The following is a 288,358-nucleotide window of genomic DNA, read 5'->3' as shown; positions in this document are numbered from 1 at the left end:
AGAGCAGCAGAGCAGTGGTACAGCCAGGGGTGCGCTGCCTGCAGACCTCAGCAAAGCAGCCTCTTGACAGGGTGAAGGCTGTGGGTGAGCTATTGCTGAGGGCAGTGCATGCTGGGTCTCTGTGCTATGCCTATCTGATCTGCAGCAGTTCCCTTTAGCGCTCCAGGAGCGGCAAAAGGCTGGGTGTGGAATCAGCTGTCATCCAACCCCAGTATGCCATCAGCAAACGTGGAAGCAGGATGGAGCTGGCAGTCGTGCTAGTGATTCACAGTGTAGAAATCCAGCTCACCCACTCTAGGTACCCTACAGGGGCTCTGAAGTGAGCAGAGCTGCTGTCAGTCAGTAGCTGTAGTGCGAAAGCAGTTAGCTGCACAGCCCCCATTTTTGCGTTTCTCAGTATATTATTAATTTGTATTACAGTAGCTTCTAATGGCCCCAAATGAGATCAAGGCAGCACTGGCTGGAGGCTGTGCATATAGTGTAAGACAGCTCCTGAATCCAGGAGCATCTAATCTAATCAGCTAGTGAGCGCCTATATGATAGAGAGTATAGTTTATGCCTTGTTCTCCCATGGTTACATGTGCCGTGGTCCCTGGCCAGTGTGCTGCTCAACGCAGATTCCCCCTAAGTGGGAAACAACAGCCAAGTGCTGAAGCAATGTAATGGTCATTTGAGATGGAGGTTAGTTTGTTATACGCACAGCACGGGGAATATGCTCTGTTGGGCTGTACTAGAAAGGCAAATAGTTTCTGATTGCCTGAGTCTTAGAACTGTACAGCTTTTCCTGTGGAGATTTGACCATTCGGGGCGGATTCCCCTTCCAGAATGGAAGTTCAGAAAAACACCCTATTTGGGGCTGAGATAGGAGAGCAGAGTGTGGCCCTGGCTTCAGATACGGAAAAAGTTCACAGGGGATGAGCTTTCGAACAAGGCTCTGAAACCATGATTATGCTAATCCAATAACCTAAGGGCTGTGGATGAAATTCTGAATTCATTAAAGTTAGTGACAAAATATCCGCCCCTAGGGACTGGGAGAATGAAGCAACTGGCAATCCATTATTTCAAACTACAAACTGATTAATGGGGTAATTTTTATACAGATTGAGGTATGTTTTCTGTCCCTTTCTCCCAGACCCAGAAATCTATCCTGACTTGAAGCTTCATTCAGACTTCATACAAGAGATGACAGAATCCTGTTTATCAATGTCTTTATTTTTAAGAAAGAAGCATTGCAGATACAGATTTTAATGGTGTCTAGACTTGCAAGGTCTATGGCTTCAGATGGGTAAAGGGTTTATTCTGGAAAGAATTTACTTCTGCAAACCCAGTGTGATTTTTCAGAACCCTTCAAAACTTTCTTCAAAATGCTCATTAAAATATATATTTCTGTACTAAATCTTGCTATTGTATCAAAAGGTTTGAAACACGTGGAAATTTTTTATATAGACTGTTTCTGGACTCATGGTAAATCTCAGCTGTCAGAAAACGTAAAGCTCTGGAGAAAGAAAAAAACCTAAAATATATGTTCCTTAAACGCTCATAAAAAGCTGGAAGGTAATTAGAAATAACTTACTGAAACGTATTACTTTTATTGTCTTGTGAAGTCAATCTCATGATGTCAGGGTCCTGACATTTGCGCATGCTCCAGGATGCGAGTTTTGGGGTAACTGTAATTTTCATTGAATATTCTAATAGGGAAGGGAAGGACATTGGTAGAAGAAAACTATTCATTCTGGGGAGTAGTGGGAAAAATCCTGGTTTATATTCTTTCCCAGCTGAAAGCAGATGATGTCTAATCCTAAGGTTAAAGCTCAGCTGTCCTGATCCAGTCATGGTAGCAGACATCCCACAAGCTGTTGTTTAATTTGTCTTTGTTTTCTCTCTCTCTCTCCCTCGCTCCCTCTCCAGTGTGATAATGACAGGTGCATATAACAACTTTTTCCGAATGTTTGACCGAAATACCAAGCGGGATGTTACCTTGGAGGCATCCCGAGAAAGCAGTAAACCACGAGCTATTCTTAAGCCCCGGAGAGTCTGCGTCGGAGGCAAACGGAGGAAAGATGACATCAGTGTTGACAGTTTGGACTTTACTAAGAAGATCTTGCACACAGCGTGGCACCCAACTGAGAACATCATTGCTATAGCAGCGACAAACAATCTGTACATATTTCAGGATAAAGTGAACTCAGAAATGCACTAGATTTATTAATATCCCTCTATATTTACAAACCAGCCTCTTGAGAATTGTAGAAGGATGTGATCTTCACAAAAATTGTGGCTTCTGTGGTGGGATTTGTAGGTTGCATCCTTTCATCCCTCAGCCTGTATCATTATTGGTGACAAGCCAACTATTTTCCATCATTGCAACTGTATGAGTAAAAGGCACGACTGCAAAGCCAGTACTGTGGTCTGTATCGGTTCCTTTAAACAGACAGGGGTATTTATTCACATTGGGGGCGTTCCTGAGGAGGGCTGAGACTCCTCAACTCCCGTCAGTCCTTTCGAGGGTCTCAGAGGTTCACAGGACCATGCTGTTCTGGTGCACTGCCTGCTTTTGCAGTCCACAGCATTTACCACATTGTTAGAGCTTTTTGCCTCAATCTCTTGATTATTTTTTTTCAGTAACATTTTCCCGTCTTTCAACTAAAAAGCCAGTTTGAGTGAATGAATAGCCACATCCCTTTAGACTACGTGGCACATTGGAGGGGCCTCACGACAATTATAACTGGGAGCAGAAGTTGGTGAAAAGCTGCCCTGTCTCACCCATCCCATTCCCTTCTTTACAACATCTCCTTATTTATTTATTTATTCACATTACTTTGTGCTTCAACTTCCCTAGTGAATAAGTGACTGACTGGTATAGTTACTCAGCCAGCTTATTTTAAGCAGCTCATTCTCCGTAGGTCTCTTTGCTCTGTTTAAAACAATAACTAGTATTTTCATCATGTGGAGGACTATGAAAAAACTCGGTGTTGCCACTCCAGAGGGACTGGCTGGTCAGACACAGCCTGGCAGTTAACACACAAACCTGTCCTGCTGTTTGGGGGTTGGAGTTCTGGAAACCTTGGCTAGAAGTGCTGTCCTTGAAGGCAATGATCGACTTCAGTGGGGACAAAGTTACATCACTGCTAGACACTTAAGAAAGTCCCTCGTTCGTGTGCTGCAGCATGGTTAATTTAATCCTGGCCTTTGGGGAGTACAGGCAATGCCATCGGATCTGTAACTGGAAAAGGAACGGTGCTGCGAGATGCAGCACTGCTCGGTGAATTTTAACGCTTTTAAACATGTCCACTGCAGGGCGACACAATTACTCCTGGAGAAATAGGAAAAAATCAAAAAACGCCAGACGAACAAAACCTTCTTCCACATAAATACTGGTAGATCTGTCCTTGGTTTAGAAGGAATAGTGGTGTAAATGGAAAAGGAAAGTCCAGGCGCTTGGTGTAGTGCATGCAGGAATTATACGGGAACGGTGCAGTTGGCAGGGAGTCCTCTTAATCCAGGAAAATAAAGTTCTGCTGCATCCCTAATAGCGCTGGCAGGAAAATTAATATCCTAAAGGATTTCTCCTCAAACCATGAATAAAAGAGCACAACTCAGATGACCTGTTAATCTGCCCATATTAAAACTCCTCAGAAAAAAAAAAAAAGCCTGTAAGCCATTATGCACCGATTGCTTGGTAAATGGAGGATGTGCGGATGAAGGGACCTGCATGCTTTTGTATTTTGGCTTGGGGGAAAGAGTGGGTGAAAATCTGCTTACAAAAACTGAAAAAAACAAAGCCTACAGCTTTTCTATGGCGTCTTAACACAACACATGAAATCTCTATGTTTGAAGTTTTCTAGCTCAACGCTGTATATTTTGTGTGTAGAAGCACAAACGCATGTGCGTAAGTTTCCAGCCACACTAAACACATATGGTATGAAATGTGTAGGTTAATTTTAAAGGGAATGAGGAATGTTTGTTTATAAAGTACTGTATGCTGTAACAGGCATGGACAGTATATGTACATATTTATTCTGATGAAATTTAACAAAATTGCTTTTCTTTTTTTTCTCCTTGTAAAAAGGTTTAAGAATGTGGTAAATTGTATAGAAAACTTGTTAATGCCAAACTACTGCTTCAAGGGTGTCATACAATTTCTTTGACGTTTGGCCTCCTCCATTAACCTTTGCAGCTCAAAAAAAAAATTGCTATCAGCTCATATTGGCATTTACAGCTAGAAGTACTGTAAAACATATATTTAGCTTTTAACATTCTCAAGTAAGATTCTATAGATATCTTATTATAAAGCAGATCTTAATACAACAACTTTTTGTTTTTAATTTGAAGTACCTTACTCTGTTACAGCTTTGGGTACCAAAAAGAACATGTTAAAATTAAATAAAGAAATATATCTTTGGAGCTTTATAAAACTAACGAAACACCCAACCAAAATACCACGAAGTGATTATAAAGGAAATAAACAGAAACCTTTCAAAGACCAGAATTCCATTCCTGTCTTTGACATCACTACTACAGATCGGTTTCCTGGTTTCTTGAATGTATGGAAAGTTAACATCGTCATTGTGAACGTTTCCAACTTTCTTTCTCTTTTTAGTTTGAGCTTTCAGTGGTGTAGAGTAAGTGATGGTAAAGTTGGTAAACCTGATTGTTTTGAAAGCTGTTGTTCATGGCTGCATTCTTTGTGTTGCACAAATTAGCTAACTGTTGTTGAATAAAAATATAAATATGTTAATACCAGCTTTTTCAATAAAACTACAACCAAAAAGGCATAAATAGATGACTTCCAGGCACAGCTTATTTTTAAGCTAGACATGAAAGTGTTGTTTAGCTGCTTTTACAAAGGAGGAAGAGTCACAGGGATCGGACTTGCAGGGCAAGCTACTGTGTGACCCTAAAGTGTTGTGGCAGGTAGAAAATAAAACGCAGTGCTGTGAGTGGGCCCGGCTTGGGGTTTAGGGTGGTGACACGTGAGCGCAGGCCGTTGCAGCAGGGCTGCAGGTACACTTTTGGTTCACAACTTAGACCAGCTTTTTCCTCTGCTCATACCTAAGAGAGATTTTAGGAGATTTGAGTCTCAGTCTCCTACAGATGGAATACGAGGCATGCACAATGTGAAGGGACACACACAATCATGGGGTAAAAAATGGCATTAGTGTCATTGCTGGCCAGGCTGGAGGCCTTCCAGCGCAGCAGACCGTAAGGGTACGTCTGGGATGTGTCCAGGCTTGGCCTCCCAGATGAGACAGACATTGGCCCAGGTGACAAACCAGAGGGCTACTAGCAGAGCCGCGTCCCTCTTTGCCCCCATCGCTCTCGTTCTACCTCTACCACAGGGGAAAACTAAAAATAAAAAGAAAAAAGAAAAAAAAAAACAAGCTGGCTTGGCATACACGCTTGAAGCGAGGAAAGTCCACATGATGCCTGACCCTCCCCAGTCATCGTGATGCTTGCCTCAGACCTTGGGGTCTTCTTCAGACTCTCAGTCTGAGGCAGCTAACCCTGCCTGTTTGTTCTACACAGAGCCCCAGGGTGCGAGGAACCGCCTGGGCAGCAGCACGCACGAGTTAGCCACTGAAAGGCTAAGGCCTTTTTCTGGATGCAGACCAGAATAAATTTGCCTCAGCTGTTAGATTAGGACGTGTGTTGCTTTGCACAGCTCTCCCAGAGCTTACGTGCTAATTTACGCCCCCTTCCCCTTTTTGGGAAGACACAGTCAATCCCACTCATTTAGATGGACAAATATGACTAGGCACAGAAGAGAGAAAGCTCGGCTGAAAATCAACACATCAAGCAATACACTATTTACTTTTCCAGTTTCCCCTTTCATCCTGAAATACCCAGTAGGAGCAGGAGCCAGATGGCTAACTCTCATGCTTTTGAAATTTTCACACGCATACTTAGTAGCCACATATGGCAATTTAACCCCTTATGGTTTGGGGGGGGTGTGTGTGGATATTGGCATGAGCCACCTGCTTCTGTTTGCAGCCAGCAAGTTGTCTTGCTGTCACGCAGAGGTAAGTCCTTTGGAGCCTTCCAAGGTTGTGGTTACTAATCCCTGCTGAGAGGGCAAGTATAAGGATTGTTTGCCTTCTATGTCCAATTGTCAATAACATTATTATCATCAGTTTGCTCCCACTCCCAACAGTCAGCCTTGTCCATTTGCAGTCTCCTCAGCAAATTGCGTTGTCTAAAATTAGAGCATGAATTCACTTGCTCATGTGGTAGAACCTCAGAAGGCAACAGGATTACTGGAGTGGGTGAGATTCAAAAACTTGGGCCTAATTTTATAAGATGCTTGGGACAGGGTATGTTTCTTTGGTTTTGTGAAGCCATGAAAGGGTCTGGATATTCTGTACAGGACAGTTTGCCATGCGTGCTGGAAAGGTTTGCTTTCAGGGTGCACTGTGAGACAGCTTTTCTTAGAAGTGACTTTTTTTTCTTTCCCCTTCTCTCTGAAGTTGGACGAGGATCAACCTTCTATTCACGTGAAAGTGAGCACAACTCTTGAGGCACTTCGAGAGCCCAAATCTGGCCTGTGATGCAAAGCATTTCATGTGATGCACCCAACTGAGCAAACCCCTCAGTTCCCTCAGCTATAAAAGCTCCCATGAATACAGATCAGGCAGGCAGGGTACGGGTAATTACTTGTCTTGCCATTTGCCAAGACAAGACAGTCAATGAGTAGGACAAGAGCCTTAAACCAACAATTCCATCAAACAATTATTTTAATTATCATGGTGGCGCTATATATTATTTTTATGACATGGCTGCTAAAAAGAATAAAACCTACAATAGTGATGCTACTGAAGGATGCAGGGTGGTCTTCTGGACAGCCGCTGGTTTTAAGACTAGCACTAGTCATACTAGTGGCATGTGCATGTCTCATGCAGCACCCTGATCCACGATATCACAACAGATTCCCAAGCAGATTAACTTTAAATACAGGCCCAAATGCTTCAACTGGTAATAAACTGTCAGTGCTCCAGCAAGAGGAGTACTTAGCTCAGAGAACACCAGAAACCCCATCACCACCTTCTCTGGCTTCATTATCATTTCTCCAATAGAAGGAACAACCCTGGGGAAAAATTCACTGTAAATGATAAATAATAAGTACTTGAAACTGGAATTAGGGTGTCAGACTTGGGTGCAAAGAGGCTGGTATCCTTCCATAAAATTCCTATAAAATAACTGCTGCCCAAGTAGGGCACCAGAGCGAGAGCCCACTGTCCATAACTGGTGCCAATGTTCCAGCCCCGGCAGGCTCTTGCTTTCATTTGTTCCTTGGCAAGGCTTGAACACCGCCAGCAGCTCTGCTAGGTGCCCTGGGCCAGGCTCCTTCTCACTTTGGTGGGAAGCTGCAGAAGGAAGCAGAGGTTTGCCTCAGATAGGAGAGCTATTGGCATTGCAATCTGTTTGCCATACAGGAGACGATGCTCACAGTAAATGTATGCACATTTCAGATTGTCTGGTGGAAGAGGTGGGGAGGAGAAAGTTGCCAATTCAATTATCATCCTCTGACATCTCTAACACCTCTCCGAGATGAACAGTGGCACTCTCCGTTTCTCACAGCTATTGATCGGCAAACCCAGATAGATGTTGCGGCATCAATTGCACTCTGTCAGCATGTTAAAAAATAGTCTCTGCAACCTTAGCAGCTAAAGACTTACTTTAGTATGAAATAAGAGATAAGCTGCACTATTTTATACTACCCTCCTCCACATATTTGGTGAACAAGTAGGACTCAGTTAGGCTTCTTTTTAAAAAGTTTGGCTATTTTGAGCTGCTATTGTAATGGTGCTAATGAACAACCAGGAATCCAGTGCTATTTTAAAATCTGATATCTCCTAATCCCTTCGTGGAGCTGCCAGAAATCTCTCCTTGCACAGCTTATCCCTGAGGAAAGTCTGTCCTGTCAAACCAGCCCCAAACCCAGACTCTCCTGTGATCCACCCTTCATTATGAAAGAGCAGAGGAGGCAGTTCTTGCTTGCGAAGGACAACCGCAGCCTGAAGCTATCTAAAGTGGGGGCAGAAAGATTTCCCTTGGTCCCTCTGCATGGTCCATCCTCAGCCTCATCCCCGTGCTCTGTCCCCATGCTGCCTGCCTGTTCTCCCTGCATTGCCTTTCTTTCCACCGCATCCTGTGACTCCCCACGTTCTCCCTTTAGCCTCCTCCTTGGGCCACATCCAGTGGCCAGAAACCACTAAAATCCCACTGACTCCCTCCACCGGACCAACCACAGCAACCTCTGCAGGCTGCAGAAGCAGTTTTACATTGGCATAATGGCAAGTGCCCTGTAATCTTCCTGTCTCCCGAGCTGTCAGAGAGGAAAGCCCCATTTGCCAATATACTATATTTCAAGTGGGAGATTTACAGAATCGGAGAGATTGTAGCTTAGCAACGACCAATGCATTAAGAAAGCAGTTTAACCGTTTAAACCTTCAATTAAAAAATCCACCACAAAGAGGCAACTGTCATGTACAAGACACAAAGCCCTTCCAGCGATTCACGCCTGCCTTATGCACATCCACCTGCCGAAGTGACCCCATGTGAATCTTTTCCCTTCCCAACGTACACAAGCTGGGTGCTGTTATGGCCCATACCTACATTGTTTGCTCTCTTGCAGGAAGTGAAGTGGAGAAAAGGCATCTTTTTGCAGAGAAACCCTGAGGTTTTGTATATTGGTCTCATCCCCATAGGAGTCAAAGCAAGATCTTCAAGAGTTCCAAGGGGAAATGAAAAAGTCCCACAGTGAAAACTTGGAGTGAAGTAGGCACAGGGCTGTGATTGCCCTACATGAGATGCTGTGATGCAGCATCTAATCCCTGACTTGTACAACTTAGACATGCAATCTTTCACCTTCCAGGCTAATACCTTAATTATCAGCCTTCAGATACACCTTCCCCTCAGTTCTCCTCTTCCACAGATTTGGGCCAGATGACAGGCCTCTCTGCATTACGTGACCATCCCAAACAACAGCCCTTGTGAGAGTTTCTTCTTACCATGCCTGGAGCAAACCTGAATTTCACGCTTGACCTGACAAAGTTATAACAAAAACAACCGGGCTTCTGCAAAACTTATTTCAGATAAATCACCATTTTCTGCCTCAGAAACTTTCTGTAAAAGAAGCCTCACCAGCATCTAGTGCACGCTATATTGTACTTTACATTATTCTCAACTACTTCATCCATGTCGTGTGGTGATGCACTGCAACAGCGGGATGAACCCCAGCGTACTGCAAAGGGGCAGCTAGTTTTTGAAAAGGAAGGCCACAATCCCCCAGAAGGGAGCTGCTTGAGAAAGCCCCTCAGTAGGAGCGGTGCAGAGCCCCTCACCCACGGACTGAAAATTTTTTGCACAGAAAGACAGGTCTTAACCCACAACCATAATCAACCTCTGGAGCGAGTAGGAGCACGTCTGGCATTGCAAAGGTGGGTGTTTGTGTAACCCAGCGACTTAACGGGGTGGAGAAAGGTAGCAGCCGTTGCCGTTTTCCCTCTTGCCTCATAGATGCACTATTTTGGAGAAACTTAATATAATAATTAAAGCAAAATTAAAGATTTCTGCCAGGACACCTACTGGTCCCAAATAGCACTCGTGCTATATGAGACCTGTGGTGTAAAGCACGCTCAGTGTATCCATCTGTGCTTCAAGCTTACGTCACCTCTAAGCTGCAAGACAGCAGAGCTGCCCTGGGCTAGAGAACGTTCAGGATACGGGACTGAAACACTCCCATGGAGATTCACTTTTTAAACAACATTTAAAGATCAATTGAACTGTTACTAGGAGCAGCATTAGGAGAGATTTATGAATCACCCATCTATAACACTGGGAAAACATCTTCTGTAAAGAGAAGACTGAAAAATCCATTTATTGCAAAACCATTTGCTGGGCTCATCATCTGTCTCCCACGCTGGTGCAGGGGCGCGCTGCACCAACAGCGCGCTAGCCATGGGCCGTGCTCGGTGATCAAGTTGGTAAGATCCCTGAACGCATTTCCTGCCAGTATGTGCTTTGAACAAAAATTAGCACCAAAAGAAAATAAACTTGCTTTGCATCATATCCTTTTGACTGAATATGTTTTGAACTTGAAATTTTTTTTTTAAATAGGGGGGTCTTAGAGTATTAGACAGTGGTATCCATCCTGACCTTCAGATGGTAGCTTCAGCTTTGATTCTTGATGAGAATTTGCTCTGTAGACTACTTCCAAAGCATCTAAGCCCTACTAAAATAACATTTCCATTACCTAATTAATTGTTTGAAGCTATTTTCAGTGATTATTTATTGAAGTTATAGTTTGTCACCTGAGGCAACAGCATGGCTTGTTGTCGTGGAAACATCTCTGCTGTCACCAGCGCTGAATAGGGAGGGAGGAACAGGAGAAGGAACGACAGAAGAGATGCTTTGTTGAAATGCCTCACTCTTTCAAGTGAAGAAATTATTTCAGCTAAAGACAGACCACACTGAGATCAACACACACTGATCTCTGAGATATTAGGGGGCCTGTGGGCTTGGTTCAAGTCCTTTCTAATTTAGCGTGACACAGCTCCTGCTGTGAAGCACTGCCATGTTCCATGGTTAACAGCAACATTTGCAAGGCCCTTTCTGGTGCCAGACATCCTATTATTACAGAAAAATCTTGCCATCCTCAAAAATAGAACAAAAACTCTCTAACAACCTGCTGTCATCTCTCTATTTGATTTGTAAAGGATGAAATTCAGTCTTTCATGGTTTCTGCGATCGGCCTTTACCTGGTGCATGACCTTGAGGCAGCCTTTCTGCTTTCTCCAAACCTATGCGTTAAATTATAGTGCATGGAGATGTCCAGCAAGAGTTGCAGTTGGAATTTCCCTTAAAGCAGCATGTCTTCTCCCTAAGTTTTAATTAAACTTTGCCACAGATTTTTCTCGCTTTCTTACTGTTCAGGTAACAGACAGTTCATAGACAGGTTTAAGCTATGACAAGCCCTGATATTTTTTTTTTTTTCATCTAACACATGAAGAGACAGAAGAAAGGCGTTTCCACCAGAAGGGACATCAGGACTGCACGTTGTCGCCACTCACAAGGGAAGCGACGAGTGCAGACCAACGCCGGCTGCTTTACGCTGAAAGAGGCGGGAACCTTCTCAGAAAGATGCTAAACTGCACGGCAGCCAGCCTGCGCATTTCACAACTTTGTCATGCACCGCTTCATATACCGCTGGCTTGGTGTTACACGGTATTTTATTACAAGGAAAAAGACATTTCATTTTCCATTTTCAGGCTCTTGGACTGCAGATACTCTGCACCGGTGGCTTTGCTAGTCATTTTTGTAACCTTGTTTGTAACTGGGGGAGGGAATTGGGTCTACAAACGGTTATCTGTTCTTCATAAAAGATTTCTCCTAACGGCGTTTCCTCTCCGAAGCGGAGTGAAGCCGCGAGCGGAGCCCTTTGTTCCCCGGCGGCGGCGGCGGCGGCGGCGGCGGCGGCGGGGGCGGGGGCGGGCGGGCACCGCCGCGTGAGCCTGCAGCGCCGCCCGGTGGCGCCCGGGGGCACCTCGCGGGGCGGCCGCGCGCGCCCGCGCGCCGAGGCTCCCGCTGCAAGCGTGCTCCCTCTCTGGCGCTTAATCCACCACCTCTAATTGCTAGGCAGTACCCCTAAACGAGCCCAACATCAGCCAGACCCCCCCCCCCCAGGACTGTATCTTCCGACTTTTTAAAGAACGTATGTTGACGCAGTACAGCCCAGCAACAGCTGGGTGATGACTCGTACCGCGGTGCTTTTGGCCTCCTACATCAAACTGCAGATGTCTGCCGATAATCAAGACCGGAAACGTGAACTGTTACTTACCTTTGTACATCCTTCACCGACGTCGCCACAAAGCCAATGCAGATGTCCCTGACACTGATTAATCCACCCTCATAGCTAATGAAATGCCAGCAAAAATGAAGCTACAAACTTGGTTATAAAATGAAGAGATTTTAACTCAAGCTTAGGTTTTTAGCCCATAAAGTGCACTTCCTCTTAGAACCGATTTGTTCTCCTAAAATGTACACTACTGTGTAATTATAAGGTTCGGGACAAGGGTTAAGAGAAATATCACCAGTCATAAGGGTGGGAATAAAATCCGATGCATTGGCAACACCACAGGCACGCACCTGGAAATGCAGCAGCTGTGCGAGAGCTGCAGAGCGGCTGCCCTGAGCCTCGGCCAGCGCTATGGAGGATGGAGGGGAAGTGGTTTGTGGTAGAAAAGAGGGTGCATTCCCAGGCCTCCATATGCTGCACAGCAAAAGCTCACAGCGTGATCCAAGTCCTCACACGGGGCACAGTGCCTGTCCTTATACAACAGCTTTTCTCCCTGTCTTGGGTGCTGAGGCCCCCACGCTGTCTGAGATGGCACCAGTCTAGCGGTAGAGGCTGCTTTATATTTATCCATGGAACAGCAACAGATGTGCAGTCTAGTGCTGAACCATAACTTCTAGAAATAAGTGAATTCTATCATCACGAAGGTTAAAAAAACTCCACTTCCCGCTTACATTAAGGCACAGGACACTAGATTTTAAGACGATGGCATTCTGACCATGTGCAAGTCTACTTCACATTACTCTTGCAGAGTGTAACAATTTAGATTTCCTTCCTGATCAAGTCAAGCGCACTTTGCAGTCTGACCTCATGAGCACAGGATGCAACGAAAAGCTGGCAATAAAACATTACATGACATTAGTGTCACATGTCACCATGTCAGATAGGAGCTTCCAGAGCAACCCACCCCACCATTCTCTCTGCTTTTATATTATATTTTTCCTCTTGCCAAATGTTCATTTATTTATTTGTTTTTCATCCACACTCCTTCTAGCTCCCAAATTTGTGTTGTGCATGGACTAAAATGGCTTTGGAGGTGTGATGCTTCTGTTTCACAAATCCACATCATTCATATCGCTCAAGGAATAAAGGCAAGTACCAAGAGGAGTAATCTCACTGACTAATTTCAGGCACTGCAGAACACCCTAAATTAAGACTCTGTCTATACAGTCAGTGGAGGACAGGCTGTGCTGGGGAAAGTCAAGCCATCTGAGAGTTTCCTCTCCAAGTGGCCCCTGAAAAAAACCCTGATGCACATTATCTAGAGACAAACAGGAAGGTACTGGCACCTTAATAAAGATGGTGTGATGAGAACAAAAGTTGCAACAGAAAAACTTTGCCAGGAGCAAGACCCCTGCACCACCTGGGAGCAGGAATGGCCCGTGCTGACACCCTTCTCCTGGACACAGGAGCAACAGGGCTCCTGGCCAGGATCAAATCCTCCAGGTGGTGCAATACAGCCCGGCACCTTTTCTGGGAGTCAGGGATCCCCCTGAACTACCCTGTACCATTAAAGTGTTTTGCTGTCCTGGCCAGAAGCTGCTGTCACCTCACCGTGGCTCTACATGGTGCGGTTTCATTGCTGAGGCTCGACCTTCCCAGCAGCCATCCCACCCACACAGGGCCATCAATAAAAAATGTACCGTCTCCCAGCAGAGAGCTCCTACCAGGGCTGGACCAAGGATAAGAGACATCAGCACCACATGGCACTGGACTAGGCATTTCTCCATGTGACCTGGCCCAATTTTTATTACTGGTGGCAAGCGGAACAGCTCAGAACTAATTGAACGCAGCCTCCCTTGGTAAATCCATCCCCCCTCACACTGGAGCGTCACAAACCTTCGGGTAAAGCCCTCTCCTTTCTCTTAGTAATGGGGAGCTGCAGACGGGAGGAGGATGCAGCAGCCTGTGAATGTGTCGGGGCAGATGATCCAGCTGGATCCGCCACGAGGGCATTGTTTCTGCTGTGACTGACGTGAAGTCAAGCGAGCCACCTTCAAGCAGGCAGTGCCGCCAGCCTCCAGGACTGCGCCCCTGACACTAGGTCAGGCTGTGAATGCCTGGGCTGCCAAGTCACACTTGAATCACCAGTATTCTCACGGCCCTGGGAGCATACCTGAACCCTTTTGTGTGTTTAAAGATAGGGGCCTACTGTCTGGAGGCAACTGTGGGAAAACCCACTTGGTTCTTCAGGAGGAGCAGTGTGAAGGCACTGGAAGACCCTAGAATTTCACTGCTTTATTCTTGTTGCAAAGTGAGACAGTTAAAGAGGAATTCCCATCCCGAGACACAGGTCAGCTGGGAAACAGGGAGAGGGGAGTTAGGGCTGGAAGCATCTACCAGCTGGCAGAGGTTGGGACAGCTAATGTCTGGTCCCCGGGGTATGTTGCTTTGTACAGGGAAGCTCGAGGGCACACTTACATGGGTGTGGGCAAACTGAAGTGTCAGGTGGCTCTGGTGCAAAAACAACGTATGCCCTCACTGTATATACCATACACAGATACTGCCCTCCTTACTTGCCGGGCATGCAACCACTTCTTGGCTAAAAACCCGATTATCAATAACCTCCTGCTCTTTTGTTTCTGTCATATTTTGGGAAGTGTGATTACACACACACAGACTTTTTCAGTAGGATTGCAAAGATCCTCGGCTTCATCACCACCAGTGACAGTCCCTCTGAGGGAACACCCCAAGTAACTCAATATTCAAATCAGATTGTGCAGTAAGATACCCCTTATTGCACAAACTTAAATGATTTTTTTTGTCAGATGAAAATGCTGAAATGAGTATTGTGAAGCTGCAGCCTTATAGAAGCTTCTTCCTGTAGCAGTCGGTAGGAAAATATCTATCCTTATATTTCCTCTACGCTCATGTAAAGTATTTAGCAAAGGAAGGTTGCAAGCAGTGTTTCCATGTTCCTGTTCTGCTTCAAAACCTGAAGTTTAAGTTTATTAGAGGTGATGAAAACACAAGTTTTCTCAGTGCTGAACATCCTTCCTTAACAGGAAAGTAATCTCATCTTTTCCAAATCAGGCTATAATTTATAAAAGGATGTTGCAGGATGTGAATGTTTTGGTTTTGTTTTGTTGGTTTGGTTTTTTCCCCAGAATAAAAGCTAATTAAATCTTTTAAGTAATAATATGAAAACAAATGAACCATCTTAATTAATGCATACAAACAGTAATGTGATTTCGTTGTTTGGTTTCTGGACATCCTATTTGCATTTAAGTAACATTTGTGTCCATGTAGGAAGTTGTTAAAGCAGATATCTCTCTTAATAAGCTGGTGAGTTCCACCTAATTTTTGCTGCACAGATTAATATTCTCCTAACTTAACGATTAGGCAGCTGGTTTTCCTTTGTAACTATCTGCTGTTCAAACAATTGCAACCATGAAGCTGAGGTCAGAGCACAGCCTCTTTTAACCTCCTCCATTTCTTACTGAACACGACCCTTACCCTGACAGGCTGCAATGACTCTCAGAAGTATTAAGCAAGGATTCACAATCTTGAAACTTATTTTGCCCTTTTCAGTGGAAACAGAGAAGGCAAAAGGCAGACAGATATGGGTGTGCTCTGGCTATTGTTTTTCTACATAGTGCTTTATGTCAAAGACTCAAGTTATGAACAGCTGTGTAGGGACACAAGAAAGCACCACCCTACCCCAGCAGTAATGTTCTAATTACCCTGCATTACAAAAAAAACGCAAGCAAATTTACGATTAATAACAGGTATGTTATGGCACTTAAGAGAAGACCAGCTAGTTCTAGGAACTAAACCCACATGTTCTTTCTAGAGATCTGATTTCCTTCTCTGGAAAAACTGGGCAAAATGCGAAGTATAAACTCCTTGCATTCTTGCCTACAGCAAGAACCTGTTAGTCATTACCGAGTGGGCACTTAAATTACTCAGAATTTCTATGTGTTTTGTTGTTTTTCTGTGCTTATAGGAGAATGTACACGTTTGGAGAACAAACAGTACTTTTTCATGTTACTTTGAGGATGAAATTCAAATAATGAATATTTACTCTAAGTTCTCTATACTCTAAATGCTAAAGCTGAGTTTACAGAACAGCTGAACCTAATTTAGATATGTCAATAGCCATGTAATATCCTCCTCCTCCTCTTCAGTTAATTAATACTAATTCAAAAGATTGAATTATCAGCCCAGAGAAAGGGTACCTATCTTTGGAACTGTTTATAATTCATCCTGTCTTCAAAACTGCGTAAGAAAATAATAAATGTAGGATTAATGGAATAATTAGCAGCAGCTGCCACATTCCGTCTCTCTCCTTTCCGATCTAGAAGATGGACTGGTTTGGAATGTAGAGCTGTAGCGCACGAGTGGAACAAAGTTGTTATGTTTGCCTGCAAGATGTGAAGTAGATAGAAACACCCATTGCAAAAACACTGTGCCTGGAATTGCAATTGCTTATTAAGTATTAGCGATCTTGTGCTTGTCAGCTAAGATAAGATTTGGAAAGAAAAGATTTACTTGCTAAAGGTTTCAGAACACTGAACACTAGACTGAAATGAAAATGGAGCAACTACCCATCATGTTACTGTACCCTCTTTTTCCATAAAAATCTAAAAGCATCAAGGAGGAACGCTTGAGAACTGGACATTAAAGGATAGTATTTAAAGCTCTTGAATTCAAATTTACCTCCTCTTTCCTCTTCGGATGACCTCCCATGTGCTAGTGTTCAAAACCTTCCATCTCTGTTGGAAAGAATCATCTGACACATTCAGCTGTTCCCAACAACCTGTCACTACGGAGCACGTGCATTATTTTTCCCAGCATCTAGCTAAGTCAGGGGTTGTTTTTCACGTGAGCACATAAACAGGAATTGTCCAACTTGGAATCTGACAAATATTGGTATCAATATCCTTGAAGGAGCTCACCCTCTTCGAGGAACTAGAGTTTTAACTAATAATTCTAAGTTTGCAAATGTAATAACCATGTTACATGTCAATAACCCCTAATAATTTCCTCAGAAAAGGCTGAACCAGAAGCCTCAAGAGTTGTTGGAGTTAAGCCTCATACCAACGCTAAGTTACAGATGGGAACTGAGGTACCTGGATTAACCCTTTTGTCTCATCTTACAAAGCAACTCTTTCCAAAGAACTCAATAAAATACTCTCCCTCTTCTTGTAACACTTCTCACATCTGACTTCAGCCAATTTTTACTTTTCAGGATATGTAATAACTTCTTCAAAATGCACCACAGCAAGTCAGTAAATTGACATCCTTTCAAAGCTAAAAACAGAGGATTTTTTTAACATTAGTTCTGAATACCAAGACTGTTGCCTTTTTTCTCCTGACAAACATATGAATAGAAGTTTCCCAATTATGTGTGTATAAGGAAAAACAAAAGTAAAAAAACCCTGCATCTTTTGTGCTTAAACTTCAGAGCCAGTTAGAATGTTTAGATATTTCAAAAGAGCCTACGGATGTTCTAGCAAAAAGAGGAGAAAGGGCTAAGTTTGGTTTATTTCCAGTCAAAATGGGACCAGGTAAGTAAAACTATGTCAAAGTTTGCATTTACCTGCCACCTTACATAATTTCTTTTCCCCAGGTAGAATCATAGAATCATTAAGGTTGGAAAAGACCTCTAAGATCATCAAGTCCAACTGTCAGCCCAACACCCCCAGGCCTCCTAAACCATGCCCTGAAGTGCCACATCTACACATTTTTTTTGAACACCCCCAGGGGTGGTGACTCCACCACCTCTGGGCAGCCTGTTCCAGTGCCTGACCACTCTTTTCAGTGAAGAAACAGAGATGGTTGAGTTTTCAAAACTAGAAGCACCCAGAACTCATGATTCTACTTCACAGATTTGCTGGCGGGCTCAAACCTGACTACATGGCTTGGGATGATGGAGGCTTCTGCTCTGCAACGTCAGGCTTGGCTCACTGCCTGGGAACCGGGCAGCACACCTGTAGGTGCCTTGGCTTCTTCGCAACTGCAGTCCGGGTAACGTTCAAGAGGGTGTTCATAGTTGGAGTGCAGCCAAATGCCTCATTCTCCCCAGTTTCCCCTTCTCTGAAGGGGTTTCACTGATAACAACCCTCCCTGCCCCAATGCCCCAGGGATGACTGATACGCAAAGGCAAATAGGACCTACTGCACCATCAGTGTAAGAGTAGTCAGGGAAATAGCGTGATGTTTCTGTGAAATACAGTCACCCAGTGGTTTAAAAAAGGTAGTAAGTCACAAGGAAAGTAGGGGCAAGGAGCATGTCTAGGTTTCACAGATACAAAGACTTCACCTGGCATACTCCAACTCTACTGCTAGCTTGAAATAACATGAAGTACAACTGCAAGTATCTCACACCAGAACATTTAAAATGTTCTAAATGTAATTTGCAGTGAACTCTGTATCAACACAACATAAACAGCTGCTCAAAATGTCAAGGCATAATGAACAAATGTTGTACACATTTAATTCAAGTTTGTATTTTAGGTTTATTTGCACAATACAAATCATTAAATAAACATACTGTTTCAGTTTCCACTGTAGGCCTTTATGTACTATTCAGTTGCTTTGGCTTGTCCGTTACTGGTACCATCTCAACACCAGCCTTACCCTCTGGTGTGTGCCCTTCACACGCCAGCATGGATTACACCTTAGTGTCATATGTGAAGCTATTGTAACCAAGTCAGAACAAATAGCATATCTTGTACGGAATATTTACTGCAGAAATGGAAGCTTGACTTTTTACAACACTGCTGGGGTGTGAAATGGTGTGCCCCTTCAAAAAACATTAAAGTCACTGTATTCTGGACAAATAGTGAAACAATGAGTTCTTTACGCAGATATCACCACCAGGTACTGACTATAAGATCACTTTTTTCTAGAAAACACTAAATGCATACAAGCAATATATGCAACATAAGCTGTTGTCAGCTACCTATTCTAAAGCATACCTGTGAAAATAAAAGTGGGCACGTCGTGAATATTTAAAAAAAGAGTAAAGTGCTTTTAACATCGAGCAAGTGAACACATCTAGTGTCGTGCCACAGGCAAATATATACCCATTTTGGACAAAATAATCTCCATGCAATTAGTCAGCAGCAATCCTCTGCATTCATTTATAATATTCAACTAGTATATATTACTTCAGTCACACGGGGTTTAAAGTCAGGATACAGTGTGTACACTTACAAAACTCAACCAATGCTCTGCATTAGCATACATTTTGAGCATTGATACAGCAACGTTTGGGTTTTGGTTGGGTTTTTTTTTTTTTTTTAATACCTTTTAAGAAGCCAAACCTTTGGTAGTGTAAATGCAGCGTACACTGAAGAAACCACTCAACCAATATGAGAGCTCATTATGCGGCTGACAGGAATGGGAAGAAGAAAAAATCAAAAGCAAATTTAATGGCTTTATGCACTGTGCTCCTCCAGTCATGCTCTATTTTCACATGCCTCCCTGCAGGTAAGAGTTTAGACATGCAATTCAAGCAAGTGATTGCTTTCAGTTCAAAGACAGGCCATTTACTGCCAAGACGACCCTCCAGAATTGTGCTGAATTCAATTATACTTCCTTGCCTCAGGTTCAACAACACTTTTTTAAACTCATTGCTTGCCTTCAGCACAATATCTTTGGTTATATCATCTTCCTCTATAGACTTGGTTCCATTTTTGCTACTGAAAGGCATGCCCACGGTTATTTCAAACTTGTACCGATCAAACATTTTCATGTGGCAGTTATGCTTTGTCAAATACTTGAGACGACACAATTCTTCCTCCTCCAGTGTAACATTTTTGGGGTCGCAAAGAGGGTAGGCTTCACCATACAAGCATCTCATCCAGTCGCCAATAAAAAGCGGAAGCATATTTATTGCAGATTCTGCACTATTGTCGATTTCTGTCACGCGCACATATTTGAACCGCCCAGTCCACGTCACTCTGTGTCCTTCCAGGTGACTACATAAAATCTGAGTACGTGCCATGTTAGTCTCCTTCCACGACCGGGGTCCGCAGAGAAAAGCATACTGATTCCAGGTCAAGGTAGAGTTGTAAACTTTCATTCCCTCTGACCGATACACATAGAACCAACAGAACAACACTACAGCTGTAATCCACACCAGAATGAGTTTCACAATCGAGCTTCGAGTGAGGGATTTAACCATTTCAACTACAGAGAAGTTAACTTTTGTCCACCATCGGAAGAGCAAAGGGACAGTACACAAAACCAGCGTGACTACAATTTTCATGAGCTCCAGGGACACAAACCACTTAATGAAATGGATAAGACACATCAGTGCAATGCCTACACCTAGCACTGGGAGCGCAAAGAGAAACAGAAAATAACCAATTGATGCACGAACGAGCCCAATGCCAGAGGACTCCCGCAAAATGACCACAGAGAGTTCGCACCACATAAAGCAGACCAGATACGGGACCAGGTAGCAGTAGGTGCCTTTAAAATTCCGTAGTTGTGCCATTCTAAAGAAAAGATAGAACAAGTACAAAAACAGAAGGCATGGGATGCTTACATTTATCACAAAGAAATGGCCTACAGGAACAATAAAGAAGGTTTTACCTAAGATTTTCAAGTAGCCAAAATTCCCAGGTAATACCTGCAATAGGGATAAGCAACCTGCTGCTATCTCAGTCATTAATGCTCTTCGTGTGTAAGGTTCTGCACACGTGCTTAAACTCATATAACTTGTCACTGTGAAGAAAACTGAGACAGTAGCTAACTCTGAGCATGGTATACAGTCTTTGCTTGCTATAGGGAAGGAAAAAATGACAAAGAATACCGAGAGTAAAAAATAAATGTATGGCTCTAAGTGATTCCATCCGAAGTTCACCTCAGCTTGCTCAACATCTAGGTTTGGTTCAAAACGAAGCAGCAAATCGGTCAAAGCGCGGAAGTTTTCCCAAGCCTTACTGTCCTGAAAAACTTTCAGTGTGCAAATCACCATAGAAATGAAGGACAAATAGAATATGATTAATGGAATAATGAAAGCAAAAAAATCAATTGTCAGGTTACTGATGATGAAGAAAAAGATGAGAGCATTGATATGGTGTGTTGGAACAATGGTAGACAGCCAATGCATTCCTGCCTTCGATGCAATATCTATAAGGTATTCTTTAATTTCCATAATGGCATGAAGCGGATATTTTACAACCTGGAAAGAGAGAAAGAAGCATTTTTATTTATGAGCAGATTTGTATCTTTACATCACAGATATTCTTAGCTGAAGCAGTAGCAGTCATTTGACTAGCCTCAGCTGACATGAGAAGATTTATATTTCAGACGAATGTTGCCAATAAAATGAGATTACTTTGAGATTATTAGCTCTATTTTGATTAATTCAGTCAGATGAAGCTCAGAGGCGATTTTGATTTCAGGGAAGATGTATTTTATTACCTTTGACACATATAATTAAATGGCTTCCTAGTCAAATATTCTGCTCTGCTAACTTCATACCGAAGATGAACTACATGGCTGCAGTCTTGTAGTACCGTAAGTCCTTACTTGAGCCGTGAGTACTGTAGCTTTAAAGTTAAGAAGACTTAACTGCCTCTGTTCTGCAAGGATTATGCTATACATTCTCATAGGTGTAGGGGAATAGACAGGGATCGGCGACCGGAAGATCACGGGATGTGACGGAAAGATAGACTCCTCCCCATAGGAGTGGCAGGAACAGGAAGCGCAAGAGCTATATAAGTGTGTGACGCAGCTAAATAAACGGACATTTTGTATCCATCATATTGATGTCTGTGCATCACTGTCCCCAGGGTGGGTAGAGCCCTGTGTCCCGGAGATATGCGGCCCAAGATAAGTTCTCCCGTAGAAGCGTACAGCTACACATAGGCATATACGCTACCAGAAGTAGTGCATATGATTCATATGCACTTACAGGAAGTCTTTACAGCTGTAGTTTATCTTTAAAACAACTCTTCCCAAACATCTAGGGATGCAGCTGTCAAAATCTGGTTCGTAAGCAGCAGAAATATCTTTAGCTATAATTACTACATGTTTAGGTATTCTTTTAACTCCACAACAGTAACTGTACAGGATCTTAAAATTCTACCTGTCTTATATGGCATTTTCCAAGACAGTCACCAGACAACAGAGCAACTGCTGGATCGAATCCTCTCCCTATGACCAACCACTCACTTCACATAGGATCAATAAAAAGGTACAGGATTTTTCAAACACAATCAAATATTGCATCTGCACGTTAGATGCTGTAAATAATCTTCCTTCTCCCATAAAAAGGTACTTTTAATGCTTTCCCAGAACTTATGCTTTTATATTAATTAGTTCAAGGGAAAGGCCAAGAATGCTTCAGCAAAGATCTATGCATTGTGATGAAATGGTGCAACACACACAATGATTTGGGGATAAGCTTCTTTATTAGTGAAGGTATCCCTGTTCTTCTCTGTAAATGCATCTCTTCCAGAATATCTGTTACTCAAAAGATTGGAAGGAGATCTGCATCCCCTGCCACCTTTTCTTTTTCACCCCTACCATATGAAAATGGACAACAAAATGACAATCACAACAAAAGCTCTCATGTCAGCAGCTACAAACCCCCTACCTTGCTTGAAATTTATACCAGTATTGAATGCATACACTTTAAATCAGTATAGAAAACCACTAACAGCGAGTTCCACTATTCTTGAATTCTTTCATAATGGAACCTTTTCACAGCTCAAGGCTATGGATAATTTTTCCTACCTGCTTGCTCCTGTTTAAATAAGAAAGATATGAAGCATATAACATCTGCAATAAAAATATGGCAGTTGTGATAGGGATGTTTAAATCCTCACTGAGATGTAATGAAGGTAAGTAGCCCTCCTCCAGGGGAAACCATTATCCCTTTCTCTTAAACACATAACACATATATGAAACTCTAAACATATATATGAAGTCAAATCCAAAAAGAAATTATAGCAACAATTCTTGTACTGACCTACATAAACTAAACATCAGCTTCGAGAGTAAAGTGCAAGCCACCTCTGCCTTGTCTGAAACATGTACGTTAAGAGCCCTTCAACATAACCTGTTCAGTTTTGCCTTTTTACCTTCAGTCGCAGGGGTAACTCTTCAGGAGTCTTCCCTGCCAATTCATCGTCTTCCTCTTCCTGCATAATCAGGTTAGATGGGATGATTCCCTTTGCGTACTTCTTGGTAATTTCAACAAAGTCATCCAAAGCAATGAATTTTTTAGCTAAAAGATAAGATTAAGACTTTGAGTAAATATAATCAGTACAGTGTTGTAGTGATACTAAGTTGGAATATTAATCTTCTCTCCTGGTATTAAAGAAGATCTATGCTGGTCTTCAAAAACTGAACTACCGAGAACACAGGCTTACCTTGCAACTTGTTCCAAGATCTGTGCTGAAAACAATAAGCTGCTTGTGCCAGCAATGCATGACTACTCTAGATCTTGTCAGAGCAGCAGGTAAATTTATTACACTGGTAAGCAGGAGAACAGAATGAGTGAATGTAGTTTATCTCCATGTATTCCAGGGAAAAAAAGACTACTGGATTAGGTCACACAGTTTGAAATCATAAGTTGTTATATCTTTGGTAACTTCTTGAGAGAAATCTTTAACTAGCAGCCACACTGAAAAGGAAGAATTGTATAGGAACTAATGAATTACCTGTATGTTATTAACTGAAAACCTGACTTCTGATTTGGCATTTAACCATCATTTCCCTGAGTTCAGAAGTTACAGATGTAATTATGGGAAGTGCCCAATTATTAATATCTACAAGACTAAATATAGGTTACTTACAGTGGATTAATTAGTATGCTACATGGCTATACAAAGGGCCTCCCCCGAACTATATCAACTGTGGTCTAAAAGCCAGCCAGCAACAAAATAACACTATGTTCAGATGCGCACAGAGAAAATTTCTCTCTCTGCCCTGGAAGATCCTTATCCACTGCTGTGAGTAGAAGGGAGGCAAGAGGTTACTTCTGAAAACTCTGGGGATGCTGCAAGACAGCAGATGATTTATACGCTGCTTCAAACTTTTCCCAGCCAGCTCCTTACATTAGCATGGATTAGCTAGTTTCTATGGTAGACAAGCTTGATGTCATTTGTAAAGGAGGATAATTAACAGCAGCTTTTTTCCATACACTAAAGCAAATGACATTGCTGTAGATATGAAAGACTTTTGAATGACAAAAATCTCTAACACACCTCCTACACAGTAAGTTTAGCTAGTCAGCTGAATCAAAGATACGAAAGCTGGCCTGCTTAATACTAGTTTAAGATTTTAAAGAGACAGAAAAGCAAACTGCTTCACCAAGTTTGAAATCAGAGGATTAGTGCGTTTGATCCTATTAATTTTTTAATTTTTTAAAAATGCTACATTTATAGAAGTTATATTTGAATATATCAGAATTTAATATTGAAAACACTGTAGATACGGAACAAATATTTCTGTCAAGATACCTGCTACAGGAATTGGGGCATTAAAAGAGCTCAACAGAAAAACAGCAGCTTACCATCTATCTTTTGCTTTAATCTCACAACACTGATGTTGGCTTTTTGCTTACACTTACTTCTAAATTTTTTTTTCTTCACTGCATAAACCTGTATGTCCCACAAAATACCATCTGGCATGCCTCCCAAGAAACAAGGAAGGATTTATTTTTGCTAACTATTCTTACCATTCACAGGCTGTAAGGCGACATCACTTGCACAAAGAAATCAGTGAGACTCCTTAGCTGTCTTTGGTGACATTCAGATCAAGCCTAATATCAAATGTGTCATCTAAATGTATTGTCCTATTGGGACAAAACATACAGTGGTAAGATAGTCTTTTTGGTGTGGAATCAGCAAGCAAACATGGTTAGAACCTCACAAAAATTCCATAATGGCAATTTTACAGGTCCATGGGACATCCTGAGAGGGAAGGAGTTATTAACTTATTATGTATGGATGACCTGTCAAATGTAATGACGCGTATACTCTCAGGCATGCAACAACTGTCCATTGACAATGTCAGCTCTAATCTTCTGTTAATGCTTCCATTAAGGAGACCCCAGATCACATATCTGGCTTTAAAATTATCTTCCAAGTATTGTCAGTGTATTAAAACTGAAGGAAGAATCTCCTGTTGGCCAGATAAATGGAGAAACTCAGTGGATCAGAGAAGTAAATGCTGGAGAGTAACAGCTATCTTGTTAAAAGATAAAAGCTCTCTAGAGAAGAGGTAACAGCTTAACTCCTACTTTAAGTGTTTGATGAAAACTTTTCGTTTTTAAATGTTATTAGTATTTTGTCACCTAAGTGTCTCTTAAATTGATATAAAAAGCATATGTTGTAGATTCTACTTTATTATTCATAGATTTTTTTCTTCAATTTGGTTATGACAAATTCCCCTGCCTCCCCCATCCGCCGTAGAAGAAAAATATGCACATCAATTTCTGCCTACGCTTACATGTAGGTTCATTTACTCTCCTGTTATTTTATCTGCCATTTAAGCCTTCAGAAAAAAGTTGCCAGTTCCTTTTCTGACACTCTTTGAATTACTGAAGAGTCCAGAACAAAATGACTGGCTTTACACACACGCTCTATCAGCACATGCCACTTCAGCTAAGGGGTGGAAAGAACACTACTGCGATCCGTGAAGCACCAATGCAACATAGCTCCAATGAACCCAGATACACCTGCATTACAATATGATGACTGGACCATCCTTGAAGGACTATTTCTGGCCTTCCAGAAGTGGCAAACAAGTCACAAGAACAGCTGATCTACTCCCATGGAAGCTTTGATAGGACCACCAGCTTGTCTCCAAGACAGTATTTCTCCCTGTCACCTGCTCCTTCACTTGTATACACAGGGACATGTCCCCCCTTCTCTTTTACTTCTGTGAAAGTTAACATAAAACTGAAATACTTCTTCTTAGGAACGTTATTTTTGGAAGTCACTTGTGTAATGAATACAACCCCTGAAGGTAAAGGCCAAACTGACCTAATGAAATGTAAATCTAATCTTAGAGGGAGTTTAAACCTGCAAACCACCAGATTTATCTCACTAATCCCCACATGATGCTTTTGTTACACATATTGTCAACTACAGATGTATTAATAAGTAATATACTTCGTGACATTTAAAAGCGCTCTTCAATAACAGATCTAGATTGCACATGAACTATTTCATATGACCTACTGCATTTCAAAAAAATGAGATTTTCCCAACAATGATTAAATCAACCCTTATGTTAGATGATGTTCTTGAAAAACTACACATGCTGCATTGTTTATAATGCATTTTCTTAATGTAACAATTTGACTTTCCTGCAGCACAGCAGCATTTCTCAGGTATGCAGGTCTAAGGGAAACTATTTCCAGTCCAACCCCCCACCCCCACCATACCTTACAAAAGTCACAAAACTCACAGTTTTGGGTCTACAAGTCTGACCCTGTCTATGTTGAGTGGTTTAATTCTCCCCACTATATGAACTAAACTGCCTCTAAGTTACGAAAGGAGTATCTTTGTGCATCTTTTCTATATCAGTCTTGAACAAATATGAAAAGACAAACAATTATACGGGAATGGTAAACATGCAAAGCAAATAGAATGAGGGATCTGTCAGCATGAAATGGTTGTATAATTAATTCCCTTATTGGAATCAAAAAGCTTACTACAGTTTAGAACTAAAAAAAAATTATTGGAAGTGCAAAAATTTTTTTGCTGAAAGATGTTGGTTTAAGTATCTGTAAGTGCTGAAAGGGCAAGAATATAACAAATGACATGCAAACCCCTCTTAATATGCTAATCACTGACAAGTTAACCGTAATGGTGAGGTCTTCTGTCAGTTCACATGCAGATCGGTTATTTACCTTGCACATTTAATAAATTGACATTATCAGTTTATAGCAATGCAAACTGCTATAGATTCTTACTCTGGCAACACAAAATTGCTTAGCAAAACCAAATAGAAACCAAAACCACAGGCAAAGATTGAAAACAGTAGCATGCACTCACATTCGCTGCTCACTAATCGCTCCAGCATTCTCCTCTGCTTCTGTACCGTCTTTGGGACCGGGCCAGGTTGCTTCTCACCATCTGGTTCAATAACAGAAGTGTATGGGAAGTCAAAGCAGTCAATTAAAGCAATCAAACAATAACTGGAATGTTCCTTAAGCTGCAATATCTGGAGAATGGTATTTCTTCAAAGTCAGGAAAAGACAAATATACAAATCAACAGCTAAGAAATGGCTAAATAGCTTTCTATATTCCTATTACTATATTAGAAAAGGGAACAGCAGTGACATAGCTAACACATACTGCTGTAATGGTTGAGTGAGCCACGCATCTTGAAGACGAGGCTTGTAAGTTGAAATATCTAGTAAGATACATCCTCAGGATGACTCTTAAAAAGTCAAACACAGTAAACCCATGAAAGATTTCTTTTCTAAGGACAGAAAGTGTCAAATGAAGATATTTTTAATATTTGGTCGCTTGTATGAGTGCTTATCTGAATCTCAACCTACAGTAAGAGTTGGCAGGCCTTTATGAACTAACTTCATTGGTCCAGAGAACATAGTTATTAAGACAGAGTTAGAGTTGTTAACACTGTTACTTTTTCTTAAGTAGATGACACATTTACTTTTATCTCATGCCTGATTGTTTACAAGGCCCTTTAAGTTTCTAGCTGTATCCTGCCTGTAAGTATATATTTTATCAATACCGTACATCAGTTCATAAACAAACCTTCATTGTCAACTTGCCCAACATTTTCCAGTAGTTCAGAAACTGCTAACTGCTTCTTCTTTTTGGGGTTTAATTTCCAATACATGACTAAGGCAGCTTTCCTCACAGCTCTCTCCAAATCAGTCTCAGATGATAATTTTTTCACTTCTTGCTCATTCTCAGAAGTGATGCCTCAAGAAAATAAAAATACATTGGATACTATTATTCCACACCCATGCAGAAATGACATTTGCCTAAAATATACTTTTCTCAGGTTAGTCTGAAAATTCTCAAGTTTCATTCACACCTTGACCACCTAAGTAAATTACTCAACTCCCTCCTGTGCCCATTGCTTATCAAAATCTAACCACATTGCTTAAGTGTAAACTGTACTTCAAAGACTGTACAAGACAAACATTATCCTATGTCTTGCTTCAACTTTTGAAGTACAGCAGTTTAGACAAAAGGTGGTGCAGATATGCATGTGATGTAGAAAGGCAGCAAGAATTTAATGAAAGATTTTTTTTCCTCCTTTAAATAAGAGTTCAGATAGTTGGCGGATGAGAGGAGACCATTCCAAGCGTGGGAAGTAGTATGATGGAAGATGTGAATCTTGAAGTGGGAGAAGACAGCAAAAAAGACTATTTAGGAAAGAAGTTGAAGGACAAAAGAATGAAACAATGGCAGATATGTAGGTCATGGTTATACATGACCTTCACGGTCAAAGAAAAGAAGCTTCAATGAAAAGTGGGGAGGAGAACAACTAGCATGAATTCCATGAAGGAATTCAAGCAAATAATTAATATAAATGCTTTTATGAGAGTGTCAGTACTTAATGGTTTTTAAATTACTAATTTGTACATGTTGTCAGCAACAACTCACATAATTTTGCCATGAACGTTCCTATTGTATTTTAACCCATCTTTTCAGTGTTACAATGGATATAGTATTATTTCAGATAAAGTAGGAAGCACAAGCAAAAAGTCTGAGAACACATACCTCTTCTGTCTGCCAGGCACCTACGCAACAGTTTGACAGCTTCTCTTCGGCCTTGCTTAGCAGCAAGGATGAACCAGTCAACGGCACTACAATTGTTAAGTTCTTCATCCTCTTCTTCTGCTAATCTTAAGAAGTGTTTCCCCACCTAAAATAAGTGGGGAACAGAATTCCTTCAGTTACTGAAATATACTCTACTCTCTCCCTCTCTCCCCGTCTTTCCTCCCACCCCCTGAAACTCAGGATAAATTCTCTCTCAACAAAAGGTCAAAACATTTGCTCCTAGCACTAAGGAACATAGCTGTAAGTCAATCTTCTGCAGAGAAAGATCGGTTTCCAGAACTGGAAGCAAGAAGGAATTGCTACATTTGGCCAGGTCAATGAATTCATTACCATTGGCTTTTAAGCATCTGGCAGTATCAGGCAAAGCACCTGATGTTAAAAGTTTTCTTGAATTCTTTTCCTCCTATAACAATGGCTGGACAACACTGCTAGCCTCATTTTAGAAACACAAAAATTAAGTGTAATAACCTCGTGCCCCGTGACATTCAGAAATTCACATGAAGTTAAGTTATTGACAAAGGGCCTTGACATGGAAGGCAGTGAAACCCCCAACTCATAGCAGTTTAGCCACTAAAGGTCAAAGCAACCTCATGATTAATTAGTGAATGGAAGAAAACTAATACTGCTTAGGCATCAAGCAATTTCAGTGATATAGCCTGTAAAAATCCTGCTATATGGAGCCGTTGCCTGTATTATTGTTTTATAGATAAGAAAAAAAACCCCTTTTTTTCTTCCTTCTAAAAAATTGACATATAAGGTAATATACTACTAAATATATTTATGCAATACTATGAAACACTTCTGCTTATCATACCACAAGGCAACAAAATGTTAAATGGCAGAAAGTAGCCAAAACTACCGGACATATTATCTGCGTGCCTGGAGAAACTGGGGAATGCTTTTGTTTTGTTCACTGCGCTCCCTCTCTCCCCACTGTTATTTCAGTTATGTTCTAGGGTAATTAATGCAATACCATAAGAGTATAGCTCTGTAAGTCATCAGTATTATCTGCTAAAAAAAACCTGTTTTCCAGTTTCTCTGGAAGTTTGCTTTCGGTATTACCACTAAAGGTGACTAAAGAAACACCTTTGAAAGACACATTATTCCCATGTAGATTAAACACACTGATATGATCAAAAAGATCTTTTCCTCCCAGTAAAGGTTAGGTCTCTAGTCTTGCAACTGGTTTCATATACCTAAGTGGGTGCTCCAACAACTTCTACATAGACAATTACTGGGTAGACATCATAGTGATTAAACCCATAGTACCTAGGCCGTGAAGCTATCCAAAACCATACAGAAACAAGAAAAAAAAAATGGATTTAGTAAAGTCAGAACTAAACAATAATTATAATCTCATGCTGGAGTTCAACAATCAGTGCACAGATACAGTGGCAGACCAAGAAAAGAGACAGAAAAAAAAAGTTTCAGCAATTACCTGGTAATTTATCACCCAACTGCAGATGTACCTTCAGCTATTTATTTCAGAAAGGAATTGCTTGAACAAGTTCCATGTTAAATAACATCCTCTGACAAGAACAGCTGTTTCCTGAGCATGTTTGTGTTTATAGCCATTGAGATTTTGAGCAAAGCTTCAAGAGTAGTAGATGCAGCTCTTAAGTTTATAAGGATCTTTTGGACATTGAAATTTATACTGGAACATAAACCAGTGGATTGTGGAATTGGTCATCCTGTACAAGGCTACTGCACAAGCAAAACAGCAGCATAGCACCTGTTTTCTGGCTTGTCTATGGGTTTTTGTTTTGTATTGTTTGTGGTTGGTTTGTTTTGTTGTTTGGGTGTGGTGTGGTTTTTTTTTTTTGGGGGGGGGGGGTGTTTTAGGGAGGGGTTAGTGGTATTTTGGGGGGGGATTTTTTTTTATGTTCAGCATGAAGATTTAATTATCTACCCCCTCCAAAAAAATTCACAGAACCCACCCCCAAAATCTGAGCAATGAGAAAATATTTTCCCTTTATTTTGACTATAAAATTACAAACTTTTTTGTGTATGTTGAAAGTGTTGGTAGCAAAAAAAACCAAAAGCCACATCCAAGGTCAATAACAAACATCAAGGCTTTCCATGAAATACTACTGGAAGGTCTACCAGCTCCCTCCAAACAAGCCTAGTGCAATAACCACCTTTCACTGTCAGATCAAAGCTCCTGCATGGAACCACCTGAAGATGGCTGCAAAGCTCTGGCCCGCAGCAGTCAAAGGAGGAAGAACTGATGGGAAAAGGTGTTAACCTCATATTTGTCATTTAAACAGTCAGGGATTCTCTCTTTCCCATGCTTTCCTTTCACATTCTTTCTTTCCCATTCTCTTTCACACCTAAAACTGTGAAATGAAGTCACAGTTGGTAATTGCTTAACACAGATGTTCATCCTGTACTTCTCCAGAGCTTGTTTTCACCTGTGAGCTTTGCTAACCAAAGTGGTTATCTCAAGCAGTCCCCTTGCAGAGAGCCTCCTGTTAAAGACACAGATCTGCCTTTTCTCCATTACCAAATTCCAGCTGTGGGTGTCTCATTTACATAATTGTTGTACAGTTATTTCTCAATAAAGAGACTACATAAAGCTACAGTAACACAGGCTGACAGCCACTCAGAGTGCATTTATTTCCATAGTCATTGCAGGATTATTTTTGAATAAACTCGTAGTAATAACTACAAGCCAGTGAACTGAGTGATTTCTTGTGTTTGATTTTGTAATTATTAGCACACAGCACAACTGTGCAATTTCAGCTTCTCACTGGTACTCCTACAAAGGTAGGAAATAAAAATAGATTTTTCTAACTGATTCTAAAGGGACATACTCAACAATAGAGAAGAAATATACTTTTTTTTTAGTGTTTTAAAAACTAAAAGTTAATTTCATCTCCAAAAGTCACAAGAAATTTGATTGCATAAAAAAGAAATTACTGCTGTATTTGAGGATCCTTTTCAGGCAGTCAATTCATCCTGAGTGCATACTGAAGCAAAATTGTATGCTGGATTCCTTTATGACAAGAATCCTCTTATCATGTGGGAATATAAAGTGTACACAGTTAAAGACTGAATGAAGGGAGTAAGAGCAAAATGAATTGAGAGGGATAAAAAAAAATTACTTATATACATACATATGCACACATCATAGGCTTAGATTACATAAGGTATTTCTTACTCAACCGGAAGGTATATCCAGAAAGAATGTTTGAGGTTTGCTTTCTTTTTTCTGTGGAGGAATAGAGCCAAAAGGTGGATGTTGCAGCAGCAATTCCTCAAGGCTAAAGCTTCATCCTCCACAAAGCCACCGGCTGTTTCGAAGGTGAGGAATTAGTTACTGTCTCAGGTTACAACTCCAAGGACAGCCTGCCCCTCAAACAAGCTGGAATGGAGTGGGGAGTGCGACTGGCGAAAGCAGTTCTGTACCTTCTCCGTGCTCTCAGCCTATCCTCCCCATTTTCATATGCATCCTAAAGGCTTACTCAAGAGTTGGACCTGGGGCCAGTAACACTCCAAAGTAAGCAGCATTTCTCAAGGTGGAGAAACCATCTGGCATCACCTTTCTTTGAACAGTTTAAGATCAAACAGATACAGTTCAACTAAAGAAGAGATAATATTTCTACAGCAGGCAGTGCTATTTTTGGAATTAAGAGCAAAGATGACCGGACAAAGGGCACATAAAATTACCTCTGTTTGTGCTTTTGGTTCTCCAGATTTGGCCCTCTCAAGCAGTTCCTCAAATAGCACTTCAGGTTCTTCCTTCACACCCTCTATAAAACAATTTGATAAAGAAAATTGTTTAAAGCAGTATTTTATAAATCATTGCTATATGCAGTTAAAGAATTAAAGGATTACATCTAAACAATCCAACACGAGTGCTTTGCAAGAACAGAAGTTAACTCATTTCAGTATTTACACCCCATCTCAGTGTTGTAGGGTTGTACTTCAGCATATTTACCATAACTTCTTATTTGGTACCTGCCACAGGATTACACATAGAGTTTACAGTTTCTCTTTTACTTCTAAATTATTAATTTCTCAGTAGAAGAATATTCATTACAATAAATATGAGTACATGTGGAATATGCGGTATGGATCAGCTTTTGTACTATTACTATTCTTATTCTTGATAGCACTTCAGTCTTTCACCTGGCAGCCTCTTTATTCAATCGCGAAGCCTTTTCAAGAGTTTTGAAAAATGAACCAGCCTTTAAAACATGTCCAATATATTTGAAAGCTCAGCTCCTCAGTCTCTGGAGCACACAGAAACTAACAATGATTGCACCTTATAAACTTCATTATCTTGCATCCAGCTCCATGCTGGCACCTATTTTTTTCTCCTTTCCTATCTACTGTACACATACAGACTTAAAACAGTTTTTTTCCTCTAAAGCATCATATTGCTCCAGCAGTGAGTCAAAGAAAAAACCCGCAGAGTTTTATCTGACATCCAATGTTTGTCAATAACATCATGCTGCGTGCCACTTGATGAATGAAGAATAAGTTTAATGGAAAAGTTGACAAAGGCCAGAAGTGCTACCAATATCCTTAAGAAAATGGAATTTTTTGAACTGTCCGCTAAAGACATAACAGCGAACTCTGTGAGCCTGGCAAAAGAGAATTTGAGGGCCAGAGACTGAAACTGAGATATAGAGACGCACTTTTTTAATGACTATATCCTTGAGGACACTGATCAAAGCAAACATCCCGTCTTAGAAGCCGATGAGAACAGGGTGATAAAGTATATAGTTGTTCTTCTTGACTATTTGGGATGTAGATAAGAACTAAAACAAAGTGCCCAGTAGGGGAAATACCCTCATTATAATAGCAAAAATCAGGCCCATAGGCCAGGAACCACCCGCCCTCTAGTGAGTCCCTTAATCTATGAGCATGTGTGGTAAATTAAAAGTGAGCTGTACTGTTACATCCAAGCAAGAAAGAAATTAACCAATTAGCTGAGGCATGTGAATATTAGTTGATTGACATATTTAACTGTATAAATGCCTTTATAGTTTCTTGGTGGGGGGTGCTAGCTTTGTGGGTTATCACCCAGCACTAATCCCTGCACAAAAATTAATTGAATAATACACCTTCGCTCTGTGTGTAGTTTGGCATTTTGCACACCAGGCAAGCAAACACACTATTCAGGAAAACACTACCATTTATGAGAATATTTCTCATAAATTAGTTTGGAAGACTTTTAAAGAGAAAAAACAATATTACTTGTATGCTTTAAGTTGGGTAAGTGTAAGAAAGGACAACAGATCCACTGATTCAGAATAACAGTTTTATCAGCTCACCAAAGCTTGACCCATATGTACCACATTGCCCTGCAAGGTCACTGAACACACTGTAGCTACATACTGAGGGCACAGACAGCATGAGAAAGTACAGTTAGGAAGCACAGTTTCCAAAGCGTAGAAAACTGACTGAGAGAAGCTTTCTGGCACCTGCTCAAAGTTACAGATTTCAGCCTCTACCTAATTTGGGCAGCAATAATGCGAGGGAAGCTGGTAAGCAGCCCTGCTAGCTGAGATGCCATTTAGTATCAGTTCTTTTTCAAAAGGTGGGAGGGAGGAAGGAAGAAATAAACCCAATTCCAAACAATCTCCCAAAGAACACAGCTACTTACATTCTTTAAGATCCCTGGTACTGGGACTATTTCCAAACAAGAACAGGCCACAAGCCAGTGCTTTCATTAAAATGGATGTATTTTAACAAGAGCAAACCATGAAGTAAGTTTTCTCCTTCACCACGCCACAGTTTTGTCTGCCAAGCTCCACTTGGAAAAATACTAATGCCAGATTATAACATGTTGTCTGGCTAAACAAGGCACATAATGAAAAATAATTTTCATTTGGTACTTGGTCTTTTCAGAAAGCTGTAAAAATATTATTGTAAAATAGGCAAACACCATCCCAGCAAAATTAACCACTTAATCTCCTTGTTCTGCTATATAGCCAACAGGATTGAAATTTAAACAAGTCAGAAGCCTTGTTTAAAAGCCATCGGTTTTCCAAATGGCACCACTCACACCAGCAGACATCCCTCAGGGGCTTTCTGCTTACAGTAAACATGAAGTTGAAGGAAAGAGCATATTGTTTGAAAGAAATGTAATATTCATCCATCTACCCCACCCAAATGAACAACATCAAGCAAGGCAGTACTTTTCTGTTTCTTCCTGTGCTTACACATTCATTAACTACTTTTCCATCAAAATTTCAGCAGCAGTAGTCTTGGCTATGTGTTGAAATGTTTGTTCTAACAGAGCTGAATGCCAGGGGAAAGAAACACTTTCTGCTGTTATTTTCAACCTACTGCCCAATCCCTCCCACCCAGTTATCACTTCTATGTATTCTATGGGTTAGTTCTGTAGATGTAGGGCAAGGGTGGAACAGCAGGTTGTGGAGTGTTTTGGAGATGAAATTTAGAATAGCTTAGTACCACAGTGTTCTCATAACTAGAAATATTTTTCCTTTGCTAAAAGGGTAAGCAAGAGGATAAGTAAAAAGATAAAGCATGAACAACTCAAGTTTCATGGCTGCAATATCAATTTACTTTCTCATAAAGTAATTAAGTCAGTCTCTGAAGGTAAAAGGTCCAAAACACAGTCCAACACATGCTTGCAATTCAGCTCAACACCAGAACAAATACTATACAAGAATAAATGTACCCACCATGAAAATACCATAAAAAGTGGTGATCTGTAACTTATCACCTTTGTTCTTATGCATGTTTTTAGTCAAAAAATGTCTTAATGTGTATTCCTCCCACATAAGAGTACTGCAGTGGAAATGCTGTCAGTAGGAGCTTTTATTTTCCAGCTTTGCTAAAAACTCATGTCTTTTTGATGTCAAATTTTACTCTGTCTTGAATACAAAAATTTCCAGAAGAGAGGAACATTCATCTTACAAGATTTCATGTATCTTTTATGACAATTAAAATAGACTTCACTAGCTGTTGTGTGTCAGGTGCATTTATAAGCACCAATAAAGTCTATCAGTTATTCAAGGTTCACAAGCACTGCAGTCATTCAAATGAAAGCAGGCAAGTGAAAGCACACAAGTTTTAGGTAGCATGTGGCATTCATATAAGAAATAAATTAAGACAGGACAAGGACATGAAAGCATTGTTAGTATTTAATATTTAGCTGTAGCTCCTACTTGCCACCAAGACCCTGTGTAAACCTTAGTTCGTGACCAGGCTGTGGTTCAGTTCCCAATTTATTTAATCCTACCTTCACAGAGACAGGTCACTCAACACAAATTATTCGGTGGATGTTGAAACAATGACATTATTAATAAAATTCTAATGTTTTATTTTTGTTATTCTGTGTGATTAAGTCTTAAGCTTAAGATATGAAATGATACGGTATCCTTTAATTTTCTCAGTTCCACTCAAAAAAAGCGGGAAAAAAAAAATCTGTGATCTGCAAAGGATGAAGCAGATGTAGTTCTGGGTCTGCTGTGTCTATTTCCTCATACTACAGAAAGCATTTAAACCTCTGAAGGGCTACAGAAATACCCACTTTTGAAATTCAGGCTTTTCATTTAACAGGTTAAAGCTGTCACTTAAAACCTATTTTAAAGCACTTATTAAAAAAGACTCAGTACTGATAAAGACCTGTATGTGTTTCACAGTCATATACAGCATTTAGAAGAGTAAGCTAAAATGTATTATTAGCTGATAGACTTCGAAAGGTGCTATCAAAACAGTATTAGAGTAATTTCTGTTTACTAGTAAAAAGTATGGTTTACAACTCCAAAAGAAATACTCAGAATATAGAAGTCTAAACACAGCTGTTGATATAGGTAGGTTGTAAACAGGCTGATGAAAACTGAAGGCTACTATTTACTTTCTGAAACTTACATGTTACTTGGTATATTGACTACATAAATAAGATTCCAGCTTTGCTGCTATGTGCTTAAATGGAAATATAGCGCTCATTTCAGCACAGGCAGGCATTTTTACTGTTTCTGGGAGGTTCTGACCAGAAATAGGAAATGTTGCAAAGGCAAACTTTTCAGTTTTTTTAAATACTATGGAATATTATATTAGGATGCAATTATTGTCCCTAACCTCTGCAATTCAGCAATTAAATTGACAAAAAGGCAGTTAATCCAAAGCAGGGGATTAGTCCAAGTGGGACTGCAAAATATCAGTGCTTAAAATTTTTAAGTCACAAATGGAAGATGGCATCATTGACTAAATAACATGTATAAGCCTCACCTTTGGACTACGTCAAGGATTAAATCCCAAACTCTTCAACATTCATACAAGGTTTTGAGTAATGGACTTACATGATTTAGATAAGAAATATTTTCAATGCAAAAGATTTTATCGACAAACAGAGTATGCTGTGATTGTCATAAGATCTCCTTCCCAGTGTTCTAGCACATATCAATGATGGATGCAAGAGATTCCCAACCTTTCTAATACTCTTAACATATATAACTGAATCACAGTTAGGCTGATTTGTTGTGAAGTGCCCGAGGACATATTTTGCAAAATGTTTTATGCACACTTTAGACAAACATTGTTTAAAAAAACCAAAAGGGGGGGCATTTTAAATTACACTGTGTATGACACTTCCATTCATGAATTCTAAAATATTTGAAGGCACATAAATAATAATCTTTTCACATAAGGGAAGATTTTTAGTTGGATGCACACACACAGAGTGGATCATACACACACCCCCATCACATCAAACAACCTCCATCTTCTAAGTGCTCTTCTAACTGCTAGGAATCACGGCCTTCCTTAAAAAGAAAAAAATCTATTAAAGTTAATTCATGCAGAAAGAATCAATAGCGTGCATGTTGAACAATAAAAGTGTTTGTTGATTTGCTTTCCTACCAACACAAACACGTTAAAGCTCTCAGCAGAGTGGATTTACCCAAAATGAGAGAGTTTTAGCACCCTGCCACCTATTATGACCCCTTGGCCAGGTGCACACAACTCTCTCTTCTTAGGTCATAGCTACAGCACCTGAATTCCAGGTAAAACAAGAGGAGAAAGACCATGAACAAGGATACCAAAACAAAACAAAAAAGGTATTTTAAAGGATCACAATCTCTTATGCCTTTTGATCTTGAGATCTTATTTGTTCACACAGTTACTGGGGCCCAGCCCTAAGACAGTTATGTTATCATGCACGATAAATCACTGTTTACGCAAACAAAAGCCAGGCACTTATAAGTGCTTTGAACAGCGGAAACCTAATGAGAACAGGATAAAATGAAAACTGAAAGCAGTGTCTCAGGCAGGAAGCAATAATGAAGACAAAAGTACTCATTTAAAATATATAAGTTTGAGAGAAATTACAGGTTTTACAAGTGAATATTAAAGCTACATAGAAACTCTACCAAACAAAAGATTAATGCATTAAGCAACACCCACACTAAGTGTACGAAGGAAACCTGTATGGCATACACACTTTGTATGATCACAACTACAAGCATTCATTTGGGCTCAGTAAAGGAAGTGACAGGGATGTGCAGGAAGAGGAGGAAAAACCCCATGTGTTGGAGAATAAAGGATCTGAGCTAACAAGATACGAAATAAGATTTCTGGACTGGCCTTCCCACTTTATTTGTAGAGCAAGTGTTCCTGAAGTGACTCAAAACAGTCAGGAAGAGTTCAGTGTACGCACAATACATCTGGTATGTCCAGTCCTAGCCAGTGGGAACATTTCCGAGCTCACCTAATACACACCTAGAAAAGTCCATAAACATTTTTACCATTTCATGAGAAGATCTGACAGTTGCCACAGATAAAAATTGTATCAAGGTGACCCTGCAAAGTGGGCCAAGCAACGATAAGCAATCTCAAAAATGATCTTGCAAATTTTAGCGTTTTTTTTTAAGTACAGAATTTTAAATGCAGTCTCCCTGATCTTTTGTTTGAATATACACAACTAAGACACACTGAGAAAAATAAGACCAGCAACAAGGTTGGAAAACAGCAAGAATGACCTCAGCAACCTCCCAGAAAGTATCTCATTCAAGTATGATATCAAAATAAGGTTTTTAATACATCTAATAAATAACTTCATGAGGTAACTAATCAGCAAAACCAAAAGACAATACAATTTTTACTTCTAATTGAGCAGTGCACAGAACCTAGTTTAAGAGGTTAGTGAGCCACTCTGTAACAGTACGTTAGATTTAGTACCCAGATAGGAGTATCGGAAGCAGAAAAACTTGCTAGAGTCGTATTTAAAAGCAAAGCCAGATTTGAAAAAAGAAAATGAGAAAGAAAGTTCTTAAAAATATGAATGCATCCTTATAAAGCCAAGGTCATGCCAAACCAGAGAAAAATAGAAAACCCAAAGATTTTAAAACATACCATGACAGATCAAGAGAAAATATCTGCAGAACAACTCAGTGCAAAATCTGTTATTACATTTTATCCCGTTTTCAAGCACACAAGGAGCAGCAAGTTTAGCAGATTATAGGGCCTACAAACAGTTCAAGGGCAACAAAGTATCTGAAAAACAGAAGGCTGCAATAAAATAGCTCTACTAAAACATGGGGTTTATCCCCCACCTGGGAATAGCATTGAGAAGCTCCCATGCAGCAGTCTCAAAGCTCTTCTTTTAATACAAAGGTATGGTTTTAACTGTGTTTAAAACTGTAATATCTCTTAGTAGTTTATCCAAGTGTTCTATTGAACTATATACTGCAGCATGTGGCCTCTCACTCAGAACTCAGGAATGGAAGTCTCCTCGTACAATAGCTGAGAGATCCAAGATAACAGACCATTAAATCTGATATCCACAGAAGCCAAACACATAGAAGAAAAAAAAAAAAGTCTATGGAGGGGGCAAAAAAAGATATACTAGGTAAAAATCAGCAGATCTTGCGTAAAAAGCCTTTACGTAAGACGTCCCTGAAGGAATCAAAGGGATGGAGGACAGGCAGATCTAGCGCGTATTTCTGTCTCCAAAGGCCCTACTCAAGGCTTCCCACAGAGGTCCTCTAAACAAGTTAGAACGTAAGCTGTTAAACGGGCAAGAGATTATGAAATAAAAACAAAATAATAGAAAAACACAGCTCACTTCCTTCCAGGGGAAAGATTATCAGTTTAGACATGCAGGGATATACAATAAGGCCTATATTATTCAATGCGTTTATGTGTGAATAAAAAAAAAGAGGGGGAGGGCTAACATGAAGGTGACAGAGCCTATTGATGATTCTGTGTTATTTATGCCAAAACAAACCTCAGAAGCGATTACTGGGGAAAAAAAACCACCCAAACCAAAAAAAAAAATCAATCTACCCAAACAAAACGTGCAGGATTTTGTGACTAAGTGGTAAAAGGCCAGATGAAATGCAGTAAATGCAAATCAAGAGGACACCTTATCATTGCACACACAGTGATAAGCTCTGAAGCATTACCGCTCATAATATAACCTTGGAGCTGTAACACACTGTTTTATGGAAAAAACAACTCAGTGCTAGTAAAACAGTATTATCAGAGTTTTTTAACCTGGGGAGGAAACTGAGGAGAATGATGATAGGCATATGAAGAATTTGCAAAATGGAGAAGGTAAACAGAGAGACTATTTGTTATCTTACCAAATCCAAAAACTGAAGGGCATCAACAGGTTAAAGGTATTTGGCCAATGCCAAATATGAGCTTAAAAAGCAACTGGACAAACCAAGGTTAGAAGGAAAAAACCCAGAAACCACTACCAAATACAAAGATCTCACCACTGAGCGAGGAAGTCTCTAGGCTGCAAGGTCCTAAAGAACATTATGAGAAAGAAACAACTGCCATTGAACACCTTGAACATCTCAGTAAAACATGAATAAAATCAAATAAGGACAGCACTAACATTACATTTAGAAAAAGCTCCCTGATTCTAACTGGCATGCTGTAAATAGCAGCATAAAGGAATTTCATGAAAAAGATTACAAGAGTCTTGAACCTGAAAAAGTCTGTCAGCATTCAGGTTCTCCAATATTAATACTGAGCATTGATAGCAACTTCTGTGATCCTTCACTCAGAGTTCACAAACTGTAACACTCCAGCATTAGTTCAGGTAGGCGAGGAGAAAAAGCTGGATGGCATCCAGAGGAAGAAAAACTGCACTTCATGTTTTCATTAGCTTTATCCAGTAAGCTCTCTACTTAATATAAGTGGCTTTTGGACTTACAAGAAGTCATGGGATGTCAAGCATTTCCCTCAGCTCCATGTTATTAACTGACAAGAGTAATTTACATGTTTGATGAAGAGTAGCACAGAACAAGCTTTCATCCACAAGTCCTTCCATCAACTAAATCACTGGGGTGGCAGCAGGGAGGGAAGAATGTCGTCTTTTGACATTAGATCTTCTCCCACACGTGAACACGTTCTCCATATACCATGAAGTGTACTGATATCTGAACCGATCTTTGTCACATTGCATGGCACCTGAAGCTTCAGGCATACATCACTTCACTGCTTTAGCAAGAAGGCCTTACTGTAACTGAATTTGAAAGGAAGTAGCATCTGAATTACAAAGTAAGTTACTTGTTTTTACTTTGAGGGGATACTAGTATGAATAACCTGTGTTCACTGATCAACTCCACCCTTCCATTGTGCCCCACACAAGGTGTGTAGGTGGAGACAGACATGACACAGAAGAGACAGATATAGGATTAGTTACTGTATTTGAAAAAGCCTCTTCCATTACGTTCATTATGATGAACTTGAAGCTTGATTTTATCTTTTATTTCTAGGGATTTCCACAAAAACATGCCTCTGAAGCGCAACATGTAAAGCTTTTCCCATACTTAATATTAAGATAATAAAAGTGCCTAAGTAGTACTTGGAGATAGAGTGAAACTGTTCTAACATTATTAAGTTCAGAGTTATAACTGCACTCTGTGCCACAAGTTTCATCAAGGAAACAAGAGTTTAATATAAACTGTAGCTATCTGACCCAGCACTGGATTAGCTTGAAAAAGAGCAGCTAGTGACAGCTGAAAAACATGCTATAAATTCTGACCCAAAGGAAATTAGGGTGGTACACAGAAAGGATGTGGATCACCTTAATTACCACCATAAACATACACAAAGAAAGTCAGCTTGGTGGAAGCCAGTCATTAACATTCATTTTTCATCCTCAGTTTGCATTTCAGGGCCCCAAAATGTATTCTCTGTCCCCTGGATTTCAATGCCTTCTGCAGAAAAAAGCTAAAATTAACTAAAAGAGAAAAAGCATAATTTGTCTTCTTAAAAAACAACCATACAGCAACTGCTAAAGACAACCCACCTACAAAAACTGTGTATTTGCAGACTGAAGCATTGTCATCTTTTGGCTCTGGCCAACTCAGTGGGGTTTCAAACCACTATTTTAAGGGAATTGTCTCCTACTCCTCAGCTTTCATCAGTCTTGTTCTCTCTTCCTCCAATATTTACCTTTGCTAGGGTTACAGTCAGAAAGAGAAGCTGTTACAGCTTATGAAGTCAATAGAGGTCTTGCTACAAAGAGTTCAAAACTATGATAGGACTGTATGGTCATCACCTGGTCTTTTGGGGCTACTAAAAAAAAAAAGAAACAAAGCATGAGTGAAGCATCAGAAATAGCCTGTCACCAAAGTGAAGCAGATCATTTATATTAGAAGACAGAATCAATTTGCTCTAAGAAGTTCACGAATTAAATTGTATTCTATAGCTAGTGTATTTTCTTGCAGATTCTCTGCAATAGCTCATTTGCTAATATAAAGAAAATTTTACAATGTTGAAATATGAAGGTTCTATAACATTAGGTAGGAAGCAAGCAATGAATACATATGAAAGAATGCATACACTTACAAAGTAAATAATGCAGGCCTATTTGTTCAAGCAATATGTAGTCAAAGAAAAAAGTAAGAAAAAGAAAGCTTAAGGGCATGCCTGCTCAGGGATATCACCAAAACAGATGTAGCAGAACATATTTTGTGCATAATCTCCCTAGAAGGTATTTCATTTGGAGTCATATACTACACAACACCTCTGGTCCCTTTTGGAAGTGTATGGTGGTACTTCTGATAGAGGATTTTTTTCAGAAATTCCTTCCATAAGCACAAATCTGGCAAGTTTTTTTAATTTGTTGGGTTTTGATATTTTCAGGGAACAGTGCACAGCTTTTCATTACAGATTTTGTTGTCACTATGAAACAAGCTTTCTAGAATCTCAGACACACTTAGAAGCAAAGGCATACACATATTAATGACAAAATTAAAAAATACTTTCATTTGCTAGAAGATGCTATGTAAGCATATCTCCGAAGTGAAAGGTGTCTGATTTCTTTCTTTCAGGAAAAAGTAATTTAAACTGTTCATCCACAGGTAGATTGTCTATTATCAATATGCTTTTACAAAAAGTTGATCTGTACATTTCGTAACAAATATTAAGCTTCTAATAGCTTTTGTGTGTCACTGGATTGTACTGTTGAGCTTTCAGTATTCAGTGGAGACAGCTGAGTCTCTAGAGAGATCCTCCTACTCACTTTCCCCAAGCTCCAAAAGTTCAGTGGTATTGTGCGCAGTACCTATGTAGGAGTAAAGTTTCTGGGAAGACTGACATTCCACCTAAAAGCAGGCATTAAGCATCACATCGTAAACATGATTTGTACATATAGAATATGATGATGACACAAACGGAGGAACTGACTAGAGAGGGAGAAATATTTTGTACAAACGTAATTGTTTTGATAAATGCTTCTACTAACTTTAGACACTTATGTGCTCATCCATGAGTGTTGAATCCTTTCATCCATTCAGAAGCCTCCCGGATTCTTATCTTAACTGCAAAGTAAGGGCTTGGTACAAGATTACATTGCATGTTTTTCTTCTATGCACTTCAACTTCCATGGTGAGATCTTAAGATGGTCCTATTTATCCCAAGAACAATTAAAAATATTTATACTAGCATATGTTGCCAGGCATTTGGTTTTTAAAGGTGATAACAGGGATGGGAGATAGTGGAATAACGTATGTTTACAGAGGTGTTGAAGTCTAGGACTCAACTCTGCTTTCTCTGGGAGCAGCAATGCACTTGTAGATACGATAATACTCTTAGTCACACCACAATTGCAAGTCATCAAATAGCATTAAATTGGAATGGGAACAACTTCTGCAGCCCCACAAAATGAAGGCAAATTGTCAGGAAAGCAATAAAAAAAAAGCATGTAGGTGGAAGACTAAGAGTGATGATATTATAGAGACAATAAATTTTAAAAGTTGAAGGAAAACTATTCTTAAAAGGTATTTCTTCCTAGCATATCTAATATTTTACAATGATCATTTAAAGTCATTACAATATTTTTACACACAGCTAATGAGACAGCCTTGCTGCCTTTTCTGTGCAGGCACCTCTGATTAAGTCCTTTTTGGATGAGCTGAGATAAATCTAACATGTTCCAAAACTGAAGAGTTTAAATAAGCTTCATGTAATTTCTCAGTTGATAATCATCATCATTAACCCTCCCTACCAAAGGAAAAAAAAAAAGAAAAAAAGAAAAATGCAACCTTTAGGTAAGCAATGCGAAAAGGAGTCGAGGTCATAAACCTCACCAAGCCCACATATTTTCGTAAGTGAAGACCTAAAGTTATCATAACAACCTGCACAATGCTCAATGGAATTTCAGCAATCCTGCAGCAGAGGCTCTTCTACATGCAGACACTCTAGCAGTTCATTAGCTTACTGTCAAAATAGAGTGGCCCTTTACAGAAACCCACCCCAATTGTTTTGCAAGACCATAGTGCCACATTATCTCACTTAGTAAGCAATTTGATAATTAGCTGACTTTGCAAAGGATTGTTTTTTTGTCCCAGTTTACTGTTTCCGGTCTCACCTTCTAACTTCTGCAATGAAGCAGGCCTGCTGCTGCTGCAAAGGGCTCGCTAACAGCACGACAGCTTCAAGTCTCTCCTTGATTACTGTAGTGTCACAGGGGTTTGGCGCAGCTTTATTTGGAGATGAATGCACAGATATTAGGTACTTCCAAATATTTACCTCCCAAGCCACTGTAAAATATCTACAGAAATTAGCAGTTCTTGCTGCTGATGAATGCAGATGCATTATATTAGAGTTGGTTCAGATGAGGAATGTTCTTTTAACTTTCCAACTGTTCCAATTTAATGCATTTTATGTGCACACTGGAACGCGCATATTGGATTCCTTTTGGAAGAAATGAAATTGAAAGATAGCATTGCAAATGTTATATGAAATTTTTAAATGTGTACAATAGGAACGATTTACAGAGCTACTCGTATTTCATTACATGATTTTACTAATATGAATATAGCTCTTCCCCTTGTATTCTTCAGCTGCTCATTTCTATACCTCTAACACCCTAGGACTATGCTAGAACAAACATTTTGTTATCATAAATGAACACAGATTAGGAAATTGATCCACCTGAAAAATAATGGAGGAAGATTGAGCTAGCTCACTTCCTCTAACAATTTTTGCCTCTGCACAATGAACCAGGTTATCAGTAACAGTATCTTTGTTACCAGCCAAAGAAACCATTTATGTATTTCAAATGGTGGAAGAGGCAAAAATGGAGAATAAATGGGTTTCCAATCCTACTCCCACATACAGTAAAAACACCAGCATGTTGTTGACAACAATAGCAGCGACCTGAAAAAAGCCAGTTCCCATTGTTCTGTACTGAGTATGACTACATCCCAAAATTTTATCTGAAAATAGAGTCATTAACTTCTGTTTGGATAGAATCCTTTCTCCCCCACAGCAATGCTGGCAAATGAGCTTTCCAGAAGCATGAGTAATTACACATAAAGTTTGAAGGGGCATTAATAAACTGACAGAAAAATTGTTAAGTAATTAATACTTCAAGGCATAATCCTCCCCTTCTAACAATCAGGGATTCTTCCGAGATTTCTTCAGGCTTTGCACAAACATTTCACGTTGCTTCAAGAGTTAGTCTGTGCAAGCAAACTGCCAGAAAACAAAGACTAAAGTGCTAAAACAGAGCTTTGAAACAAAAGTTCTTTGTAACCTTAAGTGGAAGGGGCTAACACTCAGAAAATATTTGTAAATTAGAGATGTTCCCTATTCTTTAGCTACCATTTAGCAATGGATTGGAGACGCAGTTGCATATTGTTACAATGCGTTGTAAACTGTTTAGAAGAATTTTTTTCATACTATTTATAAATTTTAAGTCACACAATTTATAAAATAATTCTCTTCCAAGAGGTACAAAACAACCCTCGTAACCTTCCTAAGTACAAGCAGAACTGTGCACATCTACACACACAGCATAAGAAATTTATTTCTGTCTGCAAAGCTCTCAGTACGAATACCTTCTCCATGTGTTCTCAATTCTAAAGCCAAAGATTTGTGTGTATTTCCTTAATAGCAAAAACATGGACAAAAGAAAAATTACTTCCTTAACCAAAGAGATGTTTCTTCAAGCTCTGCAACTTAGCTTTGCAACACGCTCAAAACTTCCCAAACTCTCACCTTTGAATTCCTACCCAACTCCTCCTCTCCAAACTTACTGGCTAGCAAATGTACATGAATGATGCGAAACACAAATGAAACCTGTTTCATCCATATATAAAAAAGTACCACCTTCACACTGCCTCCCAGGTTTCTGTGTTATCCTAGGATGTCCTTTTACCTGCTGACTGGCAGACAGTTAATTTTTAAGAAAGACACTTTATATGCTTGAAAGTACTTAAGCGTTACAAGAAATGGTAACACCTCCAGATACATTGCAGCACAATAAATATTCACATGGGGCGAGAGTCCGTCCGGTTCAAGTTACCATTATAGCTGACTTGAAGCAGTTACTTGAATCCAGAGAACCCAGGCAAAGATCCAATCACTATTCTATTGTGAGAAGTTTTTCTCAAATCTGCTTACTTTTCATCCAAATCAAAAGTCAAATCAAAAGAAACATCCACCGGGGACACCAAAAGCTACTTTCTAGCTCAGTGATACAGACCGCTTCCCTGGAGTGTGGATTCATGTCTCTTCCAAAAACATGACATTAATAGCAGCAGTACTCAGATACTTACATGCTAACTAAGCTAACGCGTTGAAAGTGCTTTTTCCCTAGCTCTGCTCTGGATACACATACAGGAAATGGTTCCACTAGCAAGAATGGTGTTTTTACGCCTCTTTGGAGGACCTGGTGATGGGACCTCCATAGCTCTCACCTGAACTATTTCTTTTTGCATTGTTTTAGGGCTTCCTTTAGGAAGAAGGATGCATAGAGTAGATTAAATACAGCTGCCAAAAAGGGGTATGTAGCAGCTGGACAGCACCTGGGAGGCATGAAAGTGTCTTAGGAGATTTGAATCTTAGTCTGTTTCAAGGAACTTGACCAGACTTCATTAGTAAGCAGCCACTGGTCTTCCTTGCTACACACCATGTTCCACTTGGCACAGGCTACTAACATAATGGCAGAACATTCTTCTTTAAGCAACTGGCAACTCTCCTGTAATTTGCTTACATGAATACTGGATGACTCAATGGCTTTAAAATTTCAGAAGTCCTAATTAGTAGTGTATATGCTTTACTCGCTAATAAACTTCCTGTCTGGGAACATTCATGAGAGAGTAACAATTTTTATAGTTTTAAAATTTATCAACATGAGAGTTGACATATTGATATTCATTCCATTCCTATCACATACACGAAAACTTATAACTTATATAAGTGAAGTTTTCTAGAGAATGCAACAGCTTGGGATAGAAATAGGATTACCCTCCTTTTCATTTTTGAAAGCAACAAAAACAGTATCTACAAATCACTTCAAACTCAACAACTGAATACTGTTTTTTCATTAAATTCAGATTTGATTTGCACAATAAATTCTCAAAGCACTGTGAACTGTCACTATCATTGTGAAATGAATTATACAAGGAATAACAAAAGCACTACCTAATGATACTTCAGCAGAAAATAGATTGAAAAATTGCTAAGAAAAAAACCTACAGTATAGGACTTCAATCCAAATGAGGTACCTGTGCACTGAGGATCCGTGTGCTTAAGTGCTTTACTGAGTCAGAGCCAGGGCATTCATTAATTTGATGGATTATGATATGGATAATGCTGCAGGAGTAGGAGATGGGTGTTTCCAGGAAATAAATTACTTAATGCTCACGTTGATGCTGTAGCCTTAAACACAGCGTATATAAGTAAAGAGTGGAAGAAAAAGCACAGATCAGAAATACACGTATATTTGCAAGAATATTTCAAGAATCACTGAGTGGTTGAGGTTGGAAGGGACCTCTGGAGGTCATCTGCTCCAACCCCCTGCTCATGCAGGGCCACCTACAGCTGGTTGCCCAGGACCGTGCCCAGATGGCTTTTGAGTATCTCCGAGGATGGAGACTCCACGACCTCTCTGGGCAACCTGTGCCCGTGCTCAGTCACCCTCACAGTAAAACAACTTTCCGTGATGTTCAGACGGACCCTCCTGTATCTCAGCTTGTGCCTGTTGCCTCTGGTGCTGTCACTGGGCAGCAGTGGAAAGAGCCTGGCTCCATCCTCTTTGCACCCTCCCCTCAGGGTACCTTCATAAGATCCCCCTGAGACGTCTCTTCTCCTGGCTGAACAGCCCCAGCTCTCTCAGCCTTCCCTCCTAGGGAGAGATGTTTCAGCCCCTTCATCATCTTTGTGGCCCTTTGTCGGACTCTCTCCAGTCTGCCCATGTCTCCCTCGTGCTGGGGAGCGCGGAACTGGACACAGCACTCCAGGCGTGGCCTCACCAGTGCTGGGTAGAGGGGAAGGATCACCTCCCTCCCTCCACCTGCTGGCCACACTCCTATTGCAGCCCAGGATACCAGTAACCTCCTTTGCAGGAAGGGCACGTGGGCATGTGGTGAAAGGCAGTTTTACGTCAAGCCTAAGATAATATTTGAGATGGATGTTGTATATCTCCCCTTCTCCAACAGAAATCATAGCTGATTTATTAAAAATTAAATTACTTCTACAAATTCAAGTTTGTAGAATTTTGTGCAAGATATTTAAGTTACCACTAAAGAGGTGTGTTCTACATATTTGATAATATTTAGTGAGATAGCTTTCTGTACAGCAATGTGCTGGTCTTTTCTGTCATCTTTTACATCATTCAGAGTTACAGTCATCATCATAGTGGCACATAGTGAATATTCAAAGTAACCAATGACTTCATCTTCCGAGAAAGAGGTCTGAACAGCCCTTCCCAGAACACCTGTTCTAATGTATATGTCCTTTCACACAACCAGACCACAACACGCCGTGGCTAAGAGACCTGATCCTTCACTCTTCCTGCATCTATCAGCAATTTGAATGTTATTTATTGGTGAAAGCTCTAGTGATTCCAATGAGTACCTTCTCTGTCAGTTCAAGTATTTTGAAAATTGCTGAAGTCCCAATTTTCTGTTTGGGATATCACTTTTTTCACATTTGTTTCCACGTGCACATGACTCTGCATTTGTACTTCTCTCTATTTGTACTTCTTTCTGAAGTCTTACTAAAATCCCTGTTTTTAAATTCTGGTGACCAATGCTTGTGGGTGGAAGAAAAATTATCTGCTTCTCTTTTTTCAAATAAGTTTTAAGTGTTAGAAACTGCTAGTATTATGACAAATGACATAAATCTAAAATAACCATAGAAGAAAATACTGGATGAAGAAACATGATCTTATTGAACACATTTGCTATCTAAATCCACTAAAATCTTGACTGTTAGAGACTCCAGCATAACACAATGGCAACAGTAGCTCGTTCTGCAGCATTAAATACTTGCTTATATTAAGATGAGGTTGGAAAGGGCAATGACAGTGGCACCAGGCACTGAGTAAATAACTTCCCATTAAAATTTTAAGTAATCAGGAATGAGTCACAACTGAAATGAAGAAATATATCGCTGCTCAAAAGTCCTCTTTTACAGGGGCACAAACAAAAGCGTCTATAATACAAAATTGTAAAGGGATAATTAGCAAATATACAGGCCTGTAAAGAGAATTAAGACAAAACTCAATATGATTTAAAAAGCCCAATATTTATATGGAATTAGAAAATCTCCAAATTAGATAGAGAAACATACCTGACAGAATCTGTGTAAGACACCAGTAGATTGATAGCTTGTATTAATTTTCAGAATTTTGCATGAATATGGGCACCAACAACAGAAACCTATGTTTTCCTCTTTCAAAACATGTTATCACAAAGCCCGAGATAACTCCATACAATATTCCTAATATTGTTGCTATTCTTGCCCTGCTGAAGCATACTAAGAAACAGGAGAATAAAGAAAGGAAGAAAACATACCTGTTAACGCTGATCTTAAAATAATAATCATGTAATCAATGTTGGAAGTGTCAATTCTCCATCATCTCTGAATTCTTTTACAGGTGGGCGAGATGACAAAGTTGGTAATGATACACTGAGGCATGTTAGAAATTCAGGTATCCAAAAAAACTCTCCTCCATCTGGAACGTGCCTCTTAGTAACAAAGAGCCCAGAAGGTTCCAACAGTCAATTTTGAATTAGATGCAAACAGTAGATGTGCTAACACAGCCATAATATTGGTTGGAACTATGTGCAGAGCTCAGCTGCATCCGATACGTGCCATGTAGAAGTTCACACGTTTAATAATTTTAAACTCTTGGACAGCCTTATTTCCTTCAGTAGAGAGACTTATATTTATGAATGTAAGGGCATGCACGTAAGCAGTTTTGCAATCAAAAGTCCAGTTTTAAAGAAAGTTAAAGAGCAGTAATTTTGCTAGACCTCGAACACAAGACTTTTTTGCAGAAGTGTTAGTTTACAACCTGAATTTAAAACTGGAACTCAGCAGGTGAATACAGGAGCCAGATTTTCTTCTTTCTACCTTTTGCACAGGATGTTTCTCTCATCCCATCAGTTTTCATAATCTTTGAAACTCAGTGGGTTCATACTGAGAGGAAAACAAAAGCATCACTCTGCCTTTCAAAGTGTATCGTGATTCTTAGTACAACTTCTTATCTGCCTGCTAATCTTAACTTTATTTCTTCTGCGCTGGTTTCATATTTCAGCTTATTATTCCCTCAGTCTATGTTACAGTGGTATGTATTCATCCACATTAGAATTCATATTAAAGCCGTAGTTAGCATGCGATCTAGCCAATTAAAGAAATTAAATCAAAACCTTAATATTCTGCTAAATTACATTTAATTCTTCCTGCCAATTTTTCAGACAAAGTTCTTTCCTGTTGCTCTGTACACAGAAGAAAAATCGGATGGGAAAACTCAAAAATGTGCTCAAAATAAGCTGCAGAAGAAAAGTCTCTTCCACAACAACAGGTTAAAAGAAATTGGAGAATTTTATTTTGCTACTTTACAGTGTCTCTTTAAACAGAGTTCAGAAAACATATATACACAATAATCTCCCAATGTTTAAGATAAGCCAATTTTGCATAAAAATTGTTTTCCTACTTACCTTTTTTTTCAGCTTTCTCCCTGCTATGGGAGTATCCAGGAACTGAAGAAGAAAAAGTTGCAGTTTCTCCTGAAGATGGTCCAGATCTCTGATCGTTCTCACTATGGTCCATAGCAGCAGCAGCATTTAGCTGGGACCTTCCAGGATGCAGCTGGGGGTGAGAGGGACTTGAGGGGGGATCAGGGTCTGAATTCATTTTAGCTGCAGAAGAAGAAAATAATAATTATCAGACAGTACATTTACAACGTAAAGCCAGAGTAAAAATTTAAAATCTGAATATATATATTTAATTAGTTGAACAAAAAGCCTAGAAAAGGGCAAGATGACTGATAGCAACTTCAAGTCATATTTACACATTATTCAATAATTCCAAGCATGAGCAGCTATAGTTGAGTAAGACTGACCATATATAGCATTGTGCCAGATCAGCAACTAAATAAGAACTGATTTTCAATTGTAAATGCTAAAATTAATGAATCAATCCTGTAAACACTGCATATAAATAAATTATTTGAATCTAATGTTCTACTTACACGTAGAGACTAGCCCCTGACTTTTCACCAAACAGTATTAACATGTCTATAATGATAGAAAAATTCACTTTGTATCAAGCGCCTCATTCATGGCCACCACCTAATCAGGCGACAGAGAAAGACAAGACAGAAAAGAAGGCAAACAAGGAGAAGGTGTAGAACTCTGCCGCTGGAAACGAGGAGAGGAACACCAACAGAAATGCTCTTCATAAACATTTCCAACGGAAATACACACGATCCAAATTAAGCTGACTCTATTTACTCCTAAACTACTATCCGATTTTATCCGAAATAGTATTTATAAAAAAAAAAAAACACTAAGGCAGGGAGGGAAAGGCCTTACAATTCCTTACCAGAGAAGACATTTTAATTTCCACTATAAGCCCTCTTCTATAGGACGAGGGGATCTCTGCCCTATAGTAACAACTTTGTTAAATCAGTAAGCTTCTACAGAAGTGTTTACTGAAAGCTTAGCTTTTACAAGACACGAAGTAGCGAGGTCCACATATATCACCCCAGCATAACACATAGTAACTCTTGCTGCTGAAGAGCAGCTTCGCTGAAGTTAAGCAACTCCCCAGGAACATTGCAGAAGTGTCTGGCTACAAATCCTATTTTTTAATGCTGTATGGTCAGTATACTGACCTAAAGATGCCCTTATAAAGATGAAAGTAGCATAGCCAAAATCAAAGACACAATACCTAAACTCTGCCAACAACTACTTCTACTGAGAACACTAAAATCACAACAGGATGCAAAAAGTACCAGCAATATTACCATCATTAGATGTACTCTTTGCAATTTAGACAACTTGCTTGCCAAAATTAAGCTTCCCCAAAACAGAAAATATTTTACTAATATAAGTAAATGCATTTCTACGTTGTGTTTCTGTATCAGGTTATAAATAAACCAACGCAGTTCAGTTCAACCTTCAAACAGTCCTAGGAAAACACAGAGATTAAAATACTTTCCCAGTAAACCACCAGGAGTATTTTTAACCACTACACAATCACAAAAGTTACTTTGCATCTAGTTTTAAACTTGACCTTAACGCTTTGAAAGAGAGACGAGTGAGCTTCAGACGTGCCGAGGCTCCAGCCCCGCCGGCAGCGCCAGAGGATGCCTCGCACTGGGAGATCGCGGCCTCCTGGGGTGGCCCCTTCCCGGGAGGGCAGCGGGCAACAAAGGCCTCTCCGACAGGCGAGCGATGAACGCGAAAACATTTGCTTACCTGGGCGCCAGTCAGCTAGCAAAAACCACTGCCGTCCCAAAAGCCGCTCTGCACTTGTCCTACAAGGGACGCCGCCAAGCCTCCCCACTGCTGGCTTAGACGTGAGCGGGAGCTAGCCCTTAGATTTGATTTTAGGATTTTTTTCTGGAAGCCTGGGAACGGGAGGCAGGGTGAGGCCGCCGGGGAGCCGGGGCTTGTGTGGAAGCCAGGCGGCGCTGCGGGAGGGGCCGAGACGGCCCGCGGGCCCGCACCGCCCCGGGATGCCCGCCCGGCCGAGCCCCGCCGCCGGTGGGGGTGACTCTGCAACCACCGCTCCCCGCGGGCGGGACGGGGCGGTGCGGGAGCCGGAGTCTGCTCGGCCTCGTTCCCCGCGGAGGGTGCCCGGGCGGCAGCTGCCACCCCGGAAGGCCGCCGTGCCCCGCGCGCCGCCGGAGCAGGGCGGGAGGAGGCCAGCAGCTCGGGCCGTCCTGCCCGGGGTCCCCACCCCACACACTCACCGAGCCCGGCCGGGCGAAGACACCAGCTCGGACTCCCGGCGACAAGTTTCTTCGCGGCTCCCGAGGCGGCTGGGCGCCAAGTGGGGCCCGGCTGCAGCCCGCAGCCCTCAGGGCCACCCTGGCCCGCCCGCCCACCGGCCGCGGCCCCCTCCCCTTCCCTCCCCTCCCCGCCGCGCCGCGCCGTGCTGAGGGGGCACCGCCGCTGCCACTCACCGCCCGCCGCTGGCCGGGCAGGCTTCCGCCGCTGCCGGGCGGGGCCGGCGGGAGGAGGAGGAGACAGAGGCGGGCCGGGCGGGTGGCGGGTAGTGGTGGGGGCGGGTGGACGCTGCCGGGGCTGCGGAGCCGGCGCCTCGGACTCAGCCTCCTCCCGGGCAGCGGACTGCTGCTCGCCGGTGGGGGACGACGGCGGGTGTCTTGACGGAGGCGGCTGGGGCAGGCTTGGGCAGCTCTAAAACAGCGGCGCGGGGTGCGGGGAGGGCGGTGCCCGCCCGCGGGAGAGGGTCCGTGGGGCGGCCGCTGTGGGGCGGCTCTGGCGGGCCGTGGCGGGGGAGGCGCCGGGCGGCCGCCCCAGCATCGGCCCCGAGCTGCCCGAGGTGCGGATAAAGCCCTTCTCCTCAGGTCGGGCCCTGGCTTGTCTTCTGCGGAGCAGGAGGAAGGGCTTGGGCCAGTGTTAGCGATCGGGGGCGCCGGCAGGGCTTGGTGCCCTGTCAGCCGGGGTGGGCTAAACCGGCGCCCCCGAGCCCGGGAGCGGCGCCTTCCCCCCGCGGCAGCGTGCCTCCGAAGAGCGCAGCAGGAGCGAAGAGAAGGGAAACAAGGCGCTGACCGAGTGACTGCTCATTCCTAAATGTCCTCTAAGTTAGGGCTCGTACGCCTGTGCTTCTGCCGCGGAAATGGAAAGCTCCTCGGCCGGTTGTGAGCTGTGAACTCAACTGCAAGTGTTGAATTGGTAGTAAACATAATTCTTTTTAGAAATAATACATGACTTTTTTTGAGCTACTTTAAAATAATAAATCAAGGTCCCTGCACAGTACTTCATGTGAGTAATTTAGTAGTTTAGATTGATCTTCACAAGCTCCAAGTTTGCAGCAGATCATGGGGAGCTACAATATGTTTCATTTTTAAAACGTCAGTTAGATCCCAATTGTTGATGTCACTGCATCTTGTTTTTTTTAATCCCCAAACAAAAATGTGGTCCCAGCATCCTTACTATTTCCTTGCCTTAGAAATCATAACAAAATTCTTCCTTGTACCTAAAATAAGTTTCAACAAATGTGAAGTTAAGCTTCTCTTTACTTCAAATTAAAATAAAATTTAAAACAAATCCAGTTATTTTTAAGAAGATCATTTGCAGTCTGAGTTTAATATGCTATTTTATCAGGAACATACAATGCCTGCGTTGTGTTATCTGGTTGTTTCATTAGACTGACAGTATGACTTAACTTGGGTATGACAGGCTTCTGCTGCAATCTGCTCCCCCTGCTATTCACATTTGCTTCAAGATCTTATTCTATACAATTGAGTTGATATTCAGTGGGTGTGCTTAACGGATGTAACTTGCTCTGGGAACAGGTGGAAATGAGGGTGGTAGCTGGAAAAGTAACTAAAAAGGAAGTGGAAACTGAAGCCTCCCCTGCTGCTTGTGCCCGCTCCTTTCCAACACAAGGCACAGTCACACGGCATCAGCCATTCCAGAGGAGCTCAGTTCAAGGTTAAAACTGCCGCACTGGCTGCTAACCTGCTTAACAGTGAGACTCGATGTAAAACATATTTTGTGGTTCCTTATGGCTGAGCTTACATGAAGAGGCGCGTTACTGCCATTGCTGAACTTGATCAGGTCCTTACTTAAGAAAAGGCCAGCTAAAACTTTGCAGTAAATGAATTGTCACACACACCTTCTATACTCACATACACTTTATATAAATACATATAACATTACTGAGAGTAAGCCAAGCTCAACTGTGATGGCAGCTTCCATTGTCAACTCTGGTAACTTCACTTTGGCTTACGCTTTATTGCAAATGATTAGTACCCATTTGGCATCATCACAGTTGCCTATTGTTACAGCTACAGAGAAGAAACATGAAGGGCAGTAATAATTCATCACAACATGCTTTTTAATTTCAGTTATGTACTATGACTCATAGCATCAATAGAATGGGTGAGGTTGGAAGGGACTTCTGGAGGTCATCTGCTCCAACCCCCTGCTCATGCAGGGCCACCTACAGCTGGTTGCCCAGGACCGTGCCCAGATGGCTTTTGAGTATCTCCGAGGATGGAGACTCCACGACCTCTCTGGGCAACCTGTGCCCGTGCTCAGTCACCCTCACAGTAAAACAACTTTCCGTGATGTTCAGACGGACCCTCCTGTATCTCAGCTTGTGCCTGTTGCCTCTGGTGCTGTCACTGGGCAGCAGTGGAAAGAGCCTGGCTCCATCCTCTTTGCACCCTCCCCTCAGGGTACCTTCATAAGATCCCCCTGAGACGTCTCTTCTCCTGGCTGAACAGCCCCAGCTCTCTCAGCCTTCCCTCCTAGGGAGAGATGTTTCAGCCCCTTCATCATCTTTGTGGCCCTTTGTCGGACTCTCTCCAGTCTGCCCATGTCTCCCTCGTGCTGGGGAGCGTGGAACTGGACACAGCACTCCAGGCGTGGCCTCACCAGTGCTGGGTAGAGGGGAAGGATCACCTCCCTCCCTCCACCTGCTGGCCACACTCCTATTGCAGCCCAGGATACCAGTAACCTCCTTTGCAGGAAGGGCATGTTGCTGCCTCCTGTTCAGCTTGGTGTTCACCAGGGCCCCCAGGCCCTTTTCTGCCAAGCTGCTTTCCAGCGGGGTGGCCCCCAGCACTTATTGGTGCCTGGGGTTGTTCCTCCCCAGGTGCAGAACTTTGCACTTCCCCTTGCTGAGCTGCATGTGGTTCCTGTCAGCCCAGATTAAAAAAAAATCCTATTGCAGCAAGGACAAAATAAAAAAGGTTGCAGTTCAGCCAGTTTCTTTTTGTATTAGAGAATCAATAATCCTTTTACAAATATTTTGTAAGTTTACAGAATGATGTTTGTTGACTTTAGCAGGTTTCTGTAAACATTGTTTATTCAAGATAGGATGAAAGGTAGTAGGAATGATTGCCTGATCATCTTAGGTGCAGTACTGAGATATAGGCTGAAATTAACTGCTTTTCCATATAGATCAATGAGTTCTAGGAATATACTTGCACAGGGGCATCTAAGCAACTCATATGTCACCTCTGTTAAACTGCATGTGATAAAACCTGACATTTTCACATTATGTTGTGAAATTTGTATTTCAGTACCTAGGCATGCGTGAGGTATTGAAATGTTTATGAAAAGTCTGTCTCTTAGAAAATTTAATTTGTAACAGCAAAAGACAAGATCATGCTAAGCAACATTTAAATACAACATTTTGTTATTAAATCAATCAATGCAAACTGGTTTTTCTATTAATTAATTTATGTAATATTCATTACAGAAATGAAATCACATTTATAGCATTGCTGGCATACAAGTAGTTTCTCAGTAGTCCAGAGAAAAAACTATTTAATCAAACCAAAACAAAGAGATAAAACAGTGATCATCCAAGAAAAGAGACCTGCATGAAGTATGAATCATTCTGATGAACAGCCTCCAACTCTGTATGTTTGCCACAACACCTCTGAATAAGACTCCGTTTCTTTAGTCCGTGGTACAATCAGAAACAGATGTGATATAAGCAGTCTGGATGTTTCTGGAATATATTAATCCTAGCAAAAATATTGTCAGCAGTGCTGTTGTAAGAGTAAGAAGAGCTGAAAAATTCAGAGAAATGCCATGTGCGTTTTCAGTAGTTATATATTACGAAAGGAAGTACATTATGAAAATTAAAATATCTGTGTGATGCTAAATGCACTGTATTAAAAGCCATCTCAAAAGTCATCTCTTTTTTTTGCCCCACCTCACCAATTAGGGAACAGCTGTTATTTCAAAATAATAGGTTTTGTTGTTTACTCTGTTACACCCATTTTAACAGCGTAATTTAATTGATGGAAGTATTACTTCAGCATAAAATTTGTGCAATAAAAGCTCCAGCATACCTCATGAGCAGCTGGGCACTGTTGTTTCATTAGGCTAAGGACCAACCTGAAGATGGATCTTTTTTGGTTTTAATTTTTTTTTTAAGGCAGCGTGAAAAAAGCAGCAGGTATTTTCTGTCAGAGAGACCTTAATACATTAGGCATACTGAGATGATAGATGTAGAATCTGGAGAATGAACAATGTGATGCCAGCAGCTGTTAGTGCCATTTGGGATGGATATATGGGAGGAAGAGTTAATAGAGGGCAAGGGTGGGAGCAAATTGAAAGAAAAACACAAGAAAGTGGGCACTAAAAGTAGGTAAAAATAGGAACTGAGTTCTGTAAAGATTGGCGATGAAGACTTCTTCCCAGATCTGCATATTAAGTATGCCTTTGTCACCTCAGGGTTGAAGTAGCTTTTGAATAAGTACCTGTTTTCTTGCTCCTAGGTATGTAGGGTGAATGTGAGCATCTTTCCCTGTCCACTGCTCTTTTAACCCCTCTTTATTCCACTGTCCTTATGCCAGATACTTGTTGGATGTCAGCATGCAAATAGTATTCATCATCATTGCTTTATAGAAAAAAACAACACTGTTATTCTCCCATTAGCTCTCTCAGCTGTGAGGAAAGGGTCCACACTGATGAAAGGACAGAGTGTACCCTCAGCAAGTTCACTGTTCGCTGATGGTACCAAGCTGGGAGGAGTGGCTGGTACACCAGAAGGCTGTGCTGCCATTCAGCGAGACCTGGACAGGCTGGAGAGCTGGGCCCAGGGGAACCTCATGAAATTCAACAAGAGCCAGTGTAGGGTCCTGCACCTGGGGAGGAACAACCCCAGGCACCAGTACAGGCTGGGGGCTGAACTACTGGAAAGGGGCTCTGCTGAGAAGGCCCTGGCAGTGCTGGTGGGCAGCAAGCTGACCCTGAGCCAGCACTGTGCCCTTGTGGCCAAGAAGGCCAACGGTATCCTGGGGTGCATTAAAAGGAGCGTGGCCAGCAGGTCGAGAGAGGTTATCCTCCCCTTCTACTCTGACCTAGTGAGACCACATTTGGAGTGTTGTGTCCAGTTTTGGGCTCCCCAGTTTAAGAAAGACAGGGAACCATTGGAGACAGTCCAGCGGAGAGCTACCAAGATGATCAGGGGAGTGGAGCTTCTTCCATATGAGGAAAGGCTGAGAGACTTGGGCTTGTTCAGCCTGGACAAGAGAAGACTGAGAGGGAATCTTGTCAATGCTTATAAATATCTAAAGGGTGGGTGTCAAGAGGATGGGGCCAGACTCTTTCAGTGGTGCCCAACAACAGGCCAAGGGGCAATGGGCACAAACTGGAGCACAGGAAGTTCCACCTGACTATGAGGAAAAAACTTCTTTCCTTTGAGGGTGACAGAGCAGTGGAACAGAGAAACTGTGGCATCTCCTTGTCTGGAAATATTCAAAACCCATCTGTACGTGGTCCTGTGCCTGCTGCCCTGGGTATACCTGCTCAAGCAGAGGGGTTGAATGAGATGATCTCCAGAGGTCCCTTCTAACCCCCACCATTTGGTGATTCTGTGATTTTTCTTTTCATGAATACCTACAGTATAGGTGACCTACGTGGCACCAGATGTTCAATTTTGCACTTATTTCTCAGCTATCTTTTCCGATCACGGACATACACTGTGAAAAAGGAAAAGGTTTTAAAAATGGGCACAGATACAACCAGTAGCCACACAAGATGTAGTTAAATAAGGCTGTGAAGGTCTGACACAGCAGCTATTGGGAGGTAAGTCCTGGGTTGGCTGCATTACCTGGAGCAGGTAAAGGGGAGCGTACTCCTCTTTTACTTCCTTGAATATTCTCGATTTGTTCTTTGCACAACTTCACTCTGAGACAGCTACTGATTTAATTGGTAATCCACAATCTAAATGGGACTTGGCTGTCTAACACCTGCACCTGCAGCTGAACCAAAGTTGTACTTGCTCTATTCTGCTACAGACTAGAGGAAACAGGGTACTTTTCCTAGAGGGAAGGAATATTAGCTCAAATCTTTAAACACACACAAAAAAGCAACAAGTATCAATAAAGTTTGGAACTCTATCTTGAATCAGTTTGATGTTACCAGAGATGGAATTTGGTCTAAAATTAAATTTGACATATTTAAGCACTGAGAATTTCTTGATTTAATTTAAGCATTGAGAATTTCTCTCCCTACAGTTCGTAAATAGTTTGTAAGTAAATGAGGTTGCACTGAGGAGCACCATGCCTCCCCCCAACCAACATATTTAACCCAGGTGAGTTTGCATCAACCTTTCAAATTGCCAAGTATGCCACAAATTTTGTCCTGTGAATCGATCCATTAGTGTTCTTTCATTTGCAAGTCAAGCATAAACTTTTGTTCACAGTGACCTCTAGCGTGAATGAATGAAACAATTTAGTGCAATCCAAGGTAGTGCATGTAGAACATTGGATGTGTTGATACTGTTACCTGTTTAAGGGGACACGTATGTGTACCATCTGTTTGACTACATAACAGACTGCTTTATGGATTAAACAAGAAATGAAAACATGAACAGGAAACTGGAAAACCAAAAACATTCCCTCAGCCACACTAAATAATTTAAAGATCTTTCATGATTTCTGTGTAATTTTGTATAGATTTTTTTTAATCAAAAACCCCATGCATGGTTAGGTAATTTCCAGTGTTCCCAAGTGCCAGAAGTTGCTTTTACTTTCTGAAGTTCCCATTTAGCTCTAGAATTAGCTAATTCAGTCCATGACTATTATGAATTAAAGCTATAAGCATCTTCCCACATTTCAGGAGGAAATAATTCTTGGCACACCTTGGCACTATTTGGACAAATAGAAATGACCATTTCTTTGTCAGACAAGTTCACATGGCTTGATATACAAAGCGTTAATAATTTGCAAAGGATACTACAAAAAATCTTCTACAAACTACTTTCAGTCCTTTCCAGGGTTCCATCTGCTATACAGCAGCAAACATAGACCTGTTGTTCCCCATCCACCAAACATAACATATAAATTGCTCTCTGAAAAACTGAGTTGCTGTATATCAGTTTCAGGCACATTTAATGTAAAAGATTCCGTATTAGGGATTCTGCAGAATTTAATTAAGGTTTTAAAAATGTGTAAAACTGTCACATTGACAATTAAATTTCTGACAGGAAATATATGCTATTAGTCCTATGCATGTCAGATCAAATTCTGTCATATTGCGGCTTTCAGTGTTTTAGTCAGGAAGCTTTTGTAGAGTCGTATTAGTCATTTAAGTTTGAAATCATATTTATGTCAATATTGCTATCTCCAAATCTCACTGCTTCCTGCCTAAAAAACTGGCCACTTATTTCAAAGCTTTGAATACAGCACATTGACAGAAATGTTAAAAGAGAGTGAAGTGTTAAGTAATTATTAAATAGAGAATTTCAGAATTATTACCTGCAGAGTTTCCATTATTCATTGTCAGTTACATAAAATAATCAAGAGAAAGGGTTCAGTCAGTTTGAAATGCAGATTCAAACCTCTGTTTTTTGTCCACTAGGCTCTTATCTTCCCCAAACCTTTTACATACAATTTTTCTACTACACATTTCACTATGCTTATTCAGATTTTATTTATATATGCCAGTACTCCAATCCTGTTGATTAACCTCAAAGGCAGTGGAATTTACTGACTTTATCAATGACTTTACCTGACATTAAAAGAAGTGCAGGGGCAGGTTGCAGCTCTTTAATAATGCTGTTTTGTCATAGCAAATGCAGTCATCTAATTATTCTCTCGGTGACAAATGTAGCTAGTCTGTATTCTCCAGGATGGCCTTGGTCAGCTTGAGCCGTTTCAACACCTCCACAATCCTGTCTCTAATTACGAAGTTACGCTCACAAGGCTCCCACCAGGTGGCAATAACACTCTTCATTCTTTAAAGCACTTGCTATATTTTAGGTGGTAGAAATGTTATGTACTAACTAGAAGGAAAAAATCGTGAATTATAATAATGTGAAGGTGACAGAAAATTATTTTCCTGAACTCACAAGGTACAAGCACTTACAAAAAGTGATTTGTAAGTGGGAACAGACTGCAGTGTGCTGGGCAATATCCATTGTTAGGTTCTTAACATCTATTTCAATATAAACACAAGTAATATACTTGGTTCCTGAGAAACTGAAATTGTTTAAATTTGCCTTTTGATGAAACTGCAGAGAGCAGACAGTATGAAATACTAATTTACCAGTGGGAGCTTTAACCTCAGACGTCTCACAATCTTAGCTCAAATTTAGACTGAACAAATTAACACCTTCAGCTACAAATTAAATGCTCTTTTTAATGTAGATATATTTCTGTAAGTGTTGTACAACTGCTATATTCCTATCCTGTATTTCTGGAGGAGATAATATTTACACACGTGCACTGTAAGAGTCCCATTTGCCAGAAGTGGTGGACTTGCTGTGCAGTCACTTTTCAGATGCTCTGCACATGGTCAGCCATCTTTGTACAACATGTTACAAACTCCACCTGCAGAGCTGTGCATCTGCTTAGACCAGGAGTACGAGTTCCACATACTCAGGGTTTCCAGATTTATTGCAGCCCAGTTAGAGTTACTGGTCTGATAGCACACAAAAAGTCCTCGACCAGTGAGAAAAATCCTCAAATTTCTCCAAGAAAAGTTTCCAGGAAGAAGAATAGGGCATGTCTGAGGAACTCAAAAGAGAGATCCATTGTGGTATCTCAAAACTGGCCACACAATAGTTACCCGACTCTTCAGTGTCTGGTCATGCACAGGCATGCAGTGTGCTCAATTATCTTCTTGAGTTCCCTAAGATAATACACGACAAGACTTAAGTGCCCGAAATGGTCTTCACAAGGGATGAAGAGGACAGCATCTAATCAGTCAAGTAGAAAGTTCTAAGTAAGGTGATGGAGACAAACACTACAAACTTTCTCACACAGAGGAAACAGTTTAGAACAAACACCTGTTTCTGCTCAAACAATACAACCTATGGTAGTTTTTAAGAACTGAGGTCATCTTGTGTACTTTACATGCAGTTCTTTTGTACATTTTCATCAGCAGAACTCTATGTTCTGGCAATACCCATAATTTCATAATTTCCACAAATCATATGCAAGTACAATAATTTTTCCTGCTACCTCATGTAGAGGTGTACATACACAAAGTTTCACAAGTATTTCCAAACCATTTCACTGTAACCTCAGAAACCAGAACTGGTCAGAACCCTTTCTTACACATTCTGAATTTTTAACCTATTGCCACTTGCGTGATCACATAAACCACCCATTTTCATTTTTTTCCCAAAATGCTTGCAGTTGACATAATGAAAAAGCTGCTGTAGGAAAAGTTGTTATCAACATAGGCATTATTTTTTTCTACTGTGATTATATAGAAGTTGAAATTGCAGAGAAAAGTAATTTATAACATTGGTTGAAATAGAACAATGCCTTTGGTTCAGGAAAATGTTAAGTGATTTCAAGTTACTGCCTTTGATGTAACAGCTTATGAAACATAACTGCTAGTATTATCTGAGTATATCATGAAACATCCATAAACCTAAAAAATTATATTTAATATGCAATTTAATACCAGTTTTAGTTTTAATGTGTTTCTAATAGGTTATTGGAAGAAAAGCCTTTGAAAACAAATAGCTAAGACAAAAAAGCTGCAAAAATTATTCTTGAAAAAGAATGTGAGTTACGTTTTCCTTTCTTTTTGAGTTCACTGTAAAAAAAAACAAGTCTAAACCATGATTTGAATAGGCAATGTTGTGTGCAGAAGTAAAAACTTTACTGCCTTCTATATTCTTGAAATGTCCAGTAATATTAAGTCACATTCTGTTTCAATGGGTGGAATCATTCAAGTATAGGAAAATTCCAGCTGCAGAAGTTCACTACAACTTCAAACCATCATATACAACAACACTTTAAATATCTAAGGGACATTCTCAACTAAATAGGCATAAATAGGCTTCACTAGGAATGCCTAATAATCACTGAAATAAGGCTTATAGTGATAATAAATAAATAGATAGATGGATAGATAGATCAACAGATAGATAAATAATAGTGCTTATAGTGATAATAAATATCCCCAAATCGCTGAAGTCAGGTATATATTATCATAGACCTAATATTGTCCAATCTGGGGTGCTGCATTAATGCTCTTATTTTGCTTACTCACAGAACACTCTTTCTTTTTTCCCCCCTTTTTTTAGGAATACCATTTACAATGCAAAACAATTAAGAATAAGAGTAGAAAAAACACCTTCAGCCAGATTTTGAATCAGGGACAATTTAACCCTCAGGATGCCAGAGCAGAATACAGGTCACAAATAGCAGCTGCAGGTCCCTTTTGACGATACAATTGTTCTATGTGACAAAATAAGGTCTGTGCAACTGCACTCTCAAGACCATGCTATTCTGCACTCTTACATATGTCCGTATCTAGATATATAAATACTTTGCATATACAGGACATAGAGGACATAGTAAAATACTACATACATACCTGAATTTTATCCTTCTTTCACACTATTCAGCCACCAATTCTAATGCAAATGAAATAGTTTTCCTACCACTGTCCTGCCTCAGGAATGGTGCCCAAAAAGCAGGAGGCAGCCTTCATTGAGTGTCACTGGTGGTGGAATGTTGGTAGCAAAAACTACATGGAGAAGGAATGATGTTCCTCATACTTTTCTTCAGTAATTTCTGGCATGTATTTCTTGCCCCATTCATCCTAATTCCCTGCAAAAATCTCTTGTCCACTTATTTCCTAATGATATTTTCTACTTTATGTATACCATCTCCCCTCACTTTACCTGCCCCACTTCCAACACACTCATGCATGTAGAAATATGTCACTGTCTACACCATTTCTGGATCCAAGCAGACACTAGTATCACTAGTAGCACACTGATGCAATTTGTGCCTGAATTTTACACACTTTCTGACGCAAATTTCCTTTGTATATTTGGCATAGTTGATCTACGAAGCAGATTAACAGCCCCTGGATAAAAGACAGTTGATTTACCACATACATTGTTTATAAAGTCATGATATTCCAATTTAATTATATTTTTTTCTTCTTCTTTGTACTCAGTTTCTCATTAATCATCTGGTTTACCAGAATTTTGGGCTGCCCAATATGCAGTAAACACTCTCACGATTAGTGCTGAATCAGTCAGACACTAGCAAATTCTTTTGTTTGGCACACTGTACACAAAAAATACGTTTTTTTTCCTCACTGAATTGTAAGGCCATATTTGTTCTGCTGCATGCTTTAGGTCTTTCTAGCATTAATGTTTGCCCAGATTCTCATTACAGATGTATGACTCAGACTGCTTTTTCCCCAGATATACTGGTGTTTCAAAGATGAGTCTTTTGTCATACCTTTTTGTCCATGCAGTTATTCTCTTTGAGTTTCATGTACTTCTTTCCTCTTGATGTTCCTGAATTACTGCATTCCTGAATTATTCCTAAAATTAGGATGAATGTCTCTATTAAATAAAGCTTATTAAAGCTTAGATGAGACTAAGAAAGCCATCGACACTTAAAATATCTCCCCACCAAATGTTAGTTTTCTATGTGTTTTGATTAGAAATGAACAACAAAACGTCGTACCACAAAGCCTTGGAAGATGGAAAATACTGCAAGACTTTGGGAAAGAGATAAATACTGTCATACATCTCCAAAATGTTCTGGAACCTGAGAGATGGCATATTCAGGATGGCAGTGCACCCCTGCTGTGTTCACTGTGCATATAAGCTGTCAGTGTGACATATGGCTGTGAATCCTGCTCTATATGAACGCTATATGTCCTGGCCTTGTCAAGGTGTAGAATTTTTCCAGTATCAGTGTGTTGAGCTGGCTTAAGATAGGGCTGTGTAAAGAAAACAAGGATTCAGCAATAGTTTCAGACCAAGCAAACATCATGAACAAATGAAGGACAGGCAGATTTCAGCCTCCAGGCTCAAATAACAACTGTTTTAACAGTTGGGAGCTGGAAAGAACTGAGTAAGTTTAGAAACAGTCAAAGCCATTTTTAGCTGGTTAAAAGGCAGCACGCATAGAAAAGAGCTAGGAATATTTTTTAAATTACGTGATTTCTTCAGAAACTGTACTTCTTGATCAAAACAAGTTGCTATGGATCGAGCAATATTTGGTAGGATGAGAAATTCAGAGAGAGAAGTCTGCAGGAAGAATTGGCAGGGAGCTAGGTAGACTCTCCTAAAATGGAAGAGGGTGGAAAAAAGTGGTAAGAAACATGTCTGTGTTTTACTGTTTCAGAACACAGATTCTTGCAATTTTTTAGTTAACAATGATCTATTATTAGGAGAATATTTGATAACTGTTTGCCAATTTAATTGCCCCAGAAGAAAGAAACCTGTAGATTAGGTGAGGTAAGTCATAGCCGATTCAGTATAGATTGCATTGTGCATCCACTTATGAACACAGGAAAAAGAAATCATCTTGACAGACATATACTATTTGAGATCACAGTCCTGAACAACTGGACTTTGAAAAACCAATCAGCTTGAGAGAAGATTTCTGATACTTCAAACAGACATAAGCTTTTGTTAGTTATGTGACGTCTTTTAAATGACCTCAAGTTTCTTTTCTTGTTGTTCTGAACAGCCTGGCATTAATGCACTGGAAGGCTCTCAGAAGTCTTAACAGGTTTTAGAAGCTTTTGTAATCTTAAATATGATTTGTAGTTGTAACTTTAGTAATAATAAAAGAGAAGATTTATCACAGAAAAATGGCTTATTATCATTCAGTATTTGCAGATGAAACTGAAACAACCCAAGAAATGTGTCTGAAATTTCACTCCTTAAAAAGAATTTCTAAGTAACTTGAGCCACAAAATCTGTTTTCACCTCAAAATGTTGATTTCTAAAACTGAATAAAAGCTGCTTAGCTTGAAGAGATAGATGACGGTTCAAGAAAATTAATAATACTTTAATTGTTGGCTCCTAATCTGATTCTTTCATGGTAGTTCAAACTTCCAATCAATGCAAAAAACCCCATTATTAGTTCTTTGTTTCTATTAAAAGAATTAGGTTGGTAACTTGATAATTGCTTCAGAGAAACAGTGAATTCTGGATAATGTTAGCAGAAGTTAGAGGAAAAGGGACTTCAATTTTTCATTCGTTAATGGCAAATGTATAAACACAGATTCATCAAGATCAACATGGAAACAGCAGTAAGACTAGCAATAGCAAAATGTGAGGTTTGGAAAAGCAGAGACTGATCTGTGAGTTAAATAAATCATTATAGTCTTACTTTTGCCATTAAATTTAGCTATGCCTGTGCTGAGGTTGGCATAACTGGAGGATGTTCTACAACATGGAATGAAAAGGGTACCACACAATCATGGTAGACGAGGTAGCTATCACTAAAACAGACATCCGTACAGTCTAATTTTGTGTAGCAGACTTCTATGAGGACTGAGGAAGAAATATTTCCTGCATTTTAGTGTGCAGCACAGCATCAGCAGAATAATTCTGCAGCCACAGGTTATTCTTTAGATCTGCTGCTGTGGGACAGAGGGAGTACTTAATTCCTAACATATTAATATATTTAGTTGCTCTTGAAAAATGTGGTGCTCTTGAAAAATGTGGGGCTGTGGTGCAGAACAAGACCATGAGCTAGCAATGTACTGCTGTGGCAAAGGTTAGTGGTATGTTGGGCTGCATTAGAAGAAGCTTTGCCAGCAGGTGGAAGGAGGTGATCCTGCTCAGCACTGGTGAGGTGTGAGGCCACACCTGGAGTGCTGTGTCCCACTCTGGGCTCTCCAGTGAATGGCAACAAAGATGGAATGAGAACATCTCTCATATGAGGGGAGGCTGAAAAGGCTGGAGCTGTTTAGTCTAGAGAAAAGAAGGTTCAGGGTCATCTTATCAACATTTAGAAATATCTGATGGAAGGATATAAAGAAGGCAGACCCTTCTCAGTGGTGCCCAAGAGGCAATGAGCACAAACTGAAACATATGAGGTTCCCTTTGGAAGTTTCTCAACTCTTCTGTTTTCAGTTCCTGAATTTATCTGGTTAATATTCTTTGAATCTACTGAAAGCAATGGGGTCTAAGTGCCAGCTACTTGATGCACATGATAGATCGTAGAATAGAATCATAGAATCATTAAGGTTGGAAAAGAGCTCTAGGGTCATCAAGTCCAACCGTCAACCCAATACGACCATGTCTTCTAAACCATGCTCTGAAGTGCCATGTCTACACGTCTTTTGAATACCTCCAGGGATGGTGACTCCACCACCTCTCTGGGCAGCCTGTTCCAATGCCTGACCACTCTTTCAGTAAAGAAATTCTTCCTAATGTCCAATCTAAACCTCCCCTGACACAGCTTGAAGCTGTTTCCTCTCATTCTATCACTAGTACCTTGGGAGAAGAGACCAACACCCACCTCACTACAACCTCCTTTCAGGTAGTCTTAGAGAGTGATAAAGTCTCCCCTCAGCCTCCTCTTCTCCAGACTGAACAGTCCCAGTTCCCTCAGCCACTTTTCATCAGACCTGCTCTCCAGACCCTTCACCAGCTTCGTTGCCCTTCTCTGGACAAGCTCCAGCACCTCAATGTCCTTGTGCTGAGGGGGCCAAAACTGCACATAATATTCAAGGTGCGGCCTCACCAGTGCCGAGTACAGGGGCATGATCACTTCCCTACTCCTGCTGGCCATGCTATTCCTGATACAAAATGTGATCTACAATAAAGATATAATGCATGTGATTGCACAAAATGCACTGTCAAGTTAGGTATCTTAGCCTGCATAAGGGAAAAAAATCACTTAAATATTATAAAAGCAGTTCTGTAAAGTACTGCTTTCCTGTAAGGTGCTCTTTTGCTATGAGGAGACCTGAAAAAACCCCCACAAACCCCAAAACAAAAAACCCCACCACCATTTATATGTCCAACAAAATAGGTCATTGTTTCATTCCCCTGTTTAGATTAAAAAAAGAGCAGAATGGTGAAGACCAAAGGTATTTAGTAAAGCTGGAAGCTAGTATCCAGTAAATAACACATAATTCAGACCCATTAGTTGCTGATAAGGGAAAATTGCCACCAAGGGTTGCAGAGACACTACACTGAACAGAAACAAGTACACAGCTAATGCTTTTGAGACCTTTGAGAAATCCTGATTCCCCAGATGAGAAGGAACTTTTTATGTGATGGGACTTTGCAAACATATTTAATACAGGTGCATATGCTCAATAACTCACGTTGCTATTGCCCATCCATTTCATAGACGTGCATACACAGAACCCCTTTGTCCTCTTACTCTCCTGCTTCAAACACTCTCAGAGGATGAAAGAAGACAAGCTATGTTTAACTTCTACCCCCATTGCTCTGTTATAAGGGAATATTTTTCCTAGAGATACACCATTCATCCCTTCTTTTCTCTTTGGAGTTCCCTTCGTCAATATTTAAGGGAGTTTCTTGAGAATTTCAGTCTGAGCAGCTTTGTTCTGCAGTAATGTTTCTTCCTTCATAATGAGAGGACCAGGACTGTCTCCTTATCTGCCAAGAGTCGCATATAACATCTCTATAATGAGTGCAAGCATACCCTAACTAGGGTTGGAATCAGCTGAGAACACAAGGTGGGTTATCAGCAGACATACAGATCTGAAGTTGAATGTTTCCTCAGCGATGAAGGAAACCTTGACAGTTACCTGAATGTATGGTGAAGATTTATAGCTGAGACAAATAAACTGAGAACAATGCAAGTGAAAAATGAATCTATCACAATAAAGAAGCGCAGCCAGGAAATCCATATTCCCCTTAAGCAGGCCAGAGCAATGAGCTCAGTAAGCCACATTAACTGCATCTCATACATGGAAAGGCACCAAGTTTCTTGGGAGAAACTGCCATCAGGACTGAAGTGCTGCCTTGCCTCAGGCCTCACATTTGCCATCTTCTATAGCTGTTTCTCTGTCTGCAAAAGCTACGTAACTGCCTGTCTGAAGGACCTTATGAATTGTTAAATAAGGCAAAGATTTAGAGAAAGTTACTATTGTTTATTAGGCAAAGTGATACACCTGGAGAAAATGCCATCTAAGGTTGTAGACACACAAACTGTCCAGGTATTACAAAACATTTCAAAATTTGTAAGATATTAAACACTAACAAAAACCTATCTAAAAACTAACCTAATGTTTTTAGTTAAGCACTTACTTGTACTTACATCTGTCCCCATTTAAATTGTTCATACTAGGAATACATAATTTAACATCAAAGATTAGAGACTAGATTTTTTTGTACCTCCCTCCCCTGCAAAAAAACCCCAAAGACAAACAGCTATACAGAACAGTGCTCCCTTCACAAAGAGTTTAATAAGATGAAAGCTCCAATGACAAAGAAATTAGGATGAAAATAAAGGCAAAAAACCACAGCATATATACCTAAAAGGACAGGAGTATGTGGCAAAGGCAAGTATAATTGTGGTCTCTTCTAATATTGGACCTTTTACCTTTGTATTACTAATATCCTTTATCTTAGGTCCATCTATATTTAAGCAAATGCTTACAAAAACTCGTCAAGGTTAACATCAGCTATCTGGCTTTTAACATGTGCCATCTATTCCTCTCCACTGCTGTGAAATGCAGTTTTAATGCACTTGCATCAGTCACAGGTATAGCAAGAGATACTCTTCTGAGATGCACTTCCAAGAAATACTGCTCCTGGTGACCAAAGAAACCATGCAGTTCTGACTTTAATGAAAAGGAATGTGAGCACATTTTCAACATACAACATATTCTGCAGTTCCTTGTTTTCATTTCCCTGGTTTTCCTCAATATATTAATCAGAAGATACCATTATATTCTGTACTGAATGCAGAATTCAGATGTGCTTTTCACTGAAGGAGATTACATAGCTTCCTCAATGGAATTAGAATTTATCAATATAGCTTAAAACAATCAAAATACAACATTTTGCACAGCTTGCTACTGAGGACAGCCTTCAGTCAGTCGCCTGCTGACCTTGTTAACTGCAAAGGGAACTACTGAAAAAGATCATTGTGTGATTACAGAAACACAGGACTGGAAGAGATTCAAAACCAATCCTCGACTACTTCTCCCCGTCTTAATGCAGGATCCACTTCTCTGCTGGAATTCATCCAGGAAAGTTTAAACAAAATGACTCTTCATTTTCAAAGACAATCTGCTACAGTTCTTCGCTTATTTTACCATTACAATGATTCCAATAGATTGCAAAAAAATACAAGATGGAATTTAATAGGAACACATATAGGATGTTACATTTTATACAGCTAACCTATGATCTAGGATAGGTCAGTAACGGGATGGATCAAGAAGGCAACTCAGGATGAATATCTGGCTAGGTAGCAGTACATTGGGGATTACATTAGATTAAAAAAAAGATAAATCAAGAATGTCATTCTGTTTCAGATAAAGGCAAGTGCCATCGTGTCATGTAAGGCATACAGGAGGTAATCCTTTCTCTACTGAGGATTGTAAGGCCACACTTCAAAACCCAGGTCATCCTTTGGAAAGGGGTGAATCATGTACAGAAAGCCTAGAGGAGAGCGGTGAGTCATCAAAAACCTAGAAGATATTTAGGAAAAAAGGTGGAAAAATCAGTCTTTCAGCCTTAGCAAAGAAGATACTTCAAAATACGCAAAATCTTCTGCAAAGAGAATGCTTTTAGTGCTCAAGGGGGATAGAACAGGTAGTAATAACTTGCAGCAATGGAGATTTAGATTAGACATTAAAACTTTACAATAACACTGAAGTAGACCATCTGTACAACCATCATCGGAAGGTTTTTTTTAGAGGAGGTGATATAAACTTCTGTAAGGAATATCCAGGTATTAGGAATAATGCCTTGGATAACAAGATAGTTCAGATAATTTATCAAAATTTCATCCAGCTCTGACATTTTTGTCAACATTCCTTTATTCTTCAAGTGTAAATAGTTTCTCAGCTTACCACAAAGGGTATTCACTTTGTGAACTGCTCTTCTTTTAAAGAAGGTTTGAGAAGCTTCAGAATGTTGACGTGTTCAACTCCATTTGAATTTTGCAATATATCATTTTTAAACGGTATGATATTTAGAATATTCCCTTATTATTTGCTATTTGAGTTAATCTCACTAAGTTAACCTAAAAAAGGTTTTCTTCTGGACACGGCTGAGACCACTGATCACCCAGAGTCTTGTTCATTTTAGTAAGAGCCAAATTTGGATATCTGATCAGCATGATGCTCTGCTTGCTCGAAACATTGCTTAGCTATCACAGTGGTTGACAATATTCACAGTTACCAATTTAGAAGCCAGCAATACATTTCTCTTTTAATTTTTATACTTTCATTGACATACATATGTGAATTATTGCATTAATTAATCTTCATACAGTAAGAGATCAGCTGTTTACACATGTTCTGTGACATGTGGTTTTAAGATATAACTTCCAATACCAGAGTGGGGAGAAGAGACAAATCTTCAAGAAACTCTTGGGACACTGGATTAAAAAAGAAATGGACCGATTTAATTCTTAATTTAGCTTTCCTTTACTTACCTTAATCTCAACCTGAACTTCTTTGGTTGACTAAGAGGGAGCTGGGAAGATGTAGCAATTCTTAAATTTTTAAAAAAGATATATATCAAAACTAAAAGATTATTTCATTAAAATACAATCTGAGATTAATAGAATTTTCTAGGCTACAGATTTTTAACTCACCTAATCTTTCCTCTGGGCCATTTTCAAAGTCTTTAGAATATGCAAAGATTTTTATGGTTAGGGCCCAAGCCACTTGAAACGATTATATATGAATACACTCTAATAGGGCAAGTTACCTAAATAATTCTATACTGCCAAACCCTTTGATAGGTACACAAAGAACCGAAAATTCCTTTGGAGGTTTCATTTCATTTTCGCTTTAGGCCAGAGACCACTTCTTTTCTGAAGCAGAGACATACTTTGCTATTACCAATTTTATTTATTACTAATAATTTGCTAATACACTCCCTCACAACCAGCACTGCATAGCTTTTTATATACACTGTGTCCAACTCACTCCATTTGAGCAAGAGTGGCGTCTCTAGGGGATAGGCAGGCTAAGTTCCAAACGCAGTTGCACAAACAACTTAAATAAAAAAAATATAAGCTAGGGAAATTATGCAGAAATTCTGAGCACTTTCTGGGTGTTTTGCCAGATTTACCTGGCTTTACCAGATTAGACCAATTTTGTACACTGAACTCTGGGGTATTGACAAACAGTATTCTGTTTGCTTGTTTTTTTTCTGCAATCCCCTTAGATGGGCTTTGGGAAATTGGAAAGACTGTAAAGAAGGTGAATCAATTTGCATACAATACCTGCAGCATAAATTTGTCATCTCAGCAGCCCTCTCCTTTTGAAGCAAATCATGAAACATAACCAAAGGAAGAGCCACAGACAGAAATCCCCATGTTACGAAGTACTGTGGCTAGAGCCAGCCTCGGGTGCCCGCATGGAGGCTAACCAAGCTGCTTTCAGAAGCAGCATAGCCATTAGCCCAACCAGCTGTGACCTAACCAGCTCACAAACAGTACTAAGTTAGGGATCTCATCCGTTCAGTCAGCCTTGATCACTGACTTTGCTCAGTTATATATTCTTTGTACCTTCTCATAGCCTAGCTTACATATACTTTCTACTATCATGTTCCTGCTTGATCTGTTTGACCCCACTACTACATTACCATGGCTAGACAGCTGTTGACTGGACCTTTTTCAAACTGTTATATGTAAAATATCATCTTGTGGGAGTGGGAGTTAAAGAGTATTGCTCTTTAACTTGGCCTGCAATTACACAGCTTGCTTAAATGTTGTTTGACATGCATCTATGTTGTTTCTCATTCTTTATTTGCAGTGTGATTCCCCCCTCCACTATAAAATGACAGTGGCAATCTATGTCAGCATATATTGCCGTTGGACTAGATGATGCCTGTAGGTCCTTTCCAATGGAACGATACTATTCTATTCTATTCTATTCTATTCTATTCTATTCTATTCTATTCTATTCTATTCTGTTCTGTTCTGTTCTGTTCTGTTCTGTTCTAATTATTCAGTGGCATACACTATATCCATCCTTTTTTGTTATATCAAATACATACCTTTTGATCAGTCTTAATTTTTCTCAATTCCAGCTGCTAATACAATATCTTGAAGTGCCCAGGACAGAAAACTACTGGGATAGCTGCCAAATTTTCAAGTTCTGGGAAGCATTTTTCTGAAGCCATCTCAAGAAAAGAGGGATAAAAAGACTGTTATGGTGCTAAAAGTTCACCAAAACTTGTTTCTGGCCATATGAAAATACAGAAACACCCTGTGTTTTTTTGGATAGAAGTCTGTGTTGACACAATCTTAATTACTTGAGTTGTTACTGAACTCTGGGCAGTGTACTTTAAGACATTAATTGATTTTGCACCTTTTCCTAAGGACAAACATTGAAAAGACAGAGCTAATATCATTAACCCTGTCTAAACGTTCTGCTTCTTGCAGCCTCTTTTATTGAACATAGGTCAAATTGTCTTTAAAGTGGTTTCAGGAGATCAGAACTTTATGGGCAATTAATAAACTTTTTTTTTTGCTATTACTGTAAGATTAGTTATATCATATACAATTAATTCTTAACTTGAAGAAATATTTTTATTTTCCTCTGTTGCAAATTAACCTGTCACTTAACAGACATTAAATATGCTTTTATTAAGTACAAAAGCATCCAAGTTCTGCACCACCAAGTAATCTACAGACAGCTAGGAAAATCTTCTGTTATTTTGCCTTTAAGCATTTAAAAGAATATGATTAATATAGGTGTAATTTCAGTATCTTCACTGATAAATTTAATGCTAGTGCACCCCAAGGATGAGTAATGAAGTGCCAATTTAATCTTCCACAGGGTATAACTCACTGATTCCAGTATCTTCTCCTTTGGATAGCAGCTGGTTCTATCCAATTTCTACCTCTAAAGAAAAAACCACACTCAAGATTCAGTGTCCTACACTGTCTTTAAAGAGAGCTGCTTTCTGGTGAGAAACAGCAGACCCTGCAGATCTCCTATGCTCAATTACACCCTAGTTTCCAAAGACGTACAAATACTTGGATCCTCTCCTCTTTTAATAGGAAAAAGGGAAGGAATTTATCAGGCTGTCTATTAATTTCCCTATCACCCTTTCTTTCTTCACAAAGAGTAACTTTATGACAGCAACCTCTTTTCATTCTATAAGAAAGGTACATCTAAGGGAATCCCTCAATATGCCCCAAAACAAAGACCTTGCTGTTTTCTGCACAGCAGAAGTAAAATATTTCTCAATGTTGTATACTGATTGAAGATTTATATCAGTGTGCATAACAGAAGCCGTGATATTTCTTAATGAACACTTCCAACTAGCTGCTGTCCTCTGAAATGTTGCATAACTTTGTATTACGTCCTGACTGCCTGCAGCTTTGAATACACAGATACAGAAAAACACATCTACTTTGTAATCACATAAACTGCTGTGGAAGTACTAAAATCTTCAATATGATTAAATTCTGGTATTAATTGAATGATTAATAAAGCATCTTTTCTTTTCATTCTTCCATTGCACTTGAAGTTTCTATTACAGATATGCTACAACTCAGAGTTGCCAAATATATATAATATTATCAATATATATAATCTAAAATATTACAATAGGATCTTGTGTTTAGAAAGTTGAGGTGGCCATTAAACAACTCAACCTTAAAAAGAAAGAATAAGAATCATGAAAAGAAAAACAGGTGCACCGAATTTTCATGTTTTTAACAGCCATGTTTAGCAGCTCTTTTCCCAACACAGCTCTGAATAGCTCAGTGCATTATGTACTAAAGCAAGCGTGAGTGAACCACAGGCACACATCCTCAGAGAATTCCTTTTAAGAAGTATAATGGCTGTTATTTTTACCCTTTTAATCCCTAGCCACTCCTTATTACAGCTAATCATCTCAACATATGCATTAAAGACAGCTATACAGGTAGCACTGGAAATCAATTGCCATCCAAAGCCCTAGTGCTTACTTCTGTATCAGCATCTTTGACCAAACGTGGGTTAATATATTGTAAATCTTCATTTTCCCCCTTTGTTTTAACAAGTCAAATGCTTTATTCCCATATTCCACAGCATAGTCATTAACTTAATCTATTTATATTGTAATTTTTAATTTGATATGTGACTACACAGCAAGGTAGCTTTTAACCAAGTCAGCTGCACATAAAGCCTATAATAAATCCTAATTTTAGGGTGTATATTCCCAGAAGACTCTTCCCCTTCTATTAAGGAAAAAGTGACTTCTCAAAAACAGGTGCAAGAAAAAATTAAAAGTGCATACATATCCATGCAGCCAGATGCCCACACACAAAAGGAATATTGTACAACCTACTCTGTGCAATACAGAAATGTAACTTATGATTGTTAAAACTACATTTGGAAGAGAACATATTTCAACCCTTAATTGCAGTCTGATTCCTTTGGCTGCTATTGATAACCATGCACAGTAAGTATTCCCTATTAAAAGCACATGCTTGTAACACATGCTATTTCTGAATATTCTGCCAACACCCACCTATGGCGAACACTTCAGTAGGGTGAGAGAGGGGGAAGAACATCTCCAAGAAGATATACCGCAACTTGTCATATCAACGTTTCTACCATTTGTAAAAAGATTTGATTCTGACAAAATGTGTGTTATAGAAAGAATTTGTTCAATGCGCAGGAGGCTGTAGGCAGTTTCTGCCCTTGGCCCAAGTGAACGGTGCCCCCCACCAGTTACAGTACCGCCCTATGAGCTGTGGACACCAGCACCAGTTGCCCTTTTGGTTCAGCAGATAGATACAAATTCTGGTTTGAAATTCAAGAGGATGGTAGGCGATGGGGGTTTTGTGTGTGTTAATGCCGCTATCAATTTTATACAGGACTGCACAGCAAGACAGGCTCTCCAGGGGTATGTAAGTAGTGCCCCTGCTCTGGGGCCAAGGTAGCCTTGACAGAGATTCACCTGCGGTGCCGAGAGGGAGCCCAGGCATCCCATACACAGACACTTAGCAGGCCAGCTCTCTGATCAAAACACATCTCAACTACTACGGAAAATCAGGTCAGCTCTTCCTAGCAATCTTGAATCTGAATAAACAGTATTTTAAAAAAATTTAAATGAATATAAAAACATCACTGTTTTAAATGAAAATCCATGGCAAGTTTCACCATGCTGCAATAATTTAGAAGAATAAACCTCATTCTGTTTCAATGACTCTGAATCTCCCAGGCTTTCTGAAATGGATCTCTTGAGTCCAACTTTTTTAGAAAAATCATTCCCATAAAAGATCACACCCAAATCCTTTAAAGTAGATAATTAGAGTCTACTTGAAGTTCCCCCTAAGAGTAGTTAAATTTTCCTTTCCTGTCCTGAGCAGTATTAACATGAATAATAATTAGTCCCGAGCAGTGAGAAGTTTTAAATATGGCCAAATATTGTACATAATGGCTGTAGTGTTGCTATGCGCTATTATATAGTTGCCTGCAGATGGCTGCATTTCAATGGGAAAAAAATACTGTGTAAAAAAAAATCTGTCCTTAGACATGTATTTCTGATTTCTAAATAATAATATTGATAATATTAACGATAATAACAATAATAACAACAATAGTAATAACAACAAAAATAATAAAAAATAATCAATGCAATACTTTTACATTTGCAGCAGCAGATAATCTGGTTCCCTATGTGTAAAACAGTTTCAAAAGTGCTCTGGGATTTTTTTTAATAAAAGTATGTAAGAGCTCAAAGCAATACAGTTATTCAGAGCTGAAGTTTTAAAAACTTCTCACACTTTGAGTTTTAACTCAGCAGGAGGACCACCACTGTTTACAAGGCATTTTTATTATACTTAGAAAGTTAGGGCAAGATTAGAGCAAGGATTCTCATACCCTTCTGCTAGTCTGCAGGCTTAAAGCTCTTTACGATGAGTATATCAATATTAAAAATGGATTAACTTTTCAATTATAGCCCGCCCTTGAAATTTTATTTTGCTTTCTACTTAATATAGCTACTTCAGCAAGAGTACAATATAGTCAAAGTGCTTCTAATTCTAAACTGCATAGCTGTAAAGTTACTGAAAGGTTTTTTATGCGTTTTCAGTGTTACTTCTAAATCTCGGTTCTATTCCTCCTGAACTAAATGAAGAGTTTGCATTGATTTTGAGGGATTCAGAACACAGCCTAATATTTTCTTGCCAATGTCTCACAAAGCACTTTTCAGATTCAATATCTCAGTGTGCTTTACTAATCACTAAAAGCAGCGTTAGAGAGCTGGTAACGCAATAGCTAAACAAACGGGAATAATATATCAGCCACTGGCTGGGCAAAACGTTTCTTTTCCTTTGCAGATGCCCCCTGTCTTTCACAACTGCATGCTCTGTGCGTGTTTTTCAGAAGCCTCCCACGTTATCAGGGCCACTACTGATATATCAGGGTAATTCAGATGTACCAGGATATATAAGGATTAATTTCTGGGTGACCCACAGAATTCCTGTGTGAACTGGGGCAAGTCTTGCAGGACCCACTTGGTTTTTTTCCAGTAAGATACAACACTGATGTAAATGAACAAACAAGCAAACACACAGGTCAGATTTTAAATCTTTACTGTCACTCAATATTCCGGTCTCTTGGATATTCCATGCCCACTGATAGCGGTAGTTCTTTGAGGATGGGGACATCTTTACAGTACACTGGTGCAGTGCAGACGGTGCAATGGGTCCCTCAGCTGCTAGACATTAGTGGATATCAAACCACACGCTCTCAAAAGGATGCTCTAGGGTTCATGAAGTGGAGGGTGCTCTCCAGGAAAGGGAGAGCAGGTTACAGAGCCGTGTCTGACAGGAAGCTGATCTTTTGGACTTTGCGCAGACAGGATGATCATCACCTAACTTTACTTTTAAAGGAAGCCCAACTAATGTAAATTTTAAAAACCTCAACCACTTTTATTAATGAAAAATACTGAGAAACAAAGTGCTAGCTAAGATATAAATTTCACCTTATTTATTTTTCAGTACTTTCATGCAAAAATTATTTAATATGGTAAGAAAATAACTCACATGTAACAACCCTATGCACCAGCCCATTATAAGCAAATCCTATACAGACATCCTGCCTTTCTCAGAACACAACACTGCATCCTTGCACAAGGCACAACACTAATATAAAGCCATGCATACATTATTTAAGAGCTCCAGTTTCCTCTCTCCTTGACCAGGGCCAGAACCAAGGCCCAAAATTCCTATTCCTATAAACAACAGTTAGAGAGCAGCTAAAGCATAACAAGCTGCTTATTATGGTTTGCTTAAGCCAGACTTGGAACATAGCCACAAATAAACATGTTGATATTTTTAAGAGCATATATGTCAAACATTTATACCTGAAGTTGTCTTGGAAAATGGAACAAATAAACTACACAAAGTAATTAATCCCAGCTGGGACATTCGATTCTTACCGACTTTAAAATCAAAAACAGCATTTTCCTATAGAGAAGGAACTTTCAGGGTTATTCTGGCTACAAGAATTCCTTTAGCTCCTGTTTGAAATGCTTCCCTTTGGAAAGAGATTTGTTTAAATGTTGCTTCACACTGCAATGTGTGTTCCCTTCTGGTCGCAAAAGACGGTTCTGACTGTTTAATTGCCTTTACTGTTAAACTCTGTGTTCCACTTCAGATTTGGATTTGAAGCATTCAGTTTGGCCATCGAGAGTGTTATGGTTTTATTCACTAGACTGAAGTGCCCTCTTACCAGATTTCTGTTGCTGTGGTGCAGCCCAGAGCTGTCTTGCTGACAAACCCCATCAACCTACTTCGAGCATGTTCCAAGACTGATGCACGTTTCTTGTATTTGCAGTTCTTCCTTCAAATCTATCTAGCTATTCTCCCATATCCATCTTGTCTTATTAAACTAAGTATAGACCTAGCACCCCGGCAGCAACAACGCAAAAACCCCAATGGGAATGGTAAAACTCCTTATCTTCTCCTTGATACGGGCCTGTTTACACAAATATCGCATTAGCCATCAATGTAACATTGAGCTGATTATTGTGACCGTTCCCAGTCCCTGAGGTCCTACTACTTGGCTAACCAAAATATATTTCTGCTGCATTCACTGGGTCAATCAGGGAATCTGGATCAACAGAAATATACCCGCAAACCGCGTTTCAGAAAAGGTGCGTTCAAAGCCACGGTACGGCAGTGCAGACGAGGCAGTCTGGTTTGAAACAAACCCTCAAGCAGAGCCTGGGCCCAGGAGCCTCAGGCAGCTGTTCTGTTCCATTCTAATAAAATAATGAGGTTTTAAATGGCGTTAGGGTTTACAGCCGTCTGGCACGGATAGCGAGTGCTAGCAGTTCAGTTAATCTGACAACTCCGTGCCTCATTCTTCAGTGCTACGGTAGGGTGTAACGTGAAAAATGAAATCGGTAAATCCTTGCCAGCACTCTCCCCTTGAAGCCCACGGGCCCGCATCCACTGAGGCGGCGCGGGGAGCCGGGGCACGCCGCGCACGTCCCACTGAGCCGGAGCGGCTCCCGCGCACGCCGCCTCACTCGGGGCGGGGGGACGCTTCCCGCAGCGGGAGCGGGGTCCCGGGGAAACCCCCGGGGGCTGAGAGCGACGCGACCCACGGAGGGCACGTCCCGCCGCGGCGGCCGGGCCCCCGCCCGCTCGGGGCGGGGCTGCGGGGAGCGGCCGGGCCGGGGCCGCCGCCTCCCGGGGGCGGGCCGCCGGTGACAGCCGGGGAGGGAGCCCGGCGCCGGCAGCGAGGTGCGGCTGCCGGGCGGTGCGGTGCGTCGCGTCGTATCGTATCGTGTCGTGTCGTGTCGTGTCGTATCATATCGTGTCGTGTCGTATCATATCGTGTCGTCGCCTGCTCCGCCCGCATCGCGCCAGCGGGTGCCTCCGGGGAGGGAGCGGGGCGAGAGCTTGGTGGGGCCCTGCCGCCGTTGCCGGCCGCGGCGTGGGTGAGTAGCGGCGGCGGCGAGAGGCACGAGTGGGTGATGCCCGGGCGGCGCAGAGGACTGGGTGGGGGAGGGAGGACGGACGGACGGACGGACGGACGGACGGATCGATGGGTGGGTGGGTGGATGGAGGATGCTGCCGCGCTCGGAGACTTTGATGGTGCGAGGGTGCCTGAGGGCAAAAAGTGCAGCCGGGGTGGGGCGAGGCCGTGCCCGCCCCCGTCGCCCCGCCGTGCCGGTGACCCGACGGGCGAGGGAGCCCCGGGAAGGGCGGCCGGTCCTTGGCGGGGCTGGGCGCTGCCTGACCCCGGTCGGGGTCTCCTGCCCGCCGAGGGAACCAGCGCCTCCAGGGGTTCCCGCCTGCCCTGGCTCTCCCGCGGCTCCCCCGCAGCTCCCAGCGAGCCGGGCCGCGCCCGCCGTGGGGAGGGAGAGCCCCGGGCCCGCGGCTGCGGCGGGTGGGAACCCCCGACCCCCGCCCGCCCATCCCCGCCGACCCTGCAGCCGCCGGTGCCTGCGGGAGGGTGGGATGCGGGCGGGATAACGGTGCGGCCCCCGGCGGGGCGCCGCCGCCCTCCCGGGCTTCACCTGGGGCTTCGCCTGGGGCTCCGGCGGGGCCCCGGGCCTCGGCGGGGCAGGCTGCGGGGTCAGACCCGCTCCTGCAAGGCGAGCCCTGCTGCCACGGGTTTTCTGAGAGCAAATCTGAGGCCTGCCCTTGGAGGGCGTGCAGGATGAGGCCTTTAGGGTTTTTTTTTTTTTTTTTTTTTTTTCCTGCAGGGTGCTGGCTGGCTGATATTTGCATAATGTCTCTGCTTAAGAGTGACCTCTTCCCTAATTGGAGGCTTCCTTTCCATTTTCTATGGCAACACCACAGAACAGATCACTCCGGGGGGTTGGGTGAGAGGAGTGTCCGAACACAGTGTAATTTTTGTTTATTGGTTGCCCGTTAAGACCGGTTTGTCCTAGTGAATAGGTGAGATTTTGAGAGAAGTTCTTTACCTCAGCCCTTAAAGCAGCCGTTAGGCCTGTGAGTCACCGCAGATTCGCGGGATCCCTATTTGGAGAGAACGTAGTGGATACAGGTTCAACAAACAAGCAGGATTTGGTTTTGCTAGGTATTTACAGATTATCAGTTGTATATTACTAGCTTGACTGATGACTTCCATATATGACACTGTCCAATCAAACAATCCTAAGAAATGATGTTAACTTAAACAGATGGTATTTATTTTTTGTTATTTATTTTAAAAATTCATAGGATTATTAAAAGGAAATCCTAAAAAATTTTGTAAGGGGGAAAAAATGAGTCCTACTTCATTTCAAGATGCCTTTTGCTCCCAGAGATCCCTGCCCCGTGCTTAGGACCCATCATGCATACACCGTAATGTCTTTTCTTACATGATTGGTCTCACTGACAGTAAGCATGATGTGCGTATGCATTTATGCAGGAATGGGATTCTGTAATGCTTATTAGGGTCTGCTGTATTTCATCTCCATGAGATGCCAGTTTCTCTCTCAGGTTTTATATGGCTAGGGGTGAATACGCTTTGTGTTGGTTTTCCAAAGCCTGCTGAAAATAAATGTTTTCTGATTGTGAAACACTAATTCATGGTGCATTTACGCTGGAAGGTTTTTATGAAGACTTTAAAAATCTGCTTTAAAAAGCTGAATATTTTGAGATGCTGCTTTTGTTCTGCATTGAAAATGTGCATGCCTTACTGTTAATAATGTTAAAAGTAGTTCTTGTTATACAGGAGCTGAGATATTCTGTAGGGCTTAGAACATTTGTTTTCAACCTCTGCTCTGTTTATATTTGTCAGTCCAAAGGAATGACTTCGTTTCTTGCACCTGAGGTAGTGTGGGGTCTTTTTGGGTTTGGAGTTTTTTGTTTTTTGTCTTTGGATGGGTGCAGGTAATGAGGATGTTAATATGAAGTGAATAGATAGGTTGGAGTTTTAAACAGAAGGGTCAAGAATCTTGGATCTTCTAGACGAGGTGGTTCTCTTCATGGGTGGAGAGTCCACTGTTGGGAGACGTGCTCTACAAATTTAAGGGCCCCTTCACTGGGGCACTGGGGCTTAAGTCTGCTACGGGCTGAGCTACTAGTACTGTAAGAGGCCATTGGTATAGAGATTTGCCCAACACGTTTAAGTTCTCTGTGTCCAGATAAAGCCTTTTTTTTCTTTTTCTTCTTCTTTTTGCAAACGCTCTGAGCAATGCACACTCTCCACTTAAATGTATGCTCCTTTAGTGTCTTAGATTGTTGTTATGGGAACGCAGAAGTTAGAAATATCCTCAAAAGAGGCCGTAGGTTGAACTTGAGGTAAAAATAAGGCTTGAATTGGAAGAGATGTGCTCTGTTAAAATGTTAATCTCAGTACACAGGAATAGAATAGTGGCTCCTTGCCATGATTTCTCTCTTAGAGGTCCATCTCATTCAAGCCCTCTTTTTGTTTTCCATAGTTAGTATATTTGTGTCCCCAGCACCATCTATGTTACAGTTTATCCCAGCTCTGCTGTCAGTTTCTTCTTTTAAATATTATTTGTCAGCATTTAAATGTTTATAGTTATTTTTATGTATAGATTTTTTTTTTTCTGTTGAACATTTGATTAGATTATAATAGAAAATAGGAGTAGCAAGTATACTGAGGAAATAAGTGGGCCTGGGCCACATTTCTGAACAGCGTAAGACCAGCTGGAGCTGGCATAAACACATGTCAGGGAACAGAAAAGAATGGAAGAATGAGAGGTTGGATTGCCTCATTGCATAGAAGCAAGGCTGGTTGCATGCTGCCTCCCTCTGAGAGGATATATGGACATGTACCACTGATTACTGCATGTCAGTTTATCTATTCATGTATTAATTTTGAACTAAGGTTGCTTTGCCATCAAGGAAACAAACCATTAAAACCTTTCTTATGTTCTCATCTGTAATCCTGACTTTTTTTTTCTCTCAACTTTCATTAACTCTACTCTGCTTCATTTTGAAGGGACAATATGCAGCCTTAATTGCAGCTTTGTGTACTGATATGCACAAACACATTCTGTTTCTTTTGTTTTTCGTTAAAAAAAGTTCCATATTTAGAGCAGTTGCTGATTTTGGTACTTATTGCCATGTTACTCTGCCTTATGCAGGAAAATCAGTTTCATAGTAATTGTTTCATAGTTTATACATGTGTTACAGTCAAAAATCATGAGTTCACGATGTAAAAAAGTGCTTTTTTCCATCTTGGGAAGGCTTCCCCCTGTATGCAAATTTTGTAGCTTACTTCTGTTTAACTTTTGCTAAGATTTTTTAAAATATAAAATTTTGTCAGCCCTAACTTCAGTAATAGGGTAAATATCTATAGTAGTTTAATAAAAATGGTATAGTTTCATTCTCAGTGGGGCAAAATGGAACCATAGTAATAGTTTAAACTCATTTTTAACTCATTCTTTTTCAGTGATACTTCCATCATTTGCACATTATTAAAAATCATAAAACTTTTTTTTTTACCATGTGGATCACTAAAACTTTAAGTCCATTACTTCCTTACTTGCAATATTCCATTCTTTGTTTGAGTAAGTCTAACAAGATTGGCAGCTTAAGAGAAATTTCTTATATGTGCTGAGATAGGTGACGTCTTCCCCTTTTCCTCTCAACACAACGCCAGTCTCGTAGATCTCATATTTCATTCCACAGCTACCTTTGAATTTGACACATTCTTTCTTTACTGTATAGGTTCTCAGACACATGCATAAATGCAAATGAAGAGCCAGATGTATTTGGGAGGCTCCCACCTGCATCTGTTAGCTTAAGTTAGACAGGAGTGGATAAGGTGCTTGATGTAATGAGGAATACAGTGTGAAATGTTGCTTTTCCTGTTATTTTGATTTTGTTGGTTTTTTAGGCACAAAACCTTGTAGTGATTATGTATCTTGTTAACAGTTCACAATGGGAAATTATTTGTCGGTAAAGATATAGAATGGCAATTTCTAATTTATCTTTCTATCCTCTGGTTTTAAGAGAGGTATGCCTAATATGCATTATATAGAAACATATAAGCATGAACACACTTGTAGTTGTTTTAGTGCTGTCCTGGTAATATGGTGAATAACCTGATTAACTAAAACCTGTTTCTGGAAGTGAAAGTCTGAAAGTTAAGCAAAAATCACTTAAATGGTGAGATATTTAGGAATAGTGAATAGACTTTTTTGTATTGCTTATGTCCTCCTCAAAAAGCACAGTCCACATTGGTTTGTTTTGCTTTGGTTTTAGTGGAAGATGGTTGAAGAGCATCCTTTTGTTTTGATGATAAAAGAACTTTGATGTAAATATGACTTTGTTTCTTGCAGGTGTTTTTTAAAAACTGTATATTTAGTCTGTGAGCTGGCATTCTGTAATCAGTGTTAAATTAAGAGGGGAGCTATTTATATTATCGCCTCAATGTGTATTTGTTCATGTGTTGCTTACTTGTTCCCTACTAAATTCTGGAGGTTGGCACAACTGTAGGAGGATCAAGATGTCTCTCATAACTCTTTGAGGTTTTCTGCTCTGTTTTCTTCTTGTTTTCAGTCCATCTTCACAGTATTTTGCCTGTTCTTTAGCACCCTACCGTGAAAGTAAGGAAAATGGGAGCTGTTTCAGAAAGTGTATTTTTCATATTTCTCAGTGCCATTTTGACATAACTTTCATCCTTTTGGATAACTGACAGTTGTCCTCCATTTCAGTTGTCTTTGACAAGATGTTAGTATTGAACATTTTTAGTTGCTGTTATGATAGCTGTTACCTTTCCATCCAGTACGGAAGTGTTAGTGTCACCCGGCTGTAGTTTGCAGTTTCACTTTTGATTTAGCAGTGATGTTAAGCATGTGCTGCAGATAAAATGCATGGCTTCCTGGGTGTATCCTCAGTAAATGGTGTCCCTTTAGCTAAGGTAAACATAGTTGTCAGGGTTTGTTATGGGCACTGTCCACATATCTGCTTACTTTGACTTCACAATGCAGGTGAGGAGGTGATTTTTTTTTTTTCCCTGTGAGTATAGTGCACTCAAGTTTAATCCTAACATTATCTATTTATTTTAAGATGAAGTGAGCCAAATGGCATGTTGGTGTAGTTGAAACTGAAGTTTATGATTGTTATTATTATTATTATTATTTGTATGTTGAGGTAAAAGTGAGTCACTGCAGAGTGATCTTCCTTGGGTTCTTCCAAAATTACTTTATTTCTCTTCTTTAATGATCAGGATGAGGAACATCTTATCTATTTAAAGTAGACCTATTTTAATAAGGTTTTCTAAAGTGTCAGTGATTATGAGACTGAGATTTCATCCTCTTTTTCTGTTTTCTGTCTAGAGCAGTATCCAGCATCTGGTAGCTGTTTATTTACTGCACCACCATGCTCCTATTTATGCTAAGAAAGTGTCAAGTGTTTTGCATTTCTTCTCAAAGCTTGCATTTGAATTTCCATCCAAAGCTATAAGCCTGGTCTTCTTGTGAAATACTAATTCTCTGAACAAGCTTGTTCTCCTCATTTATACTTGTGGCAATGTGATGCACTCGTATCCCGAGTGCAATCAGGACATGTTTCTGGGGTGGAGGTTTTACTTTGTGAGACACTGATTCCTGTACTGTTTGAGTCTCTAAGCTGCAAGTAGTTCTATGATTTTGGAGTAACTCCTTCATGTAGTCCTTCCTGCACTATCTGGATGTAAACACGGTGTGGTCCTTCCCAGGATGGAAAGAGTGTGTTGTGATCTTGCTTCTCTAAATTGCCCAGAAATGAGAGGTGAATCCCCAAGAGCACCGCTTTCACACCTAGCAAGATAGAACACCTATCGAGGTGTTCAGCACCACTTTCCCAATGCTTTTACCTTATGTTGATCTGCTTTGAGTCACACCTTGGCATTTCCCATAAAACAGATCTTGTCGTAGTCATTCATTGCTAAAAATGTTAGGTATCGACTGTATTATAATTATACTGTTCCTAATTTAGTGTAGCAGACCTTTATTTCTTAAAGAAGAATTCAGTCATTTTTCCTTTCATAACCTTTCCTGGGCTCCCTATTTCTTAAACCAAAAAGAATGATCTGCAAGTGCATTTTATCCCAGCTTCTTATATCGGTGTTCTTTGAGATTCACTCATTTTAAGAAAGATCAGAATGAAAACCTATCTGCACTAGGGCAAAAGAAAATAATTCAGCTGACCAATAAGCATGATGGACTTAATTCTCACAAAGGCAGACTTCAGCTTCCCGGTGCAGCATAATCCTTCTAGAAGATAATCATCCTATTAGCTTTCATATGAGGCTTTGGCCATAGCCGTGTAGGATGGGGAGGGAGGATGGGATGCTGTGCCCCAACACGTAGCATCTCTTCTGGTAATTCCAAGTCTTTTAGGAAAATGGCAAACTCTTACTAAAAACTTTAATTACATTTGCTATAGCCTTGCTTCCTACGGAAATGAGGCTTAAATGCTTCTGCAGTCTCTTAGTCCCCTATGACTAATTTTTGCATTTGATGCCATATTTCAAACTGCATTTGTATGAAGGGTTGAAGTCTCAAAGATAAATCTCCTGCTCCAAAACTCAAGTTGTATATACTTGACTGGGAAGGTTAGATCGGCCTTTTTGTATTTTTAAACTGGTTTCACTGCTGAATTGCAATTAAGTTGTATTCTCTGCAATGAGTTACCTTGAAAAGTGAATATGTTTTAGCTGTTTCTTTTATTCCTGTGTCCTGGTTTTGGCTGGGGCAGAGTTGACTTTCTTCATAGAAGCTAGTTCGAGGCTATGTTTTGGATTTGTGTGAAAAACAGTGTGATAATGTGGAGATGCTTTAGTTGTTGTAAGTAGCGCTTACACTAGTCAAGGACTTTTTTGGCTCCCTGTGCTCTGCCGGGTGCACAAGGAGCTGGGAGGGGGCACAGCTGGGACAGTGACCCCAACTGACCAATGGGATATTACATACCATATGACGTCATGCTCAGCATATAAAGCTGGGGGAAGAAGAAAGAAGGGGGGATGTTTGGAGTGATGGCGTTTGTCTTCCCAGGTAACTGTTACACGTGATGGAGCCTTGCTTTCCTGGAGATGGCTGAACACCTGCCTGCCCGTGGGAAACATTGAATGGATTCCTTGTCTTGCTTTGCTGTGGGTAATAAATACTATGCATTTCTTATAGGTTTAGATCTGTAAATCTAAAATCCTGTCAGATGTTGGTAACGCAGACCCTTAAATGTTATTATTGTCAAGAACAATAATTCTTATTTGCAGAAAAGGTAAAATGAACTGCAGGTTTCCCCTGTCATACCTAGTACATCTAGCTCTTGTGCATCTGATGCAAAAATGCATAACTGGTTCAGCTGCCACAGTCAGCTGTAACTGGCATGTGGAGTAAGAGAGCTGGAAAAAATCCTTGGTCCTGCACTGGAATGCAGTAATTGCCAGCTCCTTTCTGGGAGGTGGGACCAAATGCATGGATCTATCACAGCGTGAAGCTGAGATATGCGGAATAGCTATGCTGCTCTAGTTATTTCAGATTTCAGATACCTTAGAATAACCTCTCTGTTTCTCAAGGAGATTTTTATTGGTATATAAATATATTGAGAGAGGGCAAAATTAAAATGGATGATGTATTCTGAACTGACTGGAGGAGAGCAACTATTTCCATGGTCAGTTTTCTTGTGAAAACAAGTCTGAAGAAACTGTATGGAAAGTAGGTAAGTCAATGATTGTCAGAAAGATGCAGAAGGAGATGAGTGAGTTAAAAGAAAACACTACAGAGGAAAAAAAAGAAAGAGTGGGCGACTATGTAGGCAGCTTTGTTGATGGCAAAATGCTACATGTTCTTATTTTGCTGTGTGCTTTTTCCTGATGGAGGAATGGATGTTCTGCACAGTTTAAGCCATGTCATTCTGTTTTCTGCTAAAACATTTTTTTTTAATATATGGAAGGAATCATTAAGGCTTATTCTTTAGTAATGAAACTGTACAACAGAAAACTTTTATTTTTGAGAGTTTTTGAATTGCACAAACCATTTTTCTTTTTCCTGTTTTATATTGCCTGAGATACACACTCACCCCATAGGTGAGATAAATGTTGTAATGGGTTCTCTCTTACAAGGGTTGTAGTTTTTTTAATAGAAAAATAAGAACCCTCTTGGTACAGACTGGTTTGATTCTGATCTTAACTACAGTCCGTCTAACATGAATCCATCATCCATACATCCATCAACTTTATTGCATGTGTTCTAGATTTACACTGGATGTAAATAGCCACTAGTCTAGGCACAGAGGTTGACAGTAGCGGATGCACTCCTTGTGACTGACCAACAGCCTTACCTCTCTGCATGGGAAGAGCTGCTACAGTTTGGGGGGTTTGAATACATATATATTGTTCTTTAATATCTAGTGAAGTCTGAAAATAAGACTTTTTTCCCCAGCTTTTAGCATGGCCCATGCCACAAGTATTTCTGACTGATGAAACAGTGGGACTGTAAGTGGGTGCTTGTATGTGTTCTTAAGATTTTAGTGGACGAATGTGACTTTGGGGCCACAGTCCAAAAGTTTAGTGATTGAAGAGGCGCACAGACCATCCTTTTGGTGTAAAGCTAACCCAGTACAGTGCAGATTAGAACATGAAAAAATTCCATCAAGTTGTATTGTAGTTCTGAGGCTCATTAAACCTGCCTGTGAACATCCATGTCACAAAGCTTCATATGATCCATGCCTACGCCACTAGGACTTTGCTGGTTGTGCTTAGTTTTGTTGTCAGTTCAAGGTGAGTTCAAGAGCTGAGCCCTTCTCATTTGAACTGCCCTAGAATTTATTTCTTAGCATTTTTCAGTAAGCTTTAGTTTTTCTGGGGAGCAGTATTCTTAATCCACCAATGGGTTTGAGTTCCAACTGCATGTGCTCTCTGTTTGAGTCTGTTCTATTTGGTGGCAGACCTTGGTCCTGGATGAAGGTTTCCAGAAGGGGGACTGTATGTGTAGAAGGCTCTGGAGATGCACAAGCAATTCTGAGTTTGTTTCTGAACCTCAGAGGTGTTAACAGGTCATGGCGGAGAGCTTCTGCGTGCTAACCTGGCACAATACAGTTACTAGCTACGTGATTTTGCCAGTATTGATAATTGCTGTAGATTCTTGATAGACTGACACTTTGGGTATGGGACAGGTGGTATATACTCACTGCATCACAGTACCTACTAGATTTTGGATGCCAAGAAATGGCAGGGGAATTCTTACAGCATATACGTGCAGTGTTTTCCCCATTCTTGCTAGTGAGATGGCTAAGGCACTAAAGAAAGCGGTTACTATTGCCCTGTGGGTGCTGGTTTATCAGTTGACTACAGGTACGTGAGCCTCCAGTTCAGTATGGGAAAGCCAATGTTTGGTGCAAGGCTGCGGTCAGTTGCATGGTGGTGCTCCTGGCTACTGCATCAATGAAGAAAGTAGGTTTTGAGACTGGTCTTTCTGAATGACTCAGTAACACACACATTGCATGGAACACATAGACAGAAAAGAATAATGCTGATATTTTTATAGATCTCAGCTGACCACAGAGTGTTCTTCACGAATATCAGTGTGGAAATCCCCAGATGTTGTGTGTTGGATGCTGAGGTCTTTCTTATCTGTTTTTGACAACTAGGATTTAACTTTCTCCAGATAACATGTCAGATTGTCCTTCTTCTTGTTTTGAGAACTTTCTTGTTAATTTTTGCTGTGGCTTGTGAAACTCTGCTTGGTTTCAAGGTGTTGGGTGGAAACACTGCATTCCGCGTACACTTAGCTGCCTGAAGGTGCTGCATACAGACACCATTGGTGGTCATGACCGCTGCTGTCCTCATTGTAACTTGCTATGCAAATAGCACATATGCCACACCGAGGGAAAGGGAAAAAATCTCACTTTTCCTTTGTGCAACTCACTGTTGCAGAGATGATTAACATTTAAATTAACATTTAATCTTAAAATAAAATTTGGGGAGGTGGGAGTCTACCTGATTTTGTTCTGAATCTGTTGAAGCAAACTGCAGCCACCTTCACCATATGGGCTTTAACCAGATATCAACTTAGAGACCTGTAACACCCTGGAGTTTGCTGTCTTGTGACTTTTCTGGGTAGCACATAAAATTGTATTACCAGCTAGTTAAACAAAATGTCAAGAGCAGAGGGATGACTTGTTACCCATGTGTTGAAATTCCTGGACAAGCCTTCAGTGACTATTAGTAACTTCTTCTCTATGGAAAACTGTCAAGTAGTTCCTGATTTTTTTCCTCTTTTTTTTTTCAGGTGACTATTTTCAGTATGCTCAGCTGAGATGTTTTGGCTCATTGACAGCAAAACTGGTTCCCTTTGGAATATGGCCCTGCACACCCACTCACACTTCTCTGACTGCAGATCCCTTGGTTTGTTCCTGCTTTTCTTCTCTCCTTGCCAGCAAGGTCTCTTCTAGTACCACTTCTGTGCCCTTTGAATTAGAACCAATTGTACAAAACCAAATGCTCTCTAGTTTGACATCCCTTTCAGAGACTTCATCCCATCCATTATGGAGTTTTTGTCTCTTCAGATATTCCAGCATAATAATCTGTGCTGTATCAAGGCTTATAGATCACACTGGAGCAATATATACTGTGATTCTCTGGTTTGCTAATATCATTCTGCATTGCAGTATCTAGGGCTGTTTGACTTAGATGAGCAGGATGTTGGTGAAATGGTGCCAACCATTTTAAAACTGAAGCCTTAAAAGATGTTTAAATCCACATAAACTAATAAATAGCTGAGACCAAGAGGAACGTGGGAAATGAGTTGCAGGAAATACCGGCTTATAGAGCTGTAGAGTGACACTGAAGACTGTCAGCCCTTGGTTCTGTTGTCTGGGCCTCAAACTGGATTGGGTAGTACCTGTGCAGATGTGAAAATGAAGCTTTAACCTATAACCATGGCAAGCTGAGTTTCAAAGCCAGCTCTAGAACTGAGCTTTCTTTTCTGCATGCTGTTAGTAGTATTTGTGCTAATCAACGTCTTAGAATAAGCTCGCAGTGTAGTGAGAAATATTGGTCTCAGTGGGACTGTCAGGTTAAAATAATGTGGTGTTTTTTAGCAATTTACGTTTTCAAGCAAATCAATTAAATATCAAAGCTTCATTACTTAAGCAGTTCGGTTAAATTTTGCACTTCTTACTCTGGTTTTGTAATGTTGGAGTAGATGGGCAAATTCTGTGATGTTTGTGTTCAAAAACATGTAAACAATTTTTTATTGCAAGAAAAAAATAAGATAGCGTTTCTAAATATATTGGGTTGCACGGGGGCCTCAACGTGCAAGATGTGGCCAGACTCGTACATTTGCATGCTTTTGCCTGTTGTGGAGTGCGACACATTTCAGAATTGATGCCTACGTCACCGCAACTAACAAAGAAACAATCTGCAAGTTGGATCAGAGTTTGACTCTGCTTCTATTCCTGAGTATATGTGTGGGGAGTAATAGCCTCTGTACAGAGATTTATTTCATCTTTTAATGTCAGGGGAGTTTGATCTGCTGCTTCTGTGTTTGGAATGCTTGCTGTGGAAGTATGTCAAGGAGACAAAACTATCATCCTGTTCCTGATAATGCAGAAAGTAGAGTTCTCAAAACTGGTTGTTGTTTAGTTATCCTCCTGCCTATCCACATGGCAGGAAAGGAATGAATTCTTTTGTCATCCTTCAACATGAGAAACTGAGCCAGCAGGAAAATGCCATGTTCATGGTGTTGATGTAAGTTGGAGCTCAGCTTTGCATTTTCTAACATGGCTAAAACTCATTCTGGTTTTGATAAGTAGAATTTATATTCAGATGTTTCATGTCTCCATAGAATAATCTGCGTATTATTTTATACTTAGTCGATACTTCTCCTCTTCCACAGCATGATTTCTCAGTTATTGAAGTTTTCCTCCCTCTTTATTCATGAAGCACCTAAGCATTCTGTGTAACTTGAATTTCAGCTTTTCCTGATATCTGTTTCATCTACATTTCCTTTTTACATAAGTGCTTCTCTTCTTCCATTGGGATTATCTGTCTCTATAGGATGGAATATACATTTCAGTCTGGACAGATCATATGTATGTGCATTTGTGTAATACACTTTTATTAATATTCATAACATGTCTACATAGTACTCAATTTTAATCATTAATGTTAATATCAGCTTCAAATCTACCCGTATAATGCCAAAGAAACACATTTTATAATAAATTTTACTGATGCTAAACATGGAATTTATCTTTCTGATTTCAACATCAGCTTTCTCCTTGAAGGTCATGTCGTGTTGAATGACTTCAAATTTACAGAAAATTTACAGTGATTTTGTTTAATGATTTTTTTTCTGAGTTGCCCTTACACTAAGAGAAGTGACCATTTTTCCTTTCTTGTTAATAGCAAGCTACTTATTTTTTAATTTCTGATTTTGCTTTTAGTTAGCTTACTACTAGCTTACTGCTTTTTTTTCTTTTTCTCTCTGAGTGAATGTAAGCAGCCTTCTAAATTTTAAATATGTTATAAATTTTTTATTGAGAGTTTGAGGCTCAGTCCATGTGCTGAGTCATTGTTTAATGCCAGGTTTTCCACTGATTGTATTGTTTGCTTCTTGGACATATAGATTAGCTTTCTTGAGCTTGGGAAGAATGCTAAAATCAGTCTTTGAGTTTATCAAAGCAACAGTTATAAAAAAAATTATATTTAGTCTTCCCTTCTCAATCTCTCACCTCATCGTGCAATATATGATATATATAAAGCCCTAGGTGAATGGTGCTTGTGAGATGGTTCAGCATCTGGCCTTCGTTGTGCAATTCATCCCAATGACCGGTTACGGAAGAGGATTTATGTCTCCCTCTCTCTGAGACTGAGCTGCATTAGAATTAATGTGTTTCTTGTGAACAGCCAAGCCAACACCAAAATTACTGATAGATTGGAGACAATGTACAATATTGCAACTTTTGAGATATGTTCAAAGGCTGTCATATTTAACTATTTCTCTGTTTTAAATCTGAAGGCTTGAAAGTAACAGGTTAATTGCTGAATACGGAGAGAAACAGGAAAGAACTGTCTTCTGCTTCCTTTTTATGGTACTTTTCCACTTTCACAAGGGGCAGCCTTCCGTGTTTGAAACGGTAGCTTAGGCAAGAAAATCTTGGCAACAAAAGTCTTACAGAAAGCTTGGATATGAGGCAGGTTGCATTACATGAAGTGTTTACATTGCATTCTCATGGTGCAGAAACAGTGCCTTAATTGATAGGCACACCACATGGTGGAAGAGATATTGTGATTCACTTTCTGTCTCGTTCCCATCACAGACTAAAATCTCTGATCTAGTTCTATGTATAGTTAAACAAGCTAAGGGCTTAGATTGCCAGTCATCAAATCTGCTGTTTTCTTTCCTTCTTCCTATAAGCTTTGTATTCTTCTCTTCTCTTGCTAAAAAGAAGCCATTATTTGATTTTCCTGTCATCATATTTTTTTGATAAAATACTTAAGTAAAATAAATTTAAGTGCTTTTTCTTTGAGGCATCTTATTGTTTCCTTTGTGAAGAGCTAAATTAGTGGAAGAACTTCCTGTTGAACAGTGGTAAACCGGCTGTAGCTTTGCAGGGAAATAATTAGCACCTGAAGCCAAGATACTATGTTTATGGTATACTGGCCTTGTTTGACTTTGGGAATGCCGTGTTTCCATTCCTGGTATAGTTGCTGTTCTCTAAATCTTGAGATCTGTGGACCTGAGATAGCAACAGAGAAGGGCATCCTGTGCCCCAGAGGAAGTGTGGTGATCTGAAACTACATCTCTCTGATGTGCATTTTTAGTGTTTTTCCTGTATATACAGTATCAGTAGACCCAGTGTAAAGAAGGCAACTAGTCACACTGACATTCAAACTATTTTTATACATGTATCATTTTTGCTTTATGATCATTTATTGAGATGATCTTAAAGCTAACAACCCTTTAAATATAGCCCAATCTAGAAACAACAGGTACTGAAGTGTGTGATCCAATGGCAAATCATGATGAATTCTTTTTTTTCTTCTGTTTGTAGTTGGGCCTTTTTTTATTTTATTATTCCTGTCCTTGTTTATTGCATCTCTGTTTTACATTTCATGCTGTGCTTGATTTCAAACAATATTAGGATTGTAACTGGCAAGGTGTTTGCAGTAGGTGACTTGGGTCAAAAAGCCTGTTCTGAAAAGCTTCATCCTCTTCCCTGCTCCATTTTACCGCGTATAATCTAATGTGCTGCTTTTTACGTACACCTTTTGTCACTACAGCTGTCTTTCAGCATGAAGGAGTGAACTAAACTCCTTTCAGGATTTCATTAATGCCACTTTTGATCAGTTGGCAGATGTTACCAAGTGACCGATCCTCACCCTGGCCCCCGCTGATCCCCAAGTGCCATATGTGTCTGCGAGGCAGGTGGCTGCTTGCAGGACTCTCTGGTGGGGAAGCTTGACTCTCAGTGGATGCTCTGTGAAAGATGAAGACATTTCTACGGTGGATGAGCATTCTTGTCAGTAGATTTTTTAAAGCAAAAAGAGGCCACGGTGATAATAACTCAACTTATAAAGCATCTTTCAGTAATTTCTGCGTGTGTTCATTAACTTGTAAATGTAGGGATCTGCTCTCTCTGTGAATGCTCTAGTGTCAAAGCACTTATCAATGTCTTTACTTAGTTAATTCCAGTGACTACTTATGCCCCTGCCACAGGAACGTCTTCTTGGTAACACTGTGACTATGGTTATATAGGAAATATAATTTAAATAAATATAAATCTTCCGTGTTATGAGTTAAATTAGGCAGAAGGTTAGTTTTAGGCTACTGATTGTATTGACGATCAGCCTGTTTAATGAGAGTGTTCTTTGTGCAGTGCAGCAATTTTTACAATTAAATTGTACTCTCATTATTGTGTTGACATGAAGGAGCAGGGGACTTGCTGGCAGACATATCTGGGTTAGGCTGCAGTAACTCATTAGAAGCTCCTAAAGCAGGATTACATAAATGGGACCCTATCTTCTCAGGTTAAATATAGTTCTGTAGTTTAATCTAATACGTGCCTACCATAAAGTCACCCTGTATTCACTGACAGTAGGAGCCTGAATTGTTCACCTTTTCAGTCCTATGCTTAAAAACAAAACAACGATGAAAACATAAATAAAATTCACATGTGAATCTTTCATGGAATTCACTGTGAGTTTATGGTTGGATTTTTTTTTTTGAATGAAAATATTAATTAACTAGTCAGATTGGAATAAACTTGAAATGTATACAGCATATCTTCTATTAATCTATTTTTCCTTTAATCAAGTTATGAAAAGAATTTCTTTTTCTATTTTAGGCTATTATCTTGAAGGGTCCTTCAGCAAAAGTACGGATAATACTAGCTCTAAAAACGTACAAATTAAAATACATAATTTTGCAATATATCACAATCACAGAGAGAGCAAAGGAAACGTATTCGAGATAAAGGAATTTATAGATTCCCTTGGCCTCTTTCTGAAAACTGCTAACTGTCCATTAAAATTATGAACTGAGTCATTGACTTCTAGGAGCAGTGTTTCTTAGTAAGATGTTGAATATTATTTTGTTTTATATTACTACTATATAAATACTTAACTACTTGTATCGTTATTTATAAGCACCATTTCTAGGGATGTAATTAATCACCTTCTGGTTTCCGTTCAAAACATTGAACACCACCCTACCCCCCCATCAAAACAAAAACCACAAATGCCCTTTTCTTACCATGAGAGTTCAGGTAAGTTTTAAAGAGCTTTATTTATCAGATTCTCTGTAGAGTCTTACCTTTACCTGCAGTAAAAAATTACATAATTTTTCATACAGTTGGCAGGATGCTTAGTTTTGTGTGTGTTTATATGAACCTGTATATGTTACTGGTTATACACAGCATTCAGATAAATTGAAAAGATTCTTGCCAGTGCTTTGATTACTCTTTCTGGTGTTAAAAAGCCTGGTGTTGGCACTGTGAGGTTCATTTTGATGGCGTTAGTATTGACTAGCTGTTGGGTAAACAGCACCCTTTTTGACAGTGCTGAAGTCTTCAACTTCTGTCTGTTATACCATGAGTTGCATTGCTTATTGTAGCATTGCTTTTTATTTGTAAACATGTGGGGACACACCAGAGGTAGAGTTATGTTAAGCTTCAAATATTGTCAGTGCCATGTCTGCTAGAGATGCATGAGCATTTCTGGAAGAGCATGGTTTGGCCTTAGCTGAAGATATGAAGACTGTAATTCATATTCATAACTCCTGTTAATATTTTTTTCTCAGATAAGCTTGTACAAGCCTGAAAAGGTTATGCCATGGCCACTAAATGCAGTCCAGTTTTAAGTTCAAGTTTATTAGTAAACTTGTTATTTAAAAGAAAAAACAGACCCTGTGAGTAGCTGGGGATCTCAGTTATAGAATCATAGAATTGCTTAGATTGGAGAAGAACATTAAGATCATCAAATCCAACCGTTAACCCAACACTGCCAAGTCCCACCACTAAACCATGTCCCAAAGTGCCACATCTACACATCTTTTAAATACCTCCAGGGATGGTCACTCAAGCACTTCCATGGGCAGCCTGTTCCAGTGCTTGACAACCTTTTTGATGAAGAAATTTTCCTTAATATCCACTCTAAACATCCCCTGGGTCAACTTGAGGCCGTTTCCTCTTGTCCTATCACATCTTATTGGGAGAAGAGACGGACCCCGCCCCTCTACAACCTCCTTTCAGGTAGCTGTAGAGAGCGATAAGGTCTCCCCTCAGGCTCCTCTTCTCCAGACTAAACAACTCCAGCTCCCTCAGCCGCTCCTCATAAGACTTGTTCTCCAGACCCTTCACCAGCTTCATTGCTCTTCTTTGGATGTTCTCCAGCAGTCTATTAATTCACTGCGTGCAGTAAATTTGCTGGTTTTTCTATGTTCTTGCATTCTAAACAGAGGGTTTACACTAGCAAGTTAGTGAGGACATAAAAATAATTAATTTCACACTCTTCACTTTACTTAATGAAAAGCAAACCATTTATTGTCCCTAAGTCGTAATTTTAAAGACTAAGAGCTGTGGAAGTCATATTTGGTATATGTAGTACAAACCCAGCTCTCGCTGCTGAATAATGATAAGGTGCACTTGGTCTCAAGTACTAAACTGATATGTTATTTTCAGTACAGCTTTCCTAAATATAGTATCCAAGATCAGAACTGGAGAAAATGTTTCTTTTAAAACTTGTAGGGGACAAATAGACTTGGTTGTAGCAACACGTTCTACTTCCGTTGACTTCAAACTTTTTGTTTTTTTAAACCTCAGCTGTAAGGCAAACATCAAAAGAAACCTGAAAAAAATTGGAAGGTTTTATTTTTGAAATCTTCTGCAAACACTTTTTATTTAAAATAGATTTCCTTAATTTTCCTTTTTTTTTTTTTTTTTTTTTTTTTGCCAGGCACAGAGCAGCTGGTTTGGGAAGAACTTGTGAAAAATCACATATTCCCCTAGTTAACTAGAAAATAAAAAAAAAGATCATGGCTTTTTGTTTGCTTCTCAGAAAAACATCTTCTCAGCTAGTATCTGAAAATTCAGCTAATACTTCCTTTACTTCCTCTTGAATTTTAGTTTTTTGGAACAAGGACTACACTGTACTATTAATTCTAGCTTTGTTGTCAAGGCAATAAATGTGATAAAGCATCCAGTATGTTCTAGCATGTGTTAGAGGTATTGTAGACAGGCGACATATGCTTTAACAAGATGTGGCTTTGCTAGTTTGAGTCTGTCTATCCCTGAGCTTTTTATCTGTACCAGCTTAGGTGACGTTATAGATGATTTCTTTTTTTTAACCTGGATGAGACTCTTAAAATATTCTAACAGCTTTGTTTTTTATCCCTAGATAAAGACAGCATGTTTATGTGATGAGCAGTCCAATTTTCAGCTTGTTTTCTAAGCATTTTTGATATTCTCAGTCATAATAATCATTATTGCTATTAATAAACTACTTTATCCAGATTAACTCTGAAATTGATTGCTTTTCAACCCATACGGGAACTGATGCTCTTCTTAGTGTATTTGAGTATATGTTCAATACCTTGATAGATGTTCTAGGAATAAGTACTGTAATAAGAAAATTATTTTCACACCAATTTTTACCTTAGGAGTATGTGAATGAACTCAGATTGCCTTCTATAGTCTGTAAGGAATTCAGCTTCTCTCTTGCTAACAAGGTATTCTGCAGGTGATACTATAAAAATAACTTATGTCAGAAGTCACTTTATCTAATTTATGTTTTAAATCATTTACAGTACAAGATCTGCCAGAAATGTGATGCATGGCTTAGTAATAAGAATGCAAATTCAGAAACTTCGTAGTTTGAAGTTAGAAAATGCAGAGAGGAGCTGTAAGAGAGTAGTTCGTAAGGTCAGCAGCAACAGGGCAGCTGTATTTCCATCTGGATTTTCCCAGGCAGAAGAATGTGCAGATGTACTGCATTGAATTGCTGTTGCACTCCCTGGGTGTAAATGCATCAGATTTACTGTTCACGGGCAGTAACTTTTGTCTTCTTAGAAGTCTTGGCTTGCTCACTGTGCATTACATATGTATAGTGAATGAGTCCAGATTTTTTTTTTTTTTTTGTATCCTGGCCAAGTATACAAATTCTTTTGAGGCAAGAAAAGTGAAAATGTTCAGGAAAAATCCAGGTCATTGGTGCCTTGTGTCATGTTTTATATCTCTAGTTCGGAATACTCCTGACTGTGGGACAGCCCTTCTTTAATGCTTTGTGCAGGCTCTTCCTATAGGTGTCTTGCTCTTGGTGGTAACTCCACAATTAGAATTCCAGTGTATTGGAGGAAGCACATGTTGGCAGCATTTTATTAGTGTGAAATGAATTCTGTTTATCTATTTCCTTATTTATCCCTCTTTCAAGACCAGCTGATTTTAAATAGCACTGGTATACATCTGTTTATCTTAAGTTTTTGCTAAGGTGGCAGCTCACAAGATCTCAAGGTGTTGTTCCATTTTATTTTCTGAAGTTGGTTTACGTCATGTTTGTAAATATACTGGGTCAGTGGGCATGATGGCATCACAACCTGAATATCAATTTGTTTTCCCCTCATCTGAAATGAAGCAGGATACTCTTTCTGTGAAGATTCCCAGATCACGGTGACTGTATCAGGCCAGAGGGCAAGAAAAGAACAGCAGTGTTATATGTATAGAGAGATATCTCAAAGTATGGATGACAAAAAGAGCAGCAACCAAAATGTGTATGGGCTTAACATTTGTAGCATACTGACACTGTTACGTAACTTCTGAACTACTGAATAATAGTTTTGCACCAGTGTAGTGTGTTTCTCCATCATCATTCTGAATTATTTCTTCTCTGTGCTACTGTTCCTTTTTAATGATACTTTGAAAAAAACATTACAACATACTTTTCTGTATTTCTCTACTTTTTGAATTACCATCTAGGCTCCTGAAGTCCTCTGAGCCAGAAGTTAGGAGAAACGCTACTATATATGCATGCTCTGTTCTTAACTGTCTCTGAGTTGGCACCTATGGCCACTGCTGGAGGCAGGACACAGTGCTAGATGGGGCTGAACCTGTCTGAACTGGTACGGTGGCTCTTAGCAGCACAAGATTCTTTGTTCATAGTGAAGTGCTTAGGAGAGGGCATCTAGAGATCTTGGGAATAGTTGTTACCCATAGTGATAGGCTGTGCTATAATAATAATAACAATAATAATAACAAACTAAAAAAAATGAGAGGGGGAGACCTACAGGTGGGAAGAGGACAAAGGAAAAACTGGTTTTTATCTTTTTCATAAGGAAGTAGTCATATTCAATAAGATGAAAGAGTTTTTGTTCTATACCCATAAGGATGACAGTGAATTAGATCCGCTTTAATGAGCATGGCAATATAGTGTCTCTGTATGACAGTCACTTGGCAATACTAATCTGATCTGGGCTGGCCTAAGCAGATGATTGCATTACTCTTGAATTAACCAGAACAGATGATAGGAATGACGGCATAGTACTGTAACTTCCAAACAGCTGAACTTGAAGGTTTACATGTTGGGATTTTATAATTTTCACTTTATAGTTTTGTCTTCTGACATAGCAGACAGCCCCACGTTAATATCTGGAGCCCAGATACTGTCTATAGTTTGGTTTTGCTTTTTGTTTACTAAGCTACCCTTTTACTGTGAAATATTAGCTTATTTGTGAAGACTGAGGTGTTTTTTCTACATGGTGAAGTTTGCATCTGACATCTAGCACTCTCAGCTTTCTCACTATGAATGCTGCTTGCTTAATTTTGGAAATTGCTTAAGGTTGAGTAACTGAAAGTGGAGAGACATCTGTAATAGTCCTTTGCCTTTGAATAGTTCTACATTCAGGAGATAAATAAAATTATTGTCTAGACGCCATATTACTTTGATTGAAAATATATTAAAATTTCCATTAAGAATGCCATTATAAATATTCACTTTTTAGGAATAAACACTGCCTCACAAAGTTTTTTCCTGATAGCTCCCAGCAAGAGCGAGGTCTACAAAAAACCCGATTCACAAGAAATTTTACTTACTATCTGAACCTATGCGCACTATTACAAGGCAGTTTTTTACTCTTTGTAACTAAAACAGTTTCTTCTTCCTATGGAGTACTAAAATTTTGCTCATAAACTACGGTCAGTTTCGCATAGCTTCAACTGCTGGCTTTTGTTCCCTCCCCCTACTCTGAAGTGACACCTTCCCATTTGCTTGCCATTCCCAGAGAAGGAAGCCATCTGATAGTAATGTTCTGATTAGGATGTCTTTTGGTTTATCTTTTCAGAAGATATGAAACCAACCGAGTTCAATTTTTTGAAAGTCTATTTCTGAGACACGGCTTGTCCCTGGCCTATCTTACTTAGCCCTAGCATGTGCCCATTTCTGTCTTTATTGTATCATACTGAGTCATATTATAGCTTTTGCAAATAGCCCTTTAGAATAATAGAATACCCTGAGCGGGAAGGGACCCACAAGGATAATCAAGTCCAACTCCTGTCCCTGCACAGGACAACCCCAAATTCACACCATGTCTCTGAGGGTGTTGTCCAAGTGCTTCTTGAATATCATCAGGCTTGACGCTGTGACTGCCTCCCTGGGGAGCCTGTTCCAGGGCTCCACCACCCTCTGGGGAAGAAACCTTTTCCTAATATCCAGCCTAACCCTCCCCTGGCACATCTTCCTGCCATTCCCTCGGGTCCTATCTTTGGTGACCAGAGAGCAGAGATCAGCGCCTGCCCCTCCTCCCCCCCTTGTGAGGAAGCTGCAGACCGTGATGAGGTCTGCCCTCAGCCTCCTCTGCTCCAGGCTGAACAAACCAAGTGACTTTAGCTGCTCCTCATATAGTTACCCCTCCAAACTCTTCACCAACCTTGTGGCCCTCCTGCGGACACTCTCTATAGCTTTATATCCTTACTGTCCTGTGGCGCCCAGAACTGCCCCCAGCACTCGAGGTGAGGCCGCACCAGGGCAGGGCAGAGCGGGACAATCCCCTCCCTCGGCCGGCTGCAATGCAGGGCTTGATGCAGGCCAGGACTCGGTTGGCCCTCTTGGCTGCCAGGGCACACTGTTGGCTCATGTTCAGCTTGCCATCGACCAGAACCCCCAGGTCCCTCTCTGCAGGGCTGCTCTCCAGCCCCTCGTTCCTCAGGCTGTCTGTACATCCAGGGTTGCCGTGCCCCAGGTGTATAATCCCGTACTTGCCCTTGTTAAACTTCATACAGTTGGTGATTGCCCAGCTCTCCAGCCTGTCCAGATCCCTCTGCAGGACCTCTCTGCCTTCGGGAGTGTCATCAGCTCCTCCCAATTTTGAGTCGTCAACAAACTTAATTAGTATTCCTTCAAGTCCTACATCCAAATCATTTATGAAAACATTAAAGAGTACCGGCCCCAAGATGGATCCCTGCAGAACCCTGCTAGCGACTGGCTGCCAGCCGATGTAACCCCATTTACTATGATCCTTTGAGCCTGACCCATCAGGCAGTTGCTCACCCCCTGCATTACATGTTTATCCAGCTGTATGCTGGGCATTTTGTCGAGGAGGATACTGTGAGAGACAGTATTGAAAGCTTTACTGAAATTCAAAAAGATTACATTAACTGGCTTCCCATGGTCAACTAGGTGGGTAACCTTGTCAAAGAAGGAAATCAATTAGTTTTCCATGATTCTATAAAGGTCTCACAAGTATTGGAAAGTCCAACACTATGTGCAGAATACTGTCCAGTGCCCAAACAAATTAGATTGTTCCTTTTCCTTTAATCTCTCCTCTTTGTAGAAATCTCTGCAGCATTTCTAACAAAGGGCTCAAAGTCCGATAACAGTGGGAATTCCTGGAAATGTCTGCACCACTTTAGATGATTTAAAAATCAATTATTTGCCAAATGCACCCATTTAGTGCAAATATAAGGGGAGGAGCATGCAGATGTTAGCAGTGTTTTGGAACAGGTTAAATGGTCTTAATTTCTTCCTTCAAACAAAAAGGATGAATAGAAAATGCCACTACATTTTAGGCAAGAACGCTTTTTAAAAGCAAATGTCATTATCAGTCCTTGGGTCTGCTTTCAACCAGTTGTAAAGTACAATTTTTTTGATTTCTCTTCATTTTTTACAGCTATGTCTAATTTCATATTGTCAGCTAGATCAGTATGGATATTTAATGTGTAAATAGCTGTAAAAAAGGATCACATCTACTTGACCATGTGTTTTAAATCTTAAAAAAAAATCAGGTGGGCTGTAGGACATTAAAATTTCATTAGATGTTTCATAGGCAGGAGTGTATGAAAAAGCTGGAAGTGGGCTTGCAATACAGTTTAGACCATCATTTCATAAGTGCTTTAGAGGCTAGCAATGTGACTGAAAAAGGTTTTCCAGTTCTCCCACCATGCTCAGCTGCTTTTTCCTCTGCCAAGCTCTCCTTTGTGCTGGCTGCAGCATTTTTCAGATTATGAGATGAATTGGCTCAAAGAGAGTGATAGAGGTTAAAGTTATCGAGAAAGGAAAATGGCTCATTTTTGACTTGGATTGGTTCTCTCTTTTGGCTCACCACAGCTGTGCTGGCTCAAGGTAGTGACAGAATTATTTCTTTTTAAGGTTTATATCAGTGTAAAGTGTTCATGAAACTATGGTCTTAACTGCAGCATGATGCAGGGAGGGAATGAGCAGACTCATGCCCTTCTAGAGATTCCTCTGATACCACTGACTAGAAACTTCTCTCAGGATTTTGCTTCAGGTACATGCCTCAGCACTCATCTTTTGCGTCCTATTCCTCTGCTCATTTCTGGTGTTCTTCATTACCATTTTGCCCCAGAGTAAAAGGTTGATAACTGACTTAATCACTGTTGCTCCACAGCAGCCTTTGCCAAAGTTTCGTAATCTTCACTCCTTCTGTGCTGAATTCTGCACGGCTCAGGCATTGTGTGCTTCTGCAAAGCTGTGATCAGTGGTAGGGTGTTGGAGCGACAGAGGTCTGCAGCCTGCGTCAACAGCATCAAGTTATATGACCATCAGTAGGTGCTAGTCTGGTGAGGCTATAGGGAAAGGCTGCATTCACAAAGACATCGAACTGCCCAAATCTAAAGGTGCAGTTCTCAAAATGTCTGCATAGCAACTTGCACTCTTTAAGTGTCTGAGTTTCTAAAAGCGAACTTCATGTGTGTCCGTAGCTCAGCTTTTGTATTTTTCGAAGTTAATGCAGATTTTTCATTGCTAAATCAGTCGCTGTTCACAAGTGTTTAACGCAATGTGTGTCCCCAAAAGGGACCAAGTCAGTAGATGCATCATGCTAACATACACTGGTAAGTTGTGTGTGCTTTAAAAAATTTAATTATTGGAATTTTTGCTCAGAAATACAGTTAGAGGGAGAGTTAAGGTCCATTTCTGTGGATCTAGAAGTCTTTTGTTCAAATATAGAAGCAATCCTAATACAAAATATTGTAGGATGCTAGTTCCCTATTGAAACTAGGTCACTTTGTATAAAATAATTAAAGATTTATTGGCCCTTAGGGAAGGACCTAGCTCTCTAGGCTAATGTTTGGGGCACTCAGTGGAGAACAATGAATCACTCGTTTACTGGGCAAGTATTGTCATCGTCATAATTGTGTGAAGGGCTGTTACAACACACTTTTCCAATTGTATCGTAGAGATAAAATTGACACCTGCTTCTTTTTTGAAGAAAAGGGCATGGGGAACTGAACTATAAAAGAGCTATATTAAGTGGAGATACCCATCTTAGGAAATCTTCGTGCCAGAAATACAGCTTATTGCCTGTTTTCTGCTGAGGATTGTATAGAGAAAAAAAAAGTGAAATTTCCCATTTATGGTAGAGGCAGGGGAAGGGCTGAAGGCTGGATATTCCCCTTCCCTTCAGTGATTGGCATCTGAACTGTGCATTTTGTGGTGCTGCAATTGCCAAACCCCTCTGCGGTTCTACCCCAAAATCATTAACTAAAAGTGATGCAACACAATCACCACTGGCACATGGTGCAGCTCCCAGGAGTTCAGTGTGCTGCCATCTCAAATATTCAGAATAACCTTGAAACTTAGAAACCGTGTCTGTTTTTCTTCTTCTCAGTAGCAGCTTCTGGACAGAGTTGGAAACACTATTTATCTCTGAAAGCAGCTTAAAAGACAGTAACTTGAATGCTGGGAATATTGATGACCTAAGATGTTTGTTCACTTTTGGCTGATCTTAATGCACTGGGCAACTGGAATAGCAGAGCCACAATTATAAGAAAACATCATGAGTAATATCAAAGAACATTAAAAGTAAATGTAAATGAATGAACAAATCTTCACCAGTCAATAGCTCTTCCAAGCTGAAGTGTGTTGGATGCCAGCTGAAATGGGGAAGAAATTGTAAATGAGGAATCTAATCTCAGTGATCTGTAAAGCAGAATTGCTGATGATAGTATAACAATTACAAATAAAAACATTTTTTATCAGTGTCCTTTTGAGGATTCATACTTATTGTAAGGTAGCATAAAAATGGTCTATATGAAACCTTGTATTTTTGGATGAAAGGTGATGTGATTGGCGGCAATTTTGCTGATTCTAATTATTGAGGTTTGTGAATTGGTACTCACCTAACTGTTTTCATCGTTTTCCCCATCAGCTCTGGCAATGTGAGTTTTAAACCTCTAGGGATTTTCAGAAGGTTGAACAGCCATGATAAACGTCGTGGAGGGAGAAAAAATTGTGCCATGCCTTAGTTACAAATTTCCTAAGCCTTTGTTAAGAAGTAGTTCCAGCGATGTTGAGGGAAATCCCTCAAGGTATGAGTGAAAAAAGAAGAGGTATATCAAACAGGACTTGTTTTTCCTATAGCTTCAGGAAATCTGCTGTATAAATTTCTGTCACACTGCCTTTTCTTTTATCTTTTGTAGTTTCTTCTATGCACTTCAACATGACAACTTGACATGATAATATAGGGTGATGATTGTAACCAGTGTTTAGGTAGTTATTTCATCGCTCTTCTTCTGAAACTGTGGTTTAATGTCCATTATTAATTTTTGAAACTAGAAATAGGCTTGTTCTATATTCTTATCCAATCAAAAACCTGTGTAAAGACTTTGCTTGGAAATAGAAAGAAAATAATGGCATCGTCTTTTTCAAGTGGTACTCACTTTTAAGAGGAAATAATTAACTCAGTAACAATCAATATTTGTAAGAGATGTTCTAAAAGAAAAGTCATAATGTGGTCTTCTGCTAATCTCTCTGTCATTCAATAACTTCTATCTAATTAAAATAATCAGATTTATGGTAAACAAGACATAAGGTGGGTTTTTTTAATGTATTTCTTTTTATTTATTTTATCATCCCCCCCCCCCCCCCCCCGCCCTGGTAAAACACTGAATGTTATCAGCTAAACCACTGGAAGCCTACTCTTCTAGTACTGGCTCTAATGCATGGTTCCTTACTCTAATACTTGACATCAGATAATGAGCAGTACCATAACCTTTCAGAGAAAGGGTCAAGAAACCTTAATTACAGGTCTCATAATCTTGAGCTGTCTCATTTTCATAATATTTAAGGAGAAGTTCTACTCTGTCATACTGCATTTTATCTAACACAGCATCTACTGTCCTAAGCATCAGTAAGTTGACTAGGAGTAATCCAGGGTAAGAGTAAAAGCAGGGCAAGAACATGAGACACTTCCCACTTACTCTTCCATTCTCCAACTGTAGTTCAGTGGTTTTCTGTGCTGAATGTGGTCTCGTTGTACTTAGCAAACATCACTGGATTATTTGTCTCCAGAAATTTGTCCATTCTCCCCCTCAACCCACATAAATTTCTAGAGCAACAGGTCCTTTCAACTATTTTCATTACTTTTCTGCCTGTTCCTTGAAAAGCCACCATCTTCTGGTTTTTTTCCTAAATCTGCATCCTACCGTATTTTTGTTCTAGAAGAGAGTGACCATCCTAACCGTCTTCTTCATTATATGAATATCCTCCTCCAAACTGCCTCTCTTCTAAGCTGAAGAGCTTTACACTCAATTTTCCTTGCACAGGACCTCTTTCATACTTTCTGTCTATCTTTCCCTTATTTGCTTTGTTCTTATGTTTATCCCAAGACATCTGCTGTTGGATTACTACCCAGTTAGTGTCAGAGACAGTATGCTAGACTAGATGATCTTGGTCTGAGCCAGTATGGTTATGCTTAAGTTCTTCAACAGCCTGTGCTGTTGTCTAGTATTGCATAGTGTATAAACAATACAGATGGTGAATCTGTGAGGAATTTAGAAAAATAAATGCAGAAGGAAGAAGTCTGGTTCTCCCACCTATAGTGAAGTTTACCAAGGTTTATATTTAACAAGAATTCTTCATGTGTTCATTAAATGCTCATGTTTGGGCCAACAGTTTGATTGACCGGACTGCTACTCAGATATTATACAGATTTTGCTAGATTTTTTTCTGGTGTCCTCACTTGAATTCATCTGACTCATCTGTTCTGACAGAGAAATTCTAGGGGGTCTTACTTGTGTGATGACTTTCAGTGAATGTTGGTCATTTCTTTCTATCCTTTCTGTTTACAAGTAAATTAAAGTAATGCAATAAGCCTTCTGGCAGGTTGTATACAGGCAGAAAAGACTTACAAGCTGTTCATATCTGAAAAAATATTTAAGATTACCTTTGTATTCGTTTTCTTCAATTCCTGTTATGTATCTTTTTAGCTTTTGTCTTTGTAGTGAAGATGTTAATGTTTTGTTTGGCCAAGGCTAGTGGAAGGAATGGAATCCCTTAGACTCTATGTACTTTGCTTTCTGAAGCACTTTGAAACCTTTTTTTGTTGTTGTTTGGTTTGGTGTTTTTTTTAACAGGCGTTGCAGATACTATAGTGTCACTTCTTTCCATTTACTGTGGAAGCTGATGTGAGATAATTTCCTTAAGTTCTCAGCCCTTAGGCTTTCATGTGTGACCCTTGATTTTTAAGATGTCTTAATGAACATTTCACTGTTTAAATTAATTTCTATATTATAATTTGAAAACTGTAATTTAACTTACAGCTTCAGGTCTGAAAGCTTCCTTAAGTGACATTTTAGTTATGAAAAACAATGCTGTGCACCATTTTTTAAAATCCAATGCATATATTTTAAAAAATCATTACTATATAATGTAAATATTTAGTTGAAAATCCAGCTGTGCCATTTGACTGTCATACTTGCTGTTTTGACAGCACCATTCTTTATATGCCCAAGATTTGTTTGCAACTGAATATCAGGAGGCATATGATAGATCTTACTCCTTTGAGGCATTTCTAGCCATGCCCTAATGTTTCAAGTGGTATGGCTGGAATTTCATTCAATATTCCAGACGATTTAGGAGTCTGATTTTGAATTTCTTGAGATCAATAGTTTAAAAGGCTATTCTTTCTTGTGTTAGAAATACAGTGGCAATACAGAGAAAATAAAGGAATTGGTGAGTTGTTGGGTGCCTGTACCACAGTTGTTACCAATGTGTGACTGTCTTGCAGATTCAGGAATATTTTGCAGATGCCTGATTGTGGGAATTTTATTTTTTTCTGTATCTATTCTGCTAACCTTTTCTGTTAGTGCAAAATGGTTTTGATTGCTGCAGGCTCTGTAGGGGTGATACAGGTTTCTACCATTCTCTCCACATAAGAAAGAAGCAGAGCTTTCTTGCTTATTTATATATTTTTTGTCTCGCAGTTTAGAGACTCTAATGAAGACTCCAGTGGCAGACTATGTGCTGCCAACATAGTGTTTGGCTGACTACTCCATATCTAAGTTATTTTAATATCCAAATGCAGACACTTTATTGACCAAAACCTTAGCTCTGAGCTGTGAAGAAGCATTAATGTCAGTAGTAAGTACTCAAATTGTTTTTTTGCATGTGATAGACTCTTGTTGCACACAAGATCAGGAGCTTAACTTGTGTAATGTTTCTTGTAAATGGGGAGATAGCTTTAAAGACTGAATTAATTACCTGGTTCTTTTCAGTTGGGTGTCTGATTCCCAAGAGTGTCTCAATCTCCCTCTCTCCCTTGTGCATATTAACAGAGAGAGAAACATGCTCTTTGATTAACATTTTACAATATGGGCTTCCTTAATAAAGCTCAATTTAATCACACTGAAGTGGAGTGTGGTCATAACATATTCTTGTAAAACAGAGCAATATATAATAAAAGATTATAAAGAAATCCATGCGGTGACCTGACTGATATGTCGTAGTCAAGCTGTGTTGTTAAAATGTGAAAACAACTGTTTGGAATTCAATATTGTCTTCTAATATCAGTAAATGATACTCATGTACAGGAAGCAGAGAAAGTGCTGAGCTGATGTTAATCTTCTGTCAGTCTATCACATACAAAGCAGGTAAGGTACAAAAACAGATCTTAAAATGGCATCTTTATATTGTTTGCATTTTTTTATCATGATAAAATGTATGACATGAAAGTACCAACAATTTTCAAGTCCTTAATCCACTTTTAAAATGCATTTTATATAGGCAGATCTGTCAAACAAACGTGCTGTATGTCAACATGTCAAGTCAGTTGTGGGCAGGATTTGGTTTTAGGAAGTCTTTAGTCTTCTCAACTTTTTTGTAGTGAACAGGAGTTTGTGTTCTGTGTTTTGCTGTATCAAAGCTGCTGTAATAGGACTGTATAAGTTTGCAGTTAGTTGAGTAAATGCAGCATTTATATTTCATGTTCAACCAATGTATATTTCCCATTTTCAGAGCAATGCCAGTTAAATTAAGACACATTGTGTGTGTTTGTCGTGTTTTTGTTTTTTCTTCTCAGAAGTTATGCTGCTGACAAGCTTGAATAATTGCAGAGGAGTCAGTAGAATACTGATCAATTATATACTGTGTAATGAAGTGATGCTTAAAAAGAAGGTTGTCCATATTGTCCATGAGGACATAGAGATATGTCACTGCTCGTACTTGTGCAAATAGGTCCGCCATTGTTTAGGATTTGAGGTGATAAGGTGGATGCTTTTTGTGTTGAACAGCATATTGAGATGGAATAAATTTGTAGCAGTCATTTCAGTTGGGTGTTTATCTCCTCTCCATTGCACCGTGTTGATGTGTTGGTGTGCCCAAATATTAAATGTTCATGAGCTGTACTGTATGCACTAATCTATAGGTGTTTAGAATACCTCGCAAATGCTACACTGGAGCAGGGAGCAAGTTTTTCTTTTCCTGCTTCATTTGTATTTGATTATTCCTGCTCAGATGGAGAATGGGGCAACTCTTTCTGCCCCATCTGGCCAAAGACCTGTGACAGAGTGGGTTCTTTTTCAGCAATAAAGCTGTAGAAAAATTTGTAACATTTGGTTTTGTTAAAATGTTTACGGTGTATTTCAGAAGTGTGTGAAAACACTTGTAGTTGTTCAGCCTTGTTTTTATACAAATGGAATTATTTGTTTTCTCACCTACCCTATCCTTCTGCAACTAAATCAGTGACTTAAAATGGAAGGAGAATGCGATTAAGTAGAATGATGAAAAAACAATCAGTGAAACAAAGTGATCTTTTTTTGGTCTGTGGATGTTACTTTGGGCTAAGTTGTAGTAACTGCAGGTTCCAGTGTCTAGTAGATTAATAAGGAATACACAAAAAGAAAATACAGTCCGTGTTAATTGTCTTGAGGGATATGTCATAGAAGGTCGGGGATAACAGATCCCTGTACTTTATTCTTAAAGGAAAGAGTGAGTTCTGCAAGTTTCAAGAAAAACCTGTAATGCTTAGTGGAAGAAGCTCTTCTCAGAACAGCCTCATGTGTTGAACATGGGTGGATTTTCAGTGCACCATGAGCAGCCTAGAATATGCTGTGCAGAGCGGTCCTATACTAGAGAGAAATTATTTGGAACGGGCTGCTGGGAGGGATTTGCAGGCTGCATCCTTGGATGTTTTCAACACAGGCTGAATAAAGCCCTGAGCAATCTGGTGAGACCTCAGAGCTGCCCCCCTGAGTAGGTGGTTGAACTAGAGGCCTCCTGAGGTCCTTGCCAAGCCATGCTATCCTGCTATCCTATTGCTTGCATAACCAGGAATTCTCTCCAACAATGCTGCCAATCTCCAAGAATGCTGTCACTGCTGTTCAAGCATGGGAACACTGGTAATACTCAAAAAATAAAAATAAAACCCATCTTTTCATTTTTAATCATTAAGCTGGACCTGTAAGAGCAAACTTGAGACCCCTTCTTCTTCCTTCCTACTCAGACCCTCACACTGAAATACTCAGTTGACTAAGACTTGGTTCATTCAGATGGAGACCATAAGGGCATATCAGAACCTAGCATTTACCCCAGGAGTGTTCTTGATCTGCCCACTGGAGCTGTCTTGGCGTGACAGGGCTAGTGGATCCAAACAAAAAATACTAAAAAGAGGCTAACAACGTTGACATAATGTTCACTGCATTGTTAAATTCAGTGGAATAACTGTATTTTTTTAAATGCACATTCCTGTAAGGAGCAATGGCATAAGAAGAAAAAGTGCATTTGTTACAGAGTCCATGTTGCCAATACGTTGTACCATTGTACCTTCCCACTACAGATATTCAACACCAACCTGCTTGATACCAGCGATGAACTTTGAGTTGATCACCTGTCACATTAGGAAGGCTCAGTCTTGCCAGAGTCATCCTGGGAAAGAAAAATGCATGCAATAGTCCTTGTACCTGTTGGTGTCTTGTATCAAAGGTGAGCAAGGTGAACTGCCAGAAAAACTAGAATTAAAAAATGTGAAAGGACAAAAAAAGCAACCCCCCACCGCCACCCCAACTGGTTACTCTTAATCAGTGGTTCCTTAAAAATGTGCCAGGATCTGTGAGCACATCTATTTGCATGTGTTTTGTGTTTTTTATGTCATGTACAGCTGTATTCAGAATGTATTAACAAATCCTTGGTGCTGTTGCTCTTTGCTCTGCCCATGCTGTTTGCATCTTGATTTGCAGCTCATCAAACTATAAATACGTAGTTCTTGATTGTTCTGGAGTTCTGTCATTTATATGTTAATAAATTTTTTTTCAAAAGCATATGCAAGGATAGGAAATCATAGTGGATTTTCCTCCTAATTTGATCATCACTTCAGGGGGTACATTTAAATTCTGACTTAAAATTTAGTTCTGTAGGTGTGAGATACATAATAACTTTAATTTTCTTTGTAATTCTTGATGAGTGTGAGGTTTTAATCAGAAATTATGAAAAACAGCCCATAAAAAAAAAAGGATTTTTTGTTGGTTGGGTGTTTTGTTTTTGAGAGATTCTTAACACTGAATTTTATGGGTTGCTTGTTTTATAGAACTGAGATTTTATTTCTTGTGTAGATGTGTGAGCTTAAGTGATGTTTTGCTTTTATGAAAACAGGTGATTAAAGCCATTCAGTTATGACCTTGGCTGGGTGCCAGGTACCACCAAGCCACTCTGTCACTCCCCTCCTCAGCAGGACAGGGATGGGAGAAAATTAGGTGGACAAAATCCCCTCATGGATCAAGATAAAGGCAGTTTAATGAAAGCAAACTAAAGGCCATGTGTGGAAGCAAAAGGAAAACAAAAGATTTATTCTCCACTTCCCATCAGCAGGCAACGTCCGGATACCCAGCCACATCCCAGGAAATGGGGCTAGCAGTTGCCCCAGAAGACAAACTTTGTACATGATGAATGCCCCTGCTTCCTCCTCGTTCCCCGTAGCTTTTATTGCTGCGTGGACGTCATATGGTATGGAATATCCCTTTGGTCAGTTTGGGTCAGCTGTCCTGCCTGTGCCTCTCCCAAGATCTTGCCCGCCCCCAGCCTGCCGGTGAGGGGGGAACGTTGGAGAGCCAGCCCTGATGCTGCGCCAGCACCGCTCAGCAGTAGCCAAAACACTGGTGTGTTATCAGTACCTTCCTACCTACCAGTACAAAGCACAGCACTGTGAGGGCTGCTGTGGGGCAAATTAACTCCCTCTCAGCCAGACCCAGTACAGCTGTTAAAACCTCTGAGGAGACAATGTGTGCTTTAGGTTGCAGTTTGATACCCTGGCTGATTTCTGTCCTTAAAAAGAGAGAAGCCCTTCTGTGCAGTGCTGTGTTTAAAGCATGAACAAAAAATACTGCAAGTATGGTGATTGATAAGGCAAGTGCAGTGACCATTAGATCATTGCCCTTTCAAAATGCCTTGAGACTCCTCTAAACAATCAAAATATCTTAGTCTGGCATTTAAGTGACACTTAAATTAGTGAAGAGGCGTTTGATAAATACTCTTACAGAACTGACATGAAATGCAGAAATAAATTTATCTATCCATAGTCTGTAAAGGAATAAAAAAATGTATTTGGACATCACTTGGTCCATTGTCCTTCTTGAGAGTAGGGTAAAACACTACTGACATATATTTGTTCAACCTGTTCTTAATTGCGTGCCTGATGGAGGTGATTTCTCAGAAAGATTTGATAGGTCTTTCTGGTTTCTTCTTTCGAGGATATCTATCTCTCTGGTTAGCCAGCCTTAAAGGAACTCCCCCTCTTATTCACTGTATCTATCCCAAGTCTTACTCCTCTGTCATCTGCTTCCCAGCTAACCCAGTGAGGAGTTTATTCCTCTTTCTCTTGGCAACAAACTTTCACATATATGAAGACTCTCACCACTTCTCTATCTTCTTTTATTCAAGGTTAACAATCTCAATACTTTTCAGCCATGCCTTTTAGCCTGTTTCTTGCAGCTTCCATCTAGACTCCTTAAATGGCTTATTTCTGTACAAAATTGGATGCAGTACTCTAGACTGAAGGTAATGAAGGGAATCGCCTCACATGTGCAGCATATTCTTGAAGATACCAGCTGTATTTTGCCTGCTTGCAGATGTGGTATTCTTCAGGCACTAGCTTGCCTGCTTTTTGAGACAGATGCACAATATGTTGTAATGTTCCTAAAGGCATTTCTGTTTATGTGCTACTTGGTACCTTCTAGATGGTCTAGTTAAGATGTTGCAAGTGATAATTTACCTGCTTTATTTATGCTTTTACTTGTCCATATTAAATTTTCTTCATAATTATGTATGTCTTTTTGTTAATTGTGACATAAGAATCCCTTCTTGAAGCTCATGTGGTAAACTTTTCTAGACATAAGTCTAGGCTTTGGCATTTCAGGGTGATCCTTTTTTAATATTGAAAGAGTTTTGCAGATAAAGTGCTTTATACATATAATACACCATGTTCTGGAATGAAATAGATTATTATATATAGATGCAAAGTTTTATTTCAACTTTCTTCAAAGGGAATTTGATTCACATGTCTTCTGTTCTACTGGCAATCAGCTAAGATGTGTGAAAGCTGGTGTAACAACTAATGAAAAACATGTTTACTAAGTGCTTTTGTTGGTTTATAGCTATCTGAATCCACTAAGAAATTATACTAATCTCTGTGATGCTCTGAGTAGTGGGTTGTGATTTCTGGGTTAGGCGGAGGGCACTAAGGGGTGCTCTCTTAGCTGGATGGCTCCCTTAGCTGCACAGCTGAGGCTCAGAAGCACGTGTTTGCCCAAGAGAGTGGTGTCCTGGCGTTGACGCTCACTGAGAGGCGCTAATGATCCAACAAAGCCAGCAAGCTGCTGTGTGTAATACAGTTATCATTTGTAGTGTAGATTGGGCTTTAATTAAATTTCTTAATTAGGCTAAAATCCAATAAAATGAGAAATGGTAATTAGCAGGAGCCAGGTCAGGTGACAACTGTTTTTTAACTTGTTACCTGCCTTTGTAGATTAGGCAAGATCTGAGTTAAACAAAAGTTCTTGTATCTGCTCATGCTTTCTGTCAAAACTAAATGATTTGTTCATGTTGTTTTAATACTGACCTAATTTTGGAGACCCTCAGTTATTTTTTAGAAAAACACTATAAATAGAGTAAGTTACATAATTATATTTTTAGTGCTATATAAGAATAGGATGTTATGTATCAGCTCTTTACCTGGATTTCTATTAATCAACACATTCATATTATTGATTCATTAAAGGCCTATTTCTATCTTAGAAACTAGTCGTTCATTCACCAATTTTCTCAATTTCAACAATTTCTTACTGGAATGATGTAATACTACTTACAAATTTTTTAATAACTCTACTCCATAACAAGAATGATTGGAGTTATTCCTCAGGTTACCACACATTTTTGAATAGTGGTTTAGGGGTGCTTTTATTCCATGCCTCCAACCTTTGGAATTAGAGCAGATTGCACTAAAATTTCCAAACACAATTACCAAGTTTCATGGAGCTTAGAGCAGACAGGTGGTGTATGCATAGGAGAATCTAGTTTTGTGTGCGTAAATCATGTTCTCCTCCCTCTGCAAACATTCTGTAGCTTGCTTGTAGCAGTGCTAAGTCATATTTTATAAACATGAAAACCAAAAGGGAAGTGATAATTTATCCTATTGCAGTACAGCAGCTAGAGGATCTCGTGGGATAAAGTGCTGAGTTTCTTTCTGTTACCTTCTGGGTGAAACAGTACCAATAAATATCAGTTATCTTAGAGGTAGATTTTACTTTCTCCCAAATGTTACTGCTTGGCTTGGTATTTAAAAATTGATGATAATTACGTGGCTAAGTCACAGATATTGTATCCAGTAAACCTTAATAAGTTATTTTTTAAAGTTTTAAAACCAATTTGTCCTTTCTGTGCTAAATGTTCCGTGGTCTGAAATTAATTAGCTTTGAACCATCAAATTTGAAATACAGTAACATTTCATACTGAACAATGTTCCAGTAAAATGTTTAATTGAATTTTGTCTGTTTTACAACAGCTGTTATGGTTTCAGCAAATAAATTGCCATAGTTAAAGATATCGTGAAGAATCCCACAAGGATTTTTCTAAAGCTTCTAAGTCAAAGTTGGCTGATGATGACAGAAGAAATTTAGTGCACATTTGCCCAAGGAAACATGTGGAAATGAAGAATTGTAATGTCTGCTACATTTTAAATTTTAATAGGCGCATAAAACCTAGTGAACAGCTTGCTTAAAAGCCTTTGGGCCACGCTGAACCAAAAGGAACAAAGCCAGCACCCTGACTAGGTGATCGGCACAGAGGGTCGTCATTAGCACCGTACTGCCCTCCTGGCCCCATAAATGGCAATGTCCACAGCATTAGTCTTCTGTAGGCTTACCTTTTAACAAAGGAAATCTGTGCCAGAAATATAAGTTCAAAGTATGCACCTACCCATTTTAGTCCCTTTAAGGACTTCTAAATGACACAATATTAAAAATGTTATATTTTCCTGGTTTAGAGAGAAGATGCATAAAAACTGCCATGTTGGTAAAAAAAATTTTTATCTTGAATGTGTGTATGTGTGATGTATATATATTTATATATGTGTTTATATATAAACTATTGCTGTGTAGAAAAGGGCTAAGTATAAGCCAGCTGAATTGTATCTAAGGACTGCATCCCTTTTACATGGCTTCTTCAGTATATTTTATCAGCAACATATGCACTTCTGCTGATGGTTGCACTTTTCTTTACTTTATTGTTCCATTGTGCCTAATAAATATGGATACTTTGATGCAGTAGCATGCATATGTTAGTTCTCTTTTTCTAGGATATGTTTGCTGACTGAAGCAGCAGTCTATTTTGTCTGAAACATTATCTACTGGGAGGTGTTTATATAAATGTGCAGTAAAAAAGGGTGGTATAAAGCCAAGTGATTTACCGAATGTAGGAAAACCAAAGGAAAAAAAAAAACAAACAACAAACCTGAAACCAGCAAAGACTTTCTCAGAATGTTTCTGTTCAGCATTTAAGTTGTAGATAGTAATGCAGCGCATGTGTTTTTAAAAGGTCATTATTTTATGTTTTGTATTAAAGGTAGTGTTATAGTGAAAGTGAAAAATAAATTAATACTTTTAATTCTGTCAGGAAAACAGATCAGGCCATAGTATTGCAGATAATTTTGAGATATATCATCTTAAATGAATTGTGAATAAAAAATATTTGGCACAATATATTTGGTATTGCAAAGAATTTGACTTGATCTTTCCTGACATCATGTTAGAAAAATATTAATTTCAAAATTAACTTGTTATAGAACAAACAAATTTAAAGCACGTTTACACGTCTCGTGGAACTACTGGGTTTACTTTTTTTTCCCCTCCAACTTTAGTAGGGCAGCAGGACATTTTAAAAAAATAAAAAGAGAAAAGAAAAAGAAAAGGGAGAGAGTGGCATGTGAACATCACTGAGCTGCAGTTAGAGATGCTGAGCTTGATCTTTATGAGCTGGCAAAGTAAAATAAGCTGAGCTATATTACTGCTGACAGGCCAGCAAGAATTTTAAGCTCAGCGTATGTCATGATATTGAGAGCTGTGAGGAACTACTGCTTTGTGGAAATGCAAGAAGCAGGTTTGTGTCTGTGCCGGGTCCCCATACTCATGTTCCTGAAAAGCACATATTTTACACATTTGCATGAACAGATCTTTGAAATGCCAAAGGGAGTGTAACAAATGCAGGAAACCCCACCCTTCCCAGGGTACGTCCCCTACGCACTGTCCCCTCAGGCTGGCTCCTTCCCGTGTCACTGCTATGGAGTGTGGCTGGTTTACCGGGGTATTGCACATTCCAGCTAAAGTTCCTCCTGACCTGTGTGAACACCAACATAATACCTTGGTGGGGTCACTGTGCCAGGGGCTGAGGGACCAGGGCGTTAGGCGTCCTGGGAATGGACTTTTTTGCCAAATCTGTAGCCGTTTCTGAACAGTGTTTAATGACAGTGTCCTGCTTTGGTCTATAGCATATGTGTTACTGTGTGGGTACGTAAATTTTTATACATAAAGAGTATAAAAATGTGTGAGGAGAGGAAGGAAAAAGTCTTTCAGACAACATGCTTTGGGAGGTGTGTTTCTACTTTATTTACTTAGTGGAAAAAGATTAGTTTCTATAATGTATCTTGAGAAGGCCATGACAGCCATAATATTAGGACACTCAGATTTTCACAGCTAGTAATTCCAGCTCCTGCTAGGGAGGCTAGAAGCTGTACTTCATGATATAAAAGTGAAAGCAAAGCACTGTTAAAATATAACTCGCTGGATTCCCATCTTTCTGTTTCTTAATGACAAAATAGCTCCAACTTTTTTTCCTCAATCCTGTTTGTAGGTTTTTAGTCCTTATGAAAGGACAGTGGCTCTTTAAACTGGCAAGGCAATGTTTTCAGGCAGGGGCACCCCCCTAGCTTTTGTTAAATCCAGCTGATGTAGGTGGAAGAGTTAGACAAAGTCTTGGGCATGCAGTCTTTAATCAGGTCTGAAACACAAGAAGCAATCTTCAAGGGCCAGCTTATGCTGAGTGAAGAATACTTGTGACTTTAATTAGATATATATCTGCCAGAACACGTCTAGAAGAAAAGGTATTTAGTACTTACAGCATGCAAAGGATATTGATGTGATGAGGAGGATGGAAAGAAGTGATATGATATTTGTCTCTAATGGGAAAGAGAGAGAGTTCATTCTCTATAGAACAGAAGATGGGAGAGGAGGTGGGGCAGAGGGAGAATATAATCCAGTATATAAAAAAAAACAACCCTGTTTTGATTTTGTAGTGTTGGTATCCAGTAATCTTAGACTTTCTTTTATATGTGTGAAGTGTGGCTTTGGTGCTGTTACTGAATTAAAGAACAAAGAATGTCAAAGCCTTTGCTTTTTCTGTGCATAGCAATAGCTGAAACAGGGCTTGTAGTGTTCAGTCTTAGGGACTGAAAAATCTATGGTAGGTAAGTTGCACTTACCAACATAGACTGATTGCCTATTTTAAGAAATATCACTAGCTCTTTGTATCTCTGGATACTTGAATACTTTTTGACTGGTAGATGCATTTTCAGTAATAATTGTAAAATTTTATAAAATGCTGTCGCGTGTGCCACTGTCAGACATGAAATCCTCATGGTAGAGACATCCGAAGAATTCAATTTGGTAGTTAACTGGACTGGAATTAACAGAGGACTTGAATTTAACAGCCAGCATGCTTACATGTTACTGTATCTCTACAGCACTCCCTTACAGTCCTCTTGGCAAAATGGCTGGAGAGGGATGTCACTCCATCGCTGGGTAATCGTTCCATAAAGAAAAGTACCTGAAGAGCATTTGGATGGATTCCCCCCACCCCCCCCAATCGCCCATTGCTATGATTTTAATTGGAAGGAGCTCTTTGTTCATGTAAAACTAGTGTGAAGTCTTTTACCGAAAGATAGTGATGTCTTTGTATCAAACAGTGCCTGTTTCCAGCTGTTACGCTTGTCTTTGTTTAATTGGACTTGCCAAGGTTTCTGGGAGAATGAAACTTCTATCGTCTCCTGCAAAACACACTAACATGCTGTCTGTGAGTACAAAAATCTGCCTCCTATGAGTAGGTGGAATAATATGCTAGCTGGATTCTGATATTTATTAAATTTAAGTCTTTGTTGAAACCTGGAAGAGAGCACTGAGAAGTGCAGAATTGGCAGATGTACATATATGCATCATTTTTGTGATCATTATGAAGTCTTTACTGAGCATGCAGGGTCTGTGTGCTTCATAGGTGCTATGTAACTCTGAGAAGTGTAGATACTTGTAACTTTGCTGTTAGAATAGAAACATTTAATAATAATATACTACAAACTGAACGTCAAAACGGTTGCTCCATTTGTGTCCTAACAGAGCTAATTGATGCCATTATCTATACAAAGCGCACGTTTTCTTCCGAGGCAGGGTTAACTGCTGAGCTGCAGTCCAAGCATATATGACTCAGCTGCCCCGAGTCCTCTTCGCAGTTTGTTGCTGAGTCACTGGGTGACCTTGAGTAAACCTCTTCCCTTGGCATATGCCGCCTGCGAAGGAGGAGTACTAGCAATGGCCTCGGTAGTTATTTTGGGGTGACAAGTTCTGTGAAGCTGCAGATTTGATGTAAATTATTTGTTTTGTTTCATGTTTATCAGCCTTACAATAGGCACTGTATGTCGGTAATAAAAAGGAAGATAGGGGTATATATGTTGAGGGAGAGCAAGGAGGAAACTGGGGTGGAGGGTTGATAACTCGATTATAGGTGGAGTGTTGAACGACTTTTGTCTTTGGCTTCCTTGATTTTAGAGTATATGCTAGTTGATCCTGCAACACTGATTCAAAGTTATTAACAGAGCTGTATTTTAAAAAACAAAAATAAGAAAAGCTAGTGCTGAAATTTAAAAATCAAATTTATACTAAATGTTACTTCTAATTTGACTATGTATGGCTTTTTGTATGCATAGGTGTCTGTGCTTAGGAATATACTTCTCACAGAATTAGAACGAGAGAGTAGCATTATGGTCGACTGGTTCTGTAATGGGTCTTTGACATCTTATCTACTCCCTCTTGACAGATAATTTTATCCTGTTCAGACAAAATATATTACAGCTTTCCAAATCTTTGACCTGTTTCAAATAGCTACTGTTCTTACATTTTTTTTAACTAACTGTCCAAAAATTTACTGAGTTACAAGGGTTTGTAAAAAGAGTAGCCCCTAAAGCCAGGAATTTTGTCTCAAATTAGTGGAAAAATTGTAGGATCACATAGTATTTCCCTTCAAGATCTTTGTAACATGATAAAGCAGAATCTTACACTTTTCCAGTTGTTCACACAATACAAGCTTCCAGCTGGCAAAGATCCTCAGCAAAGCACTTGGCTCTCATTTTGGTTGGAAGTTTAAATGCACTAATTTCCAATTTTCTCTTATTGAACAACATATTTTGAGACTACTAGTACCTGTAAGGATCTGACTTTTAAAGGGAAGGACTGCCACAGAGCGGCAAGAAAAGTTTTTTTGAATAGTTTGTCAAAACCTCTGAAAAATAATATGCGTACCATGAAGTATTACTGCTGTGACACAGCGCAGATTTCTTATGAGTATGCAAGACAATTTAAAGTGAACGCTATTATTTATAGCAATAGTCACATGTGGCTGTTTCCAAACTTATGCTAAATGTTGATGTGAAAATTTCTTACTTTTTAATTAATCATATCATATCAAAGTCAGTTAAGCTAAATGAGTAAATTCTAGCCTTTGCATAAGGGGGTTTTGGGGTTAAGATATAAGAAACAGACTTCAGATTGTTCAGGCTTAGGAATCCAGTTGTTTCTTTACAGGGCTACCTGTATGTATTTGCTCATACATAAGCATATGGGCATATTTGCCCATAGAAATGCTGAATTAATATCATAAATGTTCATATACTGCATGAACTGCTGAGGCAAGATAGCAAATAAACAAGCCATATGTAAGAGAAGCTAAAAGGCTAATAAATAGAGAATAGCCTAATAAATCTTGCATTAGGCTTAAGTTTAATAAATCCTAGGCCCCAAGGAGCACTAGTGGAAAAATAGTTCTTTTTGGAAGCTTTTTTTTTCCCTTTGGTTTTCCATCATGTAAAGGACTTTGGACGGACAAATATGTGTAATTGCTTTATCAATGACAGATGTATGAGGAATCCTTGTTCAGGCTTTAAAACTGCAAACTCTCTAATGTCTGAAATAATGAGGAAGAGAGTTAGTCCGTGACTAAGCTTATATTCCATTTCAGGGCAAGTCTAATTGGCAATCTTATATCAGCAGTCTCGGTCACTTTCATAATGCTGTACTGAACGCTGTGTGTAGGAGTAGGGAGGAAAAATAGGCTTGCAAACCTTCATTGCTCCAGACTATGTCTTTGAGTAAGCTGTAGAAGAGGAAGACAAGATTGCTTCAATTCCTGGGTCAGCCCAGGGCACAAAAAATGGTATTCAGCAGCTTGAAACTGATCTGGAAGCAAAATACTGCCGACAGAGAGCAATGGCACAACATCTTCCGTCATTCTTACCCCATTCAACGGGTGAGCCCACAGGGTCTGGGCTGGCTGAACTCCCTACTGGTACAGCACCAGGCAGACAGAGCAAGAGTCATTAAACCAAGGAATGAGAGGTGCACAAAACTCTTTTGAAACCTATGCATGGCTGGAAATTCCCCCTGTATCTGTCTATCAGGCAGAAAAGACTGTATAGCAAGTGTGTCAAAATTTATTATTTTGTTCTTAAAAGTTCTTCAGTAAACTCACTGGTATTTAAGATGGTATAAAGAACAGAATATTCTAGCGAGTTTCTTAATGCACTCCACAGCACTGAAGTGCTAACCCCGCACTTTTATCCTTTACTGTAGATAAAGTAGTATGGATGGCTGTATAATACTTTGACATTCCTGTCTCTCTTGCATTTATATAAATCCTATGGTAACATAAACATTAATGTTATACACGTAAAAGAACAGTCTATTTTTGTAAGGTGTGAGGAGCCTAAGACCTGTTAGCAGTATGGCACCTATCTAGAAGCTAATTGGGTGTGAGAGAAGGGGTCTCGAAGGGGAGAGCCTCCAGGAAGTAGGTGGGCTCCTTTGGCAGAGTTGGGCACAGAAAGAGCCCGCAGACTTGTGCAGGCAGGCTGAGAGGTGTCACTGCTCTCAGCCTCCAGCAAGGAAAGCTGAGTTGGGGAAAACATTTTGAGTGTTTTATTATTTACTTATTTATTTATACGTATAAAAAGACTGGTTCTTAGTGTGAATGAGGCTGTGTAGTCTCTGGTCATACTCACTGAAAGCTCATTGAATTTCCTTTAAAAAAGGTATGTGGGACATTAATATGCTTGGTTTTTAATGAATACAGAATGTCATTTGTAACTTGGATTATTAGTTAATTACTGTTAGTCTATAAGGAGATAATTTCACATGGATACCTCTCCCCCACCCAATTAGTACTTCATTCCAGTCATCTTAATTACCAAGAAAGTTTTTGTACATCTTGATTACACGTAAGCAGGACATAACATAGAGAATATAGATTTGCCTACTTTTGCACAAAAAGCAAATGTGTCCTGCAGTTTGCACACCATATGTGTCACATAGAATCTAGTAAATACTGTAATTATTTTCTAAGCGTGTTTTATGTTGTTAAAATGACTGTACAAGCAAGTCACACTCAGGTTCTTCTGAAACACCTGCTCAAGAATTCATATTGGTTCCTACTTCAGAAAAAAGAGAAAGAATAGGAAGATTTTTCTTTGCATTGACAATCCAATTAAAACAACAAGGGGGCAGGAATGATACCAATTCCTATGAAAGCACTGTGGTGTGATGCACTGCCTACCAGCCGTTTGTAGACCCTCCATCTGGGACTTGTGGCGTAGTAATCTGCCGTGGGGCAATATAGAACAACACAGAAACAAACTTCAGTTGTTGACCTATTTTTGGTAGTCCACCATTGCTGGCAGAAGTTTAAATTAATCCTGAAGAGTGACTTGTAAACGCGGATGCAAAACCAGAAAGCTATCATACAGAAGAGGCAGAAAAGTGAGTGACTACTTTTATGTGTGTCATTTCTAGTACCCAAATAAAAATTCTGTGCTTTATTTTGCAATAAAAACAACAGATTAAAACAGATCAGGGAGGTTTCCATCAGTGTTTCTTGTAGTCATCAAAGAAGTATTTGTAGGCAAGAACTTGCTGCTTATCATGTATTTGATTTCAGCTATATCAACTTCAAAATTGATATTAAAAATACAAGTAGGAAAAAGTTCCTGAAGTCGCTCTGTCCTCTTAACTTTGTTTACTCTATAAAGGATGGAGATGGTGGTTGCACATTTTGGTGAGTGTATGTTGCTGAGGATATGTGGAATGGCCTATAAATGGCACATCACAGTATTTTCTTGCTGATAAGTCTTGGTGTTGAAAGGGGTTGCCTTTGTGGCATGATTTGTGCTTTTTCTACCTTGGGCCGTGATGCATTCACAATGTTTTACATTGAAGTTTCCACTTGGATTGTCTTTGCTGTCTGGTGATTCTTTCAAATACCTTTTTTTTTTTTTTTTAATACCTGTTTTTGGTGCAGCCACAGGAGAAGGCATCACATTTTCTGGCTGTAATATGGTATATTATGTAGAGACTGAATGGGTAAAGGAGAAAGCAAGTGATGTACATGGGATAGAAGTGTTTGTTGCTGACATGTTCGGGCTGTCAGCATGTCAAGTCCCATTCATGAAGGACGGCATCTGCGCCACTTTTATTTATGCATAAATAAATTCTTTGCTCTGCTGGAAATCCCAGGGAATCTGGTATCAAAGCAAACATCACATTCTTAGAAATCAAAGACTGCAGGCAAGAATGGGAAAATGCAATCTTCTTGCATGTAATTTGTATGTCTGAGAAATAGATGTCTTACTGACAAATTATAAGTCAAATGAATATTATGGATATAAAGCTTTAGACTGGAAAACAAGGTACTGTAGTAAAATGTCATGGGTTTTTGGAAAGAAGTATGCTTTTTCAATACTTGAACATTTGGTGATAAAAAGGAACCCCCTTCCCTCCCTTCTCTGATTAGAATAACGTCTGACAAAAAGCCAATGGTAACGTACATTCTGGTTACAAAGCATTTGTTGAACAAAATTTCTAGCAACTGCTACAGAGGACTTACAGATGAGCTCAGCACTGTATTCCCAAAGGAACTGCCTTTTATTTGGGTCATTCTTGCCACTGTCTGTCATGCTTTATGCTTAGTCGAATATTTTAAAACCAAAAAGCCTTGTTTCCAAAAAGTCTTCAAAATGTGGATCAGCTGTACAAGTGTGTGGGGAGGGCTTCCGAAATATTCGGGGAAACCACTTTGCTGTTACCACATGTTGTGATCATTGTTTATCTCATTTTCTGCTCTGAATGTTAGAATTGGACCCTGCCTGTTGCGGTTTGAGGTGTGGAGGACAGGAAGGAGGGTTATCACTTCTCTTGTACTGAAAAAGGAGCTGAGATTATTTCTCTGCCCCGCCCCCCTGCTCTTGTAGTCCACAGACCCTGCATGTATAGACTGTATTCGACATCACCCCAGTTGCCAGAGGAAGTGTTTCTAAAATAGCTAAAATCTTTAAAATAGCTGTCCATCTTAGTAGTGGGGTTTTTTTTCCCCTTTTCTTTTTTTAACCTTCTGCAAATAGTGCTGAAGTCTGTTTCAAAGAGTTAAAATGGACTAAGATGTCCCATATGAACAGATCTGGCTAAAATCTCTGAGAATCTGAGTGCTTTGCCTATTCTGGGAATCTAAAGCAAAGGGTGGAGATTGGCATCAGTGTTTACTCTCTTACCTTGATATTTATGTCTCTCTCAAGATATGGTGCTACCTGACATGATGGTATAATGTGTGAGAAACAGAATTTTCACCACAGATTCTATGTATTTCAGTTTGTAATTAAAAAACCCAACCAACCAAACTTGGATACTTTCTGGTTTTTCCTAACTATTTAGGAAGTGTTGACAGATTTGCAAGTCATTGCCATGTAAACAGAAACAAAACCTTCATTTTTATAGCACTGAAATTTTGTCTAGAGAGCCATTATATAATAAAACACATAACTGAATCAACTTTCTTTATTTAGCGTGTACTTTCATAACTACTTTTTGTTTCCAAATTTGCTAGAGAATTTAGATACAACTGTTAGTGGCAAGTTTTCTAGAATGCAAGAACTTCTCTTTTAAATGAGTTGGCATTGTGGAATGAATAGATCTGCTAAAACTTAAATAAACTTTTAAATGTAGAAAACTTACCTGGATAACTTTTGAATTTGAAGTGTGTGTTTGGTTTGTTTTTTGTCCCCCCACCTTGAGACTTGAGATTTTTACTGTGGGTGTTTAGCAAGAACTTTGCTCTAACTCTGTTGTGTTATCTTCTTGCTTCCCTGATTGCTGTCTTTACTTGTCTTTGACAAGTAAATTCTTGCTTTCTCTTAGATGTTTCTGCATTTACATGTTAACATGGCAAAACCTTATCTTTCCCTTTTATTCAAATGTATTCATGAACAGGGCAACTCAGAAAGGATGATGAAGACAGGGTGAAGCCAGACGTATCTGACGTCATAAAAAATAGAGGCTCTTGGCCTCCCTGTCCCCCTGAGGAGGCTCATTACTATATAAGCAAATTGAATTTCTCTTTTCCAACCTTCTGTGCTACTTAAAGTTGCTGACTAAGCTGTTTCAGCACTTTGATCTCCTGCCATTATGTGGCCATAGCTGTACTTTCATCCCCTTCAAAAGTATTATCTCACAGCAGAGAATCTGGCCCTAAGGAAAAGAGTATGGAGATTTTTTTTTTCCATTAAATACTGCCTAGATGGCTGCCTTTACTGAATGAAGGAGCTCGTAAATTATTCCCTGAGGATTTAGTTTGTAAGCCACTAACAGCAGAATCGACTCTGTAACCTTTATCAAACCACTAGGAATGAGTGAAATATTCCCCAGCAAAGGAAATAACTTAATAATTTACGAGTTACGTTTTTGGGAATGGTACGCTTGGATGCAAACCTGACATATCCCATGTGAAGTACAGCTCTTTGTGAAGACTTGAACCATGAACGTGGTAATAGATATATCCGTCATGTTCAGATGTTGTATCTTGCCTGGCTTCTGGCTCTCTTGCCCAAAAGGCCAGGGACTTTGATCAGTTCTGTGTCATGTCTGCCAGCCCTCTGCTTTGGAGACCCTGGTACGGCCATGTCTGCCCTAGATATTGGAATTCATTTGCCTTGTCTGAATCACTTTTACTCAGTTGCTGACTTATGCTTTAACACAAAGGGCATACCATGAGAAGATTTATTATTTAGGAGCCTTTACTCTGTTTTCCGTGCTCCACAATGTAAATAAAGGTGCTGTCATAGGTGTTCAGAGACTATAGGAAAACTGGGGTAGATTATACTTGTTAAGGAACTTGACTTTCTTTTAGTCATTAAGCTTTCAGAGTGCTATTTCCATAAAGATATCGCCATAAAAATAATTTTATTTCTATAAATAGATTTTTTTGTGCATGGCAAATATCAATCCAAACATATAGTACATATCATCATAAATTTGAATGCTTCTGTTGTTTCCCCTTGTGATCAAAATATGTTGAAATATTATCAAGAAATACGAAGTGAAACAATATAAAAGCTTTATGCATCTCTTTTGATTTTTTTTTTCAGAGAGGAAATTGTTATCATACCTTCACTGTACAGGAGATTTAGACACAGACAGAAGAATAGCATTCAGGTTTTCTGAAATTCAGTCTTGTCCTCTTTTCAACAGGACACATGATAACTCACTTATGTTGGTATATTTTTGGTATTTATAAAGATTCACGGCAATGGCCATTCTGTATGTGACAATTTATAGATGGCCACTATGACAATTTAGGCCTGTAGCCCACAAACAACTAACTGGCATTGAAATGGATTACAAATTTAGTGTTAGCTATGCTGAGTTAACAGTCTGGATTGACCTGGTCTAATTGTCAAATAGCTTAGTAGCATTCATCCTGTTTTCATTGAGGATCATCTAGCAAAGACCAACCTGAATTAGACTCTGCCTATGTATTCTTAATAGGAAGAAGATGCCACACTTGTAATTATGCATATCTTATTCTGTTGCATTTTGTTACCCTGTGGAAATAATTTTGTGTTGTATTACTACCATCAAAGCTCTCTGATATGGATTAAATCTCTTTTCTTTTGTTTAACAGATGATGTCACTAATATTGCTCAGAAATCCCTCCCTGCTGATGAAAAAGGGAATGTGCCAATAGGAGTAAGGGTTGTGGTGTGGAAAGTCCCGGTGCAAACATACCCTAGGGACTTAGCTACTGGTGCTGCTCAGTCTTCACCTCTTCAAGGTAAAATTGAACACAATTGCCTCAGAAACCTGTGGACAAGAGAAAGGTACTGTGCATTGCCAAGCATGTTAGTTGAGTAGGAAGAGAATAAATCTACAATACATATATAAAGTTATCATTTATTGGAGACAATATGATTTGACGCTTCAATCTAAAACTATTTTTGTACTGAGATAGACTTTAAACCCAACCAGATTTTGCAGGCAGTAAAATAAACCAAATCTGTACTAAGATTTTGTCTTTTCTTCAATAGGGTTCTCTTTACATAGAGACTTCCTGTGTTCAGTGAATAAATTTCTTGATGATATTTTCTTACTCATTATTTTTCCTTAATAATTTTGTAAGGCATTTCACCCCCTGCCCATGGCATCTAAAATGTGTAGTACAGAATCACAGGACGGTAGGGGGTTGGAAGGGACCTCTGGAGATCATCTCATCCAACCCCCCTGCTTGAGCAGACACACCCAGAGCAGGGGGCACAGGAACGCATCCATGTGGGTTTTGAATGTCTCCAGGGAAGGGACTCCACAGCCTCCCTGGGCAGCCTGTGCCACTGCTCTGGCACCCGCACAGGAAAGTTTTTGCTCATATTGAGGTGGAACTTCCTGTGTTCCAACTTGTGCCCATTGCCCCTTGGCCTGTCATTGGGCACCACTTAAGAGTCCGGTCCCATTGCCTTCACACCCACCCTTCAGATATTTATAGGTATTGATGAGATCCCTCCTCAGTCTTCTCTTCTCCAGGCTGGACAAATCCAAGTCTCTCAGACTTTCCTCATATGGAAGAAGCTCCACTCCCCTGATCATCTTCATAGTTCTCTGCTGGGCTTGCTTGAGCAGTTCCCTGTCCTCCTTAAACTGGGGAGGCCAAAACTGGACACAGCACTCCAGATGTGGTCTCACTAGGGCAGAGTAGAGGGGGAGGATAACCTCTCTTGACCTGCTGGCCACGCTCCTTTTAATGCACCCCAGGATACCGTTGGCCTTCTTGGCCACAAGGGCACAGTGCTGGCTCAGGGTCAGCTTGCTGCCCACCAGCACTCCCAGGTCCTTCTCAGCAGAACCACTTTCCAGTAGTTCAGCCCCCAGCCTGTACTGGTGCAGGGGGTTGTTCCTCCCCAGGTGCAGGACCCTACACTTGCTCTTGTTCAATTTCATGAGGTTCCCCTGGGCCCAGCTCTCCAGCCTGTCCAGGTCTCGCTGGATGGCAGCACAGCCTTCTGGTGTATCAGCCACTCCTCCCAGCTTGGTGTCATCAGCGAACTTGCTGAGGGTACACTCTGTCCCTTTGTCCAGGTCACTGATGAATATGTTGAACAGGGCTGGACCCAGCACAGACCCCTGGGGAACACCACTAGTGGCAGTCCTCCAACCACACTCTGCCCCATTGATCACAACCCTGTGAGTTCTGTTGTTGAGCCAGTTCTCAATCCACCTCACTGTCCTCTCATCTAACCCACACTTCCTTAGCACATCTATGAGGATGTTATTGGAGACAGTGTCAAATGGCTTGCTGAAGTCAAGATAAACAACATCCAATGCTCTCCCTGTTGCTCAGTGTCTTATGTTGGTCATATGCTTGCTAACTTGACCACTGTCTTACTTCAGCTGTACGTGTCACCATTAATAAAGAAGAAAGGCTTTAATGGCTTTGGCGCAGTTGGATGCTAAGCTTCTTTGAGACACTTTCCCAACCTTCTGTTGACTTTTATGTGCATATAGTGTGCACAAGTCTGGGTATTCAGAAGGCAGCTATGTGCAAAAAACCCACCCCCCCAATACTTTGGTTGCTTCAAGGGACCATCTACTATATGGGGAAAAGTAGCAGCTTCCTCCCGTTGGATAAGTATGGTAAGGATGACAGTTTAACACAATGCCTAATTCCTGGGTTTTTCATCTTGTAGGCGTCCTGCAGTGGAACTGCAGTGATGATGCAGTTACTAAGATTAAAAATATTAGGAGAACGGGGCAACCCCCACTGTGTGTAACTGTCCTTACTGCAGCAAAATGCCATTGGCCCCTAGAAATATTTTTACCTAGAAAGGTTTTGTGAATATAATGAGGTTTGTCAGAAAATTGTAATGCAGAAAGACAAGGAAAGCAGCAGTAATCTAGGAAATATCCTTTCCCAGTAGATATTTTGCAGTTCACATATAGAAATTGTTGTGTCTTTGCTGCTCCCGAACCTTGCTATTATATTGGGTATAGTGCATAGTGAACACTTACTTTTCATTTCTGAGTGGAAGGGTAAAGTATGACTCTAAGTAAGGCAAGTGATACAGGAAATGACAGCTGCAGAGTGCATGATCATTACTGAAAAAATCACAAAGGAAAGAGTAAAGTAAAAAATGTAGGCTACAGAACATGCCTTAGGGCCCCTCTGGGTAGTATTTGCTTGTCTTCTATGACACTCAAGTACAGCTAATAGTTCATTAGTTGCTTTGATTTTAATGCTTCAGAGAATATGATTGTAGTGTAGTAATTATAAAGCAACATATAAAGAGTGAAAAACTATGTCTAAAATAATTTGGTGTTCATTAATATAATCAACATTTAGTATAGAGGATAGTTATGGTAACTATATTTGTTTTGGGGGCAACAAATAAACTAATGTCACCCTAAATGCTCTCTTCTGTAATTGGGACAGCGGTTCAACATTTACTTCTGACTGGGTTTAACTCTTTATGGTAAATACATGAGGGGCTTCAGTCATAGGTGTATCTAAAAAAAACCCACTTCATATCTACTTAATAATAACGGTAAGTAGATGATGCTGAATTTGAAGAGAATTAAAATGCTGAATTCTAAAACCAGCTGCTGAATACTATAACTCGGCTTTCTGCTAAGGTGAATGTGGTCTTGATTTTTAAGTCGCAAAGGAATGCTATTTAAAGATATGTTTTCCCTGTTGTCTGTCCTGTTCCTGTACGTCCAAACCGTTGAACATAGATTAACAAATTAATTTACACTTAATATTTTATTTAGCTGACTGAAATAAATTTCATTATTAGCATAATGAAAATGAAATGCTCAAAACATGACAGAGTGTTCAAAAAGTAATGTATTTTGGAAAGTGATTTTGTCATGTGCAAATTATCTATAAGGAGACTTCCTATTACTTGGAACTAGTTTATGAAAATCTGAGCAGAGGGATTTAATCCTCTGGACTGCTTATGCACATTTGCCCAATGCTACAGGAAAAAAACTCCCTATCTGGTCCCTATTTGCCTGATTTGATTAGTTGTATTCCTTGCATATCAATGTCTTATTTATTTGGTTAGACTGCTTCTGATATCTCCAAGCTAGCTCCTCAGAATGGCAGTGTAAACGCAAAGAGTCATGCAGGAATGGTGCTGTTACATCGTGCAGCTATGTGTGGGCACTTTGCTGTAGCGAAAGACTGTCTGCTTCCATGAACAGTTAGGATTGTTGCAATGTGTTGGGTATAGGGACAGGCATATTTTTAAAAATTGGCTTTTTCTTTGTTTTGATGACTGATCATGAAATCTGCCAAAATTGATGTTTCCCCCCTCTCTTTAAATTGTTGGAAATTGTATTTAGATAAACTTTGGTATTACTCTCATATTTCCATTTTTTTTTCTTAACATCCTTTGAAAAATCCATCTGTGCTGACTAATCTTCTTTACAAATATTACTTATGTTTTCTGCCATGTGATTACAGATCCATTACTCTTCAAACACAGAAAAGAAGCACTACAACGTGCTCATGTCTGAATAGTTTCTCTTACTTGCAACTATAACAAGGTAGTATATTTGGGTAGCTGATAGCTGTACAGCTGCTGGCAGAATTCCCACACGCGTTTTACCATTAGATAAGTCTGTGGCTGGTAGTGGTTGCGTTGAGATAAGATAGGTAATGTTGCACTTAGTCATCTAAGAGTACTTGTCTGTGTGTTGAATGTTTGCAAGAGGTGTTAAAAAGAAAACTAAACAAACTTTTCCGACACCTTGGAAAGGTCTTCCATTTATTAAGCTGTCTGATATTAAGCATAACAGATCTTCAGACTATTGTGAAGCTCCTTGTCTATTCATAAATGAGTATGAACGGAAAAAGAAGGTATGAACTATGAGAAACCTGCAGCCTACATGGTATGCGTTCAGTAAATAGTAGTGAAAGATCATGAAGTTGGCACTTTTAACAATTCTTCAGGATTTACTATCCTTGTAATACCTGGTGCTTTTTCTTGGCAAATAGGTTCTCTCCTGGTTACACTTGTCTTTCTAGCTTTGTGTTTGTTTTTCTCAGCTCTTCCAATCAATTCATTTGTAACTTCAATAGCTCTGAATGATGTGTTATGAATATTAAATAGCTTTGATAATATCATTTGATTATGGCAATATATGGGGGGCGGGGGGAAAGGCATGTTTTATGCATAGCATTGTATAAGTGTTGGTTTCCAGGAGAATAGTTTTGAAGGACGCTAATTATCTCACCACCTGAAACATCCTTTCTGAAGGAAACCCATCCTGTGCACATACACACATACTATATTTATGCATATTTATGTTAAGGATATTATGACAATCATGGTATTGCAAGTAGTCTTAAGCAAAAACATATTTTAAAATGTACCTTTATGTATTTCTGTATTATAATCAGCATGGACAATGACAATCCATTTCAGGTTGTTACTCAGTAGTTCAATGCTGCAGTTCTGCAGTCAAATACTGTAGAGTGGCATAATGTATTATTTTGAGGAAACTGCTTTCTGTCAGACTTTCATTTAATTCCTGGAGACCTTTCTGCACCTTTTCTGCCTTGTGTGATCTTTTTGCACATCCTATATTTTACACAAAATTAGGAGTCAGTGTGCCTGAAAAATGTTACATACCGAAAGACTCCCATCTCTCAGAGGAGTTCACTTTTTATTTAGTGTGGACTGTGTTCTGTGTTTGTGTCAAAAACTGAACTTTAACACAAACTAGAAAGTCTATCTCAAGTTTGAAAAGTTACTTCAGATGTGAACATATTTGGTAGAATCACATTTATTAACTTTTCCAATTCAAAAATGTATTAGTAGCTCTTGTGTGTGTTGGTTATAGCAGGAAACAGAGAAGAGGAAAGCAAAATATGGGGAAGAATTAGTGTCTCACAGGACCATACATGTGAGTATAGAAACTGAATTGAATAAAACAGAGCATCATCCCAGCAATGCTAGTTAGCAAATACAACCCACCACAATGGAGAAGAAACCCCTTTCCAGTGAAAACACTCTTTTGTGTTTGAATGGAGCTAAGTAGCATAAATGCAGAATTCACCAACAGAGTTCTGATTTCTGTTGAAAAATTGCTTGCTTATCAAAGATGTTAATCTGAAGATATATTATTAGCATAGGGTACTAGGTGGTGTCATTTTCAGGTATTCTTCTAACTTCTGTTTTATTCACTTTCTGTATTTTGATCTTGAAGACATATATTTTGTCAGCTATGTAGTCTGAAACTTATTTCAGTGATTGAATCTCTGTGATTCTCTTTACCTGAATTATTTTTAGATGTTGAGTCACTTTTAAGAGATTGTATCCAAACTAACAAACAGATGTATTAAGCATTTATTGTCTGGAAAAGACACCGTATTATCAAAACCAGAAGTTTCAAGGTCTACTGAAAATGTATCACATGTTTATCATTACAGTGCCCTGCCCTGGGGACAGTACTGGTTCATGATCCAGGAAGAATTCTATTTACACTTTAGAGAAGGGGGATAAGGGAAGCTGACAACTCAAGCTCGCTAAAAAGCGTGACAGACTAGTATGTCTGAGAGGGATGCCGCTGTAGACAGAATGATGGGTTTTATAAGTGTGCTCAAGTCAGGGCCATCAGGGATGCAAATCTGTATTTAGTCCTGAAGATGACCAAGATGGAAAATGTTGAGGGGCGGAGGGAACCATAATTAATTAAATCATTTGAATAGGAGAAAAGTTTAAATTTGATTAGTGGGCAACCCCTGAACACAGTGCTGCGCAGGCCTGATAAGCGTCTTTGCTACAACCCTGCTAGCCTGTGCCCTACTTCTTGCTATTGAAACTAAAGTAAAAGTTTTGGAGAGGGAAATAAGTTCTGGTTGACTTAAGTGAAATCTGTCTTAAAGTTAAGAAATGCAAAGGGGAACCAGGTGAGGGAATATACTGACATGTAAATGATGAGTGCCCAACCTGTAGCAGAGGTGTTTCTATTGCTTCATTGAGAAGCTTGCATTTCTTTACTGAGGAAATACTTTATTGCCTTCTGGTTATTTCAGATGAGGTAGAAAGGGATGCAAAAGAATTACAGTGTTTTACTGTTCTTCCGAGTCTTGCTCTGGTATTGTTTTTCCTTTGGGATCAGTTGCACTTTACTCCACCTGTTCAAAAGTGGCAATTTAGTATTTCCGTGCTTTTCAGGAAACTGTGGAAAACTGACTTCCCATCTTTCTCAAGTAAAAGAACTTGTGTTAAACAGCTTGCAAGAGTGCAGTTTAGTAATTTCCTGCACAAGCATAATTTTATTTTCTCCTGCCTTACAGTTAGTGACCTATATATGAATGAATTTTTGAAGTTACTAAAAGTCAATGGAAGAGGGGGAGCCGGGAAAGGGGTTATATTGCTGATGGAGAGCAGTTTTCAGGTGTGCTGGATGTTATTACAATCCAAGAAAAAAAAAAGAGAAATTTGGTAGCATAAGGGATGTGTAGAATATTTGGGTGTTTCAGTTAACTTCCAACAATCAAAGATTTAGAAATGGATCCTCTAGTCAGGATGAGGAAGGAAACCCATTACCTAGCTATTTACCAGTGAAGACCTGCATATCTCAAAGATTACATCTAGTAATTTCCTATCTTTAATCCCTTACAACTTTTGGGAAGTATTAGTGAAGATCTTGATGTTTCCAGATTTTTACTGCTAAAAATCAACAGTATATGGTTGTAGCATAGCCATTTGAATTTATATTCCCTGGGGGTGGGGGGGTGTGCGTGTGGGAAGAACACGGTGACACTGAAAAGCTCCTGGTTTTCACATTATTCACTGAAGCAGGCAGCATTTCAGCATTTTCCTGTTCCTGTACAAGTGCAGTGTATGCAGGTAACAACTAAGTCTTGATCTGTGTGTAACTTTCAGCTGTCATCTCATCCTTATTTTTCTTCTTCCTCTTATAGGGATTTTCCTTTCCCATTTCCTTTTTCCTTTCCCCTCCTCTCTCCTCCCCTCTCCTCCCCTCTCCTCCCCTCCCCTCTCCTCCCCTCTCCTCCCCTCTCCTCCCCTTTTTCCTTTTCCTTTCTTCTGTCTGTGAGAACTGGTGGTTGTGAGGAGTGAGCTTGCACTGTCTCCTCAGGGTTCTGGGGAGTAACGAACAAACAGCAGATACGACTCTTATTTAGGCTGGTGGTTAGAAGTGGGCTACATCATTGGAGAAGGTTAGCTCTCTTCCTTTATTAGAGCCTTCTTAAGCAGGTTCCATTCTGGTAGTCCATTCCCCAGCATATATTTCACTCCCTTTCCCACTTGTCTTCACCCCTCCGCTTGGGACACAGCTAGTTAAAGGTTTGCTAATATAGCTTTCCTGTTTAAGAGGTGAAAAATTGCAGTGTAACTGCCACAGCTGTGCTAACTTTAACCTTAAAGCAAAATCTTATTCAGAGTTTCACCTGAAGGTTATGGAGATGATGTGCGATGTGGAAAGAATAGCTCTTTTGACATCATGTCTTTCCATATTTTTCCACTAAGTCTTTATTAAGACTGTGCCTGTAAAGTCCTTGCCAACACCCTAACTTTTGAGGCTTCTCTCTGCCACCTCTTTTAGGGGATGGGGTGGGGAGATGGACTAAACTGAGTACTAAGATCAATTAATAGCAGAAATTATATGAATATGAATATATTTTTACACAGCTGGATGCAATTAGGATTGCTACTGCATTTTATTTACATGATAATGCAACTTGAATAAAGATTCTGTCCATAGGCATAGATGATTTACAGAACCATTTAGCCCTTGGAGAGAACAGCCTTCTTTGCAGGCACCATGGGAAGAAGGAGGTTGTGTTCATAAGGAATGAAGCATAAACATTTTTCATTCAACCACAGGGGCTCCTGTAATCTTTAGGTGACACGTCTTGGCCTCAACTTTACATAATAAACACTGTACCATCTTCATGGTCTGCTCTCTGAAAGAGCATATTGAAGTGAAAACTTAATTTCACAATGAAGGAAAAATGTTGTATATGTAAAAGGCATAAGGATGTTTTCCTCAGAGTGAACAAGAAATCACTTTTGAATTCCCCTAAATGACCAAAACAGCCTTACTATGAGTGTTCAGCAGTTTGAGATACACTGCTAGCAGTGCCCCTCATAAGTTGGATATCCCTATAAGTTGGATGCACAACTTGCTTACTAGAAAGCTCAACATTGCATGTACAAGTAATCTCTGTTCTGCATCTAACCATTCTTTCAAATGTAGGAAGTTTTATTTCCATATATATGTATTTGTGTGTGTTGATTAATTTCTGAGCTTCAAATTACTTTGAGACTGTCTAATCTGGGCAACAATCAGTCTCATAGTCTATAGTGGCTTGTCACAGAGTAATTTTGGAGTTTTGTATTTATATCTCATTGCATGTTTCTGTCTTTTTAAGCTGAATTATAACTGAATTTGTCTTCGTTTGTTTTTAACATTCTGAGTATGCTATCCTTAAAATTATTATTTTGATACATGTATCTGGATAAAAGTATTTTCTGCAAGTCTTCAAGGCCCCCACATTCAACTCTAAGCATCTTCAGAAAGCACACTTGTACTTCTGGTAGCCGACTTGCCAACAGCCTTTCCAACAAGCCTGGCATGGTTTGAATCAAATTTGCTGGCAGTTACCAGAAGGGTGTTTTATTGGTAGTCCTGTCATGGTGGTAAAGCGTTTTCAGTTTGTGGAAATTGGAGGATGGTTACACAAAAAAAAGGCATTAGTTCACAAAGTTTCTCCTCTGTGCATTTCTTGTGCTTTGTCATCCTTGTCTCTGTACTATTTAAGCCAAGTAAGAAATGAAAGTTTGCCTCCAGGCTCTTGCTGTGTTGGTATCTAGCTGTGCATTTTACTGGCTGTGGTTTTAAGCTGCTGCACAGCTCCCTTACAGAATTGAGAGAATTGAGAGAGGTAAGAAGCTATCATCTGGCTGAAATATCCAGTTTAGATATTTTATTCTATGTGATGCAGTTCCATCAGCCTGTACTGCAGAACCAGATGGACTTAAACTCTGTTCACTCCAATGCACATTCACTCAAATCTCAATACTTGAAATGCCAGCATTAGCTGGCTGATTATCAGAGCACTTTTATGAGAAAGTTAACAGATCTTGTGAGGGAATTGCAGTTTTCTAGGATGCTAAATTTGATGGTTCCTGCCAACTAACAATTGTCAACTCTTGCTGGGTTCTCATAAGCCCTGTTTCTCATCATCCCTACTGACTATCTCATATTTAATATGGCAAGTGTAATACCTATTTTACTGAGAGATTAAATGATTTGTTCAAGGTCATACAAGGAATCTTGTGACAGAACCATAAATGGAACCAAGATCCATCAAGCCTTAGCCCAATGTCTTGCTCTAATGATCATCATCATCATCAGTCATCATCATCATCCAGTTAGATTTGAAGTTAGGTTTGAATGTGGAGTGTCTTGCTTACAGAACACTGAAGTTGAGCAGGGGTCTTTGATAATAGTAGTCAAATGTAAATCTGAGGTCCTAAATTCCTGAGGGTGGGTAGATACTTTTTGAGGATTCAGTGACTCTTCAAAATTTATGCAACACTGCCAGGTCCATACTGTACATATTTATTTTGATCTCAGGAACCAAGGAAGTTGGCTTTAAAAGTGGAGCATGATGGTATCTTTGGAAAAAATAAAGCATGTTCTTTTATCAGTCTTCTGTATTACTGGAATAGGCCAACATCTTCATTTTGGCTAAGAATCCTGATTTTATTGAGAAGATTTGTCGAAGTTGAGCTGACCCTTTGTAGGTGAAGAAGTTTTGTCATTAACCTGCTCGGAGTTATAACTTTATCATGCTGGCTGATATGCTCATGCTGCTCTGCACATAGCTGTGTAATTCTCCTGTGATGGAGCAGTAAGGTGGGAATGTGGTCTGGCTGGCACGATACAAGGTAGCTTGCAGGTTTGGTAAAGGTGATTAATTGCACACAATAAATCTTGAAATCAGAGACAGTGAAATCAAATCATGCCACCTCTGTTTGCTTAATTGATAGGCTCTTAACTAGATCATATCCAGATATGCCTTTTCTCCTCGTTACGCTTGACATCTCAAGTCTATTCAACTGATTTGCAAAATAATAAAGTAAATATTCAACATTTGGTAAAGTGTTAGACTGCCCCAGCTTTTCTCCCACTGAGGTTCCACCTCTCTCTTGAGTCATTGAATTGGGAATCTGAACCGCTCTCCCCAAGCCTGTCAGTTGTTTTGCACATTTCCTACACAGCTGTTATCCCTGAATTTTTAATTTTTCCAGTTTCAGGTTTTAACTATTCTAACCCCTTACAATAAAAGTAATGGTTTAGAAAAAATCCAAAGGAACCTTCCTGCAAAAATCAGATAAATAGCTAAATAAAATCATTCTACTATAACACAAAAGCCCAAATATGTGGCAGTGAATAAAGATACTAGAATCTCTCTGTATTTGCCATTTCTTTAGCCCTAATTGGGAAATGCTACAACTTGCCCTTTCTTCTTTGTCCTGTTTTTGCTTTTAAATACTATGCTTTAAAGGGAGTGCTGTTCCTCAGTGAAAGTCCGGGAATCCCCCTGCATTACGCCCAGGGTACAGTCAGTAGGGTAGGAGGCTGGAGGTATGTTGCATGAGACAGCAGGCGTCTGTCAGATCTGCTGTGTGTGCTCGAAAGGAAGGAATTGGCACAGAGATCAGAGGAACAGCTCTGCCTAGAGCTGCCTCTCTGGGGTTGCGATTAAGCCAGCACCCTAAAAGCCTCTGACTGTAACAGAGCTGAGTTTGGGATGTTGTGGAGGGAGGGTTTTGTTTTATTATTTTTAGTTGCATTTGAACTTCACCTTTTTGTGCTTCTGCCTTTTTGATTTTGTATGTGTCACAGGACTGCTGTTTGTAGCAGTTTGTCTTTTAATATGGTCAGTAGGGTGATTTTAATGATTAATCCACAAAACAGTGCTACAAGTGAAATTGGGCAGGTTGGATGGGGCTTTGAGCAACCTGGTATAGTGGAAGGTGTCCCTGCCCATGGGAGGGGGTTTGGAGCTAGATGATCTTCAAGGTCCCTTCCAGCCCATGCCTGTATGTTAAATCCTTCTCCATCATGCAACTATTCAGTGGTTCCTGTTCTAAATGGCTTGCAAGGATTACTGAAGATAGTCTCCCTTCTGTAAATAGCTTTAGCACAGTTGGTTTGGTTTTTTTAAATTGGGTACATAAGTTCAAATGAATCGTGGTGACTAAATGCATACATGATTCCTTCCTTTCCCCCCGCTTTGTCCTCTTCAGCTCAAACATTCCCTTTTACTTGTCATAATTTCGTCTCAGTTAAGAGCTAGCTTTTTTTTTTTAGGATGGGCTGCTTATGTCCTTCAACTAGAATGATGCCACTAATGTACTGGATGCTATCCAGTGGCCTGCAGTAGCACTAATAAAGAATAATTCTTCAGTGATATATGCTTGTCAGTAGTAGGTACACATATGTTGGAGTGTGTGCATAGGGTTTAACTAAGTTTGCTATTCTTACTTTTTTTTTTTTTGGTGGTATGCAGTGGCTTGGAAACATATTTCAGTTGCATATTTCAGTGTTTTAACAGATGCATACCTGACACAAGTGAAATTCATTCTGAAACTTGCCAAACCCTAGTTCTGTTAATTGCACTGTAGGGACCTGGAAGGCAGTGATTTGTGAAGGGATGTTAAAACATGGATACTGATTCCTGGGGGCAATGGTAACTTTCTGAAAGACTATGGAGATACAGAATCTCAGCAGATCACCTTTTCTGAGGTACCATTGAAAAAAATAATGGAAACAATTACTATACTTGACAGAATTGCTAACTGACTTACAAGCACTGTGCTCATCTGCAGGGCATCACCTCTTATGGAACCTTATGAGTGAGGTGTCATAAAAGCCTAACTCATGCTACACTGGAATCTCTACCAAGCACAGAAGCTACCGCTGTTCAACTTAGCTCAACAGGATTACATTACTATGAGCTCTTTCAGCAAAACAACAATGCAAAATGCATAGGGGTTCTTGGTGATTGCTTTCCATATAGTTTGGACTTATAAGTATATTGTTATTAAAGCAAGAATGGCTCAGGACTGTAGGCTGAGGCACTGTCCAAGTGCTTCTTGAATATCATCAGGCTTGGTGCTGTGACTGCCTCCCTGGGGAGCCTGTTCCAGGGCTCCACCACCCTCTGGGGGAAAAACCTTTTCTTAATATCCCACCTAACCCTCCCCTGGCACATCTTCCTGCCCTTCCCTCGGGTCCTGTTGTTGTATGCCAGAGAGAAGAGATATAGTTGGTCTTTTTTCAATTGTTTTTTATAAATGAAAGAACTCCATGGGTATATTTTCAAAGAGAGACAGTGAGTTCTGTTCACTTTTAATCTGATTTGAATTGTCATTTTGAGCAAGATATTTAACTCCTTGTTTTTTGTGTACCAGTCCTTAAAAAGAATAAAACATATTTATTTAGTTGAGATCACCAAATGTGATTTTTATTATAGTACAATTTCTAAAATAGCTTCCAGGTAGAAGTAGATTGGAAAGAGCAACTTACCACTTGAAGGCAGTTTGGGAGCAATGTCCTTGGAAGTAAAATACTCCAGGAATGTAGCTCAGTATTAAAGAAGGAACTTCTCTGCTTTGTCAGCAGTTTAATGATGAAAATTATGTAGATATTTAAAATGAGCATTTGGAAACTAATTCAGCATTGACAGCACTCATTGCTCAGTTTGTTCTTGTGGAGCACCAGGTTATTCTTAGAGGAGAGCAGAGAGGAAAAACAGCCACAGGTGAAGCTTCTATAACTACTCATGAAGCAAACTAATTGTGGGATTTCCTAATTATTGGAATTAGGCTTCATTGTCTGCTATTGGTATTCTCCTTGAATATTACATAAAGCTGATTTAAGTAATTGAATATTTTTTAAGCTTAGAGGCATGATGGGGAATGACAATGAAGTTAAATACCATCATGTTTTGATTAGGGCATTTCAAAGAGTGTCAGACTTGAACATAAGCAGTTTATAGATATCTGATATTTTTAAGAAGTAATTTTAAAATGTTTTTCCAGTTTTGTGATACCTTTTCCATATATTCCTATATATCCTGATGTTGTGAGACTTGATGATAATTATGGATAATGCATTATAACTGTTACATTAGGGTGAGAAGTGCTTTCTTCTTACTGCAGGAAATAAACTATTCCCACTGCAACACCACCTGCCTTGGTTAATTTATGGTTGTCCCTGTGCCTCTTGGAAACCCTGAGCAGAGACCAAGTCAGGTCTTGAATAAGATATGATTTATGTTTACATGTTATATTCATCATAATTGTAAAGAGGTTTTATTTTTTTTTCTGTCAGATTACAGTGTATAGGGTTTGGATAAGATGATGAAATATTATGTAACTACTTCTTTCCTCATGTATTTCTTTCAAAGCCTAGTATACTATGCAATATAGTAGCTACTACAAGGAAGTTCGGTGTATTTTGAAACTGGGTGTTAAGTCTGATGTTGGATGCTGCTCAATGCTGTAGCCTAATTCTGTTCCCACTACTTTGTTTCTTCCAGGACATGAGAGATTGCTCCCAGGATGGCAGAGATTTGTGTGAAAGATTTTGTTGAATGCTACATGACTCTTAAATGCTAAAAGCAGAAAGCACTAGCTGGTAGCTCAGTGTGGAGCAAAAATTTTATTTTAAACTTCAAAAATAATTATGTCAAAGAAAAGTCGTGCCAAGGGAGAGAAGTCCGACATGGAGATTGAAGCCCTGCAAGCTGCTAATGAGGAGCTACGAACTAAACTAACCAACATCCAGATAGAATTTCAGCAAGAGAAAAGCAAGGTATTTGTCTGTCTATATTTTGTGATCATTCTTCTTAACAGTAGCACTGTTAGAAACCAGCAGAGCTTGAATCTCAAACTAATTCACTACTAGAATGCATTAGCCTTAAAAGAAAAATATGTGACACAGAAGCGAAATCAGAAGAACCACTGATGAATGAAATTGGTGCCAACTATTTTAAATAATGTGCAAAAGGAAGTAAATACCCCCAAACATCCAGTCACTGAAATTTGCAGTCACAGCAATAGAAATGGCACTAGCTTAGTGTGACTTAAAAGCATCAAGGGAGTTTTGTATTTGATCTTAGCACCATAACTGTATGTTGTAAAAGAAGTCAAACATCAGCACCATATTCAAAGCATGTCACCTGAAATGCCTATAGAGAATGTAAATTAACTGGAAATCGTCTGTGGAGGAGTCCCGATTTGATTTGCTGAGGTTATGTGTGCCACTGCCCTGAGCAATTCAATGATGCATCCAATTGCTAATGAAACAGATCCACCAGTATTTGTCTGTCTAGCACATGCTCATCAAGTATTTGAGTAATCAGGAGAACACATATATATTTAGAAAGATTAGCATTTACTTTTGTATATCTCTGTAGCAGTTTAAAATCTGGACAAGCCAATAAGGTTATTTCTATTCTATTACTTTATTAATCTCAGTTAGTGCATTGGACTTTACACTAGACAGTCCTGGAAGTGAATCTGCGTGGAGATGGATTTATCTGTGTTTGTTTGGTGGTACAGTAGTTGCAAGATTCTCAAGGACTTACCAGTGGAACAAGTATGCACTGAAAACGTGTTCACTTTACATAACATAGCTTTGTTCTAGACTAATTGCTTTATAGCCATGTAAAGTTTGGAACATCTGAATGATAATATTCCTGTATGTTCTAGTTTATTTAACAGCCTTGTGTGGTACTCAGCTTTGAATGGTCTTATTTTTCTTATTTTAATTAAAAAAGCAAACAAAAAACCCTCTACAAATATAATCTTCAGAATTTATTTCTTACAGAGGAGAAAGAAACAGAAAGCCTTAATTAGCGTTGGACTGATACAATAGGTTCAGTATATATCAGCCTATTAAATTTGCGTTGCCTTGGAAATTTTTCTTCTTCACAGACTGAAGCAAAACATCATATCTTTTATGGGTCAGCAGTATTGATGAGTGAACAGAAGAGTCAGGGGTTTTTTGCTGTTAACTTCCTCATCCAACTTCTCCTACTCTTGTTTGATAGAATGAGAATAAATTATAAAATGAAAATGGCACAAACTACTTGTGCTTCTTAAAACCACACACCATGAAATTTACTAGTGGCTGATACCCTTTAAAATTGAATTTAGCAACTGATAAATTGTATTATTTCCATGTCACTTATAGCGTCTCAGTGCTTCTGTGTGCAAAGAGACTTGTGAGCTGATGATACATTAAATTTACATTAGCAAATTTTTCTTTTTATTTTGTGTTATTTCCTGTTTTGTTCTGTATCACTTTTTACATAGAAATACAGATGTGAAATTTATTATAATCTTTTAATTGCATTAAAAAGCTCACAAAATTACAAAGTTATCTTATACCTTGGACAGAAGAATGGCTTAATTTTGGGTGTTTAAATTACTCAGATTCTTAAAAAAAAAATTCTACAAAATTTTACATGAATCCTAAGAAGAGTCTACTCCTGATATGCTTCCAAGTTTGATGCTTTACCGGTAATAGTGTCAAGTTTATCTCTGATTCAACTAAGAATAAAGTGTAGCTGCACAACCATGACAGCTGTAGGAACATTTTCTATAATGAGTCTGCTATATCCAGACCTATATCCAGTCTTGTAAGAGTTGCTTCAGTTTGGTTACCTGTTCATCTTTCTACAGTTTGAGAATTTAATATTTTCTGGAGTATTGAGGTGGTTATAGGTGACATATCTGTGTATTGTGCGCCTGTGTATGCAGAGAAATGAGTAGGCTCACATATATAATGTGTAGGTGAATATGAAAGAGGAAATTACAGCCAGAGTGCTCTAAAATCCTACTAAATATACAGTGCCGTCTGTAGTAAATTCTGCAGCATGTTGGAATGCCTTTCTGGGAGGATGGGGTGGGGGGAACCCTGAAACCTTTTTCCCACATTTTTGCTGTGGTGTTTGCTCTAAATCATTTAACTAGAATTGAACTGTGTAGTTTATTTCCCACCATCAGGGCAACAGCCTGTTCTGTCTGTGCAGCAGTTATACAGGATGCCTTGACTGACAAGATGAGTAAATTAAAGCTGTAGAGATTTTTCCTCTTTAGACTGTAGCTTAAAAATGAGTAACAAAACCAACAGAAATTATGGCTTGGTATCAGAAAAGTAAAAAAACTGTGCCTAGAGAATTCTAAATAAATTAGAAGGCTTTATTGGCACAGAAGGAATTTATTTTTATTTTTATTGGTATTTTATTTTATTGGTAAGAGGGAATGTATTGAATCTACTAGAGAGAGAACTCTGTGGCCCATGGGATATAAACTGTATTAGGAAAGGTAACAAACTCTTGTGGGGCCAATTCACTTAATTTAATTCTCCTAAACTATTTTGTCCCTCACGTATATGCCTATATTAATGATTTATCTGAGGCAGAACCTTCTAATTGATGAGAGACATCAAAGATGGAAATTAGTGTTAACATACTTCTGCCTGCAAAATACTGGTTTCTTTCAGATAAAATTATACCCAAGAGACATCCAAAACTTTATGCATATTTTCACAGTTCATTTTGTTTCATTTGTTGTTTAGCCATTTAAAGAAGTTTCTCCTGTTAAAATATTTCCCTCTATGCTTATTAGATACCTGATCTAAAATTGATACATTTGCACTTTGAATATAGAAATATAGAATCATTAAGGTTGGAAAAGACCTCTAGGGTCATCAAGTCCAACCATCAACCCAACACCACCATGCCTCCTAAACCATGCCCTGAAATGCCACGTCTACATGTTTTTTGAACACCCCCAGGGATGGTGACTCCACCACCTCTCTGGGCAGCCTGTTCCAATGCCTGACCACTCTTTCAGTGAAGAAATTTTTCCTAATATCCAATCTAAACCTTCCCTGATGCAGCTTGAGGCAATTTCCTCTCATTCTATCACTAGTAACTTGGGAAAGAGACCAACACCCACCTCACTACAGCCTCATTTCAGGTGGTTGCAGAGAGCAATAAGGTCTCCCCTCAGACAAACAATCCAAGTTGCATCAGCTGCTCCTCATCAGACCTGCTCTCCAGACCCTTCACCAGCTTTGTTGCCCTTCTCTGGACACGCTCCAGCACCTCAATGTCCTTCTTGTGCTGAGGGGCCCAAAACTGCACACAGTATTCGAGGTGTGGCCTCACCAGTGCTGAGTACACCACTGTGCCGAATATTCATCATTGTGGATCTTGCTGGTGGTGTTTTGGGCTGCTGGTGTATGAGCAGCTGGATTCATTTACATTGCCAAGGGGGTGAAGCAATAGTTGTGGCCCTGCCTTAGTTTCCTTTTACTGCGTTTTGTTTTGGGAACACTTGTTTGATGTGTTTGGGCAGCCTATTGATATGTAGCATGTCCTCCTGGGATCGTAGGCTTGCTACCATCTGTACAGAGCCTGGAGAAGGAAACGCATGAACTGAACATGGACTCAAATACTGCCCTCTGCTAGTGGAAATGTTGGAAGACATCAAAAATTTGGTATCAAGTAACAAAGAGAGTTGACCAAAGCACAAAAATTATACTTATTTTAACACGAATGGAAGCAGAACTGGCTCTTTCTGAACCTTAAAGTCTGGTGAAGTAAACACAAGGAGCTGCAGTGAATGAGCATGGTCTTGGCAGGGTCAAGAAAATGTGAATCAGTTCAGTGATTTTATAAATGTTTATGCTGAGATCCATGATTATTTAGTAACCAATATTACAAAGTACCTATTGCTACTGAGATGGTTAACAAACATTAGAAGGTAGTCTTCCAATACTTTGGGTAATATTTTGTTCCTGATAGCAAGGTGTTTAGTGTTTTCTGTCACTATTGCTCCATCACTGAGTTCTGCTATCACTTTTAAATATCCATATTCTGCTTGTGACTCTACATTTATAGAGGTGAGATTACAACACATACAGGAGTTAAAACAAATGACATGTTTCAACTCAGTTGCTACTGTATCACCTCACAATGTTATAGATTGTAAGCACTCATGTGTTTCCCAGTTTTTGTGGGGTTTTTTTGAGCTTTGATGTCAGATGTTGAATCCGTGTGTAACAGTGATTCCTTGTAAGTTGGAAAAAAATCTATTTTCAATATGTGAAATTAAAAAAAAAAGATAGCATGTCATACAGTCAAAAAAAACTTTATTTACTGGGGATTTAAAAAATTGTATTGAAAAGATTAATGGCCAGTATGTATGGAAGAACTCTAAATACAGCTGTTGATTTAGGAATCCAGACATACTGAAAAAATATATATGTATGTATATGTATAAAAAAAATTAATGTTACTCCCATCTGGGATGTATGGAATAAGAAAGGAGCCGGTTAACTTACTGACTATAAGGAGTGTATTGAATAGCAAGGAGGCACTAGGGTATTGTATCTGGGAATGAAATATGGCAACCCTCCTGGAGCAGGGAAATGGGTGAATTATTGGTAAAACCATGTATAGTTACTCCTGCCACTGACTGGGCTTAAAAGGAAGCACATCCCTTTGGGTAGGTCGTTTCCTGACAGCAGTTGAAGAGCATTTGAATTCAGCTGTTCTCTACTTTTGATATATAAATCAAATTTTCAATAGTTAACAAAATTACTAAAATGAGAAAATTTGGGGCATCTGTCAAATGTTGGACAGTAAGTAATGAAGTTATTAAGAATAAATGTGGCAGTGTAACTTCAATCAGAATTCAAAATTGTTAAAGGAGTGAATATGCTAGACATGATAATGCGATTTCTAACTCAGGTAAAACAGGTATTGGAGAGGAGTGAGACATCAATAGACAGTTTAAGCAATGATTATCCTTAGTTTGGAATAATCAACAAGAAAGTATGATAATTAAAACTTTTAGATGGTACCATGTTGGAAGAGGTTGACAGAAAACACAATGCAAGAGATCCAAAGAAGTCTGATGTCACAATGTGATCTGCAGGGAAATTCTACTCAGAACTGTAGTAGGGCCTTTAAAATTGATGTGTCATATCAAAACATATATCTAAACTATTTAAAACTGGAATAAAAGGGCAATCACTGGAGTCTTCAGAAGTTTCTAGGGGATCCAAATATAGCACAGGGAAAAGAAATGTTTCATATATTCAGATATGAGCAGAAACACATTTTCTGTGATCCTTTAATATTGTTACACATGCTTGAGAGTTTATGTTATAAGAAGTAGAAATGCCTGAGGCAAGAAAGATTACAGTAGATATGGTGCCTAGAATTCTTTTATTTATTATTTTTAAAGAGTTTTTTATTTATTTGTTTCTGGAAATGGGCATGCAAGAAGAGGATATTTATGAAAGTAGACAGAAAAAAGAGTGAACACAGGAGGCTTTTTGCTATGGAGAAGTAACAGTGAATAAGATCATAGATAACCAAAGCAAGCTATAGAGGCAGATGGACTGGAAAAATGCTGACTGAGTGTACTGCTTTTGGCTGGGATAAAAAATTTCTTCATAGAAGCTTGTATGAGGCTATACTTTGGATGTGTGGTGAAATAGTGTCCATAACACACTGAGCAGGTCTTACCCAGAGCCCAGGCCTTTCCTGCTTCTCACCCCACCCACCAGCGAGTGGGCTGGGGGTGCACAAGGAGCTGGGAGGGGACGCAGCCGGGACAGCTGACCCCAACTGACCCAAGGGATATTCCATATCATATGATGTCATGGTCAGCAATAAAACTGGGCGGGAGGTTGGTGGGGGGGCCAATGCTGAGGGGCAGAGGTCTAGCAATCCAGTTGATGGAGAATTTGTCCTTGAGACACAGAATCATTGCAAATGATTATCAACCTTTCAAGTTGAGCACCTTCATCTTTTTGTTCTGACACCAGCCTGTTGCACAGTACTTTTCTCTTGCTTCTCCTGAAGATATATCACTATACCATGTCCCTCTGAAGTAGGAGCTTCAGGTGTCCAGCAGTTATAAGTCACCCAGTGCCCTAAGACTGACAGTAGTCTCTGGTGTGGAGACCAAAGTGTAAGTTTGTGTTTGGGGGACAGTGATTACTGCTGCTGTTTCTACTCAGTTCCCTGCTGTAGCATCGTGTGGAGTGCCTTTCAGAGACTGAGCTTTCGGGGTTGCGTGGCACTTCTCCTCCTTATCCTTGGCCATACCAGTGAAGAAAGATGATCCAAGTAGATCTGTGGATCTCCTGGATGAATCTTTTAGACCCGTCCCACCACCAAGTGGATTTCTGATATAAATGGAGACTCCAAAGCTGATCCCTTTCAAATTTCAGTATGAGCCCTTCTTAGCTTACAACCAGGAAAAGATCAGAAAAACAAAGCTGCTTCACTAGAGGTGACACGTAGGGTTTCAATGTGTTTGATGTGGATGCAAAATACTTTTTCATGAAGGGCTTTCCCAGTGGTCTAGCAACAGCTCATTAGTCTTCAGATGCTCAGTTAAACACTTTGACCCTGGTGCCAGTGAAGGAAGATTGCTAGGAAGGCAGCAATGCTTTCCTTTTCTAGCCAGCTGCAAGGTGGAAGCTGTGTATGCAAAAGAAGTATTTCTTTACTGACTGGAAACACACAAGAGAAAGAGAAAAGGAAGAATTGTGCAGGATTTATCTGTCAAACTGGAATTTCAGAAGCATATGGCAAGTTGACTTGGTACGTCTGTTTACAACCTGGTAATACCAGTGTTTCCCTGTCTAATTTAAAGTAAAATGAGTTGGCTCTGACTATGGAGCAATGAAACCTTGTATTATTCTGGAGAAGTGATGTTTCAGAGCACTTTGCTCAGGAATATTCAACATCAGGCCCAGAAAAATATATTTCTATTAAATTTTCTTGAAAATCTTCAAATTATCATGGTTGCAGCAGACTTAAGCTGCATTGGTTACCCTTGGATTTATGTGTACAGGGACATACCAAAAAGAGAAAGAAAGAGAGAATTTATTACTTTTACTGGTTTTATTGTTTTGTCCCTTTTCATGTCACTGGAAATGAGATCTGTATTTTTAAAAAGTGTTTTTTCTACATATTTTCCAAAATGAGGTGTTCAGATCGCTCTACTCTGTTGCAGGGAAGAAATTTTTCAAGATACTGCTGTAGATGTTGCTGCAATTCAGTGAGCCATATTTAGTCACAGAGTGTGACAGATAATTTGCCATTTTCTTGTATTTTGTCTCCTTTTATTTGTTCTCCTTTTACTTAGATGATCTATTTAATTTAAAAAAGCAAGGCAAATTAAGATTTTTAAGAGAAACATTAAATACGCTGCGGAATATGTTCTTTCTCTTTCAAATATCAGTTTGTGTTGGACTATGTGACCCTGCTTTTGAATGTAAAAAGGTATTTGGGAATCTTTCTGGTGATGGTAGAATCCCAGTGGGGTGTACAAATCTGTGTAGAGTGTACAAATCTGCTCAGTGTGTGTTTGCAGTGATGAAAAAATGTATTTGAACGATGTGCTCTTGTGGCAAAGAAGGCTGCATTAGGAGGAGTGTTGCCAGCAGGTTGAGGGAGGTGATCCCTCCCCTCTGCTGGGGAACATGTAACACATTGCTCAGGCAGATTGTGAATTCTTTGAGCAGGGCTGGACTAGATGACCTCTGAAGATTCTTTCCAGCCTCAGCTATCCTATGACGCTGTATTCCCTAACTCCAAGCACAAGTTATCTAAGTATGGTTCAATTAAGTTTTGAAAAGTTAGTGTAGATGCAGTAATATTTTTAAATGGAGGGCTAGTGAACATGTATGTTTTTTTCATCTTTCCTTGAAGCTTGTAAGTATTTAAAAGGTAAATTTCTTCAGTGTATTTTAAATAGAGATTCCAAAGTCATTATGGAAAGATGTAAGATTTTCTTCACAGCATGTCATTTTCATTGTGCTGTATAACCTTCACTGTAACTGAGCTTTCAAATTTGGAATTGCATTGCATGGAGCATTGTGGAAGTATTAAATGTTGTCCAGTTAATTCCTTCTTGGAATCCATGAAGAACAGGCCAGGGGGATTGAAGAGAGGTAGGCAAATAGGGAAATTTGTCAGGAAAGGAAACTTGTACTTAAACAAACAAACAAACAAACCCAAAAGCAGCCAAACAATAATCTTCAGATGGTTGTTCCTAGTTGTTGGAGAAGCTAAAATCTAAGCGGAACTCTGCAAATAATGACAACTGCCTTCTGTCTTGAGTTGCTATTACAAGTGTGTTGGTTGAGGAGAAGCTCCAAATGACTGGCAATGTGTGCTGCAGCCCAGAAGGCCAACCGCATCCTGGCCTGCATCCAAAGCAGCATGGCCAGCAGGTCAAGGGAGGTGATTCTCCTGCTCTACTCTGTGCTGGTGAGAACCCACCTGGAGCACTGCATCCAGCTCTGGGGCCCCCAATGTAAAAAGGACACAGACCTGTTGGAGCAAGTCCAGAGGAGGGCCATGGAGATGAACCAAGGGCTGGAGCACCTCTCGTACGAAGACAGGCTGAGAGAGTTGGGATTGTTCAGCCTGGAGAAGAGAAGGCTCTGGAGAGACCTTATAGCAGCCTTACGGTACCTGAAGGGGGCCTACACAAAAGCTGGAGAGGGACTTTTTACAAGGGCATGTAGTGACAGGACAAGGGGTAATGGCTTTAAATTGAAAGAGGGTAGATTTAGATTAGATATAAGGAAGAAATTCTTCACTCTGGGGGTGGTGACACACTGGAACAGGTTGCCCAGAGAAGTTGTGGATGCCCCATCCCTGAAATTGTTGAAGGGCAGGTTGGATGGGGCTTTGAGCAACCTGGTCTAGTGGAAGGTGTCCCTGCCTGTGGGAGGGGGTTTGGAGCTAGATGACCTTTACAGGTCCCTTCCAACCCAAACCATTCTATGAATCTATGATCTTTGGTTGCCTGTGTCCATAGCAGTCTTGCCTGAGTGAATAATTTTTAATGGCATGATCAAATGCGTGCTGAAATTTTAATAGAAAGGATGCTGTAGGCTGGACACTAGATTACACTATAAGTGTGCTCAAATAGGAGTAGAGTTTACCTATTCTTTTAGAAAAAGCAAAGCATATAGACTTTTGTTCTTGTTGAATGGAAGGTTCTATTGCATTTGATTAAAAAAAACCCAAACAGTAGCATCTTTGCTTGTTGGCCTCACCCCTATTAACTTGCCTTTTTCACAGTTGGCAATGAGTTGGCAATGAGCCAACAGTGTGCCTTTGTGGCCAAGACGGCCAACGGTATCCTGGGATGCATCAAAACGATTGTGGTCAGCAGGTCAAGAGAGGTTATCCTCCCCCTCTACTCTGCCCTAATGAGACCACATCTGGAGCACTGTGTCCAGTTCTGGGCCCCCCAGTTTAGGAAGGACAGGGAACTGCTCAAGCAAGCCCAGCAGAGAACTATGAAGATGATCAGGGGAGTGGAGCTTCTTCCATATGAGGAAAGGCTGAGAGACTTGGGTTTGTTCAGCCTGGAGAAGAGAAGACTGAGGAGGGATTTAATCAATACCTAAAAATATCTAAAGGGTGGCTGTCAGGACGATGGGACTAGGCTCTTTTCATTAGTGCCCAATGACAGGCCAAGGGGCAACGGGCACAAGTTGGAACACAGGAAGTTCCACCTGACTATGAGGAAAAAACTCCTTTCCTGTGAGGGTGCCAGAGCAGTGGCACAGGCTGCCCGGGGAGGCTGTGGAGTCCCTTCCCTGGAGACATTCAAACCCCGCCTGGACGCGTTCCTGTGCCCCCTGCTCTGGGTGTCCCTGCTTAAGCAGGGGGGTTGGACAAGATGATCTCCAGAGGTCCCTTCCAACCCCTCCCATTCTGTGATTCTGTGATTCTGTGAATTGCCTACCATAACCTGAGTTCCTGGCAAAAAGCTGCGTGGAGAGTATCCCTCCTGCCTGCCAAGTGATTGGCTATTGTGCCACAAATAAAAATATCTGCATTTAAATCCAAGAGAAAAAGAATGAGGTAGTCCTTCGTAAGTTCTTATCATAACGTTTTTATTGGGGCAGTGGTTCAGTAACACTCGGAAACATATATGGGTTAATGGGTTAATGGGTTATTGCCTTTTAGGAAATGTATGATATTAAAATTATATCATTTACTCCAGTTCATAAAACTGAACTATTATATTTCTGTCTCAGTGAGCAAAGTACCTTGTCAAAGAAAACAACACCAGATTCAAATATTCTGTGATAATAAAGTCATATTGTTATAAAGAAAATCCTTCCTTCAGGCACTGTTCAGACATAAGAAAGGGAAGAGGCAAAGATGTTTGGCATTATTTTTCCAGGAAACTAGCTTCTGCTTTGGCCGCAGTGTTGTGTCAATGTGTACCAATTATTAAACATTTAATTTAGAAATGCAGAAAATACCTGCGTTATTGGTGCCCTGATATCCTGCCTGACTTTTTTTCCCTATCGGCTTCATTTCTTGGTTATGCTTCATGTTCTGCCTATGAAATAAAAGCTTTCTTCATGAAAAGAGAAGAAAAAGAAAAAAAAAAAAAAAAAAAGACTTCCAGAAATTTAAAAGAGACAAATTGCTTTAAAGATTAAGTTCATTTTGAAACTGAGACTTAGGCATAAGGGAAGATGCGAGACTACTATTTTCATTCAGCCAGTTGCTCTGGAAGCCAAATGTGTACAGATGTGCATAGTGTGCAGGCTAGAGGGATGGTGGGAGTGTGGGAAGGACATCTTAGGGCTTTCAGGGAAGTCCTAAGAGACAGATCTAAGTTTCCATCTTGTCTGACAAGAAGCAATAACAAAAAAAGACTTTTTAAAGACCTTGAGAATTAGGATGCATGAATTTTACTCAGTCATGAGGAGCGATAGGCACTTAAGATGCAGTGTAAAAATCCAGGGGTTTTCGAAGGATTCTTATTCCTCTTGTTTAGATTGCTTTTGATGGAATTCTGTAGCTAAAATGACTAGATAATATATGATAATATTCAGGTTCTCTGAGTGGTTTAGTATGTGTTGTCACAGACAGCAGCAATGTATGTAGATGTTGCCTTCCCTTAATTCAGTGAAAGACAAAAAAAATTGAGCAAGTATGCCATTTTGTGTAACTTAGTATTCCTCCAAAATTTCAGAATCCATTTCTCGTATATTAAAAATGCTTTTAGGAAGTCACATTCATTAATGTGTTGTATTGAAAACTGCCTTTCAGTTGCGTTCTTTATGTACAACATGACTAATTTTAAATTACTGTAGTTCTGGAGCTATATTAACCTTGCCTATATATGCCCTTATACAGTTGTTTTCCTGTGTTGTCGTTACTGGGTTTCATGTCTCAGTTTCAATTCGATTTTCTTTGCTCACCAGTAAGGAAATAACTGATAGATTTAAGTGAATAACAAGTGTTGGTTCATTTGCAAATTCATCTATAAACTCATCCACTTGTAACAGTACATAGGTGAATAAGTGCTTTAGCTTTGTCATAGCATCATAGAATGGGTTGGAAGGGACCTTTAAAGATCGTCTAGTCCAAACCCCATGCTATGGGGAGGGATTAAAAAGTCTTAGACTCTCCTCTGGAATTGGATACCCTAATCTAAACATTGAAAATCAGTGCTATCCACTACAGGCTTGGAACTAAATGTCATCCCACCGGAAGAAATAACACATGGGTATCTCCTGTGGATAATTTCCAATAGCTAGACTTACTGGTTTGGGAGGAAAAAAATATAAAAACCCTCCTCTTCTTAAAGTTACATTATCTGAATCATCCTGGAGTAGAGTAATGGTATCTGTGCAATAAGATCTGCTTCTGATGGTGTCTGATTCAGAGCTGTTACCTTTTCCACGGCTCTAATTATAGCACTGTCTCAGCTGGTGTTTGGTCCACAGTGTATCTAGATTACTTTCACAAAAATGTAGATGCCTTCCCTCCCTCTCCTGCTTCATTTTTATTTATTTTTTTGCTTTACTTTATTTAGTTTTGTTTTGTTTAAATCTAGGGTAAGTTTGAGTTGGTTAAGCAGGATCATAACATCTTCTGCACAGGGAAACTCTGCTGCCCCTGCTGTCTGAAGACTTCAGGTGAAGTTCAGAGTCTGGAAATCCTACTGTCAGTGCTGTGGGTTTGATGAGTAACATGTCAGTCTCATTTTATGGTCACTCTTAAAATAAGTAGTAATCTTGGCTACATTGGATGAGTTATATCTGAGGCTTTTGAGTTAAGATGGCCCGATTTTCCTAAAGCAAACACGCAAAAGTGCATGTTTGGATCCAACCTGCTTCCAATAAACAAAATAATGACAGTTTCTGGGCCCTTCCTGAACTAGTATTATTGCTTTTAATTAACCTTTTTTTTGACCATAGAATCCAGAACCATGCAAAAATTAATTTGTTTTAATTATGCCTTCATAGTAAATCATAGTCTGAATATTAATAGAGATCTCCCATCCTTTCTGCACTAATGTGGGGCAAGTTGCAATTCTCTCTGAGTTTAGAGTAAATTAAATGCATTCTATGACTACAGATCCCATCTTTGCGTAGCATAGATGCAAGCAGTCTAGGAGTATTGTGACAGTGACTAACAGCCTGCTGCTCGGTAGCCTCCTTTTGCCACGGAGCACTGTTTGGTATATATGATTGTATTGCCACTCAAGGTTAGAACCCAAGTCTTTGAAATCTCTTCCTCTGACTTTGCTTTAGATGAGAAGTACATGTATAGAGCCCATATTTTGGCAGTCACTGTGATACTGATGTTACTGAAACTACACATGATGAAATACATTGTAGCCTTTCTGGTATACTATAATAGAGAAGCAAGGCTTTCTCCTTTTTTTTTTTTTTTTTCTTTTGTTTCTTTCTTCTAAATTAATATCTAATCCCACTTGGAAAAAAGCATTGCTTTCCATGCAGCCTGCTGAGCATTATTTTATAATGAGGTTTCATCACAGCGGGTATTACTATAATAGGCTATAAGGCCTTTCCCCTACTGCCCCCACAACCCTTAGAGTCACTCGCCTATATTTTCTGAAGTGTCTGGGGACTGTGAATAGCCTCAGTTTTAGGCTGCTTGAGTAGAGGTGGTTTTTCAGAAGGCCGAGTCTTTTGGCTAGTCTATTAAGGACTTCCCATTAAAGTCGCTAAGAAATTAAGAAATCAAACATCAGTGTATTTTCTCTCTCCCCTGCCCTTTTAATTTAGCTTTTATTCCCCATGTTGCTATTGATAAGAACGCCTCTTTGTTGATAGGATCTCTTCTTTCTGTTTCTTCAAGGCAAGATCCGTTCTCATCTGATCAGCAGGAAGTATCTTAGGTCAGGTAGTGGGTTTGGGTTTAAGAATTTCTGACTCAAATCCTAAAGACAGTATGTGTGTGAATTAAGTAAATCAATCTATGCCTGACTGAGCACCCTGTCTGTAAAACAGTGATAGTTCTGCTTAGCTGCAGAAGGATGCTGTGGAAGTGGATTAATTGAATGTACATGAAGATCTAAGTCGCTATGAGCATCCGTGAAGGATGGTCCTTCAAATACTAGAGAGTTTTCTAGCATTTCCTTCCCAGCATAAACAGAAACTCTCTTCTGTCTCATTTGTTTTCAGTCTGCTTGTAGAGCGCAGTAGCGGGGTTATGGATGACAGTAGTCCGAGGTGGTTGGCAGAGGAGATAAGGAGAGAACTAGATTGGATGCTGCTCAGTTTTATTTTATTACCTAGAATTGCAAGAACTTGTTGCCAATAGCACATCTCCATAGCAGATTCCTGCACATGCACTCGGCCTTTTCCTGGCCCGGGTTCTCCAGTTGTGTGCTGGAGAGAGAAGCATCAGGTGTGCAGTCTTTGCTTTTGAATATTCAGGATGAGTTTTTAATAATGTTTTAGAAAAAGCTGCCTTGAAGACTTTTAAAAGTGTGGTAGCACTTGTTAATCAATATTTTATATTGATGTTCCAGGTGGGTAAATTGAGAGAGAAAATCCAGGAGGTTAAGCAAGAAAGGGAGCAAGAGCAGCACAAGCACACTGCTTATGTTTCTGAATTGAAAGCCAAGCTCCACGAGGAGAAAATGAAAGAACTTCAGAGTGTCAGAGAGCTACTGATCCGGCAGCACGAGCAGGAGGTAGCAAGAATGGTGAAAATCAAAGATGGTGAAATTCAGCGTTTGCAGTCAACAGTCAACGTGCTGCGGGACGGAGCGGCTGACAAAGTGAAGACAGCGCTGCTGAGTGAAGCGAAGGAGGAGGCTCGCAGGGCGTTTGACGGTGAACGGATGAAGTTGCAACAGGAGATCTTGGAGCTGAAATCTGGCAAAAAGCAACTTGAAGAAGCTTTGAACAACATTATGCAGGCAGATAAAATGAAGGCTGCTGACCTGCGCACGGCTTATCAATCCCATCAGGATGAGATTAATAGAATAAAGCGGGAATGTGAGAGAGAGATCCGCAGGCTGGTAAGTTCATTGAGTAATGCGTGCATATTTCAGTTTTTAGCAGGTATTAGTATCTTGCTGTATGTGCCCATAAATAGCAAACCACTCTTTGCAGTGACATCTTTCATCAGTGCTGGTTGTTACAATAGGCCACCATTTCCGCGACTTTCTCCTCCCTACAGCAAAGATGGACCTTGGCTCCAAGGCTAGCCCAACCCAGTCCAAAGCTTTATGTCCCACCAAATGGAATATGAGTGAACCAAGACTTTCCACAATGAATTTTCTCAAAGAAACAGACTTTTCCTTTCCTACTTGCTCAACTGTATTTCCTTACAAAGTCCAACTGACCAAAACAGTCAGGCATTGCCCGTTTGGCAACGCAAGAACACCTTTGTGAGATGGCAAAATTAACTTTTCAGAGAGCTTTTATATTTATATTAGAGAATCAACTGTTCTGGAACAAGACAATGTCTTTGCTTCTTGTCCATCATTATCCAGGTCATTTGATTTTAAGCATTGTTGCCCTTTTTTATTTTTTTAAATTTCTGTGTTTTTTCTATTGCAGCAGAAAAGTTAGGGCTGAGGACAGCAGGCTTTTTTCACGCTTCATAAACCCTAGAACTTCAGCACAGATGGCAGACTATGCTGTTTGTATGAAATCAAAAAACAGGCAATATTTCCTGACAGCAGGTGCCCCAAATATTTCAAATTATTCAGCTTTGTAAAATGTAAAGAATCTAAGATGGGCTGTACACAGTAGTACATTTCGAGTTCATCATCAAATGGCTCTTCTCTTTGCTACCGTGATATTTTCCATGTATATGTATATATCTGATTGTTAATCTGCCTAAGCTAGCAGTACAATAGCTATGCAGATAAAATCTAAAATTATAATATATCAGGGCGTACAGACTAAATGGAATGAAACATCAGTTTTCTTAAGAAAAATATTTTATCAGTTTGTATTTACACAGGTATGTCCTCTAATTTCTCGTATTCCTTAGGAAAAATTACAGTGAGGGCAAGCTATAAACACATAATATCTGTTTAATGGTGGTGACTTTCTGTCTGAGACAATGAAAGCTTTTAATGCAGTTAATATTTATGCTTTAAATAAATCGGACGTTGATTACATTTCAAGGTTTTAATTTACTTGATTAAATAACGACAACTGCAAAGATTGACAGCGTGAGGTGTCTGTAAGCATAGTTTCTTTCGTATTTAGTTCCATATTATAAATGTAGAACTGTAAAATCATGACTGTACAGTACAGGTAGTTTTAAAAAGTGTTAAAGAGGAGAGAAGGTTGCTATGTTGTGGCATGTTTTTTTCTAGAGAACAGTTTCTAAACAAATTTAACCTTCTCAAAGAAGGTTACCTCACCAAGAAGTGGTGAGGTGAGGCACATAGCAGTGCACCCCAAATTCTGTCATCCCAAATTGCCCCAGTAAATACACATATGCCGTGTCTTTGAGTGGTATTGTAAAGGAAAGGCTTAACTCTTCTCTTTCAAAAATAGAAGCTTTCAACCTGCTGCAGCGTGAAGGCAATGAAGGAGGGCACTCAGGGTTTTCTGTCTGGCACAAAAAATTCCTGTTGAGTCATTCAGAATTTTAATTGGAGCCTTACTGGGCCTCCATTACTCAGTACATCCAGAAAGGTGACTGTACTGGGAGAGTGTGTCGATAACTCTTGTTTCCTATTCCCAGCCCCAGAGGAAGCCTGCCATCAATCTCATGGGCTTTCACTGGAAATGTTCATATCTTCCCACCCCGAAGAAGTATAGGGGAAAGATATCAGGAGCCGGTGTTGCCTTATAGCACCTTGACTCCTCTCAGATAATGAATTTCAATTTTTTCATTAAATTGTATGGTTTGTTTTTATGGAAGAGAAGTTTTTCTTCTAGGAATTCGTAGCAGTTTAGGCAGCTGTTATTGCATAGGGCACTCTTTAAATCTGGGGCAAGGTAGAAAATACTGTAGGGTTCCTAGATGCTGCTCTCTTCCTCTGGGAGAACAAGTGGGATTATAGAATCAGATCATCAGGGTATTTCCCTCTCCCCTCCTTCTTCCATTTTAATTAGTGCAAGGGATGCTTGCCTTCAATTTCAGATTAACCATATCAGCTGTGGATTTGGGGTACCTGGTAGGTACATCCTACCCTTGTGGGATGAAATAGCAAGGAAGTGGCAGGCAGTGTTATTAATATTAGCTCAGTTCTGTAACTGAGCTACAATTAATGTGCTTTTTTTGTATGTGTGCTGTGTTTTATGGCACTATTAACTAATCAGCATCTTTGGTATTAACGGCCTAAATGGGCTGTAATTCAAATTCAGATAGAGTAATTGAGTGTCTGATTGTCTTGTCAGACTTGGCTGATTTATTTTGCATTTTAGATCACAGATTAGTTTTGCACATGTATTGCATACAGATATTGCGGCTAAAAAAAAATAAATATTTTTACCATTGATTTTAATACCCATGACTAATTTGAGTAAAATCTTGCATTTTTTGGCTTGCCATTAAAAAAAAAAAAGTAATGAGAAAGGTAAAAAGCAAAATCCATTGTCTATGAATATATGGATACAATTACATTGTGTGCATAAACAGCCATGCTTGTCTTGTACAAATGTCAGTATTTTAGAAATAAGATTAAGCAATTTTGAGATTTTCTACACAGTTTTGAATTGAGCCGTGAAAAACACCCAATAAGCCTCAATGCATACAAGATTGAATGGGGACGATCCTAGTGCCTAAAAAGGGAAAGTAAAATAGCTATTTGGCAAAAAATATAACATTTTTTCCTCTGTGCAGTATGAAATTATATTGGAATTAGTCAGTTCCTGTAGTTGACTTAATAGAACAGATAGAAATGTTTTCATTAATTAAAGGAAAGCTTGTGGACATGGATTTTTTTTCTTTTTTTTTCCCCCAAAAAGAAAATCTATTCTTGCTGTATATATGTGTTGGCACAATGTGCTGGCAGCTAAGAAACTGGAAGTAAAAATAGCTAGTAACAAGTTAGAGAGACAAATGAAACATGTTTTAAATGTAAAGAGACAACTTAGAGAATAGGATAAGAAAGCAAGAACGGCTATTACTTTTTTTTTTCAGCCAGTATTTTCTGAATAGTTGAGTCTGGACAGTTGGACTGTTTGGCAATGTAGTACGAAAACTATGCTGATACAGATTCAGATACTTAAAATCAGAAACAACATTAAAAACCAGCAAATAGGAAAAAAAGAAAAAAATTAGAAATAGCAAACTGAAAAATAATCTGTAAGAAGGAGAAATGTTAAAGCCTGTTTTTATGGATCAGGTTTTTTTACAAAAAGAATATACAAAATCATAATTATATTTTTTCATTCATGGAGCTTCAGTATAAACAGCCCTGAAGCATACATTGAGCTGAGGGCTGTATAGGCAAGCATATACATACCTAAATAACAGTATCAACGAACTTCTGTTTTAATGGCATCCTTAAAAGTGCTATGTCTGGTTTTCTTCTGAGGACTGGGCTGGTACAAGGTGCATTTAATACAAACCTGATTAATGGTGAAGAAAAGTTGAGTTTATTAAGTTGTGTTGATGAAGTAGCCTAAAGAGCAGAACTATACTATACTACAAGAGCGTTTACTGTTTTAATCTAAATATTAAAAAGTACACAAAACAACAGTATATTTTAGCCAATTTTTCTTGGTTCTCAGTTAAGCTTGTCATCTAACTCACTCATTTGGTTTTAACATCAGGTTTAAAGTTAGTTTTCAGTGGTAAGTAAAGTTTCTCTCTCTTGCCTGAAATTGCTGAAATGGCATGTTGAATTGTTGGTGACTTTTGGCAACAGGCCGATCTTATTCTGTCATCAGCACAGCTGTGAAGGAGGGCATGAATATTAAGTATGTCGTATTAGTTAGAGGTTACATGCATTCTGGGACTACCTGGATTCTGTTTTTAAAAGGCCCTGACTTTGCAAGGCACGTATCTCTAGATGGTCTTTTTGCAGAGATAAGAACAATGAACACTTTGTGGTGTCCTTGGAAAACCTATGCAAATAAACCAATCATAAAAGTGTATTGAATTATTTCATCACTGGTTTACTCATTTATAGTATTTCTTGAATAAGATGGAAGCTGAATGTTTATTTTGTCAGGCACTCTTAATATAAACATAATATTTAAACTTTGGAATAAACAGATGATACTTATATCCTGTAATTTGTAGTGTAGGGTTTTAGTAAATATCATTTCCTCTACTGGAAATGTCTCTAGTGTCAAACCTTTCACCTATTTTACAGATAAATACTACTTGACCTTGTTAAAATCTTTGCATGTATAGTCTTCCTAAATATTCTGAAACAGCTTGGATTGAAATGAATTGACTTATTTCAATTTAATATAAAATAATCCCAGTTTTCTTAACCACAAAATCAATGTAGAAGATTCGACTGATCTTATTAGATGCACAATCAGATCCATGTTTATGACAGCACACAGGACACCAGATGAATTAAATTTGCTTGTTTAAATGATATTCTTAAATACCCTAATAAAAATTGTCTAAAGAGTAATGTCACATTACTGCGGATTCATTCTTGCAAGGAAGAAAATCCTTTTGCTGTTAATAGACTCAAAGTAAAATAAATTGTTTTCAGGAGTGATTATCAGAAGTTCCTGATCAGCCATGATTTATGAAGATAGGTGCACTATTTAAGTGTCCTTAGTCTCCTTAGTACCAGGAAAAATATAATTGAAATTAATAGATTAAGCAGTTTTTAAAGTTAAAAATCAAGGCAGTTTCACTGAAACTTCTGTTCAAGGGAAAAGTTTATGTACCATTTATACAGTGATTTTTTTTTTAAATATCTCAGTTTTGTGTCTGTGTATAATGCTGTATCTCATGATTTAAACAAAGTCTTCTGAAAGACTGAGAGTAACAACTTTTCAGAATTAAGAATTAGATTTTTCCTGTTCAGGGCAAAAGCAAATTTTGACTCAACTCCTTCACAAGTTACTGTTTTCTAGGCTTGTACAGCTCTTAACTGTTTGTCTGCCTGCAAGTCCTTACTGTATTACTTAGTACTGGCATTCTGTATGTGGAGTATCATACAACTATGGAGAAGTTGAGATGGTGAGGGTCCTCTTGCGGCTGCCCGGTCCAATGTCTTGCTTGAAGCAGGGCTGCCTTGAAAGTTGGATCAGGTTATTCTCGGCCTCCTCCAGTCAAATTTGAAATCTCTGAAGATGGAGATCCACAGTCTCTGTGACAACCCGCCCCAATGCCTAATCACTGTGACATTTCTTTCTTCCTCTTTCTGTAACCTTTGATTGTTACCTTTGTGCTTTTGCTGTGCATCTTTGAGAAAGATCTGCCTTGCTCATCCCTGTATCCCCCCTTGGATAGCTGAACGGGTATCTGGAATTGTAATGCATCCCATGGTCTTTCTCTTTGGCTGGCTGAGCAAGCCTGGCTCCCTCACCCATCCCATGAACGCTCTGTGCTGCAGCCCTGTAGTGGTCTTATGGCCTTCCTCCAGTTTATGGCACTTGTGCCAGTTTGTCTGTAGCTTTTTTTTGTTCTGGGGAGCCCAAAAGCTCCTATTGTGGTTTCATAAGTGCTTAATAAAAGGCTAAATTGCTTCTCTATCCTTCTGGCTACGCTCCTCCTGATTTGGCCCAGTATCCATTTAACTTCAGTCATTGCAAACTCTTACTACTGACCCATATCCAGCTTGCCCTCCAGCACACCGAAGTCCTTCCTTTTTTTGCTTTTTCTTTTTTCCTTTTTTTTTTTCCCTTTTTTTTTGCCCTTCCTCCTTGCAGAACTGCCAGCTTCAACTGGCTTCCAGCTTTTTCTATTGCAGGAATTTAAACCCTCCCAGGGGCAGGACATTGTATCTGTCATAGGTGAACTTTATGAGTTGTTTTTGGCTCATTTCTCCAACCTGTCAAAGTCCCTCTGAAAGGTGTTCCTGTCCTTTAGTGTAGTAACAGCTTCCCCAAATTTGTTATTATCCACAAAGTTGGGGGTGGTGCATTCCATTTCTTCATCCGGGCAGTTGATCAAGCTGTTAAAATCTGTTATTGTCTTCAAATTTTAAGGTGTAAAACTTAGATAGCTAAATAAGAAGCTTTTGCCTTCTGAGAGATTCAGAAGTTATTTTTCAGTAAAACATGAAAAATAGTAGGAGCAAAAGTTTAACATTCCACCAAACCTCAAAAACGCATCCTTTGCAGTGGTGGCTACTATTGTCTAATAACATTCACTTTCTCCTGCATACCCATTACTAGGATTTTGCCATTTTAAGGCAGTGAAATTCATATCTTCAGGTTACATTCAACATTGGGGATGATGCAGAGACCTTTTTGTCTGCAAACTCTGGTGCAGAGGGACAGTTGGCTGTTGGCAGGGGGACTCCGTGATCCTCCGCTGCCCTGAGAAGAAGGATGGAGCCTGGCTTTTCTCACTTCACTTGCGCAGTGGCGCATATGTGTGAGTTTTGTTTCCTGATCAAAATCTTGAATTTTGAGACTGGAAAGCTGAGTTTTGAATCATCCAAGTGTGTGCAGTCATGCATGGCTGGGTAGAGCGTGCAGTAGCATGCTTCTTACCAGCCGCCTAAACCCGCATGTATTTCACACACAGCTGCTGATACCAAATTCTAGGCTGCTGCTCTGTATTTTGCCATCTGTTTGAGACGCGTGTTTCAGCTGCATTCCAAGGCTGAGCTAATCTCCTGCAAAGACCCTTCGACCACCATCAGCATTTTAGGACTACAAATCATACTTTGCTTTCTGTCCTCTGAGGGTTTATGCTTGTCCTCTCAGGAGCTCACAGGGAAGCATTCCACCGGTGGCTTGTTTTTTCCTGAATCAAGCAGATCTAATGAAAGCTTTTTATATTGCAGGCTCAGCATTTTGTGTTTATTCTTAGTATTTTCTAAGGGCTCTATTATGGTAGGTAGGTCATAAATTTGACATATCTCTTTACAAAATATGGAACAGTGATAAAAAACCACAATAATTATCTATGGTGTGGCACCTGGAGAAAAAAACGCCTTAAATTTTAATTACTTAGTCCTTCTACATCCTCCATCTTTTTGACTACTTTTTCATTATAGCTCTGTCAATGAACACGTGTAATAGGTATCAGGAGAGATCCAGTAGTAGAGGTTGTATTCAGCTACAATTATGCAAGGTGCTTTTGAAAAAGATGTGAGGAACCTCCAATCAGTAAGTTCTGGAACTGTGTGCCCACAAGGTTTCTTGTATAATTTATCAAAACTTTTAATATATGCCTTATCTATGAGATTTACACACTTTAAAATATGTGGGAAAAGCTATTGGAAGAAAATATTGACTATTGGTTTAGAAAAATTACACATGAAATTAAGAATAAGTCCCATCTATCTGCCTGTAACCTTTACTTCTTCACTGGATGGCTGGCATCTTTTCTCCCTCTTCCCCTAATGTTGCTAAATAAGCAGCAAACATTTATTTAAATAGATGGCCATGTTTGATGTAGAGAAAGCTATGCACAATGCATAATATTTTAATTCCTCCCTCCAGGTGGGCTTTAAGCTTGGGATATTGTTAGGTCGTAGTGTCCCTTTAAAATGTAAAAGCTGTTAATTCCATTTAGTTCTATCTTTAACTGTTTGAGTATCATCACCTTTTTATTTTTCCTAGTAACTAGCAATACTTCTGTAAAGATTTCCCTATTTTCAGTGTCATGCATTTAGTATAAAGATGAATTCAATTTCTTCTGGAGAAGAACACTATAGAATTTTGTTCTGCAGTTGGTGAGGAGATAACTTTGATAAGGATGGGTAAAGAGGAAGATCTTACACTTGGCAATGCAGCAGCTGGCTTTTTCCACTTTGAAAACTGAGTATGCTCCTGCCTTGATAGACCTAGCTTTTAATTCCCTGGGAATTTCTCTTTCAACTTTATGAGAGGCTAAAGTTCCCCCAAAGGTCTCTGACTTTCTTTCACTGTAGCTATTGAAGTGTAGGATAATTGGCAAGAGGATACTTTTTCCAATGACTGGCTTGGTTTTCTTTCATGTTTGCTAAATATTATTTAAACACTTATTTCTGCTCATTTCTCTTAGCTGTTAGGAGGCAGTTACATACCTGTTCTTAGGAAACTGTAATTTTGACTCAGGCTATAAATGCTAGCTCTTCAATGATACAATGCAGGTAATTGCTGTGTTCAGCACCTAATATTTTACAGCACAAAACCCATTAATTAACAAATGATCCTTTAGAAAGCTGTAATTTTAACTAAGAGCTCCCAGTTATTTACGCTATCTAAGGTGATTTCTCAGTAATTCCTTCTGCAGCTACTTGTGGATGATCTTATCTTCTTTATGGTTCTCTTTTGGAGAGTACTTCTACTACTTCTTTTCTCAAAGCATGTAGCAGAAAATCACTTCTACCCTGCTGTTGCTCCACTGTCTTCCTATCACAGACTTTTTGTACTGAATTGTACCATGCTTAATTGCATGAAGAAAAATGTGGCTATTCTGAAATGCTTTTAAATCTGCGCAAAACAATGTAAAAGAGCTCATGTGACCCTGCTGTATTGTGTAGCTGCAAAAAGTGGGCAAATTTCTTTTAAACTGAGAACAAATTTGAAACCAAAGCAGCCAGTTGGAAAGAATTTCTGGGATAATATATTTGATTTAACATAATACCTGCGAGCCCAATGCATGGATTGGGATCTCCTTGTGCTAGATATGTTGGAAGAAAAGATGGTCTCTACCCTTTGTATCTTAGTGAGAGGTCCCGAATGAATAGTAGTACAGGGAGGAATACACGAATGGAGTGGTAGGAGGTTACTGCAGTCAGCTTTCAGTTGCCACGTGTTGCTTGCCCCAGCTACGTTCGGCCACAGATGCAGAAGCCTCTTACTGGCGCCTGGTGGGCAGGTCCTGCACCATGCACCCTGGACCATGAGGGGTTGAGGAGCACAGTGGAAAGGCATCTACTTGCTCACAATCTGGTCGTGAATCATCCAGTGAGAACAGATCCATCCAGGTTTATTAGCTTGAGCTCAGTGCTGGCCTTTGACATACCTGCATCACTTCCAACAGAGAAATTCCTGCATTTCTATAATGTGCTTCCAATGTCTTAGCTTCTCAGGGATGTGTTAATTTAGGTATCTTGTTTAATGATCAGACAATAGATTGTGATCTCAGCAGTGCAATTTCTGTTAAGTATTTACAGTTTTTTCATAGTTTCCTGTTGTATTTTAGAGGTGTTATGGAAAAGGAGAGAGAGATAAGACGAATTTGAAGAAGGTCAGTCAGGTAACTAAATGAATATTTGTGGGGTGTCTGTTCAAGTAGGAACAGTGGCATGGGAGAAAACATGAAGATGTATGACTGCATATATGACAAGCTGATATTGGGGAGGGGGCATAGCACCCTTATATTAGATAAGGGATGAATGGACTCCAGGGAGGCTGTGAACTTCTGTGACAGTGAGAGTGATTTTTGTTGTTGTTTAATGTAGCAAAAAGAAAAACAGCTTAGAGAATCCAGAGATGAGAATGTTGTGAAGAGGGCACCATTAAGAGCAGCATTGAGGTTGGGTGGTGAGCGGGCAGGACTGCATCTGAGGTCAGAAAGGAGAAAGTTGCAATGGCTAACGCATGATACAAGAACTCAGGTAAAAGTCTACCTGTGTGTATGGATTTTAGAGCTGATAGGCAAAAGGAGTCTTTAGATGTAATCGTATTGCATCTGAGAGAGAACAGAATTAAAGGTGACAATTATTTTATGTAAGTGATGAGTAGTTTATGTAAGTAGATGAGTAGAGAGGGGGTGGTTCCCTTAGTGATGTAAAACAGACGTTAAAAAACATGATAAAGAAAGGAATGCTATGCATGGTAAAGTAACAAATTCTGGATGCTGTCTGAATGAACATTGTAGTAATAGAATACAGGGTTAAACCTTTAACCCTGAGAGGTCGTGAGGGGAGGCCTAATTGTTATTTCACTTAATATCATAAAAGTTAATGATGTTCAGCTTGTCTACAGTAGTCACAAATGACAATTGGAAAATATCGCAGAATGCGAGTGTGTATATGTATGTGTGTATATACATGTATACATACACTGTGTGTGATTTTGTATGTACGTATATATACATATACATACCAGAGAGAGAGCACAAAGCATTTATGGGAAAAGCAAACTTACACAGGTGGAAAAGTTGACAAGCTTTCAAGCATACAGCTTCTTGATCTGCTGAAGGGCTTCTGTACCTGAAAACTTGTTTCTTTCCAACTCTGTCACTTGGTCTAATAAAAAATATTCCTTCTCTTTTACACCATGTGGATTCCTAGATGATCTTGGCTCTGGCAGTGTTGCTTCTACAACGTGTATTTGATCAAGACAGCAAGCAGCAGGGAACCCAGATTAATCCCTTTAGGTTTTGATTTACCTAATGGAAAATACTCCTCTCCCCACTAAAATAAAGACCCTAATACATGGTCTAAATACATAAGGCTGCTTCCCTTTATGCTGCCAATGTTTTGGGTTTTTTTGTGTAACCACATGTGGCAAGAAATTGAGAGAAGGGTAGTTCTGTAGTGGTACAGAACTGGCATGGAGACTTTGAGTGAGCTTTTACAACTATTAGACTATATAAGGCTAAGCTAAGCTAAAGTCTTTTGGGAGTGGTGACCTCTCTTTAACTGTCAGCTTATGTTCAGTTTAAACCTAAACCATATCTCTCCTTTTCCTAGTCTTGTACCTCCTCTTCTTTTGCCTGCCTGCCCCTTGACTTGCCATTTCTCCCCCATGGAACTGAGGTATATTGCATCCCAGTAAAATATTTGTCTTCCTTTTTTTCCCCTCACTGGAGTAATTTGTACTCTCTGTTAAGAAAGCAGACAGGGAAGTTGAACAAGTTTGCAGTGTGCAAGCCTGAAGAAAGATGGTAAATCTTTGGGTCAGGCATTGGGGTAGGTTTAAGAAAATTGAGGCATTGACTGGGTTGATGCAGTTAAACTGGAGAAAACAAATGTGTAAGTGTCCCCTTGAGGAGAGTTGTATTGTGCGCCAGGCTTCTGAAACAGAACTTAAGGTAGAGGCATTACTGCTGCAGTTCTATTCATCTTTATCAGTTTGTAATAAGTTGGTTGCCTAAAATTATTCTTTCTGCTAGTTTGTGCTTAAAAAAAAAAGTGCTATTGCAATGCTCTGTGTATTTGTGTGTGCGCTCATGCATATGTTTACATGAGTAAGAGGTTCTCTTGTGCCTACCTGTAACTAAAAATATAAACCCCAAATAAAAAAGGATGTACAGCCACTGCTGTACAATAATCAACCATATCAGTGTCTCAAAGATTTTTTTTTATTTGACTGAAGCATGGGGTGTTTCTTTTCTGAAAGTTTCACCACATATGGGTTTTATGGTAGAAAAAACAGTAGTAGGAAGAGCAGAGGGGAATTCTGCCTTCTTTCCTGCCTTCCCCTAACCCCCACCCCAAAGCCATGCTCTTTCATGGCATTTCTCTCTAATGTGTGTGAGCTTGTGTGCTTTGATCTATGGAAATGTGTGTGAAGGGTGTCATGGGTGTGATTTCACTGGTCTCATCTGTTTCAAACAATCTGTTCTGCTCTGGTTCAGCAAGTAGCAGTCTGTACCGAGGTTGTTGCTTTCTTGTTTCTTCCAACCTAAACACCTATGTCATTCCATTTACCATTTAAGTTGTGAGAATATGAAGAGTATGAAATGTGCTACTAATTGGATAACTAAAGTCAATGCTGCCTATGTAACTTTGGTTCTTCCTTGTTAAATGTACGCCTTCATGGACAAATTCCTATCTCAATTACATAGATGTTCAGTGTGAACACCTGTGTAATTGAAAGCGAAACTGTCCACAGTATTTAGTTACATGACATTTTTTCCTCCCAAGGGGTCCCTTATAGATCAGCGTGCATGACAGATAGCATTCAGTGAATGAGGCAGCTGCTTAATTTTTGTCATTGCTCTTCACTCCACAGTCCCTCTGAAACCCTGCATGTTGCAAATTCTTCCATTAATAAATCTGCATTCTTTTCCTGCAAGTCCTTTTTGGCATACTTGAAAATCTCACAAAGCTGGATTAACGTACTGGGAAGTATCATACCTATTTACTGGATGAGGAATTGAGACCCAGTGGCCTTCCCAAATCAGGAAAGAAACCTCCTTCAGAACCGATCTCTATCAGTTCCAGTTGGAACTTAAAAGTAGTGCAGACCAGTTTATTAACTTCAAATCTATTCTTTTTATCTTCAATCATGATGTGACTTGGTTCAGCCAGGCCACCTCCTGCCACTCAGGTTCTGTACACAAACTAATTTCATGTGCTTTGTAGGCTGTGAAAGGAGTAAGGCAAGAATCCTGAAGAAGCAAATTGTATCTGATAGTGTAATCTGATTGTGTTAATCCTGTGCATCACTCAGGCTTAACTATAAATTACTTCTAACACAACCTTTTTTTGTCTTTTTTTTTTATTTTTTGGTGTAACTTGACGTAAAGGACTTAGGGCTATAATGAACAACGAATGTATGATTCAGCAAGTTCATGATTTTATTTTACTTTTTCAAAGAATACTATAGTAGCCATTTCAAAAATTGCAAGGGTTTTATGTTGGCCAAGTAAACAATTTAGTAAACTGAAGGAGATACAGCACAGTTCCAATAAATATATTGTTAATGGTTAACAGTCTTGTTAAGAAATCTGTTTCTATAGAAACTGCTGCAGATTCTCACTTCCTCTAGCATTTGGAATAGTACCAAAGTGAATTTAACACTGATGCTGTGAGGGACAAATCCTTTGAGAGATCGCTGCTAGCAGTATGCTTTATTTGGTATCGAGCTGTATGAACAACACAGTTCAGTAACCATAGATGGTGTTTAAGAACTATTACTTCCTACCCTTTATTCTAATGCTCTGTGTGCATTTGCTTTTTTTCCTTCTCTACAAAGACTAGTCCTCATTTGAATCCTATAGCAAGGGCACACAAAATACATAGGTTTGCTTAAGATTTTAAGTTTAAATGGATGTGAGTGTATATGGTTCTAATTTTTAAACATCTGTGAAGAGATTCACCACGTGTGATTTTCACTAATAAAGAGGGAGTCAACATGGGGCAAATGTGTATGGCTCAAGCTTAAAACAAAGCCCAGGTGAGTTTTATAGGGTGCATTTGTCTTACCTTGTACTAGCCCTGTGTTTCTTCTCTGAAGCATATCGAAGGGAGATTTTTCTTCTGCTTATAGAAGTGTGTATCCTCAGATGAAGTGGATGATTTCAGTGCCTATGTATTCTGTTTCAGTATATGTTTGTATCTATTTCTGTTTGTCTTTTAAGTTGAGACTGCACTGAGCAAACTCATGATCAAGTGAAGGCTGAAACTTTTTTAAGGGAAGGGGAAAAGGCTTCAGAGGAGATACATCTTCTTTTTAGCAACCACCATGTGGTTGCTGGTGTGATTCTGAGAGAAACAGAACTTTGTTTTTGCAAGTTTGTGGATATGCATGCAGTAAACACATCGAGACAGAAACATCCTTCTAGCTTTATTTCTTTCCAGATGGATGAGATAAAAGGCAAAGACAGAGTGATTCTGGCTCTGGAGAAAGACCTTGGTGTCCAGGCAGGCCATACCCAGAAACTGCTCCTTCAGAAAGAAGCTTTGGATGAACAGCTTGTCCAAGTGAAGGAGGCAGAACGATACCACAGTAGTCCTAAGAGAGAGCTTCCTGTGGGAGTGGGGGATATCAGCGAACTGATGGGAAGCCCGGTAAGAAAATTGTGTTTGCTTCAAATGTTCAACACAGGATAATTGCTGCCTGGGTGTTCACATTGGTTCTGTGGTTACTTTTAAAATACTAGAAGGACTAATTAATGGTAAATGGCTCTGGACTGCACTGTGCTGTTTCACTGGTGATTTAGAAACTCCTTGGATCTCTTGAATTTCAAAGAAAGTTGAAAAATGCGTGGATGTAGAACTTCTAGAATTTACATTGTAAACTTCAGCTGTGAACCCCATTTTTTTCTTAGCTATTTATTTCATAACTTTAGGAAATATTTTAACAAATAGCAAATAGATAATATACTTTCCAAAAACTGCCATGTGATTTTAATCTGTGTCCTATGCACTAGATTTTTTTTACTTTCAGCTGATACTAAGAAATCTGTTGAGAAGTAACCAGGTGAAATATTATTTATCTAGCTGTTTTTTTTAAATTGTTAAACCTTTACATACATTTCACAAGTAGACACTTTTCATGTAATATGGCACTTTTCATGTGGCATTTCCACAGGATGTTATTGTTCAGTGTTTCAGTTAATTAAAATAAGTTTTCCAGGCATTGATGTAAAGAGCCTATTTTAAATTTACACAATCCACTTGCTAAACCATGATATTACATATATGGATACTAAATTATTTTTTAAAAGGTAATTTTATATATCTATATGTTTTTGATGTAAAGGAGCAGCATTTGGATGAACGAGATGTGCGGAGATTTCAGTTAAAAATCGCTGAACTGAATGCTGTAATAAGGAAGCTGGAAGACAGAAATACTCTCTTAGCAGATGAAAGAAATGAACTGGTAAATTAATTAGTAATAACACAGATGGTGGCTCAGAGGGCATCTTTATGGTAAAAGAGTTAATGTTGGAAAGTCAGTGCTATAAATAATTTACAAATTAGTCCTGGTTGGCCTCAATCAATTGTATCTAAATATAACAGAGATTTCTATAGAGATTCACTTTGTGACTATAAAAGACGTGGATGGAATCTCTCTTGTTCCAGAAAAATAAAACTTTATAAATTTATTTTGGGGTCATTGTAATCAAACTGACTGGTAGATTGCCTGTGGCACTGTGTAATGATGTTGTGTAAAACATGCATAACGTATGCACTTAAATTACTGTATTAATCTTTTTGAAATTTCACATTGGTTTCGTGACATGCTTATGCTACCTAGGAGTTATAAAAGCTTTCTTGTGCTGGAGATAAGAAATCTGCCATTTCTCAAGGGAAATCTCTTAAGTAGGTGAAATTATCCTAGGAGAGTGATAGTAACTTACAAAGGAAAGGATATGGCAAGAATTTTAAGAATGAATTTTATTACCTTGCATTGCTACTTAATTGCTCGCACTGAGGTTAATGGTAAAAATCCCATTGACTGCAATGGGAGATGAGTTTTAACAATACGGATTTTTACACATGACCAAATACTATCCTATTTCTAGTGGCAAAAGAAAAGATTTTTCATTCTAATCAGATGGAAATTCTTCCTCATGCAACCTATGTATCTGATTCTCAAAAAATGTTGTTATGTATGGTGGGGGAGAAGGGAAGGGCACTCTTGCCACATCTAAGTACTGTAGATGAGTGAAGCATTGACATCTTCCTCCTTGCTTTGTCAGACTTAGCTCTTCATGCTGAGATACAAAGGCTTTGCTTTATGATAAAAGGACATAATTTAGTTATGACATCTCAATGATTATCAGAAGAGTTAATTTTTGACATTTCCTTGTCCAACATCCTGGCTGAATCTAGATTAGTGAAGTCAATTGGGTAATGCTAGACTAAAATTGGATGAACTGAGAACATAACTGAGTCTTTTCCTTTTAAACTTTTCCTCTTTAAATAGCGTATAGTCTAAACTGCCCTTTCATATGACAAAATAGATGCCTCATGAACACTGTAAGTTTCTTGGGGTAAGAAGAACATGTGCTTTAGCCTGGGTACAGTTCGCCATTTTTCCTACTTTTCTACATGCTGAGTGTTTGTTATTTTGGGGATTTCCCCCCCACTTTTACTACTACAGTTGCTTTTCTCTGCTCTGTACTCTCCAGAACGTCTTGCCTTTTTTTCAAGATTGCATTATATAAAGACAAGATAATTCAGCCTCTCCTAATCTTCCCTGTGGTCATAAGTCATTCAAAACATCCTTGAAGAATGCTGAAGTACTGCAACATCTATCCTTCAGTGTCCCTCTAGATGGAGGGCGTGTATGACTCAGTCAAGTGCTCTTCTTGATGCTTGACCCAGAGCCATAAGAAATATATTTTGAAAGATATAGAGAAGGTTTTGTCATATTGTGACAATATCACATAAAACTGGTAATGTCAGTAAACTTGTATGATTGAGCACTGTGAAAAATAATTTTCTCCTGAGAATGAAACAGAAAACCACTCGTTGAAATTACGTCAGCAGAAAGATTGTCTATTTCTCATTTCCAGTTAAAACTCAGTAAACTGAAAGATCTTTTGATTGGAAAAATAGATTTTTTACAAACAAAACAGCTCAAGGATTAATGAAATAAAAAGAGTGAAATACTGAATACACACAAATGCAAGAAAGGGCAGTAATTTTTCTTCACATAATTGTCTAACATCATAAAACCACAGGAATAAAATTGAGCAGCTTGAAAATGTCAGCAGAATGCTGAGATTGAATTTGTGCCCTCTGGCTGACTTTCTCTAGTTAGTCTGGCTGACTTGCTCTGATTACACATAAGGTATAGGGTTTTTAAAGTAGAGTAGGAAGAGTTTACTCCTACTGAGGCATAGTGAAAATGACTACCCTAGAGACCTAGTTGCTCACAAGAAGCTTATGACAATGAGATTAGGTTATCAAGAAATCACTTCTAAGGATCATCCATCATAAGGGTTTTCCAAGAACAAAATCCAATGACCTGATCTAGTTTTTTGTAGACTGTACAAAAATGCTATTTCTTATTTGTTTGGACTCCTGTAGTTGTTAGTTCAGCAGTAGTCTATATCAGATGCCACTTAACAAAAGAACTAAACTTCCTGAATGAAGGAAGAAGGCAAGTGAAAACACAGATACTTCTTTCCTACAGGTATAAACTAAAGCACAGCTAACTTTGTCCCTTTGCCATTTGCAGCTGAAACGTTCTCGGGAGACAGAAAGTCAGCTGAAGCCTTTGGTAGAAAAAAATAAGAGGATGAGCAAAAAAAACGATGATATGTTGCAATGTATCCAAAGAATGGAAGAGAAAATAAAAAATCTATCAAGGGAAAATGTAGAACTGGTAAGTAATCATCTCTGACATCATGTTATAAGAACACATTGCACACAGTTACTTTTGAAGTGGAAGTGCTGGTGAGGCTTTCACTCTAATATCGACATTTCAGAGTCTTAAGTTCAGCTAATGCAACTGAATATTCATACTCTAAATTGAGACTGGCACACGCTTTGTGTTGTATCAGTTCAGGCTGATTAAAGGAAAGGATCACAGATAGATAAAATGTGTTTGGAGGCTACAAAAGTGTATGACTAAAATCCGCTTTAATAAATGCTGCTTTTGTGATTAGAGGTCAGAACTGAATTTGAGTGTGTGTGCCAAAGGCTCTACTATATTAGATCATTGAGTTCACTTGTCTCCTAATTCTGTCCCAGACTATGTTCTTTGATTCTGTTTTGAAATATCTTATATGAGGTATTCACATGCTGTATGCCTCAGTGTTTAGTACTTTGTTTGTTGAAAGAGGTCTTGTGTAATAGTATGCACTGATCAATCCAAAGAATTCTTGACTACTGCGTCACACATGAGAATTTTCCTCCTGTTCCAGCAAGACACTTTAAAACCTTATGTTTATTTTTTTCAATTTTATTTTATTTTTTGTAGAAAGAGAAATTATCTGCACAGCCAGCGCTGAAGAGGCACACGTCTTTGAATGATCTCAGCAGCACACGGGAGGAACAAGAAATTGAATTCCTTAGACTGCAAGTCAAAGAACAGCAGCATGTTATTGATGATCTCACAGTGGTAATGCTTATGACTAGTATACACACATGCATGCACACACATCTATAGGCAAGCTAAAGATTTGAGAGCAATATTTTAATTCCAGCTGTTGTAGTGATATAGAAATAGTTCTTTGGCATCAAAGGGTTCTTATTATTTTTCAGAAAGTCAATGGATTTCTTTGGAATGTGTATAAATCTCTGTATTATAAAATATTTACCTATTATGAGCTGCTTGTGAAAAGAAGTGCATCAGTCCACCCACTTTATGTACAAAATTGGCTGTCAACAACTGAGGAACTTGGAGGAAAGGACACATTTCAAAACTTAGTGACTAAAATATATTGGATGTAGATCCTTTTGCAAACCCAACCACTCCCCTGATCTAGAAGATCTCCTTAAAGAAAGGAACATGCAGGATGGCACTCATTTCACCTAAGTGAGCATCTCTAACTGAGCTGGCCACACTAGCTGTCTTTATAACAAATGGAGAGAAATATGCATGATTCATCCAGACAGAGGCAGCAGCATAGTTTAAGATTAGAATTGCACAGCTGCTACCATATGACTGTGAAGACTATGTAAGATGATGCTCATAGATGTTTGCACTGTTCGACCAGGACTCTTCTGAGTTGTGTTAAGAGTTGTCTAGGGCTATTTAGTGCAATGTATGATACATTCTTCTGGTGCTGGCAGAAATGATGTATCATCTCTGAGAGAACCCTGCCCTTCTGGAGCAGCATCTGGAACTCAGGCAGACTATTCTAGAGCATCTCAAATGGCACTGCTGACTGCTACAAAATGATAAAATGAATTTAAGATCATTCTGTCTAAATAAAAAAATCAAACAATTGGATACAACATTGAAAATAAAAAGAGAAGATCCAAAAAGTTAAATCAACAAGGTGTGTTTTTGCTCTGTCTGGAACATTGTTCTCGGCAGTTCCTCTGAGATTTTGACCAGGGTTTCTCTCTGTAATCAGCCAAAGATTGATGTCTGCATGCATTCTCCAGTGTCACAGTGTTACAAGCAGTAGGGTGTTACTCAGACAATGTTGTGTAGGGTCTGATTCACAGAGCCATGCTGCTTTACCTTCTAAATACAACTGTACAGGCAGGGACTATCACATGGTAATTGTCAGTATATGGCAGATATAACCTCACTTATGTTCCAGTGTAAAGTGGGTATGAAAGGACTCTTTTTTTACTGTCTCAGCCAGTAATCTGAGGAAATAAATATACTGTATTCTGACTTTGGTCAACTAGTATTTACTTATGTTTAGTGTGAAAGTAAAATAAATAAATATTTTAAAATATGGTTTCATTTTTGCTTTGTTTCCTATTTACAGATACTTTTTCACTGTCAGAAATAAGTTAAATAGCTAACTAGGATACTGCTTTGCTTGGCAGTGCAAACTAAATGATGCTTTGCCTTTGATATGAATGCAGTGGAACTCTGCAATTCCATTGTGCTTTCCAGCTATCTTTTCTGGCTCAAACCACACCTCTGCAGAATACAAATGTATTATAATTATCAAGAATGACCCACATGTCACATACCTGATTGATACAAAAGTCACCAGCTTATCTCCAGCTGAGACCAATATGATGCACAGAAATAAGAATTATAGTCCTAGGCAATAGGGTGTCTGAATTGATTAGTATTGTCATTTGTAGGGTTTCTTTGATGCTGTTGAAGCCATGTAACTTGAGTTCTTCCACAACAGTGGTTTTCTGGTCAGTTCTTAAAAGGAAGGCTGTCAAGATAAACTCGGATAACTGCAAAAGATGCTAGTGATTCAGCAAATGGTGTTTTTTAATTGGCATTATTATTGTTCTAGTAGCTTGATGTATTATTAAGACAGTAAGTGAATCAGTCTTCTTATAAACAAGGTTAGAATCAGGAAGGAGTGGGGGATTTTTGAAGTGTTTGCTCATTCTGCACTGAAGTGAGAGGAAAGAAAAGGAAAGACAGTAAGAAGACTAGCCAGTTTCTCCAACTGTTTGGACACCTGCTTGGGATACAGGAGACCCAGGCTAAAGCAGGGACTGTGCCTTAACCAGGTACCTGAGGAGGGAGCATTACTCTTCAACACTGTCTAAAGTGCAACTTTGGGTTTTCAGCTTGAGCTTAATATATTATTCTGCAGCTTGCAATACCTGCTCCATTCTACCTTGGCGGTCATTACTTTTCCTTATTCTGAAAACCACATGTATTAAATGTGCCATATAATTTATTGTGCTTTTCTGAATTATTTTGTATTTTTCCAAAACTTTGTTCCTGGAACAATGAGCTGATATGATGAATATTTTTATTATGATTTCCACTGGGAGCTTCTTATTTTTCCAGTTTCTGAGATGAATATAAAGCAAATAACTCTGAATAGAATAATACCATGCAGTGAGCAATAACTGCTAGAGAAACACTTAGAACTGGTATCATTCTTTTAAAAAACAGAGATGTTGCAAATAATGATGCAGAGCTAAGGAAAGAACCAGGAAATAGGCAAGGAGACAGATCACCTGCTTCCTGTGCTGTTTTTTTGCTTGTCCTCTCTTTGCATTTTTTACCTTCTCTTTCTCCTCCGCTCCTTTGGATTTCAAGGCAGTATTATTGGGCTTGAACATTCATAAACCCTGCATTTTTTCCAGTTATAACCTCCTCATATTATGATATAGTTAATTATGATCTTGTTCCAAAGTCATGGTAGAGAAAAGACACTGACTACATTGACACAGACTGAGAGTACTGTGGATTTGAGACTTTTGCCCTACAAGGATAAGTCACGTGTAGCACTGTATCTGCACATGCATGGTTGTATATCAGAGTATGCCTGATATAATGACTTGTAATTACTAAGGCTGGACTCATTTTTGGCTACCGACCTGCTGCTTCAGGATGGTTGAGCACTGGAGTGAGAATGTGAATTCTGTTTCCATAGTGAGCTTCTTGGTAAAAGAGTCAAAAGAACTGGCAGAAATCTGTGCCCAGAATTAACAAAGCCTTTTCAAGCCAACTTCCCATCAAGTGTGTAAAATATATGGCTGAAGGTTTGTTTGCTAAAGGGATAAAGCTGCAGTACAGCATGATCTTATAGCAACGTGTTGTTATTCAAAAGGATAAAGACATTGTCTTTGAGTTAGCTTTACCATAGACTTTAAGAAAATTTGGATGATATTTCTTTGTGCAAAACATATCTAAATACATATTTTAAAAGAAACCCATACCAAAATGTTCTCTTTTCTTCTAGGAAAGGGAACGGTTATTGCGGTCTAGAAAACAGAAGAGAAAAAGTCTGAAACCTCCAAAGGTGAGCAGACTTTTGGTTTTCCATGCATTTTGGTTGTTGTGAACAGTGCTTGTTTCAACTATTGCCTGAAATTAGAGCTCTAATTAAACTAATGGTAAAATGTCATATAATTCTATTTTTTCCCAGTGAATGCTTATTACATTTTTTAGGGTAATTCAGGAGCTGCAAGTTTCGTACTGCACACAAGTGTTGTTGGTTTGGTTTTTGCTTTAAATAAAAAAATATAATTACAGTTTTAGCCATTGTGGCCTAAATATTGAAGTGGCTTGAGGTCTAAATGATATACAACTACCATTTCAAAGGACAAATGCTCAGTCCTTTTTAAAGAAAATACACTCTTCAATCTACTAGTACCGAGTTACTGCTTAATCACAATTGAAAACTTTAACTCATGCTAGGGATGTTATCGAAATGATATTTCTGTATGTGATATATAAATAGTAAGAAGATTCTAACTATTTTTCTCTAGTAACTATTTTGCTCTAGAATGCAAAGTATAAGAGAGAAATTTTGATTGTAGGAAAAGAAACATTTTGCATCAGAGTGTACCTTTACTGTTTATTGTAAAACGTGCTTAAAGTAAATAACTTTGCTGAATAATGTTTTTTGTGAGGTTGAGCATTAGCAGCCTGGAGCATGTGAGAAGGAGAATGGGGTAAAAGAGGAAAAATGAAAATGAAGAGTGGAGGGATGATTATCATCCCTATGGTAGCTTAAGGTACATTCTGTCAAAAATGGGTGCTTCTTGTCAGTGTGTTCTGCATTGTATATTCCTGGTGACCTCCAGGTGGTGCTTTTTTATTGCTCTGCATTCTGTAATACCTGTATTCTGAAAGATTTAGCCTTTGGGATTCTCTGTTTCAGCAGAAATTTCTTCAAATTATGCTTCAGATAATGATGTGTCTTTTACATATGAAGAAAGAAAAGTTCAGGAGTAACAACGAATCTTGCATACATTTTTCTGTTAGGTAATGGAAGGCTGATAGATGCCAAATATATTTACAGTAACCCTGAACCATTCTTGCTTGGTATAGTACACCTGAAAGTTTGTGTGTTGAGAACAAGTTTAAAAGCAGGACACAAAATTAAATATATATATGTAAGTAATAGGGTTATTTTATAGTCCTCTCTAATTATTAGCCCTTATCTGATTTTAAATTAATTGTGTAAGATCTTTTGCTACATTGTAAAGTTCCTCATGAAACAAAACCAGTTAATTTTTTTAGGAGTTGATAACTAGTGATGCTAATTTCTATCGGCTGAAAACTTCTATAATTATTCATTTTTGTCATAAAGATGTTCTTCGTTACTACAACTTCAGCTGACTGAGACTCTGTAGCCTTTCTTTTTACCTGTTTTCTCTTGTGAAAGCTGCTGCTTTTGTGGTATCTTCTTCTTTTCCTTATTGACCAAAGCAGGAGATAAACAATGCGAGGGTTGGAGAAAATGTGCGTGATACCATTAAAAAATTTGTGGCAGTGCTATTCGTGCATGTGGTAACAGTACTCTTACTGGGGGACTTCTGCAGAGATTACTGCAAGAGTTGCGTGCTTATGAGCAGCAGAGCTAGTAGGGGTTTTCTTCTTATTTATGATATGATAGGTATACCAGAAAGAACAAATTCATCAGTAGCAGGTGTAACTCCCACTAGTTATTCCATCCGCTGCCCATAAGCTCTTCAGTGCCCATACGAAATTGCCCATTTGAAATTTTATTTGATGATATCTCCTCAAAGGAAAACCAGGACTATAAAACAAGAACAAGTGAAAGAGAGAAAAAGTTGTGAGAGAAGTGAATGGGATTGTACATACTATACTGGTTATACTATATGTACTGTACTAGTTATTATATAATTGTATATATAGTTTCAAAATGAGCTAATTCCTTAAGGAAAGAAGTCATCAGTAATATATTTATTAGTGTCCTATTATCTTCCATCATATAAACTTGTAGGCTATTCACATGAATGTGCAGTGTTGACTTGGAGTTTAAACGCTGTTGATGTTAGCTTCTAAAAATCCCCAATCCTGGCATACAGGCTGGTTTCCTTCCAGGTCACCTGTGTGGTCCTGTGAGGACCAAAAACCCCGCAGGAAGCTGTGTTTCCCACAGTTTTCCATTTAAACAGTCTAGGTAGAGTGGGCTGCTTACCCAGATGAGCTGTTGGGATTGTACCGTCTTCAGCCTTTCTGTTTTTACAGCCTATCTCAGGAATCCAGATGAAAATGGTAGAATTCATATAACCGAGCATTGCAAATGCTTCTTTAGATGTCATTAACAGAGGTGAGATATAGACACCTCATCCTGGACGAAGTGGTAACATTAAGTGATGATTGTTGTCCTCTGGAAGTAGATATCTAAAGAGGCCATATGAGTTTTGTCCTAAAAAGGCCTATTTCTGCCCATTGACTATAAAGGCAGTCTAAGATGAGTTGCTTTATGTATGTGTATGTGTACAGTGCAAGTGTATTTCTGTCTATAATCTGTGAAAGACTTATATATCATAAAGATGATAACCTATATATAATAGCAGAAGAAATTATGGGTGTATCTATCCTAACCAACCACTCAGAAAGAGAAATTACTGATGTAAATCTTTGGCTTTGCTTTTCTAAGATTTGTTAAATGTAAAATTAGCATTAACACAGTGAATTATCAAGTTTGGCAGTTGGAGTTGGATCTATTTCCAGCTGTGTCCCACTTCCCTTAACAAAGTGAAAAAGGAAATAGCTGATGAGAATTAGGCCTCATGAATGTGGTCAGATAAGCTCAGACTAGAAGGTATAGGAAGGTTCCTTTTTTGTTGTAATAAACAGGAACTTGGTGCATGGGGTGAAGACTTACACTCATCTACTGTTGCAGCTTCTCCTCTAACTGGGTACTTTTACACTCCAGATTCCTTAATTTTCGAGGTACTCTGGCCGGACAGTGTCTGTGTCTGTTTTCTAATATGAGTATTTTCCTGACAGCGATTCCTGTTAGCCGGAACAGAATCTGTGGCATGCCTTTCTCCATCTTTAAGACAGCTTGTGTGAATGGTCTGCCAGACTAGTCCAGTAGCACTTATAGCCTGATTAGGCTTAAATAACATCAGTTCAGCTGAGAAGCTTTTCAAAATACCAAGGACGGTTGGCTTTTCTTTTTCCAGTTGGATGCCTATGTTATTTCTGGAGCTCTGTAGGTGCACTACGTTACTGTTGCTAGTGCAGCTTTGGCTGAGCACTCTTTTAATTACCAAGGGGCATAGGAGTCCACAGAACAGCGCTAGCAACCGGCTCGGGTTCCCCGAGGAAGGGAGCAGCATAGTGGGATGGGGCTTTATAACCTCTGTGGTTGCAAGGTGTAAGACAGTTGTCTCTGAAGTGAAGCAGCCTAAGCTGATAGAGGGTTTTTTTTGTTGTTGTTTTTGTTTGTTTGGGTTTGTTGGGTGGCTTTTTGTTTTTTTTTTTGCTTTTTTTTGTGTTGGTTTGTGGGGTTTTTTTTGTTGTTCTGTTTTATTTATTTTTTTATGTTAACAAGCCATTGGACTTGGTAGGAAAAAGATGTACTGGAGGTGAATCTTCTTTTGCTGTTTAAAGCATGATTTTTTCCAGGTGTTTTTTCTTTTTCTTCTTTTTTTTTTTTCCCTCTTCCCAGTTTTGGTAGTGAAATAACCAAGAAACTCTGGAAACAGTATTTTTGGGGATTTGTTTATTTTTTACACATTGGTGGAGTTGCAGTAATTCCATGATTGATGGAATTATTTGAAAATAAGGCATAATTACCTGGTTTGTTTGGAAACTGCAGGACTCTACAGATTTGTTTCTTTAAACTTTAATAAATAAAGTGCATTCATGATAGTGGGAAGCCTGCACACTTGTGTGATGGAGTTCATATTTCTTGTTTTATATTTTTCTTTTTTTATCTGCCTCTGTGCTTTGGTGTGCCTGTATTTTTCTGGCTGCCAAGAAATGACATATAAGCATGAAGGTAAGAAGTTACTGATTAGCTCATCTGATTGCATTACAAGCAAATTCATCTTGGATCATTTTCATCATGTTAGATTAAGTACTTGAAAATGAGATATTTAAATGTAAAGTGAAACTACTTTAGCAACAGAGAAATCAGGTTATTTATGTGTAAGTATATCCAATCCTAACCATTTAGAATATGCGGGTATATTGAAATTTGCATATAATATGGTCTGTGTCACTAGTGATTTATAACATTCTAAACTTTGAGGTTTACTGAGCACCACACTACAGTAGAAGTGTTAATACTTGAGTTATAAAGACCTAATGCATAATTTTACTTCAAAATTATGTGAAAACATTGATATAAATCCGCATGAAAAATACTTACTATTAAGTGCATGACAGTAGTCAGTGGAAATGAGATTTTAAATCAGAATTTTTCAGCAATTTACATGACTATTTTCTCAGTTATGAAGTTATGATTTAGAACTACCAAATGTACAAATCAATATAAAAGAATCTTTAAGTTATTAATTGAGAATGTTCCCATTTTTAAGAAAAGTTTGAATGAAACATGAATGAAAATAGTGTATAGTTACAAAAATCCAGTGAGTATTGTACATGTATGTATATACTTTTCAAAACCCATTGTGATTCAGCATTTTACCTACATGTGGAATCTCCCTTGGAGTTGGTATATTTCTTTATGCCTTATTATTTATTACGTTTATCAACAAATTTCGTATGATTCAGATGTCTTTTTTTCCTTTTTTTTTTTTTTTTTCTCTATACAGCTGTTTCCTTACCTGTTAATTTGTTCTGGTTTTGCTGTGGATCACTTCTTGTAGGTAGTTGCTTCAGATACTAGATGAATAACAATAAAACCAGCTGTTTTGTAATTACATCAGGAAGCAATCACACATGTGCAATTAATATACAAAGGCTGAATACCTTATCTCTGTTTCTATGGCAAGTATCTGCTCTACAAAGTGATAAATGTACAGCTTCTTTCAAGAGGCAGGAGTCATTAAAAATAAATAAGTGGTTCAACTCCAAATATAATAGGCAGTCTGTATAGCATTTAACAGTTTTTGACTTTTAGCTCTCCGTGAAGCACAGGGGTTTTTTAGTGTGATGGGAAATACTAATTTTCTTGCGAATTCCCTCCCATCTAATAATCAAGTGATTTATTTATTAATATATGCAATTTATTTCCCCTACTTTTGCTACTAGTGACGTGTTTAAATGCAGCTAGTATCTTTTGTCAAAATAATATTATTGCTTTAAGTTTCTACCCAAACCTATACACATTTATGTAAAATCAAGCCCACTGTTTTTTTACTACTGTTTTTTCACTCCTTGAAACAGTGCAGGGGGTGTGTGCGTGCAGGGTTAAAGGAATATACATACTTAAGCTCTGTTTTCTACAAAAGCGGCTGTAGTCTGAGGTATAGCAAAAAGCCCTATTGGCATGGTAAGTATTATTGTCAGTGTTAACTAAGCTGCGGCTGACCTTCATGGTACTGTGTTCCCTGTGCCATATATATGATAATAAATTGGAGTTTTGCTCTTCATCTTTTCGAAGTGTCTTCTACCAGTCTTCAAATTCAAGAATTGACTCTTATTTACTTCGTCACCCCTTAAGCCTATACTTTATTGCAGGTTTTGGTTAATCTTTGCTCAAGTGCATTTGTAATTTTTGAGGCCAAGCACCCTTGAAGCAGGAGGCATGAGCAGGGTCAGCTGTTCTTCAGTCCTCTGAGTTGCTTGTCCTTGGTGAGGTTCCTCCAAAGCACAACCTAGTTGTTCTGAGTCCCATACAGAGACAAACTGGTATGGGCAGGAGAGTGGGATGTAAAAGTATTGGCATATGAGTCCGCATGAAGCTTTGTTTTGGGTTTACTCTCTGCATCTTTGAGTAAAGTGTATCCACACTGCAAAATGAGGATGTGGTTTTCATGAAACTCTCTTGGGTTTTGTTTACCTGCCATCATTGTCTTTACCACCACATAATCTACCTTTATCTTTATGAAACTGTATCTGCCCATCGGTTTGGAGTCACAAAGTTCTTCCTGATGAGTTGACCTGGCAACCCAAAATATAAATTTGTCCTCCTTACAACTTGAAGGTAGCACCATTTCTTTAGTCCTATTTTCAATTCCCAATATTTACTTGTAGTTATCACTGTTAGATGATTGTAGGCTGCAACCAGTATTCAGTGTGGGAGAAATGCTGGATGGACTATCTCCCAGGGACTTAATTACACCTCAGTTTTGTAGTAAACCTTTGTACATAGGTGAGAGTTGTCTAAAATGTTTGCAATTCAAGTGTGAGAGAACACATTAGCTTTCTGGAAAAGTCTTTATATTTCTAGAATAGAGATTAAGCCTATTCCCTGTGTCCTTTGTTTTCCTAAATAGGACAAAACAGTGAACAAACTGGTGTAGAATGTGAATGCTGGAGGAAAGGATTAAATTATCCCAGGGAAGTGTTTGTCTTAAGCACCTTAGACATAGCTCTGCTTGGTGAAAGGATCACAGTGCTCCCTAAAGAACTGAGGGAAGAGTAATGTGTCTTTACAGCGTTATAGTACTGTAACTGCAGTCCTTTTCTTGTGAATACACTAAATAGTTGTCCAGTAGCTTGCAAAAGGAAGGTTGTTTCTAAAGATTGTTCAGAAACTCTTTGCCTTCTGTGCTGTGTCATATTTATCTGCATGCACATGGATAAGCACAGTCCCTTTGGAAAAGATGTGGCTTTCAGAGTTTGGGGGGTTTTTTGAGTGCAAAGGAAGGAGATTTTAGTAGAACCAGTTAATTTAAGAATGCAGTCTGAATGACATTTTTAAATCATTATTTGAAGGGTTCATCTTAAGTGAAGCAATTAAGTGGTCCAGAACAGGGTCTTGAAGCTGTTTTCGGTATTTGAGTGGGATTGCCTGTACTGTGAAACAATTATGGAGTTATTTAGCTTATGCGTGATGAGACTGACCTGGTGGACCACAGAAATCGGGGCTGCAGACTGTAAATGGAGTGCATGGTGTCACACAGGCAGGCACCAAGTCACACCTACAAGCTTGATTTTGTGGTACCGCTTAAATCATGACAGACGATTTTGGCTGTTGATAAGGGCTGTGCTGAGCCAAAATAATATATTAAGCATAATGGGGCTTTGTGAGAAAGTAAAGACAGTGCATTGTAGACACACTGGAAGAATGTATAAAGTTAGATAAGTCTAGAAGACTGTAAGGAAAGGTAAATATTTGAAATTTGTAATGAGATAGGGCATTATAGATAAAATAAAACCTTTCAGTTTCTTGAATGAAATTGGTAGCTCACAGTTAGCCAGTTTGGCTTTGGTGAGATGTCTGATGTTCTGAATTAATAAAAACTGATAATTTTTTTTTCACCCTTTAGGCTTTTTTAATGAACAGGGCTGTCATCTTCTCACAATACAACCTGTGGTTTATAAATACATATGTATTTTAAAACAAACTGTGACATCAGGATCTGTGATTCACCATCAAACAGTGCCAAAAATATAGAGGTGGATAGACAGATTTTTCTTCATCTTCTTAGAGCCACCTCTCTCCACTAGTCTCACTAAGGTGCTTCATAACCTGGCTCCATTTTTCCAGCAACACCTTTTTTTTCTTTTTTTTTTTTCTTAATTACCCTGCTTCTCTGAATTTTGTTGGATTATTAGAACACTTGTATGGTTTAAAAAAAAATTAGGCTTTCTATTGATTAATAACAGTTAACTTTCCTTATTGTTATTTTGGAAGGAAAAACGCATGAAAAACTGTTTTTCTAGTGAAATGTTTGAGCAATTTATTTTTTTTTAAGCAGTGGAAGTTGCTATGCAAATTTGCTCCATTCTAAGCTTGTTAGAAAACTGATGAAAAGGGAGCTCTTAATGGTGAAAGAATTACTGCATTTGTGATGTCTTATATAAAATGTCACATTTTTTCACAATATTGTACTATTCACTTCCATTTCACTTGGCTACTCGTTTTATTTTATGTAATTGATTACATTGTGTAAAATTTTTAAAATCTGCATTGAAATGCTCGTTTTCCCTAAACATAGTTTTCATGGTTAGTCATAATATTGGAGCAAAGATTTGAAGAAATTGAGAATGATGGTATTGAAAAAATAAATTGAAAGCAGCTATTTATAATTTGAAGTAGGATTTTGCAAAATAGATATTATGAATGAATCTTTTTTTCTTTTTTTAAAATTAGTATGAATTATGAAATTTGTTCCCCATTGTTCTTCAAAATATTTTCTCTCTTTTGGTTCCACAATTTATATGTTGCATCGTGCTGGGTTACTTTCTTCTTAATAGATATTGCATTTCTCTACCATGAGTCTTGTAAGACTTGTATGATTTTGGTAATTAGCTTTTATACTTTTGCTAAAGCATTATTCTGTTGACAATTACCCAGTGCTATGTGCAGTTCCTGGAGGTTCTTATACAAATGATGTTGAAAAAGTAGCAAATTTAATCAGAGAACAAGGGTTTACAATGGACCCTTTTTTCTTCCTAAATACTAAAATGATGGTCAGAGAAGACCTTGGCTACTGCTTTCTGGGTCATTGGGCTTTTTCAACTGTTTTGCTAGTAACTAAGAAAAACTAACTTTTCAGAGGCATGTTGTGGAGACATTTTTTGGATTTGATGAAGAATCTGTTGATTCGGAAACATCATCTGTAACTTCATATAACACAGATAAAACAGACAGGACACCAGCAACACCAGAAGAAGATTTGGAAGATGTAAGTAGTACATTATTTGTTCTTTAGTTGTACAAAAATTGACATGGAGTATAAATGCAAACATTTTTTCAGCTATTCTGCTGCAGTAACTAAGATTTGGCAGAGAATTGCTTTGTTTTGTTTGAAGTCCAGTGACACATCCACAGTCAGTGCAGTAGAATTAATAAGATAATATTCTGCCTGACAGATTTTGCAGATATTGGGGTGAGAAGTAAACTTGTTTTCCTCAAACGCTTTCTTATTAGTCAAAAGAAATTAAGACGCTTGTTGCTTTGCCAAAATTCGATAGTTACTAGACAATAGTTTGCCTTTCAACCTCATAATTTATTTGACTCTTTTGATACAACCAGGGTTTTCTTCCTGTACTTAAAATTCTTAGAGGGGCTTTTGCAATTCACTAAGGCTTAAATGAGCATAGGTAGTAAATACCCACTGACAAGTTTTTTCTCAGCTCTGTGATATAACTGCAGCTGGCCTACTTTAAAGGATTGCAGGGTTGAGGGCAAAGTATGGATCTGATGCTCTTTTGCATCTCTCTTTCCTGTTCACTAACTTGTGTCTAATATTCCTCAGTCACAAGTAGCTTCCTATTTTCCTAGGTTTAATATGTGATAATATTGTAATCACTTTCCTGGGAGCTTGAGTTCCAGGAGCAAAAATTAATTAAAGGGAAGGACATTTCTTGCCCTCAGCATTATAGGAAAGACCTTGAAATTGCTGAGTCAGTTGCTCAAAATTCAAAGAAAATTAAAACATTAAAAATACTTCATGTTAAAAAAAAATCTAAAAAACCATCTTTTGGCTTTTGAAATATAACCTCTGTGTTAGTGTGCTTGTGCTGGTAAAATGCTTAACTGTGGCATTGTACAGAAAAAGAGTAAGGAGGGAGCAATTGAGTGCATGACAAGTAGAACAAACCCCTTCTGGAGCCCCTGTGGCCCTGGTGTTCCTGAAGACAGTGGTGCATTAACTGTTCCTTCTCATCTTTTCCCAGTCAGTTTCTTCCCATTTCTATACATTACTGCCTTATATAGTAACTTATATTGTCCTGAAATGGTAAGGTAGACAGTTACTGATCTCTGTATTTCTGCATTGTCCTCAAATCATCCTTCCTTCCATCTCCACTTGTTTTAGTTTCTTAAACCTTTAATAAACTTTTAGTCTTAGTATGATTTGTGTTGCTTGTTGAGTTTGTGAGTCTGTCTATGTAAACAAACACATTATCATATATATTTCTATAAAATGACTTTTTTCTCTCTTCATTAAGAGCACACCCAAAGAAGAAGCTGAACTCAGGTTCTGCCAGCTAACAAGAGAGTATCAAGCTCTGCAAAGAGCATATGCATTGCTTCAAGAACAAGTTGGTGGAACCCTGGATGCAGAGAGAGAAGCGAGGGTAATTTTTAACTGAAATTTCTTTTAACTCTGAAATCATTGAAAAAGCTGAAAAACTTGGAATAGCAGGAGATAATTTTGCAGGTCAATGAAACGCAAAGCACAATGTTTTTGAGGATTAGAGGATATTATCAGTAAAGTGACAATTTACATTCATCTGGTGCGATCAGACCAAAGATATCATTATACTTTATTCTAGAATGCATAATATATTGAAGATTTCAGTAGTAAGGCAGTGTTACTGAGAATGATATCCCCACTGAACCTGCAATTTGGATAGCAACATGATGGATTTTAAATTAATCAGAGAATAGGTTGTTATAAGTACTTAGGTACTTTTATTATATAAGTATATTAAAAATCTGACCCAAATCTGACTAAGGAAGTATTTCTCCAAGTGTTTTTTTGAATATATGAAATGATAATTTGTTTTAAAAAATCTCAGCTTGAGAGTATTCTTCCACTAAAAAGTACGTAGCTAGCTGTTGTTCCTATTAGGTCAGCATGTGTGATTGAAATAAATGGGTTTTTAACCCCACAGCAGTCTCTGCACTGTAGGTATCTGAGCTGTAAGGGAGTATATATTCTGTTTTCATTTACCCTTCTTCCACCACTGTGTTTAACCATTTAGTGCAGAGATGAGGTTAGCAGAAGTCATGCTAACATCTTCCTTTCTGGTTTTTTCCAAACTGGGGAGGGGAGAAATCACTTCATAATGACTTGGTGAGCTCTGACCCAATCCCCAGATCTATCCACTGAAGAGCAGTGGCATCAGAAAAGAGCTGAGTTAATTAGAGGCAAAATTTCTTCTACTTTATTCCAACTCCTTGCAGATAGGGGCATCTCTAGAAATGTAGCATATTACAAGTCACCCTGTACTTGAATGACTATTGTGATCGATGACCAAAGAACATGTAACATCCAAATGAGCAAGCAATAGCCATAGTGCTGGAAACTTCACCTTGTGTCCTTCATTCTGCATCAAGTATAGCTTGAACCTATAGGTTTCTGACTACTGAGAGATTTGCCTGATATCATTGCAAGGCCACTCTCCATTATCTTTGAAGGGTCATGAAGAGCTTGAGGGGTATCTTACCAATTTGTGTAAATACCGGATGGAGGGAGTAAGGAAGATGGAACCAGACTCTTCCCATTGGGATCCAGTGAAAGGACAAGATGCAGCAAACACAAATTCAAATACAAGAAATACCATTTAAACATAAGGAAAACCCCTCTTCCTCTGAGGGCAGTCAAACATTGGAACAGGTTTCCCAGAGAGGTTGTGGAGTCTTCAGCCCTGGAGATATTCAGAATGCCACTGGACAAGGTCTTGAGCAACCTGCTGTAGGTGTCTAGGGCCCCAAAAACAGAGAAACATGTTAAATATTCTGAATTATTACACATTACTGCCTTGCTACATGTGGCCTTCATTGTATTGTGTTACTGCAACATGTTGCCAATAATGCGGAAAGACAAAGATTTTAATGTGGTTTAAAAATTACTCGTGGGGATGGACTCAATTTGCCCCAAAGGTAGGAGCTGTCACTAGCTTAATGTCCAATGCTTGGAACAATTAATGAAATATTCACAAAATTATATATCAATAGATTGCTGATGGTTATTAGGCATAGATGTGCACTATTTCATCCATGTCATTTTCTCTGGCAAGCATTTTAAACTCCACTTACTGAATATTCTCAGATATAGAAACAGTATGCTTGTGGGAGCAGAACTTCTCTGTGATAACAAGCAAAGCTTTCCAGATAAAAGTTACAGAAGAATGTAGGCTGCTTGATGTTATCTGGAGTTATTTACAGCTAAAAATGTTATTCTGTTACCCCCAGAGCCACTATTTAGAAGATTCAGGGTTTACTTTAAAATGTGTCATATTTCGGTTTGGTTTTTTTCCCCCGAGGTTCTTCGAAGTGGCTCTCAACCAACCTTAACTTTTTTTTTTCCCTGTAAAACACAGTTCTTATAATAGTAAATTATTGCTTTATGGCTTTATTTGTTAGAATTTTCAGCATCTTACAAAAGCCTAGTCACATTTGACACTCTCTTTTTAAGTAGGACACTTAGCCAAGGGAAGCCATAAGGACTTTGGAGATCACTTCTGAAGCTAGAAATGGGGTGGGGAGCATAAATACATCTACTCTTAAAGAAAGATTACAGAGGCACTCATGTATTGGACAGTTATGAGAGACCATTATGTATTTCCTTTGCTGTCACATAAAGGAGACCCTGGTATGAATATTTTTGTAATAACTTTTTAAAACTTTATTTTGCAGGTATTTGCAAACTGTCCCTTTAGTACACTTTGGAATTGTTGCCCTTTCTTTTTAATGGCATTTTGGTTTCTTTCATCATGTCCATGCAAATCCATCTTTTGAGTTAGTCATAAGGTGGCTTTTTGCATGGTTAGTTTTGTAGGGCCCAGTGTTCTGGTGGGATGGACATTTCCTGTTACTTTTAGATGAGGCTTAAGGTAAACAACAAGGACCCAAAGATGCAAAGAAGCAGAAGGAAATCCCTGTGGGAATTTTTGAACTGCTTGGCTGAAAGAGTACCTGAGGTAGGGTGGGAAAAGTACTTGCTGTAGCTCAAGGATCCTCAGTGACTGAAGGTCTCCAGAGATATACCTTGGTTTATGTCATTTTTGTTTAGTACCTTGTAGGATCCAGTCACTTTTACGGCATCACTGGACTCAGAGGGTAATACCTACTGTAGTGTCATAGTGTAATAATCATGTAGAATGAGGAAAACTGACTGGTGTATGCTGTTCATGGGATATATAAATTATTTTGGGTCAATATATTTATTTACCTATAGGCCTTTTTTGGTGCTTATTGCAATTCTCTTTCTCTCTTGCCCCTTTTTTCCCAATTGCCTTGAATTATTAAAGTTAATGAATTGCTTCTTAAAGCTCTTCCTGTTCCTAACTTTCCCCCCCCCTCAGGAAGAGTTTTGTCACTGAATATGTGATGTAACACCTTTTTAGGCTAGGAAGGAAAAAAAAATGCTGTTAAACTGATGGCTTTAAATACTTTATAACATAAACACAAAAGCAATAATTTTAATGTAAAGCATTAAAAGCTGACTGACAGCCCGTAAGTGGGTAGAAGGTATCTTTACTTTGATTCTGTGTGTAATTAAATCTACCTGGATTGCATGCATATACACCCACTTTTTAATACTTTTTTTCCCCAGACTCGTGAGCAACTGCAAGCTGATCTTCTCAGGTGTCAGGCAAAAATTGAGGACCTGGAGAAAGCTCTAATCGAGAAAGGACAGGTAAAAGGCTCTCTTAATGTCCTCTACCGTGTCATTTTCTCCCTTGCATGCAGTGGTGCCCTTGCCATCTTCATTGCTTGCTGGTGCGTTAGTGTGATTGATGCAGCTTAATTGCTACTCCAGCAATAGGCTACTTAAATAAAGGAAAGTATTATATAGGCCAAGAAAATGCCATTAAAGATTCATTTCCTAACACATAATACACGAAAGCATAATATAGAAATAGCCATGTGTACATCATTGTAAATTCTGTTCCAGTTGTCATTTGGTGCAGGTTTTTCTGCTGTTTTCCATTTTGTTTCTATTTTCTGTAAATAACAATAAAATAAATATTCTATATTTGTAGTGGAGAATATTTTTGGTATGTAGCAAAGAAAAATTCAAAAAACAGGTCACTTCCATACACACGTCAGCTAGAGAAATGAACCACTTAAAGTGTCTGGTTACTGGAAGCACTTGCGGTGTTACTCTCCTGGGCTTAAATTCCTGGAGGACCCAAGTGCTTTCAAATTCCCATACCATCACACACAGTAAAATCAGGCTTTATGCTTCAGTATATCTTGTAAATACATGACAAAGATGTGGCTACTGATGCATATTTAATAATGTCTAGGATCTGAAGGCTGATTACGAGTTCTGAGAGTGCATTTGGAAGATGTTCAGTTGCATAACTGCTAGAACAGGCTGAGAAAATTGGGGAGATGTTATTTTATGCCTTTTTGTTTGAAATAAATTTAAAACTACAGGTAGCATATGGTAATAAAATAAGGTATAGCTACCTATAGATATAAATTTCAAAGACTAATGATCCTGTAGCGTTGAATAAAAGCAACCTATGAACAATGCCAGGTTAATGATATTAGTATTTTTATGGTTTGCTCTTTGTAAGAAAAAACTTTCTGTAAGATTCTGTGTAAAAACAGAGGTTTTGGGACCATATTCAAATTAAGGGTAAAAATTGTTTATGTTATCTTCCACAAAAACTGCAATTTGCTTAGTAAATTCCATATAAATAAAATATTGCTAAAAATACATAATATGTTATCAATCTAAAAATGATGGCTCACTGAGCTTTTGGAAGAATAAATGGAACCGAAGACCTGTCGAGGATCTACTGCTGCCATTGTAGTGTGTTGATGATAAAGGTGTTGTGGGCAAATTGCTGTGTAATTAAAAACATTAACAAAATAGTAGGCTATTACAGTGTAAAATGTAAGTCCTGTGTTTGTAAATAAGTGAACTTGGCTACCCATGTAAGAGATTACTTCTGTGATTTTGCTTCCAGAATGGTATGTCAAAAAGGTATGCCTGGAAATTGGAATTTAATTAGTTATTACTTTATGAGATTCATAACCACGTTTTCAACCTTGTATCTCTTAGTAATCCTGAGAAGGCCAGCAGGGGTGTGACAAGGAGCAGTATGATACTGTCTCTAGTGGGCTAGTTTGTACACTGAGCATTAGCTTTCCACAGAAGTGGTGACAGTGTCTTCCTGGGACCTCTAGCACCTGCTCAGTTCTCCTGACCTGTTAGTATTTACATTCAACAAAATAAATGGTTGTGATGATAAACTGACTTCTTTGTGAACTATGTGATTTTTTTATTATTGTTATTATTATTATTAATTTTGTCATGTAAGTGGGAAATGTTCATACAGGGAATCAGTCCCTGAAGTGCTTATGAGAAGGAAATGGTGAATCAAAAGATCCTAGTGCATTATCCCAGGAATTTTTAGTCTTACTAACAGCTTTAGAAAACAGAAGCAGCAAAGACCTTCACAAATTTCCTGAAGTCAAATTCAGAGCAGGAGATTAGAATCTTACTGTTAAAAAATTATTTGAAGCTTGGCTTATAACAATTTATGTATAATTTCAAAGTAAGTGTCAATGGCTCTTGTTAATCTCTCACCAGCTTGGTCTGTCAGAATCCCCCTAGATGTAAAATAGGGCTAATAATTCATTTTTGCAAGGAGCATTGAGGTGCATGCATAAGAAACATTATATTAACAGAAGAAATTCTTTTACAATATTAATAGTGGTAAATAATAAATCTCAAAATATTGGAGTATGTAATGTGCCAGATTTTTTTTGAATGCTCAGCTCTCTCAGTGACCTGGTGTGCATATAAGTGCAATCCCACTGAAGTTAAGGTTTTCTCAGAAAATTCAATTCAACTACATCAAGGAAGACACAAAAGTTAATTGTCACTAGGGCAAATCAATCTATTTTTTTCTACTTGTGTGGACTTGCATTTGTTGTTGAACCTGCAGGTCTGATGTAACTCTTGAACCTGCCTTTCACGATATACCTGTGTTGGGATATCCACCCTAACTCTGAGAGTGCAGCCCTTTGTTCATTCCTTGACCTTAGTAAAACACTAGTTAAATGTTAAACTAGACGTTGGATTTTATTTTCGTCATTTCATTTGTTTCAAAAATTCTTGACAAATGTCATGCCTTTTCAGTACTCATTTTAGTATGCTATTCTTAGTATGATACTTCTAACATCATAACCCTGAAGAGCTTGTTTGCTGCATGAAAGTTGAAGTGCACTTGCACATTCTTGTATATGAGTGGGAAAAGGAGAAAGAACAATAGAATATGAAACTGTAGTGGACAGTAGGCAGAAAAACTAACTTTAAACTTTTTAAAAATTGCTAATTGGAGTAAATATTGTATCATAATGTTTTAGATATTTTTTTTGGCTGACATTTCAAGGCTAGTTAACCGGCTGGGATATCCAGTTTTCATTAATTTCTCATGCAGCATCAATGTGCAAATACCTTGGTGACGAAGAAAGATCAGCTCATATACTTTAGTAAAGACATTTAGATTTTAAATAAATTGTCTTTCTTACCTAGAAAATATTTGATCTAGAGTTAGTATGACATATTAAGTGTTGGCTACTGCTTTATTAAACTTATTAGAGCAGTATGAGCTAGGTTATGTAAGTACTTTTCCCTACGGAGAGAACAGAGCAAATTATGGCTGTTATAATCCATTAAACCTGAATGTCAAGTTATGGCTGGCAGTGAGTTTTTTGTGACTTGGGTCTTTAAAGGGCTATTTGATGAGGCCTTTTGAAGCCATGGAAAAACCTAAAAGGAAATATCAGCTTTGGAACAAGTAATCAAATGGAAATACAGTTTTCAAATGGTGTGTAGAAAATCTTACACCACTTCCCTTCCTCCATAGTCCTGAATGTCTTATAATCACAAACACTGTATATTAGCCTGATTCTCACACTTTTAGCAGAGGCAGTTAACTGCATACCACTGGAGCTTATTTTCAGTCATTTGCGGTAATTAATTTTTTTTTTCCCTTTCTCCATTGGGATTTGCATTACACCACTCAAGATGGGCTGATTTTCAAGAAAGTTCCCAACTCTTTGCAATGGAAAGAAATAGTTTTCAGTTAAGCTGAGTAAATAAATGTTTTTAAGATGACATAAAATATCATATAACTGTTCACCCATAATTGCTATATGTAAAGTTTTTAAAGTACATGCTTAGCTGGAACGTATTAGGAAACAAGAGACTCGGCTTCAGTAAATGAAAGGAACTTTTATTTTCTCTGTAGTTTGAAATGCTGTTTATCCTTGAAATACTTGTGGGTTTTTTTTATTTTTAAAGAAATATATACAATTTTAATGTTTTTAATCCTCTTCCTCATAGGATTCAAAATGGGTAGAAGAAAAGCAGCTGTTAATCAGAACAAATCAGGAGTTGCTAGAGAAGGTACGTGTTTAGAATCTGGGAATATTTTCACCATTGCTGCACTTTATCGTAAAATGAATGGTAAAAGGAAATGCATGTCCTAAGTACTGGAACATCAACATGCAAATTGCTTGCTTTTTGTCCCTCCAGAAACAAGAATTCTGATAAAGGTCTGTGATTAAAGTACCAATATGCTTTTGTACTCTTTGGGAATGGAAGCTGATCTTTATTGTTGAATTACATGTTGTATAGCCAACATAGGCTGGTATTTCTAGTGACCAACAAAATACAATCTAAAATATTAAGCATAATGCGCAATCTTGTATTTTGTCGAACAATTACACAAAGATTTTTATTGTCATGATCACTAATAAAATTGCCTGCTTCCTTCAGCCTTCCACGTATATCCATAAGTAATACTGATTAATTTAAGGCTATTGTATCATTTACTGTCCGAGACACTCAGAGCTGAGCATCCTCAATGTTCTCCACTGATATTGGTGGGAAGGTTAGCTTGTACTCAGGAAGTCAAAGAATTATTTTTGTTAATTAGTAGCTCAATGTTAAAGTAATAGGAATCAGACAACCAAAGAAAAATTCATGCCTAAAAGTAGCTACAGCTGGACTTAATGTATTGAGACACTTACATGGGTATTATAAATGTTATAGTACATTATGCCAGATATTACACTTCTATTTAGATTCATACAAATAAAAAGATCACCCAGTTAAGCTTGACAGTAGACCAAAGCTATTCGTTGGCATAATGAATAGTCAGTTTTGAATTTCTGTCATTAGAGGCCCAAAGCACAAATCTGGAAAATTAAAAAGCAGGCATTAAAAGCCCTCCATTATTGTCTTTCATATACTGTAAAGAGGAGACGTCTAGTTATGTGAAGACAATGAGAACAGTCTACCTAAATGTTAGTGTAATCCAGTTTCATTCACTTGATTTTAAAAGACAGCTTGTATTGCTTAAGTTATTTAGATTTAATATTCATATCACTTTTCGTACTGCTTCCAGATTGCTATTCTAAGGGATCATTGACCATTTTCTGCTGGCAGTTCTCACAAATAGTTTCTGATATGATGTTCTTTCTTTAAGACATGGCCCAACTTCTAACGAGGCAGTGAAAAAATTAACAGTTTTGTCTAAACCCCTGGCCTGTAACTCTGTACAGTATGTTTTTGATCACTTATGGGGTGTTATGATGTTGTGTTTGTCTCATAGATTTACAGAATGGAACAAGAAGAGCATCAGCTGAAGAACGAGATGCAAGATGCAAAAGACCAGAATGAGCTGTTAGAATTCAGAGTGCTAGAGCTTGAAGTAAGAGATTCTCTCTGTTGCAAACTCTCAAATGGAGCAGAAATTATGTTTGAACCCAAGCTGAAATTCCTGTAAAGATTACTGATGTCTGGTGCATGTTTAAGGGAAATTACTTAGGTATCTATTTTTTAAATGTTGTATCTTGGGATAATGAAATTGATACCACTGCCTTAATATGTTTTGGAGACAGTGCTCACTAATGTTTATAAAAATGTAATATAGCTAATATATATTGCATATAGTTTGTTTTTCATCTAATAAAATATTTTGTTTTGCAGTATTTTGCCTTTTTTATTTGTTTCATTTCCATAACTGCTCCTTTCCTGCATGTAAAATCACTTGGTATGTATACTACAGCCTTGGTTGACATTGTTTAAATTAACACACCTTCTCATGTCTTGCATGCAGTGAAATCTAAAGATCTGACACATCCATCACATCAATGCATAACTGCTTTTAATTACATTGATTTAAGATTGACAACATTAATATGAAGTAAAATGGTCTTAGAAGAACACATTCTGATGGCAGCTTTGAAAGAATTTCTCTTACCTGAAATCCATTTTCTGGTGGTATAAAATGGTCATGGACTGGATAGAATTGGCATCAGTCAATGTAAAAAGGGAAAAAAAAAATATCTGAGAATGCCAGAGTTAAAGTGGTGAAGCACAAGTACAACTTCTGTACGTGGAAGTAGTATGTTGCCCATAGCAAACAAATTGTATATTTTACATAAATGAAATAACAGTGAAATTATTTGAACATGTAGTGTGTGATTACGGTAGAAACAAATGTTTCTCATCACCTTCTAAATGGGCCCCATGTTGAATTTAATGACACTAAACTATTCGTGTGTGATGAACAGTTGTCACACAGTTGTATTGCCTGATAACACATTGTTCAGTTTCAAAGATCATCAACATTCTTAACACCATTTAGAATAAACTCTCCAGGAAACCTGTCATGTCACTCCTCCATAGTTTTCATCACCCAGCACGTTTCACCAAAAATCTTGGCATGTGTAACTTCTCTGATAAAGATGAAAATGTCATGTCTTCCTGTTATGTGGACGTTCTGCTTTTTGTCTTTGACATTTCTTAATCTTTTTTTAAACCTTTACTTTATCAACCATATATTTTGATGTCATAGCCCTTTATATACAAAATTATGAATTTAGGTTATTAGAATTTCATTAGATGTTTGGGAAAATAAAAATGCTTTCTTATGCTTTCTATTATATATCTTTATATTTTATTAAGCAACTGCAAAGTAAAATATTGAACAATTTAGCATTTGAGTTAGCAGTAACACTAGAAACTGCTTCCTAAAGTGTAAGTGTTCTTAGGAGTAAAGCAATCAAAAAAATTTTCTTAGGAAAAGAAAAAAAGTACTTCAATACATCCTTCATGAATGTCTTTTTCACATGGAAGAATCAAACGAAAAATAGCTGTGTGATGTGTCGAGTTTTGTCATGTGCCACACCTTTAAGGACTTGTTTCACAGAATAACAATGTGATTTGTGATTGCAAGAAAATATTTTTTTCCTTAGCGGGCAAGCATGTAGACACAAATATGACTGATAATGTGAATGCGTTAGTAAAATCATTAATGCTTCTGGTAATCCTGACAGTATTATTTTGAGAGCAATTAAATAATTTCAGATTAAAATTAGGCTAGAGTAGAAAACACAACCATTGTCTATCATTTAATGCAAACAAATTCAGGTGAGTTTAATACAATAAAATAATTTTTAAAAAAATCTAAAATGGTAACTGAATTTGGACAAGAATTAAGCTTCTGGTTTAGGATTACAACACCTAGGTCATTTAAGCCCATTTCAAAATTAGACTGTTAATGCAAAAATTATTTGAGATAGAGCCGGGGGGGGGGGAGGAAATGTATAGAGTACAGAGATTTTTCCCTCTGCATTGCAGTTTCAAATTAGGTTTAAGCTAGTTTATGAGAAAGAGTTGCTGTGCTTTGTAACTTGCTTATGTGAATGGATGCAGCCTGCTTGCCATATTAATTAAAGCACTTCATTTTGTGTCTTAGGAAGTTGGCCAATGCGTGGATGGTAATAAGAACTAAAATATTTGCAGTAGCTCTCTTTCATTATGCTGTTAGAAACTGAAACTCTTGTTGTCGGTGCCTCCTCTTGTAATATGGAGAGGAAATCTGTATTTTCCTCACTCATGTTCCCATGGCCATAGAGAGTTCAGAGTAAGACCCAGTGCCTTGGTTGCCCAGAGCCTTCAATCCAGTCATTTTCACAAGCACATTAAAATTTAATTTAAGTAAAATTGCTTATTTATTGTTTTACCATATTTCTGCCTTCTGGAGAAATAATAGCTTGGTGTTTTGAAGAAACGCGTGAAAGTCAAGTAGATGGGCTGGATAAAATTTAGAAATATTATAGTTTTACATAAATAAGAATTTTTAATTTTTAATTTTGGCACAAAACATCATAAGTGTGGAGTAGTGCTGTCTTTCAACAAATTCCAACATCTTGGGTTCTGCAGTGAATAGGACTGGGGATTTTACATGCTCTAATAGGAAGTTTGACTGTAGAATAGACAGGTACACAGCTTTAATTTTATGGAGAAAATCTTCAGTGATAATACTACTTCATTATGGATTTTAATGTTTTTCTGCAGCTTCTTCTTCCTAAATTTTTCTTTGTTCCAAGAAAGAAAGCAATAGTTAAATAAGGTTATAACCAACATAAAAAACTGCCAAGTTTTTTAGGGCTCCAGTCAGTTATTTAGCCAGCATGCAAGGGTTCCTGCATCTGAGGAGTGTCAGTTAACTCTGCAGAAACTGTGTGTGGAAGCTGACAACTTTTCTGTGCTTAGCTAAAGCCAAAATCCTTCAAATTTGGTGAAAGTGGGAGGAAATACCATATATTTGGAATGTGACTAGGAATCTGCCTTTTTAATGTACAAGTATGTTTTGTAAAAGTGAGAAATAAATGTTTACATCTAATCACACATGTTGTTTTTAAACAAAATCTTTCCTCAGGAGAGAGAGCGAAGGTCGCCGGCATTTAATCTTCATATAACCACCTTCCCTGAAAACAATGGAAGTGCACTTCAACTGTTCTGTCAGCAGGAAGGAATAAAGGTATATGTAGAACATTAGTAACAGTTGGATGCCCAGGAACTTTTTTGGAATGGTCAACTGAATATCCAAACAAATGGTTTGCCATCTTGCCATAGGGAAAAATGAATATCTGAAAAAATAAATATAGTAAGAAAAGATATTTTTAACTGGGAAAAAGTTTTCATTAGAATATGATCTGGTAGTCTGTCAGGAGTTCACCAGTGAAAATGAAGGCTGGTCAATCAAGACACGGCTGTAGAAACATTGCAGAGAAGAATGTGGATGTTGATGTGATTCACTGTCAGGCTTGCTACAGTACTTTGTTCTTGACACTAAATGTTTTCATCTAAGGTCAGAAATATGGCATTCACCTATTATTTTACACTCAATTTAGTGAGGCACCTATACATTTTGTTTGTTGAATCAATAAGCATATTAATTCATAGCAAATTAATGCTATGCTGAATTAATATGCTAATAAGTTATTTGCCTAGACCAGGGCCTTGAAGCATGAGGTGCCTGATCCAAAACTCATTCAAATAGGTGAGACCCTATCTATCGTTTTAGATCAAGCACAAGATAAACATTGGCATCTCACTTCTATGAGGAAGTAAGAATTACTCACTTCACTTCAGTTCTCCCTCGTACAGGCTAGCTGTACAAATTGTTTTGCATGCTGGTTCACTTAAGACTGAATTCAGACTTGCTTTGTTAGTAATGTTGCACAACAGGCCAGGGTAACTTTTCTGTGAGTAACTGAAGTGGAATCTCTGTGTCTGTACTCCATGGCCCTTGCCAGTAATTTATGCTTGCATTTGTAATTGTGTTTACAAGTCCTCTTATAGAAGGCTTGTTTCTATTCAGTGCCTTAATAAGCACAATACTATCTGTAGTGGAAATAAACTGAAATTGTAGGCTGGGTGTTGTTAGAGAGCTGAGTAGTCTGAAAGGAAAAAAAAGTTAAAACCTGATTCTTACCTACAGGTTTTGTTGGGTAGTCATTTCCCAAACAACACCAAGAGTCATCAGTTAGCGTATTACCTTTCAAATAGAGCCTCCACGGGATGTCAGACCTGCTTTTTAGCTCATCCGTTTTTCTAATGTGCATGTTGGCTGTAGCAGGTACAGTTTAGCATCTAGAATTCGTATTTTTTCCATTGTCTTCTGTTGCATTCCTAAACAGGTGGTTTTTTCAATCTGCCTTTCAGTTCACTTCCCTGGAAGCAGGGGCAGTCACTTAAATGGACATACTGAAATTGTTGACTCCTTATTTGTTTTTAGTGTCTTTCAAAATTGTTAGCCGTCAGTAGCATATTAGATTTTAGAATGAATCAAATTCTGATTTGGTTTCTAAATTTTCCTATATGCTTCTTCATGGAAATAAATTAATTAGAACTAGTATTTCTGGCTCAATAGGTGCAAGAACTTGCATGTCTTACTGAATTCCATTCTTCACTAGTGTACTGATGAGCTAAAGAAGTTTCCATTCAACGTTGTCAGTGCTGATCATAATCCATAGCTGTTTTTAACACCGATCCAAAGACAAGACTGTATTAAGCTCTGCACCATTCTAAAATTACTGATGTGCACTGTTTAATAGCTGATGTAACACTTGGAGACAGTGCTGAAGTGTTTGGGGAGAGAGGGAAGAGAGGGAGGAGACTTCTCAGGATAGACCATCTTGAACACAACACATTATTCTTTTTTTAGAGCCAGGATGGACTAATTTGTAGATTCTCTCCCACATCTGTGTGTAGTCTTCAGGAAATCTTTCATTTCTTATTAAGCCTTCCTCTCTGAGCAAATATATTCTGGTGTAGCTACATAATTTGCAAGCATAGCTAATTTAGCTTTAAAAATTTTGATCATCCTCACTACTGACATAATGCAGTTGCACAACAAATGGATGCAAACTAGCATATTACGTACTGTAAGTAATGAAACTAGTGAGCCAAGACACATCCCTGTGAAGTGTTGGCCCCTTCTGAGAAGGGCTGAATATGAGTAAAAGTTAAGGGTGCCAGCATTTAACAAGGTCATCTTGCTTTATGCGTGTGTATTAATCATTTTGGACTAACATGAACTGGTCTTTGCCCATGGTCTCAAGCCTTCCTAACTTCAAATAGCATGGCTGCATACAGGCTTTCCTCGGGAATGATCCCTGGTCCACATTAACTTGTGGACCATAGTTGGGATAGTTCAGAGGAATGTGGCTAGTGCAGGTTAAACAGTTCCATGAACCTTTCCAACAACTTTTTGAAGTAGAAAATAGAGTTCTGGGGCCTAGGAATGGTCCCTGGCCTTGTGTAAAATGCAGACATCATATCAATTTATTCCTCTCTTTTTTTCTTTTTTTCTATCAGAGTGTCTTTCTTTATTTCAGGCTTTAATAAAGATGGTTTGTTCACTGCTCTTTGTGGATTTGGGGGCTGACTAGCAGAGAAACGTGGCTTTCTGTTCATAAAGGTTGTGAGCTGGTAGTGTTTGGAGGAGCATGTTCAACCCACTGTGCATATTCCCTTCTGCCACTGTAAGGCCAATTTGAAACTCCATTCTTTTGTTTAACAAAGGAAATAAAAAAACCCCACCCTACAAACCTTCTTAGCAATTATTTTGTTCATGCTCTCTGTCCTTTTAACTTCTGTAGCTTTATGTGCTTGATGCTCCACTCCAAACAAATGGAAAAAAAACAGTCCTTTGAATCTGTTTATCAGTTTTGATCTTTCGTCTGCATACATCAGCAGGATGATAAACGTGAGTGGTACAGGAACATTCTGCCTTCATAAGCAGACATCCAGCTTGCTTGTTATAATCAAGGGTGACATTTGGTTTTGTCTCTGAAATATATCAAAACCACTTTTTTAATTGTAATGCAAAACTATTGTTTCACTTATTTACATTTCAAGTCTTTTTGCTTGCAGAAGTGAAAGTAAAGGGTACATAAAATGTAGCTTATAAAAACATTCTCACCTGCTTTATAAAAAATAAGTGTTGAACATCTTTTTCAGGATGTGAATATATCTGAACTTATGAAGAAGCTAGATATTCTTGGAGATAATGGGGTAACAAATTTTTAATTTCAAATATACCTCTAGTTTTATGGTTATTTTAAAGCAGTTCTTTTTTTCCCCACAGGAGAAAATAACATTCAAGAAAATGCACAGAGTGATTTTTATATGCCTATATTTGTATGGACAGTATGAATGGCTAGGTACTACTTTTACAAACTCAAAAGAATATCTGTCAGTTAAACTGATGCTAGTGAAAAGTGTAGTTTCTCAAGATAGGATTTGATCTTGGCTGAATGACACAGAAAAAGGCACTGTAGTAGGCAGAAGGAAAAGACATAAAACAGGCCAGGGGAGAAACATGGGGAGAAAAATAAGGAAGACAAAGCCAGAGCAAGTTATTCCTATTTTTCCTCTTGAGTAGTAATAGTAGCACCTGCTACTGTGAAGGATACCTCTGCCAGGAGTGGTTTTTCTGGGAGAAAGGGCAAAGATAACTGGTTCCCTTTCTTCCCCTGTATTGCCAAATACAGTATAAAATCTTGGTCATGCAGCTGGGGCACAAACATCCATGGAGCTGGGCCCAGTTTATAGGTAGCTTTAACAGTTTGAGGCCTTTCTAATACTAGGTTTAAGCTCTAGATTTACTTTTTATGTTGAAAGTTCTGTGGAGGTTTCTACAGACTTGCATTTTGTTGGCATTTTTATTAATGGGAAGTCTAGTTCAGTGCATGAGGAGGAGATTCACTTGCTGCAGGGCTATAGTCCAGTGAAGTGGCATTTTTCTGGCTAGGCAAAAAAAAAATTCAAAATCCCTGACAGAAACCACTTAATTTTCACTGATAAATGAACTGTTGCAAAAGAGTTGTGGGAGTGGTGTACTGAGATACAGTGGAAGAAACCAAGTACCCTTGGTTTAGCTTTTAATATTTACAATCATGGAGTCCTTTCTGGTCATGTTTATAAAATCCTACATGTTATTGCTGATTTATTCTTTAAAGTACAGTTAAAATTTATCGCTTTTGTTAAAGGATGGATTTCCAATCCAATTTAAAATGCATCTTTTTGTATTTTAGAATTTGAGAAATGAAGAACAGGTTGCAATAATCCAAGCTGGGACTGTGCTTTCCCTCTGTGAAAAGGTAGAATTCAGTAAAAAATTTTTCTCTGCCTAAAGACTGACCATGTCTTCTAAGATATCACATAACTTTGCCAGGGAAGCATGGCTTTTCTGTTCAGGTCATCTGGACTGAAGCATGTATTCATCCTTATATGGCTGTTGAGATTGTGATGTCTTGAGGTAAAATCAAACTTACAAAATAAACCCAATTTGAAAATAAAAACATGTTTTGGAGATATTCCCTTAGAATTAAGTACTAAAAAGCCTCTTAACGAAAGAGACTTCATTCTCAGAAGTGACAATGTCCTCAGCTGCCTGGGAGCAGGGTGCTGTGAAGTCCTCTGTAAATCATACCACCGCGGTCCGTTGTGGGCTCATTTCTGTGTCTGACTGAAAAAGCTCCGAGTGGCCTGTGGTCCTTTCTTCTGTAAGTTAGTGGGCATAGATAGCGAAAAAGTAGTTTGTACAACATAGGTAATCAGTCAGGTCACGCAGTTCTGCGTGACTAGTTCTCCAATTAGAGAGAGAATATAATCTGTATATGAATAAAGATGATATTTAGAACTCAAAAAGACTCACCTTTTTCTCTGAAGAAGGTTTGTCCATCCTTTTCATAGGTTTCTATTAAATCTTTCCTAGACGCATTTTTGAAATTCAGAATTTAAACATTAAAATGGTAGCATTTTGTAATAATTGCTTTAATTGGTATAATTTTTATAGTCTACTTATCTAAATATCTCAATGCAGATAATCCAAATTAGGTAATTTAATAATAATTGATTTATGTGAGTAATTGCTATCAGCAGAATAAAAATGAGGAAAAGTGATAAAATCCCTATGCTTTTCATTGTGTTATAGCGTTAAAAAGAGGAGGTGATGATCCTAGCCCTTTACATCCAATAAGGAAAGTTGAAGAACCCCAGTACACAAGGCTAAGACAGACAGCAAAAATGGCCAGACTTTAGGGACTGGACTGGGGTAGACTAGTGCTTGTGCAGAAAGTGCCACTGGAATTAGGGAGATTGTTTAATTTGTGTCAGAGTGGTGCAAAGTAGAACATACACTATGTTATCTATAAATTATTTCCATTAGCAACTGATCGCAGCAAGAACAGACTGGAAGCTTTGTCAACTGAAATAATTCCTTAAATGAATAGAAACATTCAGTAACAATGGAGACTTTATTTATTTATTAGTGTTAAAGTTGGTCTATAATTTCATGTCACATTTTTTTTTCTTTTTCTGACAAAAGTTCCTCGTTTGCCTTAATGGATATTTTTGTGGTCTTATCAGATAATCTGGTTATTACAGAAATTGAACACTCAATCAGAAAGATGGAGATTTAGTTTTATCTTGTATAGACAAACAGACTGCATTTAAAGAATTAGATTAAAATAGTTCATGTTATCTATGGACTCTATCAATTTTACGTCATGTTAGTGAAGTGCCTCACAGTAATCTAATAAGTACAATCTGATAGCAAACTGAATCAAGAAGGTACTCTGAGAAGCATGAAACAAACACAATAACACATTTCATAATATTGGGTTTTACAGCACAGGCAAAATCAGGCAAAGTCTGATAAGTAAGGCTGGATGACTGTTTTAATGTAAGTTCTATTGGGTGCATATACTGAATTTATATTAAAGGAAATTTAAAGCAGCTCCACTACGTTCTCCAGTGTAATGTAACTATCTCAGATGTCCCTCTAAATAAGGGCCAGATAACTTCCCATGTGCATTCCTATAGTTCCTTAGTGACAAGAGACCATCATATATAATCATGTCATAATGGGATCTTTTGGTAGAGAAATGGTACTACAGTCATGGGGGCTGTGCTAGTTATATTCACATGTGCTAATTAATCACACTCAGTGTTTTTTTAGATCAAATCTATTATACTCAGCCACTATAACTGATCTTTTGGAAATCAAGCTGCTGGGCAAGGAAAGTTTTGGGGTTCTGCTGGCACAATTCCAGAAGCTTATTTTAAATGCTACAACTGATTATGACTCCTAAATACTTGTTTGTCTCTTCTGTGCCTTTTGGTTCCTGAAATGCTTACAGGCATAGGAAGATCAGCATCAACATTTAGTTTTGCATATCATTCATACCTTCAAAAAAATTAGACCTCTAATTTTTGCAAATAACCCTCCATTTGCAAATATTGAGGGTAGCTGTGAGAGATGCTGAGGACTTCCCATTTCTATTGATTTTAAGGGTTCAGAATGCTCACTGTCTTGCTGAATCCTTTATCAGCAGTGAGACTTAGAAATATCTTCAGCCTGTCACCTTCAAAATGAAGAAAACAAAGATGATGAAAATAGAATCACTGGGAAATATGGTGTTCCTGTCCACTTCTTTTATCTCTGTACAAAGCTAAACCTGTTAAGTAGATAAAACAAGTTTCCATTTTTATCCACCAGTCTTTTAAATAGTGGAAGGTCCAAAAGGATGAAGTAATGAATTCACATTTTGCTTATTTGTAAACTTATGTTTGTAGATTTCCTATCTAAAACTTTGGAAGAAAATGGATATGTCATTAATTCCTTTGAATCTGAGCCCCAGTGAATTCACCAAAACCCTAAATTAAAAATGTTGACGTGTAATGCTTACCAAAAGAATGCAAGTAAATAGGAATAATCTAGTGTTAGTAAGCAAAGCATTTGAGGAAAGTGATAATTATCAGTGGCAAAGCTAGAGTTGGTCTTAATGGGAGCTGGCACTACAAAAAGAAGCATTAGGCGAAGCTATACTCTCTATAAGCTAGTCATTGATCCTTCCTGTCGGCCAATAAGGAAATGAAATAAACCAATTCAGAACTGAGTATTCCCATCCACTCCAATCAACTTAAATGTTGAATATTAATGTAATCCTGGTGATGGTTAGTAATTAAGCAAGAATCTTCTATCCATGCATTTAGCTATTACAGTATGTAATTTTACCTTCGGAATGCAATGGCCATTCTCCTTAATTCTGATTGTTTTGTTTATCAGCAGAATGGTGAGGGATTCATGGTAGCAACTGCGTGAACTTCCATCTGTCTGTCTGTTTTATTGTTCCTTCTATATTACCAATGTTTTAGAAGCGAGCCTCTTCCCACAAAGGGTGCAGCAAACTGTGCAAAATAAAGGATCGAGTTTGCCACCTTGTTTTTTGCTTAAATTATCATCTGGATAAATGTGGGACTGGTGCCCTGAAATCATATGATGGTTTTGCAAATCAGGCCAACAAGCATTGGGTATTTCAAGTTGGAAACATTCAGGTTAATTTTGCATTCTTCACCTAAGTCTATTTTGTGTCTTGAACTTTAGAGGGGAAAACCCTTTAATTTATTTTAGGAAAACAGCCTCCACTTGTTAGCCTTTAGTACGTTTCTACAGTCCTCCATTCTGCCTATGTTTTCACAACCTGTTTATTCGTGTGTAACTTCAGATGAATAGTTAGTAAAGGGGAAGAATATGCCTGGGAGTGTTGGCAACAAAGTTGCAAAATATTTGGTGCAAATTTCTCAAAAGCTCTGGTTTTTAATTTTTAATTTTTTCATCTTCACACTGCTATGTTCATGTAGTGGTTAAAACAGATAGAGGGGACAGAAGCTGCACTGACACAGAAGATGTTAGACCTGGAGAATGAAAAGGTAAGGAACAATAAAAATACAGTTCATTTAAGTAAAACTCATCTCAAGGGAATGTGTATAAACTTCATCATTGGTTGATTTGCTGTCTTTCTCTGCTTAAAAAAGATTGCTTCATGGTAAAAATGGCAAGAGGTTTCTAGAACAATTTATTGCTTATATTCTTTGGGATGAGAGGGAACTGTCAAAGCTATATGAACAAAAAGCAAAATATATACAAATTAGGACATGAAGGTGTTACTACAGAGCGTATTAACCAAATAGTGTGAAATCATCTTTGTGCTTTCTCTGTGTATTAATTTGTCTGGCAACAACACCGTCTTTTTAATCTTGGGGTCATGTTAGTAGAATTGTTGTCTGGTATTCAGCTTCTGGACAAGTTGTAAAGACCTCTTACTCCAGATGACCTTTCTTGCCCCAAGATCTTCATGGTTAAAGACAGAATGCTTTCCCAAAAAACTCAGTGCTATACTGACCTTTTTTTTCAGTATGTTGAACAAAGAGTTTTGGTATGAGCGTTTGGTTTATTGGTTTACCATGCATGCTGTGCTTCTCATTTTCAAATGGCTTTAGGAACATTGATTAATCCTCGCCACACCTTTTACAGGTAGATAACTAATCAGCACTACATTCATCTTAAAGAATGGGAAGCTGAGACAGGGAGGTTAAGCGATTTGCCCAGGGCCACTGAAGAAGTGTATATTTCGGCCACAATCAAAAAATGAGGTTCTCAGACTGCGTTCTCTGTTGAGTGTAGCCTATCATACTGGTTGTACTTTAACATAGGCATGATCCTTTCCACGTTTAGTATGTCTTTAATTCTAACTCTTTTTATGGAAAAATGCAAAGGTTTTGGAGAGGGAAAGTGCCCACAAATGCTAGATTGTTTTATAAAAGGAATTGGAAAACAATAGTTCCTTTCTAACTTGGTTTATTGTCTTCCCATTTATTATCTGTGATGTTTTCAAATCTTACTCTGGATAGCTATTTGTTCAGTGTAGCAATCTGAGAGTCTGCATTGCCAATGATTGACTCAACTGTGAAATTAGTTTAGAAATAATATTCTGGCATGACACTTTCAGAGGGCTGAACACTGGTTTAGTTGTCCTTGGAACCCGTGTTAAGAGTTTGAGATCCTATTCATGTTTCCTCCCCTCTTCCTTCTTCTGGCCAGCTTCTACAATAGCTTTTGCAGAAGTAACATGATCAGGACGGCTGCATTGCTATTCTGGGATCTGTTGGTAGCTCTGACCCTCTCTATAGTCTTGGGCAAGTCAGTCTACTTCTCTGGTGTCAGCCACTTGTAAGCACGTTAGAACCACGCCTGTCCTTTACTATGTGTTACACAGTGGTGGTGGTATTGCCTCTTGTACAGCAGCCATGTAGCTGCTGCTGTAATCTGCATAAGAAAATAATGCCACCTGGGTGCTCCAGGTGGGATTCAGTTACACAAACATGGTCTCTAATGCCATATTACATTCTTCAGAGTTCTGGAGATATCCACAAGGGGCTGAGAAATATGTCCTAAAGGTCCTGTTGGAGAACCCTGCCGTTCTGGACCAGCAGCTGAATTCCATCCCCAAGATCAAAGCCTGACTTAAACTTAGGTTCCACTTTCAATATTAATTCATAGGTAATTAAAAGAACTCAAAGTTTACAAAAAACCTAAACAAGTATAGCTTTTATACAGAGAACAAACAGCAACTTATCCCTCTGAGTCCTCTAATATTGTCTTGTATGTTGCTGCTGTCACCAATTATGAATTGTTATTAACAAGTGGGATGTCATCTGTTTATAATTTTATGCTCTGAGCACGCCACCCACCCCACCCCACCCACCCAAACATTAATTTGCTGATCAGAGTGGACTCGTTTTAATCCAGATATTTGGAGTGAGAATTCATCATCACGGTTCATACTTAGGCGAATTCTATGCCAGTGCTACACTGACAGCTGACGATAAAACTGCTGGAAATCCATACATATGTCTGAAGGTAAAATCTGGCCAAATAAGTGGCTTTGGGGCAATCCTATATCCAATAAAACTAACAGACCAGCAAAATTTGATTTTATTTTTTTTTACTCTTAATAAAAGCTACAAACAATCATCTTAAGTATGCTATATATTTAATTTGGCATTTATTCTATATGTTGAGGGAATGCAAAAGTTTGTTGAATAGAAAAAGGAATGATGAAAAATATTAAATTACATCAAAGGGCCTCTGTGCCTTCTGGACTACTGATTTTTTTGAGCATGACAACCTGCCTTGAAGGAAAGCTAATAAAATCAAGTAACTGTTTTCCTTATTATCATCCAAAACACTCTAAAGGCATGTATTGCAAAAGCACAGTTACCAGTCAGTTCTTACTTGACTGTTCAGACAACCATGCAAATGGCCACAATTTTCCTGCAACATCATGCTTTTGGACAGAGTTCCACTGAAATCCCGGGCTGTGTTACAGCTGCAAGGTTTTGCTTTGGTGAACGTGGTGACTTTGATTTTAAAAACAAAAGCAAAAAGTCCCTGTAAATCCTAGGTACGTTGAAAACTTCTTCAGCTCTTCAGCTAAAGTCACTTAACCTCTCTGGGCATCACTTTATCCATTTCAAATGGGCTGCCTACCGTTACAAGTTGAGAACTAAGCTTTTACTTCTGCTTCACCAATGCATCAGGAATGTTGCTGCAGAAGCCAGCTAGGGCCCGGCATGTTCTGGCTTCCTGCCTAGAAAAACAGGCTAGACAACACAGACTATGGTTTCCTCATTATTTCCTTAGGGGTGCACACGGATATTTCCAGAGAAGCAGTAAAGTGCCCTCACTTGTGTTTTTCTCTGTCCTCCCTTGGCCTGCCTGTGCAAGTAACGTCTCTTGGACCACATGCATGCACATCCCCATTCACCTTTCAGCCTCTGCGTGCATTTCTGTCAGGTCAAGGCAGGTTTGTACACTGGTGTAGAGGTCTGTACTTTATAGGTACAACTTGTTAATATGACACATGTATTTTAAGTGTTAATATTGTAAATTTGATATTCCAAATATCCTTAGGATGAATGTGGTCATTGGCTATAGATTTTCTTTGCTTTCAAGTGGAAAGCTCACATAAGAATGATGGCATTTATGATTCTTCATGAATTAGGATAAAGAACAAACATTCCCTTGTTTTTATTATTGCTCAGGACCTGTTCAGTAAACAGAAGGGTTATTTAGAGGAAGAACTCGACTACAGGAAGCAAGCACTGGACCAGGCATACATGGTAGGAAAAGATCAGTCATTAAATTTTCATGTTTGAACAAATTTGATAAAACACAGGGTTTGGGGCTTTTTTTTCTTTTAATGATAAATAGGGTTCTTTTATTTTATATTTTTTTTTTCTGCCAGACTAGGAAATCAAATGCTACTTAAATGGAGACTTTGGAAATGGATTATAGTATTGAGAAGTGTAATATTTTTACATTGCATTTTTTATTCTAAAGTAAGTGAATATCTTGTTAGTACATCTGGAATAGGAAGAGCTGGTCTATGTGTGCACAAAATTATCATTGGTAAAATATACCTGAAATTACTTTAGAACTTCTCCAATTTTGCTTTTTCTTAAGCATTTGTAAAATTACTGCTACTAACCTATCCCAAGCTGGGAATGCCTGTTCTTCCTATGCGATTCTTTCCTGAGCTGTCCTAGCCAAACTTACCTTTCCTAGTTTTCAAAAGGGAAGCTGCAACCTTGCCTTCTCTCAGGCTAAGCAACAATTAGGCATTACCTAGGAACTGGTAAAACTGCACACCCAACTTTGTTAGTATTCAGGGAATCAAAATATAATGTCCTGAATAATTATTTATACATTGTAAATATTTCTTATGGGGAAAATGAGTTCAGAAAAGAAGCAAGGTCTAGTGCTCAGAGCAGATAACAGATAAAAGCAAGCAGGCTCTATTTCTAGCACTGTGACCTTGGGCAAGCCATTTAACCTCTCTGTGCAGCTGTTTATGCATCACTAATATGGATAGAATTACCTACCTCACAAAGGTGTTATGAGGGCTAAAGGGATGTTGTCAGATGCTCTTGATATTGTCAGTCTGGATGCTGTTTTTTAATAAGATGATACTAACCCCAGCAATCAGGGAAACACTGCCATGATTCCTTCCTTTTTTCACTTTTGGGAATACAGTTCTCCATATGAATGTAAAGTTCTCCTGTGCTCTCTGCTTTGCAAAGTACTGCAGTTTTGGCCAGTGCATGAGAATCTGGTTAGGAATCTGGCAAACAGCAAGAGATTGATGAGGGATTAGTGTATGCAAGCATACAAGCATGTGTCTCTCTCCATTGCTTATGGGAACTTGGAACTAAGCCAATGACATAGACTTTCAGCAATGGATGGCAGGACAGTAGGGCCAGGGAGAGGGAGACAGTAAGACTTCTGTTGTTCATGGTTCTCCCTCTGGGCTTTTTATTTTATAGGATGGCTTAACAATTCAGTTGCCATTGAAGGGAATCTGTTAGTTTGCATTAATTTTGTAATGTTAAGCATCAGATGTTGGGGTTTTGTTATGCACTGAGCAGAGACCTATCATCTGAATCTTTATTAAATAAAAGAAATCAATGATTTACGAGGATGGGAAGCATTGCCTGGGTTGAAATCAGTGCCAGGAGGCTACGTGCACTCTGTGTGGAATGCTCCTCACTGCTCACGACTGCCGCTTTCTGTCTACCTGTCTGTGTCCGTCCTTCCCTCCTGCCTAAGGCTTCACTCGCTAGCTTTCTCCTCTAGCTGTTGGTGGGTCATTTGCTTGCTGGATTCAAACGGCAGCCTGTCTGTATGTGATTTGGATTGTATTAGAAAATCCAGGAGCTGGAAGCCACGCTGTATAATGCCCTGCAGCAGGATCCAGGAAGGCGGGCGAGCGAGTCGCTGACCGAAGCCCAGAGGGAGGATTTGCGAGCTGCAGTGGAGAAGGTGCGGCGGCAGATCCTGAGGCAGAGCCGTGAGTTTGACAGCCAGATCTTGCACGAGCGAATGGAGCTGCTGCAGCAGGCACAGCAGGTAACCGCAGTTCCCTCCCCCCCCTTTGTTGGTGTTACCTTTGTGGTTGCCGCCACTGCCCATAAAACAGCATTGCTTCACCCTCACCTTGTTGAGTTACCCTTAGTTGATTCTTTGTATTGTTCCCATGTCAAGGAGAGGAGCAGTGTTAGGACCCGGTTGTGCTGGGCGTGGTACACACACAGAACAAACCACTGTCTCACTACAAGGTCCTGTCGCGCAATCTGTTTCATGTGTGTACAACCACACAGTCTCCCACAGGAATCCAAGGGGAGCTTGTTGCAGGTCTAAGGCCTGAATTAGAAGCAGCCGGAATGGAAGGTTGTAAGAGTGTAATGCTACAAAAAGAGGAAAGGCGGAAGCAGTAGTTACAGGAATTGAATTTCACACACACCCCCTTTCCATTTCTTTTAGCTATCTGTGAAATCTTTTAAAATTAAAAAAAAAAAAAAAGTCATAGGAAGTCTTTTAAGAGGTCATTTACAAGTCTTCATGCCTTTAAATTAGTTCAGCAAAGCCGGGTCTGTCTAAGCCACTTCCTTAAGGACAAATACTGACAAAGTTAATTCAGGCAAATTCCTGGCAAGTGTGGTAATTATTTTCTGAAGAGTCATTTGGTAGGATTGCTAGTTTTTCTGTGCAAATATTAGTTTTTCAGTGCAAATATTCAGAGAAAGAAGAGAGCTGCATGTCTCAGGGTGTTAATGATTCCAGCAAGAATAATTGTTCCTAAGGATTTGGGTTCCTCTTTATAGTAACCTCTGGAAGATGCAGACAGATGTCTTAGATCTTGAGGACTGCCGTCCAGTTGCTCTAGCTACTTCCTGTGGAAATCTGGAATCACATATTGTAAATGCCAAACTCTGCTATGCAGATGTGTTCAGGATGTTGTTGCTGATGATATAGTCAGGAGGAGGATGTAATCAGGATAGATCGTTGCTATCTTGGATGCTGGTTACTGGGGATGGACCGCATTTAGTTTAGTTCAAGTCTCTCTCTGTTCAGGTTGGCTTTGTAGATTACTATAGACCACAACTGATGTAATGTACTGACCTGGCACTGTTGTGTTCACTTCCTGTCATTCTGCAGTGATAAGAAGTGCTTATGGTGCCAGTGTTAGAGCTGAGCTCTGACTTACTAGAAGTCTCCTTTCTCTTACTCCTTCACGGTGTTCCCTTGGTTTGGAACTGGTAACACTGAGATCAGGAAATGAATTTTTTTAATGGGTGTCAGATCAGTGATGGTGTACAGAAAGCTGGAGAAGGTAGGCACCAGCTGGTGCTGAAAGCGCCCGGAGTAGAGTAAACATATGAAATTTGGTAAATAAGAATGGAGGCAGAAGTTATTAGCTTAATGTTATTAGTGTAGCTGAAAATTAGTGAGAATGGGGTTCTTTTGCCAGTCTGTTAGATTTCGCCAGTCCAATTTCCTAACCAGATATCAGGGATTTAATCTGGACTACCTTCCGTTCGGTCCCTTGGACTGCTCACAATCAGTCAGAGCACTTTTGGTGAACATCTGCCACACATCTTCAGTTGAGTCCAGTTCATGTATTCACAGATTGCTCCCCCACATAAAGCTGAATATGGTGAGTGTGGAAGAAAGCTTTGCTTGTGCTCTGAACAAAAATGCTGGCGTAAACATAGCCTCATTAGCCATGGATGTTTATGTACCTGTCTCCAGATCCTTTTTATACTGTGTCATTAGAATTTCATGTTGTGCCCATCTCATTAGACATGATAATGTTACAGCCCTGCAGGACACATTAAACTGAATTCTACTGCTTAATAAGGAGATAAGTATTTCAGTCATCTATTTTTAACTCCCCATAGTAGACAGGAGAAACAAAGACAAAGATGGTAGTTAATTTGCCTGGGGTATGGGAGATTAAGAGAGTGCATGTGAAATCCTTTGCTGTTTATTCTTCTCAGTTGTTTTCTTCCTGAAGGTTGTATTTGTGGGCCCTTATGGGACTAGTGGTCAACACTCATAACCTAGTAGTTATATGCAAATGTCCATGGCTTAAAAACAAAGCAAACAAACAAAAAAAACCCTACCCTGGATCAGTAGTGTCACAGGGCTAATGCTCATAGGATTACATTAATCTACACTAGCAGATGACAGCAGCTGAAATGCTACAAAAATGAGAGCATACCTGTGTTGGCAGAGTCCTAAGGTATGGATAAAGCTGCTCTAAGTATAATACATCCCTAGATGCTACATTAAATGAATCCCCTTTTCTTTTGCTGACATTGTGGTGTTAGCAAGCACCCATTACACTTTATTCTGGCAAAACTGTAGTCTAGACATGGTCATATCTGTACAGTTTGCAGTGCCTTTGCAGTATGCAAAGTACACTTCTTACTCTGCTGAAGTGGAGGTTATGGAGAAAGATACAACAGCATGATGGACCTGCAAGACTTAACACAGAATGTCCTTGTTGCAAACGCTCTCAAACTTTCCCTGAAACAGAAACCATCTGTTAGACACTCTAAATTCTCTGAAACCCTGAAAGTTCGATCACTTCCAGAATGCCTGTTTCTTTGGTTCCATTACCTTCTGGTCTTCCTGATACAAGGGCTTTGAAAGAGCAACTCTGCTTATCCAAGCAGGCTGGCTTCAACCCTCTCTGAGTCAGAGTTTCTGTGTCTGAAATACAGAGTGGGGGTCCAAGAAGCTCTGATGATGGAGGAGGAGTTCTCTCCTTCTGCATGTAAATGATCCTTGACCATACTGCATGATGCAGAAGTGGCAAGGCATGTGATGAACGCTGCAGGTAGGTCTGCAGGGTTTCATTATAGGTGAACCGCTTCATGCAGGGACATTGAGGATTTAGCTTGAGATGCTGGTTTTACAGAGCTGGTAAATGTTCTTCCTGGGGAATGTACTGTCTGAAAGGGACAGGGATGTGCGTAAGAAAGTGGGTAAACTGTTGTCCAGATGTGAGCCTGTGCTGTTTTATGTGTGCTTCTTTGTCCATATATAAAGCCTTAGTTCTTAGCCACTGGGTACCGACTTTGTTCCAGTGAAATAAATATATTTTAGGACATCAGGCCTTGTTTAACATCGGTGGGTCTGTTCATCTTGGGCATGGATAGCCCCACATTATTGTTGTTCATTAGTAGATAAATGGAACCATTCATGTATACCCATTCTGTACTAAGGAAATCAGGCCTCTGTGGAGCCAAATTAGACAGACTGTGTGATTAGATCTGCTTGCTAAGGCATACAACGCTTTTATTAAACCCAGAGTGAAACATGCAGGTCTGTGGGACAGATCCTCAGCTGAAACATATTACCAGTGCTCCCTTTAAGTCAGAGAAGGTGCTTTGATTTACACCATCCTCTCTATTTGGAGGAGGCAAAATATGCTAATTAAAAATCTGTCATGAGCAGCTTGTGATATTTGCTTCTAGCCATAGGGTACGTGTAGTTCAACTGCTGTTCCTGCATATATTGCCATCAAAAATGTCTCTTTGTGCTAAGCTGTTATTATAAGCTTTTGTCAATCAAAGTCTGGTTTATTTTTAGCAGGACTTCATGTAAAAGTAACATTCATGCTCTAGTCAGTGCAGTGGCATGACATTTTTGAATTTTGGAAAATATGAAGATCATTACTAGGCGGTTCGGTTAAGACGGGTAATTTATATATATATATATAACATGCTAAGCCATTTCTAGAGAGAGAAAAAATGTGTTGGTTTATCTATAAAAACCATCTCTGAGAAAAAATATTTCAAATGGAGCAATACAACATGTTTCTGAAGTAGTGATATCAACTTCATTAAGCAAACTCAAAAAAAAAAAACCAAACCAACCAAAAACCAACCACCCCCCAAAAAACCAACACAAATAATCCACACAGCATCATGGTTAGATCACCTTAAAAATACATTGTGCTTGTGTTATCTGATGAAATTAGTAAATATTTAAAGGTCAAATTATGCTTTATACAAACCAAATGGGATCTAACTTGAAATATAATCCTGTTGGTTTGACTGTAGCTCCTTCTGGAGTAAGAAACTGTGGAAAGTCATCAGAACCAGGCTTTAAATTAGGTTAGATTAATTGAAATTGCAGCCTTGGCAATATTCAAACATGAAGAAAGTTTATAATAGAAATAGAATTTATTCTGAATTAGTTTTAAGTTATTTTAAATACAAAGAGAAGCTAGAAAATCCTTGAAGGACAACAGGCTGACACACAGTTCCAGAAATGGTTGCTGCCAGTCAGAAAGGATATGAGACACAGATTTTATTAATGTAATCCAATAATTTCCCATAACAGCCTTATCTTTGTATAAGAATGTAAGAAAAAAGGAATAGAAAAGATGTGTTAGTTCATTGTGTCGCGAAAAAGCGTGAAACCTTTTTTTTCTCTGAGTTGCACTGTAGTACTGTATGAAGCTGGGGGTGTTTTATTCTAACTTGGGTCAGAATATTCTTGGGTGGAACGCAGTTTTACAGAGTAAAACAAACCATCACTTCAGTTCTAGACCTGAATATAATACATCTATGGAATGCTGAAGGCATCCAAATCCCAAGTCTAAATAGTTGGAATATAGCTGTAAATATTTTAACTATGTTTTCTTTAAACTATAGCATTTACTCCTATGACCAGGTTGGATTATTCATTGGTAATAAGAGCAGAAATTGGCACTTTATTTGCACATTTTACTAGAAGAAGGCATAAGACAATCCTTTAGGACAAAACAGTCATAACTCAAAACTGACCTCTATATGTCATGGCCATGGAGAAGGATTCTCTGCAAATGTGATGCCTCAGGCATTTTTTTTCATGGACACTAAGGAAAAGTCAGAAGCAGTGATGTCTTTTTTCATCCTGAAATGTCAAAATATAAATATAGCTTGAAATCGAGAAACAAGAAACTAATATCTTTCACTAAGTTTGTTTCTTTTTTTTTTTTCACCTGAAGAGCCAAGTTCTTACTGCTTAAAGGTTAAACAAAGCTACAGTGGATGCCATGCCTCCATGAGTTCTCCCTGCTCTCTACTAGGTAGGGCACCCTTTTCACACTGGGAGAGGAGTTTGTTTAAAAAGCCATAGGGTTGGATGTCACCATATCTATCAGATCACATTGGACCAGCCATTTTGAATACATATTTGGGTTTTTGTCCTTTTTTTTTCTGAAAACCTTAATTTAAAAAATTAATTTGTTAATACAGTAATTGCCATTGTGAAGTAAGAACCTGAGAGTTTTCACTTGATATACTACAGATGTTCAGGTAAAGGTTGGATAAATCCAGCAGTTGTTCTGCTCACCTTTGCTGTGTAATCTGTTACGGTTGGTAGACCATCTATTTTTCATCCAGGGAGAATTATATGGTTTAATGTTTGGCTGGGAAGCTCTTGGGGGAGGGAGAGAAGGAAGGAGGATGTACCTCATTGTACCTCATTGATTGATAGGCATGAGGAGGTTTTTGTCTTAAATTTGTCCTCTTTGGCCCATCGCCTTGTGTCAGACAGGACAAATTAAAGACGTCACCTCCTCTGTTTGGCACGTTACCTTGTGCCAGAGAGTGGCTGCCTTGGTCAAAAACCCACAGTTTTATCACACAATTTAGAAAGTAGGTAGAAGTATTACTACTGAGGTTACTTACACAATAAGAGTTGGGGAAAGTCACGGATCATTTTACATCCAAATCTATATAAGTGCTATCTGTTTTAATGTTTTTATTTTAAATCTGAAGTGTTAAGGTGCTAGCGAAGTTCATTCCCAGCTATTTGCATACAACTATACATGAGGAGGAATACATAGGGCAACCAGTGATTTTTTTTTTTTTTGCAATTGCTAATGCTTGCAGTTGAGAAATGTTCTGTGCTTTGCTGTTTAACATATAATACATTACTGTTGATAATACATTTTTTAGATTCATGAATTGCTTTTAAAGGCATCTGATATCATAGCTGTCTAACCGTCATCTATATTCATCAAGCACATCATGACTAGGTTAATCAGAGTTGACCTGTGCTATTGATTTGTCATGCAGGAGTGAATGTTGAGACTTTCAAGGCATTGTTGCTGCTGTAATGACAATATCAAAATAAACATCTCAAAATTCCCACATATTACATGCATGGCAAATGAGAGTTAAGTTTAGACATTTCTATCTATTTATCTTACAGTGTTTCCATATGTATGTTTTCTGTGTAATTAGGCTTCAGATCAAACCATGCCTGCTTTGCTAACTGTCTTAGTGATGCTACGTGTCTGAATAAGTGATGATAGCAGGACTGGTTAATATCAAAATATATTAGAAAGATCTGCTCCCTGTGTCCTAAACAAGGTGTGATTGAGGTTGTACTCAAGTTAAGAGCAACTGTATGCCTTAAAGGAGTATTAGAATCAAGAAAACTCTCATCTGAAGTTTGAATGCTGAAATCCTCTCATCTGAAATCCAAAATACCCTATGTTTCTTAGGAAAGGCCAGTGAGAGCTGAGAAGAGGCCAGTTTAAAGTATTGTGAATTTTGTTATAGAGGTGAAGATCAAATGTGTTTTCATATGCACAATTCATACATATATAATGATAATTACATGGAAATTTGCTATTTAAATATCAGAATGTAAAAAAATCTAAAACTAATGCTAAATAAATATTATATTATGCTCTTTTTTTCCCCCCTGATAATAAGTCTAGGCTGTCAAGGAGTCAATTTTAAGATGTTAAATGCATTTTGTCTTCTGAGCTTATGTAGACTTAGAATAGCCATTTTTGTAGATAAGTCTAATGTGGCTTTAATTACTGTTTTTCCCTAATGAAAGAAATAAGACTCTTGATATTCTTCTGTTAGAGATCAATCTATGATGTAGTTTTAATATAGCATAAAAGTCACTTAGTGTTTAAAAAAAATCAAATTTACTAGTAAATATTAAGCCATATCTTCATGTACCTATAGTCGTTCAGCATCAGCTTATAACAAAGAGTTATTTTAAGCTAAATGCATTTATAAAATTTGCTGGTTTACTACTAAGACCAATGTGATTGAATACATATTAACTTTCATGCTGAGAAATGCATCAGTGCAGCTGCTGAAAGGTTCATTCTCCTCAGGAAGGCAAATAAAGAAACTACAAATGCATAACAAAGATTAACAAGAACAACTCTCCTACTTCAGTAACTATTAATTGGATTATCATGGTTGAGACTGCAGAACACAGAAAGGAATGAAATTTTTACCTACTATGTAAAGAAAGAGTTTAGTGAGAATCAGAGAGGTATAGTATATCCAAAATCATCTATTATTATTATATTCAACTGGCTGAAACTTACAAATACTTTTTTATCCTAAAGTAAACCAAATAGCAACAAAAATGGCTTAAGCTAATGCTGTTACAGTGTGCTTGCTTGTTTCCTTATGACCATTATGCAAAATCACATTCTGGGAATATGGGACTAAAGGGAACATTTGGCTTCCTGAATCCACACCCCTTACAGTAGCAGATACAACGGCTTGAGTAAATGCATATGGCAATTACCTATGCAAATTGTATTGTAAACACAGTGGAGGCTTTTAAACAGCTGTTAAAATGCATTAGATTAAAAAAAAAATCAAGAAAATTGTATCTTTATTTTCATTAAGGAATTTTATCCATCAGCTTAGTGATTTGAATAATAGCTAAAGGCAAGTCAGTTTATATTAATCTTTGTTTAAATTTATACATGTAACATAGTTGTGCTGTTCATATTATTAAAGATCGTACATACCTGTGTCTTAATAGTGTTGAGAAGCTGCTTAAAATAATGTTATAATGAAACAATATTGATTCTTCCCTTTGTCAGATCAATAAAATATTTCCTTTGCTAAATTTTGCTGCAGAATGAGATACATTCCTGATCATAAGCTGGCTTTGAAGATTCAAAACATGGTTCATGTCTGATATAGTCATCCACGGTGCCTATCCTGTGAACGTACATCAACCTGAACCTTTCCAACACTTCAGGGCCGAGGCTCTAAGCAGCTTAGCAAATCCTTCTTTGTCTGCCTTGTGCTAAAATTATCAAATTGTTCTCTTACCTTTGCTGATGAATGTAAATCCAATAAGAGTGTGTCACAGGAACTATTAAGGTGATTTCTAAACCCCCTGATTAGTACATTCTTGTGTTTTCACAACTATAGTAGCATGGCAAGGAGCTTATTCTGCAGCCAGATAAATCGATCTTCTTGATGTTGCTGTCAGTAAAACAGTATGTTTGTTCAGATGGGCTCTTTACTTACATGCTTACGTAGGAAACAAAAACATCAGTTCTGCAGCTTGACACCTACGTGAAGGATGACGTCGTCATTGTCTGGAAGATAAAATTTGTCAGAGAAGTTCCTTTCCTGGTAGCATTTTTCCTCATTTGGCAAAACTCCTTGAGGATTTGAAGCCATCAAGGTGTTGGTTCACTACTGTGAATGACTGGCTAATGCTATGAGTGAGTTGGAGAGGACAAAAAGCTTGGATGAAGAAGTCTGCTTCACCTAGCCTGCATCACTATCCAATTAACAGAAAGCACTGAAATTCTCAGAGTCTGTGTTTGCTACTAAAATGGTAGCTGGGAGATTGGGTCAAAAAACCAGACTGTGTGTAAGGGACATGTAATTGTAGAGAGATGCAGTCCATTTCTCAGCAGAATTTGAGGTATCATGAAATGAAAACTAAAACAAATGAGGAAATGCGCACATTTTGGTTGCTTGGTGGAGGAAATTTGGACCTAGCATCTTAGAGTAGTAGGGCACTTCATTCCATCTCAGATCAGTTTTCTTTCTTTGTAATGCTGAATTTCCTCCTATGACAAACTCTTAAAATGATGACAAATCATTACTGGGCTGATTTATTGCCTCCAGCAGAAAAATGATAGCTCTGAGACTCGAATCCAAGGCTTACCGAGCTCAGTGGACGGATTTCCATTTATTTCAGTGCTGCTTTACAACAGGTGCTATATTAGTGGAAGAGGTACTTAATGTAGATGGGTTGCTATTATGGCACAAGCTGGGCACACGTACTTCATGTGTACTGTGTGGGAATGCAATTAGCTTTTTTTTGATAGAGCAATATTTTAGTTTTGGCTAAACCATTCAATGATGTTAAGTAACAGAAGTGCACTACTATCATTTCCACTGTCAGCTTCATTATTTTTATTTCTTTGCTCCATAATGCAAGCCGAGTTTCCTAAGCCTGTGTTACTGGAATTTCTCTGTTAGTGAAAGTAGAGTAATATTTCCAGGCACACATCTACTGTCATGCTGCTTGCATTTCACCTTGATTCCTCATATGTCCCAAAGGTGTGGCTTGCAACCTTGAGGTTGCAGTATAGCCACAGGCCATGCTAAAAATTACAGAATTTTCCCTTTTGAAAGCAGTACCTAGCTGGTTCTCCACTGGCAGTGCATCAATATAATTCTGTTGGACCTGACCTCTGATTTGAATGGTCTACAAGGAACCTTAACATTGCCTTTAATTCGGTTTTAAACACTGTGTTATCCCTTTGTTTGCACCTTTGTACAAGGGAGTCATGACAGTAATGTATTTGCATTTAGGATTTTTACATCTAGCCTTTCACTGAGTTTGGATGAATTTTGAAAACAAAAAATCTCGAGGGAAATTATCCAGCTGTCAGGAAAACTGAGCTGTAGGTGCAGAGACACCAGAATTGGCCCTGCATAGGCCAGCTCAGGCAGCATACTACCTATAAAGCAATTCTTCATGCGAACTTAAGAGACTCCCCTTCTGAAGGAAGGTCAGAACTGATGGGAGTAATAATGCTGTGTAGTCCCATCTTGGTGTCTCAGCCCTTTGTTACTTCAGAAAGGAAGAGCTGACATCTTAATTTCTCTATCAGTACTGGAAGATACACACTAAAGCCACTTACCATCCAAGTTTACCAAAGAGAAGTAATTGCTTAAGTGAATAATTGCACTTCAATAAGTGTATCCTGTTGCCCAGAAAGATGAACTTCCCCTCATGAGATGAAAGGAAATGAGGGTTTTGAACATTTAGGAGGTATCTTCTGCACATTAGGAATCTTCTGCTAAGAAAAATGTTTAATTTCCCACTTCTGGGCAATTTGACAGCCTTTTGTGTTTAGGAGCTCTCCAAGCATTGGATTGGAGAGGAGGGGCAGTATATGATCGCTGCAGCCAGTGAATATAAAATTTATACAATTGGAAACGACTGATGGTAAACTTCCCTTTTATGGCTCTGTTCAGTAAGGTAATGTCATATATATAGTGCCATGTTAGGGGTGCTTTAGCAGACTTTCAGTCATATGCCTGTCTTCACACTATAGACTTCCGAAGGAAATGCATGCTTTAGCTGCCTGCATTTTCTGGATGTTCTCTCCCTTACCTAACTGTTAGTATTTTTAGGCTGTCCATCAGGGTTGTAGCTGTGCCACATACCTTTGCATATATAATGGATATGTAACTACTCTTGAGAAAGATTTAATTATGGAACTTAAAAGTCTCTTCAAATTGCAGTTAAGTAATAAGTAAGGCCTATGTTATACAACTTTAACATCTTTGTTCTGTAGCTGTCTGGAAATGCAAATAGATTTCACAGCTAAGCCTCATTCCTGACAGAGCTGAAGTTGCTATTCCAGCAGTAGCTTGGCCGGCAGAGCCATCTGCTGTTAACTCAGTCCAGCAGTCGGGCCCTTTCAGCCCCTGCTGCTTTCTGGATGCTTGCAAGTGCTTACTCAGAAGTGGCAGCAAACATCATTGCTAGTGGAAGGATGATTTATCAAGTAGGTGCCTGCCATGCTGAAATGGATGCTCATCCAACCCTCTTTCCGAAACTCAGGAGAGCTCCATGCAGGTGAAGGTAGTAACAGGGAGTATTCACAAATCTACCCATCCATCATCCTAAAGTTTTGTGAGGTTTTATTTGCTATTGCAATAAAATAAATGACAGATTAATATTCATTATTTTGGCAGATTGGTTTTGAATGTAGTCGAGGTGGACAGCGTTAAGGATCCACGTCCCTAACGTTTGTGCTCTTCTCTTTCATGGTTACAGTCTCATTGCATTATCTTTGTCTGACTGTCGCGCTTTGTCTGCCTACAGCAGTTCCTTTGTATGGCCCCATGATCTGACAACACAGTGTTATTCTCGTGAATCCTGTCAGTCCTGAAAAGGTGCACTCATGTGACTGAGGGGTGCTATTAACAGTAGGAACACAGGAATTGCTAGAACCCAGCAGAACACAGCTCCACTTTGCCCCTAATCCTCGCTCTGGCTGTGACAACTGCTGGGGGGATTTAAAGGAAACATAAGCACTGTACTGGTTTTAGATTATCTATCCATGTCTTCTGTCCCTCCCTTTTTAAAAAATGAGAATAAACAAAAGAACGGCCTGTGGCTTTCTTCTCAAGCAAGACTTCTCAATGTTTTGATAGCAAGATACAGTAGATTTTGTTGCTTCCTTGTATAGTCTTTTGTGCACTTGAAAATGCTCTGGATTTACCCTGTGAGGCTCCCGAGAGCCTTGTCAAGGATAGAGTGAAAAGCATCTTCTGTAGCACAACTGGTATGACATAGTAGGAAAAGTTTCACTTACTGATCATCAGTTTATGCCCTGAAGCATGAGGGTAGGTAGAATTTCTTGATAACAATACAACAGATCTGTGTGATTTGTTGTCACAGTAATGCTTTTGCAAATATAAACAAACCAGAATTCATTGAAAGCATCTAATCAACTGTTGAAGACCTGAGAGTGAGATCACAGCTTCTTGACAGCTAATTCTTGCAAATAAAAGGAACAGTAGATGAAGGCGTGAATGCTTATACTGAATCTGAAGCAGTCCTACCTTTGGTTTTAATTAGTATGTGTAATTCCTTCGTGGTAGCTTAATATAACCTTTGACTGAAGAATATCTCTTGCTACTTCTGGAAGATACTTTTTTGTTAAAGCTAGGATTATTGCATGTAGCTTACATGTATTTTTAAAGTCATATTTTAGAAATATCTTTTTATTATCAAGATAATGCTATAAATGCAGATAGGTACAATGGGGGAAAACAATTATTTTTATGTGTTAAATACTGTGTGCAGATGTAAATCTGTTATATGTATATATTTTTAAGGCCATCTCTGTGGTTAAATGGAAAGAAATTAGTTAAATCAGATTTTTCAAGATATATAAATAGCTGAGCTAGGCTGGTTATCTTCCAGTGCTGACCCTGTGCAATCAGACGATATTGATGGGAATAGCTACGCCCACTTCATCCTCCTGGATAATCCTCCCTACAGTACTCCAGGGGAAAGCAAGTAAACAACTAGAAGTAAACAACCCCAGGCTTTGATACCTGATGGAAAATTCCAGTCTGTGGTTGTGTTTTAGAACAAATTCTGACCTACGTTTGAACTCTTAATTTCTGTAGTAAAGAAGTTGGTTAAAAAATCTTACTGACAGCATGTCTTCTGTCATCATGATTTTCATTCATGTGAGATGAATACTAGCTATCTGAACACTAGTCACCTCTCTTCAACATATTATCCTTAGGTGGCAAGTGTGGAACAGGTCTACATATACACATGTATACATGTAAATATCTGCCCTATGGACTATACCCACCCTGTATATATCTGCCTTACTGAAATAAATCAAGGTGTTTTAAGGATTTTTTGTAGATTTTCACTGCTAAGAAATTCAGCTCTATGCATATTCCCTTTTAAGTGCTAGGTTTTCTTTGTATTTAAACTTAGGAAGGTGTATATCTCTTCACCTAAAAACTAGTCTCTGTCTTTCATCTCACAAAGTTCAACAATTACAATGGGCTATGGGTGGGAACTGGAAAACAGAAGCCTCAGCACTTTTTTTTTTTAAGAACTATTCTGAATAGCTGGAGAGAAAAGCTGAATAGCTCTAATCTTTTGAAAAGATTAAAAATTCATAGGGGAATAATAACATCTCAATTTTTACCTAATTAACCGAATTCCCAAATCTGAAAAAATATATCTTATCCTAATTAACATGTTCTTTTATAAAAGAACACTTGCTGTAAACCCTGAGGTGAGAAAGCCACCAGATGTTTGGGGGCTTTTTTATTTTCCTTTTTTTTCCTGGAGGCAAGTTCTCAGCAGATAACGGAAAAAATATCTCACATGATAAATGTTGAAGGTGAAAATGGTATTTACAAATATTGCTTCTCTCCACTTATCTCACCATGTTCAAATTTTATCACAGAGCATATGTACAGGATGCCCAGAGAATTGAAGTCTGTCACATCAGCTCTGGGATGTGGTTGTAAGTAGGAATCAGCATAACTGAAGTGAGTGGGAGAGAAACAAGAGTGTAACCTGATGGACCAGAGATCTTGGAGGTGATTGCATCTGCCCACTTCTCATCCCATGGCTTTTTACAGTGATTATAATATTCCTGGTATATTCATTATATGAAGATGATCACTTGAGAGATAGACTTGCCTTGAAATGGGAGTAGATGAAGTATAAATCAATTCACATATAATGGAGAGAAAGTGAAATTAATACAGCTGTGCTTGGGGCATTTGTTACTGCCAGCAAAGTTGCATGCACTTGTGTCACACAAGGGTAATCTGGTTAGTCCTTTTATATTACCTGGGGAAATCTCTGAGCAATGCAGCATGATACAGTGGAGGTTTTGATTGACTTATTCTGACTGCGTAATATTCAAAACAGTCATTTCAGCAAAATCTTTTATTTTAAAACAGCAGCAACAATAACAAAGCTATTGCTTGTGACCCATCTGCAACATTTGTGTGGACATTAGTATCCCCTAAGCAAGGTGAGCTGCAGGATGGCTGTACCTCATCTTTAGGGCAGCTCCAGGTTATATTTGAAATGTTCAAGTCAAACTTTGTAGTTCTAAAAACCAATACAAAGTCATCATTGGATCAGCTGCTGCCTTGCTGCAACTGTCCTGGGCTACCATGAGTGTGGGGCATTACCCACTGTTTGAGGTCTTTGCATGCAGGGAATCAACTATTGACGTCAGTTGTTCACACAGGTTTATAAATAATGATTAGATGTTGTTTTGAAGGAGGTACTATTGTTCAAATCATTTTGGGAGTAATAAAATAATTTGGGAGTGGTGCAGCAGCTGCTACATTAATTTTATTGGCCTATGTGTAGAAATTAGACTAGATTATAATTTCTCTTTCAGAGTTCAGAACCTTAACTATTGTAGGCCAAGCAAAGGTCAGGTAGTTAATCCTGAAAAAACTGGTAGTATAAAGTTGTTCCTTGATTCCCAGTGGCTGTTAGTAGAAGATTCTAGGTTTCTGCCTATTAAAAAAAAAACAACAAAAACCTACTTTATCTGTACAATATGCTAAAAGTGTAATAAAATATATCTTCTTAATGTAGAAGCCCAAAAAAGGAAAAGAAGCATAACTTATAGAAAGGAAACAAGGGGACAGAAATAAGATAGGATATGTGGTCCCAACAACAGTCGTAACTGTCATAATTTTGGAGAACCTTTGCGGAACCAAAGAAGGAAAATCCTTAAAAATACGGAGAGCTATGATGAAGACATTCCCTCTGACTCTGATGGGAGGTGGCTCTGGTAATAGGATGGAGCTGTATCTCTGGATGGTGTCTTGGTGATGATCTGAAAATCTGTGTGCTTTGATTGTCTGGTACAGCATGACTATGCCAGAAGCATAGTCACGTTTTATAGGAAATGAAAACAGAGAGTTAAAATGAAATGTAAAAGTATAATCTGCTGACTGTCTAGGTGAGTAGAAAAGCTTATGGCAGTTGCAGAAAAAGAAGTGTTGTACTTCTAAGAATTTTGGTGCTAACTGGAATTGTCTGTGTGTATATGTTAAAATTATGATTAATGACTGGTGATGATTAGGTTTCCTGGTAGTAAACCTGATGTTCTAAATATGCAGCCTGTTTAAAATGCCATGGTTTCATGGAAATATGGAGCAATCCTGTCATCAACATGCCTAATATATCTGAAAAAGAAGTGTTACATTAATAATGGGCATTTGTTCTCTTAATTTTTAATCTATTTCTTATCTTTCTGATTGATATACTTTTCAAATTAGATATAATAATTTCTATTTTGCCTTATTCTGTTCCAGCGAATTCGAGAACTAGAAGATAAAATAGAACTTCAAAAAAGGCAACTCAAAGAAATTGAGGAAAAGGTAAATATATGCCTGGGCCATGCCAAAGGATTTTTTTTCCATAATAGTTTATTTTTCCCTGTTGCATTGGCATTAATAGTACTTAACCTAATGTCATGAAATCTATTTTAAAACAGGAAAGATAAAATTTGAGTTCAATCCATTGCTTCATGAAATGAAGCTCCGTCTCTAATATGCTCAAAATTATTTGCTATCTGGATTTTCTATCAAGTACAGAAAGGAATCAAGGGGTCTGGAAAGAGACTAGACTCAAAAAGGGAGGATTTGCTGTGGTTTAGATCAAGAAACAACATAAAGATTTGTCCCTGTCAGAAGCGGTTAGCTCAACTGTGTTCTTCAGATAACACTGCTTTGCAAAACTTGCAAATACGGAAAATTTTAAAAAAGTTAATAAGGTGCACATGGCGAACATTGCAAACAAAAAATATTTCTTGTTTTAAGATAGCAACAAGTTGAAAATTGATATCCCAGATCAAAATTTTATCCTTTTCTGAAGAATCTCTGATTGAGGCTTAAGACAGCAAATGTATTTGGGTCACTGTGGTCCCAAGCAAGAGACAGCACGAGGTTCCTAGACTGTGGGCTCAGGCGTTTCCCAGGTCTGTGGCATTTAGGCTGTTCTGCAGGGCATAGGCCGACAATGGGGCTTTCTCTAAACTCTAGCAAAGTGTTTTAGTTACGTTGCTTTTGCTAAACTAGTGCCTAGATCCCAAGATGAGTCACATCATCTCAGGTTCATTTTCTCTGGTACATATGGGTGCAAACCTGCTGCTGGGCTGAATGGAGAAGTTAGGGGAGCTTTCAGGCATTGGTTTGTTTTTTTTTTTACTTTTGGGATCATAACAGGATAAAAGAGAAAAAGGAAGGCTTTTGGAGGACTCTGAATGGGAGCTGGAATAGGTCAATGGAGTTTGCAGAACTGAGAGAGGCTTTGAGGAGCAGTGTGCTGGATGTGGGAAGATTTCTTCCTCACCTTTCACTGATCAAACTGTCCCTTCATCTGCTCTTAGGATGTGACAGTCCGCCCCCCCCTTCCCCCTCCCCCCCCCCCATGTCTGTGGCCCTCTGGGGCTATTGCACTTCTAGCAGCTACTCCAATTCCCTCAGCAGCTTCCTTGACTTCTCCTCCCACAGTAACTGTCTCCCTTCTGCAGTGCCTCGTCCTGCACTTTTTGAACCGTGATATCCAGCTGGGTCTGTGGAAGAGCCAGGAGAAGAGCTGTGAGGAGCTGGGCTGTCTGCTGCTGTTGCTAATTGCCACTTTAAATCACCCCTGCTATTCTCTGGCTGGGGCTTGTCTGTCTGTAGCCATTGGGGAGGCAGTGGTCCCTGTTTCCACTAGCAGAGAAACAGAGGTAGTATCCACCCATTAAAGGGCTCCTTTGCTGCCTTTGCCCTCTTCTGCCCTCGACCACTTCAGTACCTGAAGATGTTCCTGCCTAGCAGCCAGTGTTGTCTAAGATGCTACAGCTAACTCCTCAAGGTAGAGAAACCTTGAGGAATAGGTGATATCTATCATGTTAATTATTGCAAATATTAGTGTTCATCCACCTACTCTAAACCATCAAAATCTCTAGATGTTGCTATTGCAAGAATCTAAGTCTTTAATCATTGCCATTACTGTTTACAGAGTAGGTATTGGATTAGACAGACTCCTAATTTTGAAAATGGAAGTTAGCATTATCTGTGCTGGTTCATCAGTGCAATGGATGGGAAAAGTATTGGAAAAGGAACAGCTTAATCACAAGCTTAGCAGAAAGCTGGTGATGAGGTAAAATGATTAACGTTCTCTTTGCTTTAATGTTACATTAGCAGGAGACCTCAAAAATCTTCATCATTTTCTGTTATCCTTCAACTCCTGGATGGGTGGAGGGCTTCTTTCTCTCTGTATTACTTTTTATTTTTCTTTTTCCTTGGGATTAAATCCCATTCTGAATTTGACTGCCTGAAGGAACATTGTGTTGTCAGAGAATCAATGAATGATATACTTCTACTTCATTGTTCTTCCGAAGGTTTAATATGTCAGTGGGTGCAAACTGACACCTACATGCCGCTGATACCGAGCACAATAATTTCTTGTGGAGAGAAGTCTTATGCTTCTGAAGGAAGGGCAGTATTTATAGCTGAGCCTCACTGCTGGCTGTAGCTAAAGGCAAGGCACTGTTTATAGTTACTGTGTCATGAGTATGGCTTTTTATTTTCCTTTAGGAACTGATTCAGTTTTTGAGTTTTATGTAAAATTCTGTCAAATCAGAACATAAGGATGGCAACATTTTTGCCCTATAGATTTTTCAGCAAACTATCCTGCTTCTGAAACCTATACAAAAGAATAATGTAAAATCTCAGTTTTATTCAATGAGTTGATACATGAAGACCAAGTGCTGCTTAAACACATCATGCTTTTTTCGTAACTGATTTTCTACCATTTAAATTGCATTTAGTTTGTGACCTTGGCTTGGTAAATCTTGGTTCAGGAAAGCTTTCAGGTGTGTAATTATAAGTATTTGCTTAACTGAGTCACAGAGCTGAACCTAATAGTTCTGAAATAATCCACAAATGTTACCATTTGTAAAGCTGCCCTCAGACACTGAATTTCGTACCCTGTTACCCCTTCTTAGAGTACGATTGGTACACTGTAGCTCTCTTTCAGATCAAATAAATTAATATTGATGTAAGACTAACTGCTGTAATGTCATTGGATTTCATATTACATATCTTACATCTTTTTTCTTTTCTTTTTTCCTCATTTTATTTTGATCTTATGTTATAGTTTTTGTTCCTTTTTTTGTTTTTTTCACTAGCATTCATTCTGTGGCCTTGATGACACAACTGAGCCAAGACGTGTGGTTGGTATTCTTTATATTTCTTTGTACTCAATTTTTAACTTTTAGATTTTGCCATGTTTTGAGAATTGTCTTTGTAAGACCCTGAAACCATGGGGGAGGCTATACTGGTTTTGCTTGCACAGAGACGAAGAGTCACCTGTAAAATCTGACTTGGATGCCTTCAGTTACCTCCTAGACTTCTGCAGAAGGTCACTGAGTTTTTAATGAGAGGTGATTGTGCATTCTAAGATACTGACTGCCCTAACTGCAGTGGGTGCTTTTCAATGCTGCACAGCAGGTACGTTTTATCTAAAAGTTCAGGTATTGCTGTAGGATCCTACTTTCTGTCATGCAGGATGGCGAGGTGGCGAACGCTGGTTTTCAGTTTTGGTTTCTAAAAAGCCCTGTAAGCATCACCACCCATGCAAAAAGGGGGCTTGTTTTATTGCCTCGACGTCCTTGAATCCATGAAATAGCTTAGGAAATAATAACGTGATTTCCCTTTTATGAGGTGATGCGAAGTTTGCGGTGTGACTGACCCTCCATGTGCCTATGCAACATGGAAAGGGTGAGGATAAGAAACCTCCACGTCTGTCCCTTGAGGCACTACCATCACTCCCACTATCTGTTCCACACTGTCCTGGCCCTTTCAGCTCAGTGAAAAAGGCAGAGGGAATTTCTTCAGCTATAGCAGGAGCTATAGCAGCAGTGCTCACCTTTCACACAGAACACGGGAAATACAATTTAGAAAATGAGTCCTAGCCCTCTTCCCTGCAGCAATGCAAGTTGCACACTGCCTTTCAGTGAGGATGGTAACTTAGCAGCCGAACTGTTAGAGGATTAAGCTATGGTTTAAAACTACCGAATATTTACACAGTCTTTTTGTTGTTGCTGTTGTTGGTTGGGTTTTTTTCAACTAAAAATGCACAATATTTTTACCTTTACAATTTTTCCAAGTTTTTCTTCTTTGGAATCTGTTGACAATTATGTTCATGGAACCTTCTTATAGTAGGAGATGCAGTTAACCCCTTTGAAACTGCTATCAAGTACTGTACGATGAAGAAGCATGATGGCAATAGTTACCAAAAAAAAAGCTATTATATTTATCTAATATAAAACTTGAAACTGTCTGCCCAGATGACAAGTACTTTTGAAGAATCAGACCTGTATTATTGTGGGCTCTTTGGGGAGTTTATTCAGCTCCCAGTACATTCAGTTACCACCTTTCCGTTGATGCTCCTGGGAACTGGCTCTGGTCTTTCATTACTAGCATTGCTGTATATGTTTTATATTTTGCAATAAAATGATGGTAGATGGAGACGGGTGGAATGTAATCCAAGGGTATTATTGATTTGTTACAAAGGCAGTAGCTTTCTTTTGGTTGCTATGTGGGTGTTGAAAATTAGTTGAAATTCAGCAATATTTTTACAGCATTTTGAGCACTCCTTTTGAAATGTCCTTTATTTTGTCAAACAGCATATGCTTATAGAGATCTGTTTGAAGAAAGGAGAAGCCCTGTGGTACACATATAAACCACAGTTTGAGTTGAATTTTCTGTTCTGCGGAGATCGGAAAGGACAGATGTTGTTCTGGTTAATGTAATTTTGAAAAAGTAATGTTAAAGGAAGTCACCAAATTATTGTCTTTGTGTTTCATCCAGCTTTTTTACTCCAGTCCCGATTAGAGGTGCTAACATCTGGATGAACATATTAGTTTTTAAATATGGTGAAAAGCATACAGGCCAAGTTTAGAGACACTTTATAAAGAGTCTATAAACTTACTGAGATCACCAGCATTTTAAAAATTCCGTTTAAAATATTTTGAAATACTGTTGGTTCAAAATTTTTTATGAGTCCATGGTTTAGTTCTGATGTATAGGATTCTGTGCTGATATAGCTGACAGTATTACAGGTCCCCTTTAAAAAAAATTAGAATTATAATTAGTCTCCAGAAAATACGTTGTGCTTGTATAACCTGCTATTCTTCCTGTTAACAGTGACTATTTAAGTAGTTAAAATCAAGATTGGTGACAAGTATTTTGAGGGGATAACACAGGTGTAACGGCTGGGAAACCATATAGCTACGCAACTCTCACATTTCTAGTACACATCATGTTGCTGTGCTAGCGTTTCCTTTGAACTCATCTTGCCAGAGGTGAATCTGTGATTACTATAACACAACAAAGCCTATTTTAGGACACTTAACTATAGTTGGACTCTGGAACATTCCTCATTATTTCAAGGCAATCTAGGTGGTTTACTGATAGTAATTTTGGTTCTTGTTATTTTGAAGCTAATATAAAACTTTTAGAAAGAGATTGTGGTGACTGTGAATTTAAGGCTGGATGCCAACAGTTATTTCTAAATTAACATTATCTATCTAAAGCTCAGCAGACTTTTTCTTTTTTCTTGTTTTTGTTTTGCATACAGGCTATTAAAAGAACCTATGGAGTGAACAGCTGAGTCCACGTGCAAAAATATAGAAAATATTTATTGAGCAGCTTTAAATTGGTGCATTTTTTTCATAAAACAGTTTGCATAATACCTGAAGCTGCAAAATATTTAAATTTAAAATTAGGGATTTTTTTTAAAGATACAGCTTCAAGCTGGAACGATTTGATACTCAAATAAGGACCATCACATCATAAACACTGAAAAAAATCTAAACAGAATTTACAGTCTCACATCAATCAAACACTGGAAAAAGTACAAGTGCAATTACTGGCTGCTATGTGAACTGTTATCTACCACATGGTTTTCTTACAGTACTGAGATCTTTGTCTCCATACTGCATGCTTTCAACAAATGTCATTTGCATCTCACCCAGGAAACACGGAATCTCCTTTTTAGTATCTATATAAAAAAGCTAAGTGTTTGACAAAAAGTTCTCTATAGTAAATAGCTGACAGGAAAAAAACTGTTCCAAGTTTCAAAGTTCAATGTTTCTCAACAAATAGAGATTTACAACCCCACAGTGGTAAAATTAATGTTAAATTCCTAAGTTGGAAATCCAGAGATGGAGAAGAGATGGGTTTTGGAGAGAGGCAAGGTAGTAGATCAAACTAAGAAAACTTTCAAGTGGGTAAGAACTGCATGGGAGAAATTATTCTTTGAATATTTATTGAATTAAGGCAGTAACTTGTAAAGATAGCACTGAGAGGATGGAAGATCCTGAGGTGGCCTGAGAGGAGAGGAAAAGAGAATGCATGATGCACTGTGCTCAGTTATTTCTTCAAGAAGAAAGAGCGGTTTGAAGGAATGGTTGTGTAGATGAATGTGATAAACAGAAAAATAGTTGGAAATAAATATTTGAAAATCATGGCATCCTCCCAAATGAAATTAAAAAGTTGACATCAGCTACCAGGAAGCAAAAATGGCACAACCTCAACCAGCAGAGGTAGATAAACAGTCAAGGACACCGACCAGCTGAACTGCAAGAAAAATTTTGAGCAAAGCACAGCCTGAAAAAATTAAAGTTGTAAAGAGTTGTTTAAGATACAGAATGGTTAGAAAATTCAAAAAGGTTAGGCTTTTCTTTCAAAGAGGGAAAAGCCAATTGTTGTGTCAGAGCTGGAAAAGCAATATGAAGAAATAGATATTTTTAATTATTTCTGGAATGCTGAGGCAAGCTGAAAATATCAAGAGCACAATATTAAAAGATAATGCACTCCTCCCTCACGTTTTCTTGAAAATGGTCTTTGTGTTAAAAGGGCTACATAAAAAGCTCCGGAGAAACAAGCCTGCTCCCATGGACACACTGAACTCCAACAGGAACGTAGAGTGGAATAAGATGTTTATGACAATACATCAGATAAAGTGGAAATTATGATTGAAAAAAAATAACAGAAGGCGAAAAACAATCCAGGCAGCACAAAGCAAGCTGAGGAAAAGATTTGTCATAGCAACTGAATATCTCACTGTTGAAGGTGCCTCAAAAGAAGCCAGTTTTCTCAGATAATTTTTAGGCTCTGAAGTAAGACCAGAGATATACTCTTCATAAAGAATCACCAGACAAGATCACTTACCTGCTGAAGGAGCTGAGGTACTCCACAAGGTTAATTCAGTCAGACGCAGCAAACTGTGACTTGTGTGAGGGTCTGAATAACCCTGTTTCCTGGTACAAAGCACAATTTAAATTGGAAACAAGAATCATGCAGAAGTTTGGAAACTTGATCCCCAAAAGAATGTGTTGCTCATAATATGTTGTTCAAAAGGAAGAAGCATTTAGAGAATGTGGTTTCAAATACAGATTTTTCATGTTTTAGCTAAAGTTTTTAGTGGTGTGATGACAGAATGTGGAAAAATGAGGTCTCCATTGCAAAAGGAGGAGTTTTGGCATTACACTAAAGAGAAGGACCATAACTGGAGATGAACAGAGCTTGCGCTAACCAAACCAAGTGCTAAGGAAGGAACAGAAATTGGAAAGTGTGGTTCACTTGGCAAAGAAACACTCTCTCTTCTCAAAGACATAGTTTTGCTCATCACTGCTCTGGAACTGAAACTATAAGCACAAACATGGGATGGTCACAGCATGTGCCTGCAATGGTAAGCGCACTGCAGAGACAGGAGATGGTCTTGTTACAAAGCAGAAAAGGTACGAACAGTTTCATTTTCCTATTTTTTTAATGTGTTTTGTTACATTGTAGTTCATCTGTGACAGTTTTCTCAAAGAAACTCGCTGATTTGGGTGACATTTTCCATGACATTCATCATATTTTCATTCTGTGCTGAGCTAGCAGAATTTGTAGTTTTGGAAAAACTTTCCAGTCTTACTATCCGTTGCATATTGATATTATTATAAGCTGGGAACAAGTATAATAACTATACTCAGTCCATGCAAGATGCTGGGCCTGTTTTTCACTTTGTGACACAGGTTTTCAATCATGTGTCTCAGCTATATTAGCAAAAAAGGAAACAATAAGTTTCTCTTTTCTGATATTAGTCATAACAGCTTTCCTGGTTTTATGCTGAAGTACTCAGTTTTCAGGATGAAGCATCAGAAGGATAGAGGCCTAATGGATCATGAGGTTTGAGATAGATTTTAGAAACTGTTGTATTAACTTTCATTATATGTATATCAGTGAATAGAGGGACACATAAATAAGAATGTGATAGAATAGAATCATAGAATGGTTTGGGTTGGAAGGGGCCTTTAAAGGTCATCTAGTCCAACCCCCACCCTGCAATGAGCAGGAACATCTTCAACTAGACCAGGTTGCTCAAAGCCCCATCCAACCTGGCCTGGAACACTTCCAGTGAGGGGGCATCCACAACTTCTCTGGGCAACTTGTTCCAGTGCCTCATCACTTCACCCTCAGAGTGAAGAATTTCTTCCTTATATCTAGTCTAAATCTACTCTCTTTTACTTTAATGCCATTACCCCTTGTCCTGTCACAACAGGCTCTGCTAAAAGGTTTGTCCCCATCTTTCTTATAAGCTCCCTTTGAGTACTGAAAGGCTGCAGTAGGTCTCCCCTCAGCCTTCTCATCTCCAGGCTCAACAACCCCAACTCTCTCAGCCTGTCTTCATAGGAGAGGTGCTCCATCTCTCTGATCACTTTTGTGGCCTCCTCTGGACCCACTCCAACAGGTCCATGTCTTTCCTGTGCTGAGGGCTCCAGAGCTGGACACAGCACTGCAGGTGGGGTCTCACCGGAGCAGAGTAGAGGGGCAGAATCACCTTCGTCGACCTGTTGGCTATGCTTCTTTTGATGCAGCCCAAGATATGGTTGGTCTTCTGGGCTGTGAGTGCTCATTGTCAGCTCGTGTCTAGCTTTTCATCCACCAATGCCCCCAAGTCCTTCTCCGCAGGGCTGCTCTCAATCCCTTCATCCCCCAGCCTGTATTGATACTGGGGGTTGCCTTGACCCAGGTGCAGGACCCTGCACTTGGCCTTGTTGAACCTCATGAGGTTCACACAGGCCCATTTCTCAAGCTTTCCAGGTCCTCTGGAAGGCATCCTGTCCCTCAAGTGTGTCAACTGCACTACTCAGCTTGGTGTCGTCTGCAGACTTGCTGAGGGTGCACTTGATCCCACTGTCTATGCCATTGATGAAGGTATTAACCAGTGTTTGTCCCAGTACAGACCCCTGAGGGACAGCACTTGTCACCGATCTCCATCTGGACTTTGAGCCAATGACCACTACCCTCTGTATGTGACCATCCAACCAATTCCTTATCCACCAAACTGTCCACCCATCAAACCCATATCTCTCCAATTCTGAGAGAAGGATGCTGTGGGGGACTGTGTCAAAGGCCTTACAGAAGTCCAAATAGACTTCCATAGCTCCTTTTAGGCATGGTCTCATAACGTGTCAGAGGTGAAGTAGACTCTTAAGGAAAATACTGAATGCAGAATTCCAAAATACCAGCTAAATATATTGAATGTTTCTCTGAAATAGTCATAGATTAGGAATTATAGGAAATATATTTTTAATCTTACGTCTTGAAACAATAAAAATATCATACATTTATCCAAAATAAGTACCATTTCTTTGTGACAAACACATCCAATTTTATGAACTCCCCTATTTAGTAAAAAATTATCCTCTTTTCAAAAATTTGATGCCTAATTCCTTCATGAATTAGTCTAACTGAATCTTTTATGGGGATCTCTTGTTGTGAACTGCAGCTGCTTTCAGACGTGCTGAATTACTTTGGGGCTAATGAAATGAGACTTTCTCATAAATAATAAATGTATTCAGAATCGAGAAAGACTGTTCATTTGATCATCAGAGGCTTAGACTCCTTCATTGCATGCTTAGACTGCAATACATTGTGAACCTAATAATTTGGTGTTTTTTCATCATGGATCCTTCATCTAGGAGAGAACAAGAATTTTGTTACTGTATTAAAATGCCCAGTAATGGAGGATTTGATATCCTGAATTTCAATGTTAAAATTGATACTTCCTGGATTTTCCAGGAACTAGAAGATGCAAGCATACCTGATGAACAAGTAAACAGTGCTGGAGAAGAGAATTTGAACCTCAGAATAAAAGAGCTGGAAAAGTTGGAGCAAAAACTGAAAGGTGTTCTAGAGGACTACATGGAATCAGATTCTGTCCTAAGAAATAGGTAAATAAAAGGTGGTTTTTTGCATTCAAAATTAATGTGATGTGACAAATGTACTGTTCCCTTTGCTCCGTGTACTGGCTGTCAAATGATACGTGCAAAACTAGCGAAAAGGAAGACTCTATGTGTTTTTAGGGTACCTGATAAGATGCATGTATAAGTGTTTTGTGTAGCTGTCATAATAGAAATGCAATACTCATTTTTGGGGGTTTATTATTTAAATTGAATTTACAACATCATCTAAAATCTTGTAACAAATAACCAGCTTTCTCAGGATGCTTCATGTTTAAATATTCATAAGGTGTAAGTTCTGCTTGTAAAATATATCCCTTTCTTTTTAAGTTAAGAGTTAATGTGGAATTTTGTGTTGTAAAAAAATTCCTTGTTTCAGAAAGCTTTATCTAGTTTAGTATGTTAATGCTAACCATTACAGTAATTAAAGGTGCCATTAAGCATTAATTAAGTAGTTCACTAGAATAATAAGAGCAAGTTTTTGACAGTCAGACACTGGACTGTCCTAAACAAAGGCAAATAGTTAAAAGGGTAGAAAATACAAATATAAATAAAACATAAATACAAACAGGAAGCCTGTTTTCAGGGATCTTAGCTAGCCAGTAGAAAGAAAAGCAATCCTGTGCCTGAAGATGTTATGGCTGAAGCACAGAAAGATGAGATAAGGAATGATGTGAAAGGCAGAACTACTGGAAAAAAACAGAGAAGCAGAGTCAGTAGCTGTACTTAGCCAGGGCAGAGTTTTGGGCTCATGTGGCGCAGTTTCCTTTGATACCAGTGTTAGATTATGCAGTGCCTGTGGTGGGGAGGGCCACGTCAGGTTCACTTTGATACGTGAATAGGTACTTTTTTAATGATGTGTTTTCTATCTTAATCCTGTTGCTTCAGAAAAACATTTTTATGTGAGATTTTTGAATGAAGGTAATGTTGTCATACTGGGATGGAGGTAGCAGGAAATTTTGGCAGGTAGGGGCAGTGAGACAAAGCTAGAAGATAGAAATTAGCATGGGAGCCAAGTAGAAGACTGTTGAAAGTTGAATGAAGAAATTCAAGGAAGAAGATATGGCACAGCACAGCCCTGAGGGGCACAGGGGATAATGTCTGCATCTCTGAGGTGAGAAAAGAGGAGGTTTTAGTACCTGCCACAGAAGATGAGAGACTGGAAAAAAATTTTCCTTAACAAAAAAAGGATATTTTGGAACTCTCAGCTGTTTAAAACATTGAGAAATTTTTGATGTGTGGGCTGAAAAGGGAAGGAAAACCTTAAGGAAAACATGAAGTTTGCTCTCATAAGATTATCTTAGGTATTCCCCCTGTGTAGAGGAACCCCATCACAGCACACCACATCATCTTATGCTTCTATTTTAATAGCAACAGGCGAAGCAAACCTGTAAGTGATTCTGTGTGATTTTATCAAAATCCAGCTATGTGGACAAAGTCAATACAGTTATGCATTATAGGTTTCAGTACACACTGTGAGGTATGTTACAAGTAAGATGTTTTCCCTTTAGTCAGTAAAACATAGTTACTCGTAGGTTACCTGTAATCTTAATTTTGATGGAAAGCATTTACCACCATCATAAAATTTGAATTTCCTAACTGTGTACCTAGCAAAATCTTGTGATCAGACACATGTAGATCAGGTACAACACTGTGGTTGTCTTTATGGTGGGTTGCTACTTCATATAGTGTGCCAAGCTTCAGTAAACATTAATCCTGTAAATGTGTTTATTTACAGTTTTCAGATGAAGCCAGCACAGAGAGAATGAACATAAACGTTGTCTTTAACAGTTTTGAGAGTCTCCAGCATACTGTGCAAACCCCAGTAGACTTGTTAAGAATTGTTTATTATTAGCAATCAACAATTTGTTACTATTTTATTGTTGAGAGAAAAATGGAAGAACAAAGATAAAATGATGCCTTGCTGATGACTGCTTATCCATCTGGAACTGTACTGTGTGGTATTTACTCAGCAAAGTCCTTCATTCTCACATCACAGGATGAAAGAGCTGGAGCTGTCACACAAAACACTTCTTGTGACGATTGATCAACTAAATGTGAAGTTGCACCAGATTGAAAATGCAAATGTGCGTGTTAAAGGGAAACTGAGAGACATTCAGGAGGACCTGATCAACTTGGTGAGGAGGATATTGTTTCAGATGACCTAGTTTAGCTTCTCTTTGCAGTAATAATCTATAAATCAATCTCATCTCCAGTGACCTCTCTGTTTTTAATCAATAAATCACAGAATCATAGAATGGTAGGGGTTGGAAGGGGCCTCTGGAGATCATCTCGTCCAACCCCCCTGCTTGAGCAGGGACACCTAGAGCAGGGGGCACTTTTTCTACAACCAGAGGAATCAGAAGAACCTTTTGGTCATTTTTTGCCCCACTTTCTATTTCTGTAATGTTTTTGAAAGCACTGCCATTATTCCTCTTGTTCGGGCCCTTGATCTTTGTTCTTTCTTTCTCCCCAGAACCCACTCAGCATAGTCCTTCTCCCTAGGTCAGACTTTATCTTTCTTGCCTGATAATAAAGCATTTTTTTGATTCCCTACCATATGCGATACAACAGCACAACACAGCTAACACAGCCTGTTTTCTGTACAAAATGCAGCTGCTTAGCCTGTCTTCTGATTCTGGAATTGCTCACATATTCTCAAGCTGGGCCCCACCTGCTGTTGCATCTGCTTTAAGCTTCCTGCTTAGCTTTGTGACCTTCTCCAGCTCTGTCAGATTGGTTTGGGTTGTGCCTTCTTTCCCATGATGCACTGTCATGTGGGCCACCACTCTGCAGAGCCCTGCTGGTGAGAACCCTCCTCTGCAGAGTGCCCTTCACTGGAGCAAGCTGACCTGCTCCCTCATCACCAAGAACATCCCACTGCCGATTTCATGCCCTCACAACTCCCTCTCCCTGTGTCTGCTGTGAAATTGTCAGCTCTGCAGTGGGAAGCCTTCAGTTCTCCCAAGTGCTAGTACTTTCTCATGTAAATGTTTTGTATCAGAATGGTCAGCTGTTGACTGATAATGCATATAATGGGCACTTTTACCCAGTTTGCACAGCTCATTGGATGGATCCATGAAAACATTAAAGGAATGAAAGTTATTCAGGGACCATCTACAGTAAAACAATGTCTTATGGTTCTGTTTATCATAAGATACACTTTCATTGTCTCAGCATTTTAAGTCAAAGTTGAATAATCTAGCAGGACAATAGTACCATGCAGTACAACTCAGAAGTATGAACAATAGCCTTCGCTTTTTTATTTAAAAGTGAAGTGTATTTTTCAAGACTCAGGAAGCTTAGACATACACATATTCCCATCAGCAGTTAACCAAACTATTATCCCGCACCTACCTGGCTTTGCATAACATTTGAGCCTAAGCATTCCTCCTGTACTGTCCTTGCTGGTGAACGCCTCAGACAGGAGAATACTGGAGATCAAAGAGACTGACCTAAAGAAGTACTTGAAGAAATACAGTAATGTTGCTGTGCTGTCAGTCTTGCTTCAGATTTGCTACAATGGCACTATGATCCTGGTGGCTTTTACTCTGCTCAAAACAAGGGCAGTATGTGAATCATGAAAGCCTCCTCTGTCTTTCATTGACATCTTTCACCTCTGTATGTCTCTGTGTTCAAACACACTTTGCTGCAAATGAAAATACCAAAAGCCTTTCCCAAGTTGATTCAAAAGGCATCTGTTCCTTTCTCCTTTTCAGGGGGTTCATAAAAGGAGCTGATGAATGACAGGTATGGTGAAGGTCAAAGGGCAAAAACTTGGTCTCTGAAAAGTGCATTTTATATTTTCTATAATAGAACCACAGCTTCTCTCTCTGTAACATCTCAGTGCTACGCTACTGTCAGTGTTAACGATACGTTACTGTGTAGTTCTGAGCTGGTTGTATGAATTCCAGTTCAAAGGTTTGTTTTGATTTAGTGTGTACAATCAAACATGCAAAAGGAAGTGCTTAAAAATGTCCTGTATTTTATGTAGTAGTAGATGTGGGTAAGTTTGTGTTTTGTTTGTTTCCTACTGAGATATTTCAGTGGTGGTTGAAATGACAAAACAGGAGGTCCGTTCTGCTCTAAATGCAGAGCTTTACTGGCTTTAAAAAATGTTACATATGTCATTCCTGGGTTTTCAAAAAACAAGGGCAGAATTATTGCAAAATTAAGAAAAATAATAAAGAAGAGATTTAGTATTAAGAAGTTAACCATACAACTCACTGAAATTGTAGGTTGGAAACCAAGAAAAGTCAGAGAAGAAGCAAAAGGAAAAATTATGTTGGCTCCAGAAGCAGCTGAAGACAAAAGAAGATGAGATAAAAAGCCAGTCAGAGTATTTTGAGCACTACAAGCAAAGGCAGAGACAACAGACAGCAGTGCTGAGAGAAAGGGAATGTTACCTTCGGGGTGAGGTATCTAGGCTGGAAAGGCAAGTTGTAGATCTCAGTGGCCATATTGCTATTTTGACCTCCAAATTAGAAGAGGGAATGGTGCAATATCTCCAGCAGAAGCTGGAATCAGCATTCAGTGATACTCAGGGCTATAAACACTCTGATGTGGAAATAATGGAATTGAAAACTTGCATTGAAAATGTGGAGCATGACATGAAAAGCCACCTCGAGACGTTTCAGCAAAATCTGAAGTTCCTAAGGGAAAAAGAGGAGCACAACAGAAGAGAACAGGCAGACCTGCTGGCTGAACTCCAGTGCTCTCAGGACACTGAAGACTTTCTCAGAAGAAAATTGGAAGAATCTTGCCAACACGTTTATAGTCTGAAATTATCTGAAATCAAACTACAGGAAAAAATGGAAGAGCTTTTGGATGAAAACAGGGCTTTGAAAGATCAAGGTAGGGTGAAGTTCAAAAAGAAGAAAGAAGAGGACTCAGGACTCACAATATTGGAGAACGGACACAACAGTGTTGACCTGGTAAGTCAAAATAAGGCAGAATAAAATTAACTTTTATCTTTATATCACCCTGGATTACACTTGTCCTTAGATGTGCAGTCAAGATGCAAGTGAGAGGCTTTTTCCTTCCTGCATATTTTTTTCCTTTATTTTTGTTGATACATTAGTACTTCACAGTGTCTAATTCACTACTGGAATCAGTAGTTGGAGCTTCGCTGCATCACTGCTTTTATTAGGTGCATGTTGAGGGCTCTTCACAAATCTTGTTTCCTTAAGTTTTTAAGTGATGTGCCCAAGGCATAGGTCTCATTTGGCACTGTAAATAATGCCCAGAAGAATTTCTGAGACCTCTGTTGCATGGACACCATTCAGTGGAGGAGTACACATACAGTTGGGTGAGTTTTCACATGTTATTCATGCTCAAATGCTGAAGAAGAAAGCACAGTTGACAATAAATCTTGTCTATGAGATTTTTCTGGATAATGGTAAACAAGGGAAGATGGATGTGGTATTCATGACAGGGAGTGAGTTGAGATATTCAGTGGTTTGCAGCTCCGTAGCATTGTGATTTGCCCTGAATACACTGAATAGGACTTTTTTGCTTCAAGCACTTCACTCCAGCATTGCATGGGAAAGCTCTGAACATGCTGTAATATGGCATTCAGCCTCTGCCAATTCATTTTGCTGACAAAGAAAAAAGTTCTTTTCACAGAGAGGACTCAATGAAGTTTTATTTTTTATGCACTGAGGTGGAGAGTATTTTTATTCTGAGGATTTGTTAAATAAAGTGAAATCATCTAAGCCTCACACTCAGCTACTCCATTCAGATAGTGACCTGATATCCCAAGAACTCTCCTGATTCTAACTGCAGTCAGCCGAGAGGTAATGGCCATGAACAAAACCCTTTCAGTATAGGAGGACAATCAGACTGTGAGTACTTCCAGAACCAGGAGAAGGTGGAGAGGATCTTTTGTCCATAAAAGCTAGAAGAAACAAAGGCAAAGTTTTTAACCTGGTAGTTGAACGCACATTTGCAGACATGGTGGTTTTGTACTGTTAGTGGCTCTACAGTCCCAAAGAAGTGAGTTCCAGGAGTTTTTGTTTATGTGAGAAAGAAAGAAAGGTAAGATCATTCTGCAGTATCTGGCAGCACATGGGTAACCTTTGTGGAGAGCTTGGAAGCTGGGCTTCACCACATGTGTCTCTGTAGCTGCCCAAGGTGGCAGAAGGACTGACTGCTGTTGCTTATTTTTATACTTAGCCTGAACAACTGCTACAGTTACTTTAACTAGTGACTTCACTTCTTCTTGGAAATGAAGAATAAGGTTTGAAATTATTTTAAGATATTTCTAGGGGGACTTACACTGAATTGTAAACAGGTACAACAACCAAGTGCACTACGAGGGGACCACCCAACTACAGTCAGGGGTGAGGACTTTCAGAGCCAGGAAAGAAGTAGTGGAGAATTACTCTTGGTTTGAGATATGGAGAAAGTAAATGTTGAGTTATTTGAAAGTGTGAAAGCAAGATATATCAACTGACTAATGGCCTGCAACTAATACAAAAAGTCCTCAAGAAACAAGACAAAATCTCTTTCATTCTATGCTGTACCCTGATAAAAGGTTAGTTTTTCATCTACCCAAAGTTTTCTAACCATTTCTTTTCGAAGTATTAATTTACAGCTGTGTTGTCATAGGAGGTTACTAAGTCTCAATTATCTAGTCGTTGGTATAAATGAACAGTCCATAATTTGTGTTGAGCTGGTTTACTTTTGTCTGTTGCACAGTAGGTTGCATTCTTTAAATGTTGTGTATAGCATCAGCAGCATCACATCTTGTGTCTTCTGCATTTCTGTTTGTCTTTTCCTCCTCTTTTGGTACTTCTACTAATTCTGTTGGATTTTTCTTGTAGAAAATGGCTTGAGATAGCAGGGAAAAAAAATTCAATATGTATGATAAAAGGGGGAGGGAGACCTCTGGTGTTCTATTGTAAAAATGAAGAGGGCTTTTCCCCCCATCTTGTGTTTTACTAGCACCCATTAAAATAGAATTTCCTAACCTCATTACCTTGATCTTGTAGTATTCAAGCCAAAATAGTGACAATAGTTACAAGAAAAGTCCTATTTGAGCTCATTATACTCCATCAACAGCTATAAAAATGAGAACTTGTGTGCAATACAAGAAAGATTTTCGTGCTGTTACTTTTCGGGAAAGCTATCGTATATCATTTTTTCAGTGAAAGAGTGAATGAAATCACTTGCCTATTTCACAGCCAGGAAAAAAGTAGTTTGTGAAGACAGGCTTATCAGACTCCTGTGAAATACACGATATGAGATTCCTCAGTAAATACTGTGTCATTCAAATGCCAACAGCATCAGTTATTCTTGAAAACTAGCCTTAGTCATTATTGCATCTCCATGTAGTAATATTGGATGCTGTTAGGTGTTTTGTTCTGGTCCTGTAGAGTTGAACTGCATCTCACAGAGGGACATAGTCACATAAAACTTGTCAGACATTTGAATTTTCAAAGTTGGTGTCAGGATCCAGTCTGCAATATTCTAATTGCAGCCTCTGCCTGAGTGAAAAATGCATGAAAAAGCAGCTGGTTCCATGTGGCTGTGTCTTGATTAATCAGTTTCTCAATGTGAATTCTAGGGGTTTGCTGAAGGTATTGGTGAAGGAAAAGTATGAAACACCAGGTGGTGCACCTTTCTACAGCTTTCACATGACAACTGAGCTCTTGATTTCACAGTAGGATATTCCTGGCATCCAAGCATTTTATCTTTTACATTATTTTGTGTAACATTCTTTTGACAGAATCCACATACCAATAAAGAAAAGATATCTGGGAAGAAATAAAGGCAAACTTGCAGGAAAGGAATGAGTGTGTTTCAAGGAATTAACATTAGCTTCAATATTCTGAGAAAATGAAGGAGGAAGTCTTGGAAGTGTTGTGGTTTCCACTTAAGTCATGCCACCCAGTCAAGATCTCATAATAAAGTAATAAAGCACTATGATGTGGCAGCTGACTTGGGTTAAAATCAAAATTATTCTCACTGGTGATCCTGTGGAAAATCAGGTGGCTTCTTCTGGCTCACTATAAACTGAAGACTTTGAAGTCATTGCCTTTCCCATTCATATGTAATTTTAAAGCTGCAGCTCAGCCCAAAGACACCAAGTTTGTTTTCTGCTGGCATTTGGTTTAGAGCAGTGCAGGAAGACAAAGGCGACTGTGTCGGCTTGCTTTCTGCACTGCAGCTGGTTTGGCTACCACCTTGATTATGTGTTTTGTTGATAAAATCAAACCTGAGTCTTCTGTTCAATAAAAACGAGCGTGATGCATGTGAAATGTGACCTGCTGTATATCAAGGAATAAGGGTACCTGCTTTGCACCAGAAGTTGTCACAATTTCCAAATTCAATCAGGGAGTCAAGATAAATGTCAAGAACAGAATATGAAATTTACAATTAAATTATCAAGGCAAAAGAAAATTTTATTTGCAATGATTATTCTACTTTGAGTTCTTCCAACCTAGGAACAGTTGTCTTTGTAGCTGGACACTGAACTATTAGTCCCATTCCCTACTTGACTGGACTTTCTCTTTGTTCATGAGCATATAATGTCTCTGTTCTGATAGTGTTCTATCTCTGATCTGACATATTACGTGCTTATTACTCAGATTTTCTTCCTCAACTTTTTGTAAAGAATGAAGGAAACATCAGAGGGAAGTTTAAAACCATGACATTCACTAGAAAATGTTGGAATGAAAAAGTTCTATGAAGTAATAGCAATTATAATGAAATAATGGGTCTTTTGAATGTAAAATAACAAAGGAAATTTATGTTCCTGTTCTTCATATCACAAACACTGTATATTTATAAACTGATTTTTTTTCTTTTCCTCCTCCTTTTCCCATTAAGAAAGGAGATCTAATCCAGGACAACATTCAAAATCTGAAATGGGGAGCAGTCTTGGATTCACTCATAAACAGAGCTACTCAACCTCCAGTTGTGCTGCTACGTGCTAAAGAGTTTGGTATGAAAAGAAACTGGAATTTTTGCTTTCATTTCTGTGCAATAAAAGTGAAGATGATTTCATTCATGTGGTGTGCATGATCTTCTAAGAACCTCTTAATCTGGAAACTATCTTGGGAAGGTGAAGCAATAACTATTTGCCAGTAGGATCCTACCATTTAGATATGAGCTTTCTCAAGAAATCCTAGAACTTTCAAGACGCTACAGAGTTGAGGAATTAGGGGATACTTCCCATGTCCTGGCTGAAGTATAGTGTTTGGAAATACTGTGCAGCAGTCAGATTTGCTTTTTAGAACAAACAACATGAAAGCTCTGACCTTGGCAAATTGTATCAGGTAAATGCTTCCAAACAAATGAATGGAAATTTTATAGCAAATTTCACTGTATGCAAATGCAAACCTGCACTGAATTATTTTAACCCATAAATTTAACTCATAAGTTTTCATCTACCCACTATAATGAGATCTATTTTCTATTTTTAAATGCTTTGAGAACTGGCGGGGACCCCAGAAAAATCTTTTTTTCAGAGTTTAATATTTATATTTTCCTGTGAAGTTTGTTTTCTTGTTTAAAGTCATGCTTATCTCTGCATCATTGGTGATGTATGCTTTTGGTGGAGAAGGTACTTTTGAGCATACTCTCAGTAAAACACCTTTCTGATCAACTGTTTTTGAGTTTGTTTTTCATGTAACTATCTGGGAGTGGCATTACACTTGTCCAGTGCTTTACCATAACAGAAACATCAGGATGTAGCTGTGATGGGCTGAAGCAGACGGAGGAGCTACCAGAAGAACTTCTACCAGTTTTGGAACACAATTCCAGTGCCGTTGCAAAAGTTGCTGGTCTAGCTGAGATTGAGCAGGTGAGAAGAAAAATTACCACTATTCTTGCTATTTTTGTGCACAGTGAGTCTGTGAATTTTGAGGTAGAATGAAGAGCTGGTGTATTTAAAGATGAATGTAAAAGTAGCTTTAAATCATAGCTACTAAAGATGTTATTCAAGATGAATACAGATGTACACTAAGAAACATTAACTTATTTGTATCATTACTATCATTGCAAATTTTAAATAATTTGCAATCTCTTTATATGGAAATATTTGTATCAGGATTTGTATACGAATATTTGTATCAGGAATAGCATGGCCAGCAGGAGTAGGGAAGTGATCGTGCCCCTTTACTCGGCACTGGTGAGGCCTCACCTTGAATATTATGTGCAGTTTTGGCCCCCTCAGCACAAGAAGGACATTGAGGTGCTGGAGCTTGTCCAGAGAAGGGCAGCGAAGCTGGTGAAGGGTCTGGAGAGCAGGTCTGATGAGGAGAGGTTGAGAGAGCTGGGGTTGTTTAGCCTGGAGCAGAGGAGTCTGAGGGGAGACCTTATTGCTCTCTACAACTGCTGAAAGGAGGTTGTAGCAATGTGGATGTTGGTCTCTTCTCCCAAGTTACTAGCGACAGAATGAGAGGAAATGGCTTCAAGCTGTGTCAGGGGAGGTTTAGATTGGACATTAGGAAGAATTTCTTTACTGAAAGAGTGGTCAGGTATTGGAACAGGCTGCCCAGAGAGGTGGTGGAGTCACCATCCCTGGAGGTATTTAAAAGATGTGTAGACGTGGCACTTCAGGGCATCGTTTAGAAGACATGGTGGTGTTGGGTTGATGGTTGGACTTGATGACCCTAGAGGTCTTTTCCAACCTTTATGATTCTATGATTTTTTCTCATCTGTCGGTAACCAAGTATTTTATGGATGAAGTGAAAAATAATTATTAGCAAGAGAGAATGGTGTATCTTAGCTTCTATTTTTCAGTTTGAAACATTTCTCTTTTGCTATTACCAGTTCACCCTTGGAACAAAATGGGCGAATACTCTAGAAGATAGTTTCACTTTGTTCAGACATACCCCAGGTTACTGTGCAGCAAGACTGCTTCCCTCTTGCTGTGAGTAGTTAACTAAAAATAAAACAAGAAAGGAAACCAAAGATGATGATGAAAACTTTTCTTTCTTGAAGGAACAAGCTATAAATCTACCAGCAAAGATGTTCCCTGTTTCTGTGGTTGAAGCTTTGATGAGGAAGAAGCCCCAACTTACCTTGTTAGAACCTGAAAGCTACCACATATCAGCTATCACCACTGTGAAGAAAGTGAGAAGTTTTGATTTCTGTGAGGCAAATACCACTCTTTGCTTTGATGGCCCCTGCCTTGTTGCAAAAGTTGGATTTTCTGACAAAGCTTCTGCACTTCTTCATGGAAGGATGCCTTGCACTGTGACTGACATTTTCACATCATCTTTAGAAAAATGCAACATGGAAAAACATTGGGAAAACAAGAAAGTTCTGCCAAAAAGCACAAGTGAAAATAAATGTTTAGATAAAGTTGTTAATGTTGGAAAGTATTACCAAAAAATCTTTAGGGGGAGAGCTAAGGGAGAAGAAATACAGAATGAGAAAGCCCAACTACAACAGGTGACCAATGTTTCTGAGGAAAGTTCTAAAGTTTTAAATAAGACTGAATTAATCAGGTCTGGGAAGCAAGGAATGGAAAGCACAGACAGCCTAGGTAGACAACAGGACATCCAAAATTTATTTGTCGATTTTAAAGACATGAAGAAGTATTTAGAAGGGAGCTCTGAACTAACGGAGAAACAAGCAAACCTCTCAGAAATCTGCATCTCTGATGTGAACAGGGTAGATAATGGAGAAGACATATTCAAAATGGAGGAGAAAGGAGAGCAACCCACTCAACAAACCAACCCTTCCAGCAATATTGGCCTGAAAGAAAAGAAAGACCAGACCCTGAAACTGCATGAACCAAATGAGAAGAATTTCTCATGTCATAAAATAGTTGCTGATAAAATGCAATATGCATACTCTCAGAAATTGTTTTGGTCAGAGGAAGAGAGGCATCCGCTAAACGCATTGTCTCCTATGCAGGAGAGGGCTGTGTGCTTAAGCAAAATGTTCCTGCCATGCAGCAATTTTTATGAGTGTCTCTGTCATCTGTCACCACTGGAAGCTGGTAATGAACATAATGTGAAAATATATGCACTGGAAAAAGTGGTGGCTGTGTGTTCGCAGAGGATATTTCTGCTGATGCAAGAGAATAAAAATTACTCCAAAAAAGTCTGTATATTACAACAGGAGAATGAGAGATATGCTCAAATCGTGTGTGCACTGGAAGAGGAGATGGATGCGTATTTTCAATATATTTTAGGGGTAGATGAAGCTAACGTTTCATTCCAAAACTTACTTAATGAGAAAGAAGTTTCTGGTGGATATTACAATGAATTATCAAAAGAAAACACCATGAGCCTGGGAACATTTTTTGTTGAAACCTTCTTTAGGAACCTCTCATGTGTTGAAGAGAAAAATAGGAATTCTGAAAAAGCCTTATTGACAATTGCATCAAATAAACTTCCCAGGAGTGTTTTATCCCTGGAAAGAAGGAAAATGAGATATTTCCAGCTGATTTCTGTCCTCAAAGAAGAAAGAAGCAGATACTTCAAAGAAATAGCAAAATTATTACAGGACAAGGAGAACTATGTAGCAAAATATAATGAATTAATAGAAGAGAGAGAGGGAGATTTACAAAGAATATATCTTTTAGAAGGTGAAAAAGAAACTTTATTGGGATGTTTGGCAGAGATAAAGTGTGAACAAGAGAAATACAGGACCTTGGTTTCAGAACTTCAAGAGTGCAAAACCAGCTGTTATCAGACTATTTCTGATTTACAGGAGGAAAAATGTGTACTGAAAAGAGAAATACACAGAATCAAGAAAGAAACTTCAGAACAGCTTGATGAATTTCAGAAAGCAAATGCAAACATTGTTTTAGAAAATAGCAAATTGAAGGAATTAATGTCTTCTTTGGGTTTCACCTATGAAGAGCTGAGAAAAGATAAAAGTTTGGGGACAAAGGAAAAGATAGTAAAACTAAAAGAAGAAAGTCAACAACATGGTCTTAAGGCAGAGAAAGTTGAAACAGTGTCTAGTGTAACTCAGACTGAAGGAGAAGTAGTTCTGGTTATAGACTCCTCAAACTATTTCCCTGGAAAAGAGGTAAATAATAACAATAAAGAATGTTATCAAGCAGGATCATCTAAAGGAAGGAGGAGGTATAAATGTCATTTGGAGGACAAAGCTAAATTACCTTTGTTATATAGAAAATGTTGTAACCTCCCATGTACCGGAAATCTGAGGTGCTAAAGTTAATTTTGAAACAGAAGGCAAAATAACAGAGAGCTTTTTTCTGAATGTTGTATTAGAGAATTCTGAAGTAATAGAGCAAGCTACATTGTTAAAAATAATCCTTAAAGGAGTGCATGGTTTAGGTTTTATAAATTATTTGTCTTCTTGCTGATAGAGCAAACTGATTTCCACAAACTTGTGTTATAATGGTGAAGTATTTAGGGTTGTGAAACAATCATGTCTTATTGAAAAGTATGCACATGTTCACTTACTAACTTTTATTCTGGTAGAGTATATTTTTTTGTTGTTGTTTTGGTTTTTATGAAATATATGCCTAAGGACAGGATCTTTACTTGTAGTGGATTTCTTGTCCATGTTTTTCCTCTGTAGTCACGAATCTTACACCACAGTGAATTACTATGTTCTTGTAAAAGCAGAATTATTACTTCAGTTGAGAATAATCAACAGGGAAAGATTTATCTCTAATATCTTGACTTTATGCAAATGTTTTTACTAAGTCAGACAGAAGGAAACCATATGTTGTTCTGTAAAAACCTGAGTGCCATTTTGTATGGGAGAGAGTAGTCACATCTTCCTGTTGTGTATCCAGGGCAGCGTGTTTGAAAGCTACAGTGTGATGAAAGAGCAAGTCAAAAAGGCAAAAGAGCAGCTAAAAATACAGCAAAAGGAATTAGAAAAATCGAAAAAAGAGGTAACCTCCTACTCTGATGTAATTCTAAGGAGCATATATGTTTTCTTTCTTGTATTCTTACATGGCTGTTCTCCTTGCTGCCAGTATTTAACACTTTTACAAAACAGGGAAGTCTCTGATCTGCAGAACCAGAACGTACCTCTTTGATCTTTCAGTTAAGTGATGAATTGCACAGTCATTCGTGGTTGGCCAGAACTTCAAGTGAAGCTGCATTCCACCAGCACACTTGACAGAAGCTGAGTGCTTAATAAAGACACACAAAACAAGCTATCTGCTGTGGCCATCTCGGCATGTTTCTTCCCTCCCCTTCACTAGGAATGAGGAGGAATACAAGGCAGTAGAAGCACTGAGAACTACGGCAAACCTGAATTCAAAGTAGTTTTTGAATGACAGCCAAGATGATGTAAAATCTGACACTGTCAAGGGGCCTCACTAAACCCAGTGATGGTGCAGAGCATGCACACTGCCCCTTCTCTGACATCTATGTATTAAACACTAAGTCCAACACCACCTACGTGGGAACTTGTTTGGGTGGCTAATTCTGTGCCTGTGCAAAGTAAATCTGCAGTTTTAATACCAGCCAAGGAAGCTTTCAGTGTTGTGCCTTTCTGAATGCATTAGCTTTCGCGTTCCTATTTTTTATTGAACAATCTCTGCTCTATGCTTATGTAAGCAGAATGTATTGCTTTTATGGCAAGTGTGTATTTATGGGGCTGTTTCATGCAGTAACAGGCATTGCTCAGACTCTCTGTGGAAAAGGCACTGGCAGTAGCAAGTGGGTTGAGCATTTAAAAGAGCAGTAGGATTGTACATGGTGGGTGTACAAAATGGTTGTCCTTTAACAGCTGCCTTATAAGGCTTCCCAGATTTCAGGTGAGGCAACTAGAATGAAGGAGTAGATTTGGATGAGTGATGGATGATTAAGTAAGGACTTCTGACCTTGTAATTTGAACATGAAGAGATCGTTTGATTTTTATTTTTTTAAAATCTGATTAACTTGGATCCTTCTAATCCTTTTGTGTATTACAAGGCAGTTGTGTGTTACAACATCTTCCTCAGTTTACTTAAAAGAATGTCATGCATTTTCTTCCAAAAGGGAGAAGTTATGATCTCTCATATAAGGTAAGGAGCTTGCTGTCAGGCAACCAGCTGATCTGGGTTTTTCTGCTTTTTTTTCCAAAGCTACAATTGATGGGTATAAGTGGAGAAAAAGCGTCCTAGAAGAAATAGAAAGGTGAACATATGGAGGTGGTTTTTTTTTCCTCCTTTACATTTTTCATTTTTCGCATTTCTCAGGAAGGGTTTTCCCCCTAGCTGATAAAGTCTTACTTCGATTTGCTCTGAGGGCTTTCAAAAGAAATTGTGAAATCGTGAGTGGATTCACCACTGCTTTTTTTTAGCTGTATTCAGAATACTCAAGGTACCTTCAAATATAGAAATAAAAATTAGTCTATTTTTCTGCATAGCTCTAGTTAGATCTGTTTCTATAAGACTTCAAAGTCTTACTCATTTCTTATAAGATTATATTGTATTGTGTAATCCCATTTATTTTAATCAGTTTACAACAATTTAAAATTTGTGATGTGGAGATCACACTCAAGTCCATGGTTGTAAGCCGCTATTGAGAAATGCTACCATTGCTAGACTAATTATATTTAGTAATTTTGCTTTTTTATGCTTCCCATTAGGGTCAGAAATGGTACACAGAACTTGGCTTTGCTGAAACAAGACACGAAGAAATCAAAACCCGTTTGACTCAGGCTCTCTCAGAATTAGACCATCTTAAACAAGAAGTTGGGAACGAAATTATTGGAAAGCAGCACTGTAAATTAATAGTATGTATTTAAATGGAACATAGAAAAGCATATTCCTTTGGAGGGAATGTTTTGGATGCAGAGACACCCATTAGTGCCCTTGGCAATAGATTTGAGGCAAGTGTAGAGCACCTAGAGCCACTGGAGTTACAGACTTGAACGTGAGAAGATATTATGCAAGGTAGACCATCTGTCTACAGGATACTCTGAAGTCTGGGCTTTACGTGGACATTATAGTCACCTCCATTTTTTTCAGGAGGAGTCTTGTCCTGCTCTCTTTAGCCAGAGTAGTTTTCAGAGGCTTAGGTTTTTCAGGCGGCCTTAATGAAAGTGTTGGAGGAGTCTTCAGTGTTTTCAGTATTTGGCCTTTCTCCCTTCTAGTCCTGATTACTAGATTTGGAAAGGCAAAATGAAGCTGTGAAGCTGGGCACTTTGTAGATCAATTTCCGTTGGTGGTGAGAAGGTGGTGTGGATTAATGGGGAGTCAAAGTCTGTAACTGACACATGCAGCCCAAGTGTGTATCCGCAAAATCCAGGAAATCTTTCTGTAATGTGGGGGAGAGGAAATCTCATTAGAATGTGTCTGTATCACAGAAATTCTAGTTTTGCTGTAAATGAAAGCTTTTTTAATTTTCAGGTGGTTCTGTGTCCTGATAAAGTTTTTATGTCTTTCACTAAAATTAAGTATTTTATGGAAAGATTTTTAATTATTGAATAATCTCCTGGAAGCAGCTTTCATAAAGACTTTACAGCTAGCCCTGAATTTATTTCTGTCCTCCTTAACAGGAAAACTGCAAAGAATAAATATGCAACTTTTCATCAGCTGGAAAAGCAATTTTGTAGCAACCTACAATATTTGCAAATTCGTTTTGAACAGGCTAGATAGATATGGCTTTGGAAGAAAATAAAAAGAAATTCTGGAAAGTGTAAAGATTCTGGACTCAGTCCAGTTGCCTAAACATCACTATTGATTCCATTTAGATGCCTTAGGACATTATTTCTGAGAGTGTGATTGGCCACCTGCAAGTCCGATGCAGTTACTTCGTATTAGTTTGTACATCTTACATGGCACTATGTGCTGATGCTTAGGCAACTGAATTCTGGCTGAATTGAAAATGAGACACAGAATTTTCATATCATTATGATAGACTGGCATGTAACATCTTAAAACAATGAACTCTATTTCAAGTAAGAAGAAGAAAATCCCAAATTGTTTGAAAATATACAGAAGTGTATCATAGCGTTTTGTTTAAGCTAACACCTAAGCTTTTGGGGACATTTTTGGGCAGTGGAGCTTTGACCCTTTTGTTTGGGGACCATCTGGGGCAATTATTTCTTATTTTATTGGTTATTGAATTAAGATGCTAATTATTTCTGTGACTCACATGGGAATAATACCTTGACAGAATAGTGCTTCACAAAAATCTTGACAGAATGTGCACTGGAAAAAGTGCAGGTCAGCCTTTCTTCTGAAAAAAACCCACTTTTAAATCAATAACAACACTTTTCATGTTAGTGTTTATTAATCAGTAGCAAATATCTATGCAATATATAGTATATATTTATGCAATATTGCAATGTTTGATTTGGATCTGACTTCTTCATCAGATTTAATTACTTGTTAGGGTTAATGTCAAATTCTTGAATACACATGTGTCTCATTCCAGGGTCAAAGATGCAGTACATGTACATCAGAGAACTGGGTTATCCTTCAGTTACACTATTAGACAGCACAACTAATTCTCTGCATGGCTTAAGCCCATTGTATCTTAACCAATGGATGTTGATTTTATTGGCACAATTAAGCAAAAAATCCAGATAAAAAATAGAGTAGATATCTTTTAACAAAGGTTGTGACTTTATTTCAATAATTCTCTTTTAAAATAAACTTTCTAATATACACCAAGTTGTCAATAGTGGGTTTGTGTGAAATTGTTAAAATATGACCTAGGCTTTTCTATATTTAAAAAAGAGACTTTTTGGTACAATTATTATCATGATTACCGTGCTTTTCTGGCATAGTTTTTCTTCTTGAAGGCAGTTCTGTAGACTGGTGATCCTGTTCTTACTTTTAGTTAGTGGCCACCCTTGTCCAAAAGCATTTTTCATCCCACAAAGTTACTAATAAACTCTGATGCAGTATATCACATGCTTTTTCCTGTTCTAAATTTCATTTTCTGGAAGACCTCTGTCTGTGATGCTTGAAAGAAGTGAGGATGTGAGCACTCTGGACCTAGAACCTGAAGTTGGGAAGTCTATAAGATATGATGTGTTTTGAGCATGTCTTTTGGGACTTTGTACATATCTTATGTTCTACAGGCCCCAATGCCTAGGGATCCTGGTTCTCAGCTGAGACCCCAAAAAGCTGTGATGTATTATACACTGCAAATAAAAACGAGCTAAGGTAATATACTCCAAAATTACTACTAGGATTCTTTCAGTGGTGTTTTTTTCAGGGTAAACACCATTTAACGTAAGAGTATTTGGGGATATTTTCTAGGATGTTAATCATAGAATCTTAGAATGGTTTGATTGGAAGGGACCTTTAAAGGTCATCTAGTCCAACCTCCCCTGCAATGAGCAGGAACATCTTCAACTAGACCAGGTTGCTCAGAGCCCCATCCAACCTGGCCTGGAACACTTCCAGTGAGGGGGCATCCACAACTTGTCTGGGCAACCTGTGCCAGTGTTTCACCACCATCATTGTAAAATTTTTTTTTCCTTATATTCAGTCTAAATCTATCCTCCTTTAATTTAAAACCATCACCCCTTGTCCTGTCACAACAGGCCTTGCTAAAGAGGTTACCCCCACCCTTCCTATAGTCCCCATTTAAGTACTGAAAGGCCACAATAAGGTCTTCCCGCAGCCGCCTTATCTCCAGGTTCAACAACCCCAACTCTCTCAGCCTGTCTTCATAGGAGAGGTGCTCCAGCCCTCGGACCATTTTTGTGCCCTCCTCTGGACCCGCTCCAACAGGTCCATGTCTTTCCTGTGCTGAGGGCTCCAGAGCTGGACACAGTGCTCCAGTTGGGGTCTCACCAGAGCAGAGCAGAGGGGCAGAATCACCTCCCTCGACCTGCTGGCCACACTGCTTTTGATGCAACCCAGAATGCAGTTGGCTTTCTGGGCTGTGAGTGCACATTGTTGGCTCATTGTTGAGGTGGCCTTCTGAACTGTAGTGCTGTAGTAGGAGTTAGGAGAAATATGTGGGTGGGCAGGAAGGGAGCAGGCTACTATTTACAACTTTGAAAATGAATACAAGAATTCTGGATGAAATGCACACAGTGAATAAGGTGGCAGGATTCTCCAGTGAACTGCTGACTCCTGTCATGGCCTGTAGCCAAAAAGTCATATTCCTTCTCACTGAGTTTTCTGACAAGCACAGCACACACAAGAAAAGGAGGATTTTATTTTTATTTTTAATGTTTAGGCACCAACTCCAAAGACTATAGGTCTTGCCAAGTTTTATAAAAATGCAGTGTGTTAAATGCTACAGTTTGGTTATTTCCCAGTTCCAGCTGCTTGACTACACAACCCTTCATTACTGTTAACTGGGACATATGACAGAGTGATCATAAATAAGCCTTGTATGCCTTATTTGTACTTTAAAACTACAGAAAACTGCTAGCAAGTCAGCAAAATGGAAAAGAGGGAACTTGTCTTTGTCTTTAACCTTCAAGTGATTTTTTATTTCCCCACCTGTTTTTCCATTAGGCATCTTCAGTCAGGGAGTTTCCATTTTTTAACTAACTTTTTGTGCGGGAAAGAAGAAGATGAGGAACATACCGTGTCTCAGACTTGTCCTCAGGCTTTTATCATGCAGCCCTGGTCTAATCAATCTTGGCGTGTCCAACAATTGCTATTGTTCTTTTCTCTTAACACAAGAGGGAGCCAAAAAGTTTAGTACAAAGCATGCACGACTTGCTTGAATGCTGTGCATAGGGGACTTGCTTCATTTAGGAAGAACAGTATTAAAACGTCGTATTTCTGTTTTCATCTGTACTGCAATGATGTGTGGGAGCCAGGGTAACATGATCTATCACTTCAGTTTGCTGTTTTCTGTGAAAGGGTGCCTTCAGTACGCTGTAGTCACCAAGGGCATCAAAGCAGGAAAGGCTGTCAGAAAGTGAGGGAAAATTGAACTGTGTTTCTGTGCATCACAGCTGAATATTGGCTCTTATCTTGGCTGTATTAATGATAATAACCATTAAAATCAAACCATCTTCCTGCATGTTTTGTCAGAAGGTCATATAGTTTTACCACAGTATATCATAGGTCTGAGTGGAATTTTTAGCTAAACCACTGAAACATTTAATCTTTCTAGACTTCCTTATATAACATGTTACCAGAAATCTTGAGCAGATGTGTGTATCAACTCAATATTTTTAAATATAAGTTTACAACAGCATAGACGTTTTTCACAAGACTTTCTTCACCCTCAGATTTTCTTATTCTTAGACTGTATGTTTAATCTGATAGTATCACTTCTAGCAGCTGACCTTATGATGCTGACCATCAGTCTAAAGCTCTCACTAATCCTTTCAATCCAAGTGCATGAAATTGAAAATAAAATTGGAGAGGGAGGGAGGAGGAGTTAAATTCAGAAGCTCCTCCTTCCATTTGTTCTGTACCACTATTACTGCATTTTAATGTAATAAATATTTTGGTTTTTAAATATTTTTGAAATGTGTACTTAAAATCCAAGTAGTTTTATTAATAATCTTCCAAAACAAAAATATAACTGGGAGAGTAGAATTTGCTGTCTGATATAAAGATATGTGGAAAACCAAGGGACATATTATATAGCAGTTGGAGCAGGAGACTGGGGACTTTTGAGTTCTATTCTTACTCACTATACTTACTGACCATAGGTTGGTCACTTAATCTCTCTGTGCCCCAGTTTCCCCAGATGTGAAATGATTATAATACAATACTTACCTTGAAGGAGCATTGTGAAATCCCAGTCCTACACCTGCTCTCATAGAGGATCAAGAGCTCCTTGGTCATAAACAACTTTAAGATTAGTGCAAGATATTAATATGTTTATGATAATATGTTTTATGTCAGGGTTGGGTTTTTTTATGTACAAGGTAAGTACATACATTGATTGAGAAGTTTTGTGCTCGAAAACATGATTGAAAATATTTTCATTATTTTATACATCTAATTTAAAAAATCTGTGTATTTGCTCTCTAGCCTGCGTACACTGTGAAAGATGGCCAGGAAATGGAGAATAAGAGATTACAGCAGCAAGTGCTGACCTTGAAAGCCCAGCTCAGGGATCAGGCTGCATTACAAAATCAGTTTCACGACTTGCAGAATGAAGTGGAACTCCTTCAGGCTCAGCTATGTGAAAAGGTATAATAAAGTTGTTTTCTGTGTGCTTAAGTGGGTGGAAAAATCTGAGTTTAGACTTCAGATTGCAGCTCTTTCTTCTCAAAGGAGAGAACCAAAATAGTCGTCATTCCTGGGAATGAGTCTGAGGATGATTAAACGGTTTGCAGGCATATAACAGTGCCCCTGACTTCAGAGAAATAAGGAAAAGATGTAAAGTGCCTGGGTGGTCAATGTTATGGAAAGATGATAGACTATAATAAAAGTTGCTGCCAGTCTCTGCTATAATCCCCGTAGCCTAATGCAAGCAGTGTTGCTGGAATTCTTCACAGAGCCACCTCCTTGGCTTAAAATGTCAGAATTTTTAACATTCCCAACTCTCTTGTTGCACTATATCAGATCAGGAAACACAGTGAACTAGTGACAGGATTTTGATAGGGTTTTCTTCTAACTTTTTTTTGATCCAACTGCTAGGGTTGCACATTAAGAGTTTCATTAACACATTTTCAGTTATGAGAGTGGTTTGTATTTCTATTAATTGACATAGTTATTCTGGTGAGAGCCCCCATGTATATGAATTATGCTTACATGAGCAGTTTTTACACTTGTGCATTATATTTGACCTGGCAAACCAGAGCAGATACAGGCAAAGCTCCTGCCTTATAGTGTAACAGCAAAGCCACTGCTGTCGGTGTGACTAGAATGGCTGCACTCTTAGGTGGAAAGGAATTCCTGCCGGGGCTTTTTTCCCTTAGAATTTACTTTCTATTTCTTTGGAAAATGTTTTTTGAAAAGGGATGATAATTACAATGTGAGCTAAATTGGAATTGCCCATCATACTCCGAAAGAACTATTAATGACATTTTCTCAATAATATGCTTCATGCTATAATATGATGTGTAGAACTTTCTTCTCCTCTGTCTTTCTTCTGAAGTACAAGAGATTATTTTCTTCTCCCTACTGGGTGCAAGTTTCATCCTACTTCCTCCATGGTGAATCCACCTGTTCTACAGTTTTGCATGTTTCTGGGTTTTGTTTGGTTGTTGGTGGTTGTTTTTGTTTGTTTGGTTTTTTCCTAGCCTTGTCATGTGCTGTGATTTGCTTTAATGCTGTGTGGAGAGTTAGTGGCTTCTCTCAGGCATTGATTAGATGCTTAGCAGAACAGCCATGGTAAAATGAAATTGTTTTGTAGTGTCTGGTGTCCATAGTGATGGATGATGCATATCAGATAGTAGGTAGATGAGTAAAGGGTGAGACGTGCTATCCATATAAATGGGCAATTCCTAATTGTTGCATTGGCAAAGTGTTTTGCTCCATGCCTCATCAAGAATTGAATGCCACCAGTGCCAGGACCTATTGCCAGCTTTTCCTTTGTTCCCTCAGTGCCAGTTCAATGTAAAGACATGTCTCTCCTGTCCTATCTACTATGTTCCTGCCCAAGCCCACAATTTATTAGCTGAGGACTATGTGACCTTTTTCAGCATAACTGAATTCTCATAAAGGCAGGTGTTTTTATGCATGTAATATATTTACTGTAGTCTTTATAGAAATACAAATTGTCAAGCAAAATGAACACAAAGGAATCTGTACTTTATTGCCAAATAATACAGTCTTGATTTGTAATAGAAATGGATTTTACCTGGCAGGATAGTGTATATTTTCTGCATAACGAGAAAGCAAGTTTCCCATGAATAATAAATATTTTAATCATAAGGTACAGACTAGGTCTTCTGGCTCACCTCCTAACAGAGGACATGCATCGATTGTGTCAGAGTAGAAAGTTGTCGATGTTCACTTTTCAGAGCCTGCAGTGGAATACACATTCAGAAAATCCCTTCTTGTTTCTTGCATTCTACAACATAATATAGACAACAAAAGGGAAAACATTTCCCCAAAAGAGTATCTTGGAATTTGCAGAGCAAATGGGAACATGAGTGTATAATGAAGGATATCAAGTCTTTAATGTGACGCTGCTTTGATGAAATAACCTCACTGATATAGGGCTCCATCTAAAACCAGCCAAAAGCATTTGGTAATACATAAGATGAACATTAATGCTAGTAGGGCAGTGTTTGTGTGCCAGGGCCTGTCCATGTACAGCTAACTCCTTACACTGCTTCATCTTGTGTGTGATACAGGGTCACACAAATATGCAAAGTGCACCCCTTGGAAGAGAGGTCTAAAACAAATAGCAAAAAAACTGCTGCAGTATTTTAAAATTACTCTTGAGTAAAGTAATGCAGAATATTTTTCAACCTTTCAGGAAAAAGAATGTCAGAAGAGAAAGTCTGAAGTGAAGTTGATGCTAGCTCCTCCGAAGGTACTGGTTTTTCCTGAGAGCTGATGTAGGACCTACACAAAGGTGTATCCCTTTCCTTATAGGCTTCTGTGGGTGTGCCTGCCTTCTGCAGCTGCCCCTGACTTAGCTGTTTGCTACTGGGCTTTAAGCAAGGGCTTGCTATAATTGCCATTATTGCTATGGGTACTCTTCAGCCTGTCAAAAGGGCGACCTCGCACATGGAAAGGAAATGTCTCTTTCCAGTTTACGTGTGCACACATTGCTGTTACAGGGTGCAGAGACACCTAATGGCCCAGAAACATAGAATCTATACCTTTGGGTCAAAATGTGTGTAATCACATATCAGACACAAAATATAATCTTGCAGTCCCAACATGAAGTGACTTCAATGTATATATGTTCATGCTGCATAGGCTAAGCTGGCTTGCCTCACCCAAAAGTGCCAGGAAAGGAACAGCTTCATTACCAGGACGCTTAGCGAATTTCATGGGCAAGGAATTATTAACTCTGCATTTCATGAAGAGGTGAAAAACTTGGTGAGTGATATGACCATGGCAGAGTACACAGTCACTTTTACAGAAATGTGTGATCAAGGGGTAAGTTTACTTCCTCATAGGATCCTGCCTTTTTCACTGTTGTACTAAGTCAGTGATTTTTTTTCTTTTTAAAGTGTTTAGTGAGACTCTGTGTGTAGTTATAAAATATATCTGGGAACTTAGTATAAATACTGCTTCAGACAAGTCAGTGGAGTTGGCTGTTTTACTGCTGTTTTGGTCGAAGTTTAAAACTTCTGGAGCTTATCACAAAGTATGTCAGCATTCCATGCCAAAAAACCACACTTACCCGATACCACAGAATCACAAAACAGTAGGGGTTGGAAGGGGCCTCTGGAGATCATCTTGTCCAAACCCCTGCTTGAGCAGGCACACCCAGAGCAGGGGGCACAGGAACACATCCAGGCAGGGTTTCGAATGTCTCCAGGGAAGGAGACTCCACAGCCTCCCTGGGCAGCCTGTGCCCCTGCTCTGGCAGCCGCACAGGAAAGAAGTTGGTTCTCATATTTAAGTGGAACTTCCTGTGTTCCAGCTTGTACCCATTGCCCCTTGGCCTGTCATTGGGCACTAATGAAAAGAGTCTGGCCCCATCCTCTTGACACCCACCCTTTAGATTTTTATAAGCATTGACAAGCTCCCCTCTCAGTCTTCTCTTCTCCAGGCTGAACAAACCCACGTCTCTCAGCCTTTCCTCGTATGGAAGAAGCTCCACTCCTCTGATCATCTTGGTAGCTCTCTGCTGGACTTGCTCAAGCAGTTCCCTGTCTTTCTTAAACTGGGGAGACCAAAACTGGACACAGCACTCCAGATGTGGTCTCACTAGGGCAGAGTAGAGGGGGAGGATAACCTCTCTTGACCTGCTGGCCACACTCATTTTAATGCACCCCAGGATACCATTGGCCTTCTTGGCCACAAGGGCACGGTGCTGGCTCAGGGTCAGCTTGCTGCCCACCAGCACTCCCAGGTCCTTCTCAACAGAGCCGCTTTCCAGTAGTTCAGCCCCCAGCCTGTACTGGTGCCTGGGGTTGTTCCTCCCCTGGTGCAGGACCTTGCACTTGCTCTTGTTGAATTTCATGAGGTTCCCCTGGGCCCAGCTCTCCAGCCTGTCCAGGTCTCGTTGGATGGCAGCACAGCCTTCTGGTGTATCAGCCACTCCTCCCAGCTTGGTACCATCAGCGAACTTGCTGAGGGTACACTCTGTCCATTTGTCCAGGTCACTGATGAATATGTTGAACAGGACTGGGCCCAGCACAGACCCTTGGGGAACACCACTAGTGACAGGCCTCCGACCAGACTCTGCCCTGTTGATCACGACCCTCTGAGCTCTGCCATGAGTCTCTGTCCACCTCACTGTCCTCTCATCTAACCCACACTTCCTAAGCTTAGCTATCAGGATGTTAGGGGAGACAGCATCAAAAGCCTTGTGTCAAGTATACTCAAGCAGAATCTTGCTGGTTAAAAGGGGAAAACAATAATGTATTTTGCCTTATACATTTGTAAAATATTGGGAAAGTGGCTGCCTACCACAGCAGAACATGGAATATAGGTTCATACTGGTTTTTGTACTTCGGCTAACAAAATGCACTGCAAAATGGGTACATAAAGATAATTTATTATTCAATGACATTGACATCTATTTTTCATCAGCAGAAGTAGAGGTGTTCATAACAGATATATAGTGTAGTGAATCCACAGGATTATTTATCTGATTATTTTACATTTTTATACACAGAGTGGTATTCTGTACCGCTCTGAAGAAGCTTATTCTTCTAGTGTTATTAGAGTGTTGCAAGCTATCACTCAGTCATACTTGTTTCTGTGGCAAGAAATAATTTAACTGCATGTTAAGGAAAAGGTAGATTGTAAATGGCATTCAATTTCCCTGTAGTAATTAGGAAAATAAACGAGAGTTTGCTGGTTCATAAACATTTTTTTTGCTTGTATTCTACTACCTATGTTTGACTAGTCAAAGTCTATATGCTTTGAGTTTTCCTGTGCTTTAGGTTTTATGTTCCTTCATATCTACATATACCATCTTCCTATCATGAGCGATGCTGTCAATGTAAGATGAAAAGGCAGCATGGTTGCAGGATGGGACAGAGTTCTGTGTCTGACTATGTCTCCTTTGAGTATGTCAAGTCTGGGTCCACCACCACCTCGCCCAAGCTTACACTCTGAATGAATGTTTTATGTGACAGCAGTTAGTAACTTATCTGTCAGAAGGGAGATAATACTTCACTGCCTTCAGATATTTTCTCAGACATTGCTGTGATAAATGAGCATTAGTGTAAAGCTTCCCAGTATAATAAATATCAAAATACCATTCACATTCACACTGCCTCCCTGAATGCCTAATTATCACAAAAATTAGCAGCTCCAACAGGAGAGAATGAAATTGAATCTATATTCTGATAGCCAGTGAGTTCATTTGCAAAGAAGGAGCTCCACATTCAGTTCCTTACTTCAACAGATATTTAGCTATTCATGCTAAATAGAGCACAAACCCTTTGCCATAGTATCCAGCACTGTAGTGGTCAGAAGCCCTACTTAAGTTCAAGCACACTGGGATTCAAGCCTGGGTTTTTTGGATCATGCAGAGAACAGGCTGGCTCTTGCTGGGCACCATGACACTGAGGTTTGGACCATTCTGGTCTGTAATGCCATGTGTAGCAGGGGAAACCTTTCATGCCAAGGGAGATCTCATGAAAAACTTAGGTTTCTATGGATCAGTTTTCCAACAGAAAACATTTCAGTGAGAAAACGTCCAAGTGTCACTACTCCTAATTTAATAAGTAATGGCTACAATCACAAAGGAGACCATTTCATATTTATGTAAGACATGCCTTGGGTTTTAAAAATCCTGTACTGAATTCTGTACTCATATGTTATACTGAGATGACTTTTCGTCTTTGAGGATTCATTCTTTGTGTTTTAATTCTTATTCTTGCTGGAATTCACATCTCAGATTCCAGAGCTATGCTCAGCTTTTACTTACATAAAACACCTTTGAAAGCTGATTCCCTTCCTTCCCCACACATTTTCACTTCTAAATCATTCCTAACATTAGAATGCTTCTAGAGAAAACCTGGTGGATTGATGCTTCCCCCCCACACACCTTAAATTAAAGGTTTGCAATTGACTTTATTCATTTCTGGACTCAGTGACAAATGGAAGGCTGTTACACATTGGCAGCAGACCTGCCTGCTTTGGCTTACTGATGAATTTCAACCTAAAGTTTGCAGTGATGCATGAAGGGCTAATCCAGTGGCCTCTGAAGGGAAAAGGGATTCTGTATTCAATTCAGTGCCTGGCCTTTTGTAGTGCAGTAAAAAACTTTGTGCCTGGTTCTCAGAAGAAAATATGTTTTAAAATTCTTTTAAGACCTTTTTTTTCATCTTTACATGGAATTAGGTGGAGGTTGGTTAGGTTAGATTGGTTAGCTGTGTGTTAGGAAGCTCCAGCTTCAGTGGAGGGTTTATGGGCTTCAACAAGTTATTCACGCTTAAAGACAAAATGAACTTCAGCTCTTTGCTCATTCCAGACACAGCGGATATTTGGTCATTCCCTTCTGTTTGCCAAGAGGATTTTTCTTCCTAATGCTCTTCCCAATTAAAATACTAAAACACAAAGGCAGTGTGATGCAAAACCAACCACCTTTGGAGCTTCTCCTCAGACTTCACTTCCAGCATTCGAGACTCTATTCTCAGACACTACAAGTCACTGTTGTCCCAATGGCTTCATTTTGCTGATTTGCTCTAAATGAAAACTTCAGATAAGTTTGGTTCAGTAAAAGAGCATGCATTTTGAGTTTTGTCATTCTTGATTATTTTCACAGTCTAGTGTTACATTCAAATGTTTTTGATTGAGAAATAAAATTTGCTTGAATCATGATTTTGTTCCAGCAATGTGCTTTCCATTGAGGCCAGATTACTGGGGTAATCTGTCAGTTTTCCTTCTCTTAATATTCTTTTCAAGTCCCTGTAAAGACGACTAGATTTTTAATTACTTTTCCTCACTATAAAACTGTACACCATGAAGCTTTTTATTTGTAATTTAGTTTAATTGAGTAATTTGGTGTAATTTAATTTAATTTTAGTTTGGTTTATCATAATAAACATATACTATTGCACAGAAGAGGTTTTACTTAAATTCTTTTTATCCAGAGAAAACACCTGTGTCACTGCAGTGAAAGCAAAAATTGTGTGCAGGATGGTGAAGAAAAGTTTCATTGTGTCTGTCTCTCAATTTTGAAAAAAAAATAAGCTTTTGGGGAACCATAGGAATGACAATGTATGTCTAATATGGACTTGAAATTTTGGAGGCACTAAGAAGTTAATTTCTAAGCCTTTGTGATATATTTTCCTTTTAAAATCTTAAAGTGAGAAACCATTGGAGCCCCTTGTGGTGGAGCGATAATAAATTTGGCCAACTGACATAATTAAACCTTGTTTTATTTTGTGTTTGGAAAATGAAAAGCATGTGTCTGAAGGGGACACATCCCAGGGACAAGGGCTGCCTGCAGCGGGTGCACGTGGCACTCAGCACAGTACCGTAGCTGGGATTCGCATGCCCAATGTCAGATACAGAATATGTGGCCTTTTTTGGCTTTTTGTCATATCCCATTTTTATCATCTTATTGGAAAGTCCTTAGCCTCATCTTTATTTTCTTGCTGTTACAGACTTAATCATGGGCATTATTAACAGTGATTGTTTCTATGCCTTTCCCAGCAGGAAGTAAACAGGACAGCATTCGTCAACTGCTGTTAGACGCTCATGTTCGCTAAACACCTAACAAAAAGGACTGCGACTGGGGTTTGCAACTACTGGTTTACCTGGGTTGGTAACAGTGGGAAGCAAGAGAAGATGCTTCAGATAATTAATAGGAAATGTGAATGAGGAGGCTCCACTTTTTTTCTGAATTTAGGTGTCTACCTGCAGCTTAAGAAACAGGCTTCACCCAGTTTGACTTGCTTGAACATGCTGCTTTTGATATATTAGAGAACCACACAGAGGAGCAAGAGAGCTTGGCTTACCCTTCATATGAACTCATCCCAGCCAGTGCAGCTGTGCAGTATTTTAGGGGGTTTTCTCTCTCTTTCGGGTTGTGTGTGGAGAAACAGGAGTACGTTCAATTCTTTCCCTCAAATGGCTGAGCCAACATGTCCTGGTTTTATGTCAACAGCCTCTGTCCAGATGACTGATGGCTGTAATGGATAATGCTGCTGTACTCATTCAATTCCATTTCTTTTGCACTGGAAGGCTTTGACTTGATATATTTTATATATTCTTTCCATAGTGGATCTGAAAGCATTGTGGCTATTTGCCCCCATTTCTTAGGGCTGAGAGGGAATTTGTGGAAGGAGTATAGGGATAAATGGTAGTGCTTTTTATTGCTTTTCATTGAGTCATTTTAAACCTTATGGGTGGAAAGCTGCAGGCAAAGAATGTGTCCAGTGTAGTGAATTATTTGTTTTACAGAATAGGGAATGAATGTGCAGAACAGTATAGCTTAATCCTCCTTTATATCAGGGGATTTCTTCTGAGATACTTTTTGGTAGAACAATGCTGCTTTTTTTTTTATTTCTACTCATTTCTTTGGAAGAAACCACTTACTGCTCTCCCATGAATCATATTTGAGGGAAACAGGCCTGAAATAATAAAATGATTTGTGCCTGGCTGGTGAGATCAGAAGCTTTTCTGACACTGAGGGTGAGATATATTTCATGTTTGATGTCTGTACTTCAGACAATCATGGTCTTTCTTTTAATAGTGGAGGGAAAGAGATACTTACAAGGTGGTATCCTGCCCGCTTCATGTATCTACTTTAGATAAGGTGAGAAGAGTTGGCGAGGCTGGACTGCACTGGTTGGGAAGTGGCTAGGAGGAGGTATGCTTCGGTCAGATGAGTCCCACCCTCAGAGGGGAGAATGAGTTTAACTTTGGGGTTTCAGTCTTTTGGGGATGGTGTTGATCAAGACCAAGGGACCTTTCAAGATAAAGCTTTTTGCACAAAGACGCTTCTTTTTCTGACATTACAGAAAGTGTGACTTGAATCATTGGAATTCCAAGGGGATGAAAGAGAGGAGATGATGGCTGTTGTTCAGTAGTTTTTGTAAAGGGTAAAATGCATTGCTAAGAGATGTGTTTTCACCTTCAGAAAGATTATTAAAAACACTGAAGGGTATAAGATATTAATTAAAAACTGTTAAGGGCAGCCTGGCCTTTCCACTGAAATAACTGGTAAAGCTGCTCAATAATTATGTAAGTGGCTGTTTGTACAGAGGATATCTTAAGAATTTGTGGTGGCTGAGGAGATGGTACATACTCAAGGCAAGTGCCATTTTGAAGTAAAATTGGGTTTGGTTGACAGAGATTTAGGTCTGTTTCCTGACTGCATATATAATACAGATATTTTAGCACTGGTTTTTGCTCTAATTTGTGGGCAACAGCATCCATTTTTTCTGGAACAGTAAATGCGAGTAGAGTAACAGCCATGATTAAAAAGAGAAAAGCTTTAAAATCTATCCTTCCTTCATTTTCTGATAAACATTAGAATTTAGGTTAAGATAAAATGTGTAGTTAAAAATATCCAGATTAATTAAAACATTTTATTCTTATCTCTGACACTACTGACTTTTTATTTTTGTAATGTTGGGGGAAGGTAATGTTTGTTTTTTATTATGCCAGTCCTTTCTAGAACCTGGCAGTTTGCAAGTTTACACTTCCTCATATTTGGTGGAATATGACAATTCATTTCCTCCTAATGTGTGGAAACTTCGGAGGAAAGCAAAAAATATCAGAGAAAAACAGACTTAATATCGTAAATAAATATATAAAAAATTAAAACATGAATAATTAATGTCGTGGTTCAGCCTCAGCTGGCAACTGAACACCACGCAGCCGCTCGCTCACATCCCCCCCCACCCCTGTGGGATGGGGAAGAGAATCGGACGAGCAAAAGAACTTGTGGGTTGAGATAAGCACAGTTTAATGATTACAATAAAATGATGATGATAAATGATTATGATAATAATGACAATAATGTTAATATAATAAAAGGGAAAAGGAAGGAAAGGGAAAACGGGAAAAAAATGCAGAAACACGAACGATACAGCCGCTCACCACCCGCCGACCGATGCTGCCCGTCCCCGAGCCGCGATTGCTCCCCCCCTCCCCCGGCCAGCCCCTCCCAGGTAACACACTGGGCATGACGTTACATGATATGGAATATCCCTTTGGTCAGTTTGAATCCGCTCTCTTAGCTGTGCCCCCTCCCCTCCCAGCTTCTTGTGCACCCAGCAGAGCATGGGAGGCTGGACATGTCCTTGACTAGTATAAGCGCTACCCAGCAACAGCCTGAACATCTGTGTGTTATCTCAACAGGTTTTTTTTTTTCCCTGCTAATTTCAAAGCACAGCACTATACCAGCTAGAGTGAAGAAAATTAACTCTATCCCAGCTGAAACCATGACAATTAACTAATGGAAGAACTTCATGTCTGAGCATTGAGACAAAATGCAGGATTTTTGCTTGGCTACATCTGTAGTGCTATAGAAAATCTGATCTTTAGTGTTTCACAGTCTTACAAAACACTGAGGACAAGCGTTTTTGAGAGAATCATACCAGCTTTCAAATATAGCACCGGCCATACGGTGAAAACTTTATCAGCGTGGTAGCAGCTTCGCTCATCAGGGTTTGCATTAACCCACCCTTATACTGAGTTTCACTACTTTGGCTGCAGCAGAATTCAGTAATACCAAGAGGCAAAAAAGAGTTTGTGAGTTGAACGTTTGAAGGAAATAGAAGGAAAGGAAAGACCCTGCCAGGAGGTTAATTTTCTAGAAATGAATTTTGGCAGTGTCACACCTTTGATTTGTGGTTTTTCTGGCAGCTTTACCAGCTCTCCTGCCTACAAGGAGGACAGTATTTGCCTTTGCATGGGTCACTGAGCTCCAGAACTTTTTCTGCTCCTGCTGACTCTCATCTATCACCAGGGATGCTTCTAACAGTACATCCTATAGTGAAGAAATTCTCATCAAATAATTTTAGATCCAGTCCCTTCATGCCACAAAACATTTCAGGGCTGCCCTTTGTAACTCCTTCATCGCTTTCAGCCAGCCGGAATTTTTTGTGAGTGCTGGAGACATATGGCACTCGCAACCTTGGTTAGAAACCAAGGACTTCTGAAGCCTTCTCTGGCTTCTGCGTTTACAGGGGAACACCAAAACTTATAGCTTTCACTTTTGGACTGATCTATGCCTGTGATGATAGGGTATAACTGGGTATTCATACCACCCTACCTAAATAAATGCTGTACCCAGACAGAGTCACAGATTCTCTGTGTAATCAGTGTAGAGAAAGGAAGTCTTTTAGGGAAGAGCAGCAATCTAAATTATGTGCCCAATGTTGGTCAATATGAGTGGTTCTTCAACTCCTGGATGCCACCATCTTGTTCCCAGGCACCATCCTGTTGTTCAACCTCTAGTAAATGATCCAGGTGGTAGCTGCTACTGGGGAGTGTCTCAGCTGGCCAAACATGCTTACATGTGGTACTTTTTAATAGGATCAATGACCAAAATTCAGCAGCAATGGTTCCCTCCGGTCATGGTGGGGAGCCAAGAATAGAAGGTGAAATGGGACCAAAGGCGGTGTTGATTGCTTGTGTTTACCATTCACGTTCTCTCATGCAGTGTATCCTGGGGAAAGGTCTGTCCTGCAGCACAATGGGTCTAGAGACACAGCCCACCCTCCTGACCCTGCGTGCTGAATACCAGTGTGCTGGTGTACTTAAGAATTATAAGGCACATACTTCAGGAAGCCCATGAGCTTTGAGGGTTGCTTTGCAAGCAGCAGAATAGAATGATGACCTTTTTCAGGTCTGGCTAGTTTGTACATGTCAACAGCTGGGATTCAGTGTCACCTCCAAGGCTATGGGACAGTACAGCACCACTGATACCTGTATGCTCTAACCCTGGTGTCGGAGCTGCTCTTGAACTGCTTGCATAAAGCTCTATGGTGATCACTCCTGCCAGACTTCCGTTCTTGGCAATGGCAACAGCTTACACACTGTACATCCTTCTTCATGCTGTAACAGAATTATGTTTTGATGCATAAACTTGTCAATAAATGCTCATCTTTTGGGGGCAAGCGCAATCTTACACCACTATGGCATTTCAAAATCCGTTCTTTTTATTTTTAATGGAGACAAATGATGTAGCTAATGGTTGTTAAAGATGTACAGAGGAAAAACAATATAGTGTTTTAAGCAAAATGTGCTTTATATTAGGTAGCCATTCCTGACCTGGCATATTTATAGTATTTGCATTTCAGGAGCTTTTGCAAGAGGACTAATGACAATGAGGTGATAACTCATAATTAGATATAGTAATTTTGGAAATAAATAAATGTTTTTAAAAGCACAAGGCTGAAACTGTCATTAACAATCTTAAACTTGCTTATCTGTGCATTTGCAAGAAACAAGTAACATTAATACTGTAGCTGTAATAAATTTGTATTTGGATGATAAAATGCTACTGCTCTGTGATAGTGATTTACATTCCGGGAGATCTTTTTCTGCTTGCAACTGTTATGAAACGGTGTGTAATTAAACAACTGCCATTTCTCTCTAAATTTGGCTTCAGGTCAGTGAAGATATTCAAGAATAATGATGTTTATTGTTGTGTTAAAGTTGATTTGGAAGTGAAATGAGATCGACTGAATTAATATTTTTCAGAATAGGAGAGTCTGCTTAAGATTTCATGCTGTTGAACTAATACACTTTGGAAATCCATTCAGCTTAACTTCCTTGAGCTTTCATAGGTAGACAAACCTGAATTTGTTGAGTAGGGTGGAGTGAGAGAATATGTACGTGAAAGAACCATGTTAGAAATTTTGAGATTCTTCAAGAGGAGACCTAACATGCAATTTTAAAAATTAGTATTTTCTACTTTTTATCTAGGTTTTCTTAATATCTAGATGCAAATTTTGGCTGTAGTTAAAGCGTAGAGGTTCATTTTGTTTTGGGGAATATTTCATTAACGCAAGATTCCTTTTAGACAGATGCAGGAATGCTATTTAAAATAATTGGTATATTAACTTTTTTTCTTATTTTAGTAGATGCACTTTATTTACATTTAATTTCTGTGAACACTTATTGTAATGAATTCATCCAAGTGGCTTCCACTAATCCAAACTAAACCTCATTGGAAGACTTCTTCTAGCTTGAATTTCTTAAAATGCTATTTTCTCTTGCAGATGCTTCCTTCTTCCACAGACATTTCACAAGCCAATGGACAGCCACAGGATCATGAGGCGTATGTCAAAGTGAATTGGATGACTGAGTCAACACCTGCAAGCTCTCAGCAAGAGGTGGATAGCACCCGCAGTCCTCACATCACTCTAAACACGTATTCTGGTTCGCCTATAAAATTAACAAGCCCAGAGAGGATCATAGCCTTGCATCGAGAACTAAGACAAAACCATCAAAAAAGTTACCAGGTCAGTAAAAATTTTCTCATAGTTTTTAGTTTAGTACATATAGATATTTGAATGATTGCTTCTAGAGATGTGCAGTTGATTTTCAGTTTAACAAGCTGAGGATAACAAATGCTTAATGTTTTTCATTATGTGTTTTCTTCCCCATTGGTTAGGAATGGCTTGGGTCTTGTAAAAATAATTAAAAGGTTTTGTTTTCATCATGGTGTACTCTCTGGTAAGACCATCTTTGAAAATTGTTGGTTGTTTAAAAAAAAAGTTTTGTTGATCTTGTCCTACCTTTTTTCCTCCAATGCCTTTTTTTTTTTTTAGTGATCCAATTATTCCTATGCCCTGAAGCTCTTTATAGTAATTTCCATTAACTGCAGGAATCCTGTTAAGAACAGAGCTGAACAATTGCAATTGCATTTGTGACAGTCTGCTACTAAACTAAACATGCAGGAGATTTCACCCTCTCTGAGACAACAGAAGCTCTCCATAATTGTACAGAAGCAAAATTCAAGTATGCAATTACTGGAGCCAGTTAGCTAGGCTAGTTACAAATAATATTCTACTGAATTTCCTTTATAATCTGGGATTAAAAGAAATGTAATTAAAAAAATAAAAGCATAGTTTCTGCTTTTGGAAGATACTGAAATGTCCTTTTAGTTAAGAAATTTATTGTACAATGAAATGGTGACTCAGAATTCCAATAACATGTAAAACCCTGAAGTTATTTAGTCCAGGGGTTATATGTGACAATTCATATCCAGTTTCCTGATCATTTTCTTTATCACAGTCACAAATAAAAGAATCAATGAAAATATTGTCATAAAAGAAAATTATTACGGAGAGCAGAATGCTAGTAGTTCTTGATTGACCCGATCTTTGTAAATGCAGGGATTTTCTTTTTATATACATCATGTGAGCTTTAATGAAATCCCAACAAGAGCATGACACAGACCAACTGTACAATTATATGGGAAGCTACAGCTGAAATCAGCCACAACGCATAGAGTTGTGGACATCCAAGGTTGTTCTCATTTCTTCTTTCTTCCTCAGATACCTTCAGTTGTCTCCCCCAGCTCAAATCTGAAGGCTGACTGCAACCTGCCTGTGATCCACAAGGAAGCCCCTTGGCCTCTGCTGTCAAGGATGAAGGATGCACTGGCGCCTACAGAGCATAATGTTTTCTGGGCCACGAAGGGGAAGGATCGGTTGTTGAAATGTGATGATGTATTTTGGGGTCAAATAGGAAATCAGCATGCAGGTGCTATTCCCCAGGGAATGAAACAGAAAAATGCCATTATGAATAAGGCATGGCTCTCTAGAGAAAAAACAGATGGCTCAACCTCAGCTACCACAGCAAAAAGCTATTTGTCAGACGTGTTGTCAGCAAGTAATAAAGGTCGAAATCCTGTGGGGAGAAATCAGCTGCACAGGAAAGAATAAAACCCGCAGAAAATAAAACAAGGTAAATCATCTTAGCAATGTGATTCTCCCATTGTTACAAAAGTACTAATAGTTTTTTTAAACAAAGATATTTTACTAGTTAGCATGACCTAGCAACTAGTTCGAGATGACTGGAAGATTTACACGAAAAAGAGCTGTAATGCTTTTTATGATCAAAATTTCATAGAACATTTGAGGTCACTGAAACCTATGGATTTTTCAGTAGCCAGGCTGCCTCCCCATTTTCTTTTCATCTGTTGTTTATGATTTGCTTTTCTTTTAAGTGAGACTGTGAAATGATCTATTAAATCACTTTAACTTTTATGTATAACCCATTTCTTCAGTGTGCAGTGGCAAGTTCTGAAAGAACATCTGGCTTGCATGACTTTCCTCTGGAACTTAAGGAAGTGTCATGTCATGGACTTCCCAGACACATATTTTACAGAAATTTTGGAGTAGTTTTGATGTTAGTGTTTTGTTAGTGTCTTGGGATTTTGAGGGTGGGAGGAAGTGTTCAGGCTTTGGGGGGTTTTGGGCTTAGGTCTCTTTTTTCTTTTGTTATCCTGCTGACCTACAGCAGGGTACTCAGGTAGGTGGTGGTATCTGTAAAATAGCATCCTTCAATTTTTACTTTTAAGCTCCTTATTCACATTGCAGCTTAACTTGAGTCATTTTACTGGACATGTTCCTGACCACATTCTTCAGGTGACTGCTTGGTCATCATGAGTACATAAGGGCTGAGTTCAAGGGGTGGATAATACAGGCTGCACCCTGTGCTGCCAAACCCCGACACCTACAACAGGGAGAAGTGAATGCAGTGCCAGGCCACCTGTGCTAGCACAGCTGTGACAGTGCTTCCTTGTAGTGTGGCTCAGAAATAGATGTGGTCTGGACTGCACGAACCTTTGATGCATCCTGGGTATGGGAGGGTGGAGGGAAGAATGTGTCTATGCAGGTGCATATGTGCACTGATGCCAGTAGACTCTGGGAAGTTTAACTGAGCATAGTTGTAAATTCCCCTAAACACTGAAGTGTCATACTGGGACCCCACCAGAGTTCATACTTTTGGAAAACCGCCATTATTCAATTCTCCCAGATGTCTTTATTTTTATTAGAAAAGGGCATTTTTAACACACTGTTATGTGGCACTGTTCCTGGGCTCATCCTCTGCCTCCATTGATTACCTAGTTGATTCATAGTGTGTTACTACTTTGTTTGATGCTGCTTTTCAGGAGCCAGAAACAAAATGGTTTTGAAGAAATCTTAATGCACACAACTCACACTTTATTGTGGGAAACCCATCTTGATTTGCTCAGTAAGGTAGCGGTGCAATTGCTTACAGCAGCAACTGAATTGGTCTTCATCCAACATACCTTTAGAAAATACACACTAGGTGCCCAGGGAAACAGCCCCTAAGCAGAGGAGACACCAGTGAGGTTCTAAAATCTGGCCTTCTGCTCTCATGTGTCTTTCGCTTCTTCCTAATGCCTGACCAGCACTTCTGAAGACAGATACACCTGATACCCAGCCACCAGCTGCCTTGTTAAATATTAAGATACTTTTATGTGGAAAAACACTTGTAAATATTTCACGTGGTAACTTTTATATTGATAAAATGATGCTTTAAGAATTAGCACTTATGAGAACTAGCTTTTGTGCTTTATCTTGCTGACAGTAAAATACAGGGCCTGGTAGTTCAGGCTGGAGATCAGATTGTAATGCACAAAGTGTGCTAATAGGAAGGGTATTAATAATAATTCTCAGTGATTATAAGATAGTCTTTGTTATCCTAGCGTAGCTATCTACTTTGTGATTGGGACCATAGTAACCTATCATGAAAGTAAGTATTTCTCAGTCCAGTCCTTTTCTATCAAAGACCAGGGTGGTTCATTTTAAACTTCAGACTTCATTTTAAGCTAATTAGGTTACTTGGCCCCGTTCTTCCTCCTGCTGGAATTAGTAATTTCCTGAAAAAGGGCTACAGACACACACAGGTGCAGACGGGGGAGCAGGCACTTGCAAGTGTATTACCTGCATGGAAGCCCTGTGATGCAACATAGAGTGAAGCAATTCCTCAGGCAAATGGATTCTGTGCTGACACTTTGTAGCTTTGCTTCACAAGTCACAAATTTCAGTTAAAATTCTGTAGCCCCTTGTGTTTTAAATTTTTTGAGACATCCATTCTTCCTACTACAAAGCATCATTTAAATACATGCAGATACCACAGTTGTCATTTGGGCAGTTGTTTCAGCTGCTTTTAATTTCTTTTAAGTTAAAATGCAAGAGTTTAGATACTATGGTGAAGGAATGCTAATAATTTAACAGCAAAGTTTGGAGTACTGCATGCAACAGCATAAGAAAAGGTGGGTCAGCTAAAGGTTTTCTTTTTTACACCTTTATACCTCCTCCATTTTTTCCCACTACTGAATGGGCAAATGAGAAGCAATAGTCGGATTATGCCAAATAATTATGCGCTAATTGATGTACAAGAAGACTAGATGATGCATTGCACCATCAAACAAGGTCCTTCATATTCTTTAAATACAGTCATTTATAGAAACCAGCTCCAAAACATACAGTGGCAGGCCAGATGGTATGTGTAGTGGTGTCTTGCCAAGCTGAGGTCCTTTGGGAGTCTGAACTTGCTGCATGACTCATTCAGAATAATTAATATTGCCCCTTATTCTGTAAATTATTTGGGGTTTTTTGGAATTAAGGGTGATCACTAGCAGTGTGCTTACGGAATATATCTGAAGAGTTGATTTGGGTTGGCTCACCTGTGACCTGCAGTTTGTCATCCATGGACCCACCTGAGCCAAATGGCATTATCTGTGCTTAACTGGATGATCAGGACACTTGGAAGGCAGCTGGACAACAGTATGCTTCCTACTGTCAGAGGCTCACTGAGCCTGCTTCCCATTCAGGCTCTTCCACTTACAAAGAACTTGTTTGAAACAGCACAGAAAACTATTTGCTAGGGTCAATAGTTCACATCAAATGAGTGTTTATTTACATATTCAGGCAATATTTGCATAGTTCTTTTTCTCTAGACTTGAACTCCCTGGTACTAAAGTCAAAATATTTCATTTTAGCAGCAAAGTAATCTCTTTTCTCTCTAGTTTTAACAGAAGTATTATTTAGAAATATAAATGCAATACATGGAAGTAGTAACCTGAAATGGTGCATAGTGCTTTTTAAAGGCTGTGTGAAAGATATACTTAAAAAGGAAACTCACGGTGTACCTGAGGATACAAATGCACTGTAGAGTATTTTGCCCCTCCTTTGGGGGCGGAACTGGAATTTGAAAATCAAAAACCACTGGCAGGAGTAGCCATTCTGCTATGACCAGTGTAAAAACCAGACCAAACTGAACCAAACCAAACCAAACCAAACAAAAAAAAAGGGAATAAAATCCATCACTTTCTTCCAATGCTGAAGAAAATTTGACTATATTCTCAGCAGGTCAGGTAGCTGGTAGTGTTGACTTAAGTCCATCTTTCTTGCAGTAGCTTTTTCTTGGGAAAAAAAGAGAAAACGAAAGGCTAGAACAGAAAATGTAATATTTCAGAAACCTTGGCCTATTACATTTAGTGAAGAATATTGTCTTTCTCTGGTCTGTAGCTCTGGTCCTATCAGTCAGGATAAAGGTGAACCACAGAATAATGTGTTCATTTACATATAAATTGTATAAAATATTTTTGTGCATATATATATATGCATAATTGCATGGGGATTGGCATAAATAAAGGTAGTATAAAAATAATAGGGAGAAGTCACTTTCTGCAGACCTTTCTCTCTTTTTTTCATTTCTTTCTTTTTTCCTCTCTCCTTTGGGATTTGCCAATAGAAGTAGGGACATCAGAAGAGACTGGGGGGGTTTTATTATTATTTTAAAGACTGAATTTAAACCTTAAGAGGAAACGATGACTGGCAGTGGGAATTCTGGTTGTACCTTGACTCCACTGCAGGTTGAAATCCAGGTATGTATCAGTCTCTCTTCCCTTTCCCAAATACACTAGTTTCCATGGGAAGGAAACTCATGTGCTCCACCTGTCAGCCCAGGTGTGGGTGACGGAGGACCAGGCCAATGAGGGACACTTGCCCTGTAGCATTTTAGCTCCCTATTGTCTTTTTTGCTGCTGAAAGAGGGGAAGAAAAAGATCAGTGGTTGTATAAAATATTCTCAGTACGTTTGTCTTGCTTTTATATGCATAAGCTATTGAACTTTTACTGGGTGGGAGTTAGGCATCACTAGGGAAGATGCCAAGCTCCGACAGTGGAAGCTAGACTGACTTGCACCCTTGTTAAAGATCTCTTGAACTGTATCCAATGTGGTATTTCATGCAATATAACCTATCTGCCTTTGGAAACTGAAATTTAGCATAGCAAGTTCTTGAGAGAAAAAGGTATGACTTGTGGAGTAAGCAGCTCTTAAAAAGAAGAGGAAAAAAAAAAGGAAAAAAATAGCTAGAGGATCTTATTACAGATGATGGGTCAGGTTCACCAGGGTGCCACAGCAGCTCAGTTTCAGTCCGGTGATCCAGAGCAGCTGTAAGCCTGGCTTCTCAGGCACTGAAACTGTGTTTATGTTCAAGCCATTAGTGAATCATGACAAACATCTAAGGATGGAGAGAGAGTTCTTTTTTTGGTGGGTTACTGGGAACACTTATTCAACAATTACTCAGAAATTTAGATTTTATCTGTTCTTCCTAGTCCCTGCAGTTTTGGTCACGGTGTGAGAACAGGGAGCAGAGTAAAGGCGAATTTTAGTAAAAGATTCCATGAAGTTTGCTTGGGTTGGGCTTGTATTAATTGCATTTGGACGAGAGCGAGAAGCTTTGAAGTGCTGTGGCCTCTCAGCATATGGCTGCCTGGCAAAGCCTTCTTTAAGTGGGAAGCTCCTGGAGCACATTGTCGATTTTTGTAACGTGACTCCAAGGCTGAAAGTCACAAGCGATTCTTTCTCACTCTTAGTGAAAGCTGCAGCTAGAAAAGGTGGACGTAGCTGTCTTTTGTTGCCCTCCCTTGCCCCCACCATCTGCTGGCTGCTGCCTCCATGCTTTCCCATCTGTGGGCGGGGGACTCTGTCTCTCAGCAGCCACATCTTTGTTTCCAGCTGGCTACAGACGATCCCTTCTGGTGAGTGGGCTTTAAAACCTAGGGGTGAGGCTGCCTAGCTGGAGGGTACCGCTAGTGTGTGACTGTTTGCACAGGGAACTTTGCCTGGGGGGCATGAGGCTGTACTTGTCTCTCAGAGGAGCCTATTTGTAGAAGAAACTGAAGTCCATCATGTGGCTGCTCTGCAATAGTGAGAGGCTGGGGCCCACTTGTCTCTGCCCCTCTTACAATTTTTGTGCCTTTTCCATGCTGAATATGATCACTAAGATTATGTGGCTTCTGAATGAACAGTTAATTAGGGATCTTTTGTGGATGGTAGATCCTTTGCAAATATCAGTTTATGGATGAGCAGACAGGTTGTCTGAGGTACATGAGCTGGGCAGAAATAAATAACAAATCTACTTTATATGACTCCTATATGATCTGGATACCTCATCATTTTGCGAGGCAGAAGTATACTGTCTGTATCCAATAGCTGGTAAGAAGTGTAGAGAAGCCAAGGTCCAACTAAAGAGCTTTAATTAAAAGCACACTGAGCATTATCAACACTAAATTAAGACACGGTCTCATGGAGGACTATTCCTAATTCTGAGCTGGGAGGTAGGGGTCTTGGTCGTGTATTTTTTTGTGATGGCTGCAGAGGTTTTCATCCCCTAACTTACCTCTCGTAGCTCATCATGGCCCCATTGCCTCCTCTCCATGAAGAGAAATTGCCATCTCCTGACCAGAACAGTGTGGCTGCTCAAGTGATAAATCCCTGAAACCATTTCCGTCAAAATGAACCTGCTAAAGAGCAGACGACCACAGAAGGAGCTCTGCAAGGAGTTCTGGGGAAATAGTGGTGTGTAGCAGGTGGCTGGCTGTGAGTGAGTGTTGGAGAAGGTATTGTAGGCAATAACCTCTTCAGGTTTTTGAAACCTAAGAAACGAAGCTCCAACTGGTGTGGACAAGTATCCCAGTGTGTTAGGTAGTCTGAATTGGGTTCAGAACAGAAAGTACCTTGTGTGATGATGCTTAGGAGAGCCAGAAAAAAATCACTGCTTATTATATTTGATATCTGCATCTTTCCCAGAACAGCACAGTCCTGTAGTCCCCCTTTTTGACATCTCTGTGAGACTGGGATTTGCACTGACTTTTCCATGTGGACAGACAATTGACTCAACATTTCCTGGTTCTTCTTGGGTGACACAACACCTTTACTAGGCTACAGAATTAAGGTCTTTATTGCTTACAGCTCAGCCAACACTGCAGACCTTCACAGCAGTCACTGTCAGATGTCTGTCTCCCAGGCAGGGAGTTTGTTGTCATGTGTTTAGGAACTAAGCTTAATTCATGCTCTAGGGAGTGGGATTCCGTGGAACATGTATAGGTCTGAGTTAGTCTCCTGAGGTCCCTGATAGTCATGAAGAGAAATCAGCTCTTGATCTACAGGACAGGATTCATCTCATCATTATGTACATCTAAAATAGGCAAGATGACCTGCACTCCAGAGGTGCCTTTTCAACTCACTGACTGTAAAGATAAGTACAGGGGGACTGCCTCAATGTGAAGTCTACACTGCAGAAGAAAGGGAATGTGATTCCCTCCCAAAGTACTTTAGTAGCAAATGTGACCAAGGTCATATGGGTCTTGGTTGTGGTGATCTGGTAGTGCCTAGCAGGACAAAGGCTTCAAATCTTCCTCCTGTGTCCCAGGTGACTGCTCTGGGCACTGGACTCGCCTTCTCATAAGAGATAATGGACATTAACACTTGGGAACCTCTCGTTTGTGTTGTTCTAGCTCTTTTTTGAACGTTCTAGCTGAGGACTTTTCCTTTGTACTTATACCTTGGATTAAAGATATAGTTTTGTCTTAATTTAGTCACCAACTTTGTTGGATTCACTGTAAGATGTTTAGGTACCAGTTTATAAATATATTAAGTAGGAAATAAAATGTGTATGTAGATCTGAAGCCTTGTTGACCTGACAAATTCTCCTGAGACCCTGCCAGATCAGAGACAACATTCATCAAGTGAGGCATTGAGCATATGCCAGGTCTAGCGCTACTACTCTGGAGTTTTTACATAAAAATAAACTGGACTCACTGTTCTTTATCTGTGAACTGTGAGCTCCTCTTGAGCTGTGTGTGCTTCCCCTTGATTAGTGAAAAATAGAACAATGCTGAAGAGAGGGCAACAACTTATAAAATAGTGTATTCATACACATGGATTCAGCCTGGGCTGGGGAGAGTTTTCTTCATTGGATTAGTACCTGCAGCACTGCCATTCTCCTGGGAAATCACATAAGCTCAGGTGTTTCTTTCAGAGGGTTTCTGACGTCTTTTGCGTTCTTCTTGTTTTCTGTGTCCAAAGTAAGGTGATATTAAAACAAACCCTTGTTCGTATGCTTCCTTGGGAGCTTTACATAGTGTAAAGGAGAGAAGTAGCTTCTGCTGCTCCTAAATTAAAAGCAATCGCTCAGATTCCTGCGAGTCTCCGGAAGATGACATGTCTGCTAAGAATGAACACTGCTCTTTGCACTGGCAAACTGGACACTGGGAGAGAATAATGTGATTGTCAAGACTCACCTTTCAGTTTAATAAACCATTTTGAGAAGAAGGCTTTGCCTCAGTTTAATAACAGTCCTTAAAAAAAATTTCTAAATTCTAGCATGAAAAGAAACACCCCTTTCCTATTTTGAAATAAACCTAGTTTCTTCTGCAGTACTGGGGTACATTGTAAATTAAGGTTTTTATAGACAAATGAGATACAAAAAAGACAATAGCCTCAGCAGTATTAGTAAGAGTAATAACTTCTGTTGTGGATAAATCTGACCCTATTTGAATGTAAAAACTTTCATATTTTATTTCCTAGCCTAACTTTTCCCTCAGAAGACATTGTCTTGTCTGTAAGACTTATTTGAAATGTCACAATATATGTCCTACTATGATTTACCACTTTTGAGCTCTCGGTTGAGCAGAGGTCATAGCAGTATATTGTTTTGTGCATCTCAACTGGATACTCTGGAAGCTGAACATCAGGGGCTCCTTCCTGCTCCAGAACAATTGTTTTGGGACTGATTACCAAGTCACAGTGTTGTACAGAGTGCCTGAATCTGCTTGCCAATCTCCATTCATTATCAGTGGAAGGAACTGCATTTCCATCTGCGTGCTTTACATTGGGACTCCTTCGCACAGGACTCTCCCCTCCCTTCTGTCCCTTGACAGAGTTTATGCTGCTCCCACAGTCAGTGCACCCGGTGTGTTTTCTCTTGGCAGGAAAGTATTTATATCCCCAGCCATTACAAAGGTGACACCCATGCATCGACACTCAAAGAGAATAAAACATTAGTCACAGGGACTTCAGGCCCTGGGAGCTGCACTGCTGCCTTCTGCACATTAAGCCGTGGGATCCTTGGTATTTTTGGATTGCTGCAGCTGAACTCAGTGTTATCTGTTAATGACCACACCAATAAAAAATCAACTTATAATTTATTGCCTAATTTATAGGCCCACCTGATAGACCTATGACACAAGTTGAACTCATGCTCAATGATTAATGTGAAATAAAAAGTAGTGTTACATGGTCCAGTTAGATTAGATGCTCTTCATCTAATCCTTTCACTGCTGTGGTGCTGTGTCACCAGCCACAGCTGTTAACAGTTTTATGTCCTCGTAAAAGACTGTACTTGTGCTGCTGTAGGTTTTCTGGCGAAAAGAAAATCATATTGTAACAAATTATATAGCCAGAGCTTATATAACTCAATAGCATAAGAGATAAAAATCCATAAATATAATCAGAAATTTATAAGAGGATGTGCTTAAACAAATACGATTTTTACCACATAAAATGTTATGGAGATTTTTCAAAGTCTTAAGAAGGCATTAGGTATCCAAATTTCATTGCCTTTCCTTTTCAGTTGGTAACTAACTCCTTTTGAAAATGTCCCCTAAATTATAGAATTTGATCGTACGTGCCAGATATAATCATATAGGGCCAAAGATGAGGGTTTTTCGTTATTTTTAATTTGTTTTTTTTTTTCAGCACTGATTTCCAAATGAAATATTTACCCATAGGACAGTACAGATAAACGTAGCTGAAGAACCTCAAGGTGGTTTCACTGGGACTTGGCAACATTCACTTTGTAAAACCTGGCAAGTGGCAGGACTGTTGAAAAGGCTTTTTGTCACCCTGGGCATCAGGAAGCGACTGCAGAGTTGACCTCTGCGCCACAAGGGCAGTGTAATCCTCAGTCACGTGTTGGCCTTAATGGGAATTAACAGATTCCAGAGATCTTAAATGAATATTCCCATTAGGAAGGACACTTTTCTTCTCCCCCATTTTGTGTGACAAGATCAATATCTCATCAGGGAAACCTTCAATACAGAACATTTTGACTGAGCATACAATAAATAATATTCTCTTAACTGCACTTGGGATATAGGAAAAAGACTTTTCCTATAATGAGTGAGAAGTAGAACAAAGATCATTTCGGAATAAAGTGTAGCTGTTTGATCCATTTGATAATTTCCATCTGGATGGCATTTGTTTCTTTCAGCAAAGGGAATGGGAGTTGCCTATTTCTAGGCAATCTGTTCAGTTTCTTTCACAGGAAAGGACAGTTTAGCTAATCCTTCCATATGGGCCTACATTATTACATTTAACAAACATGTTGTTCATCTTTCATTTTATTCAGACCCTCTAAGCAGTCTTAATTCCTGGGTGGGTTGGGGTGGGGATTGAATATCATTTTTTTTCCCCTTCCCCTCTCTAGAAATCAGGGAAAGATCCACGATATTCTGTATAGAAAGGTGCTGGTTAATTTACTAAAACAAAAGAAACTTTGCTTGAGGGAGTGGAAAGCAAGATGGTGATGGGCCCAATGATGCTGAAGGAATACAGGTCTGCAAGTATAGCTCCCTGCTATCATGGGATCCAGGTCATGCAATCTCTGTCACAAATTAAGCAAGCTCTATCTCAGGATTCCCCGTCTAGAACAGTAAATTATTCTAAACAATGAGTTGCTATAATCATAATGTTGTCTTGGCTAACCAAAGAGAGGGTTTTTTTCTCAGTACAATGAAGTGACACTGGTTAATGCTTCATTTTTGCCACTGCCCTGGGACTGGATCTTTTGTGTTTTTAGCAGTTTTTTCCTATTTGTGTCTTTTTGTCTGAGGCAGCCTGAGCCCTTTGACTGGCTTTCAAGAAGACCTGTGTATCAGAGGGGATACATCAGAACTGCTCCACTCTGACACCCTGGGTGAGCATCGAAGTGTGCACTCTGCTCCCCTCACTGAGCACAGTCATTCCAACATGAATTCCTGTCACCCAAGTTGTCATGAGGTACCCAAGCGCAATAAGCACCTAGGCATTGGTGCTTTGTCCTTGGAATACTTTTACTTGGAAAGTGATTCTCTCCTCTGCATCATAATGTTTTTGGAAGCAGTAGTGTCTAAAACCTTTGAAAAAGTACTGAAATCTCTTCCTAATATCCCTGTCCATAAAAGCAGGAAGGAGCAGTAGGAATTGCTGCTTTGCTGGTTGTAATTTAAGAGGACAATCCTATTTTCTTTAGGAAGAAACAAGCATGGAATTTTTTTCCTTTGGCAAACCCATGTGATGTAGTCTTGCAGAAATGGAGTATCATGTGACTGCATGGAGCTAAGGAAAGGGGCAAAAATTAAGAAAAGGATATGACTCAGTGCATGGTGTTTTAGGGCCACACCTCCTTCATCCTCTTCTTACTAGTAGACCCTAGATACTGCTTATTCTCTCTTTCTTGCTTTGGTGTGACTTGCTGGGCTCTTTCAGCGGTGAGTCTGAGTTTTGCTTTACAATGCCCACCATCCACAGTGGATGCTGCTGTCGTTGATGTGCCCAGGCAGCTCGACTGGAAGTTCACCCACAGAATGGTTCAGAGTTAAAACAGCCTTTTGTTGCTGCCACTGATAATCATTTGCTCTATCAGCAAAAGTTGCAACCTCTACATCAGATCTATGAGAGCATGGACAGCTTCCAGATGAGCTAATTCAGCAGCAGAGCTCTGATTTTAGCAGCAATTTCTCCTTAGCATTTTGCACCTGAAATTGTTATTAATTTTAATATTTATCAAACAGCTGTAAATTGAGACCTCTAGTATGCAAATATTTGCATGATCTAAAGTGTGAAGGATGATTATATTCCAGTTCCAGTGGAGGTTTACACTGATTCAGGTAAAGTTCAGTTAGGGCCCGGTTCTCAGAAGATTTCAGTGCCTTGGCAATCACGTATTTCATCACTGATTTACGAATTTTGGATTTCAATGCCTAATTCTTATCCATTTTCCTTGCTGCTTGCTGATTATGTTCAGACTGGACACAAGTAACCTGAGAGGTTGCAGGCTCTGACTGCTTCCATGGTGTGTTTGAAGTGAGTCCAGGCCATAACGCTCCCGTTTGGGGTGTGCAATCCAAAGCACAAGCACAATTCCTAACTTCCAGAAAAGACTTTTTTTCTTGTTTTGACCTTTAACAATCTGCATCAGTGAACAGAGCCATGCCACAGACAGCTGGTAGGAAGGCACTTGGCTCTTTCGCAGCCTGCATCTGATGTGCCTCCCATGTGGGAAGGTGGGATCCCACCAGATCTCACCTGCCAGCTCCCCAAAACGAAGGTTTTTCCCGTATAGCAAAACCAGATCCTCTCTCTGCTGAGGAGTTCTGAGCTTCCCTGTGGCTGGAAATAAAGGATTTAGCCTTAATTCCAGATGGCTTGGCTATCTGTCTCCTTCAGGAGTGCTCCTAAACTCTTGTAGTGACAGGAGGTGATGGAAAAGAGTCTGGTGAGGTTTCTGGTGACATGGGCTCTTGTTATTCATGAAGTCCACAAGCCACAGTGGAATTATTAAGGATTCAGGCCTAGCAGGCTGAGTTGGCTAAAAGTATTTCTTTCATACTCATTTTAAAGGAGGTAAGGAGGGAGAGGAAAAAGACAGAAGGGAAGAAACGGTGGAAAAAAGAATCCATCCAGGAGCAAAAGCAGAGGCTAATGGAAGAAGAAATGAAGTGGTTTGGGGGGAAAAGGCTAGAAGGAAAACAGGCAAATGTACGTAAGGCAGGACAAAGATTTCTACTTGAATCCCCGTCTCTCAGTTCTGACAATTGTGTTTTATAAATCTGTATATGTTCTTAATTCTTTAGCACATATTTAATTCTTCAGTAAGGCATAGTTAAAGCCAGAAACGTTACAGTTTGTGGTGAGGATACGAACAGCTTCCTCCAGTGATGGAGGCTTTTTATGCTGCTAAATGACCCACATCAGAAATAAATAATGTAAGTACTGTAGTTGCTTCTCTTTCTCTATGTCAGTGTTTCCATGGAGCATTTTCAGTTTGTTTAAGGAGCAACACGCCATAATACCGGAAATATTCTGGATTGCCTTATGTGTGTGCTGCCCGTGTAATGATTATGAAGGCAGAAAAAACATTTTTAATTAAATTTCTGGTGGGTGCATTTTAAGAAGCAAATATCATATGATGCATTAGGCTATTCTTTTAAAGAGGAAAAAAAGGAAAATATGTGGAGTCTCCTTTTGTTTCCCAGAGTTTCAAGAACTCACGGCTAGGCCAGTTAATGCACACATTTTTCATGTGAAATTCAGTCTCGCCATGCTGGAGGCCTTTGTCCCTCCACAGCACACAACCAGGATTACAAATCTTCAGGTGGATTGATGCAGATGTGGTAAATTAAATGAGACAGCAAAACGTGCTGTGTACCGAGGGCTGGGGGAGCACGTGTGCCCAGCTGTGTGGAGCCCAGGTGCTGAAGGGCTTCTTGGGGAGGGGAGAGGGAATGGGTCAAAATGAAGAAACAAGTGTTGTCTAGGCAGGAATTCCCATTCATTTTGTTTACTCACCTGGCTGTTGAGGAAAGCCCATGACAACATGTGTTTTCAGCTGACAGCCTTTTCATAAGATTAGCTGTGACAAATACAATACCTTGTTTCCCATGGAGAGAGCCAATGTTTGTTACTGCTGTGTCACTTCAGCTGCAGTTGTGAATTTTCTTCTCTTCCTCTGAAAGCAGCTTTAAATGAGACAGAAGAAATATCTGGTTAGTGAACATAAATTAAACAGCCAGCTGAGTTTTCCTTCCTTTGCCAGACCCCTTAGAGCTCTCTTTGTGCTCTTTAAGATTTTATCCAGAGAGATCATGGCTTTTTCAGTCCTGGTGGTGTGTGACAGTTGGATCTAGCTAATACCTGTGCCTTTAATGAGTTAATAAAGTGGGCGGCTTCATTAAGAATTTATTTCATGCCTTGAAGCCTTTTCCAGACCTTTTTATTATGAGACAACAGCAGCTGCTGCTGGCAAAAGGGGCTTCGCTGCTGCAGAGTCGTGGCAGCACAGGGGCTGTGCGAGCTGCGGCTGTGAGGTACTCCTACAGGTGCTGACGCTGTGGCGTGGGCATCCCTTGAGGAATTAAGTTACAGCATTCAAATTATTGATGCAGTAATGTTGGGAACAATTTCCTAAATCTGGCTCTAGTCTCGCTTGCAAAGTTACATCCTCATGTATTCTGCAAGCGCACACTAGAGCACAACCAGTGCAGGCAAATAGCCAAACTGTTTCGTTGTTTCTCATGCTGAGAGCATGGAAACTTGCTCGTGGGTAGACGGGTAGAAATTTGCTTGTGGCTAGAAAAGGAAGATCCATCACGAAATGGGCCAGCAGCTGAAAGCAGATACCTTGGGGAAGAGAACAGGGCAGACTGATACTTTCCAGGGATTTGAATCAATTGCAGCTCAAGGACTTCCTGAAGCCGAGCCGATTCCTATTCGTTCAGTGAACCGTGATAGATTTTTCTTCTATTAGGTTGTCAAGTCTCTCTTCAAACCTGCATAAACTCTTCACGTTCACAGTATACCATGCAAAGGAGGTCCACCGCTTAATTACGCGTTAAGAACCACTGTGTTCTGAACCTGTTACCAGTTAGTGCACCCTGGCTCTTGTCCTTTCTGGTCTTCCTCTCCGCTTGGATGTACCTTTACCCAAGAATCGGTCCCCACTCTGGAGTGTAAGGTTTGCACAAGAATCTCTCTAGCAAACGGCAGCTTTGTTTACTGTTAGCTTTTGGACTCAAATCTCCAAAACCGTTTCAAGCCACACATAAAGTAAACATTTTTGAAAAGTCCTAAAGCTTTTCTTCTCCAAAATTGCAGGCTTTAGTGTAAGTGGCCACTTACTATTTTTAGGTTCCTTTTAAGTAAGAGAAAGTACTCACTGGGCCCATTCCAGGGTATTTTGCACTCTGGAAATCCTCAGCTTCACAAATTATTTTCTCTGGTTAATACAGACCAGGGGCAAAACAGGAAAAACAGGAAAAAAAGAATGAGACTCTCCTCTTGTCAAGCCTTTAAAGCTGTGGGATGCACAATTAACATCTTCATTATTCCTTTTCCTTTTTCAGTTGCTACCTGTTCTGAAAAAGCTTTTTAAGCCAAAGTCTTTATGGCTTTAAAACACATTTCTACCCAAAAATGCCCAAATACTCATTCTGCTGTTGAACATTAAGACAGACAGTGATCCTTTTTTGGTCAAAGCGTTGTTTTCCTCAGATGCCTGCCTTGAGAATTTAGCAGCTATTTTTTCAGATACTATCTTTATTTCCATGCTATACTATCACATCTGCTTCTTTTCATTTGCTCTTTTTTCTGTTAAACAAAAGTCCCCTTTTGTTACAGTAATTTTACTACCACATGGAAATTTTATTAGACGGCCTGTGCAATACAGAAGATAGTGACTGAGAAGAGTAACTGATAATGTTTTTCTAATCTCCAAAATATAGAATTAATAGGGGAATTCACAGTATTAATAAGGAAATGTTGATACTAAAAAGCTATGTCCCTGTTGAATCGAAGCATTTAAAACGTGCTGAAATTGCAATGTAACTTGAATGCTGTATTGGCCAGGGGTTAACAATTGGCTTAATGGTAAGAGCTCAGATGAAATGTTTTACTGAACTGAGGACACTGTTAAATTGACTTTCCTCACTAAAAAAGATGAAAGCTCCAGCACCTGCATTTATGCTATGTCAGTGATTTGAAAAGCTAATGAAAATAGTATTCTTGCTGTATGGGTTTTTTTTTTGTTTTGTCTCCAGGGATGACTTTACCAGTTGGTTTGGTCTACATTATTAAACAGTGGGGAGAGGCAGCCTGATGGCTAGTTCAGAGAGCTGATGAATTAGGATGTTGCAATATGACTTTCATTGCAGAATACAAGGTAGGTTCGATAGAAATGAATATTTAATGTTTTATCTCAAATGACATTAAATAAGTTTTATTTAATTTTGATGTTGCTTTTTAATATAGTTTCATTTATATATGAATGCTAATTCATATGTATGCTAATTTTTAGGAGTGTTGATTTTCAAATACAGCACATCGATCTTGAAACACTTAATAAAATCAATATAACCATTTCTGATGACAAACACAGATCTGACATTTTTTTGGACAATGGTCACTGACATATAATCTATTCTGTTGCCTTACCAAAAAAAAACCCAAACCAAAACCAGCAAACTAAGTACAAATATATGTCATCAGGATAGTTTTTAAATCAACTATTAAAATTGGTCTTAATAGAATTATTTTATTTTAAGCTGAAATAATAAGTTTAATTATATTTTCTATTCACATTAGAAGGCTAGATCTCTTGCTCTTCATTGCTTCTGGTCCAACACTTGTACTTGGCTTTTACACTGTTGCTGAGTCATCTGATTTGTTTCAGTTGTTTACCTGCCTCTCATGAACTGTGTGATGCTTTCTCTGATCATGCTCAAGATCCCCACGCTCTTAAACGTAGTTCTCCTTTCACCATGCATTTAAAATATAGCAGCTTTATCTTT

General features: G+C 39.0%; 5 protein-coding genes and 1 long non-coding RNA gene across 19 annotated transcripts in view; 5 read left to right on the top strand and 1 right to left on the bottom strand.

The window, feature by feature from the left end:
* PPP2R2C (protein phosphatase 2 regulatory subunit Bgamma) overlaps positions 1 to 4,779 on the top strand; it is a 204,063-nt gene extending 199,284 nt beyond the window's left edge. For all 7 annotated transcript variants that reach the window (XM_075091905.1, XM_075091908.1, XM_075091912.1 and 4 more), the window contains one exon: positions 1,909 to 4,779. In XM_075091905.1, the coding sequence (XP_074948006.1) occupies positions 1,909 to 2,200 (292 nt within the window). In that variant the 3' untranslated portion in view covers positions 2,201 to 4,779. The remainder of the gene's footprint in view (positions 1 to 1,908) is intronic.
* A 14,302-nt stretch (positions 4,780 to 19,081) lies between these two features.
* WFS1 (wolframin ER transmembrane glycoprotein) lies at positions 19,082 to 53,403 on the bottom strand. 2 transcript variants are annotated; one of them, XM_075091904.1, is made up of 8 exons: positions 53,248 to 53,403; positions 50,987 to 51,187; positions 32,259 to 32,341; positions 28,530 to 28,674; positions 27,552 to 27,722; positions 26,823 to 26,903; positions 22,896 to 23,041; positions 19,082 to 20,989 (listed from the first exon to the last, which is right to left on the bottom strand). In XM_075091904.1, the coding sequence occupies exons 2-8, from the start codon at positions 51,180 to 51,182 to the stop codon at positions 19,181 to 19,183; spliced, it is 2,631 nt and encodes an 876-aa protein (XP_074948005.1). In that variant the 5' UTR covers positions 51,183 to 51,187; positions 53,248 to 53,403; the 3' UTR covers positions 19,082 to 19,180. The 2 variants fall into 2 exon arrangements, with proteins under 2 accessions (XP_074948005.1, XP_074948004.1); XM_075091903.1 differs by lacking the exon at positions 53,248 to 53,403 and adding an exon at positions 52,751 to 52,835.
* A 31,766-nt stretch (positions 53,404 to 85,169) lies between these two features.
* LOC142056963 (uncharacterized) lies at positions 85,170 to 92,557 on the top strand. Its single transcript, XR_012660497.1, has 3 exons — positions 85,170 to 85,316; positions 87,363 to 87,460; positions 90,600 to 92,557. It is a non-coding gene; the product is annotated as an uncharacterized LOC142056963 (long non-coding RNA).
* Positions 92,558 to 127,339: 34,782 nt separating this feature from the next.
* Positions 127,340 to 233,356, top strand: JAKMIP1 (janus kinase and microtubule interacting protein 1). 4 transcript variants are annotated; one of them, XM_075091899.1, is made up of 22 exons: positions 131,351 to 131,566; positions 141,299 to 141,573; positions 155,628 to 156,122; positions 169,686 to 169,895; positions 170,590 to 170,709; positions 173,020 to 173,166; positions 173,764 to 173,904; positions 177,134 to 177,193; positions 185,796 to 185,924; positions 187,192 to 187,320; positions 190,527 to 190,610; positions 194,283 to 194,345; positions 195,556 to 195,654; positions 198,673 to 198,774; positions 201,762 to 201,815; positions 202,838 to 202,903; positions 206,451 to 206,519; positions 209,694 to 209,771; positions 211,354 to 211,557; positions 226,635 to 226,700; positions 229,502 to 229,546; positions 231,955 to 233,356. In XM_075091899.1, exons 2-22 carry the CDS (start codon positions 141,445 to 141,447, stop codon positions 231,985 to 231,987), a joined length of 2,523 nt encoding a protein of 840 aa, XP_074948000.1. In that variant the 5' UTR covers positions 131,351 to 131,566; positions 141,299 to 141,444; the 3' UTR covers positions 231,988 to 233,356. The 4 variants fall into 4 exon arrangements, with proteins under 4 accessions (XP_074948002.1, XP_074948001.1, XP_074948000.1 ...); XM_075091898.1 differs by lacking the exons at positions 226,635 to 226,700; positions 229,502 to 229,546; positions 231,955 to 233,356 and having other exon boundaries at positions 211,354 to 211,989; XM_075091901.1 differs by lacking the exons at positions 131,351 to 131,566; positions 198,673 to 198,774; positions 201,762 to 201,815; ... (5 more) ...; positions 229,502 to 229,546; positions 231,955 to 233,356 and adding an exon at positions 127,340 to 127,489 and having other exon boundaries at positions 195,556 to 195,934.
* Positions 180,898 to 181,368, top strand: LOC142056672 (uncharacterized). Its single transcript, XM_075091902.1, has one exon. The coding sequence runs from the start codon at positions 181,027 to 181,029 to the stop codon at positions 181,246 to 181,248; it is 222 nt and encodes a 73-aa protein (XP_074948003.1). The 5' UTR covers positions 180,898 to 181,026; the 3' UTR covers positions 181,249 to 181,368.
* On the top strand, positions 233,293 to 287,730 carry C4H4orf50 (chromosome 4 C4orf50 homolog). 4 transcript variants are annotated; one of them, XM_075091894.1, is made up of 14 exons: positions 233,293 to 234,118; positions 236,448 to 236,599; positions 238,608 to 238,746; positions 240,847 to 241,542; positions 245,441 to 245,555; positions 246,292 to 246,416; positions 247,559 to 249,604; positions 250,344 to 250,445; positions 252,134 to 252,280; positions 257,457 to 257,618; positions 259,858 to 259,914; positions 270,701 to 270,943; positions 271,982 to 272,393; positions 287,609 to 287,667. In XM_075091894.1, the coding sequence occupies exons 2-13, from the start codon at positions 236,571 to 236,573 to the stop codon at positions 272,369 to 272,371; spliced, it is 4,251 nt and encodes a 1,416-aa protein (XP_074947995.1). In that variant the 5' UTR covers positions 233,293 to 234,118; positions 236,448 to 236,570; the 3' UTR covers positions 272,372 to 272,393; positions 287,609 to 287,667. The 4 variants fall into 4 exon arrangements, with proteins under 4 accessions (XP_074947995.1, XP_074947993.1, XP_074947994.1 ...); XM_075091892.1 differs by lacking the exon at positions 233,293 to 234,118 and having other exon boundaries at positions 236,331 to 236,599; XM_075091893.1 differs by lacking the exons at positions 233,293 to 234,118; positions 259,858 to 259,914 and having other exon boundaries at positions 236,331 to 236,599; positions 287,609 to 287,730.
* The last annotated feature ends 628 nt before the right edge of the window (positions 287,731 to 288,358 follow it).

Source organism: Phalacrocorax aristotelis, chromosome 4 (assembly GCF_949628215.1).
Source record: "Phalacrocorax aristotelis chromosome 4, bGulAri2.1, whole genome shotgun sequence".
Taxonomy (NCBI): Eukaryota; Metazoa; Chordata; class Aves; order Suliformes; family Phalacrocoracidae; genus Phalacrocorax; species Phalacrocorax aristotelis.
This window is presented reverse-complemented; position numbering and strand designations above follow the sequence as displayed.

Coding starts and splice junctions, on each gene's coding strand:
- WFS1 (XM_075091904.1), bottom strand. CDS start 51,182: ATGAATTCAGACCCTGATCCCCCCTCAAGTCCCTCTCACCCCCAGCTG. Junction 26,904..27,551: donor TGGGCAAGTTGACAATGAAG/GTTTGTTTATGA, acceptor TTATTGAACCAG/ATGGTGAGAAGCAACCTGGC. Junction 23,042..26,822: donor GCGATTAGTGAGCAGCGAAT/GTGAGTGCATGC, acceptor CTTATCTTTTAG/CTAAAAAATTCATTGCTTTG.
- JAKMIP1 (XM_075091898.1), top strand. CDS start 141,445: ATGTCAAAGAAAAGTCGTGCCAAGGGAGAGAAGTCCGACATGGAGATT. Junction 169,896..170,589: donor GCGAACTGATGGGAAGCCCG/GTAAGAAAATTG, acceptor TTTGATGTAAAG/GAGCAGCATTTGGATGAACG. Junction 209,772..211,353: donor CACTGGACCAGGCATACATG/GTAGGAAAAGAT, acceptor GGATTGTATTAG/AAAATCCAGGAGCTGGAAGC.
- LOC142056672 (XM_075091902.1), top strand. CDS start 181,027: ATGATAGTGGGAAGCCTGCACACTTGTGTGATGGAGTTCATATTTCTT.
- C4H4orf50 (XM_075091892.1), top strand. CDS start 236,331: ATGGATCCTTCATCTAGGAGAGAACAAGAATTTTGTTACTGTATTAAA. Junction 252,281..257,456: donor AGCAGCACTGTAAATTAATA/GTATGTATTTAA, acceptor TTTGCTCTCTAG/CCTGCGTACACTGTGAAAGA. Junction 270,944..271,981: donor ACCATCAAAAAAGTTACCAG/GTCAGTAAAAAT, acceptor TTTCTTCCTCAG/ATACCTTCAGTTGTCTCCCC.